The sequence below is a fragment of the Lepidochelys olivacea genome (genome assembly GCF_965140295.1).
Source record: "Lepidochelys olivacea isolate rLepOli2 genome assembly, chromosome: 5".
Taxonomy (NCBI): domain Eukaryota; kingdom Metazoa; phylum Chordata; order Testudines; family Cheloniidae; genus Lepidochelys; species Lepidochelys olivacea.
This window is the reverse complement of record NC_140415.1, coordinates 111,606,811-111,895,168: the sequence shown is the minus strand read 5'-3', so window position 1 is coordinate 111,895,168 and position 288,358 is coordinate 111,606,811. Positions and strand designations below refer to the sequence as shown.

The window sequence follows — 288,358 nt, the reverse complement described above, 5'->3', positions numbered from 1 at the left end:
GAAATCAACAAGACAAAATTCAGTGAACACAAGTGAAAAGTACTAGACTTAAGAAAAAAAAAGCAAATGCACAAAGACAAAATGGAGAAGAACTGGACGGCAGCAGTGCTGCTGAAAAAGATCTGGGAACAATAATGAATCACAAATTGAATATGAGTCAACAGTGTGATGCAATTGTGAAAAAGGCTAATGTTCTAGTGTGTATTAACAGGAGTGTCATATGTAAAACACAGGATGCAACTGTCTCACTCTACCTAGCACCAGTGAGGCCCAAGCTGGAGTACTGCGTGCACTTCTAGGTGCCACATTTAATAAAGATGTTAACAAATTGGAAGAATCTAGAGGACAGCAACAAAAATGATAAGCTGTTTAGAAAACTTAAAATCTGGGCATGTTTAGTCTTGAGAAAAGATGACTATGGGGGGACCTGGTAACAGTCTTCAAATATGTTAAGAGTTATAAAGAGGATGATGTTTGTTTGTGCTCCATGTTCACTATAGGTAGGGCAAGTAGCAATCAGCTTAATCTGCAGCAAGGGAGATTTAAGTTGAGGCATTAGGAAAAAACATTATATAAAAATAACATTAAATATAACATTAAATTTTGTAATACTCTTCCAAGGGAGGTTGTGGAATCTCTGTCACTGAAGGTTTTTAAGAACAAATTAGACAAACACCTTTCAGGGATGATCTAGGTATATTTGGTCCTGCCTTAGCGCAGGAAGCTGGACTAGATGACCGCCTGAGCTCCCTTCCAGCCATAGATCTATGATTTTATGCATCATATCAAACAAGTAATCTGAAGACTCATCATTTCTCCATCTGATTTTGTGCCTATATGTTCCTTTGAAGTGTGCTTTCTTAGAAAAATTATTTATCAGAAAAGTTGGATGATTGGAGATTCTTTTGGTTGGTTGGTTGTTTCACACCCTTCCTCTCCCCCCCCCCCCCCCGCCCCACACTTTCTTTCTTTCTTTAAAAGGAGCCTCCAATGAATTCTGAACAAGTCAGGCCACAGACCATACAGTACACATTAATCAGGAAAAGAACATTGCATAGTATACCATACACGTGGATTTTGGCATCTTGGTTCTAGCAAGGACGAGAAAAGCAAAGCCTAATTGTTGCTGCTCTTAACTCACACATCTTTCTGATACATGGACAGTAGTCCCACTAACATAGTCAGAGCCCTTTTCAAAAGAGTGTATACACTTATTTTCTAGTAGTAGCTACTTTCACTACATCTTTAAACTTACTGCTAATGCAGCTATTCAATGCCTACTTTCTATAAAGCCTCACTATAGCTACAGATAGTCTCAAAATCCTGCACTATTGAAATCAAAGGGAGTTTTGCCATTGACTTCAGTAACACCAGGATTTCACTTCAGACAGCTATACTCTTGACTTAGTTTCCACTTATTCCCTATGCATTCTCAGATGATTCCCAAGCAGAAGCAACATTAAGAAAGTTGTTTTTCTGACTACTTAAAATACCTTACCGTAGTGCTCAAAATATCACGCAGCTACTGGAATGCGTGCTTCGTTAGCTCCATCACCTCCATCCTGTTGTGGTAAGATCTCTCTCTTGGTGCTACAGTCTGCCATGGGAATGGCTTTACAGAATCCCTAAGACCTTTGGACATCCAAAATCATTGTAATGGGTTCCTCCCAGGGGTTACAGTGCAACACAAGCCATCCCTCACACCAAGTGGCAATGCTAGGTCTTGCTGTACTCCATTTATGCATTTATTTTGAACTACAGGTGCCGTTCTTTTTTAACTATTCTTTAGGCAGTGTTGTCATACAGACATTCTGCTCATCTAAACTCAAAATTCCACAAGTTATTGCTCTAGATGCAGAGATCACTAGGTGAAATTCTATAGCCTATGTTAAGCACAAGATCAAATTTCAATGGTCAAAATAATTTTTTCTGGCCTTAAAAAAAAAAAAAAAAAAAAATCTGTAGACCTAATAAAACAGTCAAAATTCCTGACAAGTAGGCACATACTCCCAGCACTTAGGCACCCTACACCCCTTTCTGAAAGCAGTGGTACTTATGGAGGCCAGAAATACAAGTCAGGAAGGTCCAAATCGTTAACATTTTAAGGGCACACACCCGTTGTTTAAAGCAGTGGTTCTCAACCTATTTACCATTGTGGGCCACATATGCAGCTCTCTCTGTGTTGTGGGCCATGTCTACACAATATATATATACTACCTGTATGGCCTAGAGGATATCACATTGGGCCACAGCTGCGTGCTGATTGGGTCGCTGGTTCCACTTCCTAGTACCCAGATTTCCAGGTCTTTGCACTGAAAAGCCTGGACACCTAAAAAAGCAGCTGGAAACAAGGATGACACCATAAAACCAGGAAGCTCTCTGCAGATCACACTTTGGGAAGGGCTGATCTATACTGTCTTTTTAATATATACAAATGGGGCAAGGGGGTTGGGAAGGGAAATATGGGATGATTATACATAGAGTTTTTTGTTCCACAGAACCTCTGAATAATTTTGTCAAAATGCCGGTAGAACTCCTACCCGCATAAGGGACCAAATTAATCCATGATTTAACTCCTTCAAACCCAATGATGTCATATCAGGGATGAATTTGGCTCAACTTGTTGCATATTCTGGTGGTTCTAGCATAGCAAGAGAATGTTTAGATACAGAATTAAGCCTTCAGATAGCTGTCTGGCAGTTCCTGATTAACAGGGCAAAAAAACTATTTTAAACCACAAGCCCACACATTAGGGATAATAAAGAATTTGTTCCTGTCAGATGAGGAGATAAATGTGTCTTTTACAAGCTGAAAGACTAATTCCTGACTAGGAAAATTCTGACCTGATGCCCAAACTACATTTGGTATATTGTGTCTAAAAGCTTTCTATTGGTCAAAATGCAATGCACTGGAAACAGAGCTCTGATTATACAACCAAATAAAAGGGAAAGATGGACAGGTCTCTGAGCCTCAGGTCTGAACTGCCATTAACCCAATCAATCAAACAGAGCTGGGCACCTGGCCACCAACCGCTGCTCTCCAGCCACCCAGCTCTGAAGGCAGCACAGAAGTAAAGGAGGCAATACTGCAGCCACCCTAAGATAACCTTGTGCCCCCCCTGCAACTCCCTTTTGGGTCAAGACCCCCAATTTGAGAAATGCTGTTCTCCCCCGTGAAATCTGTATAGTATAGGGTAAAAGCACATACACACACAAAAACAAACAGATTTCACGGTGAGAGATTAGATTTCATGGTCTGTGATGCATTTTTCATGACCATGAATTTGGTAGAGCCCTATGTATTAACTAGTACATAGTTTAGTGAACCCAAAGACATCTGTAGGTGGAAATCTGTCCAATCCATTCACAAAAAAATAAAATTGAGTGTTTTCTTCAAAGGAAAAGTTAAATTGTAAGGTGATGGTCCAAAGTAGGGGTAAGCTATTTGTTTGGTCTCTCATCTGGCAGACTAGCAGCGTTATTCTGGGAAGCAGAAGAGTGAGTGGAGCTGGAAAACTGACTCAAGGTGGGTGGCAGGGAGAGGAAGGGAGATGTAGGGGCTAGAGAAGCTGTGGGAAGACAACTAGGGCCCTTCAGCTTGACTTGAGGACCCATTCTCTTTTTGGGGATAAACTGACAGCCACAGAAGCCCAAGTAAAGTGAGACTTTCACGGTGGAGGGGGGAAGGAGGAGAAAATAAATAAATCAAGATTTTGGCAGAGCTCTGTTCAGAAAGATTTGACCAAAAAAGATAAGGAGCAAGAGGAGGAAATAATGACTTATAACAAAGTTCTATTCCGCTTCTAAAGCAAGTGTTTCTGGGTCTATATATTCCTCCCAAGCCACCGTTCCATTCAGAATGCAACATATTGTTTCATATTATTACTCAAAATGCCTCCCATGAGATCAGAGATTCTTTTGCCTGCTTGTTAATGTTCCAAAAGGGCTTGATTAACTGAAAATACAGCTCATGGTCTATTTCATTTTCACAATTAACTCTAAGACTTGTATTTTGGCCTGCTAGCAAGGATGTTACATACCACTAATCTGTGGATAACCACAGCAGATCCCCAGGTTTACAAAGTAATTATATATAATTAGGGCCCTACCAAATTCACGGCCATGAAAAAAAACATCACGGATCGTGAAATCTGATTTCTCCCCATGAAATCTGGTCTTTTGTATGCTTTTACCCTCTACTGTACAGATTTCATGGAGCCAGACCAAGGTTTCTCAAATTTGGGGTCCTTCCCCAAAAGGAAGTTGCAGGGGGGTTGCAACGTTATTTTAGGGGGTCGTGGTATTGCCACCTTTACTTCTGTGCTGCCTTCAGAAGTGGGCAGCCAGAAAGCGACGGCTGTTGGCCGCCACCCTTACTTCTGCGCTGCTGCCTTTGGAGCTGGATGGCTAGAGAGTGGCAGCGGCTGACCAAGGGCCCAGCTCTGCAGGCAGCAGCGCAGAAGTAAGGGTGCCAATACCATACCATGCCATCCTTACTTCTGCACAGCTTCTGGTGGTGGCTCTGCCTTCAGAGCTGGGATCCCGGCCAGCAGCTGTCCAGCTCTGAAGGTAGCAGAAGTAAGGGTAACAGTACCACAACCCTTCCTACAATAACCTGTGACCCCCCACAACTCCTTTTTGGGTCAGGACCCCCTACAATTACAACACTGTGAAATTTCTGATTTAAATAGCTGAAATAATGACATTTATTATTTTTAAAATCCTATGACCATGAAATTTACCAAAATGGCCTGTGAATTTGGTAGGGCCCTCTATATAATGATATAATGTATTAAGGATGCCTCATTTAGGGAGTTTCTATTTTGAAACAGTATTGTATGTATCCATTTCAATCACTGTGTTACACACAGCTCTGTTCTAAATGCCATTTCTTCTCTTATAATGCTCAAACACACACTTTGGTGGAATTGTGGTTTTAGCTAAATAAACCGAACTAGATTGTGATTGTAGTTAATCAAAAATTATACAAATTGGCTATATTCATTTATTCAGTTCACATGAATTATTTACACAAACTGACATGCTTTCCAATGACCTTGAAACTAGACAGTTTTATACTTACTACCTTTAAATAATGATAAATATGTTTTAAAACTTTTTACATACTGTGGTCATGGGGGAAACAATGTCGAATTAACCTACATGACCTATAATTGCTTCACAAGTTTGCCAGCTTGTTACTCCCAAAGCTTCACATCCATAAACTCATTAAGGAGTCAACTTATTCCGATTTTCTTCAGGTATACCTCAAAGAATATAGTTTTATTATCTCTCAAAACTGGATTGTCAATTTCCCCATTAAGCTGATGCTGAACAAGAATTCGCATTCCAAATGTTCATATTCCTTTCCACTGTATAAAAGCACTTTTCCCTTTAATTTGTGTTAATATACAGTCACTTGTTGGAGCCCTTCCGCCCCTCTGACATGGCTTCTTTAGCAGTGGCCCCATACTGACTTACCACTTTCTAGATTTTATGGAAAGGTGAAGATACACCTACTTTAGAAGGCACTATGTTCAATCCCACAACTGTTAATTTGAAGTTATCTAATCAATGAGAGCATTCAAGGATGCTTTCTAGGTATTGATGACCTCAGTAAGGCCAAACTTGTGACTGCCTGATCCCACTCCTAAAAACTAGCAAAAGAACCTGCCAGAACTATGTCTGTCTAGAGAATTGAAGGACTGCTCCATTCTTTATGGTCTCACTTCAGTTTCAAAGACAAACCTAGACATGAGTTATTCTCTTGCTTCACCTTCCAGTACCATTGAACCCAGAAACAGACTGCACCTACAACCCAGGTGCGCTCTCTCTCTCTCTCCTCTCCCAATCTTTCAGATCATTCCCTCAAACCATGGATTTTCCAAACCTCACTAAACTCTGACTTCAGAGGAACCAAGTTAAACCGTGGAAAAGGAGAGATCGCAAAGGCAACGACAGGGAACGTCACCTTCATACCTTCCATAGGAAATAGAAGGCTCTAGTTGTGCCCTTCAACTCTACTTCTCTAGTTCCTTCAGGAGACTCAACAGCATTGACCACTGTAGAGCAATGGCTGAGGTAAGAAGCTCTTGGTTACTGACTTACAAGCCAGCCAGTTTAAAACATCACCGTTCTTTTAGAATAGCCCTTCTAAAGTAAGAGGTATGGAACCTTCCCTTGTCAATGACAGGCATTCTGAAGGTTTATATTCAAGTCTAGGAATGGTTGTATCACCTTCCAGCCATTCTAAAGTGGGTTTCAGAGGGGCTAAAAATAGACTTTTCTTTTTAATCCAGTACAAGGTGTTCATTCTTCACAACATTAAACACACATCTCAGGTTCTATAGGACACACTTCAAGAGGGTCAAATAAGTTTGTGATAAAATGGTCTTCATCTCCCCTGGAGCTTTTACAATGGCAATCCCTTAAGCCTTTTTATGAATTCAGCCTTTCACAAGGACATTCTGAAAGACTTTTGTGAACAGAAGGGATAGTCTTACAAATAATACAATTAAATGCTTCTGTAGTACAAGGGAAAGACAATGGAGCAAATAATCAATTTGTAAGCAACTAGAAGACAAGACAATAGGTAAGTCAGCATGGATTTGTCAAGAACAAAACATGTCAAACCAACCTAATATCTTTCATTGACAGGGTAACAAGCCTTGTAGACGGGGCAGGGGGAGGGGGTGAAGAGGGAAAGCAGTAGACATGATATATCTCAACTTTAGATATGGTCTCACATGACCTTCTTGTAAGCAAACTAGGAAAATATAGCCTACAGGACCCTATGATAAGGTGGGTGCACAACTGGCTGGAAAACCATATTTAGAGAGTAGTTCTCAATGGTTCACAATCAATCTGGAAAGATAGCTATTGGCATAGCTATTGGGATCCCACAGGGATCTGTCTGGGGTCCAGTTCTAGTCAATATTTTCAAAACTGATTTGGATAATGTCAGAGAGTACGTGTATAAAGTCTATGGATGATGCCAAGCCGGGAGGAGTTGCAGGGGCTTTGGAGGCCATGATTAGAATTCAAAATGATCTTGACAAACTGGAAAAATGCCCTGAGATAAATAGAATGAAAACTCCTTAAATGACAAACGCTAAGTACTACTTAGGAATGAATAATCAATTGCACAAATACAAAATGGAAAAGAACTGCCTATGAAGAAATACTTCAGAAAAAGATTTAGGAGCTAATTGATCACAGACTAAATATGAGTCAACAATGTAATACTGTTGCAAAAAAAAAAAAAAAAAAAACACGCCACCACTTCCCCCCACATCATTCTGGGATGTATTGGCAAGACAGGAATTAATTCTTCCAATGTAAGCAAGACACAGGAATTAATTCTTCCACTCTACTCAGAGCTCATAAGGCCTCAACTGGACAATTGTGCCCAGTTCTGGGCATCACACTTTGGGGAAAATGTGGACAAATTGGAGAAAGTCTAGTGGAGACCAACAAAAACTAAATATGAAAGGTCTAGAAAACATGATATATGAGGAAAGATTGAAAAAAACAGGTTTGTTTAGTTTGGAGAAGAAAAGACTGAGGAGGGACATAAGTCTTTTAGTATGTAAAAGGCCGTTATAAAGAGGAGGGTGATAAATGTATCTCCTTATCCATTGAGGACAGGACAAGAAATAATGGACTTACATTTCAGCAAAGGAGGTTTACGTTGGACATTAGGAAAACATTTCTAACTGTAAGGGTAGTTAAAAACACTGGAACAAGTTACCTAGGGAAGTTATGAAATCTCCATCACTGGAAGTTTTTAAGAATAGGTTCTACAAACACCTGTCAAGGATGGTCTAGATACTACTTAGTCCTGCCTCAGTGCAGTGGACTGGACTAGATGACCTGTGAGGTCCCTTCCAGTCCTACATTTCTATGATTCCTATATATCCAAGTTACAAACAAACCCTAACATTCTTCTGGAAAGGGGTATTGTAATAGTGGATGACTGTTGGTATGTGCACTGTTCCCAGGATATTTACCAGAATTGTGAGGCCAATTGTTTGTTTCCAGGCATCTCAGACTAAAGATGCTAATTCATGTGAATGACACTTTCATTGTTCCACAGAAATATTTCACAGAGCAGGGACTTTAACCTGGGTTTTCCATATCCCAGGTACGCGCTTTAACCACAGACTTATTGGCTATTCTGAGGCAGGTGGATCTCTCTTGAATTTTTTGTGAAAAAATAATAAAGGTCTCCATTTTGTCCTATGCAGAACAGGAAACATTTTGAAATCTCATTTCCGTGGGATGGGGAAACAGTTTACTGCCCAGCCCTAGTCAAGAGTTCATGTTAGAGGAATTGAGCAAGGTGGTTACAGTCCGATAAGCCTTTGCATCCACTTCTCTTAGTTCAATCTTTCTGTATTATAGGAATAGACAGAGGTGTCTATTGCATACAGGAGGGAAAAACCCTCATATTTGCTTCTGATTTATGTATTTATCTTTTCAGTTTGCCTTCCCAAACCTCATATTGGTGCAGGGAGAACCTCAGTGTTATTAGACCCCACTCCTTTCTAAATTTTCACACTATACAAATCCCAGGCAGATGTCTGAAAAACAGGCTAGGGCTTATTTGATTACCAAAAAGCAGACAGGCTGTGGGACCACTAAAGGTACTTGTTACACTTAAACAAGATAGATGTGCATTGAATTTTGAAAGCTGTCAGCGGGTTATGGATTCCTCAGGGCATTACTATGTCAGACAACAGTGCTGTAGTGTCTTACCTTACAAAGCTAGGGGGAAGCAGTTCAGAGAGTGAATAACCAATCTGACAATGTAACTCTTCAAGTTATGCCAAAATAGGAAGTACAGTCTGTAGAACACAAAACCTTCCTGGGACAAAGCCTGCAGAAGCCAGTGCCTTGTCCAGATGCAATGGCCTGTGGAGAAAAGCCTCTGTAACACCAAGTTATTCTTCAAGTTGAGTCAGCTCCAGAGCTGGATATGCTTGCCAGCCTTCAGACTCACAACAGTGAAATTCTTCATGAGGTTTAAGTCTACAGCAGGAGGGAATATGCCTTGTTTCTGTTCCTCTCTCTTTCATTCCAACTATGTCAGAAGGTGTTGGCAAAAGCAATAAAGCACTGGCAAGGAAAGTGCCCCTTGACTCTACCCCATAGGCTTTTTCCCAGATCATTGTTTGAGTCAATCTTACAAAGACGACCATCAGAAATTGTAGTCTTGGAGAAACTGGATATAGTGACAAGTCAGATAAGAGTGAAGTAAAAACTCTGGAGTGAAGAATTTTCTGATCGTAACATGATTGTTAGGGATTCTTTGCAAAATGCAGAAGTTTGGGACACATTAAATCTTGATCTTGTAAAAATGCAAATCAACAGATCCTACAACAGTGAGATTTGGAATGGTCTTATCGGCAAAAATCTAAATCCAGAAAAATCATTCTTAGTAGTTAAATGTGTCATCCTAGAATAGTTGGCCAGCAAGGAGGCAGATTGCAAATATACTGCCATTAACACCTATGCTTCTACTTGCTTATTACAGTTCTTTTGATTACAGTGTAATCTAGAGGCTGCTGCCAAGATAGAGGTTTTCATTGGGCTGGGAACTACATAAATAGATTAAAAGACGGGAGAAAAGATACACTACTATCCTCATTTTACTGGGGTTAACAAGAAGAAAGAAGTTCTGAATGGGAGCCAAAGCTGCCTTCATGACTTAATTTCTGGGTCTGAAGGCTAAAGCAGGAATACATCCCACTTCTAGAAGGCCTTTGACTGTGCACGACTTCTGGGACTTCCAGAGACACAGCACAGGACTTGCAGCCCAACGGCAGGGGACTAAAGCGCAGCCACACTGAACCCACCCTTCCCACTCTGTACCCCACTCTCAACACATGCTATACCAGGACTTGCAGAGGGGTCCTTAGAAAACTGTCTTCTGCTGATGGAATTTTCCCCAACCAGATACAAGGATTTTAAGTTCCCTTCACATTGCTCTGGTCTTTTTACCTGCTGTAAAGGACAAGAATCTCAACCATTGTATCTACACTTCAGTGTATGAGGAACAAAGCATCTTTCCTCTCTACTCCTTAACATATGTTAGGAAAGGGATTAAGCATATGAAACTACCATATTAGTGACACCTTTTCTGTATTGGGGCTATTAAACTTTCTCCTTTCCTCCATTACTTTAAACTTGTTTTCGTGCATGCATCATTTTCTAAACAGTTTCTTCCGTAGGTGGGAGGAATTTGCACTTAGATCCCAAAGTAACTTTTCTCCCTAACCCATCATCTTAAAAGCAATAGGTAATAGCATTTTTCTACAACTTAGTTTCTCCCTCTCTCCAACAGAATTATCTGTTCTAAAACAAAAACAAAAAAAAAGATCTGTTTAAACACATCCCAACTAATTGAGGTCCTTCCCCAAAATTCTGCCATTCCCCACTATGGCACTACAAACAATTTCATGCCCTTTTCCACCCTCTGCATTGGATATAGATACATGCTAGTTATTGAAACTTGGTCCTTTGATATCCTCTCAACCTTCTACAGTTCTTGCTTCTTTACTAGAAAAAAAGACACAAGCTTTCCTTTGGTTGGAAAGCTAAGGATTTATCTGTTTCTGGCAGATTAGATAATGCAACTGTGTGGGAGTGGGGGGGAGGAGGAGAATTTTCTATCCCTCAGCTCTGGCTTGTCTAAATTTGATCCCTGACCATTTCTATTATGGGCAGCCACTACTGTGTATTCATATCTATTACTAAATCAAAATACTTCAGGTTTAGTATAGCAGCTTTACTAGTAGATATAGTTATAGACTTAGCATGACCAATGTTTCTGTGTTGATTACATTGTTTAGATTACATTACACTGGCACACCTCAGGCGACGTTGAATTTCTGCATCAAATAGTGCCAGTGTAGCTTTTTCTTGTTTATGGCACAGGGTTTTTGAAGATCACAACATTTGGACAGACACCAAGCTTCTTGTTTATCAAGCTGTTATTCTCCCAACACTGTTGTAGGGGTCCGAAACTTGGACAACCTATAGACACCACTTGAAAGTCCTTGAGAGGCACCATCAACGCTGCCTTTGTAAGATTCTGAAGATCAAATGGAAGACAGGCACACCAATATTAGTAAAAAGAAAAGGAGTACTTGTGGCACCCTAGAGACTAAAATTTATTTGAGCACAAGCTTTCGTGAGCTACAGCTCACTTCACTGGATGCATTGAGCTGTAGCTCATGAAAGCTTGTGCTCAAACAAATTTGTTAGTCTCTAAGGTGCCACAAGTACTCCTTTTCTTTTTGCAAATATAGACTAACACGGTTGCTACTCTGAAACCAATATTAGTGTTCTGGAAGAGGCAAAGACCATCAATATTGAGGCAAATGATCATCCATCAGCAATTCCACTGGACTGGTCATGTTGTCCCCAGATGCCAGACCATTGCCTCCCAAAACAGGTCCTGTTCTCTCAGCTGAAGGAAGGGTACTGTAACATGGGTGGACAATGGAAACGTTATAAGGACTTGCTGAGGAACAACCTAAAAAAGTGTAATATTGACATTGACGCTTCAGAGACAATTGCCCAGAATCACTTATAATGGAGTGAAGTCCTATGCGATTGTCCCCTGCATTTTGAACTTACTCGACGACAAGCTGAAGACGACAAGAGGCGCAGAAGGAAGGATAGACTGGCTTCCAGTCATGGTCAACAGCCTCCTGCTGAGCCTGAAAACATCTGCCCTCATCGTAATAGAGCTTCTGGTTCAAGGATTGGCCTTATTAGCCACCTGAGGACCCATAACTTCCATGGAATATGATCATTCTCGGTAATGAGTGATCGCCCATCTTCATCATCAGATTACATTAACAAGTTTTTTCTCTTTGTTGGCATACTGAACATCCAGGGTAAGCACCTGCATAGGTTTGGTTGATGTTTTTATGTTATGTTAATTTTTTATTAGAGGAAATATTTATTTTGTTTAAACAATAAGCAATGCAATATTTGACAAAGAAAGCAGAATCAAACACCTACACAGAATTCTCTTTGAAACACTGGCAATGAGTCAAATAGTCCATCCTAAGAATACTTTTTTAACCATCATACTCCATCAGTGGCTGATTTCTAACTAACAGCGATACTTTTTGTGATGAAATATCCTCTCAAAACCTGGTGTAAATTCAAGAAGTGACTGAACTAGTCTATTATTTCTTCTAATAGAAAATACTTTAATGTGTATTTAGTGCAATACATCTTCTGAGTGCTTTACAAAGTCTATTACTTCCCACAATACCCTCTTACTTTAAGTAGGCACAATACCAGCATTTCACATATGGACAATCCAAAGAAGAAGTTTAAAATGATTTACTGAAGGCCACAAAGGGGGACAGTGAAAGCTGGCATGAAATTCAATTCCTGTGCTCAGATCATTAGTCCATTGTCCCACATATTTCTCCATTTCAATTCTTGGATTGCATTTAGAAGATGTATTACAAAAATAAATTTAATTTAATTACTATATTTTCTTTATGGAAAAATGGTCTTATTGTATTTACCTATTGTTATAATAACGCAGATCCTCAGCTGATGTAAATCTCACAAGGTTGGATCTATGCAAATTAAAAACAGCTGAAGATCTGCCCCCCATGAGACAGATGTTTGTAGACGGGGTAGATAGCCTTTAAAATGGAGTGATAACCTATCACCTACAATGTACTTTAGATGGACATCTCTTGATTGTGCTGAAATTGGAATCTACAAATCCATTTCCAGTCAATAAATATATCTATTATTTAACATAGTTGCAGTGAATAATAGAAGTTATAATCAATAGCTATACTGTCTAGTTAATCTTACACTTTGGGTACAGCTCACTGAGGTTCCAGTGAGTGAATGAGAATCCTTTAGAAATATATTCCCAAATATCCCTTGAATAGACTTCACGGTAGGGAGTACTGGATATCAAGTTTTCTTCCTAATTAAAACACATCACTACTTTCCTTATTGATCTAGACAATTACAGTTTAGTACAATTCTAGCATACAACATGCCTTTACAGTTATACTTGGAAACGTGTAAGTGGACTATTAGCCAATTGTGTTCCAATTTACCTATCATACCTGATTTAATATCATACCTGAATGGCTATGGACAGTCTCTCTCATTCATGAAACAATGTTTTTGTAAGGTGTCATTTAATATAATTATGAGGATGTTTAAGAATGTATAAAGAGAGGAAGATCTCCTTCAGATTTAATATAAGAGATGAAATGGCACATGTCAAATCATTACTGCTTGATCCAATAATTCAAAAATCTATTCAGTTATTTACCAGTCCTCTGTTTAAAAACAAACATAAAACACTCATACTCCTCTTTGTGGAAGGATTATAATAATTAGGGGTTGGCTAGATTAACCGCATTTCCTCAAACCCGTCCTACCGCAGAGGATGTATCACTTATAACAATTTACAGAAATGTGTCGTCAGAACTGATGTGCATCATCTGATTGCAGCAAAACGTGCCAGAAGCAGCACAAACTGTTTATAGTTGTCTCCCACTTGAGTCCCAAGTGTACTGATGCTGCTCGATGATCCTGCTACTATTTGCCAATTTACATTAACTTGAGCTAACTTTAGCCTTATTTAAATATAAACCACTTCGGGGAGATCATCATGTACAAAAGGATAAAAACTATTTAGATTTATTCTGAAACACAATTTAAATAAATGTGCATTGTTGGTAATCTGGAGGAATATAATTTGTAACCCTCAGTTTGGTCCACTCTACTTGAGGCATCTCAGTTTGAATCTCCTTTAAAAGTATGTTTGCTACACACACAGTAAAGAAAATCCTGTACTGCAAGTCTGCCCAAAATGTGTCTCATGCCAAGTGTGTCCTGAAGAATCCTAAAATCCAGCCCACAATCCACCTCATTCTGAGCAAATCTTTAATAAAGAATTGCAGCTAGCTGATTCTACATGATTCAACATATACTGCTTCCTTCCTAGCAATTTGCCACCCCATTAGCATACCAATTCATCACAGGATGTCTTGGTCAACAGATGATTATATATATTTGGATCCAAAAATCAGGCCTCCAGAGCTGACTCAGTAAGTGCAAATAAATACATCTTTGGGGCTTCTTGGATGACTTTAATAAAAATGTTCCCATCCACATGTGAGATTTTTAATTCCTGCCTATGACTGAACTATTTTAAGGTCATCATTTCATCCCATCAAGGGGGAGCGCCTGCTGCTTAGAGACAATATCTTACAATACTTTGCATTTCTCTAGTGCCTTCAGAGCTTCAAGTTCTTCGCAATATTAATTTCTACTCATAACAATGTTGGGCCACAGGACCTTGTATGCCAATGTAGGCCACAAGACCTACATTGATGACATCTTCATCATCTGGACCCATCGGAAGAAAACCCTGGAAGAATTCCACCATGATTTCAACAACTTCCACCCCACCATCAACCTCAGCCTAGACCAATCTACACGGGAGGTCCCCTTCCTAGACACCATGGTGCAAATAAGCAACGGTCACGTTAACACCACCATATACTGAAAACCCACCGACCGCTATGCTTACCTTCATGCCTCTAGCTTCCATCCCGGACACACCACACGAACCATTGTCTACAGCCAAGCGCTGAGGTAAAACCACATTTGCTCCAACCACTCAGACAGAGATCAACACCTACAAGCTCTTCACCAAGCATTCTCAAAACTATGACACCCACATGAGGAAATAAGGAAACAGATCAAAAGAGCCAGACGTGTACCCAGAAGCCTCCTCCTGCGAGACAAGCCCAAGAAAGAAACCAACAGAACTCCACTGGCCATCACATACAGTCCTCAGCTAAAACCTCTCCAACTCATCAGTGATCTACAACCCATCCTGGACAACGATCCCCCACTTTCACAGGCCCTGGGAGGCAGGCCGGTCCTCGCTCACAGACAACCCGCCAATCTAAAGCATATTCTGACCAGCAAAGACACACTGCACCATAGTCATCTAACTCAGGAACCAATCCATGCAACAAACCTCGATGCCAACTCTGCCCACATATCTACCCCAGCGACACCACCACAGGAGTTTAACCAGATCAGCCACACCATCACCGGTTCATTCACCTGCACATCCACCAATGTAATACATGCCATCATGTGTCAGCACTGCCCCTGCTATGTACGTCAGCCAAACTGGACAGTCCCTACGTAAAAGGATAAACGGACACAAATCAAATATTAGGAATGTCAATATACAAAAACCTGTAGGAAAACACTTCAGCCTCCCTGGACACACAATAGCAGATTTAAAGGTAGCCATCTTGCAGCAAAACACACCTCAGGACCAGACTTCAAAGAGAAACTGCTGAGCTTCAGTTCATTCGCAAATCTGACACCATCAGCTCAGGATTAAACAAAGACTGTGAATGGCTAGCCAACTACAAAAGCAGTTTCTCCTCCCTTGGTGTTCACACATCAACTGCTAGAGGAGGGCCTCATCCCCCCGATTGAGCTAACCTCATTATCCCTAGCCTGATTCTTGCTTGCATATTTATACCTGCCTCTGGAAATTTCCACTACATGCATCCAAACAAAGTGGGTATTCACCCATGAAAGCTTATGCTCAAATATGTCTGTTAGTCTATAAGGTGCCACAGGGCTCTTTGCCACTTTTACAGATCCAGACTAACACGTCTACTCCTCTGGTACTTGAAATACCTTGACAACCTGAGCCTAAGTGACTTGCTCAAAGATGCACACAGGAAGCCCAGAGCAAAATTACAGATAAAGTCCAAGTTTTATTACCCAGAGTCCTTTATCTCAACCACCAAGCCATGCGACAGAAGTTAACTACTACTAATGTGAAGACTGTTGGGGACAGTATTATTGTGCTGAATTCTAAAGCAAAACTTAAAACATTGCTTAAACTCTTTGATGGCGTTGATGATCTTAGAGTGTTTAATTGTTGGCATTTTAGGATTCTACTAGTAAAACTTCCAGGGTGAAAGTTTCAAAAGTAGCCTCTAAAACAGCATCTGTGACTATACAAGTCTTACTTTTGTACCTGTATTTGAATGCCCAATCATCTGCTTGTTTCATGTGCAAGTTAATTTGCATGCACAGCTCAGTTAGTCAAAAGTTTATCCCTATAAATATTGTGCAAGCAAAAACTTAAAACATGAGACATTCCAGACACAATTTTAAAGGCCAAGATGAGGCACCTTCGACAATTTAGCCTCAGTATTATCATCATCATGTTCCCATTATGCCTCTGGAGTTTAGGGCAGTGACAAAGCTCCTCCACTCCTGTCTGTTTCTGGCAAGTCTTTCAGTGGTTCCCCCCCACCCCAAGTATTGTATTCATTGCTTTAAAAAAAACCAAACACACACTTTGCTCAAAGTTTTTAATTGACTAAAAATGACTCCAATTTAGTTAGCGAATAAGCATTTAAACAAGTTTTCACACACACTTTTATGGCAATACAAAAGTGCACAACTATGAATAGAATGAAGGTATCACATCACTCCTTTAATATTACCAAAATCTGCCTTTTCCTATCATCCCTGTCACTAATGCCCTTACCCATACAGTGAAACTCTTGCCTTTACGGCACTGATTTTGCCTAAGTCTTACCTGAGCTGCCTCCAGTTTATCTAAAATACTGCTGGTTCCTTCCTGCCATTCTTTTCACTGACCTCCTTACCTTTAGTGTATTAATGCAAGCTCCTGATCCCCTCTTCCAAGACCTATTCAAAGTCTTTCATTCATGTATATCTTTGTTCTCATATCCCTCATACCCTTCCCAGTCCTTTTAACATGGACCTCTTTCTCCCATTTTCAGCTTTTCTGTCATGCCAATCCCTTTGCCTCCAGCAGTTTCTCCTGTACTTCTCTGCCAAGTGTCCTCCCTTCAGCACACTCTTTAGCAATCTTTCCTACCTTTTTATCAAGTATTCTGACAGACTGTCTTTCTAGAACACTTCAGTGTAGGTTTTTCTTAACTCATTCAAGGACTATTCATGAAGGCAGGAAACATGTCTTCCTATTTATTTGAGCAAAGCTTTCGTGAGCTACAGAAGTGAGCTGTAGCTCACGAAAGCTTATGCTCAAATAAATTGGTTAGTCTCTAAGGTGCCACAAGTACTCTTTTTCTTTTTGCGAATACAGACTAACACGGCTGTTACTCTGAAACCTAAAACATGTCTTCCTATATATTTGTAAAGCACCACTGTACAAGCAATTCTTAATAATGAACAGGAGTAATGTAGGTTTCAGAGTAGCAGCTGTTAGTCTGTATCCGCAAAAAGAAAAAGGAGTACTTGTGGCACCTTAGAGACTAACAAATTTATGCAGTTCAGTAGTAAATAATATTTCCACAAACCTTTTTTAAATTTAGCCCCCACTGTATGACAGTATGGCTATCAAAATGACAGCATTACTTGGACCAGTGGTTTTGCTGGTTGTGGAAGATTTTACTTACTTTTTAACTATCATAGCTTTAGTCTACCTTTTAAAAAAGAAATGCTAAAATGCTAAGGATCGGTGCTAAATATAGAATAGAAATTAAATTAAAAATCAAGACACCACTTTAACACAGCCCGTAAAACACTACAACATAATTCCCTTGGTAGGTCATATACTCTCAGACTGCTATCCAACGTTACATATCATCTGTACTCCGCTATGGGCAAAGCATATCACAGCAACGTTTACCTGGCATTTCTTCATTTAACCTTAGTGAATGAATACTTTAACAAAGGTGTCTGTTTAACTGCTTTTTACTGTCCAACAGTTGTATCTTTCTGGAATTAATGGTAATTAAGCTGCAGCACATTGTCCACCACATGCACACATGGTTTTATGTAAAAACGAATAATACTGAGAGGCCGTAAAGAAATACATATAGTGCAAACAATATGCCACTATCTTTAATCAATATCCTGAATGCACTTAGTCTAAGCATATTCCTGCATATATTTCACCAATTTACCATGGTCCATGGCTTGTTTGTTTTTTACACATTCAAGCCTAAAGACAATTATTTCCTTTAAACATTTATTTCTAGGCAGAATTTCCTTTTTATTCTGAACTGCAGCTTTGGTTTCCTTTGTGAATTTGTTCAAAAGTACTGGGGGTGGAGAAGCTATAGCTGAGAACAATCCTCTTACATCATAAAATATGCATAAAGGGTCAAGATAGATTTGATATGATGCAATATGAGGTTATAAAATACCCCAGAAAGCAAAAACAAGTATCAACAGCTAAAACAACAAGATCTAATCGATCACCTTTTTTTAAGACCACACACTCCTCAATTTCTAAGATTTTACACTTTAACCAAATATTTTAATGGCCAAGTGCAGATCTGAATACAAATGCCTACAGTAAGGCAGTGGGAGGAGAAGGGAATTGACATTTGCCCAAGACTGCAAGTTTCATATCTTTGGCGATTAGGAAAGGAAGTTTCAGAAGATGGGAGGAAGTGGAGTAGGAAATTCAGCTCATCGCCAGACACCTACAGATGGGTGAACTGCAAAGACTTAAAAAGAACAGGAGTACTTGTGGCACCTTAGAAACTAACATATTTATTAGAGCATAAGCTTTTGTGGGCTACAGCCCACTTCACTGGATGCACAGAATGGAACATATAGTAAGAAGATATATACGTGTCTATATATGTATATACACAGAGATAAGTTGGAAGTTGCCATACAAACTGTGAGAGGCTAATTAGTTAAGATGAGCTATAATCAGCAGGAGAAAAAAACTTTTGTAGTGATAATCAAGATGGCCCATTTAGACAGTTGACAACAAGATGTGAGGATACCTAACTTAGGGAAATAGATTCAATATGTGTAATGACCCAGCCACTCCCTATTCAAACCCAAGTTAATGGTATCTAGTTTGACCTAATAGCAATATCAACAGCTGGGAAGGATACCAGAGCTGCAGAGTGAGCTGGGAGCCTGGGAGAGTGTCACAGCTAGAGATCCCAGGAAAAACTAAATATAGATAACAATGATAGGAGGCAGTGGTGAACAGGGGTAGTGAGATGGCAGAGACTAGCTAAGAACAAGGGAGTATAGCTCACAGACAGCAGGTGCCCATATGGAAAGAGAAAGATACCTGTGTACAAGGTTTCACATCGTTAGGGCTCTAGAGAAAAAGTTAGAGGGAACAGTCTTCTACTGCCATCTTAAAGGAGCAGAATCCCCAAAAAGGCTGCTTCAGGCAAATGCAAACAAGGTATCACAAATTTAGCCTTAGGGAGAGCAGACATGGGTAAACTTCATGGGAGACCCATTTGAGAAAGTTTGAAGGGGTTGTGTGTTTAAGAGGGCAGCAGGTGCACAGACCTTAGGAAGACATTAAACTGCTGACTAGGGGGACTCCTGTTTGGGGCAGTTCTTAATACAAGTAAAGAGAAAATGTACACTAAAAGCTTGTGAATTGAGCCATTTGGCACCCTGGCCAAAGAAAGCTACATGGCACCATATCAGATGTGGAATTTCCATGGTGAAAGTTGGGAGATGCTCCTAACCCATTGGGCATGTCATAAATATAAAGGGAAGGGTAAACCCCTTTGAAATCCCTCCTGGCCAGGGGAAAGCTCCTCTCACCTGTAAAGGGTTAAGAAGCTAAAGGTAACCTCGCTGGCACCTGACCAAAATGACCAATGAGGAGACAAGATACTTTCAAAAGCTGGGAGGAGGGAGAGAAACAAAGGGTCTGTGTCTGTCAGTAGTCGTCTTGGCCAGGGACAGAACAGGAATGGAGTCTTAGAACTTTTAGTAAGTAATCTAGCTAGGTATGTGTTAGATTATGATTTCTTTAAATGGCTGAGAAAAGAATTGTGCTGAATAGAATAACTATTTCTGTCTGTGTATCTTTTTTGTAACTTAAGGTTTTGCCTAGAGGGGTTCTCTATGTTTTTGAATCTAATTACCCTGTAAGATATCTACCATCCTGATTTTACAGGGGGGATTTCTTTATTTCTATTTACTTCTATTTTTTATTAAAAGTCTTCTTGTAAAACACTGAATGCTTTTTCATTGTTCTCAGATCCAAGGGTTTGGGTCTGTGGTCACCTATGCAAATTGGTGAGGCTTTTTATCCAACATTTCCCAGGAAAGGGGGGGTGCAAGTGTTGGGAGGATTGTTCATTGTTCTTAAGATCCAAGGGTCTGGGTCTGTAGTCACCTAGGCAAATTGGTGAGGCTTTTTACCAAACCTTGTCCAGGAAGTGGGGTGCAAGGTTTTGGGAAGTATTTTGGGGGGAAGGACGCGTCCAAACAGCTCTTCCCCAGTAACCAGTATTAGTTTGGTGGTGGTAGCGGCCAGTCCAAGGATAACGGGGGTAATATTTTGTACCTTGGGGAAGTTTTGACCTAAGCTGGTAAGGATAAGCTTAGGAGGTTTTTCATGCAGGTCCCCACATCTGTACCCTAGAGTTCAGAGTGGGGGAGGAACCGTGACAGGGCATAATCTCAAAGAGAAGATGGGAGGCTATTCCCTACGCTATATTATAACGGAAGAACAAAGAGAGGTGCTGAGGAAAACAAGTGGAGGACACCCAGACAACAGACTCTGGGTTTAGCTACAGGCACGTAAAACCTAAGGACCAAAGACTTTATTGGTCTCTCGACCATGATCCAGCAAAGCACCCAGGGATGAGTGCAACTTCAAGAATGTCGTTCGTGCCAGTGTCATCCATTAAAGTTACGCACATGTTTAAGTGCTTTGCTGGATCAAAGCCCACCAATGGGATGGGCTTGAAGTATTTCAAGTACTAGACCTGATAATACTTGTGGGGCAAAGTTATCCTTGCACCTGCCCCTTTTGAACTGCCAGGTCTTAATCTGTGACTAACCTTTTCTACAACTATAAATGGAAGAAACACTTCTGCAGGTGTTTTAAAAAACATTTTAGATATTTCTAAAATTTATAATATGAGTGAAATTTGAGTCAAGAATTTATAGACATTTGAAAAAACATGTAATACACATATATAAATTTATTATGTCAGATTTTACATTAGTATGTACTTTATCAAATACATCAGATTTTTCATATATCCTATGTATTTTAAATATTTCAAAAGGGAAAAAAGCAACTGTGTAATATTAAAATACTATTTAAAGGTTGAAAATATCTTTAATATATTTTTTAAAATACATTTTTTCCATATGGGTAAGAGTTGTATTCAGAAAGTGAATGCACCTGGTCCTCTCTACTAACCAGAGGTTAAATAGGAGGGATTGTAGCTCCCCTACCCTGCTAAATACTAAGAAGCAACCCCCACTCCTTTTTCTTGCTTGACAGAGCAGGACTCCCTCTCCTTTCTGGAAGGTGAGGTAACTGCACACCAGGGAATAGAAACTAAGATGGGAACTGCTGGTGTCTGGCTCAAGAACTTTTTGGGGCTCCCAACCTTTCCCACCAGTAGATGGAGCCGCAACAGTGCCCGATGGGGGAAATTAGACAGATCACTTAGAGAAGAGGAGATGAATAGAGAATAACCAGGGAAAGAGTGAGAATGTCATGTGGCCTCAGACTCTACCTTCCAAGAAAGACTTTACTCAAAATCAGTGGATATCTCGTGTGTGTAAAGGGTGGCAGATCAGTATACAAGGAGAAGTATCTGGTGCACTACCATCACTTACAATACACAATATTCCTGTGAAGGAATCATTTAGCCTTTCCCATTACAGTTTGAGGTTTGTCCTGTGATTCAGTGCTGCATGATGGTGTTTGTTTTATTGATGATGATGTTTATTTTATTCTCAGTCAATGTGAGTAGGTTAGAGGGAAGAAAAGTGCTAATTTTTTTTAAGATGGGGTGACCAGAACTGCACACAGTAGTCAAGGTGTGGGAACACTATGATTTATTCAGTGGCAGGTCTTAATTAACCCTTGGGAGGTATGATATCAATCTTCTTATCTGCATTTTAGAAATGAGTATATTCAGCACAAAATGGTTAAGAGCTCAGTCTTTCACACATATGAGTGCTATCACACATTTCTATGACTGCAGGATCCAACACACAGCAAATCAGTGGGAAACCCAGGAACAAAACACAGGAATTCCAACTCCCAACCTCGTCATCTTATTTTTAGAAACACATTCAGTATTCCACCATAAAACAGAAATTCCTGAAATGATTCTTCTGCAGATTTACTTGTATTGGTATTCAATTTCTAATTGTTTCAATGGGACAGAAAAAATAAACAAAACTCCTGAACAGCTCTCAGATAAAACATTAGCAAAACAATTAATTGTCTCACAGCGGGAACACATGCATCTCTTTCATGCTTATAAGTGCAATTTGTTCATTACATGATTTAATTACTATCTCAGGAAAACAAACAGTTCCTAATCAAATTGTTTGCAGAGGGTACAAGAACGTTTTTCCCCTTTACTCTCCTGGGAGACATTTTACCAAAAGCTAGTAGTCATCTAAGCTGCTTCATTGCACTTGTATCAATCACCTAGGTTAGATAGCGGCAAAGAGTCCTGTGGCACCTTATAGACTAAGACATATTGGAGCATAAGCTTTCGTGGGTGAATACCCACTTCGTCAGATGCATCGACGTTGCATCCGATGAAGTGGGTATTCACCCACGAAAGCTCATGCTCCAATACGTCTGTTAGGTGCCGCAGGACTCTTTGCCGCTTTTACAGATCCAGACTAACACGGCTACCCCTCTGAAGCAAGGTTAGATAATCAAACTGCAGCAACCTCCAACAGCAATTACATCATGAAATATTTTTTGGTCCTATGAAGGCTTGATTAACCACCCACTAAACCATTTTGCCAAGGATCTTGGCAAACAGTTTTACCTTGTACTACTATGTGTCCAGGTTAACTCTGTGATCTATCCATTATATATAGCTATGGTTTCTGATGCAAAGACAATAAGACATATTTGGATTAGTTACACATGATACAGAATCCTGACGAGGGTTTAAATAAACTTTTTTATACAGCTTTATATTTTACCTTTGTTCTATGTCCCCTCCTTACTTTCTATTATCTTTGGCTGCTAAGATTGTCTAACAAACCTAAGAAGATCTCAGCCTTTAGCTTTTACAAAAGTACCAACATCAAAATTAGATCTTGTTCCACACAATCAAAGAGAAATCAGCTGCGATTTAGGCATTGTGTGGCAATAGAAGTCACTCAGTATACCAAGTTCTGTATTGAAATAGGCTGCTTTCTTCTATTAGGCTGTGTCCACGCTGGGAAAAAGGTGTGTTTTTGAAAACATGTTAACTAATATGTTAATCTTATTATAGATGGGAGTTGACCCCCTACCAACTAAAATATTAGAATACAAATGGCCTTGTTAGGGTTTTGACATGTTTTTAAAACACGTATCTGTTTTCCTTTTGTTCACCCTGGAGCTGAGCAAATAACTCATTTTTCAGTTTGCTGGCAGTTCCAACAAAATAAAAAACAAGGTTTCTGATCAAGGTAAATAGAAACTGAAAAGTTTTGCAATTTTCAGCACATTGAAGAAGTTTTTAAAAAATTGTTTCATTTCTCGGCATTTTTAACTTTTAGTTTAATAGAAGCAAAGGAAATTAAGGGCTAGATTCACAAAACCAATGATGGTGATTGTGGTGGCTGCCCTCTGATCACACTCTCTGGTTGAAGAACTTGAACCCCTCACAGGTGAAGGTGAGTGCCCTGACCACCAGACGCTTGGTTATTCTGGGGCAGGTCTCTCAATTTCTTCTGCTGAAATTGATTAATCTTTGGAGCAGGAACTTGAACTTGGCACTCCCTCATCCCAGACAAATACCCTAGCCAATGGGCTATTGGGTATAAGGCCAGCACAACCACCAGCAGTTTTGTTAATGGAATCTAAGTTCTTTAGGGGATAAATGCCATCCAAAAAAGGCATCTGAAACTATGTGGCAAATTTACCTAAATATGCAAACAGTTTGTTGATCTAAAACTGCTTGTTTCAGCAAATAAACTTTTCATGCAAAATATTTTGCCCAGCTCTATTGGACACAGTTTTAGTGTAGTCTCAAATTCCACTGTGTCCAGAACAGAGCTGGGAGTAAGAGGAAATCTTTCTTACCCACCCTTGACTGCACATTTTCTTGCTTTCATGACTCTAATTCAAACCCTTCAAGTTATTTTAACAAACTCGTAGGTTTTCCTTTTTATGTTTTTGTCTAGATATAGGCCCAATGTCCCGGAAATGGTATGGCTTATAGATGGAATATACTTTGCAGTAGTAAAACTGCTTGAAAAGGGATGCAGTAAATATTCATGTTAACAGGGTTCCAGCATAGAGAAGTATTTAGAAGTCATTTGTGTAAACACATTTGCAGTGTTATTGTAGCCACGTTGCTCCCAGATATTAGCGAGACGGTAATATCTTTTTTTTGGACCAATTTTTTTCTGTGAAAGAGAGAAACTTTCAAGCTACACCAAGCTGTTTGTCAGGTCTAGGAAAGGTACTCAGAGTGTTTAACCATGAAAACATGTCAGTCCATAGTCTAGAAATCCAAGGGAAAGGCTGTGCCACACCCCACAGTGTTTTAAGGATCGTGTTAAAATATCAGATCTCATTCTGTCCAGTGAGCTATTTCATAGGAAAAAGTGCCAGTGCTAAAGGTGTGACAATACAGAATAGCTGTAGCTGCTCCATAATAAAAGTTGAAGGTTGTTTCTCGCTTTAATCCTGAGGTCCAGCTTCACCAAAAGAGAGAAATCCCACTGGAATATCATTCCCCGTATGTTATGCCAAGGTAGAATTTTTCCTGAAAGTTTGGGGGAAGTTCAAGAAAAAAAAATATGAAAGTGGTAGTGTTTAAAAGTTTTTGACACTTATCTTAAACTGAAACAAATTATGAGCTTAACCTTTGTATCCTCCCACTTCTTGCATGCAATACATTCTAGATCATCTACTCGAGTTCTACAAGGACCATTCAATCTCATGGACAAGTTATTTGATCTCACAAAGTACACTGGTCAGTTACCCTTTAGAGTTTCTGGTGGGAGGGATTTCACAAACTCCGGGATTTTGTAACACTATGATGGATCTGCTCCAGAGCACATTAAGATGTTCAAGCAGCACACAAGAGAATTCAAGAGAGACTCATCTTCACTGGAACTAGATAAAGTGTGGGGAACAAGCCACTTAGTCTAATCTTCTACAGAAAGCAAGCCACCATAGTAGTCTTGGAGAAAGCCAAATATGAAAGCATGGGAACAGGACACCCTCTTGAGGGGCGACTCAGTCACTGGAAAGAAAAAGTAAGATAGCTGCCAACTTTCTTCCTTTAAAAGCAAAGAGATGGTCAGTGGCTCACTAAACTTCACCATAAAGATGAGAGATTTATGAGGAGGGGCCACAAAAATTAAGTAAGCAAACATTAGTAAACCATCACCATTACAGGTATAGCCTCCAGGTAAGGGCCGAGGCTGCCCTAGCAGGCCACTGTAGAGAATCCTACATCGCTGTGGTCCCTGCTGTACAGGTTAGGAACATAAGAACCGCTATCTTGGATCAAACTGATGTTCCACCTAGTCCAGTATCCTGTCTCCGACAGCGGCCAGCACCAGATGTTTCAGGGGAAGGTGCAAGAAACCTCACAGTGAGAGCATGTGGGATAATCTGTCCCCCATGCAAGTCTCAATCTAATCCCTAATAGTTAGAGATTATTTTAAGACCTGGAACATGATGTTTTAGAGCCTTTCCAAAACTTTCGTTTTAACATTAACTATAACAACAACAACAACTCTGGACATTTTTGCTTACCATATAGGTGCCCAGTACCTCTTTAAATCTTGCTAAATTCTCTGCTTCAATGACATAATATAGACAGGAGTACCACAGTCCAGAAGTATTGTAAGTAGTATTTTGTTTTATCAGTTATGGACAGAGGCCTTCACTCTCCATGGTCTTGTCTACCTTAGGAAAATCAGCACCCATTATCCACCCCACTGCCCTTCACAGATGGTAGCAATATTGGGGCTACAGCCTGGGCAGGGTGCAGTCATTTTTCTCATGTCACCTCATCCTAATCCTAAACACACACCTAATGCACATGCCTCAGAGAAGCTAGCAAAATGCCAACTACAAGCTCATCTAACTGAAGCTAACATTCTAGACTCAGCACAATTTGGATTCAGGCTAGGACACAGAAACAAAACTGCCCTTGTGGCACTCATAGATAAATGTCCTCCTATCAGTGGATGGAGGATGGACACCCTTTCATATCCTTCTGGACCTCTCTGCAGCTTACGAAACTACTGACCATGAGATTCTGCTTTCTCACGTGACATAGAGGTCCATGGTAATGTTCTAAAATGGTTTGAATCCTTCCTGGAGGGATGCACCAATAAGATGTAGTGGGAAATTGTGCCTTCACCACTAGACCCCTCATTAGTAGAGCTCAACAATGATAAATTCTCTCTCCAGTTTTGTTAAAAAAAAAAATCATCTACATGCAATCATTAGGTGAACTGGTCAGACAACATGGACTCAAATGCCCATAATATGCAGCTGTACCTACTCTTCACCACATGACCACACCACTATCACCAAGGTGGTCCAAGATGAGATCAGCTCATGGATGAAGAATGACTGACTGAAGGTGAACCTGAACAAGACAGAGGTGATGCTGGTGGGCACAGAAAAGTTGTTCAAAGAGTTTGCAGCCACAGTGCAGTCTTCATTGGACAAAAATACACACCCAGAATTGGTCAGATCAGTCCATATTCTAGAAATACTCTTAGATTCCTTGCTGATGCTGAGCTCTAACATAGCAGCATCAGCAAGTAACGCTTTCTATCCTCTCTTCTTGGCTAGGAAACACCCTCCCATCCTAGCAAATGAATACCGGCACCAGTTATTCATGCCTTCATCACATCTCAGCTAGATTACAGCAATGCAACAAACGTGGACATAAAGCCTTCAGCACTTCGGAAACCCCAACCAGTACAAAATGCCGCAGCGTTGTCTCCTCAGTGATACACGTCACAGTGAACATATCAAACCTGTCCTCCACTCTCTACATTGGCTTCCCGTAGAATCTTAAATCAAGTTCAAGGTCTCAGTTCTTATCTTTAAACCTAAATTAAAGTATATCTTTTTTGAGATGAGAAGACCACATCTGTATGCAGTATTCAAGATGTGGGAGTACCATGGATTTATATAAGGGCAATAAAATATTCTCAGTCTTATTCTCTATCCCTTTTTTAATGATTCCTAACATCCCGTTTGCTTTTTTGACTGCTGCTGCACACTGCACGGACATCTTCAGAGAACTATCCATGATGACTCCAAGACCTTTCGGTGCAAAAAAATAACCCCAACTATACATACAATATGATGGGAGCTAATTTAGCTACAACTAATCAGGAGAAAGATCTTGGAGTCATCATGGATAGTTCTCGGAAGACATCCAAGCAGTGTGCAGCAGCAGTCAAAAAAGCAAACGGGATGGTAGGAATCATTAAAAAAGGGATAGAGAATAAGACGGAGAATATCTTATTGCCCTTATATAAATCCATGGTACGCCCACATCTTGAATACTGCGTACAGATGTGGTCCCCTCATCTCAAAAAAGATATACTGGCATTAGATAAGGTTCAGAAAAGGGCAACTAAAATCATTAGGGGTTTGGAACGGGTCCCATATGAGGAGAGATTAAAGAGGCTAGGACTTTTCAGCTTGGAAAAGAGGAGACTAAGGGGGAATATGATAGAGGTATATAAAATCATGAGTGGCGTAGAGAAAGTGAATAAGGAAAAGTTATTTACTTGTTACCATAATATAAGAATGAGGGGCCACCAAACGAAATGAATGGGTAGCAGGTTTAAAACAAATAAAAGGAAGTTCTTCTTCACTCAGCGCATAGTCAACCTGTGGAACTCCTTGTCTGAGGAGGCTGTGAAGGCTAGGACTATAACAGGGTTTAAAAGAGAACTGGATAAATTCATGGAGGTTAAGTCCATTAATGGCTATTAGCCAGGATGCGTAAGGAATGCTGTCCCTAGCCTCCGTTTGTCAGAGGGTGGGACGGATGGCAGGAGAGAGATCACTAGATCATTATCTGTTCGGTTCACTCCCTCTCGGGCACCTGGCATTGGCCACTGTCAGTAGACAGGATACTGGGCTAGATGGACCTTTCGTCTGACCCAGTATAGCCATTCTTATGTCCAACCACTCCATGGCCTGGACCCAGATTAGCTGAAAAAAGGTGTCTAAAACTTCAGGATGAAGACCATGGTTGACAACTATGCTCCTGTGGAACTCTCAGTAATAAGAGTTTGAAACTCATCTGTGCAGGAGACACAAACTTCTCCAGGTGTGATCCCTGACTGTGGAATGAACTCGCCCAAGAACAAAGGACCAGCACAAACCTCACTATCTTCTGCTTCAAATTAAAGGCACATTTCTTTGCTGTTGACTTCTCTAATACAAACAGAGCAATGGGTATGTTTATTTTTAAAAACAATACACACACACACACAACCTACACAAGACACTTCATTGTGCATACTTGTCTCTTTAGGGATAGGATGAGAGAATAGACAACATGTGACGGACGTTTTGTCAGGTTGCTTAGTACACTGGAAGGCACTCAGATACTAGTGATGAGCACATTATAAAAACCTACATAGAATAAAATAGAAGATATCTAATTTCAGATCTGAAAATTGATGCCCTTCATGACTGGCTCTCATTTTGCTGCCTGACATTGGTTATGCAAGGAGCAAGCTGAGATTTCTGCTTCTCTGCTCAACTCCGTTCACTTCATTACCACCTCTTCCTCCCAACACCCTGTCACCCCATTTGTCTGTTTCATCTACCTCACATCTCCTATCTTTGTTACTTGTCCATTCAACTCCTAGCAGGATGGCATCCTGACCCTCGACTTAGGCCCTAAGCACTTGTGTAATAAACAGACCTTAGATTTTCAAAGGGGCCTAAGGGCAGGTCTATACTTAAAACACTGCATCAGCGGAGCTGCATTGATGTAGCACTTTAATGAAGGCCCGCTAAGCTGATGGGCGAGAGCTTCTCCCGCTGACATAGCACTGTCTACACCAGCGCTTAGGCTGGTATGACTAGGTCACTCAGGGATATGGATTATTCAGACCCCTGAGCAACAGTTATGCTAAAGTAATTTTGCAGTGTAGACCAGGGCTAAGAAAACTAGGCAGCCAAATGATTTTCAACAGAAGTTGGGCACATAGTCCCTCAGACCCCTTTAAATATCCACTGAATTACTAATTAAACCCTTTCTACACTATAGCCACCACCATTGCTAGCGGTGGAGGAGTTGCAACAATAGGGAGCTACAGATTCTAAGTTCACCAGCGGAGATTCAGCCCAGTTGAATCAACCCAGCACCTGCCACAAGTACTGATTTCACTTTAGAAAAAATAATTCCCACCTTGATATCTCTTCCTTGACACAGAGAGAAATGTTCACAATTCAAAATGCCATGTTCTGTTTTACAAGCAGCACAAATTAGAAGCCAAAGCAAGAGGACATCCTAATATGGGATTCAGCTAGGCAGAGGCCCTATGTCTCAGAAAGCAAAACATAATAATGACCTTTTTCCATAGTGCCAACATACACTACTGTCAAAAGGATGTGCATTGGCATGGTTCCAGCTTTGGTGTGGTTCCAGGGGAAACCTCACTAGAGGTGCTTTCCCCTGGAACACTGTAGCCTTTGTACCTTGAAACAAACTGAACAAGCGTGCATACACATACATACATACACACACACACAGCATAGAGAGTGGGTATTGATGCTAAGAGCACCTGAGAACAAACACAGGATGGAGAGAGGGCATGAACAGTCTCATAATAAAAATGTAGATACAGCATCAGCACCTGGATAAAAAGAAAAAGTACTCTCCTGCATGCATGACACCTGTCAGGTGACACTTTCAAACCTATTGCTTTAAAACACACACACACACACACACACACACACACTAACTGTATGTCATTTCTATTTGTACATAGCTCATCTCAGCACAGTGGTCTGCTATCATAAGGCATTCACTACCTCCTCAGTTCTCAGTCTATAAAATGGGGTAATAGCACTTCTCTGCTTCACAGGGGTGTTGCAAGGATAAATATATTAATGATTGTGAGGCTCATTCAGATACAATGATAATGGGGGGCATGTAAGCTCTAAGACAGAGAGATAAATTCCACCTTATTGCACTTGCAGTGTGGCTGCACTTTTTTCTGGCTGCAGCTCTGAATGTCAGGTTTCATGTTAATAGTTGTCACATTCCACTCTGAATGTATATATACATTCAGAGTGGAATGTGACAACTATTAACAGACATTTTAAGAAACCATTTAGTGAGAAAATTTTGGTTACAAATTTAAAAAACAGAAAAGCTAAGTGTATATAAAACTATGCAACACAAAAATGGTAAAATTAAGTTAAAACAAATATTTCACCATTTAATTATCTGAGCTGAACTACGGTATCAACCTCTGAATCTGTAGAAGTGTGCCAGTTTCATACAAAGGGCAGCATTCTCCAAGATGATCAGTTTTCAACACCTTGAAGTATTCCTCTCAAACTTCTTCATTGTAGGTACTCGGCCCCTCTCGGCACTTGGCCATATATGGGGCAGATGTAATCCATTTATGTAAATGGGTTGATAAGTATAAAGCTGCCTGGAACCTGAAGAGGATCTCAGAGAAACGGTATGAATCGAAGTCTGAAAAGCACTTTCCCTCAGAGCAAACACTGCCTTCAATTAATCATTCCAGCATGGTATAGAAACTCCGTAGATAATTTACTAGTTTACTTTAAGTAGCTTACCTCTTAGCAGCCATCTGCCACTAAACAGAATCGATAAATGCACTGTACAATTCACAGGTGAAGCATTGTCCTAACAATCAGGTGCCTCACAATAAGCCAAGCAATACCCAGTGCCATTACCTAGAAGCTAAAGGTTAGAAGTAAAGAGGCATTAGAGTGAGCATACCAAACATGGGACTTTTCTTCCAATATTTAGGACTGTGCAGACTTCATGCTCAATGCTGCAAACATGTAAGCCTGTGTTTAACTGTACTGATACGATTGGTTTCATCGACTTTGCTAGGATCGTTCAGGACTGATGTTACACTCACACACTTCATCATTTGCAAGATCAGAACCATAGTGATTTGGGGGCAAGGAGAAGGAAGGCGGGTTTAAGAGAAGTTAAGCCTGGAATTAAATTCCAGGCTTTTTAGTGGCCCCATCTTTTTCTTTGTGTGATGTCATAGATCACACCTGCTGCAGAGCACCCCTTCGTGTTCTCCACATGCAATGCATGCAGAAGGACCTGGGCCCTCCGGCAGGCTCTCTGTAATGTCTGGCTCTTTAGGTGTTACAGAGTCTTTAAATGTCTTTCAGCTCATCTGCTCAACAGTATCCCAGGGGCCAATCTTTCAGTGACTGGGTTCTTTTTAGTTCTGACCCTTCTTTCATGGTCCAATTTCCTTCAGTCCAGACCTTCTTCCAAGGCCCAGTTTCAGTGCAGTTTTTCCCAGTGGGGGCTCACTGCCCAGAGATGTTCCTCTCCTCTACATCCTACCTTTCTCTTCCAAGCTTCCTCTCCTCACTCACTACCATGTCTCCTAACCCCTTTTAATTCCAGCACTTCCTCTTCTTGAGTGCTCTCTCTTCCTGAGCCACACCCACCCTTGGTGATGGTCAGTTACCTTAACCCTTTTAGATAATCCCCATGTCTTAATTACCAATCATTAATCCTTTATTAGCCCCATTCCAGGCTAACTTCTCCCCATCTCTGGGAGACAGAACAAGGCCCTGTAAAGGGGCCACACCCACCCCATGACAGAGACATTTTGCAAAATTTGGATTTCACATGGAAACATGCAAAAAAAAAAAAAGAAAAAGAAAAACCCCAACCTTTCCTAATGTCAGATGCTTCCAATTTCAAAAAAAAAAAAAAAAGAGAACGCTATCAAAAGTGTCACATGAGGAGGCTAACTTGCGCCACTCAAAGTTGTCATAGTTGCCACTCACATCCTTCTTGTTGAGCAAGGAGCCATGACATTTGAGGTATTTCATGAAACTGGACCCGTTTTCACAAAACTTAGAAGAAACATGAAAAAGCGTAGTCATTTTATAAACATGCTGTCCATTTTCCCACCAGTAATTCCCCAGAATGAATGTGTATTCATTTACACATGCAGGACTGTCTTCTGCTCTGTGTTCCACTCACCAACCAATCACAAAACATTAAAGCTATAAACACCAATTTTTTACAAATCTAAAAAAAGCATGTTGTCATCCATCCATCCAAAGAGTCTTCTGCCTAACTCCCCACCCCAGGATGTAAGGCCAGATATTTATATGGAAAAAAGGGAGGGGTACTTTTCACATTTATGTAGCATAACCCAGATGTTGGCCAGGCATTTCTTTGGAAGTTAATACAGCTTATAGCTAGACTGATTCCCCCACCTTTCTCTAAAAAATTAACGATGGAAATAAAAAGAAAATGTGTACAGCCATGGAGGGCCAATTTTCACTATTGGAGCCACACAGACGTAGTGAAATTCATTTAAATGAAGTCTGTCTTCTGTGTCAGCTCTCCACAGAAAGACACCTGTGCAATCTAAAGAAAGGATTCTGCAGGCCGTGTGTTTTAGACACAATGGAGACATTATAATCACATCAAAAGCCACAAACAGGAAATTCAGTTCATTCACATCATACATATAAAAATAAATGCAAAGCTAAGTGAAATAATTATTGGCACTTTGCATAAAGCCATTCTCCCACTATTAAATGCCTCATTAAAAGATCTCACATTTATGTGGTTAGTTTTAAAAGAGTATTTGTATGGAAATTCTGGAAACATTTTGTCAAATCAAAAGCAACGGTATCAAGCTAGATTCCATGACCCATATCTAAGACTGATGTAATGCAGTCATTATTTATAGTACGCAGCCACATAGGACTGAACAAGCTGAAGCATGGATGCAAGAACAGGATTTGTTTTCCAATATCCATCAGAGAAATTAGAGAGGAGAAAGGCCTATCACATCCAGTCTATCCCCCTGCCATTCTAGAATTCTTCCATACAGCCTAAATACTACTGCTTTATCCAGTGTATATTCTAATAGATTTAAAGCAATCGGTTTTCCACTACTTCCTTTAGAAGGGCTACTCCACAGCGTAATAGAGCTCAGTGTTTGAATCCAACCTATATCTATCTTTGTTGTCTTAATTCCAAATGACACAAAAAACTTTCTAGTTTTAGAGAACCTCATCATGAGTGCGATGATTTGGGGGATCGGTCTGTACAAATTATGAATCCTGGCTGATTCTATGAAATTACTACTATGAAAATTTCTGTATCATAAATGCACCTCTGTACATGTATCCACCATGAGTGGGCAGGGCTGTCTCACTTCTCTGCCAGATCAGAGACCATGGTGGTCATTAGAACTCAACAGCCATCTATTCAAGGTAAAGTACCTTGGAATGATGGGTCTGCTACAGCATGGGAAAAGACACTTTCTCTTCCTGTCTGAAAGGAAGAGGAGGGAAGTGGAGACCAGTTGAAAGTTACCAGAACAGGACAAAGGCAGGTGACGAAAGCAAAAGGTTATAAAAGGACCCACTGGACATTTGGGCAAGAGAAGGGGAGAGGACGGACTGGCCAAGGTTAGAGAAAGCAAGCTGACCTAGGAGAATGGCTCCATGTTTCAGAAGAGAAGTCATGTGGCTCCAGAGGAGGGATTGTGAATCTCACAGAAGGTCCTATCCTCAGCCTAAAAAATGCTCTGGTGTGGTGAGGAAACCGAAGCAAGGAAACGCAGGTAAGGTTTATTATTTTTTGTATAGATCTGTGAATTTCTCACGTGATAAGCAAAGTGCAGCGAAGTGTTGAACTTCTATGCAAACGTTCTGTACCTTGTGGCCCCTTGAAGAGGTAACTCAGAAGGCTCCACACTTTGGGTGGAGTTCAGGGAAAAGGTATGCTTCAGCCAGATGCCACTCAAGACAATCTGCTGCTGTAAGCAAAACTCCAGTGTGCTACCCCCATGGGTGAACCCAAATATAGTGGGCTAGGTTGTGTGGTACAGTGTCCAGAGCCCTACAGTTCACTAGGCAGGGGGGTCAGATACAATGTGTGGAGCTCTATACAGGGTGAGAAGGGAGCTCTGTGCAGGGGGCATGGCACTGGTGCTGTGGCTGTTGAAGTGAGTGTGTGCGCTGGTGATGGGGATAGCTCAGAGCAGGCAGTGCTGGTGGTGGCAAGAGAAGGCTGGGCCACAAGCATTCAAAAATAAATAAATACAGATTTTTTTTCAAGTTGTTTCTCCCAGCAATCTGCCACCCTAGGCATCTGCCTAGTTTGCCTACAGCTAGAGCAGACCCTGGCTTAACCTATGGGAGAGTCTGAGGGTCAAGCACTGGTTCCAGGGGATGGGCAGGGAACTACATGGTCTCTGTACCCCAAAAGTGCTTAGGGATCCCAAGATAGAGAAAGTTCCTGGGCTCTGTTCAGACTCCAGAAGCTTCAAACTCATGGGATCCAGCAATGGGTCCCCTTGGCAATCTGGTGAGCTGTCAGCAGGGGGAACCCAACCAGATCTGTGATGGTGTCTCAAATCCAAATATGAAGCTATTTTCCAAAGCAATTTAAGATCCCCAGAGCAGACCTTCCTGGTATATTTCCTAAAGATTCTATTTTGTCTCTTCCCCACCTCCATCCCCTTCAAAACATCTCCCTGAGTATACATGTAGGACAGTTATATTGACTGCACAATATCCCCCCCTCAAAGGGCACACAAAATACATAAACACAAAAGTCTGGGCTGACTTTAAAGAATGATTCTTTTGATAGGGTCAGATTTCACTTAAATAAGATATTCTTCACTGGCTGTTGTGAACTAATGTTGTATCATTGCTATGTGCTGTTAAAGGCATGTCATGTTTCACCCCAAAGGTGGCTGCATTTCAGATATGCAAAATGCTTCAAGAAACATGATGAAAGAAGCTATATATAAAGTGTAAGATAATAAATGAATATTTAAAATACCTGTATGTTTTATTTCCTTTTTTGAACATATAAGGCAAAGCTGCATGAATAATGTATATTTTATGCTATTTTGCTGAGGAGCTGCAGCCTTAAATTATGGACCTACTTTGGAAAGTCACTGAAAAATGGCATTCCACATTTATTAGGTCTCCATATTAATTTTCTACCTGCCAGAGCTACAGCCACTACCTCAATCTGATCCAACAACCAAGCTGAATTTGGTCTTCCTCAAGCATCAGCAATGGTAATAAATATCCCTCAGAACAAACTATGTCTTCAGTTGTACCTGTGCAGCCGCATTAGACTTCACAGGGCATGTAGAGATTGGCCATTTTAAAAAAGAGACTTTTTCGCCAGAGTAGAACTGCAGTTTAATACAAAGAATCTGTTTATATTCATGAGAGAGAATTTGGGTGGACGAGAAATTGGGTGGAACAGGGCAGCTGGCCCATCACATGAAACCGGGCTTAGCTCTCCTGTTCCACACTAGGTGCTCCCAGCTTGGTCAATTAAGAGGATGGAGCAGAATGTAGGCTATACAAGATTAGTTGGGAGTCACAGCAGACTGAGTCAATCAAGAGAAGGGCAGGAGAGGAGAGCTTCCTGAGACAGACAGTGATTCATGGGAGAAGACTGAAGGCAGGAGAGCAGAAAGAAGGGGTTGCTGGATGGCTCCAGGCCAGAGAGGGCAGAAGGAAGTGGGGAAGCAGTAGAGGGACTTACCCACTGATGACTCCATGCTGGAGAGCTGGACCCTGAGGAACAGTGATCGGGCCAGGGGAAGCAAGGGGTGCTCCCAGCAGATAGGCTGTGGGAGTTCCCAGTGGGAAGAGCAGGGTTGCACCTCAGAAGGAAGGGCTGGAGTGGATTTCCTGGCAGAGTGATGGAAGAGACTGGATAAGGAATCTAGTTGTGACAGAAGACACTGGGGGTATGGTGAGCACAAGGATTAGGTGCACTGGGGTAATATGGAGTATATTTTGGGACTGTTATGGATTCTTTGCACTATGTTTTGTTAATAAGCTGTGTAGATGGACTAGAAGTCAAACTTGAATGGAACTACTGGAGACCCAAGAAAGAAACTGAGGCAAGGGTCCACCTGCATGGCTGCCATGAGTGGGAGCCTGGGAAGAGGTCACAAGCTTACCCTGGGCAATAAGACTAACCAAACCTAGATTACCAAAATTGATGCGGTCACTTTTGACTCCTGAAGAGCATGGTCTTCACAATCAATGCTCCAGTTAACACTGAGGGAGATAAGGTATGTGCGGATTCAGAGTGCTCTATCTGCGTGACAATATTGTTAACCCAGCTACTGATAGAAATAGAGAAGAGCAACACCACATACTATACCCTTTGCTCTATGGCACTGACGTCTTGAAATAGGAATCCTGAAGATACTAGTGCAGAACCAAATCCGGTACACACATACAATCTGCTCCTATGCCAAGGAAATTAGACAAATATGATAATATCCTTGCAACAGCCACAATTCACTTGTCTGAAAAAAACTAGAGACCGAAGACCAGGTTATGATGTATGAAAAGTGTTTGAATTTAGTTTTTGCATACTTTCTCTGCTGTACAAAAATGTGATCCTTGTAATTCTGTATAAATCATGCACGGTCTATGGATCAGATGTGCGTGTTGACCATAAAAATTTGATATTAAATTTACACAAATATTTCCCGGACTGTATCTATATACGGTCTCTCTCTCTCTCTGTCAAATTTGGGTGGATTTTCACAGAAATGGCAAGAGGCACATCCCTGACACACAGTCACCATGTTGCCAAATTTCAAGGCCTTGCTCCAAAGCATGGGAGCTTCTCAAAGAAGAGTCATCCGAATTTTTTTAAGTGACAAGACAATTTATTTCTTCTTAACCTCATTCTCTGAAATAGTTCCATTGTTTTGGCTGAAACTTTCAAAAAAATCAGCCTGAGGCAGACACCCCTTATGGAAAACTTCAGCTCAGTTTAAGTTTAGCAAAATTATAAGCAACTAAAAACAGTCTCATAGTTGAAATCGTCAGGCAACCTTAACAGGAAGTGCTACTAGCACCACATACATTAATGGATGTTGCTGTAAAGAAAATATTCTCCCACATGGCTCACACCTTCATCACATAGTATAACAAGATCTGAAACTACTATGCAGTAAAGCTCAAAAAGAGAGGTCACCTATTAAAGAAAACAAACATCTAATTAGCTTGTTTCCAGGGCAAGAAGCATCTTTTTATGCATTTGTAAAACACCTTCGTAACAGAACCTTGATCCAGGCCGCAAGATACTATCATAATTCACATAATACACGTACATCAGATTAGGCAGATAGATACTAATGATTTCCGAGGCTATGCTGTTCTGTAATAAAGATTTTAAAAAAAATCAAAAGGGACATTTTGATATTTGACTAGATAATTTAAGTTTGCTATCCTCATAGGATTCTGTCTCCAAGTCATTTTTGGAGATAAAAATGGTCTTTACATCCTATATGTTTTAAGGCTGAAGTTGTTTGATCTTTCAACCCAACTAACTTCCTAATTGTAATGTGAACCTAGTCTTCAAAATGTATGGATCGCAAAAGCATCTCTATCGACAGTGAGTTACCCTACTGAAAATTGGACGTAGTTTTTAATTACGTCATTCTTCTGTGTAGTGGAATACAAATCAACGTGTCCTTGGAGTAGACTAGCATGAAGTAAATATAGCATGGAAAAGAAGGCAAAGCTAGATGTAATCTTCTGTGGCTTTCAATGGGTAATGTTACTACACTACAAACATGTTTAGCAAAAGGATGTCCTTCACTCCCAAGAATAGCTTCCTATGCCACTTGTTAATATTTTATTATAGTGCCTAGAGGCCCCAGTAGGGATCAGTGTATTGTGTACATTTAGCACCTAGCACAAAAGCGAGATGTAGTCCCTGCAAAGAGCTTACGATTTAAATGCACAACCCAGAGAGGGGAAACAGGAAGTATAATGACAACATCAAAGAGATTAAGCGGCTTTCCCAAAATCACATAGGAAGCCTGTAGCAGAGCCAGGAATTGAATCCAGATCTTGAGTCCAGCACCATCAGCGTAATACTTTGATGAAGTTAAAGAGTCAGTTTAGCTTCTTGCTCCCAAAAATCCAGGAGTCAGAAATCTGCTTTATTTTCTGTTATCTGACACTTCCAGCCTTCATAATTCCCGGGGGAATCTTATTAAACCCAAGAAACAGTTCAATTTTATTTTCATATCAATGTGGGGAGAGAGAGGGCTTTACATGTTAACTTTTACTAAAACATGATATTTTAATGCCATTTAAACACTTGGTTCATGGTCAAGATAGCATTTAATGCAGAAAAACCCAAATATTAATATGTACATTATTTATGCAATGCCAAGAAATTGTAAACTCTTCAAGGCAGGGGCCATCTTTTAATTGCGTGTGTGTTCTGTGCCTAGCACAATGGGGCTCTGATCCTCACCTGGGGACTCTTGCTAGCACTTTACCAAAAAAACAGCAACAGTGTGCTGGGGTGGCCCCAAGAAAAGTTTTTCACCAATGCAAACCATCTAAATGTAAAAATTGAAGGCAGCCATACAGTGAAGAGGCAATGCCAAATTCCACTACTTCAATTGTTACATTGAGTATCTAAATGAATTTCAATTTAGAGTTAAATATTCAACATAAGAGCCAAAGAAAACTTCACTGCATTTCTACTGCAGCTCTAACCCAGCCCCTCTGTGCCCTGTAGAACTACTCCATGGACTCTGAGACATGATTGGAATAATCTGAAAAAAAATCCTTATACAAAAAGCAAGGGGTTACTTTGATCCCCTCAAAGAAAAGTTGTTTTGGAAGCAGAGGAAAGCTGAGACCCAGATAAACAGAGAGAGAGCAGGTGTGCAGAAGCAGGATAAGTAGGGATAGAACCCAGTATCACAAGGCAGATCTGATTGGTGTAGGGGCAGGGCTGAGGGGGGTGATAAGGGAGGGGTAGGCAGGAGTTCCACCAGGGAATCCAAGCTAATGTGGCTTTAATAACCTGTAGAATAAGGTGCAGGGCTTACTTGGTCTCTAAAAACAAGTCTCCTCCAGCATCAGTTTCCATATCATGGTGCAATCTGAAGGCATTTACCGAAGCAGCCTAATATGTAAGCGCAGCAATACTATAATAGTAGTATTTTGCCCAAGGGTACTTTGGTAATGCACTTATGAGTAAGTCCAGAGAAGATCATACCTCTACATCTACACTTCCATTATTTTGTCTGTAACTACGATTTTCTTCACAGACCTCCCAGTGTTATTTCTCAAGCCCGGGAAATTAACTGATACCTTAAAAACACAATGATCAAAGATTCACACACACAGCTGAAAGTGACTTCAAAAACTGTTTGTCCCAAGAGCACTGAATGAGGATCCCCTAACTACACTCCCTGAAGTAAAATCTCTGCAACAGTGAATTCATGACTAAGCAAAGTAAATTACTTTGAAGAGCATGCAAGTGAGTGTAAATTATACTCATGAGAAACCCGTTGACACAGCCCACTTCAGCACACTGCTCTCAGAAAATGAAATACTCATTTGAAAACACAGACAGGATTCGACCAAAGTTATTCTATTTCTTGGAAACATTTCCTCCCCATAAGAGGATAAAAACCTGCACTCCTGACATTCAGCAAAGCTTAATAGTATGCAACTTTTATTATAAAGACCCTCCCATCCTCCCTTCCTGAGAGTTATAAAACTAACCTCAATTTTAGTTTCAAAGACCTTTGCTAGGAAAGCATGACTGTAATACAGGACCATTTATAAAAGTGATTGCACAAAAATCAGCCATCGCTGATGTTCATGTTAGTGCGTCTGGCTATAGATCAGGAAGGGAGGGGATAAGACTGCAGAAGGTAGTGGTCTGTTTTGGACACACAAGTTTGTAAGAACTGACTATTATTTCTTCTCTGTAGTTTGATGAAGGCCCTTTTGAGAACTGGGGAACCAATAGTGGCACCATACCTAGAACTTAAGATATTTCGTACAGGGACCCTGTCTATCTAAGCTCTGTCCTATACAGGTTCTTGTATCACTTTCATCCAAGCAGTATCCACCACCTTTCAGTAGGTGCATTAAGCAACCTTACTACCATTGGCCACAGGTGGCTCATTAGCGCTCCCCATTGGGAGACCTGTGTTTACAATCTAGAGTTAGTTTTGATGGTGTTTCTTGAACAAGACATGCAACATATCAGCAAAATGTTACCTATACAAATACAAAACTAGTTAGCTGCATGCTCACCTTTTGTTAACCCAGAGTCCTTTCTGCGTGCCTGCCTCCCCACAACAACAGCTCCCCTCTTTTACAGGATGAGCCAAGACCTGATGACATCCCACCCGCCAGTGTGCAAGTTTCCAGCCCCACAGTGGCACTTCTAAAGAAAGCCTCTGTAGGTGCCCCCACTTACCCGCTGCTACAGGTGTTTCTAGCAACTGCCAGGAAGCGTGTCTACTCCCACACCCCAGGTGAGGCAGGGGCTTCTGCCCTGCATGGTACATTTGAAGAGGATGGGCCACTTGGCGTGTGGGCTGGAGGCAGGGTGTGAAAGGGGTGCTGCTACTGTTGTCCTGCCTCGGGAGGAGGGCACCTGCCCCAGATGGTGCCTGGAGGATAGCATAGGCCTCCCAGACCTTAGTCAAAGCTGAGGGGCATAGCCTGACCCGGATTTGCATGCAGAGGTTGTGACCCTGTCCCCAGGAGATGTGCGGGGCCCCCAGAAGTAAAGAGTCCCCGCTGGGACCAGGTGTGAGGAGAGCGGGAACCCCCAAAACCCGGCTGCTCCTCCCCCCATCCCAGCTGCTCCCGCGGCAGCTGCCAAGAGGTGCCGGCTGCCCAGCCCACAAACCTGCCCAGAAGGCAGCCGCTCGGGGCACACGCGGGACTCGCCGGCCGCGCCGGGGGGAGGAGGAGGAGCCGCCCCCCGGCCGGCGCCAAGCGCGCGCGGTGCGCGGGGGCGGAGCGCCCGCGGGCGCCGGACTCGGCTCCAGCCACCCCCGCAGCCGGCAAGGGCCGCCCCGCGCCCGCCCCGGCGGGGAACCTGCTGCGGGCGGCGCGATGCCCGGGCCGCCCTGCGGGGAGAGGCGCGGAACAGCCGGGCGCTGCGGCGGCCGCCCCTCGGTAACGGGGGCGGCTGGAGAGAACCGTGCCCGGCCTCCCACGGGGGCTGCGGAGCGCAGCGCAGCGCGCGAGAGGCTAGCCGAGAAAAGGGGAAGCAACTTCTCTTACCTGCGTAGCGGCGCACAGGAGCCACAAGGTGGCTGAGAGGATGGGGGTCATAGTAGCCCAGCTGCGCTGCCCCCCTGGCGCTGACATCCTCTCCCCGGGGCGGGGGTGGGGGGTGGAAAGCTGCCAGGAAACCCCCCCTCACCTCGGACCTCCTGCCTTAGTCCGTCCAGAGGCGACTGCAGCTGCTCCGGCTCACGCTTCCCTTCTGGTGGCGCAGCTCAAGCTCCAAGTGGCTCTCCCTTGGTGGCAAGGCACTCTGTCCATGGGGCATAGGCAGGTTTGTGTAAATGGGGGGGGGGGGTCGGGGGTGCTGCTTGTCCTGGCTCAGGAGGGCAGGATAACGTGTTGAAACGCTTCCCCCTGCTCCTCCCCTCCTCGTGTCAGGGCTGCTAGAAGGCGGAGAGTAACAGACACCGATCCGCCCGGAGCTGCTGCAGCGGTGTTAATTTCAGGATCCAAGCGCCTAAAACACATTGTTACTAAATTTATAAGTTTGCTGAGCGGGCGGCTGGCTGGGGAGGGACTGGCCCCACCTTGCCCGCCTTAAAGAGACACCGCTGCTTTCCCTGGAGGGCTGAGGTTTTCATCTCACCCACTGTCACTCTCCTCCACTTCAGCTCTGGAGGCTTCCCCCGCTCCCCATCTCTCTCTCCTACAGCTGAGCTATTCATCCTATTGCCTTTCAACTGAAAAAATCTGAGATTCCAACTGGATCCCACAGCATTCCTAACCAGACACCGTAACTAGGATTAACCCCAGATCCAGTAGGATTTCGGGTGGTAAGTAAGCAGATTCCAAATGAGGAAATTCACCAGTCCTGTGGTATTTGAAATGAGAAACTGCAACTGGAATTTCAAAAGGAAAATCGTGTGATATTGCTGTAAATAGTCTAATTAGGGGTTCCTGTTTAACACAAACAAATAATCCTTAGTTTGAGATGAATCCCCTAGACCAGTGTTCAACTGGTGTGGTTGGGTGGGAGGAAAAGCTAGGAGTTTAAAGTCATGCAGGGAATCATAGCCCAGGAAATTATTTTAAATTAGCTAATGCTTGGTGCAAAGCAAAGGCCAAATATTTCCTATTAAGTCTTTTTATGAATCCCAGAGAACGATGTCTTGTAAGGAACATTTAGCAGCATGCAAAGAGAGGTGGTGAATTCCCATGGGAGGCAGGGAAATCCCCTGGCTGCCCTGCCTGCAGTCTGGTAATGGAATTTTAACAAGGGTCTGGCAGGAGCCTCTGAGAGCCAGGATCTTATAGTATTTCAGCAGAGAAACTTGTAATTGGGGAATCCACTGATCCTGTAGTATTGTTTCTATGAGCAAGGACAATGCATATTAAGATAGAGAACAGTTTATCATTGCTGCACTAATTCACACCTGCTAGTTGTCCCTATGAATAGAGGCAAAGGCCCTATTGTTGTACAGTAACTGTCATCAGTATTTTGTTTTGCTCTCCAAACAAAACTCACATTTTCTCTTCATCATTACAGCAGACCAGGAGAGTCTCTCTTTCTCTCCTAAAATGTCTCCTCTTGTAGATTTTTTTTTTCTGGTATATTTTCTGTGGTGGTGGTGGCGTTGAAAGCTCTCTACCACAGAGTACATTTTTACCCAGTAAGTTTTCTAGAGGATTACAACATTTGTCTTCCCATTTCTTGGCAGGATGGATATAATAGGAATCTATCATTCAACAAAATCTCTCCTTTAGCTAGTATACAGTCTCATTAATTCCAATGAGTTCTTGAGCTAATTTGGTCAGACAAATATTTTAAAAAAGAGTAGCAGTCAGTTAAAGATGACTGTGATCCTGCAAACACTTACACAAGTGCTTAGCTTTAAGCATGATGTGAGTAGTCCAATTGAATTCATATGGGACAGATAATAAGCACAAGGCTAGGATAGGCTTTGGAATAAGATTCTCCTGGTCTGTTCTCATTGGTGATACTTTCATAAGAAGCACTCCGGTCCCCATTCATCACTGCCTGCTCCCTGTGGAGTCTTTTGCACCTGTTCAATATGGTTACTAGCTCAGAATGGTAGTTTTGCATGCTCACTTTACACTGGTGTAAATAACTACACAGCATGCAAGACAATGGAGAATCTGATTCCCAGATGGCAGTCTAAAGTCCCAGGCCTGCAACCACTTATGCTCATGCTTAGCTACAATTATGTGAGCGGCCCTGTTGTCTTCAAAGTGCTTATAAATATACATATTTAGGCTCTTAATTAGACCTGGTCCGATTTGTAGAAGTGCTAATTAGCCTCAAATCCCACTGAAGTCAGCACAGCAGTTGCTCAGCATCTCTGAAAGTCAAGCCATTTCTAGTCAGGTGCCTACCTATGGATTTATTAGCCTAACTTTAGGCACTCAGATTTGAAAATGTTGGCTTGAATGTACAGCCACACATCTGCCAACGGAAAAGTCACAAAACAAACTAGCAATCAGACAGGAATATCAACCTGGATGAATTTGTGTTGGCAGCTTGTGAAAGGTTCAGTGTATCTCCCATAAGTCTCTTCCAAAACCACAAGAAACTGTATTATTATTATTGTGCACATTTCTAAAGCTGCCACCATGTGTTTATGTGAATGCTCCCATAGCATCTGGGCATATAGTATTTACATACTTGGATTATCCCTGGAAAATGCACACCTCATCGAGGAGCCAAATAAATCATATGGGAATCCTAACTAAAACTATATGTTGATGAAGCAACATGTGGATGTGGATTAAAGACTGCCTCATCTTTCTTCATCTTTTACATATTATGTCAGCCATTGTTGAGACATATTTTTGCCCCATGAAGAGAAAGCAAAATGGTTTTCATGTTTAGATTTAAATGTGTATTCCTAGCAACTATTTTCTGTTGGGATTCATACCTTTGTTTCATTTAATAATTTTCTACAATCTGTTGTTCATATGATAAACACCCCCCAAAAATACAGTAGCTAAAATTAAAAATAGCAAGTGCTTATTCAAATACACCCACATAAAATCCACTAAGTGTGTGTATGGTGAATAAACTGCTAGCTTCCCTTGTTTACTTAAAAAAATACTGTTGAGTGAATATGTAAACTTTGTTTACTTTGCCGTTCTTATTTTTATTCGCACATAATTCTTGAGGTTGAAACTCCTACGGCTTTGGAATAATGTGGATGGAAATATGCCATAGAAAATACATGGTCCAAGAAAAGTGATTTGGCTGAACAGAACATGACACCCAGTTTGTTAGGAATGAGCTGTTTACCTCACTAGCAGATTTCATATTGCCAGATAAGCTTATCTGCTTAAAGAAATAATGACCAACAGAGAGGGCATTACCTGGCATTTAAATTACTGGTTGAAACAGGGACTGAGGCTTCAAGGCAAAACCAAGGTGGACATTAAATACCAGGAAACTCCTTCTTTGTTGACAGTTACTGATGTTATAAATAATGTGATAATAGCATGGCACTGGCGCTGTTACCAACTCTCACGTGTTACCTTTTGGGGAAGGTGACTGAGATTGCAGTGGCTATTCAGGTGCACTTAGACTACTTTGGCTTTCATCTGGAGCTGAGACCACCCTGATTAGGGTCATGAGTACATTTCCTGTGGATAGTAGAGCTATAGCTACCGGTTATAGTGGCCATGCTGGATCTCTCTGCAGCTTCTGATACAAAGGACGCTGGGCTCTTGCTTTGGTGACAAAGATACATTGCTGCTGTGCCTAGAACCACCCTCCATTTTTTCCAGTGATACATAGAAGAAAAGGTCACTGTCTTGCCTTCTGTTTTTAAATCGCACATGAGGCCACTTGGCAAGATGATTTCTAATAATGAGGTAGAGTAGGAAGATGCTCATTGTTCATATTTGTGAAGTCTGATCTCTGGGAATGTTTGAACAATATTGACAACTGAATGTATCAACGCTCCTTCAGCAGCAGCCCTTGAATCTGGGAAACAGAAGGTTTGGAATTAAGTTTGAGAACCCCCGATTCAGGGTGGAATGAAGTTTGAGAACCCCGGATTTAGATAAAGAGGCTCATGCCTATGTGACTCCTCTTGTTCAGGGGAACTGAGTCAGGTTAAGAACTATGGTGTCAATTTCAGCCAGACCTTTAGCTTGACAAGCCATGTGGTTTGGCATGGTATTAAAGTGCTTTTTTTCCCCCACCAAGTGTGCCATTTGTGCAGGCTGCACTCTTATTTAGAACACAATAACCCTGAGCCCTCATGATGACTGTGGTAATTATAGGACTGTCAGTCTGACATTGATCCAGGATATGATAATGGAACAACTCATATGGGACTCAAATAATAAGGAATTAAACAAGGATAATATAATTAATGCCAATCAACATGGGTTTATGGAAAATAGATCCTGACAGACTAACTTGATATCTTTATGAGATTATGAATTTGATAGATAAAGATAATAGTGTTGATGTTATATACTTGGACTTTTGTAGGGGTTTAACTTGGTACTGCATGATATTTTGATTAAAAAACTAGCATGGCACACCATGACACTAAGCATCCTTGTATTCACACCCTTCATACCATTGTAATAATCATTGAATAAAAAGTGCCTTGTGAGGTATCATTTGAAAACTAATAACTCACTGACCGTTAATATTCTTGTGATGCATGTACTCAATGGGTATGAAGGGTTATGGAATTATAACTATCAAGTATGTCAGGGAGTTGTTAAACAGGTCTGTCCTAAACAAAACAATGTGTGTTTACCTCAGTTTTCATATAAAGCAGTAAACAGACCCATCCAGGTAACAAGGTGTGGAGGCCAACCTCCCATTAACAAGAGGGGGAGAAGACAGCATGGTATCTACATTCAGCAGGACAGAGAAGCTTGGTCTGGGTTTTACTTTTCAGAAAAATCCATTTAAAAGGTTTGCTGGTCTATAAAGATGGGGTTGAACCTCAAGTGACAAGTAATTGAATCCAGTGGTTGTATACAATATTATTGTATTATAAGAGTGCATAGTGTGGTCATTTCTGAAAGCTAATGATACAGTGGTGATTAATATCACTGTGACATGTTTGTATCACCACCATATATTGGAATTATGGATACTCATAGATATTAAGTTGTACAGTTTGCCAACTGGAGAAAATGTCACAGCTATCTACCTGTCTCCTATGTAAATTAAGCATGATGTGACCAGATACACCGGAAGCTTCATTTACATAGAAATCAGCAGGGGGATAGGAAGCCCCAAGGAAGTGAAAAACACCCCTGCCTCCTGAAACAAGTTTCTTGGGCTTTGGAAAATATAAGCAAGGACAGAAACCATCTTTGTCATCCATCGTAGACAGACAGGGAACAGAGCCTTTACAAGCTGAGAAAGATGGGACTTTCAACCAAGGGGGTGTGAGAGGGTGATGAAGTGTCTGGAACTGAATATAGATGAGAAACCTGCGTAAACAAAGATCTTTCACCTAAGATGACAAGGGAAACCAACAGCTTGTATTTGTAGAAGGTCCTGACTGAGGGAAAGTCAACTGTGGCTGGGAAGAAAAATGACTGATGAGAGAAACCATCTTGAAAAAAAACCTGTGTTTTGCTAAATTAAGTTGTAGACTTTTAGATGCATGTTTTCACTTTTATTTGCTTATAACCCTTTAACTTTATTCCTTTTACTTAGCATCACTTAACATATGTCCTATGATTAATAATTTTGTTAGAAAGCAACTCAGTGTGGTATTTAAAAGGAAGGGTGTATTCACCCCAGTTAAGTTAATAAACTGTGGTGTGGTTTTGTTTCTTTACAGGAGCAATGAACCATATGATTTCTCTGAATTGTCCAGGAGAGAGCTGGACATTGCAGAGCACATAGTTTTGGGAATATGCAGGACTGGGAGTGTATTAGGGTCACCCTGCAAATAGTAACCAAGGCTGGTGGAAGCCAGAAAGGTAGCCAGGCTATTGGGGTCACTGCTGATGAATCAGGGCTGTCTAGCACACAGACACTCAGGGTGTGACCTGCAAGCTGGTAGGCTGCTTGAGTGGCCCGTGTGGGAGCTGCAGCAGCAAAGCATTGTGAGATTCCCAAGGTTACAGGGCATGTGGTCACAACCCTGCATTGTTCTGAATTTGCACCACAAAATATATTTAGACTTCTATAGGTGTTTGACTTGGCATTGCATGACATTTTGATTAAAAACTGGAATAATATAAAATTAACATGATACACATTAAATAGATTAAAAGCTGACTATCTGATAGCTTTCAAAATGTAATTGTGAACAGGGAATCAACATTGTACAGGCATCTTTCTAGGGGGGTCCTGCAGGGATTGGTTCTTGGTCCCATGCTATTTAACATTTTTATTAACGACCTGGAAGAATACATATCATCATGACAGATAAAGTTTGCAGATGTCACAAAAATTGGGGGAATACTAAATAATAAAGAAGACAGGTCACCGATACAGAGTGAGCTGGATCGCTTGGCAAACTGAGTGAAAGCAAACAACATATATTTTAATATGGCTAAATGTAAAGGCATATATCTAGGAACAGAGAACATACGCCATATTTACAGCGTTGGAGACTCAGTCCTGGGAAGTATGATTCTCAAAAAGATTTGGGGCTCATGGTGGATAATTAGCTCTACATATGCTCCCTGTACAACTCTGTGGCCAAAAGGGCTAATGCAATTTTTGGATGCTTAAACAAGGGAAGTAGAGAGGTTATTTTACCTCTGTATTGGTGCAACTACTTCTGGAATACTGTGTCCACTGTTCAAGGAGGATGTTGATAAATTGGAGAGGATTCAGAGAAGAACCACAAGAATGACTAAAGAATGAGAAAACTTGCCTTATAGTGACTGAGCTCCTGGAGTCTATCTATTTAGCTTAACAAAGAGAAGGTTAAAGGGTGATTTGATTACAGTCTATAAGTACCCACCTGGGAACAAATATTTGATATGGGGCTCTTCAATCTATCAGACAAAGATATAGCATTATCCAATGGTTGGAAGTTGAAGCTAGACAAATTCAGATTGGAAATAAGGGGTACATTTTTAATTGTGAGGATAACTAACTATTGGAAGTGGTGAATGGGTGAATTCTCCATCAATGGCAATTTTAAAAGGAAGGCTGGATATTTTTCTAACAAATATGTTCTAGGAATTATTTTGGGAAAGTTCTATGTTCTGTGTTATACAGAGGTCAGACTAAATGATCACACTGGTCCCTTCTGGCTTTGGAATCTATGAAACAAAATAAGCTCATGATCATAAGACATGATTACTGTAATTCCCTCTTTCTCAAGCTGTGAGCAGACCTTTTCCATCACTGTTGTTTCTGCAGAATGCTGCAGCATGTTTCCTCACACATTTGCCTCTGTAAATTTATTATGCATACCCTACATTCTTTACAGAGGCTGTCTGTAAAATGGTAGATTGATTTTAAGTTGAATTGCTGGGACACACAGCTCTTTGTGGTATAGGCCACAGCAACACCATGGCACAACTGTCCAAGTGCCCCTTAATACCATAATGTCAATGGGAGTTGATATTCCTGAACACTACGCCTGAGGTTCTCAGAACTTTGCAAGATCAGATTTTTACAACCAGATTTTTCAATTGTTCAAAAGAGTGCAGCTTCCATTTAGCATTTAAATAAGGGACCAGAATTCAAGAGATAATCACCCAGCAGCATCCATTGTGGACACTGAAATCTTTTAAAAATCTGGTCTCTTAGCATGATGCCTAAAATGGGAGCTGAGCTCTTTTGCTTTTGCTTGTGTGCTCTGAGCATTCTGAAAATCTGACCGTTAATGTCTCACCCAAGGTTAAACAGAATGAAGCCCTGCTTTCCTATATTTCAGATGACTACTCACCATGGACATTGAAGATTGCATGGCACTTTTTGTAAGAACAAAGTTTGCCCTGCAGACTTGTCCAAATTTTCCCTTTCCCTTATGGTTGATAGCTAAAGGGCTGTTTGCAGGTTGATTGCAACCCTCTTCCCCAAAAGCAGTGGCATTTCAGATGTGCATTGGGTTAGTTTGAGATGAACGGCACTTAGTAAATGTAAGTTATTATTGGTTAATGCCACTTCCTCTAAGTCCTTGAAAAAGGCAAACCACACTGGTTTCTTTACAGTAAGATGTTCAACTTTGAACTAATTAATTTAAAAATCATATTCATAAATGTTCTTCAAATTTCTATATTCCATGTTTATTAATTTCCCATTATTTAACATAATTAATGACCAGCAAAAAAGGCATTTCTTGGCAGTTAACATCTGCTTGGTTTTGGCCTCAACCTTCTGTCAGATGTTAAATAATCAAACAGAGAAGGCATTTCAGTAAACAACCAGAACTTACAGTATGAAATTTTTCAGTGAGTTAAAGATCTCAATCCTGACAAACTGGATATCATTTTCTATTCTGCCAAGTCATCTTTCCTGTATTAGGCTGTCTCTGTGGTATATTCCCGTCCACATTACTCCACAGCTGTAGGATTTTCAACCCCTAGAATTATGTGCTAATAAAAAGAAGAATGTTTACATCTTCACCCAACCATTTAACGTAAACAAAGGAAGCAAGTTGTTGGCTAAACACACATCTCCTGGATTTAATGTGGCCGTATTTGAATCCGCACTTGCCTTTTAATTTTAGCTACTATATATATTTTTTCACCTGTCCATTGTAGCCCTGATCCAACACCCAATGAATTCAGTCATAGTCTTCCCCTTGACTTCAGCAGATTTTGGAGTGTGTCCTATATGAACAACAGAATGTGGAATAGGAATCCCAGCAGAAAATAGCTGCTAGGAATTCACATTCAAAATTTAAACATTAAAACTAAGTCTTTTTCACAGGGGCAAAAAAAAGTCTCAATGTTATCTGTAACTTATCAATAGGTTATCTTTTCATTTTGCAATCTACAGTTTACTTGAAGAGGTCTAGAGAGCAAGCCAGAGAGAAGGGGGCTAAAATGAACTACTAGCACTCACTAATTGGATAAAATATTAGTATGTTTGGAACATGTACACTTAATCTCTTTAAGTTGGCTTGGCTAAATCTCAAACTCAAAGTGTGACATTTGTTTTTCTTAAAACATTAAAAAATGACATTGCAAACTGTTAAAAGGTTAAACAATATAGTGCAGCTTCAGTATTATTTTTTTTTTAAATCCTTGCTTGCATCATGGAAGAAAACCTGTTCTTTATATAAAAGCTCCCAAAAGGGACTGCATCTAAAACACTTAACATTCCAAAGTATAACAACATATATAAACTGTGCTGGGTGAGGCTTTCTGGGTGAGGCTTAACCAGCCACATAAAATCTAGGATTAATAACAATCAAAAATTGTTGAAATTGTCACTCACTGTGTTTAAAGATCTCTCCAAATCATAGTCTTGGACACAAATGGTAAGTGTTGGAGGTATGCAAAGTATTAAGGTATGAAGTGCTTCAGTTGCAGGTACAGTATTGCAAGGTTTTCTTCTAAGATTCTATACTGACATATCTGGGTAACTAGGATCCAGTTTTAGAAAACAGATATAACGTACTGACCGATAATTATTAAAAAGCTTGCACTTTATCACTGGGGACCACATGACTACCACAGAAATCAGATGGCAAAAGGGACAATAAGTGTCAAAAGCTACATACTTAACATAGAAGCAGAGTGTGTCATCAAAGTATCTAAGAAAGAATTGTCCTAAGCCGTGATGACTACAAAGCAGGTGCACAGGAAGGGACACCTTAGAAATACCAGTGGAGATCCCGTATGTTGCTGGCCAATGGTAAAAACACCAACAAGTTCCCTAAGTATCAGGTGGGATTTCCAAAGACAACTAAGGGAATTAGCTATCCAGCTCCCATTAAAAATTACTGGAATTTGGGCACCTAACTCCATTAGGTTCTTTTTAAAATCTCAGCCCAGATGCATTTTAGCTCTTCATACGTGCACAAAAAAGCGCTATTACAGATAGGAAACTCAAGACCCCCTCATTTCAGGTCAACCGTACGAGACAGCATGATCCAGCGGATAGGACACTGGACATCAAGTCTGGACAACTGAGTTCTAATCATGGCTCTGCAAATGACCTGCTATGTGACCTTGAGCAAGTCTCTTCACCTCTGTGTCTGTGGTTCTCAGTCTGTCTTCTCTGTTTAGATTGTAAGCTCTTTGATGTAGGGTTTGCCTCAGTCCATATGCCTGCACAGCACCTAGCACAATGGGGCCTCAATCTTGATGGAAGACGCCAAGTGCTAGAGAATTACAAATAATATCAGCACCACCATTGCTATGAGAAACTCTGGTGTGAAACTCTGGTGTGGCTTATTAATGTTTCTTTAGCTCATTTAGAAACTTCTGCCTGTAATATCCATGAGCAGTTTGAATCATCCCTGAGTATAGTAGGATGCAGGGACCCCAGTAACAGAAAGCCTGCTTGGATGGGAATTGTGGTGGCCCAAGGTACCCCCAATATTTACTTCACTGAAGTCCTACATCTAGCCAGGGCAACCCCAAAAGTCAGTGGTGGGGCAAGGGAGTGAGTGACCAGCCAGGAGATATGTTGATTATGGGCATTTCGTGAGCAGCCTCTGGGAGCAGAGCTTCACTGTCCTTAAAGCAGAGGGAGGACAGGGATGCAGGAATTGCCTGCCCCCACACAGGTGGATTCCTTTTGGTACTGGGATATGAAATCAACCTCCTTAATCAAATGGATGAACTCAAACAAGCAAAACACTATTGATCCGCTTGTTAAGAGCCCTCTGCAAGGGGGCAGAGCAGAGACACCCCAGGGGGAGCATTAACACACATCGTACCCCAAGTAATACAAACTCTCTCAGGGATGCTCCATGCACACAGAGTATACACATGCTGTGCCATCCATTAGGGAGTGTGACTTGATCTTCTCCCTCCTTCCCTAGTACACTGGCCTTCCACATGCTGGTGTGGGAACCTCTCCTGACGCTCTTTCAAATGACTTTCTCACCCAGTGGAGGACAACGCAAGCAGGACTTCTATTGTGAACAACCCTGTTCAGGCCAAGCAAGGGGCAGCAGTGAATAGCCTTCCCTCTCTCCTACTTGCTTGCACAAGGCCACTTGCAATATAGCCCTAAGTGTTTTAACACAATGCATGATATATCCAATACAGGAAGTTTAAATGGCATGGGAAACATTCTAGTGATACAGTAGTTCTCAGACAGTTATACATTCCAGCACAAAAGGCAGTTTTCTTCTATATTAGAATGGCATTCTGACATGAGCCAAATATTTTTGCATATTTTGGTATGTTTTCCTTCATTACAACATCATCCAGGCATAGGAGTAACTGGTGTGTGTGTGCGCGCTTACAGGCATACCTGGAAAACTCATAGTTGAACTACAGTACTTAATCCAAAACAAACAGCTGCAACTCCTACACTCTGTGTCAGAGTATCTGGAATATGCCCCTTGGAGCTTGTTTTGAATGTTTCTTAATAGTCTTATGTCTCACAATAGAAGCAGGCAGTCCAATTTGCCTTCTAAGAAACTTTTCAATATTATGAGCTTTTACTTATTCTCACCCATACTTTCTATCTGGTTGCAGTCAAAAGCAAAATAGGCTTCCTTACTTTGAAGTAACTTATCTGCAGTTTCCTCTTGCAGCACCAAAAGATGCCAATGACTTCTTTTAACCTGCTGTTTCAGCTCCTTTTAGAATACTATCTAATAATCTGTTGCATGTAATCTAGATCTATTTGTTTTAAGTCAGTAAACAGACATTGATTAAAGACAGACAAATGATGAGGACATATTTATAAATTAAACACACCAGTATGTCCTCTTCATTATTTGTCACTCACCCAGTCTTTGTGTCCTCAGCAAACTTTATTAGTAATGATTTTATGTTTTCTTACAGGACATTGATAAAATGTTAAATAGCACAGGGCTGAGCACTGATCCTTGCAGGACACACCTGCTCAATGATGTTTCCCCATTTACAATCACATTTTCAGTCCTATCAATCAGCCAGTTTTAATCCATTTAATGTGTCCCATTTTGATTGGGTCACTCTAGTTTCTTAATTAAAATATTGTGCAGTTCTAAGTTAGATGTCTTACAGTGGTCTATTATATAGCACTATTACCTTTATCAACCAAACTTGTAATCTCATCAAGAAAGATAAAATTAGGTTGACAAGATTTGTTTCCATAAACCCATACTGACTGTCTTTAATGCTGATGGCAATAGATTTCTTCTTATGTCCCTTTGCTTCCCTTATCAATTTTCTACAATAACTAGTTTCTTTTCCCATTTGTTCTAATATATATATCACGCTGCTCTCTCATCCCATCTGAGCCGGTGGGGTGGGGTGGGGTTTCTTTAAGCATGAGAAGCCTGTAGTATTGAGGCTTTTAGGGCATCTAGGAAAAATGTTCTTGAACAGTTCTCAATCATCATTCAGATTTTTCTGTTTAAATTCCTTCTTCCATCTAATCTGGCTTATTATTGTTTCAGCTTTGTGAAATTGCCCCTTTTGAAAAACCAAGTACATATAAATATTACTGGTTTGGACTTTATTCTGTTGGCACATAAGAAGCATAATCAAGTAGAGATCATTTGAATCTAAGGAACCACTAATTTTAGTTGAGTACCAGCAGTTCATTTAGAGAATCTTTTGCCTTGTGTCTTCTTTTGTCCATGGGACAGGAAGGACCTCCAAGAAGACCATTTGGACATTCTTCTCCTTTAATACCTTTCAGAGTTCTCTGAAGTCATCTATAATCTGTGAGATATTCTGCAATCATACTGACCTCCTGATATTCAATGTACCAGGCCTGATCTATGAGAGGTGCTGATCACCCACTGCTCCAAATGAAGTTAATGGTAGCTGTGAATACGCAGTATCTCTGAAAATCAGGCCCATCAGTGCTGTTCATTGGCCTGATTCTCCTCTCACACCCGAGTAATTTAAATAACTTCAGTGGAGTTACTCCTGATTTGCAGTGGTGCAAGATCAAAAAGTCAGGCCCAGCACATGTACCTTTACCAGATTATGTCATTTGAAGGAATGTAGAGATTCTATGGAAAATTTGTCTGCATGGAATCTCTTTTAAGATGTGTTTCTTTACCTAGCATATACAGTGCATGCATAGTGAAAACATTTACCTTCATCAATGGCATGAAGAAATAACTGAAATGTTTTTCTTTTTGCCAGTAATAATAGAACAGGGGCTTATTTTAGTCTGAAAAACCAAAGCAATCTGAACAGTTTAGACAATCTTAAGTAACCTTCCTTTGGAACTGAGAAGCACTTCACAATTCTGTGTTAAAATACAAAAGTAAAATAAAGCAGAAATCCTGTTATCTGTACTAATTCTTGTGAAAACGGAAGCAGTAGCCAACAATAATGCATGTTATATCTTGATAGTTTGAAGCAGGACGTTATGAAATTCTACAGGTGCATTCGACTTTCTGGAACAGTGCTTGGAAAAACTTGATCTCTTCCCTGTTAGAGCAACAATAATAATTCTGCATTAGTGATCATGAGCTAATTCACTGAGGAGTGAGCTGCAGATTGGAAACACAGCTTATACTACTAGTGATAGAGCGCTGTGAAAAAGAAATCTATTTCCCTAATTAATTTACTGCTTGTAGATCCCTGTTAATTTGCAGAATAAACAGACATTTCAATGAGAAAGTACTTTTAGAACTGGTTGCAAGTGCTTTGGACAATAGGATTAAAATTCAAAATGATCTGGACAAACTGGAGAAATAGTCTGAAGTAAATAGGATGAAAGTCAATAAGGAGAAATGCAAAGTACACCACTTAGGAAGGAACAATCAGTTGCACACATACAAAATGGGAAACAAGTATCTAGGAAGGAGTACTGCAGACAGGGATCTGGGAGTCACAGTGAATCACAAGCAAAATAGGAGTCAAAAGTGCAACATGGTTGCAAAAAAAGCAAACATCATTCTGGGATGTGTTAGCAGCAGTGTTCTAAGCAAGACACGAGAAGTAATTCTTCTGCTCTAGTCCATGCTGATTAGGTCTCAACTGGAGTAGTGTGTCCAGTTCTGGGTGCCACATTTGAGGAAAGATGTGGACAACAATATATTAATGAGGCCAAGAGCATACTAATGGCTTATCTCCAAGGAGAGTCACTGCATGGGAAGCCAGAGTGTGAATTTACAGTGCACCAGCTTGCACAGTAACTCGCCACATTCTGGGATTGTCACTGTGCTGTAGCAGTGTCCACACAATGAGTTACTGCAAGGCAAGTGGATGTGCTGTAGCTTCAGATCCTGTCTTGCTGTGCAGTAAATTGCCTCATAGACATACTCTTAGGGCTTGTCTACACTACATGCTGGATCGGCGGGCAGCGATTGATCCAGCAGGGTCAAGTTATCGCGTCTAGTATAGACGCAATAAATCAATGCTGAGCGCTCTCCCGTCGACTCCACTACTCCACCAGCATGAGGAGCACAAGTGCAGTCAACAGGAGAGTGTCAGCTGTCGACTTACTACAGTGAACACACCACGGTAAGTAGATCTAAGTACGTTGACTTCAGCTACACTATTCATGTAGCTGAAGTTGCGTATCTATCGACCCCGTGTGGTAGTGTAGACAAGCCCTTAGAATCAGAAAAGGACTAGACATTTTATACGGAAAATGAGAATATCTATAGTCCTGTAAGAATAGGATACAAAAAATTATAAGGGATGTGTGTCTTCATGCTTTAGGGCATAAACAAAAAGCAGAGGAAAAATGAAAGGGTGAGACATGAGGAATAAGGTATCCACATTGCAAATGCTACCTCTACCACTGGTATTAACACCCTTCTTGATAGTCTCAGCAGAGAGGCAAAGGAATAGTTATAGATACTGAACTACCCTCTCACCCCCTCCATGGTCAAGGCAGAGATATATGAATAGAGCTGTGTGTGGTAGCTGGTGCTACTGTCTGTCCAGTGAAAGCATTTTTCACGAGAACATTTGAACAATGTTTTAAAATCACTTGCATCTGATAAGAGCACAGTTTTGATTTATGCTAATTATTTCACCTACTACAATAAAATAAGTATAGCTTCTGTTTGTCAGGGTTTATTAATTTCATGGGGGGTGTTATTTTAAAGAATTTTTAATTTTTTATGTGTATGTCCAAAGAAATCAGGGTTTTTCAAAGCTTTCTTTTACTGTAATGAGTAACGTGTATTACACTAAATACCACTGTAAAGAGTAATGTATTGAGTAATCTCTTCCCTAGTGTGCTTTCACGTAGTATAGTTTCAAATAGAACTACGTTAAAGTACCCTAGGGAGCCTTTAGTGCACATCAGCAGGGTCCACATGAACCAATTAATGTGTAACACTTTAGTGCACTTTAGAAATCGTACACTTGTAGTCCACAAGACTGTTCCAAGTACACAAGCCCTTAGAAACAAATAACCATTTCTGATGTCCTTCCAATATTTACTGGATAAATACCTTTTTTTTAAAATCTGGGTGTTTTATCAGAAGACCGCCTTCCCCCCACACTCCACCCCAATAAAAGCACAAACAGCTCTATTTTCAAGAATAGTCAAGCCATAAAAATCACACCAGCTTTTGATGAACTGTACATGAACATTTGCACGTTCAAAGCTCTGACATGTTAAAAAACAATTAATCATAGGTTCCAAATAATACAAAATAGTTCTATTTATGTAAGAACTTTACGTAGGAATTTGTACGTGTATTTTGATTGATGGTTTGCTACAGAAATTGCATGTGCACATTCTTAGCATTTTCTCAGTAACTTTTCTCTTTGTGCTCTAAGTACATCAAACATACAGAATGGACTTTAACAAAACTCCAGACATTAATGGCCATGCACTGCCCTCCATCTGCACACCCAACTCCGATCAAAATTATTATATGTACTATGGTAGCACCCAAACTGGAGATCCCAGTCTGGATTGTGGGCCCATTGTGCTGGGGACTGTACAAACATACAGTAGAAGACAATTCCTGCTTCAGGAAACTTACATTTAGTCCATGGGACTCTTGCATCAGGAATGAGAAAAATTGCATTGACCTTGGCTTGTAGGGGACATTGACGCACTCACACCTGGAAAGAAACACAAAATATTGATCTCAAACATTTAGAAGCAATTAAAGCCTACAATGATGAAGAACATTTTTTGTGCAAGGTGTGTGAGTGTGTGTGTGTGTGTCTGATCACACTGAAAACATCCACATAACAAGTAAAGCATGAATAATGGTGGTGCTGCCTTCCCCACCACTATGCCTAGAGAAACCTCTCCTGGAGTGAGAAGGTAGTTCAAGCTCCAGGGCTCATTCAGCCTTTGGTCTGTTGGCTGAGAGTGCCTACAAATAGTGTCAACTTCATTCTGGACACTCGCTTATTTGAAACAGGAGTCCCAGACTAGTGCCATAAACTCACTGCAACAACAGGTCAATAAAGAGTAATCATACAGCAACAAGAATAGTCCAGGGTGCGTAGGAAATTTTGGAAAAATGAACCACGTTATAAACTATTTCCCTCTTCTTTAAAAGAGAAAAAGCCAGAATTTGGACCCCTGTGGAAAGCTGGAGTAAAATGGGCCTTGCACAGGAAAACTATAAATCTAGGAACAGACTTCTCCACCATGGAGTACCAGTGCAGGTGCTGCACAACCCATACATGGGTCCTTTGATCAGTGGAGCCACATGGCTGTGGATCCTTTGGCCACATCTTACTTTTCTCCCAGGCCTCGCTTAGCTGCATCAACTCCCTACTGCTGCTGCATAAACAGGTTGCGGACATGTAACAATCACATGCAGTAGGAGAGGTCAATGGGAGGTGCAGGTGAAAAGCAAGTGCTTTGTACTTCTGGGGATGTGGCTATACATTTGCAGTTGCCTATTCACAAATACGTAACATTCAACACTGTAATTTCACATACAAATATTCATCTATGCCACCCTTCACCCACTTTGCAAACGGCAATTTTTGCATGTACAATGAAAAGTGCACTCTAACTCAGATTAATTAAAAATCTCCTGCATGCAAACATTGCAGCTAACAGGAATTGGCACATCCAATAACATTTGCTAAACTCTGTGTTAGCCTTGCAAGCTAAATGTGTTTTTTGGAAAATTTGCTCCTGAGATCACACTTTGAAATGTCTCCAAAAGCTGAAATACCCTTATCAAAGGCTTCACTACAATGGGACTACCATCCCACTTAAATGAATTCTATATTTCATTGGGGGTGAGGGGGAGGACGGGTGTGGGAGGGAAAGCTCAGAGTTCACTTGGAGTGTTAATCTTAAGAGTTAGAGGGTCTTTGTGAATTTACTTGTTTGTGCAGCATTCCACACTTTCCTAAGAAAGCCTATTGTGGAAGATGCCTAACTCCGACATGAACTGAGCCCTTCAGGGCTAAATCAAAATCAATACTCAGACTGAGTGAATCACGAAAGACATGTTTCATTATATTGCCAAGAGATATTAATTTCAAAATATATTAAAAGGCTACATCTACATCTAAAGAGACAATTTTAAAGACTCAGTTTTCCCTTTCTTTTTTGACTTAACCAATTATGCGTAACTTGCTTGCCAGAAGCGATTACATTTTTAGATGTAATGGAACAAAAAGTTAAAGGACCTTAAATGGTTAGGAATATATTGAGTATTACAGATAGTGTTCACATATTTTCCATAGAAGTCTCCTCCTTTTATCTGTACCCATTTTTATCAAAAGAAAATGAGCATTGCCAAATAATTTCTTATAAGATCTTTACTACAACGAAAAACAACAATTTAGAAAAAGAGATGGCAAAGGACAGATGGATAAACCAATCTTTTTTAAAAAAAGAATTCAAGATTTTACATCCGGAAGACTACAGGAATATTTTAGCACTGATATTCTGCCAAACAATTACATGATCCACTGAACTACTCTGACTTTAGATTCCACTTCTTCCTAATCACTATGAGAGTGTGTTAAAATCTGTCCCAGACAAAAATTTATTACCCACTTACACTTATTCAGCAGGCTTTGAAATATACTAGTGGACTGTTTTTGGAGAGCAGGGGTCTAACATCAAAAATAAAAACCAAAAAAACCTCCACAGCCATTGATTGAGAGATACAGCAGAGGGACGGAATGAAATGAAGGCTGAACTGTACTTATAGTAGGCTGACAGGTCCATAAAGATCAGGGTTGACGCACATTGGCAGAGTAATGTATGTGTGCTGCTGCTGCCTGTGCTGTACTTCTTCTATGGGCCGCACTTTCCAATGCCGTGGAAATGGTGCCTGTCGTGAACATTGGTCACAATTCTCCTTCTGATTATACTGGTGTAAATCTGGAATAACTCCTCTGACTACTGAGGAAACTGGTGTAACCAAGAAAAGAATTTGAGCCATTAAATGAAAAATTAAAATAACTAGAGAAAGAGCATGTATTAAGATGAACTGGTTAAAAATTTAGTAACCTAAGGTGTTATGTTTATGCATCTTTTGTACATGTTTTATCATTTTTCTTTTAATACCTAGCTCTTATCAATCAATTGATCTCGAAGCACTTTATAAAAGGAGGTATGTATCATTATCCCCATTTTACATATGGGAAAACTGAAGCACTGAGACGTGATGCGATTTGCCCAAGGTGTAATAAACCACTGAGAATATGGGATTAGAATGGATATGCTGGCAAATGTTTAACCATAGATGGCAGCATTGCTATATACAGGACCAGATCCTAGCTGGTGTAAATCAGTGTAGCTTCACTGACTTCAGTGGAGCCACGTAAAATTTATGCCAGCTGAAGATCTGGCCCTATACTTTTACAGTTTTAAACCATGTTTTTAGAATTAAATCTAGTTTTGGAGCTGTCAGGCCTCATTTCAAGAAAGTACTTTAGTGATTGCTTAATAGAGCTGGTTGGAAAATAGGAAAAAAATTATACTTTATCAGGAATTCAAATTTTGATTTATTTTTATCAGCTATAAGCTGGCTGAAAAAAAGGGGTGATTGCTTGTGAAAATGTTTGAAAAAAAGGTCATTATTTTCTTGCTCAAAAACTTTACATTTGGATATTTTTGGCCAGCTCTCATCTTTAATGTTAATTGCACAGTTAAATCCCATTGACTTCAATAGGATTTAAACACATGCATAGCTTTAACCATGTGCTTAAGTGCTTTACTGAACAGAGATACTTTCCTGAATCAGGACCTCAGTGTGGGGGTAAAAAAATGCTTTTTAAATCTCATGTGCTCTCCCCTGATCCTGGGCCATCCTTGTTCTTGATGTCATCTAGAGCAGCCTTCAGGCCCTTCTAAATGGTGCTGACTGCCAAAGACCTAAAGAACCATTGCAGGAGCAAGTGATCAGCCAGGCATAAAGGAGCTGTGGTTACACCCTTTATCCCAGCCATAGAGGCATCTCAGAGGAGGCTGCTTTAGTGCTCTGCTGCAGGGGAATCCTTCAATGACTGTGTAAGCAGCTTGACACTGGCAGGGTGGTGTAAAGCTGTCCCCAAAGACTAGAGCATCAGACCCCGTTGGCTTTTGGGTCAAGGTGTTTTTAAAATTATGTAAGCTCTAGAAAGGGGCATCTGAAATCCCTTGGGCAAAACAAACTACACGTCCCAAGGGAGAGTAAATTTCAGGTAATGAACAAGACAGGAGTGATCAAGAGAGAAACTTGTTGGATTGAAAACAATAGCTTTAAGAGCACAGCCTGTGATTAGTGCACAGAAGTGCCCACATACCTTACTTGTGTATGTGATTTCAGAGAAATGCTGAAAGTAAAAAAAATGACCATCTGCCAGTAAAAATGACTCTGAAGTGGTTGGCAACCTCAGCTGTAGCCATTTCCCATTTACTTAACATTATAAACATTTCAAAAGATTTAAACTATTTCCTGTGCTTCATGGTATGGCCTCCCACACCCGAACTACTTTACATCATCATGCTAGAATGTACTACAGGGAATATTCACTATTCAGCAAGGATCAGTTTTATTTAAGCACAACTGCATGGTTTTTAAGAAGCTTCTTTGTACATTAATTTTACATTCAGACACTCCTTAAATCGCTGTTCTTCAGTTCGATAGGATATTTATGGCCTGATTTTCAAAGGCGCAGGGACACCAGCTGCTGCTGTTGATTACAATGGGAGCTGGAGTTGTCCAGAATCTTTGAATAATCAGGCCATTTAGCATATTTTATTACTGTAATTTTGTTACAGCCCACTTATTCTTTGATATAAAGGACACTTTCAGGCAGTATTGTACTGTATACCATTTGCAATATACAATTATGTACATTTGTTTATAGTATGGTAGCATCTAAAGGGCCTCAAATCAAGATTGGGGCCCCGTTGTGCTGGATTGCTGTATGAAGTTGTCCCGATTGGAAAATGGGTTTTCTTTCCTGTGAAAAAAGTTAAGTTTTTGGTGAAAAGTTTAAAACCAAAATATTGCAGCCCTTATTTCAATTCTGAAATGCTGCTGCAATGCCTCATGGGAATTGTAGGTTGGGTGCTTCATGCTGCCATTCTCATCTATAGGCTGGGCTCCCTTGCTGAGCTACATCTTCCATGATGCACCAGAGTTTCCCCTCTTGGTGAGGGCAGGCCATGAATCATGACAATACCGTCATGGCTGCAATGTTTTATGGGAGATGTAGTTTGCCTCGGGTTCCCAGAATCAAAATATTTCTGGTTTTGGCTGAAAACTCCCTTCTCCTCCTCCCCCCATCCCCGAGCATGCAGAGGTTTTGTTTTGTTGTTTTGTTTTTGTTTTAAAACAGAAACTCAAAATTTTTCTCAGAAAACTTACGTTTAACAAAGCTGCGTCCAAAAGCTGCGTCCAAAAGCTTTTGACCAGAGAATTACAGCTCACAAAGCAGATATTTTGCACCCAATTTCTGTTACTCAAAAACCTAATTTTTCATTGAAAAATAGTTGACATAAAGTTTGCTACCAACCCTTGTATAAACTTAGAAGAGACAGCCTCTGCCTGAGAGATGGTTCTAAAGGTCTAATTTTTTCTCCTTTTTTCCTTTAGTTCCAAAGGCCTAGTACATCCCACAAATCATCGTATAACCTGCTTTGAATAAAAGTATCCTGTTTGTGAAGAACATTGAACTGTCATCTATTTCAAGTAATTTCACCTGAAGATAAACAATGCAGTCCAAAGATATATGCTGAAATAGATGTTACAGGCGCTATATAAAATAAAATAGCTAGTCTAGTAAATAAATATGGCATGAACCAACACCCCAGATCAAAGCACTTCTGAACTTCAGATCCAGATCCAAACTTCACAGCTTAACCTCTCTGCTTATCTCTACTAATGAAACACAACAACACTTGTATGGTACTGATGAAAATGAGAATAGTAGGTTTAAGTAATTAGCTGTCACATTCTCATAAGATACTGCAATTCACTCATGTAAACCCTAGTGTAACAATAATGGGAATTATCCACATTAGTCACACTACAAAAAACAAAAACACCACTCTATGTACCAATAACCAAGGCTGTCAACCAGTGTGAACCAAGCAGTATAAATCACCTCACAGAGGTGCTTGAGGCTTCAGTAATCAATGTTTGTAAACACACCAAGTTTCTCAAATGAAAGGCTCTATAAAAACAAGAGTTAATATTATGAATTTCCAAGATTACATAGAAAAAAGTAGTTCCATAACTTACTAGATCTGCACTCTGTCGGAATGTTCTCCATGTAGAGAACCCACACACATCCTTTAAACAGCCAGGTCTTAGCAGCCCTACAGGTGATGTTTTGCCCACTGGATGTTGAACATGCTTGCATGTACAGTAATAGGAAGTTAGTGCACGGACACATGTCAATATGTCCAAATGGGGTCCATGTTATTATATAGCAGAATCTGTACCTTACACAGCACTCTGGCACAAAGAGGTGTCTCTCTGCCAGTGAGTAACGTTCAGTGTTATAAGAGTGCTCTACAAAAGATATACAAATAAATAATACGGAGAGATGCACCAAACTGTTGGTACTCTAAGAATATGCAGCATTGTTAATGAATGTTCAAGTCCTCAAGAGTTACTCACATTTATAGGAAATACATGGCAGATCAGCCTCAGCACAATACTCAGTCCTAATTCTGTCATTTCTATGTTCTGCATTCACATCCCAAGCTGTGGTGGTCGGTTGTGCCCATGTCCACGCTGAAGAGATGGAGCAAAAGGCATGCCAGAATCTTAGGCAGAGATGAGGCTCACTATCTCTCTGCCTCTGAGTTTCATAGCTAATGATAGGAAAGAATCATACATTTCTTATTAGCATTGAAACATTAATGAGAATCTCTCCAAAAAGATGTGAGAGCGAAACAGGATCACACAGTGTTTCAGACCAGAGAGACAATGTAAAAAGCACATATGTAGACAATGGGATTTTCCGTGTAGGTGCTGAAGTCTTCAGGCTCCTTAACCTTTCACTACTTGCTGTGTCTTTACTAGGATCAGTCAACCTTTTGGTAATACCTACAGGTTTAGTAGCTTTTGCTTCCTTCTCCCTGTGGTCAAAAACAGATTTGTCTTTTGAGAACAAAAGACAGTGAATTATCCTGAAGACTTCTTAATATCTTAAATAAATCAAAGTTTATTAGAAAATGGAGAGAAATCAGATGAAATATAAACAAGATGAAACATGCTTAGGTCTAAACCTACCCTCAGACTTACTCAGGTAGGCCAAAACTTTTGGGAACAGAAAAAAATCTTGGGCTATATCCTCAGCTTCAGTAAAATGACATAGCTCCCATTAGGGACGCGTTTATCTAGAGTTCCTGTCTTTGTGTCAGCCTTTTATGGTGGGTCAAAGTCTTTCACTAGTTCTTAGTCTTTGGGATGCTGTGATGCTATTTCAAAATCAATGACCAACCTCTATATCATTCCGTTCCTATACTCCTGATAATCTTTCAAATCAAAGCATGAATCTGAATTTCCATATTAACCCTGAAGTCCTATGTTGGATTCATAAAATGTTTGCTCATGTCCAATACTTTTGGAAAGCAAAATAATCCTTGATTCCTTCCCCATACAATAGCCATGACATAACATTTATTGAAAGCTCTTCTCTCTGTAGTTATTGTTCCAATTTCCTCTCGGCATTTCAGAAGGCCCTTTATTATATTAAGATGCTCGGATACTGTGGTGAATGGAGCTATATAAGTACTTAAAATAGATAGAAAGAAGAATAGTCAATATTGCATAGCCCTCCGTTGCACAATTCATTTGCATATTATCCCCTCATGTGCCTATGGCACCCATGGATGTATTTTCTTGAATGGTCAGACAGCCATTCCCTTTCAGCCCCACTCTTAATGGCAACTCATAAGCCACTCGTCTGCATTGGGAGAAGTGTGGTGCCGCAGTGCACCAGCTGGAGCTAAGGGCAGCATTTTGTCTCCCTGATATCCCTGGTTTGGAGTAGGAATACTCCCATGAGCTACTATGCTGACAGGAATACAACGTGCACTCTGCCAGCTGGTCCAGGATGAGGTGTGCTACAAGGGCATGATTCTGTCTCTTCTCCACCCCTTTTAAAGGTTCTAACAGTTTATACTGGTGCTGTCCTTGCTTCATGGACTGCAGTTGTGGCTGGACCCTGTATACAGGGTGTAAAGGGAGGAGGAATTTCCTTGTACTTTCCTCTCTTGTATACTTGTGCTGGCAGAGTCAGGTCCAAAGTGACTTTCTTTTCAATTCCTTATTCTTAATAGCACCATGTTATCTCAAATACAGTTTCTGGTTGGATGGTATCCACTCCACTAGAGCAGTCACAATAACTTATGTTTGTTGTTGTGGGAGGGAGGAAAGAAAGTAAGGGGGAGAGAAAGAGAAACACCAGCATGCTTGATGCAAGAGGAAAGCCTGTTTGTGTTTAATACATGGGAGAAATTGTTCAAGAACAGCCCATCCATGTGAAAAATATTACCCTTATATTGCTGCCAAATTCAGTAAGGCCTAGTCTGATCGGCTGTGTAAGTGCCAATCCAATGAATTAAAACTGCCGGGATGTGGTTTCAACTTATACACCCAATTTTTCCAAGACTATAGAACATTTGGGAGAGAATAAAACTTGCTTATTTAAATCAGCTCCTTTACTCTTGTCTATTTGCTCCAACCAAATTTTTTTAAGGACATTGTTATTTGGCAAGTTCTACAAAATCAGCACCTAATTCCAGAAGCTGGAATACTGACATCACATAATCAAAAGGGACCTAACAGTACTTTAAAAATTACATGAGAATTATGTATTTTCATTCATATTAAACTCTTCTTCCCAAGAACCACTGCTCTCTATGCCCTCACCTCCCCAAAAATATGTTTTCTAATAGGAGGGTTACAGCAGAATTAAAATACTCTACTGAGCAACCACCACCCCCTCCCGCCCCAGGCTGAATAGCAACTCTAAGTAGGGGGGGAACCATTAGGGACCTGGGTATTTTTGTAATGTGGTGACATGTATGACATGATATATGAGCTGATGTATGCATGTAGGTGACAGGTATGCATGTCGTGCCATGGTGCTTCTTGTTTAAAAGCAGACAAGATTGAGAAATACATGAGAGGCATAGAGGGAAAATTTTTAGTTTACTGCCCTGCTCATCAGAATGGAACCAGACAGAAGACTGGAAGCACAGTACAACGTGAACACACCTGTGTAGCAAAACCCAACTGGTACAGGTATCCATTAGGCTACACGTCATGGCAGCACCCTTTAAACAAGAGTGCTGCATAAAGTATTTTTTTCCATTTGAATTGGACTAAATCCCAAGCTATATAAAATGTTGACGTGAAATCAAAAAGGAAACTTTTGTCTAGTAAGCTGGGCACATTCTGGACAGGTTGAGTGCATGCAAGTGCTTTGTAAGGAAGTGTTCTTTTACTATAAAACCTTAAAATGTATATTCCATAAATGTAAATAGAAAGGGATATTCACTTACAACATGCCTTCCCCCTCTCTAAAAATAGAAGTATTAAAAATAAACTGATGAAAGCAGCAGCAAGGAAGCACTTTTTCTTTTAAAGCGAATCCACATCCGTGCCATTCTGTCATAAAAGAATAACGCTTGTCCAAAACTGACCAACTGGGACACTAATATACATGGAGCTTGCTCCTACTCCCAATGGCAACATTCCTCTTGACTGCAATAGGAGCAGGAGCAGTCCCAGGGTGAAGAGGAATAGGAAGATTCAAGCCTCTTCAGATCCCCAGCCTAGAATTAAACATATTCTAATTAGCTTATAAAAGTTCTCAACTGCTGAACTGAATCAATGCACACGTACCTCTTTTCCTTTGGGGTTTTGGGCAAAGTTCCACTGAGGTCTACTCCAGGAAACTACTACTGCGATTGAGGGTAGACTAGGGTCATAAGTCCTGCAGGTTTATACTGGCGTGGTTTTGATTTCTGACTACATCACCTACGATTTTACATACCTAATGTCAACTCTCATTTCTGGCTGAAAAGTTCTCCATTGCAATTGGTAGCAAGTCTTGATAATTCCCCAAAACCTTGCAAAAACACTAGCAATAAGTTCAAACAAATTTTGAATTGCCACTAAACCTAGAGAAGCTGGTGGTCTGAAAGTGTTAGATTAAATAATCTCCCTAGATACATATCAAACCAATGTTTGAGCATATATTATTTGGAATGAACTTGTATATTTTTGTGAGGTATTTAGCCATTCGAACTACGTAATCATTACTAATGGGGAAGTTCACAAAATGACAAAAAAAGGGCAGGGTAAAGGTTTTTGTTATAAGAATGCTTGTTCCTTGTTTAGATATTCACTTAGTCATATCAATTATACTCTCATTAAAAAATAAAAATGGGAATAACATTCCATTTTTGGAACTAAAACTTACTCAGAAAGCAATCATATAGCACACAGAAGACCTAATCAGGGTGAGGCTGTTGGTTTGGCCAACAGATGCAGCATTTCAGAAGAAACAAGAGTAACATGCTTCATTTGTCTACTGTCATCCAGGTTCTCATCACACTGGTGAAACCAGATGCCAAGCCAAGAACTCACATAGGCCTCTGCCACAAGAGGACTAATGAATTCCCATCCAAGGCAATGTTATGTTCAGAGAAGTAGGTAGGGCCATATCCTCTTCTCGTGTAAATGGGCACATCTTCTTTGAATTAAATGGAGTTTTTACACTGAGAAGAATTAGACTCTGAAACTACCTATTCCATTATCTAGTCCATCCCCCAGCCAATGCATTGTCGTTTCCTAATCCAATACATTTTGCAGTACTTGATTCAGCCTAATGTTAAAAGTTTCACACTATTGGGCTTTCACTATGTCCCTTGCCCTTGGGAGTTTCTTCCCCAGTTGGTCAATCTATTTTTCCCTTTTTTCATTTAATCTCATTACTTTGAGATATATTGCATGGCGTCACTCAACACAATTAACTCTCCTGACTTACAGTTTATTTTCAACAATTTCAGGGAATTTCCTTCTCAAAATTTCAGGGAAAAGCAGGTTCCTCTTTTCACTGTGTTAACCTGTACATACATTATTGTTCTGTAAGATGTCTCACACTTTTTTCTAGAAGGGCAGAATTAGGCAAACAGGTGTCTTTGAAGTACCTCATGTAACATTTGATATGGGATGGTGTACCATTCATGGTGTAGCCCTCTGGTGCATTGTGCGCTAGATGGAGAGGGCAGAATTTCATCTCGACTGCCCCTTTTTATGCCTCTCTGTTACAGCTGTGTGGAGGGTGTGAGTTCTATTTTGCCAAAAAGATTCTGAGATTTCATAATCTGACTTTGTCATGAATTGAAACAAAAGCCAAAGATATCAAAATTCTCCATAAAAGGAAAATTTAAAAAAAAGGTTGATCTAAATATTTTGTTTTGACTATATTATATTATACATATAATAATATAATAAAATTAAAAACAAAAAAAGTCATTTCAAAATGAAAATTGAAATGTTTCATACTGAAAATGTTGAAATGGGACTTTTTGACACTGTTGGAACTTTTTGTCTCTCGTTTTGTTTCAAAATGGAATTGCAGTGAAGTCCTCTGATCAAGTCAATTTCACAAAGCATTTCAGTTTCAATGGATCTGCAGATTCTGATAGAATAGGGTTCTGTCAAAATTTCTCCAACCACAGATATACTATTTGTGCTATGGGATGTATTGTTTCATGCTCTAAAGAGGTTTTCAAGTTTTCCTATGTGGCCAGAGAGCGAGTTGTTTCTTGTTTGAATTCTCACACATGCACATTGTGGGCAAAGTTCTCTGCATCAAGCTGGGCAAATTTACATCAGCAGAGAATCTGGCCTTATTTAATATCCTGCTAAATCTTAGTTTCTCCAGATAAATATTTTCAACCTTCTCACCATCATTAGCATTAAGACCTTTCTTCTTCACAAATACTAATAAATGTATCTCAACAACACTCCTGTGAGGTAGTTAAGTATTATTAGCCCCATTTTACAGATCAGAGGACAAAGGCATGGAGGAGTTAGAAATTTGCCCAAGTCACAGTGGAAGTCAGGTGTCAGAACTTGTATTATAGAATTAAGGACTTCCTGCCTGCCAGCTTGATACTTTCATTGCTAGCTGACACCTCTGCCACACCATCTGTGATCATTTAAAGTCACATTTATTTTTTGTGAGTGTAAGAGTATCAGCTTTGATGTTCAGGTCAAATTCAAATGTGGCCAATGCTTTTTGCCTGCTTCAATTCTCTGAAGTTCCAACTGGGTACAACAGCCAAAATTTTGCTGTCTTACACACTCCAAGTCAAATACATGCATTTCTTATAAGTCAGGACACTGCCAGCGGGGAATCACACAGTCTCTTCTACTGCTGCTAACCTGGCTGGCCAGGAATCTTTGAATGTTCCTTCAAAACTTTACTGATAGATACAGGGTTTTAACTCATTTTGTTTTTCTCCTTTTCACTCTGCCCCTCTCCCAGCATCTAGAAGATTTAAAGGGCTAGTCCTACCATGTTGGCTACCCCCTCCTGCTACTGTCACCTAGCCCTCTCATCTGCATGTCTTCCCCACAACAGTAGCACCCTTCACAGAAATGCAAAGTGCCTCTTGCCGATGACAAAGACAAGAGTAAAAGGAGAAGGGAAGACATGCATCCTTCCTCCACACCAGAAATCACTACTCCAGCAGCAACCTCCTTCATCAACTAGTTCTGCTAAAGGACCATCCTGCAAATCTTCTGACCTATAGCAGAGCACTGCCAGACCCCCAGGATCTGGAGAAGGAGAACACCAACCCCTTCAGAAGGATTTCAAACCACATTACCCCAGCCCTTGCCAAACCCCAGCTATCACTGGGTTGAGGAGACTTTTCCCATGAACCAGGATAAATTCTAAAACACCACACTCTAGCGTAAATCCTAAAACCAGGCATTCAAAGCCAATTGTTCAATTAACAACAATGTGAAACAGCAGAGTACAAGAAAACAACAGCTGGAAGTTGCTGAATGCAAGGTCAGTCATCAAACCAGCAGTGTCATTTTGGACAAAGCACCAGACCTTCCTTATATTGCTGAGATATGCCACCTCCAATTGCACCCTCATACAGCTAGTCCACATGGGATACCCTATGTCACAAGTCAAGACAGATTCCAGAATCCAGCAGAAAAAAAAAGAAAAGAGGAGGTGGAGAAGTAGTTCCACTCCAGCCTCAGCTACAGAAGACATTCCATCTCAGGGGAAAATATTAGAGTATATCCATATGATTTGTGAGGTGGAGGACAAGAGACACCTATAACTGCTAATGATGTACAGACCACCAGATGGAAACCCTGTCCCCCAGATTCCTTGTCCTCAGTGACCTCACCTTTCACATAGACAATCTCAAGATCACAGTGGTACTTGATCTCATGGCCTACAGGGAAATCATGGGATTCTCCCAGGCAGCCACTGGATCTACACATGCAGCTGGATATATGTTGGATCCTAACTTTAACCTAGGTCTGGATATTGTCGAAGTCATCAGCATACTAGTCTCCTTGCCTGATCACCACCTCATCCAGGCAAAGATCAAAATCTTTCCCACTTCTTATGAGGGGGGTGAGCAACCAAAGCTGGTTTGCCCTGGCCACATCAAAGACTGAATTTTGATTGATGAATCACCATAACAGCTGAGCTTCTCTGGGACAGTGGGGATCATAAAGCCCAGGATGAAGGACATGGGAGCTTAGGACAAAACAGTCTCAGTCAAGGGAAGCCGTCACCTTCAGCCCCCAACTAAAACCCCTCCAACGCATTATTAAGGATCTACAACCTATCCTAAAGGATGACCCAACACTCTCACAAATCTTGGGAGACAGGCCAGTCCTTGCCTACAGACAGCCCCGCAACCTGAAGCAAATACTCACCAACAACCACATACCACACAACAGAACCACTAACCCAGGAACTTATCCTAGCAACAAAGCCCGTTGCCAATTGTGCTCACATATCTATTCAGGGGACACCATCACAGGGCCTAATAACATCAGCCACACTATCAGAGGCTCGTATACCTGCACATCCACCAATGTGATATATGCCATCATGTGCCAGCAATGCCCCTCTGCCATGTACATTGGTTAAACTGGACAGTCTCTACGTAAAAGAATAAATGGACACAAATCAGATGTCAAGAATTATAACATTCATAAACCAGTCGGAGAACACTTCAATCTCTCTGGTCACTCAATCACAGACATGAAGGTCGCTATCTTAAAACAAAAAAACTTCAAATCCAGACTCCAGCGAGAAACTGCTGAATTGGAATTCATTTGCAAATTGGATACTATTAATTTAGGCTTAAATAGAGACTGGGAGTGGCTAAGTCATTATGCAAGGTAGCCTATTTCCTCTTGTTTTTTCCTACCCCCCCCCCCAGATGTTCTGGTTTAACTTGGATTTAAACTTGGAGAGTGGTCAGTTTGGATGAGCTATTACCAGCAGGAGAGTGAGTTTGTGTGTGTATGGGGGTGGGGGGGATGTGAGAAAACCTAGATTTGTGCTGGAAATGGCCCACCTTAATTATGCACATTGTAGGGAGAATGGTCACTTTGGATGAGCTATTACCAGCAGGATAGTGAGTTTGTGTGTGTGGTTTTTGGGAGGGGGGTGAGAGAACCTGGATTTGTGCAGGAAATGGCCCAACTTTATTATCATGCACATTGTGTAAAGAGTTGTCACTTTGGATGGGCTATCACCAGCAGGAGAGTGAATTTGTGTGGGGGGGTGGAGGGTGAGAAAACCTGGATTTGTGCTGGAAATGGCCCACCTGATGATCACTTTAGATAAGCTATTACCAGCTGGACAGTGGGGTGGGAGGAGGTATTTTTTCATATTCTCTGTGTATATATAAAGTCTGCTACAGTTTCCACAGCATGCATCCGATGAAGTGAGCTGTAGCTCACGAAAGCTCATGCTCAAATAAATTGGTTAGTCTCTAAGGTGCCACAAGTACTCCTTTTCTTTTAGTCAAGGGAATCTTTCAGAGAAGATTAAGTGAATCCCGAGGCTGACCATCTTTAGAAAACAATGCAAAACCTTCCTCTTAGAGAAGATCTTTCCATCACAGAGAATGTCTTTCCATCATAAGTGACTGTAACATGGCACATAGTCTCCACACTCTGATGTCCAGAAACCTCTTAGGCTCACTAGGGAGTGGCTTCTCCATGTTATTTATTTATATTCCCACCACCACCAATACAACCTTCTGCAGCCAAATATTTACAGTGGTTTCTTGCACTTTTTCACAGGGCCAGAGAAGAACAGAGATCTCCCTCCCTTAGGACCTCAGAGCATGCTGAGATTAACTAACCCAATCCTCTCTCTGCCACTTCCTTCCTATCTTCTTTTATAGCCCTCAGCTGATGGCTAATTGGTTCATCAGCCCCCAGATTGATCAGCTAATTAGCCACATATTCCCCAATCAGCCTTCTCCAGGGAAACTAATTGGTGCCTAACTGATTAGAAGGCTGGCTCACTTGTTAACCTCCAGCACTCCATCACAAGGATGCTCACAATATGGATGGATACCCCTTCTATTGCCTAACTCCTACCATCTCTCTCCCGCACCCAGTAATAAACAAACTATCCCAAATATAGCTTTGACCCTGAAAAGAGGGAAGAACGGGACAGACTCCATAAAGTCCACTAGGGACTTCACTGTTGCTATTGTCTGTATGTGGAAGACACTCTGACGCTCCCATACAAAACCATTGGATTAGATTCTGTCCTAAACTGTTGTGAAGCATTATTGTGCACTGTTAAATTGCATGCTGAGTTGTGCCCCAGAGGAGGCCACCTGTTTAGTGCTGTGCAAAGCTGATTCCTGCAAGCAGTATATACAGTTAACACCATCCACTGGAAAAGTTTGTAAATCATTTGAATATGTTTTCAGACACAAAATGTTTTAAAATGGAAAATCATTGCTGTAGCATGCTGGAACTTATGTTGTGTGAGGAATGTCCAGTATGATGGTGGACAATGCTTATAAAGTACAAGATCTAGGGATAGTTAAAAACTGACTTAGTACAACAAGTGAATAATGAATGGCCTTTAATACAGGACTAGCCTTAAGCACAAGTCCCAGAACTGCAGCCCCTGTGCAGAGGGGAGTACAGAGACTACTACTGGGATGTTACCATGATCACCTTGCCTGAAGTGGGAGGGGAGTAGGCGGCGGCATGGCTCTTCCTTCTACGTGCTGACAAATGTTGAGGGCCAGCTACACTAGGAGCACACCTTAAAGGGGTGGTACAGGTTACACTCCTCCCAGTCCAATTGAGAAGCCTCCTGCTTCTCTTCAGTGGCCAGTACAGCTCCATGCTTCCCCCAACGGAGCAGTGTGGCCAAATGCCACAGATTGAGCTTGCATATATAGATTAGAATGGTGGAACTATAGAAGAAGACAAACAAGTCCCAGTTCCCACACAGGACCATTTACCTAATCCACATTCTTACTTGGAGTCCCCACAAATTGTAAGGCTGGCTCTCCTTTACAGCCCGGTTCTGCTAACCTTACATACTTTGAATAGGTTTCAGAGTAGCAGCCATGTTAGTCTGTATCCACAAAAAGAAAAGGAGTACTTGTGGCACCTTAGAGACTAACAAATTTATTTGGGCATAAGCTTTCATGAGCTACAGCTCACTTCATCGGAGTAACTCATCATGCCAGTATCCCCACTGAGTTCAATGTGACAATTTGTGAAGGAAGGCACTGCTCAGAATGAACATGGTGGCTGGATCCAGCCCTATCAAAGAGAACTGTGTGATCCTGAACCAGTTTTATTAAATGTGTGCACAGTGCAAAGAGTGCAGTAGGATTTTAACTACCACACTCCCATTGCAAGTAAGTTTTCAAATTACTATACTAAAACAAAAAGACAAGTACTGCTCTTTCTCTCCCTCATTAAATATCTGCTTTACAGACATACGTATTCCTGCTTAAACAATACAGGACATTGCAAGTAGATGCTTAATACAAAACTGGGCTCTATAAAGCAAGAAGTCAGAATGTTGTGGTTTTGGCTGTGGAGCCTCACCGGACTTCAGCAGTTCAATTTCTGGAGCCCAAGTGTGATTCTGGCGCCAAACATTTGTCTGCACACAGTTCCCGTTCACCTCAGACTCAGTTTTGTCTACATCCCTGTGACTTAGAGGAAAGCACCCGTCCTCCTAGCCCCACATGTGGAAAGTGTCCCTTGTGAATGAAATCATACTGACTGGATTTAACATGCTCCAAGTGAACACAGATCCTCGGACACGGGAGACACAGAAAGAATGAAAAAAAGCAACCCACCATGCTACAGCTAATGATTTTCTAATGGGAAAGCAAAGTTACAAGTGTCATGGCTTCCGGTATTCTGCTCACAGGTGTTTCCAAATCTGGCTCTTGATTATTACCACCTGCTGTTTGTATTTGCAGGGGATGAGTATGTTTAGAGATTAGATAATACATCTTCTCCATTTGTTTATGTCCCACATGATGAGGAGTGTTTTTCATCTAGACCCTCTTCCTAGATGAAAATCCCCACACTACATAGCCTCAATCAAAAGAACAATTATTTACACATTTATTAGCTATTGTAGCATACCGTATTTATTGTTCAAATTCAATATGTTGACACAAAAACACACACCCACATTTTTGGCTTTCAAGCCCTCATCAGGGGGATAGTTTTATTAAAAAAAAAAAAAAAAAACCAACCAAAAAAGCCTGGGTTTTTTTGGTACAGCTGAGACAGGTGGTGATGTCATCAAGTTATCCCATAAGGATTATTTTTCCCAGGCTCATTTTCATAAAATGTTCAAACTAGGTATCTGTCAATCAAAGATAACAGCACATGCAACTCAGGTGCAATTATTAAAGTTTACAAAACAAGCAATAAATCAGCCACAAATGATAGTTCAACAACTCTAGTTCCTTGCCCCCCTAGATACCATGTCCCATTCTTGTCCCAGTCTACTCTCTGGTCCCCTCAGCTCCACATCCCAATTCCTTTCCCATTATGCTCCTTATTCCCTATATCCTCCCTATCCCCCCTCAGCTTTTCATTCTAGATTCCCCCCCTGCCGCCCAGTTCCTTTTTCCAGTCTCCCCTGTTGTCACTCTCAAGGCCTGGCTCCTTACCCCTATGCATTCCATTCAGGCTGCTCCTCTTCCACACCTGACCACCATCATCATCAGCATTGTGAGCACAGGAGAGAATCTCCCTGCCCTTAATTCCTGTGCCCAGAGCCACATCAGTCTCCAGAAGCTAGGAAAAGCAATTGCAGGGAAAGTCCTGCAGCCCTGGGCTGAAGCATGTTCAGTGCACATGGAATCTTTGGAGAATTTAACTTCCAAATTCCAACAAGTCCCTGTTGAACACGTGGAAGATGAGATTATCAGAGGCTCATAATTTAGCCAAATTTGGGCAGATGTTCACAATGATGGCAAAAGGCACACCCCTGACACCAGAACAATTGTCCTGCCAAATTTCCAGTCCTTGCTCCAAAGCATGGAGGCTCTAGAGCTTCTCAACAAAACACATGAGAATTTTTAACATGAGCAGAACAATACATATTTCCCCTATCCTTGTTCTGAGTACCTGCACTGCCTATACCATCCATGGAAGTTTGCACTTGTGAGCAGAAGACTGAAGTCAAGAGTTGCCCTGTGGATCTGAGAGGAAAATACAGCCTATAAAAAGTATTGCATGCACAAGTGAAAACAAATCCAGATCTGGAGGCAGTGTACAACTGCATATTCAACACAATTCAGTGCTGTATTTGGCACCTGAGTTTAATGAACATATTTGTTTATTTCAGTACTGAGGGCTTTTTTAGACAGCGTGACAATGTGCACTCTACAGGGGTGTTGCGCACTAACTGGCCCATGAAGACCCTGCTAGCATGCACTAAAAGTTCCCTAGTGTATGTTAACATACAACTATGTGCATGCCAGCAGGCCATGTGCAATGCACAACAGTTGGTACACTTTAGAATTCGAAGGGTTCATGTAGCGTTCATGCACCTGGAAACAGTCAGGGCACACCCTGACTGTTGTGTAGGAGCAATGCACACATTGCTCTGCTCTGTCCAAGGACATGGACCATGGAAACATGGACCATCTGGGAAGTCAAAATAAGGACATCAACCGTGGGAAGCTTCCTCGGCCTAAGCTCAAGGCCTGAGAACAAAGATTGTAGTAGATAGAGGCTAGTAAATAGGAATATTAATCAAAGTCATATTATTTCCTTTGTTGATGCCTTTTGCGGTCGGTTGGGGTATGTGATGCTCAGGGGGGAGAGAAATAAAAGAGAGGTGGAAAAGCTGACAGGGGCAATCTCGTCAGCAGACCAGCCTGCTTGCTTGCCTAAAGCCGTGTCCTGTCTTGTATCGAACCGCCACAAGAATTCACCACCCTCTAGTGTGTACTGCTTCATCATCCAGAGCAGTGGTTCTTAACCTGGGGTGCACGCACCCCCTGGGGGTGCGAGATGCCCTTTCTGGGGGTGCAAGACATGCAAGATTTTTTTAGAAGGTAAATCATCAAAAACACAAATTAAGCACAGACACGTAAGTACAACTACTTTGTTTTATCAAACCTATATATTTATTAACATTATACATTTTGTAATGATCACTGTAATATACAAACAAAAAATATATCTAGGTTTAAAGAACTGACCTACTTCAATGATTTTTGATAAGGGATGCAAGAACATATTTTGAGAACCAAAGGGGTGCAGGCTGCAGTAGAGGTTAAGAACTACTGATCTAGAGAGACAAGCCATAAGATGATGATTTACTTGGAAAGAACAGCTGATAAATTATTGCAAATTGAATTACCCTGGAATACATTTAAATTTCAAGTCAGAATGAATGAAAATGAGAGATTTTCAAACTAATAAAATATTTTTTTAAAACCTGTAAAGATGGGCAAAACACCCCTCATGTCTCAAAAAACTCATATATAGGTGAAATAAACAAAACCAAAGTATAAGATAACATAAAAAGTAAAGCGAAGAATTCTAATTAAACATAGGCCCAAACAAAAATCCAACATCTGGACACTCCAAACCCTGAGGAAGTTACAGTATCAAAATCCAGACTTTGCAGCTGCCTTGTAAGAAGTTGAAGCAAAATCCTGGATCTGAAAACATCTGAATTTTAAAGACATTTGGATCTGAATTCAAACTTAACAGCTCTGGCCCATCTATAGCTATAATAAACATGTTTCAGAGTAGCAGCCATGTTAGTCGGTATTTGCAAAAAGAAAAGGAGTACTTGTGGCACCTTAGAGACTAACAAATTTATTTGAGCATAAGCTTTCATAAGCTACAACTCACTTCATCGGATGCATCCGATGAAGTGAGTTGTAGCTTATGAAAGCTTATGCTCAAATAAATTTGTTAGTCTCTAAGGTGCCACAAGTACTCCTTTTCTTTTTATAATAAACATGTTTTTTACATGTCTGATCCACTAACACATACTTAAGCTTTGTGGGGCACAAAAGAAAGGTGTTACCACACCATTCTCCTCATACCGGTAAGGAACTCCAGAAAATTAGCCCACGTTGTTTCTGCTTAAGTCGCAATCATGCACGCACTTACATATATTTGTAACTTTTCACACTGTGAGTAGTCCATTGAAACTAAGCTACATAAAGTAAATCACATGTGCAAGTGTTTGCAGGATCTGTTCTAGGTTACAGGTCTGTATATGCATAAGAGTAGAGCTGTCTGAATAAAGGCTTTTTTGGTTAGCTAGCAACTCTGGGGTAGGAAAAATGGGGCAAAATTGTGTTGGTCAAACAAACTAAATATTTTGTTCTGACAAAAATAAAAAAAATCATTTTGATTTTGACCAATTGTTTGATTTTTAAAAAAACATTAAAGCAAATTTTTAAACAAACTCATTTTGATCCAAAAACTCAAAATGTTTTATTTTGAAAGAGTAAAAATGAAATATTACAATTTTTAAAGTTTTTTTTTCTGCCAAAACAATTTGCCAAAACCAAAACAAATTCATGAAACATCTGTCTCACCGAAACTGCATTTTTTGCCTAGCTCTTAGTCTCCTGTATTTCTGAAGTAACCTAGTGCTTCTCTCACTCTGGTATGCGTATAGCAGGATGCATTTGTGCTAGGCACAATGGAAACATTGAATGTCACCTATTGAATTAAGCGTCTCTTTATAGTGTGTGTTTTCTCACACAAGAGTCAGAATTCTCAACACTCTTTCTAAGCTTTTTCAAAAAATATTGAAGATATATGGTATTCACCAAAATATTTTCCAATTGTAAGATAAGAACCTTTTCTGTTTGAACAGAAATATGAGCAAAGAACACTTCCTTATTTCCTTGTTTACTGTCATACAGATCCATTCATCCTGTCATGCTGGAGATGAAAACAAAGCTTGTTCAAGTCTGGTTGGATTCTTTTTAAAGCCAATTATTTCACAGAGTGGGTGAACTACAATCGTGCCATAAAAAATACTTCACAAAACACAAGAGACTGACCACAGAGCTCAGAGACTAACAAATTCTGGCCAAAAATTAAATCCATAAGACCTGAACCCCACTGTAATATGTGTGGGACACACAGGTACACTGCTGAGAGAGCCTGACCTTTATTATCTGCCCCAATCTCTTCAGAAGGATGACCCTAGTTTCAAAGGGGTGATACAACTGTCACACAATGGGGGTTCGTATCCACCAAATCCAGTGGTTGCTCTTCCCCTGCCTCCACCCCCACACCCATTCCTGAGTATACAGAAAGGTATGCCTGGGATTCTCTTTGCAATGCTTTGATCTCTCGTATGGAGAAAACATGCCAGTCAAAACCATGGAGACCTGCCAAGTATTTTTGGTATTTGGAGGATGCTTGGTGTTCGTCTCTGACTTTAAAGTGAAATTCAGTCCCTGTTGCAGATGGCTAACATACGGCCTCATGATGCTCACGTTGGCCCAAAGGGTAAAATTCATGCTGGTGTGGAGAGACTGCATTTAAGCTTGTGGGGGCCAAATCCTGCTCTTGTTGAGGCAAATCTCCCATTGACTTCAATGGGAGCAAAACAGGATTCTTAATGTGGGGGATTAAGTAGTATGCAGACAGTATAAGGACTATACATCATTGATGCCCTCATGCCCAGCTCAAGTGGGACTTAAATTGTGCGTGGGCCTTGCTCTGGCATTCTCCACAGGAATGAATTTCACCTTAAATGCAGAGATGGGCTTTGAAGACTATCCCAAATGCTAAGAACACTCTGAGGGTCCTTGCTTAGATTGATTAGTGTAGAGAAAACAAAGAGCAAATAAGAAGGAAACCAATTTTCTACAGCCCAAAAAACATTCACCCCCCCCATTGAAGCATATGAGAAAAGGCTTTAAAACACACACACACGCACACGCACACACACCTGTAGAACTTGCTTTAAGGGGGTTTTTTTTAATGCCTGTTGAGAAAGATATGCATCAAGCAGCAATGCCAATCACTCAAAAATCATGAACTGGGCCTCAAAAAGAAATCTCATGATTTTGGCTTTTACAATTGTGGGATTCTTCTATTTTTTGAGGATGCACATTTTTGGGTCACATTTTCTAGCTTTTCTCTGAGGCTGAGAGTTGGCGGCACTAATTAAGTTAGCCAAAACACCAGCAGAGAAATGATCTAATTCCTGTAGTCTCACCATATAGCACTGAAATCATGTCAGAAGTATCGGCATGGAGAACCTCTTCTCGAATGTTGATTCAAAATGGGATTAGCACTGAACATAATATCCCCCTCCCCACCATCCTTCGGTTTATATAATAAGAGCTGGCAGCAGGTGCAGCACCAAAATAGACTTCAGATCATTTAGGCTGAAGTTCATGTCAAGGCACAGGTGTGTAAGTAATTTAAGTTTTGAGGTTTAGAGGAGGGCAAGGAACTAGCTATTGAGTGTTAGTCCCAAGGGTCCTTTTACATTGGCACCAGTATGTTCAACCAAGTCAGCACAAAAGGATTGGATTATTTCAGAACTGAGGAGAAGGAGCCAGGACATTACTTGATTGCACGAGGCGAGACTCTTTTCACTGAAGATCAGGTAAGACGAGTGAAATTTAGATCCTCAGTAATCATGATTAAGGTAATAGGATAACGTGCATCTGCTCCCACTGGAGGCTGCTACTGTAGCCCTTAACTATCCTTTGCCCATTGAAACATGAAGCAAAACATAGGGTTACTGTTCTATGTATTAGTAGTTAAATTGCCTACTTTTCAAACTAGCAATGCTTCATGAGTGATGTGGAAATTGGGGGGGGGGGAATGCCTCCTTTCAAATGTATCACTCACCCCTCGTATCTGCAGCCATTTCATTTACAAGATGAATAGATGCAATTAAAGTGGATAGCAGATCTAAAGTTTAAGACAGTGACAGCAGAATGGATACCAATTCATGTCATATAATGAGTGATATCTCAGAAGACTGGTAATGAGATATGGTGCTTTTTACGTTTAGCTCAGTCATCTCAGCCCAATTCCAAATGGACAGATTCCCTAGCATAAAAGCTATTATAACTGGCAATACTAACTGACATCCTTGTTAGCAGTTTCAGCAGAGAAACCTAGAACTTAATGATCCTAGAAACTGAGCTACCCTCTTACCCTTAGAAGTGATCCTACAGTTTAGGATTGAGAATAATTGATACGGCAGTAAGGGGAAGTTTGCTCTGCCATTGGATCTGCATTTCCACTACTGGTACCGCTCATGAGCACTCAAAGAAAATACATAATAGTGCATTATAGATGTCTTCACATTTTTTTAAAAATCAGTATTGGAGCTTGGAAAGTGACAGAAAGGCCAACATGAAACCACAACAAATAGAACAATACAGACAAACAAAATGTAATACACTCAGGCATTTTAACCATGGTGGGCTAGTGACTAGAGCACTGGGGACTCAGGAGACATAGGTCCTATTCACAGTTTTGCCACTGGCCCTGGCTAAGTCACTTCTCCTCTCTGTGCTTCTGTTTCCCCATCTGTAAAATAGCAATGATATTTACCTTCTTAGTAAAGCAATTTGAGGTCTGTTGCTTATCTAGCTGTTCAAAGCTAAGTATTACTAATTGTTTACTAGAATATGGTAGCTGACTCTTATTCCAGACGTTGTGCCAAATTTCACATTGTGTAATTAAGGTACAAAAAAATCTAATAATTCAGTGTATCCAGATATGCAGGACTGGCTGAGCAATGCTCAGTGCAGAGCTGGCTTGAAGAAGTGCAAATCTGGCATTATGCCATTATTGTGGATCTCTGGTTGTGGGGGCATTCTGGCCACCTTTGTAAGTTAGTGCAGCTTCATAGCTACTCTAAACTAAAAGCCTGGTTGCTTATGGTCCTAAGGGTTGGTTCCAGTAGCTGGGAAAACTTGGAGCACAGATTTCAGAGGCTGTAACCATGTTAGTCTGTAGCAGTAAAAACAATGAGGATCCAACCACATCAGCCACACCATCAAGGGCTTGTTAACCTGCACATCTACCAATGTGATATATGCCATCATGTGCCAGCAATGCCCCACTGCCATGTACATTGGCCAAACTGAACAGTCTCTACGTGAAAGAATAAATGGACACAAATCAGACACCAAGAACTGTAACATTCAAAAACCAGTAGGAGAGCACTTCAATCTCCCTGGACACTCAATAACAGACTTAAAAGTCGCCATTCTTCAACAAAAAAAAAACTTCAAAAACAGACTTCAGTGAGAAACTGCAGAACTGGAATTAATTTGCAAACTTGACACCATCAAATTAGGCCTGAATAAAGATTGGGAGTAGCTAGGTCACTACAAAAAATAATTTTCCCTCTGTTGATACTCAAACCTTCTTGGCAACTGCTGGGAATTGGCCACATTCACCTTGATTGAATTGGCTTCATTAGCACTGACCCCCTCTCCCCCCCCTCCACTTGGTAAGGCAACTCCCATCTTTTCATGTGCTGTATATTTATACCTGCTTACTGTATTTTCCACTCCATGCACCTGATGAAGTGGCTTATATCCCACAAAAGCTTACGCCCAAATAAATCTGTTAGTCTCTTAGGTGCCACAAGGACTCCTCATTTTTTCTGGAGCACAGAGATGCTCCAGCCATGGCCCCTATGCTGGACACTGTGAGGAGGGGTTAGCTCACACCAACTGGAGATTCCACTTAGGGGGTATGATCCTGCCCACTGTAGTCAGTGGTAGTTTTGCTATTCATCTGAGCAGAATCAGGATTGAGGCCATGCTGGGGGAATTCCCAGATAGCTAATTAAACTGGATTTATGATGCCTTTGCTCTGTCAGTTCAGCACAGAGGGAATTTAGCAGACCCAATAATTGTCCCAGAGTTGTTCTGCATGTTAAAATATTTATCTTATTTCATACGTGGCAAGCTGACAACAAAGTAAAAAACACTTATTAAAATAAATACAGGAGCAAAGTCTGAGTAGTTTGTCAGATTTCTAATTGTAATCACACAAACCAAACGGGATTTATTACTTCTTTCAGGCTCAGATTTTGGCTGCAGTGTTTACTACTCAAAAGGTGCAGAAAAGTAAGAAAAGGAACAGTACTGCAATGAGGTTAGTGCTGCCTTGCTAAATAACCCTCTTCTAGGGAAACGCTCATGGATTCTGTACAAAGGACACCTGGTCACAAAGATCCCAAATCCACACCTGAAAGATTCCTTACAGGATTGTGTTGTGAACAATTTCATAGCATTCCTCAAGGTCAGTGAGAGTTAAATTTAGTAAGAGAAATTAGTCTGGATTAAAAAAAATTCCCCTTCAAAGTTCTTCTGTTAAAGTGTGATTTTCATACTGGAGTCCCTCAATAGGAGACTATCCTGCCACTTGTCTCAAGGATCCAACCCCCAGAAAGAAGCCTCCTACCTTAAGTGACCACTTTAAAAAGTATTCCTCAGCTTTCTAGTGCAGTTTTGTTTGACTGGCGATTAAAGGCATCCACTGCTAGGAGACCAATCTTTGTTGATCTCTTGGGTGGTCACTTCAGACCGGTTTCTCTATATTTATATGCAAAATAATTTAGCTGGCCCATCATTTTCTATATTTCATTTGTAATTTATTATCTGACGTGTTTGTGCTTAGATAAGAACTTATTCCCTGACAACCATAATCCTACATTTGTGACATTGCATTGTGTTGCCATAGAAATTAACATAGTGTTACAAATAAAGGTTATTACAACTTGATCCAATGATCTAGTCGGAAGACGCTATGGACTGGAAAGGAGCAAAGGTCTATTAAACACAGATATCAGTAACTAATAAACAGGGCAAGAACAGTTTTGAGAAAGATGTGACTGCATTGTAAGTGGATTTGGGTGATAAATTTGACACAATTATAATGTTTCCTCTATTATAAGTCGTATTTTATCGCTTGATCCTATTCTGGCAAAAATCCATAATGCAGGATCAGGCCTTTAAAGAAAAAAAGGTCATATTTCAAGTTGAAAGAGGATTTGGAGAGATTGTGAGCAGTGGAATACGCATTAATGGTCCTTTAGATAGCCTACATCTCCTAGAAAACTGTCACTGTCTTATGTGTATGCATATTGTTGAAAAGCACCCAGATACAGTTGATACATCCATAATGATCCATCAACTCAGACATGAGTTCTTGGAAGGGGAGACAAAAGACAGTAATGGGTGGAGGGAAGAGATTAACAAGAAGTAGGGTTGCCAACTTTCTAATAGCACAAAACCGAACACCCCTGCCCCACCCCATACCTCGCCCCTTCTCTGAGGCTCTGCCCCCGCTCACTCCATTCCCCCCTCCTTCCGTCGCTTGCTCTCCCCCACCCTTACTCACTTTCATCGGGCTGGGGTAGGGGGTTGCGGTGTGGGAGGGTGAGGTGAGGGCTCTGGCTGGGGGTGTGGGCTCTGGCATGGGGCCAGGAATGAGAGACTTGGGGTGCAGGAGGATCTGGGCTGGGGCAGGGGCTTGGGGTGCGGGGGAGGTGAGGGCTCTGGGAGGGAGTTTGGGTGTGGGAGGGGCCTCTTGGCTGGGGCAGGAGGTTGGAGTGCTGGAGGGGGTGTGGGGTCTTAGCAGCCCTTACCATGGCTCCCAGGAAGCAGTTGCCAGGTCCCTGTGGCCCCTAGATGCATGGGAGGCACCGCAGCACCGCATGGTGCCCTCGCACCCTCGGGCACTGCTCTGCAGCTCCCATTGGTCACGGTTCCCAGCCAATAGGAGCTGCAGACCCGGCACTTGGGTGGGGGTAGCATGTGGAGCCTCCCTGCACCTACAGGCCCCAGGGATCTGGTGGCCACTTCTGGGAGCTGCGCAGACCCAAGGCAGGTAGGAAGCCTGTGTTAGCCTCAGGCCCCCGCTGTGCTGCTGACCAGACTTTTAACGGCCCAGTCAGCAGTGCCGACCGGAGCCGCCGGGGTCCATTTTTCACTGGCATTGGGCATTCTGGTCAAAAAATGGACACCTGGCAACCCCAGCAAGAAGCCCTGAATATGGTTGAAGTCATTTCAAAATGGAACTGATGGGTGGGGAGAAGGCATCCCAGGAAATATTATTTTGCAGTGAAACTTCAACTTCTAACCTATTGTGGGCTAAACCAGACTGCTGTGCAGTGTAGTATCCCTGTCATCGAGCGAAGCAATAGAACACTAGAGTTAGAATGTTCTAGAAGATTCTGAAAATTTCCATTGAAGTTAGGATTTGACAGTTGGACTTCAAATGTTGGTTCTTAGAATGTAGGGCCCCTGAAACCCTGCCAATTAGGGCAGAATGTATCCAACATGGCCTTGAGGAAGGAAAGTTCTGAGCTAAGAGAGAGGAGTTTTGAGGGTTAGTTGACTAGGTCTGAAATAACACATGGGTTGTTCTCAGGTGGGGAAGGAAAGGCAGACCAAAAGAAATGGGAAGGATAGGACAGAAAGTAAATAGGCAAAGAGAAGACTAAAAAGGCAGAATGGAGAAAAAGAGTTTAAAATGTATTTATTTGCCTGAGGGAAGAGACTACACACTGAGAAAATGTAGGGATGGAACCAAACAGGCTTTTACCTGCAGAACACTTGAAAGAAAAACTAATGGAGACAATAATTTATTAAGTCCTGAAATCTGTTGTCATTAAAAAGGAGCTCAGAGCAGGCACATCGCCTTATAGATATGCAGTTTTGACACTAGCTAAAGTTATATCAGACATTAGATGTGGCCCTCCCTCTGGCACAGAAACATAAGCTCCTGCAGACTCCTCAAGTCCAACACATCAGGTGAATTTACAAAACACTATGCCAGCTAGGATTGGCTGCAGAGCTGAACTGTATTGTCACATGGCTTTGAGACCTTAAGATGAAATGGAACTAGATGAATGAATGGCTATTCGGGAGCTCAATAACCCGGTCACACAGTGCGATACAATGTAAAACAACAAGAACAAGGATGTGCTGTACGCCTGTTAGATTAAACGTGGTCAGTAAAAACGGTTCTCCACTATGTTACAGGGGATGTTCTCAGAGTGGCATGCTATTTCATGTTCTCTTGTCATGCCCAGCCAGGAGGAATGCGTATAAGCAGACTAAACAGGGTTTAGACTTTAATATTCTGTCAGACTCCCTTGCAGGTAGTGCTCGGTGTGCCAGTCAAGTATTTCGCTAATAACAGGCATAATTGGAAAAGATCTATTAGAACACTGAGCCTAGGATGCTAAATACAGGCTTTAGGAACAGACCCAAAGACCACTGAGGTCAGCTGAAAGATGTCCATTGAGTTTAATAGGCTTTGGAGGACATATCAAATCCACACTTTGTCTTAGGGCTAGTCTACACTACGGTGCTACATTGGTGCTCTCCTTTAAGGATAATTACTCCCCCTCAACGAGACATGAAAGCTATGTTGGTGGGAGAGCATCTCCCGCTGATGTAGTGTGATGTAGACACCACTTTCAGTAGATGTTACTGACGTTGCTCAGAAGGGTGGCTTTTCACCCAAGATGAAGAAAATAAATAAATGGAAGGATTATTCTTTACAGGTACAACAGCTGTGTTATTGTTCAGCCATTGAGGATTCAGATGCCCATTCATACATAATGGTCAGAGTTGGAGCAAATTGGCATTTAGAACTAAGGGAAAGAAATGATAAAGTAATTAGCATGCATATATAGCAGCATTCCTTAGTAGCTCTCAAAGTGCTTAACAAAGGCGGGTGGCATAGGGAAACCAAGGCACAGAGAGGATAAATGAGTCAATGCCAGAACGAGGAATAGATCCTAGGTCTCTTGGTGCATAGTTATTGAAACATTTGGCGAATTATGTAAGCCATTTGTTGACCAAAAGGAGATGCAGAGAAAGTAGATAATAATTTAAGGTGAAGAATATAGATCAGTCACTGAGGTAGGTCTGTTGTATGCAGGTGGATTACATATTTTGTAATATTTCTTTTTTTCTGCAATGAAGTATTTTGTCCCTGATCTAGAGAATCCCAGGGTACAGGGCCTATTTACAGTAATCACTTACCATACTGGTATAATGTGGAAAAAATTGGAATAAGCAAATTCAGGAGAGATGGAAACTGTGTCATGAATGCCTAATGGACAGTATCAGAATCTATTGGCCAGATTTTGAAAGATCTCAGTTATATAAGTGTAAATTTGAAGAAACACAAGTGAAACTAATTGTTATTCTGGATTTACTTTGGTGTTACAGAGATGAGAATCTGACCCAGTGTAAATGAATGATCCCTCTGAATGATACAGAAAGTGTTTTTAATTAAAGAGAAACCAAAACTGGAACAAACCACTTGTCTGGAGACCACCTCCCCTACTGGAACTGTAAGGGCGTGGATGAAATACAACATGGTTTGAAACCACGTGTGGTTCTGGTTTTGCAAAATCAAAACCCAAATAAGGAGATTTTGCAAAACAAAAAGCACGCCTGGTATTAGCACAGAATACATATGATTGACTTACCTCTCTAAAGGTATGATGCCTAGGGATACAAATTATTGCAGATTTCTTCTTGCATATTTTTTAAGAGTAGGCAATCCACGAATGAAACATTTTAGGGAAGAAAAATGAGAGTTAACTACAGGACTATTAGAACGTTTAAATTCTTATTACCACCTGGTATCCAGTAAGATAAATTTGTAGTAAATGGAACTGTGAGTATAATATGGAGTTTTGATTTTACCTAAACTAATGTCTGTGTAACGTTTGGGAAATGTAAAAGCTCTATTTTAGTGCCATTCATAAAATGAACAATTAAAGATAAGCTGAATGTCTAGATATTAGATAATACATTACAGTACCTGGTATATAGTGTGGTGTAGCAGTTAGACTAAACAAAGGACTTGAGACAAGGGTTCACTTCTCAACTCTGCCAATGGCACAATGTGTGACATGGAGCTCTGACTTCTGCCTCAGCTCTATCCTCTGACGGGTTACTTTGAAAATCTTGCGGGGGAAAGCATAATGAGTGCAAAGTATTAAGGCTAAAGTATTACAGCCACTCATGAAAAGTGAATACAACTTAGATTTTTCAATAGTTAATAGGTGCTTTCATTGGAACAAAGCAAAAATGAAACAACATATTAAACACTTCTTAGTGCAAACAATATTTCCCTCTTCATCTCTGAGAATCTTGCAAGGCAGTTTGACTGGATGGCACGTAAGCCTTTCCACTGCACTACAGGTATGTGCAGATATCTATTCCTCTCTGCCTTGGCCTAGTGCCAATGGCTTAAAATTGTTCAGTAGCAAGGAGGAAGGCAAAACCTACCTAGTTTTACATGAGAATGGGCGTGATATCATTTGTTAAAAGATCCCTTTTTCTTCCTTTTGGCCTTCTTGTCATCCCTCAATTGTCATCGCCCCAGCCAAAAGCCTGTCTGATCTTTTACATTATATTGTTTTCTCATTTACACGTACTTAAAAAATGGTATGCAATACTCTACTTCAATGGTTCCCCACACTTTTGTCTCTTTTTTTATACTGGGTAGACGAGAGAACACATTTTTCTTTCCCTTGCTACATCAAAAAGAACTAGGACAATGGAGCTTCTTTTATAAACCGAAAATATGTAGAGAATTCAGAAGGTGTGCTAATGTTGCTTGGACTAGGAATGTTTCTTATAACAGAAAAATGAGAGCGCTTACACATGAGCAAGCCAGAGATCCTAAATATGATAACGTTATGAGTTATTCCACTGTGCAGGTAGAATGTAAGGTTACAAGGTTTCCAAATATTGTGGATGAATTTAGTGCAGTCCCAGTTAATGTGCTGTAGCATTCATTAAATGATTTTAAAGGTATGTTCTGTGTGGGGAATAGATTTCCTGGTTCCTCAGTTACAACAGAAACTTTTATGTCAGAAACTGAAACAGATTGAGCCAGATACATTTTCAGTTAAGAATATGTGGGGAGAATACGATGCTGAAAATGTTTGCATCCATCATGCCAAATGGCCTTTTTCCATGTTGTAACCTCTGCTAGAAATGTATATTTTAAAAAAGAAGAAAATATAGCAAATTGACATGTGAGAATCTGAGGCTCACAAAGCACTGACTAAGGCTAAGTATTTTAGAGGGAAATTCAGTGCAAGCTTTATCAACAATGTATCTCAGTCCTGCCCCACATCACCTTTGTTTTCCAAGCTCTTGAGCAAAGGTTGCCAGTCACAGTCAGTCATACTGTAGCGGGGTAGACACCTGTTCGGGCCCAGAGGGATTTAAAACAGCCCTGAGAGAGGGCTGTTGCAGAAGAAAGGCAGCAGGGCTGATTGGGGAAGCAGCCTCAGCTGGGGGTCATGCCCCAGTCAGGGCGCAGCTGGCTCTATAAAGGCTGTAAACCAGGAGCAGTAGAGTACTCTCTCTACCTCTGAGAGGGAGAGACTTGGCTGCAGAGACCTGAATAGAGGACCCAGTTTGGAGCAGGGCTGAGGAAAAGCCAAGAGAGCTGGAGAGCTCTGGCCTAGGAAAGCGCCAAGTTGCAGGCCTATTAGGCACGGGAGTTGCAGGGGTAGGCAGAGGCAGCAGGTCCAAACCCAACCTTGCTGGTGATGAGTGGCTCATACTGCAGTCTGCCCCAGGGCATGGGGGCTAGCTGGTGACTGAGATGAGCCTGTGACTGAGATGAGGTAGGGATAGTAGGTGGGGGGTTCCCCTGGGAGGGGGAGACCCAGAACTGTGGGGTACTGCCAGGGGGCAGCACCCAGTGAAAGGGGTACCAGGGTCCTGGGAGGGACATGGGCGCCAGCAGCAAGGTGAGACACTGGCTTGAAGAGGGTGCTCTGGAGGCTGGTGTGCTAATTCTCTGAAATGACCAGCAGGAGGTGCTGCCAGTGAGTCTGTGTCCGGTTATACATACCATATTAAATTATGTAGGCAAATGTGTAGTTAAATGCTAATTAGGGGGCATGGTAAGGCATATACTTGGCATTGTTTGTGTCTGAGTAAATGCAATTTTTTTATTAGAGGACACTTGTCAAGTAGTGGGACAGATGGTGCATAACAGGACTTAACAGGAGTTAATGGTGACATAGTTTGCACCAATACAGTGAATGTGTAATATGAAAACCTAGACAGAACTTTACCTGCACAAGTCTCCTACTGCACAGACCGCTTCTACTCACTCCCCTCTTCCCCTGCCATCTATTCAGCCATGCCACAGAGCTCAACCAGGTGATGTTCACATGAACTGACTATTGCAGGCTTAAACAGAATGGGAGACCCATTTGTTTTCCTCCTATCCTTCTGAGATATTGGGATCTCACTACTCTCATTCCTTTGTGCCACTGAGCAGAGGAGGTCTGACCTGATCCTGGATCTACATACCCACATGAAATGATTCCAAGAGCACACCTATTCAGGGGGAAAAAAAAAACTCATCTTAATTAGCTTAGCTATTTCATGAAAAGAAAAGGAATACTTGTGGCACCTTAGAGACTAACCAATTTATTTGAGCATAAGCTTTCGTGAGCTACAGCTCACTTCATTGGATGCCACAAAACTCCTTTTCTTTTTGCGAATACAGAGTAACACGGCTGTTACTCTGAAACCTGTCGTTAGCTATTTCATGAGTTCTGTTCACACTGAAAGATCAACCCCCTGTGCATATTTGCAGACAGAAAAACAATCTGGCAATTTTTGAAAAACTAGTTAGACCATATCCAGGGTGATTTAAATTGCAAGTTAAAACAACTTAAAAATCGGTATTCATTCTGGATTGAAGATATACCTCTTCTTTATCACTAAGAAGTTCTGCCTTAGAAATGTTCATCTGTAGCTTTTTAAACATTCCTCCTATAGCTATCTATTTAGTTTGCCTACCACTCTCAGAAGTTAAACTCTAATATTATCACTGCAAATTGGTATAAAGGCACTATGCCTATGATACGTTTTCTCTGTGACATTCAGTAGATTGTTATGACTGCTACTATGAAAGGCAAGTTTGGGGGAATCTCACTTGACATGCTTCATAATATATTGCTCCCAGTGTGGAATTACAACAGCACTTTATGTTGGCTTTCCTACTACTGCAGAAAATGTCAGTATGACAACTTCAGAGAACATAAGGGAAAAAGATGGAGAAATTAAGAATTGAACAAAGGATCCTAAAGTTGGAATTATCAGGGCAGAATTATCCATCTTCTCTAGTATCCAGCCTTACTGTGGCCAGATACTTCTAAGAAATCCCATAAAAAGACATTCTGGAATAACCTCTAGTCCTTATTACTATTATTTGTGTTACAATAGCACCTAAAATATGTGGGAAGGGAGTGAAGATTGTCAAGTAATTCAAATTCAGGTCCTCGTTAATATGTGCGTATATATAACAGGAAATATGCTTTAAAGTGCATGAGATACACTTAGTGAGATGGCCTCTTTCTAGCATGGTGGGAAACTATTTCCCCTATTTTCCTGAGCATATAATTTAAAAAAAAGGGGAGGGGGGCGGTGTCTCTAGACTTGCTCAGAATCATTGAATTGATAATATAATTAATGGACCTGGAAAATTCCATTACAGTTAAAAGAACAAAAAATAAATTTTACCTTTCATAGGATCATGTTTGCCCCTTAAATCCTACTGGCATTACCAACCCTTCCAAGCAGAACAGTGTGCCTGTGGAGAAAAAAAAAACCAAAACCCACTACAGCACCAGTGAACACTCAGACTCAACAGTGACTGACCAGCCCATTCACCAGCACTCAGACTTCTCAGGCAAAAAGAATTACTCCAAAAAAGTTAACTTAATACGACAGGAAACTCAGTGGCTGAGGAATTGGCCAGTCCCTAAACCTAGGGAGACAACAGCATGTAGAGCAGGGGATTTCCTTAGCCAACCTGGTAGTGTGGGAACAATGCTATTTATTCCCAGGCAAAAAGAAAGCTCCAAAGGGCCACATCATGACTAGTAGGCTGCAGATGCCAGAAAGAATGTGAGCCACAAAAATTTGCCCACGGGTTGCTGGGTGGCTGCTCTATTGCAGCCTTTTGAGAGCACGACCATATGATTTCTATGCACAAATAGAGGCAATCTTCTCCTGTAAGCCTGCTGGGTTTACTGAGTTCACAGCTAGGGAATGTTCATTCTGAGGCAGATAAATCCTATCCCTGTTTAGTTTCTGCTACTTCCATGTCATCCAATCTTATTTACTTTCTTGGAGTTTACCAGGAAGGCTATATCTAGTTACGTATATTTTATTGTTGTTTTACAAAAACACATGAGGAGGTGACTACATACCTGTGGTGTTTAACGTGCCCTACAAGTTCTTATTCCTGAGTATTCCAAACTCTACCCCAGCACACAGGTTGAATCAAATTGATAGAAAACAACTTGGTGTCCTCTAAGGGACTGAAAGATGTTAATCTGCTAGGGACCGTATAACAATTATGTTATGTCAGACACTTTATAACTATACCAATTACCCTGGGTGGTAGGATGGATAAAATAAGAAGTAGTTCTTAAATGAAGGCTCCTAGAAGACATGAGAAGAATGCAATCCAATTGCAGGAAATTCTGGGGCTCACACAAAAACAACTTCAGTCCCTGTCTGTCATAATAAAACCATGCTACTTGTTAAATAAATAAATAGTTTTGGCAAGGATATTAATGCAATTGACTTTGGCAAGAACCACCCAAACAGAAGAAATGTGGTTTGAACATGTGGGGGAGAATGGCTCTCCTATGATTGTCTAAGACTTCTATCCCATCAAATGAAAACTCATTAAATACAATTTATTGAGGGATCAACTTTAGTGGTTACTTCAGGGGACCAAGAGTGAAGAATCCTGAGTTCTATTCTTGATTTCACATCTAGCTTTCATCTGACTTTTGAAAATGTCACTGATGGCCTCATCTTCAGAGGTGTTGAGCAGTCAGCTGTGGTTGTGGATGCTTACCACCTCTGAAAAAAATTAGGCCATTAGAGGGGAATTTTCTAAGGCCCTTTGGATGCTCTGCAGAGAAGTAGTTGGTCAGCTTTGGGTCCTCAGTATGCAAAGGGAAGTTTCAGAGCAGAACACAGTTACTGCTTGTTCACTGAAAACATGCTCACTTTGCAGTCAGGTCTTTAACACCCAGTAAAACTTCATGGGCTCTTTTGAAAATTCTGGGAGCTCAGCCAACATGGGTACAGCCAATTGGTTATTTAACTGGCTGCCCACTCCTGGGATTCTCAGATATCACTACTCTAGGACATTGCTGTCTCACTAATTCAAGAAGCCTCAGTCTTCCCCCTCCCTTTCTAAGGTCCTCAAGACACGTCAGCACCTCTCTGATATGGCATCTGCACACCTGGAACAGGAACAGTGCAATGACCTCAGCAGGTCTTGAACTGGTGGAGAAGGCTCAGATGGGGCAAAGGGAACAGGAATTGGTCATTGTTTTTGTTAAAAAGTAATAATAAGGCAAGTTCTCTCATTCTGTAGTTGAGTGTGACAGAAATAGGATTAAACCACATAATGGGCAGATGCAAATACGCCCTGTGATGCCCATCTAGGAGCTCAGGTGGGAGCTGCACACCCAAAGGATTTTCAGAGCTAGTGATTGGCTTTACCCAAGTTGGCTGAGCAACCTGGATTGTCAAAAAAGCTGTGAAGTTTTACTGGGTGCTGAGGGCATGATGGCAATGCATATGAGGTGCACATTATAGAATCATAGAAATATAGGACTGGAAGGGACCTTGAGAAGTCATCTAGTCCAGTCCCCTTCACCGAGGCAGGACCATGTAAACCTAGACAGGTGTTTGTTCAACCTGTTTTTAAAATCCTCCAATGACAGGGATTCCACAACCTCCCTTGGAAGCCTATTCCAGCCCTTACCTGCCCTTATAGTTGGACATTTTTTCCTAATATCTAATCTCAAACTCCCTTCTGCAGATTACTTCTTATCCTACCATTAATGGACATAGAGAAAACAATTGATCATCATCCTCTTATAACAGTCTTCAAATATGTTAAGGGCTGTTATCAGGTGTCTCCTCCCCCCCCCCCCATTTTTCTTTTCTCAAGCCTAAATGTGCCTGTTTTTTTTAACCTTTCCTCATAGATCAGGTTTTCTAAACCTTTTGTCATTTTTAGTAAAGTACATATGCAAATGGGGCAACGGTAGGTAAGAGGTGTAAAAAGGACTATTTTCAGACTTCATTAGAGAGTCAGGATTTGGGGTAGCCATGGGTGATGACAGAAGATGAGAGGGCAAGAGCTAGCCTAATTGTGTAGAGCCAGAACTTGATATCATAATTACAGAATTGATCTTCCTGTAGGAAAAGCTACTGGGCAAACGCTCCAGGCCCATATAAAGCAAAAGACGTGGCGTTAATGTGTAAACTGGATAAGTGCTGTGGTAGCAATGGCATAACAGAAGAGTTGTGGCATGATCGTGGACTCTACACTGTGCTATTTGTGTGCAGTCATTAACAGAAGAGTATATTTTTGTTGACTTCCTTCCCCACACTTGCCATCTCTTTGTTTTACTTGTCTATCCTAGTTAGGATAGACAAGGCATGGCTCCTGCAGCACAGCCTCTCATTTCCCCTTCAGATACATTGCAAAGGGGCATGATAGACTCTAGGGACTGAGTCTATCGGTAGCTCTGTATGATATGTGTATCTGTAATGTTGGGGAAAGTCCCCTGAGGCTCCTAGCCCATGTTGAGAGAGTAAGGACTCCACTTCCTTCCCGTGTCACTTCATGATGCATGCAGTTTACTCTTTTCTGCCTTCCCTAATCTAATCCTGTAAATCCACAGTAAATCCACTCACCCCCACACTTTCTCTCAAAAGTATGTGTGGGGTGGATCCTAGTCCTGGGAGTTGTCAGTTTTAAGGGTGCCCAACAATGAGGAGCTGCTGTTTCAGCAACTTAACTTGTGCCTCCTGGTGTAGATATGCCACGGACATGACTATTTTAGAGTACTCCTTGAAGCTCCTTGTGCATTTATCCCCAAGACCAAACCCCCACCATTTGGAAAGCGTAAGGCAGTGGGTGCTCAGATAACTTGGGCACAGCCAAAAAACAGCATAAAAAAACTCTGGGTGCCCAATGCCTTCTTGAGCCTTTCGATAGCTACCTGAATGAATATTTGAGCTTATCCCCAAGCTTTTGAAAATGTTGATCTCAATTGCTCTACGCCTCAGGGGCCCCACTTGTAAAGTGGATATAACAGAAATTCTTCCCTCCACAACTGTTTTAATTAATATTTGCAATTAAGTGTGAGGCTTAATTAATGCTTGTTATATAAGGTGTTATATACATGCAAAGTACTAATGTTATAATACCTTCTGGGCAACAGTGACTGGAACATGCACAACTTTCCTTGTAAATGAAGGCTGATGAATGCATTTCATGATGAATATTTTGCACTTGACCAAATAGTTGCAGAAGTGATTCCTATTATTTATCTCTTCTGACAGTGAGCATCTGCAATTCTGTTATCGTAGCAGGGGAGGAAGACAAAAAATCCACCAAGCATGCGTGCGCCTGACTAAAATTATAAAGCTTCGAGCTGGAAGGGACTGTGCTGTAGCAGCTACAGATAACTAAATGTAATTTTATTACAGCAGATGGATGGTCTTAATAGTACGGTGCTAGTCAGCTGCCCCATTTCCTGTCTTTTTCAGCTGTTAAATGGATTGCATTAGCTAATGCTCAAAATATATATGTAAAATGCTTCCATTCTGACACTGAGTACAACTATAGTAAGTGTTAGCCATTTTCATGAGTTGTTTATTTAAATATCCAAGTTTCATTCAGCAAATGCAAGAGCAGTCTTTGTTGCCTTCCTACATTTGACTTTGCACAGTAGCCCTTGGAAAAATTAGTGAGACCCCCTGCTTTTGTTAATAAAAATCTATTTAAAACTTTAAGCTAAAAGAAAATATAAACCTTCAAGTTAAATCATATTCAAATAAAATGCCAGAGTGCCCTCTACTGGCTGTTAACAAACACCAAGCAACAGGAAAATGAAGATTTTGTAACCAATGTAGAATCGTGGGCTGAATGTTAAGAACTAAATCGCAGGTGCTTTTATGGTGAAACAGTCTGTAACAGTTACACAGATTTGGTTCCCTCTCATTTGTGCTGAAGGAGTGGAGAAGGGAAAGGCAGCATGCAGCTTGAAGAGGTGACTGACTGTTCTCCAAAGATTGCTGATAGGGTCTGTACATGAATCATATGGATCTTGCAGCAATCAGAGTTTAATCATTACGCAGCAACAACTGGAAATATCCTTTGTAGGGTATGAAAATGGAAATCAAGTATGTCCCATTACACTTTATAAAGCTTGTGGGACTTTATCCCCAAAAATTCATTGTGACCTTCTCCCCCTCCCCGCTCTAAAGCAATCCCACCCCAATCCCATTCCCTGGGGATCAATGATAATTATTGGCACTAGCCTATGGTTAATTTGGTAAACAGGTTTATAATTTGAACACAGAAAGAAATCTCAGACACCAGGCTGAGGTCCCTGACATAGCGTGTAATTTGCTGAAAATGGCAAGTGTGCTGTTTCTCAGCACTGCACATTTGCAACATGGCATAAATTTATAACAGTGAGTAATTAACCATTGGAACAATTTATGAAGAAGTGTCATGATGGATTCACCATCACTGACAATTTTTACAAAATTGTATTTAAAAAATAAAAAAAAATACTCTAGAAATTTGGGGGAAGATCTATGGGCTGCATCATACAGGAGGTCAGACTAGATAACCACACTGGTCCCTTATCACCGTGAAATCTATGACTGGAGAGTGTTTTAGAAATAGACTGAAGACAAGGCAGTCACTGTGCTGCCAATTTGACCTACAAGCAGTCTTTTACTGAGAGAATGACAACTTGCTTACAATGCTACAAGTTAGGTTCTCTGCAGGTATAGGTGGAACCTGTTTATAGTAAAGTTGAAACTAGCAGTAACCACCCCAGAATTTATGGAACCCTTCACTTGTAGGGAGGGAGGGACACTATTATCTTTCAACTTAGCTTTCCCTCAGTAACATCTTTATCCACTCTTTCAAACCAGAAATCTACAAACAAATGAAATCTATTTCTATTTTTTACATGCTGGGAAGAAGGAAAAAAAGACATTGTTGCTATTATTTATATTTTTAAACACTTGCTAAGTATTCAGATATTGACGGGTGTGAGGGCTACATTTGTACCTAAAGACAAACAATCCTATGAAGTTCATTCTCTCTCACACACACACGCTAAAGCAATGGCTTTGAATCCAAGTCTTCTAGAAACCTACCAGATACATTCTTAATTTGCAGGGCGTTAGTACCACCTGCTGCTCAGCGGTCTCTAAGACTACAATACAGGAAAACCTGCAGCTTGATTTCATTTGGGGCCCTCTAACCTTTTATTACACCCTTGCTGCCTAATATTTCTATAACCTTGGTGAAAGAGCTGAGGTAGAACTTGAGCCAGGTTTCTTGCCTAGGGCAACTACAATAGTTTTTATTTATCTACATAAATAATATTTGCACAGAGAAAATGGTCTTCAGAGCCTACCAGGGTTACTCCCTGTAGGTGTTTATCTGGCTCCCCCCATTATTTGAGTGGGGTAGAAATATTATTTCTCACTGTCTCTGTGAGGCAGGGAATTAGTAATTCCATTTTACACCTGGTGAACTGAGGCACAGAGAGATTAAGTGACTTGCCTCCCACGGTCACACAAACATTTCTCTGTTACCTCAGGGACTTGAAACTATGTTGCCTAAATTACATGCCAAGTGCCTGGGCTACAAGACCATCCTTCTGCTACATAGTATCAGTTTGTATAAGGGCAGTTTGAGGCTGAGTGACCTGAGGTACATCCTCTGCACCAAGAGACTCGCAGGGCAGCCCGCATATTAACGTTTAAATGCTCAGAGATAAAAGCAAATGGCAGCAACTGAAAGGAAGAATTTCAGTTAGATCATGAGCCCATAGCTTTCTGCAGCTCTCAAAGGCTTCTCCTTCAGCAGTATTCCCAGGATCCAAACTCTTCTCAGCCTTTCTGCAATCTCATCAGGTTACCATCAATGTTATCTCTTACAGAGAGGTGTCTGGTCCTGCTTTTATCACTTCTCCTCTTGTGTCCTAGACACCTCAGACAAACAAGAGGGTGTTAAAATGCTGTCAGGCACAGTCAGACTCTCTCCTATTTCCTCAATGTCCATTACTTGTTCTCTGTGGGCACTGGGTCTGACTACAATCTGCAGACTAAGTGAGCTGATGAGCCTTCTTGTCATCATCTTTACTTTCCCAGTGCTCATCACTCAGAAGCTGAACTCAATAGAAGGCCAGAAGGTCACTCTGATATGTGAATATGCTGCACTTACAGACTCATTTAATTCAGGCCTCATTGTAACAGAAGAAAGAGAGTGATATGCTGCAGTCCAAGTCGATCATTCTCACCCAGATAGTTTCACTCAATAGTTCAAGTTTGCATTATTTCGAAAAATAACCCAGGAAACATCCCAGTCACAAGCTGTTTGTATGCACTGGAATGCAAGTACCATTCTAGTGCCTAAACCACAAGACTATCCTTCCTTTAGGTGCTGAGAAAAGGGAAAGGGGTTGTATTGCAACTTGTGTTTTACTCTACTGTGGAAGTGCTGAGATAAACAGAGTGCCTGATTCTGATTTCACTTTGTTTAGGGGTTAAGACAAAAGAAAGTACAAGAGAAGAACAACTCTGGGCCCATTGTTAAAATGAGATAAGACAAGTAAGAGCTTTCCTCCTAGGCATCCCCTTGGTCTTCAGCTGGTGAGGCAGGGGCATCCAAAGAGAATGTAGTAGAAAAAGATGGAACCTAGTTTGGGGAGTTTCTGGGTCTTGAAACTTTCCCCATCAGCCAATGGAGCAGCAGAGGGATCTGATGAAGTGTCCTAGGTGGGAGTCCTTTATCCACCTCCTTCTCCCAGATGATCTGTCCCCCTAGGTGCCTGTCTTCACCTTTTAGGTGCCTAAACATATTTTAAAACCTGGCCCTCAAGAGTACAGTGATCAGTGTTGTATAAAGCCATAATTAGTCCCCAGATTGTTCCCCTTGCTGCAGGCTGCTGTCAGAAGGTAAAAATGACACCTCATTCCCATATGATTTCAAGACCGCTGACAGCCACTATAAATTTAAGTTCTCCTTGTATGTTGATGTACTTTAATCACTAATTTTACAGCATAGGAATGCCATTGATCAATAAAAGAGCTCAGGTTGTTTAGGACCGCTGAGAATTTTTATTTCACAAACTAATTAGGGCATTAGGAGCCCAACTTTACCTAACCAAATTTGAAAATTTTGGCCAAAGATACTTAGCCACCTTTGTAAACCACTGTCAGTTCTATGGAAGAAAAGGTCTGAATAAATGTTCGATTATTATGGGTATCTGGGCTTTCCTCTGAAGTATCCTATGTAGACCATTCTCAGACAGGTTACCAAACTATATGGATCATTGTTCTGTCCTGGTAAAGCAAATCCAACAGTCCTGATTATAGGAAGTTCATGCATGAACAGCTAGTGTGTTAGTTAACAGGATTTTTGAGCACGGAAAAGTTCAATCATGAAATAAAGGAAGCATTAAACATACAAGAGGTTATTTACACACAAACAATTTACATTCCTTTTGGGCTAATTTTCACATTTTGCTTTAAATTACATGGTGCATACTGTGAACTTGAAAGAGAGTTTAATAAAATGGCATTTATTTGTGTCCTGTTGTAGAACTGAAATCAGAATTATACATGGATTTATCAAATCAACAAAACAATATACTCAGTCAACACCAATAGTTTGTTGTACAGAATTAAAAAATAAATTAAAAAAAAATCCATCTATACCGGATGGAGAAACAGTTAAGCTAATAGCTGACTCAAACCAGTAAGGAAAAGATTTTCAGTGCACTAAAACCTGTGGGCCAGTTCCTTAGCTTGTGTCAAGTGGCATACCTCAATCGACCCTGATGATGCTATGCCGATTTCCACCCAGTTGAGAATATGACCCAATGTGGTTAAAGCTTTGTAACTAGGACAGAAACTTCAGTCTTCATTCTGCAGCATGAGAAAACCATCAGTTAGAACAAAGAATATTTTTATGTAGACAGTTTTGCCACTAGAGGGCAATCAAGTTTCCACAGTGTGAAGTATATACTCCAGGCTTAATTCATGCCAGATGCAAGCCCTTTAAAGTCAATGCGGGCTGTATTTCACTGTATTTGTCACATAAAGGACTCTGCCAGCCTTACTCACAAGGAGTGGCATTTACATGCTCCAGTGGTCCCATTGACTTCAAAGGGGACTCCTGGAATAAGAATGTGCTACTCAGTGCAGGGTTAAAGTAAATTGGAGCTCCCCCAATCTCATCCCAACACACAATTTGTGCTTAAAACAAAGAGTGCACTCCCTCTTCTCCCTGCCTTGGGATAGCAGCTCTCCCCGACAGCACCCATTCTTTTGTGGCTCCTGCTAAGAGAGCTACCACCCTATTTCAGTTTGCATTAACCACTGACTCAGTAGCTTCAGCATAGTGCCCAAAACATTGGTAACAAACTACCTTGGGTCTGCAGAGATTCTCAACCCCCCATCTTTGGGGAGATAAATTGTAGAATTAGCCCCAGGGGGACTGCTGCAGCATTTTTTAGTTTGCTCCCCTCAGTGTGTCTGATCAGGAGCCAGTATGAGGGAAGGCAGGGGCACAGCCCTATCTCCTCCCTAACCCTTTGGGACAGGTGCACTGTCAGGGACATCACTTGTGACTGGTTGTGTATGAGACGGAGATACACTCAATCTGGCCCATTGCAGGGGTGTGTGAGAACTATTTAGAGTTCAAAACAAAATACTAAGCAGGAGTAGTATGTAATGAATACAATATAGCTGGAAAAGGGCAAACATGGGAAGGAGGGTGCCAGTTCACACCCCAACAGCCATGGCTAAAATAGTCACTAATTTCATATTATAAGGGCCTGGCTCCCAACCTTTTCCTGAGAAGGTCCCCTGTGAGGCGGCCACTTGTTTCCAGTGAGGGCCTCCTGTCGGGTGCGTCTGCACCTGTACTCTCTGCTCACAGGGTCCCCTGTTGGCAATTAAGCTCTCAAGCAGGTTTCCGCTGACTCAGCCCTCTGACCAAGGCACACACACTCTGTAGGTGTAGAACAAAACAGAGTCCTTCCATGGTATACAGTGTCTCTCACAGTGCCCTTAGCTATGTCTCTATTGCTAACCCTGTACCTGGGCTCAGTCCTCAGCCAGTCCAACAGGGGCCTATCCCAATACACTCAGTTAGCATCTTCAGCCCTCTCAGTTCAGTCTCCTTGTGGGTGGTATTAAAGTGCATAAATGCTGACCCTATTTAGGGTCTTCAGCCTGCTCCATGGGCCTGTTTAGATCCCCCTTTTTCAGAACTTTGGCCACTCTACCAGTGGGTGGGTAGACCCAGACCCACCCACTACTCTGGGTCCTGATCCAGTGACCCTATAAATAGCAGCAACATGCTGCATCTCTCTTAATCTGCAGCTACTGTTTTATGGGCCACTTCCCCACAACCCCTGTTTTACCTTCACCCTTAAGCTAAGGCTGAAGAAGCCGACCAAGAATTCCCTCTTTGCTCCAACCAGCAACTGCTCTGTCTAGGTACTGTAGCCAGCCAGGAGCACCATCCTTACTTTCTATAGGAGCCTGCTGGGCTCTGATTGGCTGCTCCCAGCAGCCTCTCTAGACAGGCTGGAGGACCAACTCTACTGCTGTCTTTTTGGGGTAAGGTGTGGTAGGACCAGGATTCCTCCAGCAGGGGTTCAAAGGGCCTAATACACCCTGTCACAACTCCTCATGGGGTGGACTGGTCAATGGGCATCTCCTATCTTCCCATCACCCTTCTCACCATGTCCTGATACAGTGGCTGCCATCTCTGCTTCTTTCTATGCCATTTCTCTCGTTTCTCCTTTTCTGTCGTCCTCCCCTCATCTTTTTCTTTTTACTAGTCTTTTCCATGTGGTTTTTATTTTCTTTACTCTTCTCTTCCCACTTTGCCTCTGGTTGCTCCAGTTCCATCCTAGTCCTCATTCAACAAAAGACTACTTTTGGCCACCCTGGGATGATCTGACTGTCTGTCAGAGTAGTGCTTATTCACTAATATTTCTAGTTCTTCTTGTTTATTCCCCATTCTTCTTGCATTAGTATACAGACATCTGAGATACGGATTTGATTTCCCCTCTGTGTTCCCTCTTGCCTCTGCTATTGATTGCCTGTGCTCCCCTCTCTCAGCCCCAGATTCCAACCATTCTCCCAGGTCTCCATGGTTTTTTTTATTTACCTGTGGGCTTTTGTCCCTTGTCTCCACCTAACCTAATTTAAAGCCTTCCTGACTAGGGTAGCCAGTCTGTATCCAAAGATATTCTTACCTTTCCTTGATTGGTGCACTCCTGCCTTGAGTGCAGGGGCCTGGACTAGATGATCTATTGAGCTCCCTGTCAGTCCTGCACTCATATGGCTCTATGAATACTGTGGAAGCAGAAAGGAGAAGAGTGGGCCAGCAGGTTCTTTTCTAGGCCTCCAGCCCTGTACATGGCAGCTGTTGCTACCACTAGCTACACTGGGGGGTCAAAATAGGAGTAGGAAGGAAAGGACTTCCAACTCCCTCACCCAATCACACAGCAGCAGGTTTGAACTGTGTGCGTGGGTGGGATGGTATATGGTGTCTTGCAGTCTCCTGCCCCAGTTTTCTTTGCCTCTCCCCAGCACCACCCCCCTTTTATTCATCTGGCATCCCCCAGCTTGGGAAATACTGATTTAATACACCCAAGAGAGAATTGCAGCCATTTGGACAAGGCTAGCAGGGAACTTGTCATTTAAAAGTCTCAAGGTTAAAGCTTGAGGCAAATGTAACCCATAGATTAATCAATCACTAATGGATGGCAGAAGCATCTCTGATTTTGAAAGTGTCTTTCCTATTTGAACCTCTTCCCCAGAATGAACACATTTCCCATAACAGGCTGGAAATCAAAGCTGAAAATAAAATAGAACTAGCAAAACATAAAGTTGGAGGCTAAAGCCAAAGAAGACCAAAGCCAAGAAAAGTCCCGCCAGCACTCCAATGATCCACGTAAGCAGGGGAAGATACAGAATATTAAAATTAGAAACATTTATATAAGTTTCTGCAAAAGCAATGTATGGGGGGGGCAGAAGGTGGGGTCATATGCTCTCCCCTCCCCGATTGCTCAGTCACGTGATGTAGACAGGCCCCCTCCCTGCACGGGAGCAGAGCCTGCGAGTTGTGCTGAGCAGGGAGAGGCAGAGGCAGGAGGAGCCAATGCTTTTCAAAAAGGGGTGGGGGGGTTGCTTTCTGAGGGGGAGGGGAGCTGCCTTGGGTGGCATGAGTCAAGCTGTTTGAGGGTTGTGCTCCCCCTCCCCACTGCCAGGAAATATTATTAAAATACTCTCATTGATTTGCCCTAAATTCATGCACCGCTAGCCAAGCTACTGTCAGCCATTCCACCCTAGCCTAGCTTCTGCAGTAACTGCCTGGCCCACCTTTCCAAACTAGCACTAACAGCTTGAAGTGCCATTAATCACAAATGATTTTCCAAGTTACACCTATTCACAAACTAGTCAGATACATGAAAAGAAAAGGAGTACTTGTGGCACCTTAGAGACTAACCAATTTATTAGAGCATAAGCTTTCGTGAGCTACAGCTCACTTCCTCAGATGCATATCATGGAAACTGCAGCAGGCTTTATATATACACAGAGAATATGAAACAATACCTACTCCCACCCCACTGTCCTGCTGGTAATAGCTTATCTAAAGTGATCATCAGGTGGGCCATTTCCAGCACAAATCCAGGTTTTCTCACCCTCCACCCCCCCACACAAATTCACTCTCCTGCTGGTGATAGCCCATCCAAAGTGACAACTCTTTACACAATGTGCATGACAATCAAGTTGGGCTATTTCCTGCACAAATCCAGGTTTTCTCACATCCCCCCCACCCCCATACACACACAAACTCACTCTCCTGCTGGTAATAGCTCATCCAAACTGACCACTCTTCAAGTTTAAATCCAAGTTAAACCAGAACATCTGGGGGGGGGGGGGGTAGGAAAAAACAAGAGGAAACAGGCTACCTTGCATAATGACTTAGCCACTCCCAGTCTCTATTTAAGCCTAAATTAATAGTATCCAATTTGCAAATGAATTCCAATTCAGCAGTTTCTCGCTGGAGTCTGGATTTGAAGTTTTTTTGTTTTAAGATAGCGACCTTCATGTCTGTGATTGCGTGACCAGAGAGATTGAAGTGTTCTTCGACTGGTTTATGAATGTTATAATTCTTGACATCTGATTTGTGTCCATTTATTCTTTTACGTAGAGACTGTCCAGTTTGACCAATGTATATGGCAGAGGGGCATTGCTGGCACATGATGGCATATATCACATTGGTGGATGTGCAGGTGAACGAGCCTCTGATAGTGTGGCTGATGTTATTAGGCCCTGTGATGGTGTCCCCTGAATAGATATGTGGGCACAATTGGCAACGGGCTTTGTTGCAAGGATAAGTTCCTGGGTTAGTGGTTCTGTTGTGTGGTATGTGGTTGTTGGTGAGTATTTGCTTCAGGTTGCGGGGCTGTCTGTAGGCAAGGACTGGCCTGTCTCCCAAGATTTGTGAGAGTGTTGGGTCATCCTTTAGGATAGGTTGTAGATCCTTAATAATGCGTTGGAGGGGTTTTAGTTGGGGGCTGAAGGTGACGGCTAGCGGCGTTCTGTTATTTTCTTTGTTAGGCCTGTCCTGTAGTAGGTAACTTCTGGGAACTCTTCTGGCTCTATCAATCTGTTTCTTTACTTCTGCAGGTGGGTATTGTAGTTGTAAGAAAGCTTGACAGAGATCTTGTAGGTGTTTGTCTCTGTCTGAGGGGTTGGAGCAAATGCGGTTGTATCGCAGAGCTTGGTTGTAGACGATGGATTGTGTGGTGTGGTCAGGGTGAAAGCTGGAGGCATGCAGGTAGGAATAGCGGTCAGTAGGTTTCCGGTATAGGGTGGTGTTTATGTGACCATTGTTTATTAGCACTGTAGTGTCCAGGAAGTGGATCTCTTGTGTGGACTGGACCAGGCTGAGGTTGGTGGTGGGATGGAAATTGTTGAAATCATGGTGGAATTCCTCAAGGGCTTCTTTTCCATGGGTCCAGATGATGAAGATGTCATCAATATAGCGCAAGTAGAGTAGGGGCTTTAGGGGACGAGAGCTGAGGAAGCGGTGTTCTAAGTCAGCCATAAAAATGTTGGCATACTGTGGGGCCATGCGGGTACCCATAGCAGTGCCGCTGATCTGAAGGTATACTTTGTCCCCAGATGTGAAGTAGTTATGGGTAAGGACAAAGTCACAAAGTTCAGCTACCAGGTTAGCCGTGACAGTATCGGGGATAGTGTTCTTGACGGCTTGTAGTCCATCTTTGTGTGGAATGTTGGTGTAGAGGGCTTCTACATCCATAGTGGCCAGGATGGTGTTATCAGGAAGATCACCGATGGATTGAAGTTTCCTCAGGAAGTCAGTGGTGTCTCGAAGGTAGCTGGGAGTGCTGGTAGTGTAGGGCCTGAGGAGGGAGTCTACATAGCCAGACAATCCTGCTGTCAGGGTGCCAATGCCTGAGATGATGGGGCGCCCAGGATTTCCAGGTTTATGGATCTTGGGTAGTAGATAGAATATCCCAGGTCGGGGTTCCAGGGGTGTGTCTGTGCGGATTTGATCTTGTGCTTTTTCAGGAAGTTTCTTGAGCAAATGCTGTAGTTGCTCTTGGTAACTCTCAGTGGGATCAGAGGGTAATGGCTTGTAGAAACTCGTGTTGGAGAGCTGCCGAGCAGCCTCTTGTTCATTGCCTCTTGTTCATTGCCATCTCTCTGGTCACGCAATCACAGACATGAAGGTCGCTATCTTAAAACAAAAAAACTTCAAATCCAGACTCCAGCGAGAAACTGCTGAATTGGAATTCATTTGCAAATTGGATACTATTAATTTAGGCTTAAATAGAGACTGGGAGTGGCTAAGTCATTATGCAAGGTAGCCTGTTTCCTCTTGTTTTTTCCTACCCCCCCCCAGATGTTCTGGTTTAACTTGGATTTAAACTTGAAGAGTGGTCAGTTTGGATGAGCTATTACCAGCAGGAGAGTGAGTTTGTGTGTGTATGGGGGTGGGGGGGATGTGAGAAAACCTGGATTTGTGCAGGAAATAGCCCAACTTGATTGTCATGCACATTGTGTAAAGAGTTGTCACTTTGGATGGGCTATCACCAGCAGGAGAGTGAATTTGTGTGGGGGGGTGGAGGGTGAGAAAACCTGGATTTGTGCTGGAAATGGCCCACCTGATGATCACTTTAGATAAGCTATTACCAGCAGGACAGTGGGGTGGGAGTAGGTATTGTTTCATATTCTCTGTGTATATATAAAGCCTGCTGCAGTTTCCATGATATGCATCTGAGGAAGTGAGCTGTAGCTCACGAAAGCTTATGCTCTAATAAATTGGTTAGTCTCTAAGGTGCCACAAGTACTCCTTTTCTTTTTGCGAATACAGACTAACACGGCTGTTACTCTGAAACCTATCAGATACATGAGTAACTTTCACACTGAAATTCACTGGTACTCTTACTTTCAATAGACTCTGTGTCTGTTTGTCTCTCTAAGGTATCTCTAAGGCACGCATCACCTTCTGTACAGCAACCACAGTGTAAAAAACAATGTAGAATTATTTCATTCTTCCTTGATGTCATTTTGTTCTCGCTTGCTGTCATTCACTAGCTGATGTGTTAGCACATTGGATTCAAATATAGATCACTTGAGAAATTAATTAGAGGGATGTCAAGACAATTATTAACTTTGGATGAATTTTCAACCAGATACTCCAGGATTAAAAACAGAATGAAGACATGTAGCAAATATGATTATGTAGCTGAGCAAGACTCTGCTGTGTAATTCTAGCTAGGGTTTCATTATTAAGATTGTCAGAAGCCCCCTAGTGTGATGTCTTTACAGTTCCAAGTAAGCTATTCATTAATTTGGGGGTCTGTTAGTACTGGACACTTAGAGGTAAACAACATGGAGAACACACCACAGTGTACAGCCATAGTAAATCGTAACAAGGCTATTTACGTGTTCCATTTGCATCCAAACTCCCCAGGCTTACATCAAGAATACACTTGGCCTTTGGAGGGCAAGTGTTTGTTTTATTTGAATCCTACTCTTAAAACTGTTTTGGGAACTGATAAGTTTGTGAGGTTTTTAATAACGAGGAATAGAAGGGAAAGGTGAAAGCCCCATTGTGACCCTATGAGCCCCTTTATGCCAACTAGCAAAGGGCACCCCCAACATACTCTTGTCAGACTATTTAGCCAAACAGTGTCTTCTAAGGTATCAGATAAAAACTGGGGACACACTGGTCATTAATATTATTGAGTGATGTATATACGGTTAACATGTAAAGGATTATGTACATTTCTAAAATATGTTCAGACCAAGCAACCTCAGTAGAGCAGATAAACATGTTTGTCATACAAAGGAATGTTGTTTTGCTTCTTTGCCTGCATCTCTAATTTAAATTAAGTTAGGTGAGGCCAGAGCCAATGGAAGTATCTTTACATCTAAGGTAAACAACTGATTAAGCCTATCGAAAAAGCACATTGATCAGAGGATAGGGAAGACAGCTACACGCCAGCAGTGCAGAGGAACTTTGTTTGGGTTTACTTTTCCAAGAATATATTTCAAAGGTTTACTGAACTATAAAAAAGGGCGGGAGAGAACCCCTTTGTTGTCCATCACTTACAGAACAAAGGCAACAGCACCCTCTGATTCTGATCCTCTGGGCTGAAGGTTTTGGTATGCTAGTAATTTGATGTGAAAACTGCTTAGGCAAAGATTTTAACTTGCTAAAATTGAGTTTTAGTCACTAGAGAGCATGGGTTGTTTTGGTTTTGTTTGTAACTATATATAATAGGGTCTACAAATCCCATACTGAACACAGACAGAGAGGGAAGGAGAGTCTCTTCTGTTTACAAGCAAGCCGCTGCCAGAGCGGCCAATCGTGGAGGCAGGCCCCCATAGCTGCAACTATTAGAGGAAATAGAGCCTGCTATAAAGGGAAGAGGAGGCAGAAAGTCCTGGGAGTAACAAGGTGGTGACAGCCCTGCATCAGGCTGCCTCCAAGAAAAAAAGCCAGGTGACTGGCAGAGACGACAAACGTAGAACACGACAGGCTAATCTGCTAAGGAGGGTGATGGTCCCATCACTGACAGCATACTAAGGGGGGCTAATCTAGTGAAGCTGAGAGGCCCAAGAGGCTGCGACACCATACCTGTGCCTTTTCCTCTTGCTTAGTATCAGTTAAATCTGTGTTCTTTGTTAATAAACTTTGTTTTACTATAAACCATCTAACTGCAGTTATACTGAAATAAAGACGGACTCCTCTGCTAATCTAACAGGCTGGTTTGTATACTGTCTCTTTGGAGGCAGCAAACGTAATTTCTGTGAGTGGCCAGTGAGACGGATGGGCCACTGCAGAGAGATGTCTCTGGAGAATGTGGGCACTGGGATTCATTCATTGTTACCTGTGAGACAAGGTTAAGACCAGCAATGTCTTGAGGAGTTTGCTGGTTTGGCGGATAGACTGGCATGTCAGATCTGACACAGTTTAAATTCCAGCAAATCCCCCACCCCCTTGTTAAGGCAGAGGGGTAACACTGGCTTATGGTTCTGCATGTGCTGAACAGAGCCTGACACCCACATAACCTCAGTGTATAACTTAATATGTAAGGACATTTTTGATACATTCTGCTGCTAATTTCAGTTTCAGGATTTTCTATTTCCCTCTTTGAGGCAATGCATTCATTGAAGTGCCAGGTCCGGCAATGAGGTATTATGAAATGTTCCTTAAGGCTACATGTACCCTGCAAAGAAAGGTGACAACAGAAGTCAAAGTCTACCAGTTACTGCAGAAGCCTTTCTCCAGCAGTAGAGGATCAGGCATGCTTCTGGAAGCTGACAGCCATGTGGTTCCACACCTAAAGCTTTGAAGTACCTGAAGCAATAATGAAAGAGGAGCAAGCAGCTTCTTGATTTAAGTGTCTCTTCATCCTGCCCATGAGCCTCTGGAAGACATGTGATCACTTATTTCATCCAGGAAAGGTACTGGAAGGACTTTGTAACTCTTCACGACCCATGATAATCTTTGAAGCCTAGAACCCTGAAATCTGCCTAAACCTCTTAATAAAGGCCTTGATTTTGCCACCTTTATTCATGGTCTAAGGTGCTTCTTAGTGTGAGTAAGGGTAGCAGTGTGGGGCCTACAATGGCTGGCAGTGCTGAGTACTAGTTAGCCTTCTGCTTGAATCAGATGCAAACTTAAGTCTTTCAGAATATCGCCTTACCATTGCACCATCTGGAGCAAACATTGCAGCACAAATAAAAAAAGGTTTCACTGGCTGAGATCCCAACATTGAGTAACACCTGACTTCAAATGGGATCACTTGTGAAGTAAGATACTATTTCCCTTGAGTAAGGGTATCAGCATCTGGCTCTTTGTTTTGGGTTAGGGAGCTCAGCATTTGCACTTTTCTTTTGCCAATAACCACCAGCTTAAACACACCATGTTACTGATGTATGTTCACCTGTTATCAAAGATACTTTGTTAAACTGCACATCTGCAATCTCCAGCCTCACAGCACTGCACCATAGTCAAACCCTCTGCAGTAGACTCTTCTCATGCTCTCTATCATAAATGAAACAGAGCATTAAAGAGGTTTCACTTTGTTACGGGTAAATGTAATCTACTTCTGCCCTGGCATGCAAATAATGTATACTATGTATTGATTGCTGATTGCTTGGCAAAAAAATTATACAAAAAAAAATTGAGTCGTCTTATAAGCCAATCCTCAGGAGTTAAACAAAAGCTGACCGATTCTCCAACCCTTACTCACTTTCAGTAGCATTTTACTTCATGAGTCATCCCAGGTTTTAGGAAGGGATGAGAAGCTGAGGATGTGTATGGGAAGAAACCACCCTGGCTTAACCAGGAGATCTTCACTGATCTAAAAATCAACGAGTCCTACAAAAAGTGGAAACTAGGACAAATTACAAAGGATGAATATAAACAAACACCACAAGTATGTAGGGACAAAATTAGAAAGGCCAAGGTACAAAATGAGATCAATCTAGCTAGAGACAAAGGGTAACAAGAAACCATTCTACAAATACATTAGAAGCAAGAGGAAAACCAAGGACAGGATAGGCCCGTTACTCAATGAGATGGGAAAAACAATAACAGAAAACTTGGAAATGGCAAAAGTGATTAATGACTTCTTTGTTTCAGTTTTCACCAAGATGGTTGGTGGTGATTGGACATCTAACACAGTGAATGCCAGTGAAAATTTGGTAGGATGAGAGGTTAAAATAGGAAAAGAACAAGTTAAAAATTACTTAGACAAGTTAGATGTCTTCAAGGCACCAGGGCCTGATGAAATGCATCCTAGAATACTCAAGGAGCTGACTGAGGAGATATCTGAGCCATTAGCTATTATCTTTGAAAAGTCATAGAAAACAGGAGAAATTCCAGAGTCTGGAGAAGTGGCAAATATAGTGCCCATCTATAAAATAAGGGAATAAAATAAGGGAATTACAGACCAGTCAGCTTAACTTCTGTACCAGGAAAGATAATAGAGCAAATAATTAAGCAATCAATTTGCAAAACATCTAGAACATAATAAGGTGATAAGAAACAATCAGCATGGATTTGTCAAGAACAATATAGTGTCAAACCAACCTGATAGCTTTCTTTGACAGGGTAGCAAGCCTTGTGGATGGGGGGAAGTGGTAAACATGGTATACCTTGACTTTCGAGTAAAGCTTTTGATACTATCTCGCATGACCTTCTCATAAACAAACGAGGGAAATGCATCCGATGGAGCTACTATAAGGTGGGTGCATACCTGGCAGGAAAATTGTTCCCAGAGAGTAGTCATCAGTTGTTCACAGTCATGCTGGAAGGGCATAATGAGTGGAGTTCTGTAGGGATCAGTTCTGGGTCTGGTTCCGTTCAGTATCTTCAATGATTTAGAACAGGGGTCGGCAACCTATGGCACGTGTGCCAAACATAGCAGGCGAGCCGATTTTTAATGGCACGCTGCTGCCTGCTGGGTCCTAGCCACCAGCCCAGCTCAGCCGGTACCATATCCAGGCCGGGACCCCGGCAGGCAGCAGCGTGCCATTAAAACTCCTGCCCGCCCCGGCCCACTCTCCTCTGCCCCACTCCTCCCCCAGGAAGGGGCAGGGTGAAGAAGCTTGGTCCTGCCAGCTGCTGCTGCAGGGCAGGCAAGCTCCCCCGTCCCCTGCCTCTTCCCCCAGCGTGCTGCATTCCTGCCCCATCTCCTCTCCCTGCCGCAGATCAGCTGATGGCCCTTGTGAGGGAGGGTGAGTGAGAAGCAGAGCCGCGGCACATTTGCTGCTTCTGGGAGGAGGTGGGGACGGGGCCTTGGGGGAAGGGGGTGGAATCAGGGCATATCTCCTCCAGCCACCTGCCGTGAGCCACTCTGGACAGGGGGCTGGGAGCACCCCCATGACCCCAGCCCACAGCCCCAGTCCCCTACCCTGACCCCTGCACCTCCCACACACCCAGTCCCCTACCCTGACCCCTGCATCTCCCACAACCCCAGCCCTGACTCCAGCCCCTCCCCACATGCCCCCAGCCCTCTTTCCTGACTCTTGCACCCCGTACACCCCATGCCCTGACTTTTGCACCCCCCACATTCCCACCCCCACCCTGAGCACCAAACAGGAGCTCCTGCACACACACACACACATTCCCACCTGCACTCCTTGCACCAAATGGGAGCTGCCCAGGTAAGCGCTCCACACCCAAACCTCCTGCCCCAACCCTGAGCCCCCACCCTCATTCTAGCTCTTGGCCAGGCCCTTCACCCCCAGCCCTGTGCTCAGTGCACTCCCACCCTGAGCTCAGTGCAGAGAGAGAGGAAGAGAATGGGCTAGAACCAGGGAGAAGGTATGTGGGCAGGGCCGGGATCCCAGACTGGCAGCGGGCTGAGTCTGGGGTCCCGGCCGCTGGACCTGCTCAGCCCGCTTCTAGTCTGGGGTTCTGGTTGCCGGGGTCCCAGTTGCCAGGGTCCCGGCTGCAGGCCCTGCTCAGCCCGCTGCCGGCCTAGGTGAACAGAACCCCAGGCTGGCAGCGGGCTGAGCGGGCCAGCGGCATAAGATCAGCATTTTAATTTAATTTTAAATGAAGCTTCTTAAACATTTTGAAAACCTTGTTTACTTTACATATGACAATAGTTTAGTTATATAATATATAGACTTATAGAGCGAGACCCTCTAAAAAAACATTAAAATGTATTAGTGGCGCGCAAAACCTTAAAATTAAAGTGAATACATGAAGACTTGGCACACCACTTCTGAAAGGTTGCCGACCTCTGATTTAGAAAATGGCATAGAGAGTACACTTATAAAGTTTGTGGATGATACCAAGCTGGGAGGGGTTGCATGTGCTTTGGAGGATAAGACTAAAATTCAAAATGATCTGGACAAACTGGAGAAATGATCTGAAGTAAATAGGATGAAATTCAATTCTGACAAACGCAAAGTACTCCACTTAGGAAAGAACAATCAGTTGCACACATACAAAATGGGAAATGGCTGCCTAGGAAGGAGTACTGCAGACAGGGATCTGGGGATCATAGTGGATCACAAGCTAAATATGAGTCAACAGTGTAATACTGTTGCAAAAAAAGCCAATATCATTCTGGGATGTATTAGCAGGAGTGTTGTAAGCACGACAAGTGAAGTAATTCTTCTGCTCTACTCCATGCTGATTAGACCTCAACTTATGGCCAGTTCTGGGTGCCACATTTCAGGAAAGATGTGGACAAATTGGAGAAAGTCAAGAGAAGAGCAACAAAAATTATTTAAGGTCTAGAAAACATGACCTATGAGGAAAGATTGAAAAAATTAGGTTTGTTAAGTCTGGAAAAGAGAAGACTGAGAGGGGACATTTCAAGTACATAAAAGGTTGTTACAAGGAGGAGGGTGAAAAATTGTTGCTCTTAACCTCTGAGGACAGGACAAGAAGCAATGAGCTTAAAATTGCAGCAAGGAAGATTTATGTTGGACATTAGGAAAAACTTGCTGTCAGGGTGGTTAAGCACTGGAATAAATTGCCTAGGGAGGTTGTGGAATCTCCATCACTGGAGATTTTTAAGAGCAGGTTAGACAAACACCTGTCAGTGTTTTGCAAAGCTTCCTTATTTTTTCAGTGGGGAGTCGGTGGGTGTAGGAAGATGGGTGAGGGATTTGTATGATGTACATTTGTTTTTATTTAATTTAAAAATGTCCATCATAAATGCAACGCCTGAGATGAGTTATACTAACTTGACACCAATTTGGTCTGCATCATTCTGCTTGTGGGCAGCTGATCTGGTAGCACAGATGATGTAGAAGCTGTGAAACGGAGGGTACAATTATGAATGGGAACATATTTAGAGATAAATTTTGCCCTTATTTACTCCTAATCTATTCCTAGGAAAATTAATGAGAGCTGCATCTGAGAGGAGGAGTGAGCCTCTAGCCTGTAAGATTCTTGTTAGCGTGCATACAGATATATATATACACAGCAAGCAACTGAATAAAAATAAAGACTATTAAAAATAAGACTCTGAAACACAATATTGAAATAAAAGAAAGAAATCAGAACTCACCTGGTCTTTAAGCCTTAGTAGGTGAGTTGCAATCCGCAGCCTTTAATGATAGGTATTGTGTCTCCAGAAGATTGCAGGCTGATGCATCACACTGAGCATGACATTCTATTAATAGGCTGAATGCTTGTCTTATCCTGTTTACTTGGATCACTCTAGTTATGGCTCTGACCCTGCTCTGACCACGCTCCCATTGACTTTGATAGAAGCAGTGTTGGGGTCTGATAATACTAAAATAAAGGGAATTTTATGCTTTAGGATTGCCGCTCACTTTTAATGAATACGCTTTCTGAAATAAGACACTGAATGAACCGGCACTTAGCACAACCATTGTTCTTATACAAAGAGAAAATTAATTCACAGCATCAATCTGGTTATTCTGTCAGCATTATTTATTTGAAATATCAATACTTTCCACAATATAGTTTATACATCAAGCAGTAGGATTGCCTTCATTTCGTGGGATCCAGTACTGAAGTGGCACATCCAAAGCAGCACATTCAACCTCTGAAAGTGTCTGTACAATTTAGATAAATAGAACTCTGGATAACTAAACTAATAGAACTTTTACGACTGTTACAAAAAGAATGCTGATAAGCTAGGCACAGCACTGTCCACACAAAATGCTGGAAGGGTGGGGAAGATTAAAGAACGAACTAAACATACGGGAAACATTTTTGCGTATACGGCCACAAGTCTTTAATTGCTCAGCACAAAAATTAATTTTATTTAGTCCTCATTGAGGGCAGAATATGCACAAATGATGTTCAAAAAACACAAAGTAGACAAAAATAAAAAAGGACTGTTGGTTGTTGGTTTTTTCCCCGTGTATGAGTGTACTGAAGGCTCCCAGTGCTTGAATGGTGTGATTTTGTGCCAAAACTTTACATGAAATACATAACAGTTATGACAGTTTTATTCCCCAACCTGCCCTCTTGCTGGCATTTTGTTTATTGTGTTCAAAGTTTCTGAACAGCAGACACATTTGGCTTGTAACCCAAGCTCTTTATTACTGGCCTTTTCCTTTTTATAGTTTGTAATTTACCTGAAGATTGAACAGGCTTGTTATTAACAATCCAGAATATAAAACCAGTTGCAGGTAGGCAGCACACACAGTACAATAGTAGCTCACTTTCAGAGGAACTGTAGGGTCAACATTATACTGGCTCGCTGAGAACAGTAACTGATTCTAAATCATTTTGATCAGAAGACACAATGCTGGTGAGTCAATATTAGACCTGCGTGAGCCGTATCCTTGTGAAGGGAAAGATGAAATGTAAAGAACTTTTCCCCTCTTTTTTTATCAAGAACTAAGACTTAAAAGTAATACAGTGGTGATAGGCATTATCTTCCCAACAACACACTGGATTTCCTCTACTTCACTGAGTCATCACTTTTGCTTGCCATTGTTTCCCCAATACTATACAAACAATGGCTCTGGTTACCGCGGGCTGGCACACCATAGCATACAAATCCGCATGCCACGTTGTGCTGCCTCAGAAGATACCACGCATCACCACTATGCCGCATAACAACACGTAAACCCGAGATGCTCAGTGGGGCTTGATGACTTCAACCACTGCAGTTTGTACTTGTGAGGTGTAGTAAGCAGCAGTTTGAAAGCAGTGGTATCAACATGACTATCTGGGTCAAGAGGTGGTGAGTCAGCCATCCTAATGGGGCAAAGGTACCAGAATATCCACATAATTGATAGGGAAGAAGCCCGACTGGCCATGAAGCATCCCTTCATACCAGTTCTCATCAATCTGGTTAGTGAGGGTAATGACATCACCCTCTTTAAAGCCCAATTCCCCTTCATTTTCAGGGTCAAAGTCATACAGAGCTCGGCAGCATGGCTGATCCATTGGAATACCTAAAAAGAAGGGACACAATGAAACAGTGCTTAGAAATCTTGGTAACTACAGACTCTCCTGGTTATCATCATTAGCATGTTTCACCATTTCTATTACAATTCCCATTGCATTTACGGCTCCTTGACATCATCCAAAACTAGAACTAATAAAATGCCCTCAACACAGAGATCAATTTATGGTACAGGTACTTCTCAAACTCCCATATCTGAAGCTTTGCTAACTGGGTGTTCTAGAACTCCAAAAATAACAAGCTAAGCCAGGTCTACATTTAAGTGTTGCCAACATAACTCTGTCAGTTTGGGGTGTGATTTTTTTCATGACAAAGAAAAAGTCCTAATGTAGATGCAGTTATACTGACATAAAAGTACTCTTCTTGGTATAGCTCAGACCATGTCTACACTACAGACTTCTGACAACACAGCTATGTTCGTCAGGAGTGTGAAGAGGTGTGATCCCCAGGCAACATAGTTATTGCAGCAGAAGCCCCTAGTGTAGACACAGTTATACTGGCAAAACTTCACTTTTAATAGCTTCTTTCACTCAGGCAAAACTTCACTTTTAATAGCTTCTTTCACTGGGGAAGCTAATGATCCAACCAGCAGACCAAATTCAGTGATGAGTCCTGGTCATGTGCCACCTGAAGCACGTTGCACATATGCCAAGAAGAACTGGGATTCCTATACCAGTAGAGCATTTTCTACTGTAGACATGTCACTGAGGGAACTAGCATAAACAATACAAGCAAGAGCACTTGTTTTTTTGCTGGTACAACTGTATCTACACTAGGAGGGATGGCAGTATAGATACACCTGTACAGCTATATTGGCAAAACTTTTAAATGTAAACAAGGCCTAAGTGCTTGAGACTCTTTTTTTCCAATTCTCTCCCATTCTCATTTTTGTGGTAAGTGGGTTCTGAAGAGCCTCTTATTCTACAACTTTCAAAGCATTAAACTCTCTGGAGGTGCTCAGCAATTCACATGATGGGGCTCCTACTGAGGAACCGTGGCAACCTATTCTTAGCAAAGTGTCCGAATGAAATGCCAGTATCTACCCTGAGAGAAAAATCTAGTTTGTGGAAGATACAGCATCATCTGCATTTAACTCTTTTTGAATTTCTGTTTCTGTAGCAGAAAAAAGGGAAACTTACATCACATCAGTCCTAGTCCCAGCACAAAAAAAAAAAAAGTGAAGAAAAAATAGCTAGTGTTGTGACTGGAAGAGCATTAGTAAGTCACAGGCTGCACTCACGCACTAGGAATCTGTATCTCATCCCCTCTGGCACTGTGAGGGTGAGGAGGGGTGTTTGAAATTACAGGGCAGCTTCTAGCTGCTGTTACAGAATACAAAATGGAGGTGGTGTTGTGCATCCACATTGAGGATGTCAAACATGCACATCAAGATCTGACGGGGAGGAAGGAAATCCTGATTACAGAACTAGCGGGAGAAAACATCCAATCCTGCAAGGTGGTGTGTGCTTGCAATTCCCACTGGTGTCAATGGGAGTAGAGGGTACTCAGGGCCTTGCAAGATTGGGTTCAGGGAGAGAGAACACCCCTTATCATAATGACATGTGATGACAAAGTATTCCTGTAAGGAGCAAAGTGATGTCATCTTAACATGTGAACATTTTAAACAAAGCAATTACTTAAGTTACTAATAAGACATTTGTCACAGTTTATGCACTTTGTTTAATTTGCATTTCTCTCATCTGAACAATGAACATCAGTTCCACTTTTGTTCATAGTCATTTTCACTTTCAAGATCAGCTAAAATATCTGAGTTACAAAGACTGCATAGGAGTGCTTTTTGGGTGGGGGAAAAAGGGGGGAGCAGCGCGATACATGTTCATGGAAATCTTTCAATTGACCTCTAGGTTTTCTAAGTATCCATTTTTACAAAATCTAAATTTTAAGGAAAATTTTATGTGACCATCCCTTTAGGATGCTGTGATTGATGGAATCACTGGCCACTAAGCCACATATTTAATAAAATGGATCATCCTCCTCTCTAGGTGCTTGTACTATACCTAACAACATAGTATCTGAGCCCTTTATAAAGAGAACAGTGCCAGAGTTGGCCATTGGAGTAATTCCTTTAGTGTAATTGATAGTTTAGTTTCAATAGCTTTGCCCTCTTCTCCCTTATACCTTTACCCCTCCACCCTTCACTATGGCTGGTTGTATTCTGGTTGTGGGAAAGCTAAGTTGAAAAAGTGAACTTCATGCTTTTGCATCATAGCAAAAGATTCAGACAGACAAGACTACATTCTCCTTCCTCATTCCTTTTACCTGTTGGTTTTGGGGTGCTGGTCTGGGATATCCCTCCATTGTACTGGGTATTCTCACCACTGGAAAAATCAAGACTCATACGGGGTTTTGGCTGGTATTCTCTTCTGGGCTGAGTTGATGCTTCTTTTATTCTGAAAAATGTGAAGAAAGTTAAATATACAAAGGTAGTTTCTTGTCAACAGACCACACACTGAGATTAGTAAAAGATGGAGGTTTTTCTTCCTTTACTGCAAGGCTGAAGTTCAGGCTCGGTATTGGGCCACACTAAACAGAGTTTGGTATATGGAGTGGCCTCCAGCTGCTAGGTTAGTCTGCACTACAAAAAGCACATCATTTGACATCACTGTGTGGGGCTGCTAATTTTCTCTCCCATTATGAATTAGCATATTAGACTGGTTTGCCTTTGACTCATAGGCCTTGTCTTCAATGGCTACAAAAGGTGCATTTTTTAGCTCCAGATAACTAACACAGGTGACCTATCCTGAGGTAAAAACACAGCGAAGACCAGGTACTTTCATTTTTGCTGTGAGGCAAGCTCACCAAGGTCAACCCCTGCAAGCGGTATAAGGCTGTTTATTTCACTGTAAAACTGAAGTGCCTATTCTTCACTGTGTTTTCACTTCAGGATAGCTCATGCATGTTAGATACTTCCAGGTTAAACACACATTTTTTTTTTTTTTTTAGCAGTTAGGACAAGACCATAGTGAACGGAGGCTCTCATGAAAGGAAAGGACAAACAACATAGCCTCAGGGACATATAGTGAGGGCAGGTGCTGCACAAGCATCTCTGAGCCAGCTCTTCAGCTTGATTCTGACCCACAAGATCTTTGCTGTTCCACTTCTGGGCCTCACCTGAACAAAGGTGCTGCTTTTTGAGAGGAGAACAAGGGTGGATAAGGGTGAGATTACCACACTGATTTTCAAGACCAAAGTAATTTCATTTGTAAATGGGGACAATTATCTCACAGAAGGGGTCACAACTGCAATAGATACCCATTCTCCCAATGGCAATGTTATGCATTGTTCAACTCAATTAATGATTCTTTTCATTATAAGGTGATAAGTAAACAGTCTACATGGATTTGTCAAGAGCAAATCATGTCAAAACCTTATATCCTTTTTCGACAGGGTAACAAGCCTTGTGGATAGGGGGAAAGCAGTAGATGTGATATATCTTGACTTCAGTACAGCTTTGAATACTGTCTCATGACCTTCTCATAAACAAACTAGGGAAATATAGCCTAGTCAAACCTGCTATAAGGTGGGTGCCCAACTGGTTGGAAAATTGTCCTCAGAGAATACTTATCAATGGTTCACTGTCAAGCTGGAAGGGCATGTTAAGTGGGGTCCTGCAGGGATCTGTCCTGAGTTCGGTTCTATTCAATATCTTCATAAATGATTTGGATAAAGGCATAGGGAGTATGCATATAAAGTATGTGGATGATACCAAGCTGGGAGGGGTTGCAAGCACTTTGGAGGACAGGATTAGAATTCAAAATGATCTTGACAAACTGGAGAAATGATCTGAAATAAATAGGATGAAATTCATTAAGGACAAATGCAAAGTATTACACTTAGGAAGGACTAATCAATTGCACAAACACAAAGTAGGAAATGAATGCCTGGGAAGGGGTATTGCAGACAAAGATGTGGGGTTTATAGTGAATCACAAACGAAACGAGAGTCCAAAATGTAATACTATTGCAAAAGGCAGCAAACATCATTCTGGGATGTATTAGAAGGAGCATCACAAGCCAGATACATGAAGTAATTTTTCCACTCAGCACTGTGTCGTTAGAAGTTTTTAACAACAAGTTCGACAAACAAGTTCGACAAACTATACCAGAGTAAAAACCTTTGGATAGGACTCAGTAAGAGTTTTGTTTCAGTAATGTTGCTCAAACTTTGGTTTGAGCCAGGTTTGCTGCCATTAGTGCTAATGGTACAAAGCACATATATTAATATGTCTGCTATATGGCTTTTGTTGAAAATTCCTCTCTCACTTATGGCAGTTCTGATTCTTATATCCAGGGTCTGATCACCCTTTAAAATATTAATACTACTCAGCCCTAGATAGGTCTTTTCCTTTTCAGAGTGCTATAAAAGCATTAACTAAATAATAGAGCTGGTCAAAAATTTGATGAAAATATATGAAAAAAGTCATTAAAAAGTTTTGATCTTTTTTGACCAGTTTATAGAGAGGAGTTAATATTTTGCAAAAATTCAAAGTTCTGATGAAAAATTCTCAATCAGCTCTACTAATTAATCTTCACAAAGCTCATGTGAGGGAGGCAAGTATCATTTCCTCTCAAATTGTGAAACCAAGGCGGACAGGTTTAGTGACATGTCAAAAACCACACAGAGAGCCAGCATCAGAGCTAGGACAAGAACTCACAAGCACTGGCTCCCAGAGTGATGGCCAAACAACTCTACCATGCTAGTGTCTTCAAAAGTGTGATCTAAGCCTGTTTTTAATTTTTTCATTAAGATTAAAATGAAAAGACCAGTCCAGTATTGTAAACTCTCATGATTTTATTGCAAGTATCATGAAGTTCAGTATTTTTCTTACAACCCCAGCTCCTGGAATGATGTCATTTCATGGAAATCTGAGCTTTCATTTAAAAAACAAAACAAAACAAAACCACATTTCTAGCCCACATGGTTGCAGCAGAAAGCTTGGAAATGTGACCTGTGTGTACCCCAAAAGCTCAGAAAACCGGGAAAATAAAAAGAATGCGACATTAAAATCTCATGATTGTTTAAGCCAGTATCATGACTGCTGGGGACTTGACTCATAGATTTTGAACTCTTGGGGCTAGCAATACTGGAAGACCTGGGCTGGACTCTCAGTTCTTGTTTCAGGCTGAAAGAGGCTGGGAGTAGAAAGTGCACCTTGCCCCTAGAGGTAGGAAGGGCCCGCTTTGCATTCTTCAGTGCCAATACCTCAGGTTGATTAAGAGGTGGTAGCGATGGGATCTTTAGGAGCCAGAAGGTTTGTGGCCATGAAAAATGAGTGACCTAGGGGAGGCAGATAGGTGTCATTCCCAAATGAAACCCTTTTCAATGGGAAGTGCTGCTATATCTTGAAAAGTGACTGTAAAATTGGCATTGAGAGATTACATGTTTGTCTCTCAGTGACTGGGTATCAAATCAGCTCCATTTACAAGTAAAAAGCTTTCCCCCCATCGTGGTTGCTTTGCAGTGTACAGGAAATTCATTTCAGTTCTTTGCTACTTGCATAACACCATCAGTAAAAAAATCACGTAGGTCCAACTCTGCCATTAATGACATCTGGACAAGCCTATGGGTATGAAGGTTGCGCGAACCCAGGTGTAATCGAGGCATAACTGCTAGAAAATGTGGCTGGAAAGGTGTAATCAAGGCATAATTTGTTCTTCAGAATCTTTATTGCTGGTGATGATGAACAGTAACATATTTAAGCCATTGCTGCTGACCAGACTGGTGCAAGGAGCTCGAGATGCTGAAAGCATCCTGACCAGTTCTATAAACAAGGTAAAAAATCTAGACATTTACCAGATATGTGAAGAGAGCAGAGGGGGATCTGCACTGGGCTAGAGGCTGGCTGGCTTTGGGTCTTAAAGGGAGAGGAGGCATGTCCACTTTGGCATGTGCTTGTAACATAACATCTGGACTGTGACCCAACATGTCTGATCATTTTAATGCTTCTACACAATGCGTGAATTACGGTATTCATTCAGAATGGCTTGGAAATCCTTCTTTGCTGGCTGCTTACACTGTTCTGCAAACTGCAGCCAAAACCACCCTGCCAAGCAGTCTAACTGCCATAACAAGTTCTGTACATTATGCTCAAGCTGCAACTGAGCTAAGACAAATGTAGGAGTCAGGACAGTATAGGATGTGTGTGCTAGCAAACGTGTGCATTAGCAAATAATGAAATGGCAAGGCCTAGTGTTACTAGAAACTAGACTTATAGCATTGACAGCAGAAAATAAAAAACATGAAGACTTTGCTTTGTATTAAGTTTACTGAATGTGCGAGAACACTATATTAACATTAGCAGCTGTTCAGATTTATGGTCACTTCCTTCCATGTCCAAGATTTTAGGAGAAGAGTCATTCAGGATTAAATGGAACCAGAGAAGGCAAATAAATCCCTTGCGTTATCATCTGAGTTTCTTTCAGATCTGTTTTCCAAAGTGTGTGTGGGGGGGAGGGGGGACCGGGGGGTGGATGAGAGATTTTCTTTTTAAACAGCAATTGTCCTCTTTTCAAATGGAACCAATCTGTTTAATCTAGTTGCAAAGAACTGCATAAGTAACAACAGGTTTGTAACAGTAAAAAGACACGGTCAGTTCTGAGAGGATATGCACAGCCACAGGGGAGTAGTGGAACGGGGCAAACTCAATGCGACAACCCTTGTACAAATGGTGGCAGATCATGGGGATCCTCAAGACCCCTTTTGGGTCATGGAGTTCACTGTGTGTGCAGGGTGATGGGGAACAGGATAAAAAGATATTGTCCTTCAATTAGGATAATTTACAACTCATTTGCTTTTTAGAAAGCCAATGTAAAACTGATACATGCCAAGGCTCTGATTCCTGAAAGCAGATTAAGTCCATCCATCCAGCAAAGCACTTAAACATATGCTTAACTCCCATCACTTCAACTGGACAGAAGCACATGCTTTCAGTTAAGCACATGCTTTACTGAATAGGAGAGTTTTTTCTCTGAATTGGGGCCTAAGTCAGGAGCACTTGAATAAAAGTGCATGATTTTACTTACTAATGTCTCCAGCCAACATGAACATAGACTTGCAACGGTCTTAAATGACAGCACTATTATGACTGTAAAATGGAAAAGATCTTTTAAATGTCTTACAACCAGCACATATTTTGCCTTTGTAAGAAGAGTAAATTCCAGAGTCTGATGAGAAGTGAATGTTACCTCTCTTCCAACTTGGCAGTAACTTGCTGTAGGATCTGTGTTGCCTGTCTGTGGTACTTCAGCTGGGCTTCTACAAGAGCAGAAAGCTGACTCACTTGTTCAATCTGAGGATCAACATGAAAAATCAAGTCTTAGTTCAATACTGTTGAGCAGCATTATTCAAACAGCTTCCACGGAACATTACCGCGCTGACACTGCAAAGGTACCTTTCCTTTCTCTCCGTAATCTCGGCTCCGCTTTATAAGTCAGATAATAACTAGGGACCAGTTAAGCTTGGCTTATCTATTTGTTACTGCATATGGTTAGGCCACTAGGCCACATATATGGGGCCTGCAGCTACAGCTCTTTCTCAGCTGATCACCTCCATGGGCTTAGTCACATGTGCAAGGGGCCTCAAGACCTACCTCGTTCTGAGAATTCTGCGTACAGAAGAACGAGAAAAGGGCAATAAGGAAGGACGGCAGAAGGAACCTGCCCTCACATTGTGCAACCTGAGTTTGAGGCATGCAGAATGACGAGGGCCATAGCTCTGTTTTCCTTACACACAGGACAGTAGAGCTGGCTGGCCACATAGGGAAAGAGTAAAGTGCCCCTCAAAATGAGGTATAAGTAGTGGAAGTGCAGTCACTGTCTCTTCCTTAGGGAGAATGCCTCCCAGTGCTCCCTCTGGGGCAATGTGACTCCCCACAGAACTTCTTGACAGTGTCTGAATGATACAATCTAGGTCAAGACAAACTAGCCAAGTGGGGCTAGATAGAAAAATTAGTGAAATAAAAAAAAATATCCAGACTGTATTGAGCAGTTACCCTTTTCACTTGTATGCACTCCAAGACAGCTATATTTATTTTTATGTACATAGTTTCAGTTATATTAAAGCCCCTTTCCACTGCTCTGGCAGTATACAGGGGCCTTAAAGTGGGTATGAATTTAAATCTAAATAAGTCCACTCATTTATCTATTTCACTTGAAACACTGAATCTGTAGATTCAAGTGCATAGAAAATAAATAGAATATATTTCAGTTTAGAGGAATTCTTTCCTCCAAAAGAAGGAGTAACATTGACTTCTTTCGATTTTGCAGTTTTCAACCTTATTTATGAAGGGAAAAAAGACTCCAGTCTCTTTGGTTTCAGTTAATGCTACTCATTTTTCCAGCATAATGCTCAAGTCTCACCTATTCTATAAGCAGAAGTTACATTGCCAAGCCATGTTTGAGTAGTCATGTACCAGAGTTTATGGGAAATCATGACTTGTGGACAAGCATTTATATAATTCTGATCATGGAAATACTCTTTCTTTTGCCATAAATAACCTTAAACTGTTAGTGAGAATGAAATATTAACAGTGGAATAATTTTTCTCTCTCAGGTATTTATATGGCCCCCTTTAGCATAATATCTGAGTCTCTCACAATCCCCTGTGAGGTAGGAAAGTGCTATTATTCTCATTTTCCAGATGAGGAACTGATCAACAGAAAGGCTGAAAGATCGAAGTCACACATGAAGTCTGTGGTGGAGCAGGGACTTAAAGTCAGTCTAGTGCCCTCACCGCTGGACCATTCTTCCTCTCATTTCAAAACTTGGTTCAGAACATAAATAAGAGATTTCCTCACATCCATCTCCAGAAGGTTATACATGCTTGACTCGGCTATTTCTTTGGACTCATCAAATTTCTCCAGAGCTTGGCGTAGCTCCTCATCAGGAAGCCTGCCTTGTCTTTTCTTTTTGTAATCAAAGTCCAGGCGTCGACCTTCCATTTTCTTCAGGTGGTGCTGAAAAATATGAAAGGGAAATAGTGTATATATGATGGAAACTGTTTCCCAACTCCTCTTTCTTTGCTTTAAGTCCACTACATTCAGTCAGTCAACAGAGGTTGAAAATATATGCTGCCAATCTACTATACATAACACTTTTACCGGAGTAAAGGAGTATAGAAAAGCAAGGTAGGTTTACACTTCAAAGGGAGCACCATGGCATTTCATGTCAAAACATCAAAGCAGCTCCATCACAAAGTAATTTATAGAAAGAGTACACAATGGCAAATTGCAGTGACACCTAGAAACATGAGAGCTGATAGTAATTTATAGTTCTATTTATAATCTAGAATTATCTGCATATTGTGCATATCCCCCAGGAGTTTAGGAACAATTTTTTCTTTACATTCTAGTTTTCTTTCCCTGTGCAGATGAGGGGATAGTTTTTGCAGTTCTCACAAGATCAGCAGTGCATCTTAATTTCTGAGTGATTTATTAACTTACCAGACATCACTGCTGTCACTATACGTAGTTAGCAAATTCCATATTAGGTTCACTAAAGCATTTTTTAAAAGAGCAGGATAGAGAAACACCTGTCAGGAGTGGTCTAGATAATACTTAGTCTTGCCATAAGTGCAGGGGACTGGACAAGGTGACCTTTTGAGGTCCCTTCCATTCCTATGATTACCAATGCCACTGCTGGCCCAGGGGCTGAGAAAGTAAAGAACTAAAGCATGAGTATTTTAGTTTTCATTACCAAAATACAAGAAATAACTTGTGATCTGACATGATTCACTCAGCAAACATTAAGCAAACTTTTAAAACGTCAAGGTACCCTTCTGAGGCCCCAATTCTACACTTACACATATGCTTAACTTTATCCCGGGGGGGTGTCATTGAATGCACATGTGTGAAGTTACACACATGTAAGGGTTTGCAGAATTGGGACCCAAATTTATACCGACAATTGTGTGCGTGATATCACTTGCACCAGCAAAAAACAAATGTGTGTGTATATACAGCATTTGCACCTGCAAATAAAGTAACTGGCTGACTACCTAATTTGCACATGCAAATGAAGATTGTGTTTCAAATTCTGGGGAGTTTGTGGGTGCAAATCGCCAAGCATATAAAACTACAAGTGCAAATTCAGAGGCAGCTATTCAAAATCTGGATCTTAGGTAAGCCATCATTAACACTGGCCTAAATTATTTAAATGCACACTAGAAAATCACTTATAATTCGTAAGTGAATGTTTTATGCTAGAATTAGAATACAGCAGCAAGGCCTGCACAATAATGGATTTTTCAGGACAGACAATGTAGTTTGTCACTAAAAATAATGTTGGCATTTTGCTCCTGAACATTTTAGAAAGCCACTGAACGGAAGAAAATTGATTTGACTTTTATTATTCAAAGAGAAAAAATGAGGCCTTTTAGAGATTTACAAAGACCTTGAGCCTCACAGCTGAAGTAAGAGTCTTGAAAATATACAGGGTATTTATCTGGCTTTCCAAAATCATTCAACTCCATCTCTGGCAATACCTGTATTTCTCTCAGATCTTTATCATGGAGATTCTGCAGGGGATCTATGAAGTTCTGCTTCACTTCAATGTCCAAAGAATCTTTGACTTCAGAAAGCTCTCTCATAGCTTCCCCAACATCACCAAGGGCTGGGCCTGGAATAGAAGAGTATGTCTAGTTTACCTTAAATACAAACAGTGGGATGTGGTGCTGCATTAATACAGAACAGAGCCAAAACACAGAACTCAATTAAGAATAAAATTTAATCTTCAGTTTTAAATACATGGCAGAAAAATGAGGCATTGTGGGAAGGCCACAACTGATGTTACAGTTTTGCAGCCACAGAAATTGAACTGTACTTCAGAATCCAAGCTCCTTTTAAAAAAATAAATAAATAAATCAAAGGCCCACATGGTGGTAAAAGAAAACCTGCCAGAGATAAACCATCTACACCTGATGCAGTGTTGTCTTCTGTAGGCTGCAGATTCTGTGAAACAGTCATTCTACAAGAGGTCTGACCAGCCCTATTAATTTTAAATGGGGTGTGTTGACTCTGACCATTTATATGTCAAAATCATTAGCAATGTCACTGCTGAGCATTTTATCAGAATCATCATACTGACAATCTGACAAACTGACTACTTATCCTGTAATTTACGATATCCTAGTGACAAAACCTCCAGAAACAACTTCTAAAATGCAATTACTCACAGCCCAGTAAAGAATTATTCAGTGCTCTGAAAATTCAGATTTTAAGGACAGTGCAAAATAAAATTAATATTAAAAGCAGAGGGTATCCCCTGTACTGGCTATATTATTGATTTTTATATTTAATTCAATAAAATCCTCAGTTTCAAAATGTAATATAGAGTTGACCTTCATAAACAGAATACACTAGAAGTCAGTTGGAAGGGTGAGCCTCTGAAGATCAGAATCTAGATGTTTCAAGTTAAGCACCCAAAAATGGAGGCAAAATCCATCAACACTTTTGAAAATGTTAGCCTAAGTGACTTGCCCAGTGTCGTGCAGGAAGTCCAAGACAGAACTAGAAAAAGAACACAGGAGTCTGAACTCCCATTCCTATACCCTAACCACAGTACAAGCCTTCCTCTTTTCAGGGGATCAGGATTCTGTGCTTCTCCTCTCGAGTGGATAACATCCCAACTGCGAAGTTAGGGAGCTGCATTCCTTAGGGGGTCACATCTGGTATTAGATGTGTCATCATCTAATTTGGTTTGGTCTCAGCGCAGGCAGCTGGACTAGATGACCTACTGCAGTCCCTTCCAGCCCTACTTTTCTATCATTCTTTCTCTCACAAGGGGAAGACAGGACTCTGAACTCAGGTCTGGGCAGGTAAAGAATTTATTTTACTTTCACAATGTATTTATTTGTGGTATTAGGGCTATCAGTGCATTTTCTTAATGTTTACAGGCTTAAACAGTTCTGGTTAATAGTAGATGTATTTTTTTGTAAAATATCTTCCAATTCACCTTTAAAATTTTTTACTCATGTCCTCAAAGCAGTAAGGAAACAAAACTTGGCCAGTTTAAACAACTGTCACATCAAGAAAATCAAAAAGTCAAATTCAGTAAAGAGTCAGCTTTTAAGTTTTGCCCTCCCAAAGGGATATTTGAAGCAATAGTGAGAAAAATCGTATTTTAAGCAAAAAATATTTTGATCATTTCCTTTTAAAATGAAACTGCAGCACCATCACTACGCTATTCCCAAGGTAAGGCTAAATTTTTTTTAAATTCCTCCTAACATTAAATGCAGGTGTTGAGGCTCAAAGAAATTGGTTGTGCAAAACTAGGACCTGCAGAGCAAAGCAGCTGAAACCTTAATAAGGGACACTAGCTATATGAGCACTAAAGAATGAAACTTGTCCTTACTAATAGAAACTGTGTCTGGGGCAGTGTTAGCCACATATATGTTCCCAGAGCTTTCTTACTATGCTGGACATGGCTGGGGAAATTGTAGGGTGCACACTGCTGCTCTTCTAAAGCCCAGTCCTACAAAGATTCTGAGGGCCTCCTGGAAGGTGCTGAATACCCTCAACTCTCATTGACTTCAGTAAGATATGAGGGAGCTTAATACCCTGCAGGACTGGTTCCTTAGAGAGAATCCGCATGCTACATGCAACAGCACAAGTTCTAGGGGGTTAATGTCCTCACTTTGATCCTAGATAAGCAAGCCAGGCTTCCTTGGGGCAGTGATGCATCAGCAGGTCAAGGAGTTTAGCCCACCTCCCAATACCTTCAGTTGTTATGAAAGAGTCCAGCCCTATTGCTGGGAGAGATGATGGTCATTGCACACCCAGTGTAGCCACCAAACACCAGTGGTTTTGAACCTCCCCCACAACTGTGGTCCACAAAAACTACTCTTCTGATCTGTCCCATGAAGCAGTAGCAGAGAATCCAAACCTGGTTTGATACTTGGAATGGAGGAAGAGAGTCTAATTTTAAATAAATTGTTTATGAAACTAGGACCTGCACACCAAGAAAAGTAAGCCTGCCGAACAACAAATCCCAGTCATTAGCTTTGTCTTCCAAACAGAGGACCTCACCAACATATCATATAACCAGAGAGCCTGCTCTAGGCATCCAGAGGAATGATGACTAATACCTAGAAGCAGCATTAGTAGGTAGGAACCTATGGTATAGCGAGGCTGCCTTTTGCCTACACAGCAATTTGTTCAGATTACACTTTATTTAGCCAATCTGTTAAAAATATGGTTTGAAATTTAGCATGAGAGAGGGAGAGAGAGAACTGATTTTTAAAAAAGCCAGCACTGTTCAGCAGAATCAGTCCATGGCTGCTAAATTAATTAGTAGGTAATTTGGGTCTAGGAGGTTTAAACCAAACCAGAAGACACCTTTCTTCTGCAGATGTCTTCATGTCCAGGAATAGAATTTTATTAAAGCTTAGAATAGAAGAGAATTTTCAAGCTATTGTTCAAGCAACCTACCTGTTGCTAGTGTATAACTGACTGCACAGAGCTACACACAAATGGGCTATGGAGATACAACAAGAACCTGTTGTGGATGTAAGCTCACTGATTAGGCTAAAGATGACCTCCACTGATGAAAAGTATCTTCAGTATTCCTTACCCAGCAAAACTCCCAGTGACTTCAATGGGAGTTTTGATGGATAATGAATGAGAAAAGTGTGTGGACTAGTACCCTAAAATGTAGCAGCAAAAAGACCAGGTAGAGTGAGAGGAATTAACATTTTCAACTCATTATTGTACATTGGATTTTTATTTGTTGTTAGCCTTTATTCCATATCTGCAGTGAAGGTAGGGACATCCTCCTGTAAGGAGTCTGAGGACAGGTGAGCTTTTAGCATGACTGTAGGAGGACATGAACTCCCTATAATAGTATAGCTTCTGACCATTCAACTCTTTTGGTCACAATGCATCATCACAATGTACACAGTAAGGCAGTATAAAGCCGATCTAGATATCACCCCAAATGAAAATGGCTTGGCTTTCACCAGTAAGAAAACAATCTCCACTTCCCATCCTGGGAAGATATTGGATCTACGTCATCTTGATTGACATAGACCTGCTCGGAATTGAACAGTCTGACAGTATCTGGGCTTTGCATTTATTGCAGGCTGTTCTTCAAAGCTCTTACTCTACACAAGCACTAATATACTTGCATAATTTAAAGGGAAGAAACCACATTACCAAAGTTGCATTCATCTCCGAGTTCTCTTCCAAACTTCAGCATAGCTTCTGCCAATAAGGCCTCAGCCTGAGGGTAGCCTGGTCCTTTTTCCTGCCCTCGAATTTTTGACATTGTGTTGATCATGTTGAGTTTAGCTCTGGAAGCTGCAAGCAGACCAATAACAGAGTTATCAAAGGGTAGTAAGTGGGGTATAGACTGTATAAGTACTGCATCTTAAACTGCAATATGTAGAGTATGGGAGAGCTCCCTTGTGTTCTCAAAAAAAAAGAGGAAGAATTACTAAGCTACTTGTAACATGTTCAAAGTACAATAGAAGTTGCTACTGAACATGTATGTTCGATAAATTGAAGATTCACTCTCAATGTTCAGCAAATTTTTGGAGAGAAGGGGTGAAATCTTGTCCCCACTGATATCAACAGGAAGTTTGCCATTGACATCAGAGGTGACTTAATTTGACCTGGGATGTTCACTGGATTTCAAGAGAACAAAAAAAGCCCCAGGAACAGTCTAGAGACTAGTCCCTGTTACCTATTGCATCTCAGGGTAGGGGAAAATGAAGGAAGCTCTAAACCATTTACATTCTCCCAGTCTTCAGGTCAGTGGGCAACAGTCCAGTCTCATGGTGCAATCTAGACTCATTTACCAAAAGGCTGTTACAGCAGCTGGGGACCAGCAGGGTATGCTAAATCCCCTGTCACACTCCCATATGCCCAGTCATATGCCCTATACTGCAGCTGTGGTGGTGAAGAGGGGGCATAGAAACCACTATGCTGGCCCTACTACTCTTGGGAAATCCTTAGATAGCCAGTTAAGCGATCACTGCAGCAGCTTTGCACCAGTGGATAGCCAAAGATGATGCAGTAGGGGCCAGAATCTGGTCCTCCATATTTCCTAGATGTAATATGTTTTTCTCTCTTTATTGAATATAACATATATCAAATATTATTTCAGAAAATATGGGCATATAAAAGCCTGCAATCCCCTTGTTATTTTTACTAAGATTTTGGGAAGACACCTGGGTTGATATGAAAAAGAAATTGTGTTACAGCTCATATTTCCTTCCAATACACCATTGCAAAAAACTTACCTCCCTTCCCCCCCGGCCCAAACAGTGATTGTTTAAAAAGACACCTGGATTATCAGAATTGATAAAAACAAAAATAAAGATGAAGAAATTAACTAATTCAATAGCCCATATTGTGTGGTGAATGCTGCCACCTCAGAAAGAGTTTAAGAATGGCATATACAGTGTGCTTTCATAGAATCATAGACGATTAGGGTTGGAAGAGACCTCAGGAGGTCATCTAGTCCAACCCCCTCCATCCCTCTGAGGATGGAGATTCCACCACCTCCCTAGGGAACTCATTCCAGTGCTTCACCACCCTCTGAGTGAAATACTGTTTCCTAATATCCAATCTAGACCTCCCCCATTGCAACTTGAGACCATTGCTCCTTGTTCCGTCATCTGCCACCACTGAGAACAGCCTCGCTCCAGCCTCTTCGGAACCCCCCTTCAGGTAATTGAAGGCTGTTATCAGATCCCCCCCTCAATCTTCTCTTCTGCAGACTAAACAACCCAGTTCCCTCTTCATAAGTCATGTGCCCTAGCCCTGTGATCATTTTCATTGCCCGCCGCTGGACTCTCTCCAATTTGTCCACATCCTTTCTGTAGTGGGGGCCCAAAACTGAACACAATACTCCCGATGTGGCCTCACCCAGTGCTGAATAAAGGGGAATAATTACTTCCCACGATCTGCTGGCAAGCTCCTACTAATGCAGCCCAGTATGCCGTTAGCCTTCTTGGCAACAAGGGCACACTGCTGACTCATATATAGCTTCTCATCCACTGTAATCCCCCAGGTCCTTTTCTGCAGAACTGCAGTTTAGCCAGTCGGTCCCCAGCCTGTAGCGGTGCATGGGATTCTTCTGTCCTAAGTGCAGGACTCTGCACTTGTCCTTGTTGAACTTCATCAGATTTCTTTTGGCCCAATCCTAAAATTTGTCTGGGTCACTCTGGACCCTATCCCTACCCTCCAGCGTATCTACCTCTCCCCCCAGCTTAGTGTCATCTGCAAACTTACTGAGGGTACATTGTATTATATTTCTAATATTGTATTATATTTCTAATTTTGTCAGCTACAATAGATAAGCAACTGTACCATTGTAAACCATTGCACAATAGGGAAAAAAATTTAAACCACAAAACAAACATACATTTGAATATTTCTATGCGTCTGATCTGATTTAAATTCAGAAGAGCAAAAGCAATTCAAAATTAAGGAGGACATGCCATCTGTAATCCTCCCTGTTGTGCATCAGTATTGTGGCACAGATGCCAGATTATTCAGTATTTGGACACCACAGCAGTACATAAGCACAATGGATCCAAGAAGTATTTTACTCTTCGCTTAATTCACTCTTAGTGGAAATACTATGAATGAAGATCTGGAGACTGCTGCTTTTCACATTGTGCCATTTATGTGCTAAAACCAGGAAATTGCCTGTCTACATATTTTGCCTGTGAAGAACATTATGAAAGAGTAGTGTATTTTTAGCATAGTGTATGTTTTTGCAGAGTCCTCTCACTACCCAAAAGTGCCACTGTACCATGCTACTCTGAATTTTTGATGCTTTCTGGTCCCAAACTGTACAGAACTACAGGCAGAAGACTGACAATCCAATGAAAGAGACTCAATTTTAATGAGGTGTCCACAGCACACTCCACCTCTATGCCGCAAAAGGGAGCATTCTTCTGCTATTGCTGGGTTGGAAGATGTCTGACACTTTATTCTCTTAGGACCTGATCCAAAGTTCATTGAAGTCAATGAAAAGATTCCCATTGTCTTCAAAGGGCTTTGAATCAGGTCCTTAAGATGCCAGGGTACCAAAAAAAAAAAAGAGTAGTCTGCTAGCCCTCATGTTACCCCCGGCTAATGATCCTGAGATGGGCGAGGAGAAGAAAAGAAGCTGGGGAACTATGGGAAAGAAAAGACGAGGGCTCTGACAACTGAACATAATGGAGAAAACAGAAGAAGGGGGGAAAGATAAGAGAGAAAATATTGGAACATGAGGAAATAAAAAGTACAGATAGCCGAGAAAGGGAATGGTGAAGAGAAAGACAAAGAGGAGGCAGTAAGGTGTATTTAAATGGGAAACAAGGGGAATATTTTTAAGAAAGAAAAGGAGAAAGGAGACACGAAAAAGGGAAAAAACACGAGAATAAATAAAAGGAGGGGGCACACTCTGGCCAGATAGGAAGGTAGGGGGAGGGGGATCAAAAGCAGAGAAGAGAATTGTCAAGGCTGATTCCTGACTCTGTTACTTCGAGTGCAGAAGCTGGGGGCCTGCCAGGGTTCTAAAAATTAATACTGGCCACTCCAGGTTTGTATTAAACTCCCAAGGTCACAGTTTCTCTCTGACCTTGGATGGGCAGATGCTGCCACCACTCAAGTGCAAAAAACCCCTTTGGACCCAGGAAGGAGCACTTGGGAACTCCTCCCTGTGGGATACCCTCAAGCCCTTTCATTTTCTGATCTACTTACAAACCTAAAAGTTTCCAATGAGTAGTCTCTAGGTATGATCTGATGGGTTTTCATACCTGGCTTAAAGCTGCTTATAGCATTGCTGCCATGTGTCCCCTCTTTCTGGAGAACAACCACAGACAGACAAAAGGAAAGTTTTTTTCCCAATTTTAAAAAGTTCTAGCCCTCCCATTGGCTCTTTTGGTCAAGTGCCCACTCCCTTCCTTTTACCTATGGGCTTTTTAACACTTTACAAGTAAAGCAAGTAGAAAACTAACAGGGATTTTACAGTTAACTGGCTGGCTAGGTGTTCACAAAAGGGAGATACACCCCTTCCTTTATCACAAGAATGATGAAATGTGGAGATGAAAAGGAGAGTAGGGGAAAGGGACAAATAGATGAACAACAGAGGAAATCAAGCATGACAAATATGTTAATGAATTCATACAATGATAAAGCCAGAAAGGACCATTGTGATCAAAAACATGTCACCTGTAAAGGAATTTGAACCCTGGATCTGCAGATTAAGAAATTGATTCTCTACCAAGAGAGGGATCCATATTAATCCATGTTCCTACATTTCACAATCTGCTGACATGATACTAAACACAAACACAGTCTGTGTCTGCACAGTGTTTAACACTGTATTCTAACACAATGTAATTTTCCAGTGTGTATAGACCAGTTCTTCACATCTCATTCACTTTGGCAGAGAACTCACAACACTGAAATATATAAAAAAGAACAACAATCAGTTTAAAAAGCTGCCATAATAGAGTTTAAAACAAACATTGCCAGCGGCTTCAATTTCTCACTGTTTAAATCTAATGTCACATTCCTTCTGCATTACTGTTTTTTTAAGTTAGCCAATTCAACCCTGACCTTTAATTATATTAATTTTTTGTCCCCTTCAATCTCCCATGAGGTTATTTTCATGGTTAGGCAGTTCTGTAATTATTTTTTTCATTTGTGATATCTTCAAACCCAACTTCCCTTTCAGTAAATTCATTGCTCTTCTGTTAACAATATGCTCTCTTTTCCCTGAAGTGAGAGTTTGTTAGCTTTCGAGTGCAAAATCAAGCTTATCACACTGTGGTGGGGCAGTGCCCCACCCCCCAGGCAAGACTGGGCTACAACAGGCCAGAGTGTCTGCGCAGAATGGCAGCCAATCGGAGAGGGCCTGTGGGGGAGCCAATCAGTGCTGAGCCGAGGGAACCCAGGAGAGAAGCCATCAGTTTCTCCCAGATCTTCAGAGGGGAATGTCTGTCTCCTGAGCTAAGGAGAACAGCACCTTGGACAGCGCAGTGTTGGGCAGGCTTGGGGGAGCAGAGGAGAGCTCCAGCCCGATACCTGTCAGATTGTGGGCCCTGACCGGAAGGGCCTAGAGGGTGCGAGGGGAGAGAAGGAGGGCAGAGAGGCTGCCACCAGAGTAGTGGGTGGGCCTGGGTCCCCCCCACCTTGTACAGCACCTGACCGTGGAAGAGTTGCCGTGATAGACTGCAGCCAGCCCTTGAGCAAAGAACTAGACCTTTGTGGGTTGTGGTTGGCCACTGTGGCAGGAGCGAACTGGAAACCCCCCCTCCCTGTGGAAGGGGGCAAGGATGGACTGGGGGCACTGCCGGAGGGCAGTGTCCTGAAGTGGACATCGCTGAGTGGGGAGCAACGCGAGTCCAGATACCAGCACAGCAGATGATGGATGGGACACCACTGGCAGAGGGCACTCCGCAACATACAGAGTTAATTCCCAGATGTGCCAGTAGGAGGAGTTGCGGTGGTGAGTCCCAACCCCGTCACACACAGCATCACGAAAAGCTTGTCCTATTTCCCATTTCTTCATTCCAAGTATATACCAATGTCAGGTAAAAGATTTTTTTAAAATTTGAAATTAGAAACTAACAGTGTCAAACTAAAGTTTTGCTAAACTCTCACATCCCAGCCTGCAGAATCAGATCTCCTCAGGGTGCATCATATTAATCAGTAGAGCTCTATTTCATCTCAACCTTCCCCCTTGCCCCCAACAAAAGATATTTTATTGAAGAAAATAAGTTTGTGCAGAAAATGTTTGTCTCCTTAGAAATTTTCTGAATTTTCAATCAAAATCAAAATCCAAACCAAACAGGAAATGTTTCTGTTTACAAAAGCCAATAAACCTGTGTTTTGTTTTCTGAAAACTGGCACTTTTGTGGTATCTCATCAAAAAACAAAAACAACAAAAAAAATAATTGTAAGAAGAAATTTGGGGAATTTTAAAAAAAATTCTGGGAGAAAAAATAGTGTTTCTCAACCAGTTCTATTTACTAAGCAGACTTCCAATGAAGCCATGGCCAGATTCATTGTTAGCTCCAGTTGCTTTATGCCTCTCTTGATTTGCAAAGCAACTGTAACCAAGCAGTTAAGTTAGGTGTATGGCTACCTTTGCACTGCCAGATAGCTGCAGAGCAGCTGGAGCTTGTGGCTGAATCTGGATAACACTGTTGAATGCCTCAGGCTTGAAAGGGGAGCTAACAATTTTACTACTATGTCCGTAACATGTATCAAGCTTATTGCTTTCTCTGCAGAGTGCTTGTTGATGATGATGAGCAATGAAGCTTTGGACCCTATAATAAACAGTGCTCCATCTGTTGACATAAAAGCCACTTTAATTACCATTGCTTTCTGTTTAGTGCTTCTTAAACTCATAAATATCCTTCTCTCCTGTTTTCATCATCAGCAGCAGTGTCATCAAATTATCTTCCCTACTGCTGTGGTCTTACACACAAATATCTCCAATTAAGCTGTGCCAGTCACTTTCTTTGATTCATCAAATTGGAGGGAATCTGTATCATGCCAATTCAAGTAATTTTCCAGTAGTTAGAAGACCGTCAGTGATGCAGCATTCCTGGTCACTGTATTTGCACACAATTGTATGTCATTAACTGAATCACAGGGCCTAATTTTCCTCTTGTGCTAGTTTTACACCGGCATAACTCCATTGACTTCAGTGGAGTTGTCACTGATATGCACTGGTGTAAGTGAAAGGAGAATCAAGCCCTTAATTTCATGGGTTATTTTGGAAATCTTTGAACTGGGTTTGAATTGTTTAAGCTACTGCCTCATTTATGACTGCACCATCACTGACTACTTTCTCATGTTTGGCAAGTATGTTCTGAAAGGCCTTTCAATGGTAGCCTTCTATTCTTTTAATAGTTTTGAAATAATGTCTGCTGAGTGATCAAAGATAATTTATGGCCTAGCTTTGCAGACTCCTATTTTTAGGATACTCCACTTCCAATATCTGCTGCACTATGGCGAAGTTATGCCCAGATCACTGCCTCTGGTAAAAGTGGTGTTGGTTTAGCATGAAAGAGGGACACGCTCCTCCATGAGTCTTGTCAGCAATCCTTCCTGTTCTCCACTCTTCACAAAAACCAACTGTTTGGGTTCTATTTGGAAGGTCGAGCTCAGTCACTCATGATCCCATTTCTCTTGCTTATCTTTGAACAAGAAGTTACTGCAAGCCTCTGTTCCCTTCCCCAATTCATTGCCAGGGTCTCTTCCCTCCTGCCCCACTGATGGCAGTGACTGTAGTAAGGAAGAGCAGCTACCTAACACTACAGGACAGCTTCATTACACTGTTTCCTCTCCACATAAGCTCATTGTAGGGCAAAAAGAGCTGCTGTAGCCCCTTGTCCCTTCTCCCAGTCCTCTGCAGGCTAGGCTGGCCAGCCCTGCATCTTCCTTTTTGTACTCAGAGCAGGAAGACCTGAGGAGAGGGAAGAGGCAGGGGAACAGATAATTTGCCCCATTCACAGGCCAGGGATCTTCCTTCAGCTTCTTCCTTCAGCCCTCTTCCTTCAGCCTGGAGGGCCTGCAATTCTGCTCTGTTGCATTCCCCTCACCTGGCTGCACTAGCTGGTCTCTCTGTCAGATACTGCCTCCAATTCCCAACTGTTCAAATGTGCTGACTGCAGCCTCTGAGACTGTGGTGGCTCACATGGAAACAGCTCCCAGCCCCACAGAGAGGCAACACTTCATAAAGAAAATAACTTTCCTATTCTCCTCACAGCACAATTTGAGTCAATACTTGAACGTGAGTAGAATAGAGGCATCTACTTTGTTAACTGCAGGTTTTTTGTTTGAACCAAAAGTAGTGTCAGCCGGAGTCATAGCTCCTCACCTCTCAGCAGCGGGCAGCATGGTGAAGTAAAAATGGACAGTACTGACTGCAGCACAGATTGGACTTTCTAGGAGCTAGGGATGTTATTTATTCAGGCTATGACTATAACCATAGGAGTTGTGTTTGCTAGCAGTAGGGAGAGCTGCTGAGAACTACCAGAAATGCAGCTGCTAGAAGGATAGGGTCCTCCCTGGCATAACTCCTCACCTTTGCTGTAACCACCAGCTATGCCTTTCCCATACAGTGTTACGGTGGGAGGCAGGCTCCTGCAAGATTCCTGCCTGTGTCACGATGTGAGGCAGAGGAAAGGAACCACTGAAACACAAACACACGCCTGTGTCATAGTATGAGAACATCTGCACACCAACCCGCTGCTGACTCCTTCTGTGTCATGGTGCACAACAGGAAGGAGGAAAGGTGGTAGCAGGGAGACCACTCCAAACCCCTCTGCCCCCTCCTGTGCATTTCTATGGGGAAGAGACTTCTGTGACTATATAAAGTTGAAATAAAAATTTGTGTGGGGAGCTGCCTAAAGTGGGAATTGAGCACAGAAATGAAGACTGCACTGCATAGGAGCACCCAAGAGATCTAACTGCTTTTGTCAGTAGATTTGCTAGCTTTCTCCAGCAAGCCTCATGGCAGGGTAGGGGCAGTCAGAAGTAATGACAATATGTTAGCTGTCTATTAATTATACATGTTTACATCACTGTTAGATTACTGATCTGTTTCACACAGCATATGGAATTCTTACAGGATTCATATATAGTGTTGATACATTACATATGACTCAAATGTTCCAGCTCTAGAATATTTAAAATAGATTTTTATGATTTTGCCTTGGTTCCTCTTGGTTAAGCTGCCTAACTGTTGCAAGTGCTGTCTGTTGTTTCTGTCTGATCTCTGCAAGCCAACCATTGCAACGCTCATAAATCGACCATTGTATCACACTAGTCCAGTGTTTCTCAACGACCAGTCCCTGGACCAGCACCGAGGTTCCTGAGATCTCCCTGACACAGTGTAGGAAGGCAACAAGCTGGTCCCTGATAGCAAAAAGATTGAGACACAGTGCACTAGTCTATCCTTCCACCAAACCTGAGTCTTCTGCGTGCCTGTAGCTCCAATCCAACAATGAGCTCCATGCTGGCAGATCCTGTATGAGCATGGAACCTCACTAAAGCACTGTGCAGCACCAAGGCCCGAGGAAGGAATCCTGTAAGGTGCGGAGGCCATGTGTGTATTTTTAAACACTGAGCTAAGATTTTCAGAAGTGACTTGGGGTTCTTCAGATTTTGGGTGCTCAACTCAAGAGATCTTTAAAGGGACTGATTTTTCAGAAAGTGCTGGGCATCTCACCTCAGCAAATTGGCCCCTTTTAGATGACTCAGGTTGGACCCCCAAGAGACTAAGGCACCCCAAATCATTCGCACTGCTGAGAATCTTGGCCAGAATCCAGAATATAACCAATGTAGGCTCCCATTCAGCAACTATTTCCAGAACTATGTTTTAGAATCACATTTGTAAGATCTGATTTTGTTTCTCTTTTCTGTTTATACATGTTACCGGTCACATTTGCATGCTGCAGAGGTAAGACCCACAAAAGAGGAAGATACGATACCTTAATACTTACTCACTCAAGGAGAATGAAAATTGGCCAATTACTCTGATAAGAAATTTGTCTGGTTAATGGCCTTTTATTTTATTTTATGCTATGGCAGATGTCTACACACTTCTGCAGACACACAAACCCATTCAGCTGTTAGCTAATTACTGCACAGTATGCCTCAAAGAATATTATTTATTCAAATGAAAGCAACAAGACCCAGGGACTGAGTCTTATGTCACACAAACTGGTTTTATACTACTGCAACTGACTTCATAGTTACTCCATGGTGATTTCAGTGGAGTTACAACTGATGTATACAAGATCAGAATCAGCCTCTAGGTTCTTCCACAATGCAATCTTTTTAGCAGGGTAATAAGAGAGTGGAAGGGTAGTCTGATGGCTAGGGCACTCTAGGACTTGAACCCAGGTCCCCCAAGTCCCTGCTCCACCACAGACTTTCTCCATGACTTTGGGCAAGTCACTTAGGCACTCTGGGTCTCAATGCCATGCTTATCAAATGGGGCTTATAGCACTTCCATACCTTACAGGATGTTGTAGAAAGATGCATACATTAACGATGATGAGGTGCTCAGATAAGATGGCAATGGGGGCACATAAGGATCTAAGATAGAACGAACAGGTCTTGGCGCACTAGTTAGGGAACAGAGGTGCAAAGACTACATCTACACTGGAATAAAAGACCTGTGCTACAGCTGTGGGTGGACCAGGTGAGCTCGCTCAGACTTGTGGGGCTAAAAATTGCTGTGTGGTCATTCAGGCTTGGGCTGGAGCCTGAGCTCTGGGACCCACCCCCCTCACAGGGCTCCAGCCTGAGCCTGAATGTCTATACAGCAATTTTACAGCCCCGGTCCAATGACCCTGAGTCAGCTGACCTGGGGCAGCCACAGGTGTTTAAGTCTGTGTATACATACCCAGAAAGGCTAAATGACTTGCCCAGGATCACACAGGAAGTCTGTGGCAAAGCAGTGGTTGGTACCCAAGTGTCCCAAGTACCAGGCTACGGCTTTAACCGGTGGACCACCTTTTCTCTCAAGGCTTCCTTCCGATTTTATTCCTGTCTGGTATTTATATATCCTTTAAGACAACCCACTGAAAGCTAAGCAACAGCTTTCCAGACTAAATTGAACTTGGATAAGTGTAAGGTAACTCACGTTGACAAAAAACAGCCAAACTTTTCACATGTACTGGCTTGGCCAAGTTCTTCTCATAGTAAGTCATTGGTGTTACTGAGAGACTGCTGTAGCTGTGTATGATCTGATGGGAGCCTCTAATGTAAAATGTTTAAGAGTTATGAAGCCTAATGGAAATACTTTGACTATCCCCGTGAACAGTTTGGCTTATCCCAGGTAGCTCAATAGAGATATCTGCTCAGAGTGCAGTGGCAGTTAGAAAAGGAAACTGGATGTGTGAGGTCTGTTAAAAAATGCAATTTGTTTGAAGGCATTATAGCAGCAATGGAACACTTTTTTGACACTGCTATGTTCACCTGAATTTAAGAAACATCTTGGCTGGAATTTTCAAAGAAGCCTCGGTGAATTAGGTATGTGTGGATGAGATGCCTGCCCCCATGTCCCATCTTGTGGCTGGGTGTCTCTGTTCTGCCTTTATTCTCCCTCTTCCATGCCCTTTTACAGAGACCCTACACACTTGCTTGTCCAATTACCACCCTTATAGGGGCTTAGGTTTATTCAGATAACAACTCAAAAGTAGAATTCAGAGGCCAAGGCATAGCTCTTACCGCAGAGCCTGGTGAGTGAAAGGGTTCCTTCATCTAGCCTTTTCCCTTTTTTCAATGAGTTTTAAGGGGGTGATTCACCTGGGTTTCAGCTTGCCACTAACTCCCCTGTAGACTTACAGAGTCAGCTCCCTCAAGCAACTGCTTCAGCTCTCTTATAAGGAACCAGCTGCTTGTGGTTCCCTCCCCTTGCCAGATGTCTCTGGTTAGCTTGTCTGGCAAGCCTACCCCACCTTCAAGTCTCCTGCAGGCATCTCCCTCTCCCAGTGCTCAGAACCCCATCAAATTTCAATGGGAATAGGGTGCTGAAGTCCCTTTGGTTCCTTTGCAAATCTGAGCCATAACAGATGGAAAACAGTCAGATAAGAGCAACAAAGATGGTTTATGTGAAGTACAGTAGGGTTTACATATGATGGGAGAGGCAAAAATTAGGATTATTCAGTCTTGAAAGAAAAGGAAGAGTTAGATGGATTGATTTAATGGTAAAGTTCAAAGGGTTTGGCTTTTCAAATTTGTTTTAAATCTCCAAGATTCCAAATGTTGATAAAACAATATGTAGCCATTGCTCACAAATGTATTGAGTGCTGAAGATGAACAAAAAATTACCCTAAAATATTTGCTGCCTTGCTAAGGGCCCAAGATAAAACCCTTTGATCTCAATGGAAGTCTTTCTACGGACCTCAGTGGGCTCTGGATCAGGCTGTAATGGTACCTTTTCACAGGAACAAAAGACCTGTGGCATGGCCACAACTGGCCCAGGCCAGCTAACTCAGGTTCTGGGGCTAAAAATTGCCGCATAGATATTGGATGGAGCCCAAGCTCTGGGACCCTCCATCCTCGTAGTGTCCCAGAACTTGGGCTCCAGTCCAAGCCCAAATATCTACACAGTAGTTTTTCAGCCCTGGAGTCTGAGCCCCATGAGCCTGAGTCCGCAGACCTAGGCCAGAACGGGGTTTGTTTAATCCATGTGTAGACATCCCCTAGACAATGAAAAATTTAGAACTGTATCATTCCAGGTTTCTCTGTCAACCCAGGCTTGAAATAACTTTCCCATTCTAAAGCCCTATCTTGATTTCCCTCACATATAGTATTTCTGATGCCACTCACAAGGTAGGAGTCTCAGGTTCTTTTTGGAAAGGGTAATTTTATTAAAATACAGTGACAGTTATACTTTAAAGTAACACTCACTCAGTGGGTAGCACTAGACTATAACTCAGGTTACATGGGTTCTAGTCCCAGCTTTATCATCATTGTAGGACTCTCAGCAATCACTTTCTAAGCCTACGTTCCTATCTATAAAATGGAGATAATGATAGTGAGTCCTTGATAAAGCACTTTGAGATTTACAGATGAAACATCTTATGCAAGAGGTAGGCATGATTAGCATCTCCTTTTTTGCATTCTTAAAATCAAGTTTTTAAACTTTCAGCAAAACCTTTTCAGTTCACTTTTAAGATCCTGATGCAAATATTCATCCGTTTCTACTTTCTAGATTGTTCCATAATATGAGAGTGGAGGATCAGTGAATTTAATTATAATCAAATCTCATGCTCAGACACTGCAGTAGTCAGCAGAAAGCATCTGAAATGAAACCAATACAACAGATTAAAAAAGGAGGTTGCCCAGGAAGGTTAAACAACTATGCAAACCATCCTGAAATGTATTGAGTGCAACTCTATTTTACCTATTTTAGGAAATTACCTCAATTAAGCAAGTAATTTTTGTGAAGTCTTCGAATGGTCACATGAGAGAGACTTCACCAAGCTCGGCTGAAAATTCAGGAGAACCCCACACCACTTATTCACCCACATTTTAACTCCCAGCGTAGCCTACATTGATTAATTGCTGGCTACTGGGAAGGACAGAAAACTATACTTTCTAATTTGAAACGGGCGGCTGTAATTCTGAATAATCTGATGCTACTATTGGCACAACTGGCCTTGGTACTAGAGAAACCATCACCACCACCTGATCTCATTTAATGTAGTTCACTCCAATGCAACTCCATTAACTTTGTGTTAATCCTAATTTACACCAGCATAACTGAGATCAGAATCAACACATGTATGTGCAGGGGACACATACACACAATACACTGAAACATACGCCACTGGAATATACCAGAAAGAACTAGTTCCCAAGAGAAGCGTAGTGACGCGGTGTGGTGCCCCACCACCCCACCGAGGGAAGAACCTCCCCAGACACAAAAGCGGGTGGAGCCAGTGGATCCTGCACCTGCCCCCCTCCCCCCAAGAGGTCAAGGTGCAAGACAGGAAGTAGAAAAGCCCAACCCCAGAGCTCAGTTGGGCGACAGCAGCCGGAGAGGCCAGATACCCGTGGCCTGGCTCCGGCTTGGGAGACCCGGTAAGCCGCGGCTGACCCGAGGACTGGCTGGACCGGCCAATGCCGGATGCTGACCGACGCCCAGAGGAGCGGCCAAGTCTACCCCTCGCCTGTAGGCCCAGGTACCCTCTAGAGGGAGTCCGGAAGTAGCCCGGGGGCAGCCGACCCCAGTCTGGCTGCAGCACAGCCAGAGCCCATGTCAGTGTGTTGCGGCCAGGATCCCCACTGGCACAGCAGCGAGTCTTCGACCACTGCTAGGACCTCGGGCTGGGATGCAGTGGAGTGGGTGGGCCTGCGTCCCCCCTGCCACCCACCTCACGGGTGGCAGTCTCCCCCTGGTTGCTAAAGCTAGGAGCCTGGTCTTATATTGACTATTTGCTCAGCCTCTGCCTGAGGGTCTGAGCCCTTGACTGTTTCTTTGCTGCCCTGCCCTGTCCCAGGGCCTGGGCTTATATCAAACTGCTTGCAGGACCCAGCCTGAGGGCCTGGGCCATAGACTGGGTATTCCCCAATCCAGTAGAGAGCGTAGTGAGGCGATGTGTTGCCCCACCAAGCGACAAGTCCCAGCTGAGTTCCTTTACAAGAAGGGTGGTTAAGCAGTACAGTGGCAAAGGCTACTGACAAAGTATTCTCTAAACTAGAACAAGCAAGAAACGGTTAACATCTTTAAAGCATAAGGCGACTCAGTTAGAAGTTTCATTACCTGGGTTGGGCTGAAGATATTCTACTGTCTTGGTCATTATTTCCATCACAGCCCTGCTGGTGACGTCTACTTTCTGAAATTATAATGAGAAAAATATAAAAAGGAGAGACACAAGACAGACAAAAGTGAAATTTTGAAGAAAACTCATTTTTCTTCTTCTTAGATTTATTCCCCTGAGGATTCTTGTTGGAGAAGGTGAGTGATAAGTGTAGCAGTGGTGCTGGGCGGGGTGATTATAAGATAACATACCTGGTGAACGGTTATACTGCATAAACAAGCCATCTCCTGAGTTGGAGCAGAACCACATGTTTGTAGGCCCAGCTCCCAAGGAGATTCCAAACCCTAAGCAGCAACAAGAGCGAAGCAGTGGTACAAGGAAAAAAGAGATCTTTTTCTTCAAGGGAGAGCTAGCCATTGTAATCCATACCTTACTGCTGGACTACTAGTTTCTCTACGTCTGACCATGTAACTCCCTGCAGTTGGTCTCCTGAGAGGGCCTGACTGGTGAGCTGCTATCACACCAGTACATCATACCCTGCACAGGCTTCCCAGAATCAAATACCCCTCCTCATTTTACAGTCAGCTGAATAATCTGCCTCTGGAGATGAACTGAGGCCATATTACAGAAATCCAGAAAAACATGCTGCCCTTCTTTAGAATCAGACGACATGTTCTCACTTGTATGATGGCAGAAGTTTGTTACTGTGCAAAGGTCCTGAAGCGTCAATATAACCTCAACATATTGACTGCTGTAAGAAGTCTGCCATGCACCTGGGGTTTTGTGGCTCTTTGAGGTTCTCTTTGGATAAGAACAGTAAGTTATCCTGAGTAATCTCACCTTCTTTTCACAACAGCAGCAATTCACAAATTACCAACATATTTATTTTTACTTTATAAATACACCTATAACACAGCAAACAACAAACAATAGGTCATGCTCAAAATCATCTCAAAAATACCTCTCCCAAGCACGCTTTCACCGTCAGTTATGTTGGGACTCTGGCTTTGTTTCCAAGAGTATAGATTTGAATTGAGTTCATAGTAAACTCCTCTGTTACAATTGCTCATATTGTTGGAGTCAGTGAGTTCTCATGTACCTTTTTGATATCTGTTCTTGCACCCATTTTCTTTTTAAAAACTTAATTGTTTTTAATGTTATGGGAGCATTTTTTAAATTGTAAGTTCTCCATTAGCTTTTCAATAAAGTTATATTGGGAAAATATGTGTAACGATAGTTTATGTTTAAAGAAATACTTATTTTATAATTTATTTCTTTAACAAGAAGAAAAGAATGGTTGAGATCCCTGATCCATAAGGGCCAGATGTATTTGACTCTGAGCATCCTCAAAACCCACTGATTTCCTTGGGTGTTCCAGGTAGTCAGCACTTGCCAGGGGCTATGCAGCACCTCTCAGGATCAGGCCCAAACAGAAATATGTTGCTCTGAGTCTGCTTCCGTAGATCTGTGGTTCTCTATTACATATTGTGCATGCATGCTGCACTTAGGCAAATACATTGTTGTACTTCTCTACAGTACATCTTCTGTCCTGCAGAGTAAATATCTCCCAACACTACATTTTTATTTAAAATTTTTTTAAAAAAAATCACCTGAGATGAGCTAGTTACAGCTTCCTCTGCCTGCCCTCCCTCCCATAGTATCTTGTCTTTATCATCTGTCAGCTCTGGCTCCTTCCCAATAGCGAAGGGCAGCAGGGAGTAGCAGACCTTCCTGGTACCGAGCCCAGAAGTGGCTCTGTGTTGAAGAGCTGGGTAGCAGATCATGTAAAACAGGCAGGGACTATGCATCAGGGGAGAGAACATTTCCAGTGTTTACTGAAGGGCTGGAAGCGAGCATCTTGGATAATGAAGACAGAGAGGAGAGGAGTTTTCTCTGCTCCAATCCCTCACTTTAGCATTCTCAAGAAGAGTAATCTCATCCTTACATTTCTAAGCCTCACAACACTTCTGTGGAAGGTAAAGTTGGTGAACAATTTTGTTTTAAAATGTACTTATTTGTAATGTTTAATTCCACCATGCTTGTATGGAGCCTTCACAGCTGAGAAGGCTGATCAGGGAGTACAGAATCTCACCTGTTGACCATGTGTTGCAATCCAGATAGATCATAACACGTTAGTTACTGTGGCATATCATGGTAGCTCAGTGACCTATGGAATACGCACTGATGATCCTTTCCTAGCAGAGTGCTGTCCATATGAACAAACACCTCTAGATTTGGCTCTAATTGGCAACCATATCAGCAATCTTTGCAGAGAGCATTGAATGAATGGCCATGGGGACTGAGCTGGTCACTTCTAGAGCTGGTCCCTCTATGTCAGAGTTGAAGAACTATGGTGTGGGTTGGTACATATGACTTTGCTGTTCTGTGGATAAACAATAGATTTCATTCTCTGGGGGTGCCAATCTCACACTGTTCACAAGCATAAAATGGAACTCACCCTTAACTAAAGCATTGTCCTAGTTTTCATTATAAATCTCAACTGCTGAGAACCTTCTAAAAAAATTGTTTTTGATGATAATTTTTATGTTTTGCCTCAGTGCAAAGCAGGAGCAAAATAAATTCTACAGATGTTTAGTAATGTGAGCAAGGAAAGGCCCCCACTTATGCTTTTCCTCTATGTTCAGGATGACATTTTTGCAGAGAGAGGGAGAGCTAAGCATACAGGTGTGGAGTGTTCACCCCTCTAGATGAAAGATTGTGTGTATACACTGTCATGGGATGCATCACTCACCACTGGTCTGGAGCCTCCTCCTGGTCACTCAGGGGATTAGCTCTTGAGGCAGACTCCTCCTTCCGCAGTTTGTACACCGTCGCTCTGACTCACTCTCTGGTCTGCTGACCCTTTCTCATTCCAGAAACTGCAGTGTGCTCTTCACAGCTTAGCCCTCTGGCTAGGTCACTCAGCATTTCCCTCCTTCTGGGGTATAGTCCTTCAATCCTCTGTCACTCCCACGGTGACCCAGGCAGTATTCCAGTTCACTGCCCCACTGGTCTATGCCACACCCTCAGTGCCTTGTAGAGGAACCTGGGCCTACCCCCTATTCTGGGTTCCGGTCCAGGGACCCTCAACTCAGCAGTTCTGGGCTTTCCATTCTCACTGCTTCCTCCCTTGACTGCTTCCTATCCCCCGTCTCCCCTCCTGTCCCTGGGTGTATCAACTCCAACCCCTGCTTCCACTTCCCAGGAAGTGACTGCAGGCTGCATGCCTCTGAAACCTCCAAATACTCCTCTCTTTTCCCAGGGAGTGACTGGCCTTTCCCAGCAGCAGCCCCTGTCTGTTGCCAGCTACCTGGCTTTATAGCCCCCCCCCCATTCCTGCCCAGCTAAGCCTGCTTTCAGTTAGCTTCCTGCTCTCCTCCAGGTGCAGTCTGTAGAGGTAATTGGCCTACCTGGCCATCTTAATTCCTGTCAGTCCTGTGTTGGGTGGACACCCCATTACATACACCCACACAGTATTGTAATCCCTTTTCTTCCAAGAGGGATTCACAGCCATGGGAAGGCAGGTGCTGTTGTCACTTTCAGCATCCGTGGAGTTTCTGATGGGGGAAGGCATATCTTAACTGCAGCTCTAGATCCAAAGGAGCTCTGCCCAGTGAAGGCTGCTTGGGGGGATGCTCTGAAACTGCAAATATCCTAAGCATCTTGGATACAGTCTTTCCTCAGCCAGCTCTGCCCTTCTTGACTGACCTCAATGAGCTGAGGATTGTTGGATCTTTGTGCCATAAGAATATTCATCCATCCAGGCAAACTTTCTGCTTTCAGGGATCCACTACAGTGGATTAACTCAGGGCTAAATTGAGGCAGATATCACTGATCTCTGCATGTAATATTTGTTATTTATATTTCTTTATTAGAAAATAAAAGGGGGTAACAGACCATAAGTGCAACTCAGCTGTACAATGATTTAGGAATATAAGTCAGGAGACTCATGCTGCTAAATCACTTATCTTTTTATGGTGGATTTAAAAACAAAACACAAAAAACTAATACTTATGTTCAGACTTACCCTCTCCATTTCTTTGAAGTCATCATCTAACTTAGTTCCTTCTGCACCTCCAACCTTCTCACTGACTTTCTGTGGATTAAAAACAAAAGGTAAGATCAGAGATGACTGAAGATCTACCCAGAATTCTCATATATACATTGGTTTCCAGTGCAAAGGTATTTTCCTATAAGAAACTAGCTGGTATAGTGTGACCAGATGCATCAGCCAATCACCTCTGCAGAACTGAGTTTAAATATATGACCTATGTCAGGCGTGAAAAATAGCTTTGTGGTCTATTCTCTTAGGCCTCAATCCTACATTACTGTCAATGGGATTACACATGGTGCGTGAAAGAAGTCTTTGCAGGATTGGGGCTCTACTCGTTTACATCTTGGGGGGATGAACCCAGGATCTCAAAGAACAAGTCTTTACTGCTTGAACTAAAAGGACCATATCCATCACCTCTGAGCAGAATCAGCCTCACAATCCCCTATAAGCACTCTAGCTACTTGAAGGGGCAAACAGCCACACAGCTTGTTAGGATGAGTTGCACACTCCCCCTGGACAGGGATGCTCCCTCCTGACCTTCAGATGCATACATGGCTCAAGCCAGAACTCAGCCTCATATCATTAGAAATCAAATTTACATCCCAATTTTTCCCTACATAAAAGAAACATCCATAGAAAATCATTCTCATACCATGCATGGGCTTGTAGTAATTACATGAACAAACAATTATATCAGAAAGCAGTGGTGGTCATATGAGATATGTATAAAAATATTAAACTTGATGAAATTTCAGTTGAAATAAGGAATAAAGTGAACTCCGGTGACATAGCTTTGACAAGTCTTCATTTCTCACAAAATGCTCAGTGTGGAGATGATTTGGAAATGATTTTGTGATATCCTTTCATTTTCCTGATTCATGTTGGAACACATTAAATGGAGTTTCCCTTTCTCGTCAACAATACGAATGATAATGGATTGTACTGGTGACTGTTATACAGCACCAGTCACCAATGAATCTGTAGGAAACTCACTGTAATAGCACTGTTTGTAACAACGGGCTAAATTTATGACTGGTGTCACAGAAGTCAATTAGATGGATTTGGCCCACTGCCTGTTCTCATCATACACTGTGTCTGCATTTGTCACACTAAATTACACACTATTTTCAGTTTTTACTGTAATTTGCGATTCATTATACTGTACATCATTTAATTGTACATATTCTTCTATGAGTCTGATTCTGATCTCTCTTATACTGGTAAGAAACAAGTGTAACTACTGAATTCAATAATGTTACTCCTGTTACACAGGTGTAAATGAAGTCAGAATAACACGTGTGTTTCCACTTGGTTTCAACCACTCTGTTTACTTTTTGGCTAGCTTGGCACAAAGCAGAGGGAGACCTCAGGGGAAGTGCAGTCTGGCATTTTACTGTTTCATTAGAGGGGGGAACAAGTCCCCCTTTCTATACTTGCCTATGGTGAACAAGATACAGAAATGTGATTAATCTCATCAAGTTCATTCATTCTTGTAAATCAGCAGTGCTGCAAGGTACCCACACTTGAGTACTTACTAATGCAGAGCCATTGCACACACAACATTACCTACCAAATAGGAAACAGTTGTAGCTTCTCTTGGTTTATTGTCGTCAGCTCCTCATTGAGTAGTAGCCAAAACCTGACTAGTACAGATTCATTCAGTTGTGTTAATCATGCACCAATACTAGGTGGCTTCCACCAAAAAAAAAAAAAGAAAGAAAGAGAGAGGAAGCACTTTACTTATCTCATTTCCCCAATAAAGACTGGATGGGCAGAGCTGAAAAGCTTCCATTCAGACACACTCCTGCTGCTACTCTGAATGCAGATGAATCTGTGTGGTCTGCACTATTGAATCGACATGAACAAGCACTCAAATAAGAAAAAACGGTTACCTACCTTTTCGTAACTGTTGTTCGAGATGTATTTCTCATGTCCATTCCATTCTAGGTGTGTGCGCGTCCACGTGCACGGTTGTCTGAGACTTCTGCCTTAGCAGTATCCTTAGGGCCGGCTGTGACGCACTCTGGAGTGCCGTGCTCATGCCTTGGTATATCAGGCACACCGACCCTATACCCTCTCAATTCCTTCTTGCCGACAACTCTGACAGAGGGGCGGGAGGGCAGGTAATGGAACGGACACGAGCAACACATCTTGAAGAACAGTTACGAAAAAGTAGGTAACCGTTTTTTCTTCGAGTGCTTGCTCATGTCGATTCCATTCTAGGTGACTCACAAGCAGTAGCTATGGAGGTGGGCTCGGAGTTCATCGTTTGGTGGCTTGCAGTGATTGGAACCTGCTGGGTCAGTGCATAGTGGGATGTAAAGGTATGGACCGACGACCAGGTGGCCACCCTACATATGTCCTGGATAGGCACTTGGGCCAAAAAGGCTGCCAAAGATGCCTGCACCCTGATAAAGTGGGTGGTGACGATCACCGGGGAGCGGCACCTTTGCTTGATCATAGCAAAAATGAATGCAGGCAGTGATCCAGGAGGAAATTCTCTGAGTGGAAACAGGGTGACCTTTCATCCTGTCGGCCACAGCAATGAATAATTGCATCAACTTATGGAATGGCTTGGTCCTTTCAATGTACAAGGCCAGAGCCCTCCTGATGTTCAGGGCATGTAGCCTGCGCTCCTCCTCTGATTAATGAAGCTTTGGAAAGAAGACCAGTAAGTAAATGTCTTGGCTCAAATGAAACTGAGAGACCACCTTAGGAAGGAAGGCCAGATGAGGTCTTAGCTGGACCTGTCCTTGTAGAAAATCATGTAAGGTGGCTTTGAGGTGAGCACCTGAATCTTGGCTATCCAGAAGGTCGATGTTACCGCAAGCAGGAATGCGACCTTCCAGGAGAGGAGAAGGAGAGAGCAGGAAGCCAAAAGCTCAAAGGAGGGACCCATGAGCCGTGATAGCACCAGATTCAAGTCCCATGGAGGAACAGGATCCCTGACGTGCAGGTAGAGGTGCTCCAGACCCTTGAGGAATCTGGCTGTGGTATCCTGAGAGAAAAGTGATCTGCCTTCAAGTGGTAGATAGAAGGCCAAGATGGCCACTAGATGGACCTTGATGGATGAGAGCAACAAGCCCTGAAGCTTGAGGTGCATACGGTAGTCTAGAATCACCTGAAATGGGGCTTGCTTGGGACAGACCCCCTTATTCACCATCCAGCAGGTGAATTTCTTCCATTTGGTCAGGTAGGTGCCCCTGGTGGAGGACTTTTTACTGCCCAACAGGACTTGCCGTTCTTGTGCATTTAGCCGTGCAGCAGCCAAGCCGTCAGATGAAGAGGTGCAGAAGACTGCCATGGTTCTGGGACAACAGGTCTGCCCTGAGCACCATCTGTGATAGGGTTTTGCCACAAAGAGTTCCAGCAGCATGCTGAACCAGTCTTGGTGCGGCCACACTAGCGCTATGAGGATGACCTTTGTCCTGTCCTGCTTGATCTTCAGGAGGACCCTGGGCAGCATGGCACTGGAGGGAAGGTGTACATCAGAGCCCCCAACCACAGAAGCAGGAAAGCATCTGACAGGGATCTCCTGTCACTGCCCTGGAACGAACAGAAGATGTGGCATTTTCTGTTCTGCCTAGATGCAAATAGGTCCTCCTGGGGAGTTCCCCACCTGCGGAAGATAGAACTGACCACCTCCGGGTGAAGGGACCACTCATGAGGAGAATGTCCTGCTGAGGCTTTCCGCCCAAGCTTTCCTGGCCCCCGGGAGGTGAGCGGCCATGAGATGGATGTCATGCTGCAGGCAGAAATCCCAGAGCCGGAGCACTTCCTGACGTAGGACAGACGACCTGGCTTCCCCCGCTTGTTGATATAGAAGATCGTGGCTGTGTTGTCCATTAAATGTTGAACCACCTTGCCTTGTATATGAGGCCAAAAGGCTTGGCAGGCTAGGTGAATCACCCTGAGTTCCCTGATGTTGAGGTGCAGGGATTGATGACCATGAGTACTGAGATCGCCTGAGTGTGCTCCCCAACCCAGGTCTGAAGCATCAGAGACAAGAGTCACCGACAAGACTGGGGGAGTGAATGGGACTCCCTCCAGTGCCAGTGTAGGATCTTTTTCCACCAGGTAAAAGACAGTACGCTATCTGGAATCCTGATCACCTGGTCCATATTGTGCTGGTTGGGGACTGTGCTGGATGATGCCAGCCACACCTGTAGGGGCCTGAGGCAGAGTCACACATGCCGGATCATGTAAGTGCATGCTGCCATGTGACCCAACAGTCTCAGGCAGGTGTGGGCAGTGGTGAGTGGTTGGGCACGCAGAAACAAGATGAGGTCCACCATGGCCTGGAACAGAGTCTTGGGGAGGAAGGCTTTGGCTCGAGTGGTGTCAAGTACAGCCCAAATGAATTCTCTACATTGCACTGGGGTGAGGGTCAACTTTTTTTTGTTTATTATTATTATTGTCACAGGTGGAACAGTCCAGATTGAGATGCCTCTGCACCTGATCTGAGGACCGGCCCCTTAGGGGGAAGAGTCAATGGAGACGACACCAAATATGAGTCCCAGGAGGATACAGGATGGGTTGAAGAGGATTATAAGGGAGAATAGGAATGGAAAGAATTTGCAGCCAGAGGGAACAGGGGCTAGACTGGAGAATAGCACAGTCATCAGGAAAAGGCAGGTCTACGTGATCGGGGACTCTTTACTGAGAAGAATAGACAGGCCTGTAACCAGAGCTGATCCAGAGAATAGAAGGGTGTGCTGTCTTCCAGGTGCTAAGATACAGGATGTAGACCTGAAGTTGAAAAGGATCCTAAAGGGAGCGGGAAAGAATCCCCTACTTATCCTTCATGTGGGAACAAATGATATGGCTAGATTCTCGCTGGAACGTATAAAGGGGGACTATGCTAGACTGGGCAAGATGCTTAAGGAAATCGAGGCTCAGGTGATCTTTAGTGGGATTCTGCCTGTTCCTAGAGAAGGGCAACAAAGTTGTGACAAGATTATGACTATACAGATGGCTTAGGCAGTGGTGCTATAAGGAGGGCTTTGGGATGTATGGCCACAGGGAGGTGTTCATGGACAGAGGACAGTTCTCTCAGGATGGACTTCATCTGAGTAAGGAAGGAAATAGACTTCTAGGATGGAGGCTGGCACAACTGATTAAGAGAGCTTTAAACTAGAAATTTGGGGGGGGGGGGGGGGGTTGGGAGATGTCCAGGTAATCTCCATGCCAGATTTTAGCATTGAGAGGAAAGAAAACAAAGTAAGAAAGGATACAGCTGTGGGTAGGAGAATGGACATAAGGAGGAAGGGCAGTGTGGATACCAGTCTAATTGGTCATACTGGCTGTAGAATGACCATGTCTAATCAGGTACAGAATGTGAGCGAGGCCAAACAGCAAAAATTAAGATTTTGTATACCAATGCGAGGAACCTAGGTAATAAAATGGAGGAATTAGAGCTACTGGTGCAGGAAGTGAAAACGGATAGTATAGGGATAACAGAAACATGGTGGAATAGTAGTCATGACTGGACTACAGGTATTGAAGGGCATATGCTGTTTAGGAAAGACAGAAATAAAGGTACAGGTGGTGGAGTAGCATTGTAGATCAATGATGAGGTAGAATGTAAAGAAATAAGAAGCGATGGAATGGATAAAACAGAGTCCATCTAGGCAAAAATCACATTGAGGAAGAAAACTACTCGAGCCTCCCCTGTGATAGTGCTTGGGGTGTGCTATAGACCGCTGGAATCTAATTTTGATATGGATAGAGCCCTCTTTAATGAAGTAAATACTAATGGAAACTGCGTGATCATAGGAGACTTTAAACTTCCCAGATATAGACTGGAGGACGAGTGCTAGTAATAATAATAGGGCTCAGATTTTCCTAGATGCGATAGCTGATGGAGTCCTTCATCAAGTAGCTGCTGAACCGACTAGAGGGGATGCCATTTTAGATTTAGTTTTGGTGTGTAGTGAGGACCTCATAGAAGAAATGGTTGTAGGGGACAATCTTGGTTCAAGTGATCATGAGCTAATTCAGTGCAAACTGAATGGAAGGATAAACAAAAATAAATCTGACTAGGGTTTTTGATTTCAAAAGGGCTGACTTTCAAAAATTAAGGAAATTAGTTAGGGAAGTGGATTGGACTGAAGAATTTATGGATCTAAAGGCAGAGGAGGCCTGGGATTACTTTAAGTCAAAACTGCAGAAGCTATCGGAAGCCTGCATCCCAAGAAAGGGGAAAAATTCATAGGCAGGAAATGTAGACCAAGCTGGATGAGCAAGCATCTCAGAGAGGTGATTAAGAAAAAGCAGAAAGCATACAGGGAGTGGAAGATGGGAGGGATCAGAAAGGAAAGCTACCTTATTGAGGCCAGAATATGTAGGGATAAAGTGAGACAGGCTAAAAGTCAAGTAGAGTTGGACCTTGCAAAGGGAATTAAAACCAATAGTAAAAGGTTCTATAGCCATATAAATAAGAAGAAAACAAAGAAAGAAGTGGGACCGCTAAACAGTGAGGATGGAGTGGAGGTTAAGATAATCTAGGCGTGGCCCAATATCTAAACAAATACTTTGCCTCAGTCTTTAATAAGGCTAATGAGGGTCTTAGGGATAATGGTAGCATGACAAATGGGAATGACAATATGGAGGTAGATGTTACTATATCTAAGGTAGAAGCGAAACTCGAACCACTTAATGGGACTAAATCGGGGGGCTCAGATAATCTTCATCCAAGAATATTAAAGGAATTGGCACACGAAATGGCAAGCCCATTAGCAAGAATTTTTAATGAATCTGTAAACTCAGGGGTTGTGCTGAATGAGTGGAGAATTACTGACATAGTTCCTATTTTTAAGAAAGGAAAAAAAAGGTAATCCAGGTAACTACAGGCCTGTTAGTTTGACATCTGTAAGACATTTGCAAGTCTTGGAAAAAATTTTGAAGGAGAAAGTAATTAAGGACATTGAGGTCAATGGTAAATGGGACAAAATACAACATGGTTTTACAAAAGGTAGATTGTGCCAAACCAACCTGATCTCCTTCTTTGAGAAAGTAACAGATTTTTTAGACAAAGGAAACACAATGGATCTAATTTACCTAGATTTCAGTAAGGCGTTTGATACTGTGCCACATGGGGAATTATTAGTTAAATTGGAAAAGATGGGGATCAATATGAAAATTGAAAGATGGATAAGGAATTGGTTAACAGGGAGACTACAGTGGGTCATACTGAAAAGTGAACTGTCAGGCTGGAGGGAGGTTACCAGTGGAATTCCTCAGAGATCGGTTTTGGGACCAATCTTTTTATTACTGATCTTGGCACAAAAAGTGGGAGTGTGCTCATAAAGTTTGCGGATGATACAAAGCTGGGAGGTATTGCCAATTTAGAGACAGACAGGGATGTCATACAGGAAGATCTGGATGACCTTGTAAACTGGAGTAATAGTAATAGGATGAAATTTAATAGTGAGAAGTGTGAGGTCATGCATTTAGGGATTAATAAGAATTTTAGTTATAAGCTGGGGACATATCAATTAGAAGTAATGGAGGAGGAGAAGGACCTTGGAGTATTGGTTGACCACAGGATGACTATGAGCCGCCAGTGTGATTTGACTGTGAAAAAAGCTAATGTGGTCTTGGGATGCATTAGGCGAGGTATTTCCAGTAGAGATAAGGAGGTTTGAGTACCGTTATACAAGGCACTGGTGAGACCTCACCTGGAATACTGTGCGCAGTTCTAGTCTCCCATGTTTAAGAAGGATGAATTCAAACTAGAACAGGTACAGAGAAGGGCTACTTGGATGATCTGAGAAATGGAAAACCTGTCTTATGAAAGGAGACTCAAGGAGCTTGGCTTGTTTAGCCTAACCAAAAGAAGGCTGAGGGGAGATATGATTGCTCTCTATAAATATATCTAACTACTAAACTACAACTAACTAAATCACTGACTGAACAACAAAGGAGAATGATCTGAACAGTGACAAACTGCTAATGCTCTTGCTAAGCAAGATCAGGAGTTCCAACTAACCGTCACAGGTGGTAAGAAAGAACTGAGAGGGCATAGGGCTGGCAGTGCCTGATACACTGCGGCATGAGCGTGGCCCTCCAGTGTGGATACCGCTAAGGCAAAAGTCTCTGACCACAGTGCACGTGGGCACACACACACCTAAAATGGAATTGACATGAGCAAGCACTCAAAGAAGAACTACTGCAACAAAAGGGTGTCCCAAGGCCCAATTCGGATCTGAACATAAACATAAATCAACAGTAACCCCACTGAAGTCAGTGGAACTACGCACCAGATCATAGTTGTAGTGAGATCGGATTTGGGCCCTATACTTTTAACTTGCAACTGTGTTTTTGATAACCTGCTCTGACACTTGTTTGCCAACTGCAATGGGTGCTATGGATGAAGGATAGTGACAGCACATTTTCTCCACAAGCAGAGCCCATACTATAGCCATTATCATTTCACAAAGTAATTCAAAACTGTTCTGTACAACTATGCTACACAGAATTCGCAAAGACTATAACATCACATACTGTAAGCATCCCTGATTGTAGGCGTTGCATATGTGAGACTGATTCCATAGGAACACTGGCTTGCTGAAGGGAAATGAAAACGTCTTATTTACAATGTGTTTTTTTTTTATTAGCAGGACGCATCACGAAGAGTTAGAATATATAAAAAATTAAATATGGGATGCTTGCCTATATTAGCCTTTCTTACAATTCACTTGAATGCACAAATCTAGATGAGTTTTTTTTAATAAAAAAAGAGAACAATGAGGCTGCTATAAGGACACAGATCTAGTTTTCAAAAATCTAACTGGAGGGATTTGCATCTGTTGATGTAAATGAGCCCTTTTACAACAACTGAGGATCTCAGCCACTAAGAGTGAATTACACACCTATCTTAGGGCACTCAAGAAAAAAAGAGGGAAAGCGGTTTCTTTGAAAGTGTAAATTCACTAACTGCCCTTTTCCTGGTTATATTCTCCATATTGTTTTACCAGCGTATAAGAATACAACATCACCATAAGTTGGTTCTCTTTTATACAGCCTTATAAATCCATTTGATTCGGTTAGCCAAAGCCAGTTAATGTCCTTTGAAAATATTATGCCAATTAAATCAACTGGCTTCGCAGGCTCATGTACAATCTTTCCACTTTCATCTTAAATTGTGCCAGTACCCTGTAGTTGAAAAAAGGGCCAGTACAAAAACATGCAGGTAAGACATGGAAGGGATGGTATTCATGTTTTTTTTTTTACTCAAACTAAAAAATGACATGGACAATGAAAGTACACTCCACCCCCGGCTGAGTGCATGAGAAAGCTATTCTACAGAGCCTGGCCTGATCTCACCTCCATGGATTATAACCTTTAAATCCCCACTATCTTCAATGGAATTACTCCAGAATTACACTGGCGCAAGCAAAAACAGAAGCAGAGTTAGAAAATGGATCCTCATCTTTTTTATGTTTGTCATACCCAAACAATGCAAAATGTATTTGCTTCCAGTCCAGAGGGATGATTTCAGATCAAAATGAAAGAACAAAAGAAGAAGAAATGCAAAATTTCCATGAAAGAAAAAGCGAAGTCTCTCTCCCACTCAAAAAAACTTCTCATGAATCCTCTCACAGACCCTGTCCCCATCAGTCAGACATTTTACTTTTAAAGTAGTAGTATACAAAAAACAGAATCACAGCTACATGCTGGGAGTAATAGTCACAGCTCAGGAAGGTATGCATGAGAATATAGTTACAGTAGAACCTCAGAGTTACAAATACCAGAGTTACAAACTGACCAATCACACACCACATTTGGAACCGGAAGTATGCAATCAGGCAGCAGCAGAGCCAATGAAAAAAAAAGCAAATACAGTATTGCTAAACGTAAATGAATAAAAAATAACGGAAAACCAGCATTTTTCTTCTGCATAGTAAAGTTTCAAAGTTGTATTAAGTCAATGTTCAGTTGTAAACTTTTAAAAGGTCAACCATAATGTTTTGTTCAGAGCTACAAACATTTTGGAGTTACGAACAACCTCCATTCCTGAAGTATTCATAACGCAGAGGTTCTACTGTATTAGTATTAAATCATCATCTGACGTGGATAGCAACCTCACACATAAAAGCTCATCTTCAGTCAGCCTGATCAGAAATGTACCTTTGTATTCATCAATATACAATTATCAAGATATATAGTTTTTAATTGAAGTACTGTGTGGAATTTTTCTTGCATTTGAGAAAAAAATCTATTGAAAAAGCCTTGTCAAAATAACAGGCCCTAATTGCAGGAGGAAATAATTCTCCCCCAAGCAAATCTTACAAATAGTTAGTCCCACATTTTGGAATGTAAATATCCTGCACTCTGCAGGAATGTATATTCACCGGGGATTTTAAACTACACAGATTCCTTTGTGGGAGTTGGCCAAAGAAGTCTGAGACCTAGAAAGTCAATGCCAATTTCTCTAAGAATTCCATAAAAACTGAGAAAATGTTCTGAGTAAGAAAATAACCAGAACACTTGATGGGACAATGGGAGAGAGAGTTACAAATTTACAAGTTCCAATACCAAATTTAGGAAGAAAAAAAAGGGGGGGGGGGCTTTGCAGGCTCACAAGGCTAGCTACATCCATACCTGTCCATGTGTGCAGACAGTTACTCAATGAAACATTAAGCACCTGCATTTGTGCCTTTGAAAATCAGGCTCAATATTCCTCCCTAGGTTTCAGAACCGTGATTTGTCATAAGAACAAACTCTTAGTTTCCAGAGAAGAAACATATGGATGAAGGAGTATTAAATATTATATTCCATCTGCATGAGAAGCTGTTTTGTGATTTTGGAGGTTGGGATTGTTTCCCCTGCATAATTAGGTTAGACTGCTAGTCTTGATTCTGTCTCTTATATGGTTACTTGTTTTAGAACACTGTGTTTGACTTAGTTTCTGAAGGCAATTAAGCTGAGCCAGAGAGGAATAAGAGTCATACAAGAATGCGATCAGTTTAAAATGTATGGAAGATTCTTTGCCAGAACTGAGCTGTCCTAGTGAAGTTCAAATCTAGAGAAGATCTCAGATTATCTGGGACTGAAAGGTCACCGAAAGGCAGAAAGCCCTAGCATCCGTCACAACGCTGACTGCAGGCTGCTGATGTACCAAGGAACACAGAGGTTTCACTGCTGGCAGCTTATCAAGGTAGTTGGCATTTGATTAAACATTTAAAATGAATTTCTCTTCACAGCATTATAGGAAACCACAGAATGCATTTATTGCCTGTCTAGAATTCCTACACAGAAAACTCATTTTTAAGACAATACTAAAAAGGAACAGTGTACTACATCAAGTGGTCAAATCAAGGCATCGGCGGTTCTCAAACTCAGGTCCCAGTTTTGCCACTGAGTTTTGTACTTTGTGCTGTGGCTCTGTATAGCTTTTGTCAAATCACGATAAAATTAAATAGACCTAACTTACAATGGCATACAGCCACCAAAGTAATTACAGCACTTGTGAATATCTATACTTCGTTCCGTGTGTCGGCGGTGCACATCCTCACCAGGAACGCTTGCACAGATTGAATGGTCAGTGTGGAACATGGTAGGCTGGCTTCTGAAAGCCTGCAACTGTTGATGTAAGCAACACAGTGTCTACACTGATGCTATGTCAACCTAACTACATTGACATTGACTCTACGCCACTTGTGGGGAGAGGGAGGTTATTAAGTCAGTGTAGTGGTCAAGTTATGTTGGTGGGAGTGAAATTTTAGCATAGATACTTACAGAGTTGGGTCGAAGCAAGGCTGCTTACATTGATCTCTCTTTGTAGTGTAGACCACTTACTCCGTTTGACTTGTATCTGAGGCCAGGTCTACACTACAGACCTATATCAGTATAACTATGCTGCTCCGTGGTGTAAAAATCCACAGCCCAGAGCAATGTATTTATACTGATCTAACCCTCAGTGTAGACAGCACTATGTCAATGGGAGAGCTTCTCCCGTCAACATAGCTACTGCCTCTCAGGGAGGTGGATTAACTACGCCAATGGGAGAAGCTCTCCCATCTGCATAGAAGAGTCTTCACTTAAGTGCTACAGCGGCACAGCTGTAGCTCTGCATGTGAAGACAAGCCCTCAGTTCACCAGAGTAACAAGGCAGCTTAGTTATCCAGAGCCAAATTCTGCTACGGTTACTCATTTATTCCAACTGGAGTATTTACAGAGTACAGTTCTACTTAATAGAAAGGTAGCAAAATTGGGCCCTTACTCTTTGTAAAGTGACTTCATATTCTCAGAAGAAAGGTGCTATGGGCCTGATCCTGTCCCATAGAAGTCAATGGCAAAACTTTCATTGACTTCTCTGGTGCAGGATCAGGGCCTATTTACCATATGTGCAAAGCAGTATTACTAACATTTTCTTAAATGAAATCTGAGAGCCTCATACGCTGTACAAGCTGGAACAAACCAACTAGCCAAGACTTACCACAAAATCATGGGAGCTGGCGACATTGCACTAGTTTCGGACTTGACAAAAGGTGACAGAGAGAGGGAATTAATTAGGATGTAGACATTGTATTAATTTATACAATTTTGCATGTGGACATTAAGATATTTGAAATGTCAGTATGTCAGAAATTATTTATGCCAATTCCAGTGATAATGATAGGATCTGAAGATCTGCTCCTTAGTGACTTGCCTACCTTCTCTCCAGTTTCCCCAACTCTAACCTAGGCAAACGTAGGTTTCAGGGGGTTGGACTAGATGACCTCCTGAGGTCCCTTCCAACCCTGATATTCTATGATTGGTGAAATTTGAATTATATTGCACAGGCAGATATTATTTACTCCTCATACTAGTCCTTAGAATTTAGCGCAAAGGGTTGATGGCACTATGGAATCCGAAAATGCAAGCAGCTCCCCATTGTTAACAGAAGTGATTATTTGCCTACCTGGCCAATCTCCATTATTACCTCTGTTAATAATAGGGAGCCACTTCCACTTTTGTATTCTGTATTGCCAAAATAACATGTTGCTAAATTCTGTGCATGATGCACTAGGCTCCTAATATAGTCATTGAAATCTGTATCAATAACAGCAAAAATAAAAACTATACAGGATTTAAGATGTACACAGCCAAATGTAAATATATAAGTATGTATATAGCTTTTCAAAACAGAGTGCAGGAAATGGGGCTCAGATGTTGACATAAATAATATCTAACCTGTGCAATATAATTCATATTTCACCCATGTTAAACACCATTGTGCCCACTATAGAGTTGGGGAAACAGGAGGAAGGTAGGTAAGTCTTAAGGCACAGAGCTGGTAATCATTTGGAGCTCTGGGTTCCGATCCTGGTTTGCCACAGGCTCCTGGTATGACCTTCTGCAAGTCACTGACTGTCTCTGTGCCTCCCATTATAAAAAGCGAAAAATAATACTTTTTTCTCTGTCTTCTCTATTCAGACTGTACACTCTTTGGGACAGAGGCTTTTTACTGTGTGTATGCACAGTACCTGCCACATTCTTTAAACATCAGAGTCCTCTTGTTGGTAAAGACCAGAAATGTGATTTCTGTCTATTAAAACAGGCCCCCAAACTCTGAGGAACTGATATTTTCATGCTACTTCTTCTGTGTGAAGCATGGGGCACACTAGTTCCCTTTCATGAGAGGGAGTGGGCATGAGCTGGGAAGAGAACGAGAAGTCAATTGTGCTCTGCCTTTTGATTATGGTCGTCTGGTCTCAGACATCTGAAAATAAAGTCTGCCACCTATCCATTCACACTTGCCCTGCTATCCAATTAACAGGAGTCATGAAAGACCAAGAGACTCATCATTTAAATTAGGGAACACCTTTAAAAAAAACCAAAACACACACACACACACACACCACCAGAGGTAAAGAGAATAATGCTGCTTATATGAACTCTCAGGCAACCAGACAGTCAATAAACACTTGTTATGGGTAGGTTTACTGGTGCTTCTCTGCCTAGGCTTATCAGCCTCTCGTGCTTCAGGGGTGACCTGTTCTTGCCACTCCTGGTTGATATGTGATGTGAGATAAGGCTCTGACTACTTGTACGCTGGATGTGCTGGGGCTGCTACACGAGCGATGAGGAAGCAGGCAGCAGTTTACTTCCTTTCCCCTACTCCTTCTCTGGCTTGACCATTACAATGAAAGTCCTTCTAGGCAGTAATTGTCTTTTACCGTGTGTATGCACAACACCTAGCACAATTGAGCAGGGGTTTGGACCAGATGACCTCCTGAGGTCTCTTCCAAATCTAATCCTCTATGATTAGGCTTCAGTCTACGTCAAGGCCTGTAGGCACTACTATAGGCATGAAGACTAATGAAAACCATATGTATAGGGGTTAGTGGACACCATTTAACTAAAAATTTCATTTTACTAGGTAAAATGCACCAAAACCAGATTCTCATTTCCAAAGGCAAACTGGCCAAGATAATTGATAAACTCCAACATGTTAATAAAAATAGCCCTACAGAAATTGTTTGTATAGGACTATCCAACATTCTGTATTGTATATCGGTTATGAGACCTACAAATGTAAAACAAAACAGATCACAACACTACATGTCATGAACAATCATCAGGAAATGACAACTCCAATCTATGATTAAATAGATCAAATGATACCAAAGGTCGATAGCTTCAAATCCTTTTTTGTAGTCATTTCTTGCTAATAGCTCCTGAAAATTCAAATGCCCCTCTTCTCAAAGGGAGTCAGCCTTTTAAAGAGCCAACTGTTTAATAACGCATCAGATTGTCAATGATGCACTGATGAGGAAAATGTAAGTAGATGCTGATGAGAAGAAGTTGGAACTCAGCCAAGCAATATGCTATAGCTAAATATGTACCTCGACTAGTGCTCCAGACATTGTGTTTAACAGCCCGTTCAACAGAATATACATCCCAATGATGAGCATGAAAACTGCTCACTCATCTACATGTCAACTCCATATCATAAGATATTGACAATACTTAGAAATACGATGTTAGTGCTATTTAGTAACCCGAGGTAGGTAGATTGCATCATAAATGCAGAGTGCTAAGGTCAGCACACACTCTCATCAATACCACCACCTGGGCCTGTGAGACACAGTGGCTGATTGGTGGTTCACTACTCTGTCATTAATATTCTTGTGGGATACACATACAGGGTGTGTACAAAGAGTTATGGATATGTGCTAGAATTATGTTCTTAAAATATGTTTGGCAGGCAGTGCATAAACCCAGTTTGCCCTAGAAAAGGAATGTGTATTTGTATGTCACCAGGCAGACTACAATGAAGGCACATTTATATAAAATGGGAAACAAAGCCATCAACCCAGTGAGTGAGGGAGATAGCCTCTTGCCGGGGTCTGAACCTCAAATGATAACCAACTGACTGTATACTATATTACTGTATTATAAAAGTGTATCAGGTACAGTCTTTTATGAAAGCTAATGACATGATGGTGGGTCATATCGTGAAATGTATGTATTAACACTCTAGGAGGAAATATTGTTACTTAAAGATATTATGCTTTAAAGTCCACACCAGAGAGAAGACAGATATCTATCTGTCGTCAATTAAATTAAGCAAGATGTGTCCAAAAACCATGGAAGCATCATTTACATTTGAATCAGCAGAGAGATGGGAAGTCCACAGGAATGGAACACCACCATGAGGTCATCCTAAATCTGGAGACAAAACAGTGAGTTGGGGAAGATATAATGAAAGAAAAACCATCCTGATTTCCATTACTGGACAGACTTAAGGAGCCAGAGATCTTGCAAGCTGAGAAATATAGGACCTTCAACCAAGAGGGTTGAAATCTCTAGGAACTGAATTTATGTGAGACTTGCTTAGGCAAAGATCTTTCACCTATAAAGACAAGGGAAACCAGTATCTTGTACTTCTATGCTTTGTCTTGACTGAGAGAGGGTCAGCCATGGTTGGAAAGCAATGATAAGAAACCTACCTTGAACCAAGGCTGTAGTTTGTCGAGTTAAATCCTCTCCCTTAGAAAATGTATTTTACCTTTTTTTTTTTTTTTTTTTTTTGCTTGTGACAGTTTAATCTTTATCCTTTGTATTTGAACTCACTTAAAACCCCTCTTTTTTTGATGGAATGAACTTGTTTTAATTTTACCCTAAAAGAACTCAGTGCTATGTTTGAATTAATGTAATTGTTAACGCAAATTAAAGTCATAAGCCATGCTTCTGTCTCTGTAAAGGAGCAATGAACCTTATTAATTCTCTGAGTGTTCCAGGGGAGGGCAGCACACAACAGGGCAGATGGTTTGGGAAAAGTCTGCAAGTGGGGGTGTGGTGGGGTCACCTTGCAAGTAGTAACCAAGACTGATGGAGACCTGGGTGGAGCTGCTGTGTTATAGACAGGCTGCTGGAATTAGAGTTGCTGAATGAGGACTGCTTAACACACCCTCAGTGTGCTTGCATGCTTGTATACTGGCTGGGAGCATCTACACAGGGAGCTACAGCAGCAGAGCATTTTAAGGCACTCAGGGTTACAGGACAATCTCTCACTAGTCTGGGTTGCACCTGAAAAACATCACAGCCTGAGTCACCTCTCATTTACACCAATGGAACTTCAATAGCGTTATTTCTGTTTTATAAATGTACCAAGGAGAGGTGTAAGGACTTTGTGGTTGTACGTGAGAGATTTTACATGGCAAAAAATTTTAAAAAAACCCTTCCAATTAGGGAACTACCCTACCAAACATAGTGAGAGGACCAAAAAAGTGTCACTGAGGCTAAACAAAGTAAAAGAAGCAGTTAGAGGCAAAAAGGCATCCTTTAAAAACTGGAAGTTAAATCCTAGTGAGGAAAATGGAAAGAAGCAAAAACTCTGGTAAGTGAAGTGTAAAAATATAATTAGGAAGGCCAAAAAAGAATTTGAAGAACAGCTAGCCAAAAACTCAAAGTAACAGCAAAAAAATTTTTAAGTACATCAGAAGCAGGAAGCCTGCTAAATAACCAGTGGGGCCACTGGATGATTGAGATGCTACAGGAGCACTCAAGGGCGATAAGGCCATTGGAGAGAAACTAAATTAATTCTTTGCATCAGTCTTCATGGATGAGGATGTGAGGGAAATTCCCAAAACTGAACCATTCATTTTAGGTGACAATCTGAGGAACTGTCCCAGATTGAGGTGTCATTAGAGGTGGTTTTGGAACAAATTGATAAATTAAACAGTAATAAGTCACCAGGAGTATTCACCCAAGAGTTCTGACAGGGCTCAAATGTGAAATTGCAGAACTACTAACTGTGATATGTAACCTATCAATTAAATCAGCTTCTGTACCAGATGACTGGAGGATAGCTACTGTGATGCCAATTTTTAAAAAGGGCTCCAGAGATGACCCCAGCCATTTCAGGCCGGTAAGCCTGACTTCAGTACTGGGCAAATTGGTTGAAACTATAATAAAGAACAGGTTTATCAGACATATAGATGAATATGATTTGTTGGGGAAAAGTTAACATGGTTTTTATAAAGGGAAATCATGCCTTACCAATCTACTAGAATTATTTGAGGGGTCAACAAGCATGATCCAGTGGATGTAGTGTACTTAGATTTTCAGAAAGCCTTTGACAAGGTCCCTCACTAAAGGCTCTTAAGCAAAGTAAGCTGTCATGGGGTAAGAGAGGTGGTCCTCTCATGGATCAGTGACTGGTTAAAAAGAGATAGGAAACAAAGCGTAGGAATAAATGGTCAATTTTCAGAATAGATAAAGGTAAATAGTGGTGTCCCCCCCAGGGGTCTGTACTGGGACCAGTACTGTTCAACATATTCATAAATGTTCTGGAAAAGGGGATAAGCAGTGAGGTGGCAAAATTTGCAGGTGATACAAAACTACTCAGGATAGTTTAGTCCAAAGCAGACTGTGAAGAGTTACAAAGTGATCTCATAAAACTGGGTGACTGAGCAACAAAATGGCAGATGAAATTCAGTGTTGATAAATGCAAAGCAATGCACAGTGGAAAACAATCCAACTATACAGATAAAATGATGCGGTCTAAATTAGGCTAGTTCTCTGAAAACATCCACTCAATGTACAGCGGCTGTCAAAAAGGCTGACAATGTTGGGAATCAAGGAAAGAGAGAGATAAGACAGAAAATATCATATTGCCTCCATATAAATCCATGGTATGCCCACATCTTGAATACCGTGTGCAGATCTGGTTGCCTCATCTCAAAAAAAGATATTTTGGAATTGGAAAAGGTATAGAAAAGGGCAACAAAAATGATTAGGGGTATATAACAGCTTTCATATGAGGAGAGATTCATAAGACTGGGACTTTTCAGCTTGAAAAGAGACAACTAAGGGAGGATATGATAGAGTTCTATAAAACCATGACTGGTGTGGAGAAGATAAATAAGGAAGAGTTATTTATTCCTCAAACATGAGAGCTAGGGGTCACCAAATGAAACGAATAGAAAACAGGTCTGAAGCAAATAAAAGGAAGTATTTCTTCATACAACGCACAACCTGTGGAACTCTTTTCCGGAGGACGTTGTGAAGGCCAAGACTATAACAGGGTTAAAAAAAGAACTAGATAAGTTTGTGGAGGATAGCTCTGTAGCCAGTGATTTTAGTTTATAATCCATTTATTGTGTGATGTTATGATTAATCTATGTTACATTACATAGGTTCATTGTATGTTAGAGTTAATTTGTAAGATTATAAAAGTATAAGATTGATCAGTATTTAAAGGAACCTAGTATTAGACTTGAGTAAAACAAGCTGAAGTGCAAGAAACCATAGGCTGACACCTGCAAGACTTTAGCTTAGCTATTTTAGGCCTTGAAGACAAGAAATGATTACTTAAACCAATGACCAAGAAATAACCCAATGCTCTAAGATTATGGGAAAAGAGGTACCAAGTGGTAATATTGCACAAAATTACCCAGAAGATTACTATTAGATGATAAAAATACTGTAAAAGTGCATCTTGTCTCAAATGTGTCTTAACTACAGGATACAGGTTGTGCTAATGAGAACAAAGAGAACTTATACAGCCTATAGAAAATTGGGGTCCCTTAAGTTTTCAGATGACAAAGACCAAGAAGAGAAAAGAGGCTTGACACTTTTATGGACATGAGTCAAATGTAGACAGAATCACTTCATAAAAAGAGGGTGCTCAGAATGGGAAAATTGAGCTCCCTATGGGAGACTGCAGCAGGAGCCATCTCTCTGCTGATGATCAAGCCATGAGAGACCCATCAGACCCCAACACTGTTGTTAAGGATGTGAGTATAACTATATTTGTAACTGTATAGAATTTCTATGCGCTTCGGTAATCATAACTTTAAGTGTAACTTTAATAAAACTTGTAAAATAGACTAGACTTTGTACTGGTGAATGTGCATGTGGTCATGACCCTTGGTCTTTATGTGTTCCCAGAGACTAACTCTGAAGCAAGTAGCGGAAGTGACTTTCACTCTGTTAAGCTTGAAACAGTAGCTGCCAGAGCCGAACCCACAGTGGTATAATACCACATTACAAAATTCACTTTAAAAGGCAACAGGTCCATCAGTGGCTATTAGCCAGGATGGACAGGAAATCAAAACCATGCTTTGAAGTGTCCCTAGCCTCTGTTTGCCAGAAGCTGGGAATGGGTGACAGGGAATGAATCATTTGATGATTACCTGTCCTGTTCAATCCCTCTGAAGCACCTGGCATTGGCCACTGTCAGAAGACAGGACAGATGGACCATTGGTCTGACCCAGTATGGCCATTCTTAAGTTCTACACTGCCAATTAAATAAATGAGCCATTAATCTATACGTAACTTTTGTGAGGCCAGATAATCAATTCTGCTTAGCCATTCAAGGACATTGTGATGTTCAGTTTAAATGTTTCATTGTATAATTAACTGTTAAGACTTAATAAGCTTCCCTCTCTGCTAGAGGCAACCAGGAGTTGTAAACTAAGTTATTTGATTGCACTGTAATGAGATGTTTGAACTATTCCACAGCAGCCTGCTGCACCTAATAAAGGGTTTTTACTGTAGCAACTTTTCCAAATAAGGTAAGTAAGTGCCAATTACTCACTGTGCCCTTTCAGAAGGAATGCTGATTTTTCAATTACCCATGTCCATCTTCTCAGTAGTGAAAGTGGTCAGAGATTTTCAAATAGGCCTCCGTAGCTTTTGGAGAAATATTCTGATGCAGTACCTGGCGTTGCTATTATCTCTGCTCAGTAGGTTCCATGATTTAAGGTGAAAAGGACTTATTTTGTTATTTAAAAGCCATTTGTTTTCTATGTTTTCTGGCACTAACTGATCATTGCTGGGGCCAAAAAGGACCCAGAGTCAGATTTTAAAGGTATTTAGGCGCTTAACAATGACAACAGGCGCCTGGTGATATTTCTGACAGCACTTAGGACCCTAGGCACTTTTGAAAATCCCACAAGGTGCCTATATCCCTCTTTGGGCGTCTAAATGCTTTTTAAAATCTGACCCTAAGTAAAAGCCTTTGGTGATTTGAGAGGAAGAATGGTTCTGTAGTTAAGGTACTGAACTGTATCAAGAGATCTGGGTTCAAATTCCACTATTAGTGCATGCTTCCTTTATGACCATAGACAAGTCACTATGGCTCAGAAGCTATTTAGGTTTTGCTTCACTCAGAATTGCAAGGTCTCAACGGTTTAGGAACCTAAGTCTCATTTTCAAAAGTGATTTAGGCACTAGGCTCCCAAATCCCATTGACTTTCATCTGGGCCTAAATCTCTCTATACCTCAGTAGTCATGATACTTTCCTTGTTAGTTTACATTGAGAGCTCTTCAAGGCAGGGAGTGGCTGTCTCTCCAGCTGGGCACTGAATGTCTAAGTGCTATTGTAATATAAATAATTAATAATAACCCAGTTCTTAGCTTATGCAGTCCACATATAATATGTAGTATTTTTAAAACAATTTCCATCTTCTAATTTTTTTCTAAATTACCAGTTTGTTTACAACATTACATTTATCTTAACATTTCTGGCTTAGGACAAAGTCTTCGCTTTGGCTCTAACAAGAATGAGCTGGTTGGTTTTAGATGTCAGAAAAAGAACTTATGCTTAAGAATCCATTTGTAAAGAAAGCAAATCTTAAAAAAAAAAAAAAAAGAGTTTGAGTGATTACTGGTGCAAATTAAAAAATAAAACTACAGAGCATCTCAGCATATGTGAAACTGTTGGCATGACTAATCAACCAACAGCTTAGGAAGATTTTCCTGTATGGTTTGCAATTTATCTGCAAAAAACTGGGAAACAGACCTTATAATTTTAGGGAGAAAAAACTGAGTTTTATGATCAGTTTCACATGCATCATAACTTATGCTCACAGATCTTATTGTAGCATATGCAAAGTCAGAATCTTTTAACTTAAGTATTCATAAACAGTGCACCTGGATCTCTAAAATCAATTGTGTTATATCAGAAGTAGGAAACAGAAGAAATCTTATAACTGCAGAAACAAAATTATGTGGATCAATGCAATTAACTTGCAAGCTATGAAGGAAATAACAGGCTGATGACCTGTGGCAAAATATTTCAGCACAGATGGACACCCCACTGATGACATAAAAGTGCTGCATGTATCCATGCTGTGGAAGACAGAGCATGAATTTTTCATTAGGGGTGAATACTTGAACCTCTCAGGTTTTATACTCTCCATAAGGAATCCAATTAAACAGTATGTGTAAGTAATGCAGTATATTATACGGTACAATATTCAATACAATTTTAACAATCCCTCACAACTGTGTTTTGGCTTATATTCTGGTCCAAGTCAGTCCTTACATTCTTGACCTGAATTCATATTACACGTATAATTGTGCCCGTGGAGCTCTATGTATTTACTACTGAGTTACATTTGTACATTTAAAAAAAAAATCTTTCCTTAAAGATGATGAACATAAGCCTCCTTTTTGGTGTAGGGCATTGTCAAACTGACTTTTACTTGTTATTTGCCATGACAGTACTGATACACGTCACATGGATTTTAAACATGCTGGTAGTGCTCTTGACATGTGAGCTGCAGAGCCTGCTGTTACAAGTAAGCAATGGGAAGACAGACCTATTTGCTGCCTTCAGTCTCCTTAATCTGACTTTTGTATTACGCCAATTCCAAGCTGGAATTTCAATGGTACGTGGCTCCTAAATTAGCCCAGAAATAAATATTCAGAGAAGAGAGGGTTTTAAGGGAGCAGGGCATAGCTTTGCAATGCAGAGCCATAAAAGTGCCATCTTAAAATATGTGCACAAGTATATATGTTGACTTCACATCTGATAATTTTCAAGCACAATGCTTCATACACTACTGATTTTTAAAATCCTTTTAAAAACTGTGTTTATGTATCAAAAAAGCAAATCTTAGGACCCTCAATTAGGTCCTCAATTAGGCACAATTAAAAATGCAACCTTTGCTACTACATAGTGCTTGTGGTAATTACCGAAAGCACGGGAAGATAGCAGCAGCAGCACAGTTCAACCAACGATGAATATCAACTTTTTACAGCACCTGTTGCACCTATTACTTCAGGCACATAGTGCCTAATTCATCTCAATTAAGACCTTGATTCTCAAAAGAATCACTGTTCTTGAGCACATGCAGAGCTTTAAGCACATACTTCAGTTCAATTGATTTCACATGCTTAAATGGTCTCCTATATTGTCAGAGTTATACAGCAATGAGTTTTGTGTTCTCCATACCTAGATCTCAGACAAGCTATGGGACAGAAATCACGGTAGGTGGAGGATTATAGGAATAATTCTGAAGACATATGTAAAGCATACGGTCTTTTGTAGGAGATTAATTTTTTTTAAAGATCCATTATGCTATTGTACAATTTTAGGCATGACAAGAATCTCTCTCTGTGTCATAGAAAACTACTATACAGAAATAGCAACAGAATCCACCCCTCACCCCAACACTGCAACCTATACCATTAATTAGAAAACAATTCTTTTCTGCAAGCATTCTCTTTGGCAGGTAATTTAAAATGTAATAAAACACATGGATGGCTGTCAAATTTATTTCTCAAACATGAATGTTTGTCAAAATCTATTATTTATTATTATTACATAAGACACTCTACAACACATTGAAAACTGGTAAATATGCTAGCTTTTCTTCCATCAGTGTTAAAGAAACGTTCTTTTCAGTTAAGGTCATATCACGTAGTTTGTTTTGGTTAATTGTCTCCGACTCTGTGATTTGTGCTCTAAATTCTGAACAATATTTTATGCCCAGAAATGAATCTTCCAATTAAGCTCCACATTTCGTGTTTCAAGTTCTGAATGCTTAATGAGCAGTACTGTATAATATTCCTTGTGTGAAGAACTCCTGCAGTATTACAGAGGAAGAAAATTAGCAAAATCAACTGGTCAGTCCCCAGGACAGGAATACATTTAAGGAAGAGAACAGACTTCCACATCTCACCGGCTTTCACTATTGTTCAGTCTTTTTCCTTCAGCTTACACAAATGTGTAAATGTGCACACCATAACAGATAGCCCAGGGGAGTGAACTCAGGTTTACAATTCACACAGGGAGCATTGCTGAAGTCACAGACCCACAAGAGCACAACTCGAAGGGTTATGAACAACAGCAGGGTTTCAAAAATGAATTTGGCCATGTATTCATATTAATACAGTCATCTAGAGTCCTGACCCGTCCCCACTATTCACCCTTCTGAAAAACCATCTCAGATAGCTTGCACTCACTCTCCAACCCCCAACACTCCCAAATACTGCATCACACAAACAGGGTTGCAATCCTAGCAGTTTCATTACTGGTTCAGCCAACATGATGGTTTTATTTTTGATCATAGGAAAGTCAGATGGACCGAGTCAGAAACCATACATGAACAAAAACAATACCAGACTTGAAGGAGAGAAAAACAGAGGCCCTGTCTCTCTAGATCTTTTTAAAGTATCCCAGAATAGTCCTAGGTCTGAGACAAAATTAAAGCAACCACATTAAAGCATTTGCACAGAGATGTTTTCACCAGTTAGCATTAAGGTAACTGCTGCCCAGGCCAGGAGACAACAGGGGTGAGCTTGTCCCCACCAGGAGACAACAGGGGTGAGTTTATTTTGTAGGGTGTCAAATGTAACTGGAAGGGTTTGGGAGTGGGAGAGAGTTAGGCACTACAGTAATAGGATTACTTGGTGGTGCATTTTGTTTTATTTCTAAATATGGGGAAGGAACCCAGCCCTAACCCTAGAATTTTTGCACCCATAGGCAATCACCTTTTCTGCCTGTATTGTACAGCCAGCTCCGCTGGAGCATAGTCAGAGGTCCAAGTCCTGTTTCCCTATTCTTCACCCATAGTTTTACAGGAAAGATGCTTACCACAGCTCCCTCCCTTTTCACAAACTCCCCACATCTCAGTTAGAATCATAGAAGATTAGGGTTGGAAGAGACCCCAGGAGGTCATCTAGTCCAACCCCCTGCTCAAAGCAGGACCAACCCCAACTAAATCATCCCAGCCAGGGCTTTGTGAAGCCGGGCCTTAATAACCTCTGAGGATGGAGATTCTACCACCTCCCTAGGTAACCCATTCCAGTGCTTCAGCCTCCCAATGAAATAGTTTTTCCTAATATCCAAGGTAGACCTCTCCCATTGTAACTTGAGACCCTTGCTTCTTGTTCTGCCACCACTGAGGACAGCCTAGCTCCATCCTCTTTGGAACCCCCCCTTCAGGTAGTTGAAGGCTGCTATCAAATCCCCCTCACACTTCTCTTCTGCGTACTAAATAAGTCCAGTTCCCTCAGCCTCTCCTCATGTCATGTGCCCCAGCTCCCTAATCATTTTTGTTGCCCTCTGCCTACCATATTCGCTATTCTTTCTGCACATCAGGATGGTTTGTTTTGCACCCTCAATAAGGCTCTTTAAAATACAGTTATACTCTTGTATCCCTTCCCTTCTCACAAGCACCCTATGGGCATCTAACTACCTCTCCAAAACCCAGCATGCTGGTATCTCCATTCCTCCTCAGGACAAGCTCCCTACTCCTGTCTCCCTCATAGGCCTCCCTCCCATCACAGGGCTGTTGCAGTGTCCAGCTACAACTCAGAGACATCCCAGGTGCTGTGTTTGTAAAATCTTGCACTAGTTGGTGAACAGGGCCATGGGGGAGACAGAATGGCACTGAGGAAGCAGTAGGGTGCTACAGAAACTACACCACTCAACCAAGTGCTACAAAGTTTATGAGGTTTGACAGGAGAGGTATTAAGATGCCTCACAATGAATTCTCAAAAGGTTAGCTTACTATGGGGAGATAGGAGATAGCCATGAGGGGCCATGCTAGATGTATCAGGAAAGGCAGGCATGAGAAGCCTCCAGTTCTTTGGTAGCTTATGACTGAACCTGCAAACTGATCACTAGTTCTGATTTCCTATGTGTGGTGTCAATTTTTATACATTCAATGTAGGAAACATGCAGTGCAGTGACAGGCAAAGATTGGCGTTTACTGACTTGTGCATTTCCAATCTCAACCATAATGTTGCTCCCATATAATTTTTCTGCAATTAATTGCTTGATTTCTTAAAATGGAAAAACAACAAAAAAGATGAAGCATATGGCTGCAACATATTTATTTGCCCGTGCAATGGTTCGGCTGCACATTTAAAAGTGTGCCTGTTAGCACAAATTCAAACAACTGTACATATCTGACCTGACGATTCAAAGGCATACATCAGTACTTGCAGGTGTGCTGGTGCTTCCATTCATTTCCTCCTCGATTCAGAATTTAGATGCAGTTTGGGGCAGGAAGGGGTATTTCCATTTACATCCAGAATGTGACCTTGTATGGTTATTTTAAGTGTTTAATTTATAAAATACTAATAATGGACATGGCTTCTCAGTAAGAAATCACTTCCTTGGGGCACGGGGACAGATAATGAACCAATGATCTGTTATAAGAGATTATACAGTTTAATCCCTGCAGGAAAAATAGTCCCTTCAATATGATGGTACCATTACTACTAAGCTTCAGTGGAGCCAGTTCCTTAAAATATCTCCAGTGTTGACTAAACTTTAATCACACATAACGGAGGGGTTTTAGACTGTTATTGCTGTTGTCAGTCAATCCACGTACTCTCTGCATTAAGTAGATCTCTCAGTTCTTAGGTGAAATGCTTAATATGCAAGACTTAATCATTTATTCTGAGAACCCTGCCCGTGTGTTGTCTAAGTTCCACCAACATTTTTTCCCTGTTGTTTTGTACCATGCTGAGCTGTCCCGGGCTGCAGCTATTAGCTTTTTTCCAGGTGCAGGAAGGAGCATTGTCTACATTCAGGTCAGAGTAAAATGCAGGATTAGAAAAGTGATAACAGTTTAACATTGCATCCTGGCAGCTTCTCATCCTACAACAGGGTTATCCAAGTCATGAGCAAATGGGGCTAAGCTGATGGGACTTTCAGACCAACAAATAAACGCTAAACAAAACAACTGTCAAGGCAAAATGACTCATGAAAGCATCTGTGTATTATTTCTATGCATGTGTCTTTTCATAGCTACATGATCCAAATTTGTTTTTTGCAGGAGGATTTCTAATTCCTAGAAATTGCTAAACCTCTTGGACAGGCCCTCTGCATCTGTAGTCTTGATTACTGAACCCGCTTCTTCTCTGTCCTCCCCCTCCCACACATTGCCTCCTTCTTCAGTCCACATGAAAAGACACCACTAAGATTATCTTCCTTGCCCATCATCACTTTGAACACTTCAAAAATAATTGGTACTGAACAAAACTCACAAAAGCATTTAAACTCCATGGGACAGGGATGATCTTTTTGTTGTGTGTTTACACAGCACGCAGCACAATGGAGGTGCTGACCCAGGATTAGTACTCTTAAGTACTACGGATTACATATGACACTAAATAATAATTTGGCTTTTCTACTGGGGTGAAACAAGCTGTTAATCTAGAAAGAATGGTTTATTTAGTTATACACTGGCTAATATTTTGGCTCCATCAAAGGGAGAAGTTTTCAAGTCAGTTCACAAGACAGCTCTGGCTAAACCATTCTCTCATATGGTTTTGCCAGATAATGTATCTGTAGCTGAGAAATGCTAGAACTTCATTCAGAAACCTATCAGACATATTTCTGAACACAGTCTAGCTCCAGCTACATCGTGTGGCCAAACTGTGGTAGACTATGGTTCAGTAAGTGCTATGTTTGACTACTTTTTAAATCTAGGACACAATTTCCTCCTCAGGCTGACAGGGGCTTCAGAAACTTAGCTCCTGGACATACCATGAAGCAATTGTAACTGCATCTACTCTTTGATGTCAAATGCTACCAAACTGAGGGCTAAGTTATTAGGATTTTATTAAGCTTTTTTCAAATAGTAGCTATAAACAAAGATGGAAAAGGGTGATATTTATACCTTGCTGTGCAATGGACAATAATGAAGAGTCCATAGTCTTTGTGTGTTAAAAGAATCTTCTTTGGGTTTAGTTTATGCAATGAGCTAGTGTGCGTGCTTTCACCTCTCAACATCTGGTTTCAAATCCTGCTTAAGTCGACTAGTGAGAATGTGTTTGATGTCAGTCTTGTCCCTAGAGACCACCTGTCTATATCATCAAACCACCACCGAGTTCAGAAAGGGCAGCAATCTCCATCTGAGAAAAGTTCCTAGAAGGGGCTGAAGTGCACAAGCAGAACTGGAATTTACACAGGGCCTGTTGCTTTATGCTTATCATAATCCTATTAATCATTGACTGTCATGACTACAAAATGCAGCAGGCTGATTAGGACTCTCATTCGTCCAGAGGGTAGAAGAGGTGATGTGGCCTAAAATCCAACAGACTTAGAGCTTTTCAAGTAACTGTAACCAATCACTAAATTGCCAGATGTTATGATGCTTTTCCTACCTCGAAGCTCTTAAAGAGACAGAAAAAAAAAAGTCATCTTCTAGGTACAAAAGGCAGAGAGCACACAGTTACCTGAAATGGATCAGGACAAGGTTCAGTCAGGCTCTTGGAAGTCAACGAAATAGAGAATTTATGGCTACATTCAGTATTGATTCCCACTTACATCCTCTTTCCCCCCACCCGCCACCCAAGGAACACAATTGCTGGAAGGGATTACTTACTGAGACAGCAAAACCTCTACAAAAGACTGCCCTTAATGGGTCTCCTTCCCTCTTGAAAAAATCTTTATTAGAAGTCTCCTTCTGTTAAGCAGCTGGTTTTCGTCAGCTGAGCAGTTTCTTGAGCCAGCTTTTACTGTATATGAATAGGTCTAAGTTATTCTGATTTTTGTGTGTGCATATAAACATCTGATTTCACAGATCTAGAATTTTAGCCAAAGTTACTGATAAACATACATGTCAGAGACAGAAATTAAGATTTGACATTTCCAGTCTTCTTATAGACTGTCAAAACATTTCCATTATGTTTTTGTTCAGTACATATATTTTAAAGTATTAACTATCTTTTACGTTACAGCCAACAATGTATGGGTATAACAGGCACTTGGAATTTTAAAAATCAGACAGGATTAAGTCCTAAATATGTACTGCAGGAAACATCTTTGTTGGGAAGAGGATGGGCTAGTTGTGTCTTTTCCATCCATAATTTCCACAATGCTACAAAATGTAATATTGATTCACCCTATTCCACGCTAACATTTGTAGATGTAGAGTTACAGTGGGAGTACAACCCCTTAATAGAAGTGGTAGAAGACGAATATTCCTTGAACAGCATGAAAGAGTTGCAAGCAGCAGCAGAGACATCCAGTGAGAAAGACAAGGTTCAAAAAGGGAAGCGGAAAGACAAAGAGCTGAAGAAATGGTGGCACCCATAGGAAAAAACAAATGAAAAGATCCAGAAGCAGAAACAGAGGAAAGACAAAAACAAGAAAAATGGAGGAAAGAAAATAATGCAGAAATAGAAAACGGAAGAGGAAGTCGTAGAAAGAACCATGAGTAGCAAAGTAATTATAAGGAGAGAGCATGAGAGAGAGAGATAAATACCCAGTCAAAGGGAGCGGTTCTGAATCCCACAAAACCCAGGATAAGAAGGAAGTCTGGGACAGTGCAATAAGGACAGCTCATATTCACCAACATGTCAAATCTGAGCCAGATGAGCGATACAGTAGGAGGAAGAGAGCCACCAGACCATGAGAAATGACAGTGAAATGACAGATGGAGTCTTTCAAGTGTGGAGGGAATACAAGTGAGGTCCCTGTGAAAGAGAGAGGGTACAAGAGATTTTCTTTAGGCTGGTGGCTTAAATTTCTGCAAAACTGCATAGGGGAAGGTTTATAACCCTCTTGAAGGAGTCTGGGCCAAGTTCTTCTCTCTTAGGGTGAAATGTACCCCTATATAGAGGGGCACAAGTTCTGTGCACCACCTAAGACCTACAACAGTACTGAATTCATCCCTGCACCAGGAAGCGTCTCTTAGAGGCAACGGACAGAAGGAGCTGAAATGTCATATTGTTCAACATCTTCATTAATGAGCTGGATGATGGGATGGATTGCACCCTCAGCAAGTTTGCAGAGGACACTAAGCTGTGGGGAGAGGTAGATACTCTGGACCCTATCCCTACCCTCCAGCGTAACCTAGACAAATTGGAGGATTGGACCGAAAGAAATCTGATGAGGTTCAGCAAGGACAAGTGAAGAGTCCTACACTTAGGATGGAAGAATCCCATGCACCGCTACAGGCTGGGGACTGACTGGCTAAGCAGCAGTCCTGCAGAAAAGGACTTGGGGATTACAGTGGATGAGAAGTTGGATATGAGTCAGCAGTGTGCCCTTGTTGCCAAGAAGGCTAACGGCATATTGGGCTGCCTTAGTAGCAGTGTTGCCAGCAGATTGAGGGAAGGGATTATTCCCCTCTATTCAGCACGGATGAGGCCACATCTGGAGTATTGCGTCCAGTTTTGGGCCTCCCACTACAGAAAGGATGTGGACAAATTGGGGAGAGTCCAGTGGAGGGCAATGAAAATGATCAGGGGGCTGGGGCACATGACTTCTGAGGAGAGGCTGAGGGAACTGGGTTTATTTAGTCTGCAGAAGAGAAGAGTGAGGGGGGATTTGATAGCAGCCTTCAATTACCTGAAGGGGGGTTCCGCAGAGGATGGAGCTAGGCTGTTCTCAGTGGTGGCACATGACAGAACTATCAACATGAAGAGAGGGGGAAAAAAGCTGTGTTTGGACAGGAAGACAGTCCAAAAAAAGCAATCTGGTAGCAACAAAAGTATCTCTCCATATTATGAAATACGTACTGGTATTTGTAGTAACATGTGGAATCATAAAATCATCAAATGCATAGGCTACATTTAGTTCTCCTCTACTAGTTACAACATTTACTGTATCTCTCTGGTAGTACGTCTTGCTGAATCACAGAGAAATCTAAACTCTTGTAGAGTCTTGAACCTCAAAAGCTCTTGACTCATTTGCAGTCTTGTATTCAGTTACACACCCTGTAATGTTCTCACATTCTAACTTGTTTTGTTTTACCGATTCCATAGCAAAAATTGTTTCCTCATAACTAAAACACTTAACAAGCAGAGAAATATCCCTATTCTTCAAGGAGGAAAGAATTCAATATTGCACTAATCTAAAGTGTACAGTGGTTGCCACTAAAGTGTCAACTTTACCCTCCATTGCCACACAAAGTAGCGTGCTAGAAACATTTTCCTCTATTAACACTGTGTGGTAATGGATTTCAATGGGAGTTAGACACCTTGCTACTTTCAAAAATCCCATTAGGAACCTATCCGCATCTATACATGCCTCAGTGCCTTTAAAAATCTGGCCCCAAGTAGCTAATCCCACAGCCTTTACTCACCCAAGTAGGCTCATTGGAGACTACTTACTTGAGTGACCAGTGCAGAATTGGTCTCTAAATCCAAGAGTACATATCATAAGGACAGTACACCAGAACAGATACAATAAAAAGGACATTTGAGTAATTATACTGTTTGATCAGAATATGGAAACTACGTAGAATACTTTATACTTCCATATGTTTCTCACAGTAAATTTGACAACTGCTGGTTTACAGACCAGTTAATCCAGACAGAGTCTGTTCTAACCTTTGGCAAAGAAAATCAGAAGATCTATATGGACAATGTACAGGAAAGCAATTTGTTCTGAACACTAATGTTTTTATCTGAAAACTAATTTATTTTAATACCTAACAGATCTGTTATGTACAGGGATAGAACTGTAAAAAAAGTTTCAGTGTAACAATTTAGAAAGCTAGTAAATTGGGTGAGTAACCTGAAAAAAAATATTACTCTTATCCAAGAAACACTGAACTAGAGGAATGAGAGAATTGTATGCTTGATGGGAGAAGTCCATTACACTAGCAAATCAGTGTCACAGCCAGCACAATGATGTGTTGGTCTCAAACATGCCACAGAAATCAAATAATAAGCTATTTCAATTTGCTATATTTCTAACACAATACAAACAAAAACCTTAGAGCGTTCACTCCATCAAAACATATTGCTGCCTGACTACATCACCTCAATTCCCTACAAGAAGAACAGAACTATTACAGTGGACTCCTTATTGTTATTACAGTGGAAGAGCTCAGTATTATCCTAATTCAAAATATGAAAGGTGCCCAGTACAAAGAGAGAACATTTTCTTTTCTTTTAATTAAGGACTCATGAAATGTAGGACTCTCATAAATTGTCAGGTTGACAGCCCTGGTAAAAAAAACAAAACAACCCTCTATACATAGAATGACAGTAAAACCTTCCCTAAAAGTTGCCATCACACCTGTTTCTGGCAGCAACAACCCTAGAAGTGAAAGATGAATTAGATCTCCTTACAATTCTTGTTTTCCAACAAGTCTGCCAATTAGCACCAAGTATGCTGGGAGATTAGGAACTGGACTGAAATAATTAATTCCTGGTAACAATTTTTAGTTCTTCTTACCGACCTGATCACGATATGAACTGGTGACTCAGTTCGAAGACTCTGCGTCCCATTACCAACCCATGAACTATAACTACCTTCAATCAGTGCAATTTTATGGTCACAAGATTCCATGTGAGAATGTGTCCACAGCCCTTACTTTGTCTACATGGATAGTTTCATGTTAGCAGTCTATTGCAGATCTGTTCAGAAAATGGGTGGGAGGCATATTGTGAAAAATATATTCCTGTTTTTCATCAACATTTTCCAGCAGTCTTGAAATAGTTGCTTTTCCTTCTCTTGCCTAAATATTCTGTCGCCCACTTCCTCAGATAATTCAATGTGGTGTAGTAGCTCCTAGGATTCCCTAAACACATCTCTTTCTCCTGAGGAAGAAAGTGGGCAGATTTTTCTTTCACTAATATCAGAGGAGGACCTATAGCTAGCAATCTGAAAAGTGCACCCAGACTGGCCAGTGAACTATTCCCACTCCTCAACTGTCAGCAGCCTCTCAAAAGAGGATATGTTGTTTTGCACAAGGGGCCGAATTAATTCTTGGTGTAACTTTGCAGAAGTCAGTGGATGTACTGAATGCAGTTAAGTCAGCGATTCTCAACCTATGGCCCAATTAGCACACAGCTGTGGACCAGCTCAGCTGTGCGCTAAAGGCCACGGAGTCCAGACTGCCAGCTGCCACGTGGCCCCACACAGCAGGGTGCGGGATTGTGTCAGGGTCTGGAGCTGGGGTCCTGAATTCTCCCCTGGCCCCGCACGGCAGTGTTCAGGGTTGGGGGTTCCCACGCAGCAGGGTTCAGGGTCCCTGCCCTATGCTCAGCTCTCTGCAGAAGGGTCTCTGGGTGGAGGTTGCTGGGCATAATGGTTGGGTGAGGGGCTAGGTAGGGGGCACTGTGGTTCTCAACCTGCGGCCAAAGTAACACTTTGTGGGCTGCATACGCGGCCCACAATGATAAATAGGTTGAGAACCACTGAGTTAAGTCAGTGGAAGTTGAAGGCACTCAGGACCTTGCAGGCCTGGGCTCATGATTTCTAAAACAGAAGATGCGGCTACATATACTGTAGACATCTAGAATGGGTGAAGAGAAGAATTAGATAAAGAACAGAAATAAACCCTGCCAAGTAATAACATAAGAAATGATACCCTAGAAAAACTGTAAGCCCTGTCTTGCAGGCTAAATAGCTGCCTATACCCAAGAGAGGCGAGAACATGGATCCAGAGCATTCTAGATTTTCTTGTTGTTGTTGCAACCTCTAACGACTTTCAGGTAGCCCTCAACCTAAAAGGTAAGCACACGTGCCTGCGGTGTAAATACAAGGGATGTCCTAGAATGTATGTAGTAGGTCATTGCTTGAAAAAGTAGTAGAAGCAGAGCAGTGACTATTTATATTAATAGCCAATCCAGAAATGCTACACACTAGTGTTCTGTCAAGCAAAGAGGGAGATGAAACATAGCATGAGCCTGTTTTAATGAACTGAAGCCCCAGGGGTGTACAACAACCAAAATCAGCCTATAAAAATAGATCAGAGTGTTGGTGAGAACACCCATCACATAATACCTGCTGCACATCAGGATTTCTCCTTCACATCCAAGAAATAAATTTAATAAAATCTCAAAGTAATTATTTTCATCACCCTTGGAGGCCTCATTGCAAACTGCTCAGCAAGTCAAAACTCAGATATTCATTGATAAGATTTTCTGTGTCCCCCTCTAAGTGGGCAGTACCTAAGGCCTGGTCTACAGTACACAGGTCAAAGTAAGGCAGCTTACATCAACCTAATTATGTCAGTGTACACACTACAGCCCTCCTCCCACTGATTTAAGTGCCCTACTACACCAACATAACTCCACCTCCACAAGAGGCGTAGGACTTATGTCGATGTAGATAGGGTGACACAGTGTTTATGGGACGGGGAGCTGAGAGTCTGGGGGCCAGCCGGGCTCTCAGCGGGGAGCTGCCCTGGGTCTCAGCCCCCACACTGCCCCTCCTGGAGGGGATGTGCACCACTGACAGAAGGAGGATATTGTGGACATTAACCACCTCAGTAATTACTGTGGCGGCTGTAAGTTGACCTAACATAGGTCAACTTACGTCTGTAGTGTTGACATGTCCTAAGTCTTCCAGTCATAATAGGTCTTATACTGATGTTCTAACCTCCTGCAAGATACAAATCCACTTGCCACAGACCATGGAAGCAAAGATTTGTACTACAAGAGATTTATTTATTCTCTTGTTAACATGTGTCATAAACATAAAGGGAAGGGTGAAATCTTTGAAATTCCCTTTGAAATCTCTCCTGGCCAGAGAAAAAAATCCTCTCACCTGTAAAGGGTTAAGAAGCTAAAGGTAACCTCACTGCACCTGACCAAAATGACCAATGAGGAGACAAGATACTTTCAAAAGCTGGGAGGAGGGAGAGAAACAAAGGGTCTGTGTGTCTGTCTATATGCTGTTTCTGCTGGGGATAGACCAGGAATGGAGTCTTAGAACTTTTAGTAAGTAATCTAGCTAGGTATGTGTTAGATTATGATTTCTTTAAATGGCTGAGAAAAGAATTGTGCTGAATAGAATAACTATTTCTGTCTGTGTATCTTTTTTGTAACTTAAGGTTTTGCCTAGAGGGGTTCTCTATGTTTTTGAATCTAATTACCCTGTAAGATATCTACCATCCTGATTTTACAGGGGGGATTTCTTTATTTCTATTTATTAAAAGTCTTCTTGTAAGAAAACTGAATGCTTTTTCATTGTTGTTGGATCCAAAGGTTTGGGTCTGTGGTCACCTATGCAAATTGGTGAGGCTTTTTATCCAACATTTCCCAGAAAAGGGGGGGTGCAAGTGTTTGGAGGATTGTTCATTGTTCTTAAGATCCAAGGGTCTGGATCTGTAGTCACCTAGGCAAATTGGTGAGGCTTTTTACCAAACCTTGTCCAGAAAGTGGGGTGCAAGGTTTTGGGAAGTATTTTGAAGGGAAAGATGTGTCCAAACAGCTCTTCCCCAGTAACCAGTATTTGTTTGGTGGTGGTAGCAGCCAATCCAAGGACAACGGGTGGAATATTTTGTACCTTGGGGAAGTTTTGACCTAAGCTGGTAAAGAGAAGCTTAGGAGGTTTTTCATGCAGGTCCCCACATCTGTACCCTAGCGTTCAGAGTGGGGAAGGAACCTTGACAACATGCTTTGCAGCTCCATAGCACCTTCCATCAAAGGACCATTAATGACCTAAATCTCAGAACACTCCTGGGGATATTTGTCATTGTTATCCTTATTTTATAAAAGGGGTGTTTGAAGCACAGAGAGGGTGGCTTTCAAAGGCACAAAGGGCAGCTAGGCACACAACTCTCATTGAAAGTCAAGGATGGCTAGGTGCCTAACGCTCATCTGAAACATTAAAAATCTCCCCTGGAGGGTTTAAGAGACATGGCTGAGACCACATGAGGAATCCACGGTAGAGACAGGGAGATCTACTGATCCTCAGTTCTGTTCAAGTCCATTTTCCTCCCTATTTCTTGTGTGTGTGTGTGTGTGTATTAATTACATACACATAATCTATCTTTAAGCTAGATTCTGCAACCTATATTTGCATTGACTTCTACCCTACCCCTTGAGCAGTCCTACTGATTATTGACATGACATCAGAACACATGTACCATATCACCTATCTATGCTTGTGTGTTAGAAGTCATTTTTCTATATAGATTGTCAGGGAACACTTGCCCACTTTAGGATATGGGACCAATTACTGTGGCAGCTATAATGGGCCAGATCCTCAAATGGTGTACATTGGCACAGCTTTGTCGAAGTCAATGGAGCTACACTAATTTGAACCAGTTGACTCACTAGATATATCATCTGTTTACTTGTTGCCTTGCAGAATGCAAACCCCATCTCTTTAACATAGCTTTTCCACAGCAACTCTCTCAAACGTAACAGTATCCTTGCCCTTTGTCTCCTACTCTGTGCATAGTAATTTACCCCAAGGCTACATGAGTAAAATACTAGCAAACCCAAATGATAGTGTTTTACACTCACTTTCCAATGGTGAGTAGGAATCAGGATATACATATGTCCCAACTATAATCTCAAGGCTATTTATGCTGGCAAGGATGATAGGAAAGTATTGTTGTACTTATTCTGTGGAAGGCTACTCTGATACCACAGTGACCTTATAAAAGCCTAGTTAGACAACTCAATATGGCCTTGGCTTTCAGTCTTAAAGCAGGTCTACTCAGTTCTTTCTGCACATCAAACAGTCTTGGGTCCATTGAATGATCTTGGAGACCCTCACTCTTGGGTGTTGTGCCTCTTTCTAAAACGTAACTCTGGGCAACAAGAAGTGCTATTGATAGGAAAATTGGAGCTGGTTCATGGGGTGCGAAGGGCGGGGGGAATTGTTCTCTCTCTAGCAATCCTTTTGATAATGATAATATAAAAACTTTCAAACCTGAGAATGGTAGGTGTCATTTTGGAACTGGAGCTATTTTTCACAGCTCCTTTAATGAGCCTTGAACAAATGATTTTAATCACTTATGGAATATGGTCAGGCTGAGGTGCCTCCTTGACAGGGAAGTCCTGGAGATGCTGATTTAATGACTTTGCTATTCTTAGCTTAGAATTACTGTAATTCATTATTTGCAGGGCATACAGAGGGTGACCTCCACAAACTCCAATTAATACAGAATGCAGCTGATCAGCTTCTCACTGGGACCAGCAAGTCACCCTTAATTCTTATCTGTCATCACTGGCCCCCACAGAAGTTCTGAATCAGCTGTATGATTTTGTTACATTTTAAAAATATCAGCACTGCAGATCCATGCTGTCCTTTGGAACTTTCAAGATTAATAGGGGTCAGACATAGATCAAAGGAACATTATAACACTAAAACATATTACATGAAGAAAAGGAGTACTTGTGGCACCTTAGAGACTAACCAATTTATTTGAGCCACAAGTACTCCTTTTCTTTCTGCGAAGACAGACTAACACGGCTGTTACTCTGAAACATATTACATGCTTGCTCACTCATGCAAGCTACTTCTCCACAGTCCTATGCAACTGCAAAATAAACTTGCATCCATGAGGAAACTGAGGGGGAGGGTATATTTTCACCAGATTCATGACAAGAACAAGTAGGTTCTATTGAGTGACAGGAAATTCTGAAAAATAAAAATGGCTTCTTGTCCCAGCAAAGCTTGAATCTAAAGAAAAGATAAGGAGATAACTTCCGGTCTCCATAAGCCTATTTCATTATTGCGGAGGTAGTTTTCTCATATGCCGGCGAGAACAGGAAAGTAGAAATGTTGAATGCACTAGATTCATTGAACTAAAACAGTGTAGATCCCTACATTGCCAGCATTATCATCAGCGCTTACTCATCTAGTACCTTTCCCAACTCCCTAAAATCTGTCACTGTCCACCCCTTGACTCTGGCACTCTAACTCTCCTTCTCAGCAAGAGGGAAGGGCTTCTCTTCAACTACAGGAATATTCTCAAAGACAGTTTCATCACCTGTAGTCCCCTTCTTAGCTCAGACTGCTCATTTCCTTCCATCATCCATAAACAAAATCCTGACAATCATCCTGGGCCCAGAATTTTCCTTCTCCTCCCACATCTTCTATGTCTAAAAATCTGCCTATCACCACTACCACAAAACTTCCTGTGCCCCTTGCTGACTTGACTCCACCTCTGCTGAAATCTTCACCTCACCTCAGATAGACTGTCCCTGCAGCCTCCCTAAGTTCCATCTCGCCAGTTGAGAGCATGTCCAGAACACTGCTGCTGGCCTTTTCACACCTACAAAGAAATATGACCACAATTCTCCATCCTCAAACATCTTCAAAACCCTCCCCCTCTGCATTAAGTTTCAGGATCCAATTCAACACAGAGATCCTTAGACAAGACTCTGTTCTGCCTCTCTCAGGTGGTGCACCATAGAAGACAGCACAGAAAAGGGCAGGTCAAGGTGGCTTTAAGCCCCCTTTATGCATCTTAGAAGCAAGTATGCTCTGGGAGCTAGTGTTACCCACTTCATATGCTAGAGGAAGCATGGGGAATTGCAGTCAGTTCCCAACTTTCATTATCCTAACTTCTCATTAATTCTTAATGGTTTAAATTGCACATTTTCTGGAATTTTTAGCTCAGGCAAGACAATTTCGTACAGAACAAGTGGCACCAGAAGCTCTAAAAAGATTCGTGTTCTGTTGCTTGGAAACAATTTTGCCACAACTCCCTTCCAATCCATCCTCCAACGGCAAGTTAATCTAGCTGTAATTCTTACTGTTCAACTAAAAAATGGATACAGCCTAAATCACAATCCCATAGAATCTCCAGATAACTAGTCACACAACTACCTTAGAGTAAGAGTCATATGTTAAAAGAACATTAAGGTTGTAAAGTCAGGCACTCAAAAGTTAGGGAATGCCAGAATTACAGTTGCCCATGCAACCTTAATTCAGCCCCCTTTGTGCATATGCATTACTATACAGTCTTTTATTACATGATCATGTGTGATTTTTTTCTGCTTCATTCAGTGCATAGGATGGATGCTCACTTAATGAGCAGCTAGTCAATATTTTGTTTTATCCTCACTGTTTGATGTGTGGCCCCAGGCCTTATTTACTTTGCACTATTCAACCCGTGTTCTGATTAAGTTCTTCGTGGGCATGTCTGTGGCACTCTTCACTATAGCAACTGCATATTTCACAAACATTTATTTTTACAGCACTCCTGTGAGGTACAGGCAACCTTAATTCTGCCATTTCCTCTCTCAAGTACTAGACTTTACAACCTTAATGTTCTTTTAATGTATTTTTGTGTGTGTTTTATATATCTACACGCACAAAGAATAACTAAAGTGTCCTAGACAGAGTCCTTCATTGAGCATGTCCTCATTTTGAAATATTAAGAGGTACACGCTGTCAGACATTTGGATGACTCCAACCAAATTTAATTGTAGCTATGCAGCTAAAGGTCTATGCAAATGTAAGACAATCAGGGCAAAAGATACAAAATTGAAAAAGCACTTTGGCCTCCCAAGTAAATTTAAATAGGTATTTTTTTACCTTGATTTCTGCTCTGAAGTCACAGGTCTTGTTGAAAGGTCTGCTTGATGGATGGCTGGTCTTTCTGTGACTCCCAGATGTAATTAAAACTGTATCAAGTTGTTGTAAGGCTTAAACTACAAGACCTGCCAACAGTCATTGGCACAACCTTACCAGGTCAGCTGAAAATTTCATTTCTTTACTATAAAACATGTGCAGTAATTACATGGAGAGATACTAGAACATTGTGGTTCCAGCAAATTTATCAATTTCTGGTCCTCCAAGAGTGAATGGAGTGGCCAAATCTGTGGTCCTTATAATAATTAAACTCTTAATGCAGTCCATTATATTCATATTTTATTAAATATGGATGCACACCAAACTGAGTGTTTTTATAGATTAATTCTTTTTAAGTTATACTAAAAGGGATCTTCTTTAAAATATCTACATTTGCAAATACATGAGAGTTTTACAGAATGAAGAGAGAGTCTGGCCCAGTGAAACTAATCTAAAAAGACAATAATATAAACAACTCAGATTATTTTTCTACAATTGTGTTTCATTTTTCCTTAAGGAAGGGACAATTTCCTTATAGTTTGGGCATAAGGCAAAGTTCACTCATGCATGGATAATCTCATAAATCCCTCCCTGCTGAATTTTTCATAAGCCTTAATTTCATTGTAATGAAATATCTAAAAGCTCTCTCCTCACTAGAGCAAATGGGATATGCGACTCCACCCTAGAACTTGACCTGATTTTTCCCTCCAACTCTTTGTTCAATTCACATGTATTTCAGTTAATGACAGTGACTGGGCAAGTACAGGTAGATGAAAAGTGTGTTTAGATGCAGAGAGCTAGATTTTCAGCTGGTGTAAATAGATGTAGCTCCAGTGAAATCAATGGAGCTATGCCAAATGTACACCCGCTGGGAATCTGTCCCTCAATCAGCAACCAAACCCACTTTTTGGCCTAAAGGTTAATATACACCAGCCAGGCTTGTTCTTGCTGAAGCTATGATGATTTATAGCAGCTGAGGATCTGGCATCCAGTGCAGTGAGGCTCCTGTGTGGACACATTCCTGTATTTACTTTTTGGGCATAAGGTATGTTTTTACCTCATTAAGATCTTCCCTCTCCCTTGCCCTGCCGGCAAAGAGAGGCCACTTGAACTTTTCCAAGTCCTAGCGAGATATTTTCCACACTAAATCATCATTAAGCTGAAAGCTTGTCTACCCCAAAGAGTTGAGTTGGTGTAACTTAAGGTGTGATTTTAAACAAGTTTACTTAAAGTGACTTAGGCTAAGCTGAAATAAGCCTGGTTTAAACAAAAATAAGAGTGTCCACACAGACTTTTGAACCAGTTCAACTATGGAATCCAGGCATGCCCCAGTGAAATGGATTATCTGTGAAAGGAGAAGCACAGATATCTCCTAGTTGACATAGATGCTTAGGGAGGCAAGGAGTGAGCAGCAACAGCTGCCATCATTTTGGCGAGGGTTGGTGCCACCAGGAGCTAGTCATCCAGGTAAGAGAACACAGAGTGTCCCAGGTAGCGCAGGTGGGCTGCGATAACTGCAAAGACCTTGGTGAAGACCCCTGGGGACATGGCAATGCTGAAAGGGAGGATTCTGAACTGATAGTGATCGTCACCCATGTGGAAGCAGAGGAATTTGAGGTGGTCTGGGTGGATATTGATATGGAAGTAAGCATCTTTCATGCCAGAGCTGCAAACCATGCCCCCTGGGAAGGGAGGGAATGATTGATGCTAGCGTCACCATATGGAACTTGGTCTTCCTGATGAAGATGTTGAGTAAGTGGAGACTGAGGGTAGGGCGGAGGCCCCTGCCCTTCTTTGGGATGAGAAAGCGCGGAGAGTAGAAGGCCTTGGCAACGAAGAGGGTGGGCATGAGAGCGGAAGGTGAGGAACTCTATAGAGTAGGCATGTTGCATGATTTCCAGGATCCAGCAATCTGTGGTGATCTTGCCCCAGTGGGCTGAATAGGGCAAGATGGCCCCTGAAGTTGGGGAGCAGGGTGGAAGTGCTGATGCAGAGGTTCACAGAGCTCAAACAGATGCATCAAAATTGGGCCTTCAGTTGGTGCCGTGGCGTGATGGGGGAGATTATGGTGGCCAAAGGGTGTGGATGCGGGGGCTAAGGCACTGTGGGGCATGCTCGTCATACTGGGTGTAGGCAGGGTGGTATGGGGGAGGGGTAGGAGTAGGAGTGTGGGCGGAAAGGTGGCTTATGTTGCTGGCGATGGGAGGGGTGGGTGAGGGTTGTAAATCCTCAGACTGCAGAGTAGCCCCAGAGTCCTTCAGGGAGTGGAGGGCCTCATCCATCTTAGTGAAGAACAGTTTGTCCTCATTGACATGAAGGTCCTGGATGGTGGATTGGACCTCCCTGGGACAGCCCGAGGATTGCAGTCAGGCCTCTTGGCGCATACCACCACCCACGGCCAGGGAGCAGGAGGATGTGTCTGCTGCATCCACTGCTGCCTGGAGGTAGATCTTGGCCATCAAGTGGCCTTCTTCCACCAAAGGCTTGGAACTTGTGATGATGGTCTTGCAGAATATCCTCCAAGAACTCTGCCAGCTTGGCCTAATTATTAAAATTATACTTTGCCAGCAGAACCAGGTAGTTCAAAATGCAGACTTGCAGGGCTGTGGAGAAGTAAAGTGCGTGTCGGAGCTGGGTCCAGGCACTCTGCTGTCTTTCCCAGCGGGGTGGAGGTGGGGGAGTGCTGTCTTGCCCATTCTGTTGCCAGGTGTACCACCAGCAAGGCCAGGGCAGCTCCCTTGGACAGCACAAAGTAGTGACATTCTGCCCCGAGGCATCAGGGCGCAGGATGCTGGTGTGTGCCAGACTTCTCATGCAGGGTGGAGCATGGCCTTGTTAATGGGCAGAGCCACATGTGCTAGTCCACAAGGCTGAAGAGTGTCCAGCAGCTGATGGGATTGGTCCTGGACCTCCTCCAAGGGATACCCAAATCAAGGCCCACCTCCTGCAGCAACTCCTGGTACTGGTGGTGATCACTGGGAGGTGAGAGGGTTGGTAGAATCAGGACTCCATCCAGATAGGAGGATGCTGCCTGCGGGACTTGGTGGCACTGGATCATGCTCTGGTTCTGCTTCTAGGTCTGAGATGGTTCTGGTGGAGAGGCCCAGATGGAAAGGTGTAAGACCTGTGAAAGTGGGTACAGGTGGTGGTGCAGATCTTATGCGGGCCATTTCTGCCATGGAGCTGGGACCGGTGGGTACTGTGGGCCATAAGGATACCACCCTGGTGGGACCAGGGGGATAGCCTGTCTAGTGCAGTGGACATGCCCAGGAGTCTAATCTGTGCCAGGACAACAAAGAGAACAACATCACTTCTGCTGAAAAGCCCTCTGAGACCAAAGAGGCCTCCAGTAGTGGCAGGGCCATTAATGCAGGTGGTCCCACGACCGTTGGGTGTGGATCCCAGCCCGAAAGCAGTGGTGCATCCATCAATGTAGGTTGCCACCAAGCCGAGATGAGTGTGAGGGTGGGTACAACACATCGAGTTGTGCCATGAGGAGCAGCAGTTCAACTCATCTGAGCATCCAGGGCACATCCTGGTGACTGCTGAAGTGGGGGAGAGTGTGGGGCCTCCTGTTGAGATGGAGGAACACGCCTTGGAGGGTTATCAAAGTGCATGGCCAGCATGTGAGACAATGGTACCAGTGCGGCCTCCTTCCCTCTTGGCCTTCCCCCTCCATGCGTAGTATCAAAGGAGGCGGGGCATCGGGTTCTGCATGCGACGTCTTGCCCATCCAGGCCTGGCTCAAAGAGGTAATGCTCTGCCCATGATGGGGACCTGCTGTGAGATGTCCATGGGAGCGCATGCAGCTCTCCTTGGCCTTGTCATGCTTTGGCAGTGTCGCCGGATCCGAGTGGGAAGTAAAGGGTGGGATGCTCACTGCCAGTGAAGGGCGGTGCACTGCCAGCTCTGCCAGTCTGGGGTTGGACACCACACAGGGCCCCAAGTGCTTCCCCCATGAGGCATCTGTGGAGACAAAGGAGATGAGCCTTGCGGGCAGAAAGGACCTGCAGACATCGCAGCATGCTGCAAGATGTGCTTCCCCCAGACAATAGAGGCAACAGCTGTGCTCATTGCTCACCGAGAAAGAGTGAGGGCATGAGGCACAGTTCTTAAATCCCAGGACATGGGCATAGTCCCCTAACAAAGTCGGGGTGGGCCAATCTCCACTAACTACAAGCTATGTACACAACTAAGAACATAACTGAACTAACAATATACAGTGGACAATCGTTCTTGTAAAGGCTATGAGCAGTAAAAGGGAACTGAGGGAACGTTGTTCTGCACGGCCCCTTATTAGCTCACCTTGAGCACGAGGGAATGTAAGACACACATGCGAGGCAATGGACACTACTGCTGAAAACTTCCAGCTCCGGCACATGGCACACACATGCCGCCACATTTGAAATATATATATATAGGAACTATCACTTGAAGTGGCATTAGCATCGGCAAGAAAGCATTCTCATTGAGAAAAACACTTCAGCACATGCTTAAGCACTTTCCCTGTTATAGCCTTAAATCACTTGAGGCCATAGTCGTTGTCTAACTGATCGACTCTACCTGAACCATATGAATTCAGAGTGGAAAGGATTCAAAGATATACTTCTGAATATGGAATGTTGCAAGCTGATGAGCTGAAATGGTTTTTAGATTATTTGACCAGTTGCATTGTTAAGCAAGAAGTGCTGAAGGCTGTTTTGTACTACTCAAGTGTCAACACGCTTCCTTTCTCATTGGGGGAAATATGTTATCCTGCGATTTCAGTTTTAGAGAAAGCTTCCCTTAAGCACAGATGATATATGGGTCCATAAATTAATAGTTTTAGCATTTAGATTGCTTAACTGGAAGGCTGGGTGATTTCTTTTTTTCAGTACACACCTCTATGAGTTATGATTTTATATGAACGGTTTTATTTTTGAAAAGGGCTAGACAGTTATTGAGACTGTCATAAGAGCAAAATGTCAGTGATGTCTAGTCACTCATTGATTAGTATTAATGTGAGCTGCCCTTGTAAATGTTCCTCCCTTTGACAGGAGAGGAAGCTCCACAGGGCTAAATTCTACCCTGATTTACAACCTGTGGCTTTAGTGTAGTGGCAAATGTCACAAAGAGGCACATTTTGACCGCTAGTACCTCTGTAAGGTCTCAAACACACCCAGGACATACTATGTTTTTAGAGATGTAGGGGGAAAAAGTTCTCACTCCTCAAGAAATTTGGCCTGAAAAAGAGGAAGAAAAACAACTCACTTATATTTTACTGTTGCACTGAAAGCCTTGAGCTGAATAGCAACACTGGGAAGGGCATATTTGTGAGACCACTTGAACCTCAATATATAATTAAAGATATTTTTCCTTAATTTATGTCCCAAGGTATCCTAGAAATTGGTGTTTTTTCTCTGGAGGGGGAAAAAAAGAAAGTGGTGCACAATAGATAACATGAAGAGAAACTAGGTGGTTTCTAAGGAGATTAATATAGCTGCAGTGAGAGCACTAAGTCTTTCTGTGAGTTGGAAAGTTTAAAGTTGTCTCTGGTAATACCTCCCCTAGTATTTGCCTTTTACATTGTCTCATTCTGAAATTAAGACAGAAAAATGACATTCAAAGGAGACACCTGATGGGCTAAGCCTGTGACCAACTGATAACACAATGAATATTGACTCAGAGTTGGTGGGCTTCTTTTTAGGAAATACACATTACCTCTCCAAAGTGGCAGAGATTGGGATAGAGTACTTCATGCCTCACTCCAGCGACCCACAGGCAGATAAAGGAGCAAACACGCAAGGTATACAAATATGTATCTCATTAGCATGTTACCAAGAATCAATGTTGGCCCACCAAAGAGGAGGGGTTTGCGGAGGTGACCATGCTAAAACTTGTTAAGTGGGAATCTCACCTTAAGTGCAGTACACCAATGCTCTGAGATGTCTGCACCTAGTGGCTTCCAGGTGAGTTTAAAGTGTTAGCTGTGACCTATATAGACCTAAATGATTTGGAACTTGCTTACTTGAAAGACCACCACCCTTCGTCAACCCCATACTTGTTTTTAAAGGGAGGGAATTAGTGCCGGGGGATTCTCTGTGAGGGCTCCTCAACTTTGGAATTTGTTCCCCCACCTTAGTTCAAAACAGAGTGCAAAAACAGTAGAGAAACAAGCCCCAGAAGTCTCATTGTAATTCATGGACGATGGCTCCAACCTTTTACCCTTAGGATATATCTTCACTGCCAAATTAACAGGGGTGAACAGCACATGTATGTGAGCACTTCAATTGGTTTAGCCCAGGCAACAGCCGCCACTTGCAAAGTCACATTTGACACTAGTGCTATAGTTAATCATGTGAGGCGCGAGCCTTCTGGGGCCATATCCCACAGTATTCCTTGCAAGGCACCGATCTGAGCCACTCTATGAAGGTGGCTAGAAAATACAGCTCAGGGTAATTGTGGGAAGGCATTGGTCTTTCAGCACTTGTGTGACTTGGGCCTGCATCCTCACAGCAGAGTTGTCCGGTTATCAGTTAAAGCGTCAACAGCATTCATGCTTTTAACCTATACCCCTGGAAGAACCAGCTAGGTTAGGTACAGAGCATTCCCACACTCAAGATTGAGATGTCTGTGTGTGTGTGAGAATAAGACTCAGGTTAAGAGCAACACCCAAGTAAGAACTTGAGTTAACTTTGCAGCAAAAAGAAACCTAGCCCACATTATGTTGTGCCTCATGAGTAAAGATGGCAGAATTGGAGCCAGTATTTGTGATGTAACCAAATGGCATACCCTGGGATAATCAAAGTGAACCAGGGAGTCAAGAGAGGAATGTCTTAACAGAGGGGAGTTTCTAGGTGCTACAATACAAATAATATACATTAAGAAGGTTAAAAGCCATCAGTTAAAATTTAACTCTATGCGGCTTCGGTCTGGTTCACGGTGATAGTGAGAACAGAAATTGATACTTGATTCAATTTGCTTTTGGCTTTTCAGTTCAGTTCTTTTCTTTAATTCTAGCTCATAGCAGAGAGATGCATCTTATCTTAGCCAATTGCTTTAGACAGTGAAAAAACTTAAGTGTTTCTGTAATTCCAGGTATTCACTACAGTGAGTATAGAAACCTACAAGAGCAAGAAACCGAAATAACCTTATTTAAGGTAAAAATCAATATTTTTAAGGTGTAACATTACATGGTGACGTTGCATTGTAAGTGATGTGTATTGTATACATATTACACTGATTTCACCAGAATCCCCACTCCTAGTCCCAAACAGATGAATATTACATAACTTAGGCTACAAAAGGGTTACCCACTCCAGTATCGCATCCTATCACAAGTTTTAAAATAATTCATCAAAAAATGCAAAGAGTAGAGAGCAGAGATGTTAATTAGCCAGGAAGACTCTGAAGAGAAAATACTAGCATTTTTTTTAAAATTATTCAGTAACGTGCAGGGCTCAATTCTTCCCTGCTGTACCCCAGTGACATTGCATCCGATCAGAATTGGGCCCCTAATCTTCTTAGGAACATGTGTTTTGTGTATAAGCAGCATGTATGCACTCTATACATGATAGTACTTTGCATTAAGGATGCAACTTACACAGTCAGAAAAAATGGTTTTTCAGGCCCTGGTCATTTTCCTCATTAAAAAAACCCACAGACACAGAGGCAGGTGGTATTCAAGGTTGCCTAGCAACTAACGGAGTGGGGAAAAGGGCAGAGGAGGGTGGCTTAAAAATTAACTATATAGAGTTAGTTAAAGGAGGCCAGCTACTGTTTGGCTTTGCCCAGCTTGGTTTTCACTTAGTCAGCCATCTGAAATATTTCTTAAAAACAGGTTTCAGAGTAACAGCCATGTTAGTCTGTATTCGCAAGAAGAAAAGGAGCACTTGTGGCACCTTAGAGACTAACCAATTTATTAGAGCATAAGCTTTCGTGAACTACAGCTCACTTCAACGGATGAAGTGAGCCGTAGCTCACGAAAGCTTATGCTCTAATAAATTGGTTAGTCTCTAAGGTGCCACAAGTATTTCTGAACGAGGTGCACGACAATCCATTTAAGCCATCTGCACCTTCCTGAAAGTGTCCGGGATATTCATTCTGCATCCTGCTGGAAAGGTTTGTTTCCCTTGGCTGATGGGCTGGATTTGTTAGATCAGCCCTGACTCCCTCACTGCACAGGGCAATTGACTGTCAAGAGACTGGATGTCTGCTATCACTGCTGTGAATGGGAGGAAAGGGGAAAGCGGTCAGAACCATTTACAAAACACAACCCAGTAGGAAAAGGATGACTGTTAGAAGGAATAGAGAAAACAACTCAGATCTGTATTGCTCTTCCTCCTTTCCATAGCTAGAGAGAAGAATTTTTTAAATAGGGAACTGCATGAAAATGTTACCCGAGGGGGCATGCCCTGGCTTTTCTCCCCCTCACATTCTGAATTTATATCTATCTATACAATGTACTAACCTCATGCATGTCTGTATGCAAATATGACTGTATTAACAGCACCAATGAAGTAATTTTTACTCCAAATATAACCTGTCTGAAAAGTTATACAACAGGAAATATGCGCCTTACTCCAATTTGGCATATATGGGGGTGACAAAATTAGGCACAATAAAAAAACCCAACACTTAATCTCTGTCCTAAACACAAACAAAGCTGTGTGTATAACATAATGGCAGATGTTCTTTCTGTACCTGTTTACTCACTCCGCAAGCACTGACATTTAAATTTAAAGGGCGTGGGGGAAAGTACACCTTGCTCCCATTCAAATGGAGTATCATAACATGCTGCACTAAAGGAAGAACAAGCATCTCCAGGGATGCATATCAAAGTGGGAGGTGGTGAGAAAAGAACACCAGCTAGTTTCTTCTGATTTGTTTCAAAAGATGCATTTTTATTTTATTCCTGAACTAAAATGGATGCCAATTATCTTTCAAAGACACTGCCAAAAGGAATTACAAGATATTGCTCAAGTTCCCCTGACATTACATTTGATCAACTTACTAACTTTTGGGAAGTTCAGTCTGTTTCAGCATTTAAAAATCAGATTAAAGAAATACACTTATTGCTGCTCATGTTAACTGGATACCTAACTCCCTTTGGCTCCTTTGAATACTCCCAGGCACAGTGTTTAATTTCACACCACCAGGAGACTCTGGGGAAGCATACTGTAGGATTGGGATATGTTTCTGCTGTGTATAACTCACAAGATGAAGTACTATGGGAGGAAAAACAATCATTTCTGGTTTACAAGAGGCTGCTTTCTTAGTCTGAACAGGACTAAGGTGACAACAGCTGATTCCAAATTAACCTCTACAGTAGACAGATCATGGGAAGGAATAAGTAAGACACACACACAAAAAAAAGACAGAGGCCCAGTTTCCCAAAGATATTTAGACACCTAAATACCACTGAGAATCTGGGCCAGAATGTCCCCATGTTACTTATTGAATGATTATTCTTAGAAAGTTTCAGGATATGAAACTGCCCTATTAAGAGGCTATAAAGGTTGTTAAGGACTGTCACTGATTTATTGCTTCCTTTTGTACTGGATGACATATGGATAATTAAGGCTAAGGCTAAGTACCTGTAGATTATTAATAACCCCAACACGAGCTAGGTAATGTCAATAGTGATTTACTGTTGCTAGAGAGACAAGGTGGGTGAGGTAATATCTTTTATTGGACCTACTTCTGTTGGTGAGAGAGAGAGACAAGCTTTCAAGTCACACAGAGCTCTTGTTCAGGTCTGGGAAAAGCTACTGACAGCATCACAGCAAAATGTGGAGTGGAACAGATTACTTAGCATAGGTAGTGAGTCCATATTGTAAGACAGTTGTTTTCACAGTTTGCTTCGCGACTTGGTACTGGGTTGTAACATGTAAAGCACTGAGTCGCCTTGCTCAGCGACCCAGCAGCTCTGGTCAGCACTGCCATCCGGGACATCAAAAGTCCCGTTGGCAGTGCTGCCTGGCTAAGGCAGGCTAGTGCCTACCTGCTCTGACATTGCACTGTGCCCCAGAAGTGGCCAGCAGCAGATCCGGCTTCTAGGCAGGGGGGCCACAGGGCTCCGCACTCCCATTGGCTAGGAACCAGGGGGCCCGGCGCCTGCAGGTGAGAGCCGCGTGTAGCTGCTTGTGCACCTCGGTCTAGGAGCCAGACCTGCTGCTGGTCACTTCCGGGGTGCAGTGTGGTCTGAGGTGCCAGGACAGGCAGGAAGCCTGCCTCTGCACCCCAGCTGCGCTGCTGACTGGCAGCCCCTGGAGGTAAGGCCACACCCCAATCCCCTGCCCCAGCCCTGAGTCCCCCCAAACCCAGAACCCCTTCTTCTACTCCAAACCCTGCATCCCCAGCCCCACCCCAGAGCCTGCATCCCAGCCCAGAGCCCTGACCCCCTTCCCACACCCCAACCCCCAGCCCTGAGACCCCCCCAAACCCAGAGCCCCCTCCTGCACCCAAACCCCTCATCCCTGGCCCCACCCCAGAGCCTGCACCCCCCAGCGCAGGGTTCTGACCCCCTCCTGCACCCCAACCCCCTGCATCAGCTCAGAGCCCCCTCCCATACCCTAAACCCCTCATTCCTGGCCCCACCCTGCAGCCCTCATCCTCACACCCCAACCCTCTGCCCCTGCCCCTCACACACCCCAAACCCCTCATCCCCAGCTCCACTGGGTCATGGGAATGAACAATTTGTTCAACTGGGTCCCCAGAAAAAAAGTTTGAAAACCACTGTTGTAAGGGACCATTCAAGGTAGAGTGACCTGTTAACAACTCTGCAATCATAGGACAAAAAGAGGGGATTAGTGGTTACAGATGGTTGCAATAAGCCATAAATCCCATGTTTCTGTTCGGTCCATGATTTTTAGTGTTTATCAGAGTAATGAATTTAAACTCCCTCACCAACAAAAGTCAGTCCAATAAAAGATATTACCTCACCCACCTTGTGTCTCTAATATCCTGGAACCGAAATAACTACAACTACATTGCGTTTACTGTTACTGACAGTCATTGGTTTGTGTGTTTATAAAACACATATACGTTGTCTTGCAAAGTACTGATGAGGGATTATACTGCTCCACTGATTAAAAGAAATAAAAGTGAAAAGAAAAGGAATGCAGCTTTCAATTAGCAGCATGATGTTCTTTTCTTAAGCTCACAGTCTGTTTGGAAGAGGAACAGTCTTATTTGGGTAGTTTACAGAGGATTTTTGACTAACACAGATATTAATAGTTGTAAGATCATTACACCTCTGCCTTTATAGTCACCTCTCTTCCCCATTCCTCTACAAATAGCGGTCAACACCAGTCTTTAAATAAAAATGTTGCAAGAATGATCCTGCCTATTGTTAAATACTGGAAAGTACAAGAAATGAACAAGTAACAGACATGTATGTAGGAAATATCAATGTGTTTGAAGGGATAGTATCCAGGCTGACTAGCTCAACATTTGAACAAGCTCAGTAGTTAACAGTTTTTTCCTCCAAAATATGTTTTTTGGTTCTGGAAAAGTAAGGAATGAAACATTATTAAAATGTGGGTTTCTCTGCTGGACAGCCTACTGTACTAGGACAAGTTCAGGGTGCTGAATTTTATCCGATATTAACTTGTAGGACATTCCCTGTCATTACTGTGCTTGGTGGCTCCATTATTGTGAGGAGTCAGGGTTTTGAAATTTATAAAAGTCCTTTTCTCTGCCTGCAAACCAAAAAGAAGCAGGGGAACATCTATGTTTGGGCCTAGCAGACCTGATAGTGCCTTATTTTGGTCTATGATTATGTCTCCCTGGGGGTGCAACTAACATGTGTAAAGCTGGGTTCAAATCTTGGAAGAGCTCTGAAGTCAATGGCAAAACTCTGTGACTTTAGCTGAAGCAGATGCAGGTACCAAAAAAGAGTGAGATTTGCAAGGGAGTGTGGTCTTGTTATGCGAGTTTGGGCAAGTTACTTCATCCCTGCCTCAATTTTCCTATCTGTAAAATACGGATAGGGTATCCATTACCGTAAAGCACATTGAGATTATCCAGTGAAAGGCACTGTAAGTAAAGGGTTATTACTGTGTAAGTGAGGATTTAGCTAGGTGAACACCAAAGAATTTCTTGAGGCCTCTGTCCCCTGCATATTTTAGCACAAGATACTACATATCTAATATGGCCAACAGGTCAGATTTCAATTGCTGAACACCCACAATTCCAGCTGAAGCCAAATGGAAGCAGCAGGTTCTCAGCACCTCTGGAAAAATCAGGTGGCCTGTGGGTGAGAATAAAAGATTCAGAACAACAGATGCTATGCCACCAGCCTCCTTCATCATAAACGATGAAACAATTGCTAAGTTCAGCTTTGTGGAACGTGGCTGGTGGAAACTGGGGGATAAGATTGTGATGCTGGCAGGCCAGATGCCAGTTCCTGCCCAAGCTGCAGGCATTAGCTAAGAACTGAAACTCATAGCTGGAGACCAGACCAGTTCACCTTTATGCTAGTTTTGCTCAAAATAGGTATTAGCCATGTAAGAATGTATTTAGTGTTTAGACTACGAAATGCTTGTAAATTGCTGCACACATTAATCTCACGTGTAATGTTTGTATTTTGTGCTATAAGAAAATGTGTGTTTTGCTTTATAACTTTGAAAATGTTTGCTCCGAATTTGTGAGCCTATGCATAGGACTTGCCCCTCCCCCCCCCAAATCCAGGAGGGCTATCAAAATTTCAGTGGGCCAAAGGAAAAAAAGCTTTGTTAATTGCCCCATCTGACCATGGAGAAGTACGTGCAGACGGCCTTGTCCCATCACGGTGAGTGCTGGAGGAGGGGGAAAAAGTAGTTGATGAGAAGATTTTTCATCTCCTTGCTGTCTGAACTCTCACAGGCCCAGAGACACCAAACTGAAGCCAGAGATCACCAGGAGCTGCTTCCTGGGTCCTCACTGAAAAACACTTTGAATTGACAGATCACTACAACTCTGTCACTCAGGATTTAGATTACAACTCATTTGTGCATATGTTTGCTTGCTTTAACCTGTAAATAACTCGTATTCCTCTTTCCTAGTTAATAAGCCTTTAGATAGTTCATTACTAGACAATGTCTGTAGCCAAAGATCTTGGGCACCAATTAATCTGGGGTAAATTACTGGTGTCAGGACTGGAAGAAATCTAACTAACTGTGTGATTTTTGGTATAAGTGACCAATTATCACTTAGTCTAGTTTGCCTGGGTGGCAAGATTGACTGGAGAGTCTAAGGAGACTGCCCATGACTCTGTGGTAAGACTGTTAGAGTGATTCAAGAGTTCACATTTGTTACTGGCTTGGTAAAATCTAACTAGAGAACATATCCCCAGTTTGAAGTGTTGGCTCTGAGGTAGGCACTCATGGTCTTGAGCCTCTCCAAACAGTGTAACAAAGACACACAGGTTTTGCTTCAGGACTATCTAAGAAAAACAGTCAGGATCTCTCATTGGTAGCAGTATCTGGATACAGTAAATCAAATTTTGCTACAAACCTGTCATAATTTAAAACTGATCTCCCTCCTCCAACTCCCTCTGTGCTGCAACAGATGTCTACTAAATCTGTTTGAACGGATTTATTTGCTCTAAACTCTCAGGACCACATCCAACCCAATTTACACCAGCTGAGGATCTGGCACAGCACACTGTAGTCATTTGGGTAGCTGCAAGGAAACCAAAACATTATACTTTAAATTCTTCACTCCAGTCCTTGCTAAAAATATGTTTTGTTCCTAGGGCTGCCAGCAGGTTCCATTGTCCTGTGGACTGAACATTAATGATTCTTTCATAAAGAGGTAAATGCACCAGGTCCCCTCATATGGGGACAATTTACTCTAATAGCATCTAAGTTCCATTAACCCACATGTACCAGAGTGAGCTCAAATTTTCAGCCTTATTTATTTTTTCTTCACGTATTTCACTTTCCATTTACAGCCAGAGTTCTGCTCCATAGCAATGCTGCAGCCCTCAGAGAGAGGGAAGAGAGAAGTGGTTTTGATACATTGCACTTTTCTGGATATTCATTTAGCTCTTCATAAGGACCATAACTTTAAAGAATTCTAGAAGGCCTTAGTGTGTGTTAAATTAGGCTGGGTTACAACCGCAAAATGACGTGATGCAGCTCACTGCTGTTATCCAGGGAAAGATTTTTTTTTTAATTTAAAAAAAAGAGGGGGTTTATGAGGCAAAGAGATTGGAATACCCCATTGAATGCTGGGGACTAGATGACTCAGGCTCAGTGGAACTACAGGTACTCACACTCAAAGTTAAGCACTTGTGATTAGGATTCAGGTTGGTGTCAGCTACCATCTGCTAGCTCTTTGGTGACCTCTGTTTAAACAAGCTGCTGATTTCAGTCCTGTTCCTGTTGTCTAATTTATAAAACCAGCCACCACTATGATAGCCTTTTGTAGGGCAGCCAATGACTTGAATGAATATGGAGACTGCACTACTCTGCTTTTCCTGTACATATTCTTTGGACAGGGGTCTTCAAACCCCCAGTTATAGAATGATGGAACTGGAAGGATCTCAAGAGGTCCTCTAGTCCAGTCCCCAGCACTCAAGGCAAGACTAAGTATTATCTAGACCATCCCTGACAGGTGTTTGTCCAACCTGCTCTTAAAAATTCCCAATGATGGAGATTATCAATCCAGCCCCTTTCAGAAGTACTAAGTAAATGTACCTAAAAAAGGCTCTTCTTCTGTTTCTGGGAAGGACTGTGGAGCTGGGTTTCACCATATTTAGTAGGGATAATTAGTTAACCAAAATGACAACCAAATGTGTACTTTTTACTGCCTCTACGTAATGGTTTAACAGCATCATGTTACAGTTGTATCACATTATCCAGTAAGAAATGTCATAAAACATGTCCTTTGGGTAGGGGTATAACAACAGAGGTTGGCAGCAGCCCTGTTTCTACAGCATAAAGTAGCAGCCAAGGCATGAGGGGAAGATTCAGAGATCACAAAGCATAGCACAAAAAGCAGACTTCATACAACACCCCAGTAAAATAAATAAGCTGCATTAGACTTATTGTGCAGATAGGGAAACGGAGGAACAAAAAAGGGTAAATGAATTGCCCTGGGCCAAATAATAAATCAGTCGAACAGCCAGTAATAAATTCTCATTTCCCTGCACTAAGCATTAGACAAAACTCTCTTCCTTATCTGCACTTTTTTTGTGGCATACAGCTTGTGAAGTGATGATATCTATTGTGTGTGAAGTGTACCATATCAGTGGGATTTAAACCACTGGAATTCTAATATATACACAATTTTGAAAACTAGCATTGCACTCTCAGAATATCCTGGCTTCAGTTAAGTGAATTTGCAAGCAATGGGATATAGTCCCATCTCAGTGTGCTGGGAGTTAGTTACATAAATACCAATTGACATACATTCCTCCACGTTAAGAAGAATATCTTGTACCCCTCAACAGTTAAATCAAAACTATAGTGTAACTGGGTGACACTGAAATTGCACTCAGCATATTTTCATAAAAATCATAAATGACTGAATATAACGTAACTGGAATATGCTTCATGCAAAAGATCTCTTGTAAGGTATTACAAAGCTTATAATATACTGAGTGTGGTCATCCTATTTGTATAAATGTATCACTCCTATATATGAAACTAGAAATATGAAATATAACTCTGAGGTCCTATTGTAATTATGCAAAGTGTGGGCCATTGACGGTGGCTTGGAATTTTGATGGCTCCCATTAATCAGGGCAATTGACTGTACTTGGCTCTGTTTACTTGTAAGTGTTCCTGTATACCTGTGTGCTGGCAAGTGGGTAATGAAGTCTTACAGTGACATGTGATCATGTCACCTGAACTGGAAACCATCTTTAACCTGGTGCTTTTCCATTTAGAAGGAGAGGTGGGAACCTAGAGAGGGACAAAGGATTCCCACCTTGTGCAAAAGATATATAAGGAGGTGGAACAGAACAAAGGAGGCTGCAGTCATAAGAAATCCCCTAGCTACCACCTAAGCTGGAACAAGGACTATATCATGGGAAAGGATTGTGCCCAGACTAGGAAGGCATCCAGTCTGAAAAAAAGCCTATTAAAACATCTGAGGGTAAGATTTACCTGTATTCAGTTTTCTTACTGTATTAGGCTTAGACTTGTGTGTTTTATTTTATTTTGCTTGGTAATTCACTTGTTCTGTCTGTTATTACTTGGAACCACTTAAATCCTATTTTTGAATTTAATAAAATCACCTTTTACTTATTAATGAACCCAAAGTATGTATTAATGCCTAGTGGGGTAGGCAAATAGCTGTGCATCCTCTATCAGTGTTATAGAGAGTGAACAGTTTATGAATTTACCCTGTATAAGCTTTTTACAGGGTAAAACCAATTTATTTGGGGTTTGGACCCCATTGGGAGTTGGGTATCTGAGTGCTGGAGACAGGAGCACTTCTTAAGCGGTTTTCAGTTAAGCCAGCAGCTTTCGGGGGACGTGGTTCAGACCTGGATCTGTGTTTATAGCAGGCTAGCCTGTCTGGTACAACCAGGCAGGGCACTGGAGTCCCAAGCTGGCAGGGAAAACAGGCTCAGAGCACGTCAGGTGGCAGTCCCAAAGGAGGTTTCTGTGACCCAATGCGTCACAGTGACCTATTGGGTCTTTCAATTTCTATTTCCGATGAGTATAAAAGAGCTTGCTGTGTCAAGACTAAGGACAGAAATGACAGTTGCTCTAATTACACCTCAGATTGTGATGTAGATATACCCTGCATAAACACTACAGCATTCAGCCCACACTACAGCATTCAAATACTTCATTTGTACCTTAAACCACAGAACAGCTCACGAAAGCTTATGCTCAAATAAATTTGTTAGTCTCTAAGGTGCCACAAGTACTCCTTTTCTTTTATGTAAGTCTGAAATTTCTTAAATTTTTCATGGGAACTTTTGCTTCCATACCCTTTGAACTTTGCAAAACCTACCTAGTTTTACTAAATAAAGTAAAATAGTAAAATACCTAAAGATAGGTATAATTAGCAAAACTAGATTATTATTAGATTACAAAGGAGAAATGTCCTCTCCCATGATACTAGCCATGATCTCTTGCAAGTTGTCCACATCTTCCGATTCCCCTGCAACCTGTGTTCACATATGGAGGAAAGATCAGTAGGTAACTTAGTAACAAGGGGCCCAATCCTGCAAATGCTATTTAAGTATACTGCTTACTATTAGAGCTGGTCAGAAATTCTCTCTTTTTTTCCCCCCCCTTTTCTCCCTATGGAAAATTTTAACTTTTAGAGAAAAAAGTTTACAGATTAAAAAACCAACAATTTTGACCCAGAAATGCCACTGAGCTGTAGTTCTAATGCCTTATGCCCTCATTCTCTTCTATGGCCAGGGCAACCTAGCCTAACCATCTCCCCTTCTTGCTGAGCCCCTGTGGTGCATCATGAGTGCTATGGCTGCAGTGTGTGGACCCCAGCCTATAAAGGAGAATAGAGGAATTTTTGTGGTGGCATTTCTTATAAAACACTGAGGTGGCATTTCCTATTCAGAAATTTGGGTTTTGGAGGGGTTGGGTTTTTTTTGATGAAAAGTTAAATTTTTCCACAGAAAGCAGAGAGTTTCCATGAAAAAAAATTTAGAAGAAAACCCAATTTTCAGTCAAAAAAGTTTAATCTGAAAGTTTCTGACCAGTCCTACTTACTGTCATAATCAGCCTCACTGAAGGCATTAGTAAATAGTCATGAAGCCCTAAAATTCCATCTTGCCTTTAAAATTAGGTTCCAGTGACTAAACACTGATTTACCATAAAGGTAGTCCCTACCTACAGGGCAACAGGGCTGCATTTATGGGATTCTTCTTATAGCTTGTCATAAATATAAAGGGAAGGGTAAACCCCTTTGAAATCCCTCCTGGCCAGGGGAAAGCTCCTCTCACCTGTAAAGGGTTAAGAAGCTAAAGGTAACCTCGCTGGCACCTGACCAAAATGACCAATGAGGAGACAAGATACTTTCAAAAGCTGGGAGGAGGGAGAGAAACAAAGGGGTCTGTGTGTCTGTCTATATGCTGGTCTTTGTCGGGGATAGACCAGGAATGGAGTCTTAGAACTTTTAGTAAGTAATCTAGCTAGGTATGTGTTAGATTAGGATTTCTTTAAATGGCTGATAAAAGAATTGTGCTGAATAGAATAACTATTTCTGTCTGTGTATCTTTTTTGTAACTTAAGGTTTTGCCTAGAGGGGTTCTCTATGTTTTTGAAGCTAATTACCCTGTAAGATATCTACCATCCTGATTTTACAGGGGGGATTTCTTTACTTCTATTTACTCCTATTTTTATTAAAAGTCTTCTTGTAAGAAAACTGAATGCTTTTTCATTGTTCTCAGATCCAAGGGTTTGGGTCTGTGGTCACCTATGCAAACTGGTGAGGCTTTTTATCCAACATTTCCCAGGAAAGGGGGGGTGCAAGTGTTGGGAGGATTGTTCATTGTTCTTAAGATCCAAGGGTCTGGGTCTGTAGTCACCTAGGCAAATTGGTGAGGCTTTTTACCAAACCTTGTCCAGGAAGTGGGGTGCAAGGTTTTGGGAAGTATTTTGGGGGGAAGGACGCGTCCAAACAGCTCTTCCCCAGTAACCAGTATTAGTTTGGTGGTGGTAGCGGCCAGTCCAAGGACAACGGGTGGAATATTTTGTACCTTGGGGAAGTTTTGACCTAAGCTGGTAAAGAGAAGCTTAGGAGGTTTTTCATGCAGGTCCCCACATCTGTACCCTAGAGTTCAGAGTGGGAGAGGAATCTTGACATAGCTAAATACTGATGGCAAAAGACCTAATTAATTACTGTATTACAGTTTTATGTGGGCATAACTCCCATTGGTTGTAGTGAAATTACACCAGGATAAAAAAAAAGGGATAATAGTGGTGAATTGGGCCAAAAGGTTTTATTTACAGAGGAGAAATACATCATCCTCGCTGAACTCTAAGCACTTTCTGACTGAGTCAAGGATGCCAATTAACGTCTTAACATGAAGCCCCAAACTTTATTAGTATGAATTGGCACCTCTCAAATGTCCAGGACCTTATCAGTTATATTGGTACAAGTGCGATTAGAACCAGACTCAGGGTCAAAGACAGTGCGAAGGGGAAACAGCATCTTAGGGCCCTGACTGACCTGCCAGTTGCAATCTGTAGTACAAAAAAATTAAATAAAAAATAGGAGGTGGTCAGAGAGATTTTTGTTAAGGAATCGTCACTAAATTAAATGGATATGGGGCTTAAGGCCATGGTAATAATGTGCTTCCTGTCACAGAACAAAAGAAATTCTTGAACTAAAGAAAGAACACATCTAAAGATCAACAGAACAATTTGACCAACAAGAATAACGTGTAGAAATCTCTTGAGTAAATTAATGCACAGGGCCTTAGGGATGACTCAGAAAAACCATTAGAGAAAAAAAAAGAATGTAAAAGAAATATTGCTTTCATTTGCCTGTCTCCACATCTGGGCAGTTAATCCTGTGAGGAACTTTTTAGAGAGACACGTACTATATGTTCACAATAATGTTACACCAGTTGGGCTAGTTTTGGATATGCTTACTCACAGTGAATAGTGCCTTGCTCCATGCATTGTCACAGTGACTTCAGTGAACTAAGGTGCTACTCAGCACGAATAGAGATGTCAGAACCGGTTCCATAAAACCTTAGTTAGAATCCCACAGTGTCTGCATTGTACAATATGGGCCAAGATATTCAGAAAGGACTAAATTATTTTGGGTGCCTATCTTGAGAGACATTGGGCAAATGCTCAGGCCATTTGAAAATCAGGCCCTTTGAAGGCATCTCAAGTTGGACACCTCTAGACTATCATCTCTGGAATCTAAATTTTCATTTAAAGTCAGTTTATAGCCAATGCACATTACTTTGGTCTTACCAAGTCTATATCCTCCCTGCCTGAAAACACAGAACTGCCCAGAAGTTCCCCAATTCATCTCCACAAGACAACCATTTTGATAAGTCATTCTTCAGGGAAATTAGTTCTCAGTCCAGTCACCTAGACTTCAGCATTTAGATTATAATTTTCAAAAATGGCCACAGATTTTAGGTGCTTAAATTGATACATGCTGGACTGGCTTTTCCAAAATATTGAGCCATACCATTTTCATCTACTTGGCTGAGAGCTGTAGGTGCTCAGCCCCTCTGAAAATCTGACCTGTGGTATATCGAGTCAGGCATCCAACAACTGAGATACCCAAAATTAGTGATCACTTCAGAAAACTTTGACCTTATTACTTGTAAGGGCTATATTTTCAAAGCATGGTTTCAAATGAGCATGCCAATGATACTATGCATAGAACTGCTGACCCAAAGTTAGAACCACAGTTCTTGCAAATGCACATGTCCAGCATCTCGGGGCATATGTTACATATTTTTAACTGTACTATTCATTCCTGAGGAAGTTGTTGCCAGAACACATGCCCATTCAAGCAATGAGACAGTTAAATAAGCTAAGACAGCTTGATTTTATTTAGGTTTTGATGCAGGGCACTATGCAACAAATAAAGGAATAAAACACAACGCGCGAGCACTGTTACCCATATTTATGAACTGAACATTTCTAACCTTGTTTCTAGTTAGGTTTAATGATATTAAGGCAACTGTAAAACAAAGTCACACTTCTCTGAAGCCTACTATTATTAAAAGTTACACCTAAGATAGTATAAATGAAAGAATAAAGGGGGGAAATTTTAACTTGTGCATTTGACAGCATTTTGTGTACAAATCAGTTTGTGTTTTCTCTGCAGAGTTTGTTTCCCTTGAGTGTGAGAGGTCTTTCAAAAGGGAATGTTAAAAAAAAATTAAAATAGGAACCTGTTTTTGTAAAGATCATAAACCTGGTAGGGTGACTTAAGGGCAGGTGTAGTAACTGAAGAAACATTTAACTCTTTTTTTAAAAAGCTGAATAGATTTCAAATTGATTGTGTCTATTTAAATTGCTGTAAATGCTATTAACTGGATGCACATTATTTAACTGCATAAGTGGGGGAATTTGTTTAATCAACAGAAAGGGGAAAAAAAATACAGATTCTTGCATATTTTCTATGTGATGATATTTCTTGAGCAACTGAGATCAAAAGTAGAGAGCGGCATATACACAAAATTCAAATCCAGATCTAGATTTTGAACACCCTGAAATCCAGGTCCAGGGTTTTGGTTTAGCTGTCTCTTGTCCCAAAACTGAAATACTGAAGCTCTAAAAACTAGAGGTGGTAAGAGTGATGAAATATTGTTAATCTACTATACAATATTAATAATATGCTTGTTTTGCCATCTGAATTTCTCTTAGGTAGTTTAATACTGGGTTTTGCTGGAGCGACTGCAGCCAGCTCCTCGCACATCATGTCTTTTGCTTACATGTTTACTCTTAGTAGTTTGGTTCAGAGTGTCCTTAATAATAATTGAATCTCACATCTATAAAAGGTAACTGTTTTTAAAAGCTCTCCGCAAGAAGTAGCACACTGTTTTATTGTCGGGTTTGTTTTCTTTTTAGAATAAATTAAGAACTAATTATTTTTAATGACTGAGTTCGCCTGCTTGGCTAAGCTCTAATTCTGCAACCACATGTATGAAGGCTGACTGCTGCTTCACAGAATCTCTTTGCAGGACCAGGGCTAACATTGAATCCCCAACTGCATGAAGAGAACTTTGGGACAAATAGTGCGGTCACATCCCTGAACCTGTATCTTGGGAACTTACATCTCTGTGATTGTTAATAACTCAGTCTACCTCATCTTTATTTCCCCAGATTAGCACTTTTGTAATTTTGGGATAACTCAAGTGTAAAATGCCCTGACTCACCTGCAAAAAAAAATAAATCCCAAAAAACACAAACAACAACCCTTTTCATACCCACACGCTGGTTTGAAATAAAGGCTACCCCAGGGGTGAAAGTAACTGAGGACACTTACCGGTACGGGGCAGGGCCTTCGTCAGAAGGGGCGGAGCTGGGGGGGGTCAGCATCCACCAGCCAGCCCTTCCAGGCCGCCTTTCCTGTGCTGCCCGGGGCTCCCGTGTTGATTTAAAGGGCCCCGGGTGCCTCTGCTGCAGCGGTAGTGGCATCCGGAGTCCTGGGCCCTTTTAAATCACCAGCCCCAGGGAAGCTGCTCCCTTTGCCCCCACATCGGTGGCCGGGGGAGGGGGCACACGCAAAAGGGCAGGGACATTAAAGCACCGCAGGGTCAGCGCTTTAACGTTGCTGCCCTTTTTACCTCCCCTGTCGGCGGCCCTGCTGGTACGGACCCTACTGGCAGGGCCACTGACAGGGGAGGCAAAAGGGGCAGGGGCATTTAAGTGCGGCTGTGCCAGCTCTCTAATGTGGGCTGGGTATGGGCCGGTGCTGGTTCTTACTGGTATGCAGTACCGCCCCGTACCAGCTCACTTTCACCCCGGGCTACCCTCTTTGTGATCAATTTCTCTTGCGTACTGGGGTTCCACAAATCTCTACAAGCTGTTACAAAGTTCCTCCTCTGCCTTGGTGGGTCCTGTGTTTTTTGGTGGATTTGCTCGCCTCAGAGGTTCATGGCAGCCCTCAGTTTGGCCGCTTCTACTAGAGGCTCAAACCTGCCATTCACTCAGCTAACATCACTGGCCAGCATGGGGGAAAACGGCGAACAATCCCCGCAGTCTCTGTGTCCCACCTAGTGGGTCAGGGACAGGCCAGATCCCTTTCCAAATTATACCTTTCCTTCTGGTGTTTCTCACAGACCAGGTCAGTGCCTCCTGTGCCCAATCAGAAGTTGTGGGGGGATGGGGGAAACCCAGGCCCACCCTCTACACCAGGTTCCAGCCCAGGGCCCTGTGGACAGCAGCTATCTACAATGTCCCCTGTATCAGCTGAATGACAACTACAACTCCCTGGGCTACTTCCCCATGGCCTTCCCCAGCACCTTCTTTATCCTCACAGCAGGATCTTCCTCCTGAAGCCTGATCATGCTTGTACTCTTCAGTCCTCCAGCAGCACGCCTTCTCACTCCCTGCTTCTTGCGCACCCCCCACACTAATTGATGGGAGGTCCTTTTTAAACCAGGTGTCCTGATGAGCCTGCCAAAATTGATTCCAGTAAGTTCTTAGTTGGCTCCAAGTGTCTTAATTAGCTTGACTGTCTTAATTGGTTCTAGCAGGTTCCTGATTGCTCTAGGGCAGCCCCTGCTCTGGTCACTCAGGGAACAGAAAACTGTTCATCCAGGGGCCAGTACATCTGCTTTCGACCAGACTCCTGTACCCGCCTAGTCTGGAGTGAGGAGGGAGACTGCTGCTCCTGCTCCTGCTGCTGCTGCGGGACCTTGGCCCTTGCTGCTGCCCCTGCCCCTGCTCCAGCTGCTCCCCTGGCTGGGCTAAAGGCCATCTCCCCTACCTGGTTGCTGGCTAGCTACTGGACCCGCCCGCCCTTGGGTGCTGCCGCTACTTTCCAACTGCAGCCCCTTGGGGGGGGCTGCTGGCCCGCTCCCCAGAGAGAGGGGAGTGCGGGGCCCCTACCCCAGCCGTCGGTGCTACCGCTGCTGTGGACGATACCACCATCACCACCATCACCACCACCTGTGAGGGGTCCCCTCTGCCTGCCTGGCCACCGGGTTGCTGCCTGGAGCTGCTGCTGCTGCCTGCGAGCTGCCGGACCCCGAAGGAGGGAGGGACGGGGCCATCTGCTGCTGGGGGAGCGCACACGGACTCGGTAGACCACTGTGGAGGGGGCCAGGAAGCTGAGTAACTCTCGGACTGTGCTCTTGTGGTGGGGGTTTTGACTGTGTTTGTGGGAACACAGGGGTGTGGCGTGGAGCCTGCCCCCTAGTCCATCAGTGTGCCCCCCCCCCACCACCACCACCACTGTCAGCGCTGTCCCCTCCACCACCCCCAGCGGACACTCACCATCTGCCTCCAGCTCCTACTTCTGGGATTCCACTGCCTGCTGGGCCTGCTGCCCCTTTCACCACCTTTGGGGCCTGCAGCAGCAGCCAGCCCGCAGTGACTTTCTTCCACGAGCGCACGTGGGCGCACGTGCCCCCCGCCCCATCCTGGACTGACCCCCCCCTTACCAGCCCCCAGCTTTGTCCCTGGCTCCCTGCCCCATTTTCCCCTTGCAGCCTTCTGCCCTCCCCTTTACCCCAGCACCTCGCTGGCTTCAGTGTGTTTGCCTGCCCCGCCCTTCCCCCTCTGCAACCTTGCTTGTTTGCCCCGCCCTTGCCTCTGAAGCCAGCCCCTAGGTTCCCTGTCCTGCCTCCAGCCTGGTTCTCCCCCCTCCCCATGTGATAGCCCTGCCCCGATTGGCCCTTTTCAGTGCGCCCACGTCCCCTCCCATGCGCTTGTGCCCTTCCCCTGTTTGAGTTTGCCCCGACCTCACCGCACCCCCCGACTGTTGTTCTGACCCCCCTTCCCCCAGTGCAACTCGAGGAGCCGGTTTTTTGTTTCACTCTGAGTCGGTGACTGTCCCCCGCAAGCCCTCCCAAGCCCCCCTGTCCAGCCCGTCCCCTTTGGCGCCCTCCTCCCCTGCCTGCAGCCTAGCGGGGAGGAGTGGTTGACCTGCCTCACCCTTCCCCTTCTCCTTCCGGTGTCCTTCCCTCCCTCCCTGCTCATTATGGCGGGGGATACGACGGGGGGGGCCCCTCCAACAGCCCTCGCTCCCCCTCCCCCGCCTGCCCCTCCGTCACCCCCCCAAGCCTCTACCTCAGCCGCCGCTGCCAAACCACCTGTTACCGCCCCCGCCGGGGCGCCGGCAGCGGCGGGCACCGGGGTGACCTCCGTTGCTGCCACGTTCCTCCCCCCCTTCGTTTCGGGGGGAGTCCCCCCAGCCGGCGGGAAGGGCCGGGGTAGGAAGAAGGGGAAGGACCCTGCGAAGAAGCCCAGGCCCTCCATGGCAGGGACTGCCCTCACTGCTGCGGCCCTGCCACCGGCCGCGGCCTCCCGCCCCGCTGCTCCTTCCACCAGCCCTGCGGGTGCCCCTCCCCCAGCCCCCAGGGCGTACGCCCAGGTGGCGGCAGCCCCCCCGCCTACTGCTACGTCATCTCTCCCGCCCGCCACCTCCGCTACCAGCTATAGCGGCCGGGGCCCCTTTCCCAACATGACCAGGAAGCACGGTGTCCGTTGCCTCCTGGTGCCCGCCTCGCCCCACGTGGAGACGTACGTGCGGGCGTTGGCGAGGGTGGTGGAGCCCACGGCCATTGCGGCGGCCTCCAAGATGTACGGGAAGGTGGTCTTCTTCCTGGCATCGGAGGCCGCCGCCCAGGAGGCGGTGGAGAAGGGCCTGGCGGTGGGGGGCGTGTTCGTCCCCCTCGAGCCGCTGGACGACCTGGGCGTCCGCCTGGTCCTGACCTCCGTCCCTCCCTTCCTTCCTAATGCCGCCCTCCTACCTGCCCTCTCCACCCTGGGGAAGCCCATCTCCGTCCTGAGCCCTCTCCCCTTGGGCTGCAAGGACCCCGCCCTCCGTCACGTCCTCTCGTTCCGCCGGCAAGTGCAGCTGCAACTGCCGCCGGCGGCGCGTGACGGAGAGGCGCTTGAGGGGTCCTTTTTGATCCCCTACCAGGGGGCCCACTACCGGGTGCATTATTCTACGGGGGAGGCCCGGTGCTACCTCTGCCGGGCGATGGGGCACGTCCGGAGGGATTGCCCCTTGGCCCGGCACGGAGAGGCATCCGGGACCCCCGAACCCCGGCAGGGCGCTGGCCCCGTCATCGCCGGCGCCCCTGGCTGCCCGGCGCCCGAAGCCGCCCCTCCTCCTACTCAGCCCACCACTGCTCCCGCTCGGGCCCGAGGGGCGCTCCCCCCGGCGCGCCCAGACGAGCGGGAGAGCCCCGCCTCTGCTACCTGCGCTTTGGCGGAGCCCCCAGAGGAGGGTGCAGCAGGGATGCCGCCGAGCGTGGGAGAGGGCCCGCCCCAGGGGGACTCTTCCCTCCCGTCTTCCGCCCCACCGCCGCCTCCCACGGTCCCTGAGCCATCATCCTTGCCCCCTGACCCGACCCCTGGTAGCCGGCCCCCCGATGAGGCCATGGAGGGCCGGGCCCTAGTCCGGGGGAAGCAGGGCAAGCGGAAGGCTCGAGCTCCGCCCCCTTCCACCGATGCGGAAGCCCCCCGGAAGACCAGAAAGGGGGGCGCCGATGCCGAGCCCTCTGTCTTGCCCGCGGGTGCACACCATCCCCTGGTGCCGGCTGAGGACAACGTGGTAGCACGGAAGGGCAGTGCCATCCCTCCCCTCGGGACCCTTCCTTCGACGGACCCCGACGGAGCCCCACCTGCCCCCTTACCACTCACAACCCCGGTGAGCCTCGGGGCGAGTGTCGCTTCGGGCACTAGCGGGGAGGCCTCCGAGGTGGTGGCCGGAGAGCTCCCCTCCATATACGAGGAGATCGAGGCCCTGGGTCTGACCCCAGTCACCCAGGGGGAGGACGACCCACTGCTAGCGGGCCTCGATCTGAGCGACCTCGCCCCGGCCCCGCCTGTCCCGTGCCCCCTTCCCCTACCCGTCACCTTTGCTCCCGCCTCCGAGGGTCCCCAGGGCTCTTCCATCTGCCCGGCCGTGAGTGGCACCCTGCGGTTAGACGCCGAACCAACCGAGGCGACCGCTGGTGCATTATGGCTGGGACCCGAGCCCCATGGGTTGCCCCTCGAGGACGTGGGGCGACTGACCTCCTTCCCGGGCGGGGACCCCACTGCTGGTGCTGTGGCCCCCCTGCCGGTCGTGGTACCAGAGCCCGACATTCTGGAGGGCCCCCTGCCCCACCCCTACCTCCCGGAGCCTGATCGAGAGGGGCCCTTTTCCACCGGCTTGGCTCCCGGGGCCCAGGCCCCTGCCCTTGCCCCTCTCCCTGGCTCTGTACCCAACCCCTGCCTTGCCCTCCCTCGGGATCCCTGCCCTGCCCCCGATGTCAACCCTGCCCCCGCTCCCCCCACTTCCCGTGCTGTCACTGCCGCCCCTGGGGCTGTCATCTCCTCGCCTCACGAGGATAGCCCCCGGGGCGCGGCTCCTGTTTTTCCCTAGTCCCGACTCGCTAGGGGCTGCTACCCTCCCTCCGCCGCCCCCACTCCAGCCAGGGGTTGAAAAGGGCTGCGTGGCGCCAGTCCATCAGGCGCCACGTCGGGGGTCTGCCCCTTGTCTGCCCGTTTCGGCGGGCCACGGGGCTGTGTCAGCAGTCCCTCCGGAGGACAGCCGGGGGCTCGTGGCCCCGGCCCCCCATGCGCTGCGGGAGGAGCTGCGGGAGTTCCTTGAGGACGTCCGGGGCTCCCGTAACAAGGTGCAGCTCGCCCTGCAGCGATGGGGGGATTTCCATCTCATCCTCCGGGCCGCAAGGGCCCTCATGGGGGAGGGTAAAAGGACCGGGAAGCAGGCTGCCACGGCTTACCAGCGGGTCCGCCTCTTCCGTGACTCCCTCATGACCTACGGGGTAGGTCACGGATTGTTGCGCGGCCCGTTGGGTACCGCGAGCGTCCCTGCCGGTGAGGATCCCCCCCAGCCCTCCTCATGGCACCTCTTACCATCATCACGTTGAACACCCGGGGCTGTAGGATGGGTCTCCGCAGGTGCCAGGTGCTCTCCTTCCTTCGGGAGGGGGGGTACTCTGTGATTTTCCTGCAGGAGACCCATACGGATCCGGCCGCCGAAGCTAGCTGGCGGCTGGAATGGGGGGACAGGGTCTACTTTAGCCATCTCACAATTCGTACGGCTGGAGTGGCGACCCTGTTCTCCCCCGACCTACAGCCCGAGGTGCTGGGGGTCGCCGAGGCTGTGCCGGGCCGCCTGCTGCACCTCCGGGTCCGTTTGGAGGGGCTTGTGGTCAATCTCGTCAACATCTACGCCCCGACATCGGGCCCGGAGCGGCTACGCTTCTTTCAGCGGGCGTCCGCCTTCCTCGGCACTTTGGATCCTCACGAGTGCCTGGTCCTGGGCGGGGACTTCAATACGACCCTCGAGGAGCGGGACCGCTCGGGGACCGAGCAGTGCCCGGCCGCCGCGGACGTCCTCCGGGAGATAGTCGACCATCACTCCCTGGTGGACGTCTGGCGCGACCACCACCCGGACGACACCTCGACGTTCACCTTTGTCCGGGTGGAGGCCCGTCGGGCGCGCCACTCCCGGTTGGACCGTATCTATTTGTCACGCTTCCATCTCTCCCAAGCCCACTCCTCCAGCATCCGGCCGGCCCCGTTTTCCGATCATCACCTGGCCACCGTGACGGTCTCTCTATGTGCGGAGAAGCCGGGGCCGGCCTATTGGCATTTTAATAACAGCTTGCTGGAGGACGTGGGCTTCGTGGCGTCCTTCCGGGAGTTCTGGTTGGCCTGGCGAGGGCAGCGGCGTGCCTTTCCCTCGGCGCGGCGGTGGTGGGACCTAGGGAAGGTGCGCGCCCGGCTCTTCTGCCGCGACTACACCCGGGGCGCCAGCCGACGGAGGGATGCGGTGATGGGGCAGCTGGAACGGGAGGTCTTCGAGCTGGAGAGGCGTCTGGCCGCCAGCCCTGAGGATCCATCCCTCTGCGGAGCGTGCCGGGAGAAGCGGGAGGAGCTCCGGGCCCTCGAGGACCATCGGGCCCGGGGTGCTTTTGTTCGATCCCGCATCCGCCTCCTTCGGGAGATGGATCGCGGCTCCCGCTTCTTCTACGCCCTGGAGAAAAAGAGGGGGGCCAAGAAGCACATCACTTGCCTCCTCGCAGAGGACGGCACCCCCCTCACGGACCCGGTGGAGATGTGCGGGAGGGCCAGGGCCTTCTACGCAGACCTTTTCTCCCCGGGTCCGACCGATCCTGCCGCTTGCAGAGTGCTCTGGGACGGACTCCCGACGGTCAGCGCGGGCGACCGAGACCGGCTGGAGCTGCCTCTCACCCTGGCCGAGTTCTCGGAAGCCCTCCGCCGCATGCCCACCAATAAATCTCCGGGCATGGACGGGCTGACCGTGGAGTTCTACCGCGCGTTCTGGGACGTCCTCGGCCCGGACTTAGTTACTGTCTGGGCCGAGTCTTTGCAGGGCGGGGTCCTCCCTCTTTCGTGCAGGCGGGCGGTGCTCGCCTTATTGCCAAAGAAGGGGGACCTCCGCGATTTACGGAATTGGCGTCCCCTCTCGCTCCTCAGCACGGACTACAAGGTCGTAGCGAAAGCCATCTCGCTGCGGCTGGGGTCCGTGCTGGCGGACGTGATCCACCCGGACCAGACCTACACCGTCCCGGGCCGCACCATTTTCGACAACCTCTATCTGGTCCGGGACCTTTTAGAACTCGGGTGTAGGGACGGTCTGTCGTTCGCCCTCCTGTCCCTGGATCAGGAGAAGGCGTTCGACAGGGTGGATCACGGGTATCTCCTGGGCACTCTGCGAGCGTTTGGCTTGGGTCCCCAGTTTGTGGGTTTTCTCCAGGTGCTGTACGCCTCCGCGGAGTGTCTGGTCAGGCTCAACTGGACCCTGACCGAACCGGTCAGCTTCGGGCGGGGAGTACGGCAGGGGTGCCCCCTCTCGGGCCAGCTGTATGCTCTGGCGATCGAGCCCTTCCTCTGTCTCCTCCGCAGGAGGTTGACGGGGTTGGCGCTACGGGAGCCGGAGCTGCGGCTGGTCCTGTCGGCATACGCCGACGATGTCCTCCTCGTGGTCCAGGACCCGGGCGACTTGGCGCGGGTGGAGGCTTGCCAGGCTGTGTACTCGGCAGCCTCCTCCGCCCGGGTCAACTGGGTCAAGAGCTCTGGCTTGGTGGTAGGGGACTGGCGGCAGGCGAGCTCCCTCCCACCCGCGCTTCAAGCCATCCGGTGGAGCGTGGGTCCGCTGCTCTATCTCGGCGTTTACCTTTCTGCCACGCATCCGTCTCCGCCGGAGAACTGGCACGGTTTAGAGGGCAGGGTGGTAGAGCGGCTCCGGAGATGGACAGGACTGCTCCGGTGTCTGTCCTTTCGAGGGCGGGCACTGGTGCTCAACCAACTGGTCCTGTCCATGCTCTGGTACCGGCTCAACACCCTGGTTCCGGCCCCGGATTTCCTGGCCAACCTCCAGAAATCGGTTCTGGAGTTCTTCTGGTCAGGACTGCACTGGGTCTCTGCAGGGGTTCTCCATCTGCCCCTGGAGGAGGGAGGGCAGGGCCTGAAGTGTCTCCGCACTCAGGTCCACGTCTTCCGCCTCCAGGCCCTGCAGAGGCTCCTGTATGGTGCAGGCAGTCCGGCGTGGAGCGCATTGGCACACACCTTCCTGCGCCGCCTCCGAGGGCTCCGATATGACCGGCAGCTCCTTTATCTCCACCCGAGGGGTCTTCCGCGAGACCTCTCCGAGCTGCCGGTCTTCTACCAGGACCTCCTCCGGACCTGGAAACTGTTCGCAGCGACCAGGTCCGTGGCGGCCTCCCTGGGGGTAGACCTCCTCGCGGAGCCCCTGCTACACAACCCCCAGCTCCGTGTGCAGGTGGCGGAGTCCCCCTCGGTGCGCCAGAGGTTGGTCCTGGCGGAAGTCACCAGAGTCGGAGACCTCCTGGACTATAACCGGGGAGACTGGCTGGATCCCCTGACGCTCGCTCAGCGCATGGGGCTCTCCAGACCGCGTACTGCCCTGCGCGTACTTCAGGAGGTGAGGGCCGCTTTACCGCCCGCTGCTCGGGTTTACCTCGACCGGGTCCTGCGAGAGGGCGCGCCCCGCCCACCCTCCACCCCAGGCCCTCCGGACCTTCTCATCGGGCCCCTGCCCCGTGGACCCGACCGCCCCCCCCGCCCCTTCACCGTGAGCCGGCTCCGCGAGCTGCAGCCGGTCCGGTTCCAGACCGCGCCAAAACGACATCTCTACACGCTCGTGCTCCACACCCTTCATGTCCTCACCCTCGCGTCCCGCCCTGACACAAAGTGGCGGGACCTCCTGCCACCTCTAGAGGGTGAGGAGCCCCGGTGGGCCAGCCTCTATTCCACCTTGGTGCCGAGGCCCGCCGGGGATATCAGTTGGCGGCTCCTTCACGGGGCCGTGAGCACGGGCGTGTATTTGGCGCGGTTCACCTCCATTCCGGACACTTGCCCCTTTTGCGGCGTGAGGGAAACCCTGGCGCACGTTTATCTGGAGTGCGCCAGGTTGCAGCCCCTATTCCGGCTCCTCACCAATCTTTTGTTACGGTTTTGGTTGCACTTTTCTCCTCACCTTCTCATCTACGCACTCCCTGTCCGTGGCCCCACTAAGTCGCGGGACCTCCTGGTCAACCTCCTCCTGGCCCTGGCTAAAGCGGCCATCTATAAAACCAGGGTGAGGAGGTTGGCCGATGGAGTCTCCTGCGACTGCGGGGCCTATTTCCGCTCCTCTGTCCGTTCACGCCTCCGAGCGGAGTTCCTCTGGGCGGCGTCCACCGACTCCCTTGACGCCTTTGAGGAGCGGTGGGCGCTGTCCGGGGTTCTCTGCTCGGTGTCCCCGTCCGGTTCCCTTCGTTTGACCCTTTGACCGCACTCCCGTCCCTGTTTTTCATTAGTTGTCCCCCGTAATTAGTTGGTTCTCCAGGCCCTGTGGATCTCCCCCTTAGGCTGTGGGGGGATCCTTTTGTAGTGGACGAGCTCTGCCCGCCCACGTCCTGGATTCCCAATAGGACCAGACTCCTGTACCCCACTGGTCTGGATCTGTCTCAAAGCCATATTAAACTATCCCTGCACTGTTTATGTCATAAAGTTGCAGAGTCTAATAATTGCATCTATTCAGGATTTAACTACAACAACAACAACAAAAGATGCCTTTGCCAATAATCACAAGTTTTGAGGTCTGATCCTGAGAAGCAATTAAGTTTGAGTCAGCCTATGAATCTCAGTCTGTCCTTGTGATAAATTTTTCATCCTCCTCTCTTTCCATCATGAAGTCAGAGAGGCTTCCCCCAGTAGTAAGCACTCTGCCCAGTAGTATTTGCATGCTCAGGCCCTAAAACTGTAAGCTCTTCAAGGCAGGGATATTTTCTTTTATTTGTCTGTACAGCACCAGACATGTTTCATGGTGACATATGTAAATAAAAAATAATTTAAATGATAGTAAATGTGGAGGCAAGTCCTTGAAGAAGAGGAATTAGCCCTGATACTGTTTAAGCATCTTCCTTTCCTGGTGTATACTAGTGCTACTGCAATCAAAATTTCACTTGTCAAAATGTAATTCAAAGTGTTTCTAATAAATCTGAAAGCCTTTGAGATCTTTTAATGTTTATGGAGGGGTGACAGCTCTCAATCTTATTTATAAACTAAATGGGAATGGCCTTGTAGAAAGTCTATGGTGGATATAATATTTGTCACTTTGTAATTGGTTATACTGCTGCATATCATATCTCCAGGTTTCTTTGTACAGCATTTCAAAGCGTTCACCACAGCATTCTAATCAATCTTTGAAGCACCTGTTGCTTTAGATTAGGAACAGGCCACGGATTTAAAGGGACAATCTCAAGACTGATGAAATTAAAATTGAACCTCGCTGCAAAGTCCATGTTTATTTACTGTATGTAGAGTTTTGTCATAACAGATGCTTTAATGCTGTTTGTAGGGTAACTACACCTTTGAAAGTCACTTTTGAAAATTGTCATAAACCAGTGCACATAAAGTATGGAGAGAAAAATAAGAAATAAAAAAAAGATTTCAATTACAAGCTTCCTAGAGGGGGGGAATTCTGGTGACTGTCCTTTCAAGTGCCATCACTCATTCGTTTCACTGAAAGGTAAGGTTTTTATATGTCGTTTTTTGGGGAAAAATCCACTTTTAAATAGAAGAATTGGTGCTTTCTGAAAAATGATGATACATAAAAGGAAAGTGGGCAGCATGGTTCCTAAAGACCTGCACAGCGCATCAGTACCTACAAAATTAAGTGATTTTGCTTCTGTATCTTTAAAAGAATTAAACAAAAACCCCACAACCATTACCACACAAGCATTTCCATAAACCCTATTAAAAACAAACTGTTCCTTTGTAGGGTAACATTTTAAAAGAATGAAGTAAAACATCTAAGAATGCCAAGCAAGTGTTGCATGCTAGATAAATTTAAGTTAGCCTCTGGACACCTCTGATCTCAGTTTACACTTTGATTACAGTAGAAGCCATTAACCATTTGGCAAATGTAACCAGAGGCATCTCAAGTGAAATCCTGGCCCAGTGAAGGGAATTGACTTCAATGGAGTCAGGATTTCCCTCTTATAAGTATGGAAGCACAAAGGAGACAAACTTTTGGCAAATGGTGAGCTTTTTTATCATCATTGTAAAGCCACTGAAGTCAATGGAGAGACAATCCATGTCTGCACTGGTACAAATGATAAAGGAATCTGGCCCCTAAGTCCTTTCTCATCACATGAAGAGTTGTGCCTGACAACCCTGAGGAAAGGTCACAAGAACTGGAATGTCTAGCTTCTAGTAAATGGGAAATTGTGAGTCATGACAGTGACGCTACAGAAAATGCTTCTAGTATATTTGCCAGAAAAAGAGCCCAAGAAACACTGAGCTCCCAGCAAATGTTTCTGAGGCTGAGTGTCTGTAGATATTATATAACATATATGTAAGTCATATACAGTTTATCCAAGACCTTGAGTAAACAAAGCCTTCCTTCACATAAACCAAAAGAAGAGAATCCAAAAACAAAATTGTGCCACCTCATCTGGTAATAAATCAGTTTAAAGGGAAAAAGACTGTCCCACAGTTGCTAATTAAGCTGTAATTTCTCTATCAGTTGATCTCAGGTTTGCATCTGTCTCTTGGGAGACTGCAGTAATGGGTGTTATATAAGTACTGTAATGCTCTTAAATCAACTGGAAGAGGCCAGGCTGAGGGTAATATAGTTACCTTTATTCTTCCCTTCCCTCAGCTTTATAAGTAGCTATAACTGGACTGTGTCAGCAAGGGTCTGATCCCAATCCCATTGAAGCCAGTGGGAGACTTCTCACTGGTTTCACTGGGCCTTGAATCAGACCCCAAATGCTTTCACACTACGTGCTTTCCAGAAAGGGAAATCAACACTTAGTCTATTGTTGCATTAGTGTGATCGAAATGTATTGATTCTCTGCTGGCATTTGCAGTGGCTCAATATGAGCAGTCAAACACATGCAGGGAGAGCATGTGCTCAGATTTACAAACCACAATGGAAAATATAGGATGCAGTCATAGGACACTATGCCAGCATTTAAATCAGGTATTCATTACTTTTCTAACAATTAACTGCAGGAACTGAACCTTTATTCATATTATTCAACACTCTGAAAAAGACAAAGTAACGCAGAGTATTCCGTGGTAAATGAGTTTAAATGGCAAAGATCAACAAAGTGCTTTCAATGGTGATGAGGGAGAATTTGATAATTAATATTATTGATACAAGTCCAACAGGGTATTAGACAATTTGGAGACAACCATGACGACTAGACAAGAACAAATGGATATAAACTGGCCATGAACAAATTCAGGCTGAAAACTGAAAGGTTTCTAAAGATCAGAGGAGTGAAGCTCTGAAACAACCTCCCACAGGAGTTGTGGGGGAAAACAACTTAATTGGTTTTAAAACAGACTGCTGGAGGAGTTTATGAGTGCGGTTGTATGACAGGGTTGCTTGTGATGTGGGGGGAGCCCCACTGGCAGCAGCCTTCGGGATAGTCTATTACTAAAATTGATGCTTCAGGGCTTCAGCTGGTCACTAGCAGGGGTCCATAATGAATGTTTTCCCTTCAAGTACAGTGGCTTATTTTTGGTCTCCTTCCTGTGAAGCATCAGAGATGGCCACAGTTGGAGATGAGACACTGGATGAGGTGGGCCAGTGCTCTGAGGTGACAATGGAGCATTCTTCCACATTTTTAGTTGGATGGTTCTTGATCACATGCTTGGGGTCTAACTGATCACCATATGTCTGGTTGGGAAGAAATTTCCCCCCACATCAGATTGGCAGTGATGCTGGGGTTGGGCTGGGTTGTTTTTTGGGGTTCCCCCACCCTTCCTCTGCAGCATAGGTCACTTGCCTGGATTATCTGGGTATATCTCATTTAACTCGTTGGCACTGGAGTGGCCTTTGGCATGGGTGTATCTTGGTCCCTCCTCTTCTCTACCTCTGGCACATAATAGTTCAGTTTCCTGGGGGCTGTAATGGTTTGGTCTAATTTTGACTGTGGGGTTTCATGTAAGAGTGCTGGGTGGTGTTAGCAGCCTGCAATGTACAGGACAGACTGATGATGATCTGGTTGTCACGTCTAGTCTTATACTCTGAGCTTTCTACCCCAAAGGACCTAACGCTCAAAATGCAATGTAATAGAAGCAAAAAGCCACGACTCTGGTTTAAGGAACTTGTGCCTCCTCTCATTGTTCTAGGGATTGCACCCAGTTGAGCTCTTCCTCCTCCCTTCTCTCCCTCGGGCCCCCCAAAAAAAGAGTGAGGTCTTTTACAGGTTGATAGAATTAGACATCTATCACTTACTGGTGTGTAGGGCACCTTCTCTGCCCAATCCTCAGAGGATATGAATCTATTATCCCCTCAATTTTGAGAATTTTAGCTCAAGCTATAGCAGTTTATGCCTACTGGGCCTGGAGGTCCTCCATTCAATGATTGGCGTGTTGGCCCTGACAGTGGCTATATGGTTGCCAACCCTCCAGGATTGTCCTGGAGTCTCTCCAGGAATTAAAGATTGTGTCTGTCATGAAGTCTCTAGGAATTCATCCAACCAAAGCTGGCAAGTCTAAATGGCTTTCATATACATAAAGGCCAGAGTCCAGGCTCTCCAGCAGAGACTGTAACATGTAACATTCAAATCCACTATGGATCAGCACAGAAGGGGGCATGTAACTCACATTCACCAGTGCTCTACACTACACCGTGAGAACTGAAGTGACTGAGCGATCAGAGTTCAGCAACCATCTTGTTCACTCTGATTTTTGTTCAGGATTTCAATTTTTCTCTGTTATAAACAAAATTATGAAATCACCTACATTATGCAAAAGGGGGCCATCAATTTTGTGATGTTATCTTGACTGTGCAGGTCATTTACTTACAGATAGACTATGACTGGTCCTGCTTTGGTGCAATGAGAGTCAGAGTGAGTAGAGAGCCCCTTTCCACCTGGGACATGCTTGCAGGAGGCAGTCATTATCTGGCTGCAAACTGCTGGCAAGCACAAAAGCAGAACAGACAACAAGCTCCCACTTGGGTGTGGAGGAGGGAGTGCAAAAGACATTAAGTGCACCTTCCGACATTCAAGAAATATTATATCATACATAGGGAAAGGACTAGAGTAAATATTTTCATTCCTCTGTTCAGGTATGAGAGGCAAGTAGAAAGTAATGTTAGAAGATAGAGTTAGTTGGCTGCAGTTCACTGGGGAATCTCCACTCATGTCACTATTTATTCAGCAGAGAGGATACAGAATAATGAGAACTCTCTTGGTTAAAAGCAATAAAGCTCCAATTCAAAATGATTGTTTGTCACAAAACAATTTTCAGACCACAACAGATGCTTGGGAAAGCCCCAACTGTATAGGAGGCCTGAATTACCCTGTCATACATGATTACACTGTAAACAACAACAGGGTCCATATGGCTGTAGAAGAAAGCTAGGCAGTGACATATACATATACACATATACACACACACACTGTATTTATTCTGTAGATAGAGGACTTGAACCACCTATGAGCAAGAAATTCACTTTGTTACTTCCTACCACTCCCACCTCCACCTGGCATAAGATCCATTTCAGCAGCATAAGATTTGCTCTGCAGAAATACTGTACAAGATCCAATGATAAGTCACCTTGGTCTGAGAGGCTTTAGCAGTATCCAGAAGGACAGTGGCTCACCCATCAGGGGGCTCGAGCGCACCCCAATCTTCCCTTAAAGCTGATGGCAGATTTTCAGACAAGGGATTCCTAGGACAACCCTGCAGCACATTGTAACTTAGGTACACATTAGATATACAATCTCTCCATCAGAGGTAGAAAACAAAGCTTTGCAACATCTTTATCAAGTTTAAAAGGCCGCAACTCAACTCACTTCTAGTAAATGCCTTTTTCTAGGTACACCTCTACCCAGTTACAACACTGATTCGGATACAACATGGTAAAGCAGTGCTCTGGGGGGATGGGGCTGAGTGCTCCAGTGGATCAAAGCAAGTTCAATAGAACACGGTTTCACCTGTAACACGGTAAGATTTTTTGGCTCCTCAGGACAGCGTTATATCGGGGTAGAGGTGTATATGCTAAAACCACTACTGCATTGTTACTATTGCTGTTGACATAATTTCTTTACTATTAGGGTCCAACTACTACAATGCTATTTTCATTATCAAGGTCTCCTAGCGTATCATCTAGCACAGTGGTTTTCCAGTGGGGGTCCGCAGCCTATGTTTAAGATTTCCAAAGAGATCTGCATTGTCATCTGAAAAATTTTTAAGGGTTCACAAATGGAAAAAAAAAGGTTGAAAACCAGTGGTCTAGAACAAGAAGAAAACATATGCAACAAATATGGTAGCAAATTTCTGCTTCAACATTTTCCTCTTTTTATTTAATATAAATAAACCAAACCATAATCAATTAGTTGAAGCTCTGCATTGGATTTCCTTTCTGAAACGAGCCTCTGTCATCTTTGAGGAAAATGGGTCAACAGATTACACAGTATCACTTTGTTTTATTGATATCCTTCAGTGGTTTGGTTTTATTTTTAATTATTTATATGGGGACATGCAGGAAGCGTAACATGCTGTCCAATATGTCCCCATCTCATCAAGCAACATGATTTGTTATCATTTTCAGTATAAAAGGCTGACTATCTTTTGGTACAACGTTATCAGTGAATTGAATCACTCTCTTTTGTTGCTAAAAATGAGCATTTCCTCTGTTTACTTAAAGAATTTAGCCACCATTATGGAAGAACCTTACAAAATTTAAACCAACCGGGTTCCACAGAAATGACTCTAAACACCTATATAATTGAATGAGGAATAATGCCCTTTCCATAGTTTTTTTTTTTTTTTTTTTTTTTTAAGATTCATTCCATAGAAAGGGTCTCATACTTCGTTAAATTCTGTAGGATTTTTCCCTAAGGTCAAGAATTATTTTTAAATATTCACATTATTCTACAAGAACTTGTTTCACTGCAACAGTTGCTAGACTTTTCAGGGACAAGGAAAAAAGCAAATGGGTGTGTTGTGTAGCCATTTCCCTAAACCTATTTCTCCATGCCTCTCACATTAGACACCTGCCTCCTGTTGCGATGCTACACAAAACCAAGTACATGAACAGAACCATATTTTTACTCTGGCACCTTACTGCAACATGGTCAAACCCAATTGATTTCCCCAATAAAATTTAATTAAATTATTTTTTCTCCCCTAACTGCTGTTGATGCTTTGTTAATTTTTTTCCTTTTGAAATGCAGACGATTTCTGCATCTGAAAGAGAGCCGCATAAAGCAAAGGAGAGAGAGCGAGCACAGGATGGGAGAATGGTGTTTTTCTTCATTGCAAGAATCATCTATTTTAGTCCAAGTATAATTCTGACTAGAAAAGGGATCGAACCTAAAGAAAGACTTGCTGGAAGAAATATACATGTAAACCATGAAGATAAGTTAACATTTCCCTCATAGGGCCCTTCCTTAGATAGTGAAGGAAAATCCCCAGAACACAGGTGGATTTCCTTTAGGAACAGAATTTGTTACAGTGGTGCAATATGCTTTGGAAAGCCACTGTGTTACATGAGTTCTGTCTTCAAAACCATGATAGCACTCCCAACCCAACGAGACATCACTACTTCAGTGTCACCAATCTTTATTTGGACAAGCAGGGGAGGGCAGGAAAGTGGGCGAGTTATTTTTCCGATTGCCAGCGTTTTTGGGAAACCTAGAGGAAATATTTCAGAGTGACCTTGCAGCACAGCAGTGACTAACGCACTGCAGTGAATTTAAGGTCCGTGCTAGGATCTCTCATGAGCTGATCATCCGCTCCTCTCCTTTTGTGCTTCTTGAACTGCCAAAGTTTTAGACATAAAAAGGTATTTATTTTAACCAGCCATAAAAAAAAAACAACAACAACACTGGGTTTTTAGCTATAGAAAGTTTCCTAGGGTGATAGATGCCCCCCAAAAGGTTTTGCAGCTACTGACTGGTATAAAACAGGGTGTTATTTGCTTAATAAATGGTAGTGACCTCGGGAGGGGGGGGGACCCACAACAAAAAAAAACACAAACACGACAGCTTTTCCTCAGGGAGAAATTTCTGGATCCGTAGAGCCAAGGAACAGAGCATTTAGATAGGAATGGCTTCCCACCCTTCCGAAATGGAGTCACTGTTTATTCAAACACTCTCTTCAGCAACTTCAACCATGAACATGGCTGCTGTGTTTTTGTTGTTGCAAGCAAGGCAAGTGTTATAGGACACAAGGAAGCTGCTAACTGACATGGTCTTCTGGGGCAGATCGCTCCAGGTGCTGTGCTGAGCTCCCACTCTGCCCTCTTCCCATTGGCCATCCCACCCCACCCCAGCAGGGCAGTTTCAGTCATGGAAGGGACTCCAAGTAATACAGATTTTAGTGGTTTTAACTCCTGTTTGTTTGCATTTCAGCACTGATACCTGCTGGAGAGTAGACTGCAGAAAGCTGCTGCTCCACACCAACTGGTAGACCCTGAATTCAAGCACAATTCAAACCTTATGGACTGCTTAAATTTGGAAAAGCTGCTCTAGGAGGTAAAAAACATGAGTGCTTTCATTCAATGTTCATGTTGTCTGTTCCTTTGGGCCCAAACCTACCCTTATTTAGCCCCATGCAACTCAATATCTCTTCTGTGCAGGCTAAACATTCGTATGTCCCTTCATGCTTCAGCCAACATTCCAGAGGCCATGCTTCCATGCTGATGATGCTTGTTTAATGCATTTTTAAAAAAATTGTGACTGAACTCCTTGGTGGAGAATTGTATGTCTGTGGCTCTGTTTTACCCACATTCTGCCATATATTTCATTTTATAGTAGTCCTGGATGACCCAGCACATGTTGTTCATTTTAAGAACACTGTCACTGCAGATTTGACAAAAAGCAAAAAATGTACAAATATGAGATTTCTAAAGATAGCTACAGCCCTTGACCCAAGGTTTAAAAATCTGAATTGCCTTGCAAACTCTGAGAGGAATGAGGTGTGGAGCATGCTTTCACAAGTCTTAAATGAGCAACACGGATGCAGAAACTACAGAACCCAAAACACCAAAAAAGAAAATCAATCTGATGCAGCTGATGAAAATGAACATGAATCATTCTGCACTGCTTTGGAATTTTATCGAGCAGAACCCTTATTAGCATGGACACATGTCCTCTGGAATGGTGGTTGAAGCATGAAGGGATATATGAACATTTAGTGCATCTGGCATGTAAATATCTTGCCACGCCAGTTACAACAGTGCCATGTGGATGCCTGTTCTCACTTTCAGGTGACATTGTGAACAATAAGCAGACAGCAGTATCTCCCATAAATGTAAAACTTGTTTGTTTGAGCAATTGGCTAAAGAAGTAGGACTAAGTGGACTTGTAAGCGCTAAAGTTTTGCATTGTTTTGGTTTTGAGAGCAGTTATGTAAAAAAAACCCTACATTTGTAAGTTGCGCTTTTTGATAAAGAGATTGCACTACAGTACTTGAGTATTTTTCAGTTCACCTAATATCTTCTTTTTTAGAATGCAAAATTGTAATCAAAAATATGAAGTGAGCACTGTACACTTTGATTTCAATTACAACACAGAATATTATATTTGAAAATGTGGAAAACATCCAAAATATTTAAATAATTGGTATTCTAGTATTGTTTAACAGCACGATTGTTTTAATTTAGTTGCATGATTAATCGCAATTATTTTTAATTGCTTGACAGCCCTAAGGAACCAAACCTGGGAAAACTGTTTGTACCAACATTCCTTTCTGAATGGAAAGTTCTCATTTAAGATTCCCAAAACAGAAAATCGAAGTCAAAATTTTATATCCTTGCACAAAGCCAGAGTGAGCCAGCCTTTCACAGGAGACCACCATGACTGTACTGAATCCTCTCTATGGGCCAGTGGGTCTCAACTGTGGTCCACCATTTGTTGAGGGGAAGCCCCTGGTGCGCCGGGCCGGTTTGTTTATCTGCGGCATCCACGAGTTCGGCTGATCGTGGCTCCCACTGGCCATGGTTCGCCGCTCCAGGTCAATGGGGGTGTAGGAAGGGCAGCCAGCACCCTTGGCCCGTGCCACTTCCTGCACCCCCCCATTGGCTTGGAGTGGGGGACCGCGGCCAGTGGGAGCCACGGTTGGCCAAACCCATGGATGCCACAGGTAAACAAACCAGCCTGGCGCGCCAGGGGCTTCCCCTGAACAAACGGTGGGCCACAGTTGAGAAACACTGCTATAGGCACAGAGTACCACTTGACCTGTAGTTGCAGCTCTGTGTGACTCGTCACACAGCCATAGGGTTTTGTTCAGTGTATCTATGCCATTGCAGATCGACTGCCACACTGCCATCCTATGCACGTGCTACAGTTTCACAGCAGGTGTTCGAGGCTCCCAGTGCAGCCTTCCAAACGCCTCTCTGTTCTGCACAGCAGAACTACCATGGCATCTTCCACACTCAGGATCCAATCCTACCCAATTAAAATCAATAGGTCACTGACTTCACGGGGGCAGGCTCAGGGCCTCAAAGCAGGGGTAAGGGATAGACTGTGGTCCTTAATGCTGACAAAGAGGAGGCTAGTCTTTGGGCACATACTGCATTTGATAGCAGCTCCCTCTGTCTTACAGTATCACACCGCACTGGCCCACAGTCAAGTTTTGGGGGTGGCTTGCATTGCCACATGCTCACCGACAGCGAGTACACTGGGGCTTTGTTTCTAGCTGTCAGAGCCCTGTATTTCTAAATGATCTTTTCCACTCCAGGTACTTAAAGCTGCTTCAACAGCAACAGTTGCCCATCAATGCAATTCCTCAGACAGCTTCGGCTTTTTCTTTTATCCTGCTGGACCCCAGACCACAAGTCTGCCACAAGGTTGAATAGCTCTGCCACAGCAGCATGCGATGTGGACTGGTCAGTGTGTGGGGAAGTAGGGGGAGGATGTTCTGTTCCCCCCCCCACCCCTGCAGAAAAAACAAAACAAAATTATTCATCCCTTCCTATGAAAGGACCTACATTTTTACCCCACACAGATTTCATGCCCCCTACCTGACACTCTGAAGAGCCACCTCAGGCAAAATGCGCCAGTGACTGAAGTCATAGCTAATAAAGACAGCTGCAGCAGTCATGCTCCCAGGCCGAACTAATGCTAGCGAATGGGGCAAGTTTCTCCTCACTGGAAGACTGAATGCATCACCACCATCATGAAGCTAGCCTCTATTGGGCTGTTAAATAAAGAATCCTAGAACAGTTCCCAAATTGGGATTTTCCTCTGTGGACATGCTTAACTTTGGCCTCCTGGTCAATGGCTTTGCTTTCATTTATGCTTTTAACAAAGATTGTATGGGTCACTTTTTTCTCAAGTACATCCCAGATTCTTCTCCTCAATGTTGTTATATTGCAAAGGCCTAGAACTGCCTGTTCTAGGGATGAAACTAAGGAGATGGAATTACTGTTTTAATTTATTTTAAGCTTGTCTGGGGGCACTCATCATTGTAGCATGCAAGTGCCTCACAAACATTAATGAATGTATCTTCATACCAGTCCTGTGCGCTAGGTAGGCATAATTTCCATTTTACAGATGAGGGAACATGAGAGAGAGACAGACAGACACCCAAGAGTATACTTACAGGGAGTCTGAGGTATAGCTGGGAATGGAGCCCAGATCTCCTGCACCCCAAGCCAGTACCTCAACCATGAGGCCAGATTTCCTTTCTATATCATCCTGCCCCAGGGTGGATTTTACTGCTGGCTATCAGCCATTAATGATTTTGTGGCAATTTTCTGGTTTCTTGGAGAAGCATACCACAGAATAGTTGCACCTAGAGTCTGACCCCCATTAGACTATGTCCCTGCTTCATGCAGAGGAGCTGCCAGCAGGAAGCAATCCTACAATCTGATCACCTTTTCAATTGGCAAAGCCTGCACAGACCCCATTTCCACATGACTCAAGCTGTTGCTCCCCTACACACAAGAGAGGGACCAAAACAAAGGAATATGTGAACCCCCTCTGGAATTTGAACCATCTAGGCAAAGAGGCCTTGCAGCTGGATATTATTCTGGCTAAGGGAGGGTGGAGGTGTATGAGAAAGACAGACAGTACAAGAGGAGAGAGACACAGAGATGGAGGGAGACAGAAGGAATTGAAAGTGAGACACAGCCTGAACAAGCTCGAAGGAAAGCCTAGAGAGCGTTTTTGGGCAATGCTGGATGAAAGAGGTTTGAGGCATGGAACAGTCTGCTGTTGTGTGGTTCCTCCTTTGTTCAGGGAAATAGGACTTTATAAATAAACAGGATTGCATCAAAAAGGTACCAGACTCCATCCATTTCTTCTCCCAGTTGGAACAACCTACATGACCCCAAATTGTAGCAAGCTGCTTGGGTAAAAAAAAGGGAGGGTAATAGTGTTGAAAGATAAGGAAATCTACACATTTGCTTTACGTATATTGAGCACACCAGGTAAAAATTAATTTTCATGCAAAGATCAACAGCAGATTTAAATATACTGTATACCTCAAACTGAACCTATTAACCTTTTGGAAAGCTGTAGGCATTTGCTTTCAGTGATGCAGAAAAATTGGATCACACTGCTGCTGTCTTTCATTTCATAACTTCATTGATAAAGCAATGAGACTGCTGTCACCTCTTAACTTAGATCTCCTTGTGTCCTAAAGCTAGAAATAGACTATCCTGCTATCACTTCACCATGCAGTGTAATCACTTGGTATATTTTTCTAAAACTGGTAGGTGTTAGTTTTTGCTACACTTCCCCCCCCCCCATATAGTTCATATCATTACTAGGTCAAATGAGAAAATATATTTGAGAATTCAATTATATAAAAAAAGTTCAAAGAAAATCACTGTAAAGAATGTAAAGGAGAAAAATAATCTCCCATTTTCCTTCCAAAAATGGGCATATTACTTCCATGATGGAGCACAATAGATTACATTAGTAATAATTAAGATTAAGAGCTCAAACTCAAAGACCTTTTAAGAAAAATCAAGACTCCTGTAGTTGCAATGAAATACAGTAAGGAACTCTAAAAATTACCTACACAGATTCATTAGACGTCTGTGCTAGCTTAACACACTACTCAACAACTCCTGTTAACTTCCAGAATATCTAATTCCTCTCTCCCTCTCTATATTTATTTATATAAATAAGAGAGCAAATGGAACATAAATTGTGCGGGAAGGATGAACTTCTCATTACCTGCACAAGGCCCCATTAGCATGTTTTCCATATGTGATCTGTGCAGTGTGGGGCAAATCATGATACACCGGTGCAGTCACTCTACAGCTGCTGCTTGTATCCCCCCAGGCTGTACTAACTGCCTGAGCCCGCAATGCTGTTTTGTTTTTGTTTTTTTAAAAATAGTCATGAATCATGCAGATCCAAAGTATCTGCTTTGCCTTTGCCTCTACCCACATATCACTATCCCTCACTGCCATGCAACAGCTCTTTACAAGGGGCTTGGCATGTGTAGCCTGCTGCCTCTGCCCAGTGCAGCAGAGCTCCTGCAATGCTGCTGTGTTTCTGGCCTTGTGGTCCCAAGAGGGGCCCTGATTTTCCACATTGTATACAACTGCAGAGACCTGTTTATCACTATATGTGGGACAGCATGGAGGATTATAGGGAGGAGGATTTTAAAAAACAAAAAACCACACACACCACACACTTTGCAGGAGATTTGAGAAGAATATTCTTGGTGGCATATTGTACCTTGTTAATCTCAAGAACATTCAAAGGAGTTTTCCCCTCTGCCGGTTTAAAAAAAAAAAGTGGGGAAACCCTGTTATTATAAAATAAAGGAATGTACAATAATTGATTAAAGCCTGCACTTATCAAATGAATCTGCCTGGAAGAGTATTGGATAGAGTGCTATCCCTGACAGAGAAAAGGAAATGAATGAGACATTGCCCCTGATGAATGATAGGACACAGTTAATCCTGGGGGTGGGGAGGGGAATCTAAAAACTTCCAATGCAGCCAATTCTTTTGATTTTATCATAACTCATGATATTTGGTCTTTTCTTAAAACTCAAAGATCCTTGAACCCTGTAATTGGGGAGAATCTCAGCTTTCATATTTTTAAAGAAGTGAGTTTCTAGCCCTCATAATGGTGGAGAAAGTCTTGAAAACATGAACCCTAAAAATCTCAAAAAACAAGAAGGCAAATAAACATAATCCACATGTATTTTTTTAAAAAAAAATCTTTTAATTTTTAACCCAGTCTCATGATGTGTAGGGGGACTGGCTCATCATGATTATTAAATATTTATGGTTGGCAATACTGTTCAGTGACTGAAAACTAGTATTTCTTGTACTGCAAAACAAGCATACTTTACAGTGAGAGAGATGAAAGATCACTCAATACTTCAAAAGCCACTTACATCTCTTAATACATAGCAGGGGTTCTCCCTTGTCAAGTTCTGTTAAACTAGCATCCACTATCTTTCCCCTCCCCACTCCAAAGTAATCACCATATTCAAGAGTGATAGAATAATTTGTATTCAAACTTTATTCTGTTAAAATATCCAAATGACATGCATAGTACACAATCTTACTGTACTTTACTACAACAGGCAACCTGGACACATACCACCATGGAACTTCCACTCTTAAAAATAAGATGAGTTGAAAGAAATTGCATAAGATTACAAGCCCAGTGGTACAAGCTGAATGGCATTTAGACAAGTGACTAGTCCATCTCAAGCTTTGGTAGGTAGATTACTCAAATACCATTCATTTGACCATGTGTAGGTCTTCCAGATAAGATCCTGCAGACCACCAAAAAATGTTAGGAGGATCGGTTTCCTCAAAAATCTCCTCTTCAATGTTGTGTAATATGCCAGGTGCTGGCAAACGACATTTCAATGGATCCGTGTATATAGCACAATTTTCTGCATGCTTTGGGATCCTTCAGGATGGAAGGTGTCATACATGTAGAATGTTAAGGGCCAATAGATAAAAATGTGTATAAACATCTAGTGAAGATTCAGAGACAAGTTGGCTCGAAAAGATCCTCTGAAATCCATCATAGTGAGATAATAGCAGCAGGTCCTTTAAAATATAGGCATACAGTAGAACCTCAGAGTTATGAGCACTAGAGTTACAAACTGATCAGTCAACTGCACGTCATTTAGATCCAGAAGTACACCATCAGGCAACAGCAGAGACAAAAAACCCACAAATACAGTTCAATACTGTGTTAAATGTAAACTACTAGAAAAAGGAAAAGCATTTTTCTTCTGCATAGTAAAGCTTCAAAGCTGTATTAAGTCAATGTTCAGTTGTAAACTTTTGAGAGAACCACCATAACATTTTGTTCAGAGTTAAGAACAACCCCCCTTCCCAAGGTGTTTGTAACTGAGGTTCTAGTATATTACTCTTGACAATGCCTAAATGTTGAAGGCCAGCTGCACCAACATGCACTAGCTGTTTTGTGCCAACCAGGCATACAGTTGCTTTGTGTCACTGAAACAGCATAAAGCAGTTAGAGTTTACTAGCAAATCTGGCCCTAGAACCAGAAACATTTCAATTAGTTTGTATTGGCCAGAGATTAACTTGACATTTCCCCCCCCCCCCCACACACACACACACAACCTCGCTCTAACTTTTCCCCCAAAAGATGTTAGATTCCCAGAACTGTGGTGGGGATTCCTGCAAGTCTGCCATCCTGGCATTTGAAAAATGAGACACAATAAAAATACACAATTGCATTGTCTGAGTATAATATGCTCACATTGCTTGCTATGCGTGCTTACTAAATAATCATATACCGAGCTGTGGCAACACGATTCCATTCCTTGTAACATGTGGGGCATGTATAAAGGAGGAACTGGGCACAAGAGGACTGTCTCCCCAAAGGGACTCTTATTAGATTCCAGAATTTAAATTCTTGCTCCAAATGCATGGGGAAAGGGAGTATGTGGTGATGGAAATCAAAGCCGTGAGATTAGCCATGGAAACGTTTCAAAGAGTTGTGGGTGGAGTGGTGGAAATAACCACTGCCTGTAAGCAACCAGATATGTAATGCAAAAAACCAAATAAGAGTAGTGGAATAACTGCACAATTTACAAGCCAGAAGAGGAATTATGGGCTAGTAATTACCACACATTCCTTCACCTTGAGAGGAGCACACTGCTGACGCATCTAAAAAATATCCTCTAAGCATCAAGCTTCTCCAGCTTAGCCACTTTATGCCACATCACAAGTGGAACCTGGCTGTGTAGCCATTTTAACCAGCCCAGTGAGGATCTTCCCACTGCATCGATGACCACTGGAGAGTGGCTCTCATACCATTCCCTTTCCTCCACCAGTAGGAGGGTGAATGGGGCATGGCTGCAGGAAGCAAGGTGTGGTTGGGATGTCCCTGGGTTACACTAATCTTTGCAGTCATTTGCAGCCTGCTCTAATTCAGCCCGGCACAAGGCTGCATCAACATCAGGTGGGTGCCAAGATGTGATACATTACCTTTGAGCACACATCTCTGACCTATGCTCTGTGCAGATCAACTGCCCCTCAGTATCTAGCCCCCAAATGTTAAGCACAGCATTCACGTTCCATTCTGCCAATTCTGCAAGTGACCAGTTGAAACTAAAGAACAAAAGATGGCTTGCATCCCTACTTGAGCGGCCAAGAACCCTTCAGATTTAGGTAATATAGGGTACAGAAAACCGACATGAACCCTTAGCACAGCTGCTGTGTTGCATGACCACCAAAAAAAAGACAGTACAGAGTCCAAGAAACAACAAACCTGTTACAGAGTTTAAAAAACTGCCCAGTTTAGATTACTACACTGCATCATGAGAAAGTACTGTATGAATATACCTGTAAAGCCTTGGAGTTTAGATTCAGGGACAATTATGTCTGTCTACAGATCATGGCAGAGTAGATAGCAAGGGCTTCCTATGCCTTCCTACAGGTGCAAATAGTTAAAGACTTAATTTTCTGGGGTGTAACTGCTGCAATTGGCAGCACCAGACCCCTCTGTTGTCTATAGAGATACAAATGCCCTGAAACAGGTTACACTAAACAGAAGGGAAAAGACACCATAACATTACAACCTCCCTTCTTTACAGCTTGTTAACCATTTTTTCACTTCCTTTATCAGTGTACCACAGTAATATTGGTGCTCCAAACAGTGGTTGAGTTCTGGGAGTCAGTACCACCCACAATAATTACAGGCTAAAAACAAACAATGAGACATCTAGTTGTTCTAGGATGAAAATATTCACTTGTAATGCATCTTGTTGGCACCATTGTACTGTTCCATTCCTGCCTACAGTGAGCAGGAAAGCTACATGATTAATATTTAAAGGAGTGTCTGAAGAATGTAACTGCAAAAGAAAATGCATCAAGACCAGCTGTGTTGTTCTGACATTATCCAGGGGTTAATTGTTTGTGAGTAGGGTTTGTTTCCTTTTATAAATCTTTTAATTGTATTTCTTACTTTGATTTGGCCTTTTTCGTCAAGCCTCTCTGGCATGGTTGAAAACTGAACTCTTACAAAAGACAGTACTTAAAAGCATTTCTAATTCTGACGGGTTCATAAACACACATCCACACAGAAAACTGTCTCCAGTATGCATGAAACTGGAATAGTTCAGAAGAAGCTATCTCTACAGTCCAGCTGTGGCCTTTTGATATCTCCCAGAATCCACTGCTTCAGATCAGGGAGTTGTGCTGGGAACTGTGGGGCAGATGCATAGAAAGCATTGCAACTGAAACTGTATAATGCTAGTGTGGATTTGGGGCAATGCTGAAACTACTCAAAACATGAACACCACAACCAGCGAGGACACAGAGAACCATGTGTACTTAAAAACCATTGCAGCTGTACTGGTTCAGTAAGGAGGTGCTCTGTTTTCCAGTACAGACATGGCTTTAGGGCTTCATGAAAAAGCCTAATGAAGCCAATGGACTGCTTTCCATCAATTTATGTAAACATTGGATCAAGTCTTTAGACCTGACTGTGCCTTTTCACATAGTTAGAAACATTATATAAATTGCACTTACAATGATTTCTACCTGCAAAAGGGTGACCATTTTTTAAAATCTGGGTTTTAATTACACAGATTAGAATTGCATGTAATTCTAAATCTGCCAACTTTCAAGTCCATGACTTTTACTTCTGCCAAACCTTAAGGACTGGATTTTGATGTGAAACTCAGACAGCAATGTCATTTTGTTATAAACATGACAGAACACCAGTCCCCTCTCTAACTGTTCCATTTTCTATTTGTAACCATGCCGACAGTCACACTCCTGGGATTTTGAACAATCCCTGCCCTCTCTCAGTCCACAGCCAGCTTCCCTGAAACATGTCTTCTCAAAAGGTTTTGCTGTGACTCTGCCTAGCCCAGCACACCCTTCCTATTCTCACTTGTCTCTCTCGAGGGGTTCCTGACAACAGTTATCCCTTATTGGACAAACTTGTTGGTGAGAGAGACAAGTTTCGAGCCACACAGCGCTCTTCTTCTGTCTCTCGCCAACTGAAGTAGGTCCAAATAAAAGATATTACCTCACCCACCTTGTCTCTAATATCCTGGGACCAAAACAGCTACAACTACACTGAATGCAACAATTATCCCATCAGGTAATAGCCACTATTTCCAAATTCACAGTGGTTTTTTTTTGTTTTTTTTATTAAAAGTGTTTCTCACCCAAACAAGACAGGTATAATCAATAATCCATCTCCCTGATTGCAGTCTGTCCTCAAGGAATAGAATGAAAAATGACACATTTCAAAGTCTGTGTAGGTTCTTATACCCATTGGCTTAACATATGGCCACTTTGGAGCTCTTGCCAACTGGCCTTAGCTGTCCTCAGACTGGAGTAAGCAGAGAATGTTGATCTTCTAGGCACTCACACTTCCAAGCCACGAATGTACAGAGATGTTGTACTCTCAATCTGTAACTCTCACAGCAGATACACATGCTGCTCAATCCACGAGGTTCTTTTAGATACACATGTATTGCAGTGGGGGTAAGAAAGGCTAAAAGGCACTGTGAAAGGTGGAGTAGTAATGGAGCCAATGAGAGGGCTAAATCCTGCTTTTCTCCACTGATGCTGCAGGAGAGGCTGAGTGAAGAAAGAAATGGTAGTGCCTCTGTGATGATTACTAGAATCTTCGTGATGGTACAAGGCAAGATGTCCCAGGCTAGGTGAAACATGGAGCACAAAGTATTTTCTCTTTCTGTCTAGCACATGACAGCAAGAGTGCTGGGGGCTTCCCTATGCCCCATTGAAGGCAGGCCACACCCGGAAGGGTTGGTGGAGCATCAACAGGTACAATAACTGAGACCTGCTTTGGAGTGCTAGGTAAAGAAGGTATACTGTGTTATTGTTACATGGGTATGCTGAAAGTGCTCTATAATATCTCTTTTTTCCATCCCTCCAGCCACATCCATGCAGCCAAGGACAGGATTTACCCCCAAAATTGTGTAACAACCCACCCACCTCCCCAAAAAAGGAAGGTAAAACACGTACACAAGTCAGGGTGATTGTCAGTGTGGAAAAGGCATAGAACCCTCTCTCCCCCTCCAGATACACAGACACAGCTAAAGCAAAATCAGAGGTGGAAAAGCCAGCCTGCTTTACCTCTGTACAGCAATCAGTCTGTTACTGTCCTCTCTAAACAGGGAACTGTTTTCAAAATATATATTGAAAGAGTAACAAATTCTGTGGCAGATTAAAACCTTATTTAGGAGAAGTAGAGTTTATTACAAGCTACCAGTCTTGGATGAGGTCCCTGGTAAAGTGCAGCCAGGAATTTTAAAAGTTGGTGAATTAAGATCAGCTGGGTGTCAATGCAGGGGATTTTTCATCTCCAAATAATCTCTTTTCATCCAAATCCCCATCTCTTTTGAGGGATTAAACGCAAGTCCCATAAACAGAGATGTATGGTAGCGGATGTCCTTGTCACTCTTGCACATACAGCTAAATAGCTGAAGGGCCATATTGAGGCTAAAAATTAAGTGGGAGTGTCACGCTGGGGTAGCAAGTGAGCATGCAGTGCCAGAGCAGCAGCATTGAAATATATTCTGCTTGAGGAGGCCAGGAGAAGAATTATGCCCGAGGAGGCCAGGAACAGGCATCCTGGTGCACAGATCACTAATTCACAGCAGCTCTTTTGATATCTTTTTAAAAGATGGAGTTTTTGGGCCTCACACCCCCATTGTCAGGAGTAAGGCCCTCAGTGCACCTGCTCTGTACTCTGGACACCCTAACAAGCCAGCTATACCAAGCCTGATTGTCTGAGGAAGCCAGCAGGCTGGTTCTCAAGCCCAGCAGCAGCTTGCTAGCTGCTCAATCTCCCTATGCTGCTCTCTCACCAAGCCCTGCACCTGCTCTGCTCCTCCACAGTTCCAGCCCAGATCCTGCCCTGCACCCAGCCTTGTTCCCATTCTGTCCCAGCCTTGCTCCCGCCTTGGAACTAAGCCCGCTCCTGCCTTCTCCGACTCCTGGTAATCCAGTTCTTACTCTCAGCTCAGATTTCTGTCTTTATCTTGACCCTCAGCTTTGCCATTTGCCCTCTGACTATTTCTGACTCTCGGCCCTGCTTCATGGTTCTGGACTTCTCAACCCCTGGCTCTGGCATTTGCACTCCAAACACCAGGCCTGACTCCCATTCTAACCACTAGGCCTGACCACCTATGACCTGGTCTCCTGACACCCATCCCACTGGCCTCCAGGTACTCTCCTGTGCTCCTATCCCTATAAGGCACCCTACACGATTCCACAAGGATTTAGTTAGTCAAGGCTTCTAATAGAACATTGGCCTTGATGACTAAGGCAAAACTTCCACTGACATCATGGGGAGCAGTGCTGGGCCCACAGTCTACTGGAAAGAATACTTTTAAATAATTGTACACGTCAATCACGGACCAGAGAAATTTTTCACAAAAAGTAGCTCCAGCCAATGACATTGTAATCACCTGAACGTACAATGTCCTGTGTCAGGGGGAACCTCCTACAAAACCTGAAATTGGGAAGCAAAATTCTTCAGCAGGAGAGCCAAGCCTAAGATCAGAGAAGTTGGTGCAGCATGTGTTCTGATGGCATATAAGTTCCGAATCCCATCAAGAATGAATAGAGACACACTATCAAAAATGCAACACTGACCAAACATTAATCATAGTAGCCTGGCAGCCACATCTCAAAGACCACTAGTGCAAGTGCTGCTAAACACGCAGAGAGACTCCCTCTCACAACCTTACAGATGGTCTTTCCAGGCCAGGGCGCTGCACATTGGTGAGACAGTGGGGGCATTAAGTCCATCAATGGCTATTAGCCAGGATGGGTAAGGAATGGTGTCCCTAGCCTCTGTTTGTCAGAGAGTGGAGATGGATGGCAGGAGAGAGGTCACTTGATCATTACCTGTTAGGTTCACTCCCCTTTCAGGCACCTGGCATTGGCCACTGTCAGTAGACAGGATACTGGGTCAGACCAAAGGTCCATCCAGCTCAGTATGGCCATTTTTATGTTCTTATGGAGAGAAGCTACCACTGCCAGTTTCCACATAGTAGATGAACAGAATATTTTAGCCACCAGGGCTATCCATCCGGCACCTTTCATAAGCACTATAATCACTTAGTGTATGTCTACAAAGCAGCTAGACAACCTGCAGCTAGCCCGTGCCAGCCACCTCAGACCTGCAGGGCTTGGGCCGTGTGTCCGTTTCATTACTGTGACTTCCGAACGTGGGCTGGAGCCTGAACTCTGGGATCCTCCCACCTTGCAGGGTCCCACAGCTCCTACCCAGAAGTCTACACAGCAATGAAATGGTTCTGCAACCCAAGTCCTGTGAGTAGAGTCAGCTAGTACAGGCCAACCACAGGTTTTTCTTTGCTGTGTAGAAATACCCTTAGGGACAAATACTGCCCAGCTCTTACTTGGATGTACAGTGAGGGGGAGCAAAAAAAGGAGACATTCCTCCACCTTCCCTGGGCCAGAGAAGACCCAGGCAGAACTACAATCCCCCAACAAAGGAGAGCATGGAAATTGCTCCCCAACTAGTCCCCAACAGTGTTTAGTGCCCCAAAGGCTGCAAGGAGGGGTGGAGAGGCAGGAGAGCCCTGGCCCTGCCCTCCGTATTTTGATGAGTTGGGCTGACTAACCCCACTGAAGAGAAAATATTCCTCACCCCTTAGTGGAAACGTAGCAATGCACATGTTTCATTCTGAGCACTGGGGAGCCCAAGGTGAGATGCTACCTCCATGAGGCAGAGTGCCTCTGTACCATCCCCAATTCAGTACGGTGCCTAAATGGCACCATCTAAAGTGTAGATAGAAGAAATAAAGGAACTTGTTTCATAGACTTCCAGCTGTTCACCACTCCTTCCCCTTTGTTCATTTATAGTCTACTCCTGCCTTATTCCTAAAATACAGGATCTTTCCCCTTCCCCCACCAATTCATGTGATTTCTGAGTTATGTCAGCTTCTCTTCGTTTAGTTATCTGCATTCCTCTGCACCAAGGGAGTTAGTGGCAGTCACGAGATTTGCTATATTTAAATATTAGTCAACACTTCAACAGAACAGACCATTTTTCAGAGCTTTGTAAGAATTAGGCCACAAATATTCACCTCACAAAGAAAATCCCTCCTAGGCTCAGATCATTTTATGCAAATTTTACAAAGTAATTGGCGTCACCATTTCCAGGTAATGGAAATAAATTAGAGAGGGGCTTATGGGTTTCAAGTTCCATTTTTTGGAAGACATACAGATCAAAAATTGCTTTAGAGTAAGAAATTCCATTCGCAAGACACTTAGCCCATTACATGACCAGAAGAATTTCAGTAACTGGAGGGAGGTGCGGTGGGGAAGGGAATGTACATCCACCAATCAAAGACTTGTCATGTATTTGCAAACAGACATAGCTGCCAATGGAAATTTAGAAAGACTGTTAAGACAAAATTTTACCAACTTTCTGTGATATTATCAGGAATCTCATGATATATGGTGTTTTTCTTAAAACTCCAACTCCCAGTGTTGAGATTATAAGAGAAAAATCAGCTGTCATGTTTTTAAAAAATATTGAAAACATGAACCCTAAAGGCTCAAAAATCAGAAGGCAAATAAAAAGAACCAAAATTTCATGATCTGAGGGCCCAACTTATGATTTCTGAATGCCTAGGTTTGGCAATACTGCAAAAGCACATAGTTCAAACAATACAAAAGGTCTGACTCAAGATGACAAATTCAAAAAAAAAAAAAGCAGCAAAATCTGCAGAATTTAGGCTAACACACTGTTCTCCCACTGTCATGCTGTTGTAGCACATATGGCAGGCAAAGTCTCCCATCAGCTGGGGCACCTGCTTTATCTGTGCACAGAAGTCTCAAGAAAAAGCAAAATTCTGGCAACAGCTTTGAATGGCTTGGCTTTTGATAGCTTACTCACAGTCCCTTCACAATTATAAGACCTTTCATCATTATATTAATGTCACTTTCTGGTTTTAAATCAGGTTGCTTTACAATTAAGATCTATGTGTTGTTGTTATATAATCCAGGGAAGTTATGTTTACACGGGGTATATTTTTTACTGACCACTTGCCATTTAACACATTCTTGTTTACTGTACTGCAGTTTAACCTAGAAGCCAAACATTATTTCAGGAAAGTCAAGGGACTGCACTCATTTCTTCTCAACTCATTCCACCCAATCCCAGGGATTCAGATGGTGCAAAGGGAGTGAAAACCAGCCCCAAGTCCCCTTCTGGTCTGTGGGAATCCCCAGTGGCCCTAAAGCCAGCATCGCTATGACCTATGTCTTTATCCCCTTGCAGCATCTGGCACAGAGGTAGGTCAGTGCAGGGAGGGGTAGTAGCTGGAGGATGGCGTACTCCAGCTATCCACCATTGGTAGATGGTCCCAAAGGAGCTGTAGCCTGATGGCACAAGAATAGCTGTCAGGCTGGGGTAGAGAATCAGAAGCTGGTTGTTGATTCTCAGCTTCTCCACTTTCCCCTTTCCTGGGCTGCCAAGTCATGGAGAGGAGTCATCCTTTGTGATGTGCTCCCCTGAAAGCAGGAGGGACCAGATGAGCTTCTATCCTGCTTTCCCTGAGACTCACAAGGAACATAAGAACAGCCCTACTGGGTCAGACCAAAGGTCCATCTAGCCCAGTATCCTGTCTTCTGACAGTGGCCAATGCCAGGTGCCCCAGAGAGACAGAACAGGTAATCAAGTGATCTATCCCCAGTTGCCCACTCCCAGCTTCTGGCAAACAGAGGCTAAGGACACCATCCCTGCCCATCCTGGCTAATAGCTTATGAACTTATCTAGTTCTTTCTTGCAGGGGGCAAGGTGGCTGCCAGAGATACTGTCCTCCCTCCCCTGCAGTGCAGCAGGCAGCCAAAAGGGAAGCTGCTGAACCTACTAGAATAAAGTGACCCCAGCTCACTTCCTAGAGCTGCAGGGGAAGTGGCAAGGGTAGCTCCTACCTTCTCCCTGTAATGAAGGGGATGGATTCCAACACTTCACTATAAAAATTGCAGACATGGCTCAGGAAGCAGATTTTCAATTCAGAATCAAATACACATTTTCTTCTTAATACAGTCACCTTCGAGGATCACACTTCTGAGCCTTGATAGCCCCAGAATGGCCACCCCTGCTGAAGTGTTCTTTGCTTCCTTAATACAGAGATGCTTCTATAGTTTTCTACCCTGCTATGGCTATGTCCACATGGTGGCACAACAGGGAGAGAAGAGAAAGCACAATGAAGGAGCCTTCCTCGTGTGCTCAGGAGTGGAGTCACTGCTCCATTGTAGTGGTGAGAACCACCTCAAAAGGGGTTGGCGGAAGTCAAGGCCCATAGTCCCACCCCAGCCAGAGCTGCTGATTCAGTACATACTCCCAGAAGCTCCAGGACTCAGATAGGATTTGTCCTGTAGCTTCCCTGGTAGTGCAACCCTCTCTTCCCACACTCCCTCTCCACCACAGGGCTGTGCCTTGAAAGCACACTCTAGCCTTCATCATCTAATGAAGATGTGTTACTCCTCTCCTAGCTGCCAATGTATATTCCCATGTTTAATTTAACTGAGGAAGTGAATAAATAATTCCCCAGAAATACTATTTCCAGTGACAATTTGTGATAAAGATTTGAAGAACTATTTGGAGGACTCTGCAGAAAATGGATCTATGCAAGTTTGTAAAATACATGAGAAATTTCATTTGACACCAGTGCAATAAATCACCAAAAAGCAAATGAGAAAAAGATATAGAATTAAAATAGTCCACTTTATTGCAGCCTCATTAAATTTTCAAGCCTGTCTTGCTCTGATACTCTCAGCAAGAAAGAAACCTCCACAGAATGAGAATGAAAGACATACTAGCACAACTCACCATGTTTCAAGAACCTTCTAAGTCTGCTTTGGAAACAGTTTTCTTTTTATATAAGTTGCTGCCAATCTCACTTACCACTTGATTTAAATGTACAACTACGGGGCTGCTTCTGATCTCAAGAATACGAGCACAAATCAGCTACAACTCCACTGAAGCCCATAGAGTTACATCAGTGTAAATGAAAGGAGACCGTGTCCTTTGTTTGGTTATTTTCTCCCTTGACCATCTTGTCGAATTCTCTCTGCTGCACCCTGGCAAATATTTTCAGAATAGAAAGCCATTCTAAATTCTCATGTATTGTTAAGTAAGTCATTTATTCAGTACTTGTATTTCAGTAGTGCACAGGGACCGCAATCATAGACCAGACCCCATTGTGCTAAGGGATCTACAAACACAGAAATTACTGCCCCATCCTAAAGAGTTCACAAGTGCTTTAAACCAAGGTAGTTAAAAGTGTTACCGGTGCACGAATATGCAAAATCAAAGTGTCTTCACCATGTGCAGCATGTGACCAAGTCTGAAAGATGAGGCTTCAACCATCCCTTCAACATGCAGAGGAGCACAGCTGGATAGCTGGTAAACCAATTACTATGTTCCGTGTATGCATAAGAAATGCATGGAGATATATGCCTGAGATTCTGTGGCTACCACTGAACCCTGAGATTCACCAAGGTACGCTTTTAATAATGGGAAGCTAGAGTTCAAGGAAATATGCTAATATGGGAGCTCAGCATTTACCCAGTACCCTTATGTGCTCAATTGCTAGTTATTAGAGTTGGTCAAATATTTCAAACAAAAGCTGCTTTTTTTTTCCTCCTTCCTAAAAAATGAAATAATGTCCGTTTCCCCCCCCCCCAGTCTTCAGTCAGGGGAAGAATGAGATGACAATCAAAGAGTGTGGCATTAAAAAGGTTCCCCTCAGTACTGGGTGGCTGAAGACTGAATTGTTCAGATACAAAGTTGAATGGCAAGTTCCACTATGGGCAGAGGGCTAGCACAAGGTTGCTTCCTAAATCCCATTTGAAATCTGTGTTGGGGTGATGATTAAGTGTTTTTTTCTTAAAATAGTTACACAATAGTCTCTAAAGAAGTAAAATAAATCAATTCCTTCCTCCGTCTCTGCTTTTCATGGTGATTCCGAGAGATGGGTCTTGTTTCCATGAGACAAGATCTGGAACAGATAGGGTCGGAGACTGAGAAGACAACAAAATCTCCCCTTCCCCATCATTTTAGACTCATCTGTTCCCTACAACTATCCCCTCTTGCCTTCACTACAAGGCATTTTTAACCCAGAAAGGCTGAAACTTCCATGCTGATGCCAGAAACCATGTGTTGGGTGTTTAGACTGTAAGCAATTTGGCACAAGAACCATTGTTTTGTTCTGTGTTTCTACAACCCTTAGCCTAGCACAACGGAGTCCTGGTCCATGAGCAGGGCTCCCAGATATTACAGTAGTACAAATAACCAATGATAAAAGGCAGGAAATGCTACATGGTGGCTTCCTATTGGTGCATGTAATTCCCATGAACAGTAATGGGAGCTCTTCACACTCAGAGGGTGATTTTATTCTAGGCTTCACCTGATGAGGCCATGTCTAGTCATTTTCATGCCAAGCAATTTAATATATCAGGTGCCCACTCTACAGTTAAATTAGAAAAGAGAATGAGCACTAGGAACTCTGATTTATAGCCTGCAGCCCAATTCCATTTCAAATTCCAATTTTCACAGGTTATCACTAGGCCAAAAAAAAAAAATACATCCATTTTGACACTTGACATGCCATATCTTCGTGAAGGCATTTTTCTGTTAAAAATACAAATTAAGAAAAGTCTGTTCATCCCTTTTAAATTAAAACAGTAAAGCAAAGCATTTACTATCAGGTCCAGGAATTTGGGGGTTTAAAAAAACCAAAAACAAAAAACCTACTAATGCCCATGTAAAGTTTACATGGAAACTAGCATCTAGCTCTGAGTGATGAGGATGGGCTTTTAGTCTGCAGTGTGTAGTCTACAGTGGGGATGGAGGAAGATGACCTCTCTGCAGGAAAAAAAGTTAGACGGAAAATTCTCTACTGCACAAGTGCCTATGCTTGCACATTCCCTCAGCATTTAAGCTATCTATGACCTTAACAGCATCCCAATGCAAGATGTTCACTGAGATCTAGTAGTAAGTTTCAGCTGGCCTGAACAATTCAGTGTACCCCAACTCACTAATGTCATAACATATATCTGGAACACAAAAGAATGGCCATATTGGATCAGACCAATGGTCCATTATCCTGTCTTGTGACAGTGGCCTGTGCAAGATGCTTCAGGATGAGTGAACAGAATGGTCTATCCCTGGTCATCCACTCCCAGCTTCTGGCAGAGGTTTTAGGGACACCCAGAGCATAAGGTTGCATATCTGACCATCTTGGCTAATAGGCTCATCAATGGCTATCTAATTCCATTTTGAACCCAATTATAATTTTGGCCGTCACTATATCCTTGGGCAACAAGGTCCACAGGTTGATTGCACATTGTGTGGAAACACACCTCTTATTGATTTCATCTGGTGACCCTGGGTTCATAGAATATCAGGATTGGAAGGGACCCCAGAAGGTCATCTAGTCCAACCCCCTGCTTGAAGCAGGACCAATTCCCAGTTAAATCATCCCAGCCAGGGCTTTGTCAAGCCTGACCTTAAAAACCTCTAAGGAAGGAGATTCTACCACCTCCCTAGGTAACGCATTCCAGTGTTTCACCACCAAAGTTTTTCCTAATATCCAATCTAAACCTCCCCCACTGCAACTTGAGACCATTACTCCTCGTTCTGTCATCTGCTACCATTGAGAACAATCTAGAGCCATCCTCTTTGGAACCCCCTTTCAGGTAGTTGAAAGCAGCTATCAAATCCCCCCTCATTCTTCTCTTCTGCAGGCTAAACAATCCCAGCTCCCTCAGCCTCTCCTCATAACTCATGTGTTCCAGTCCCCTAATCATTTTTGTTGCCCTTCGCTGGACTCTCTCCAATTTATCCACATCCTTCTTGAAGTGTGGGGCCCAAAACTGGACACAGTACTCCAGATGAGGCCTCACCAATGTCGAATAGAGGGGAACGATCACGTCCCTCGATCTGCTCGCTATGCCCCTACTTATACATCCCAAAATGCCATTGGCCTTCTTGGCAACAAGAGCACACTGCTGACTCATATCCAGCTTCTCGTCCACTGTCACCCCTAGGTCCTTTTCCGCAGAACAGCTGCCTAGCCATTCGGTCCCTAGTCTGTAGCTGTGCATTGGGTTCTTCCGTCCTAAGTGCAGGACCCTGCACTTATCCTTATTGAACCTCATCAGATTTCTTTTGGCCCAATCCTCCAATTTGTCTAGGTCCTTCTGTATCCTATCCCTCCCCTCCAGCGTATCTACCACTCAGTTTAGTATCATCCACAAATTTGCTGAGAGTGCAATCCACACCATCCTCCAGATCATTTATGAAGATATTGAACAAAACCGGCCCCAGGACCGACCCTTGGGGCACTCCACTTGATACCGGCTGCCAACTAGACACGGAGCCATTGATCACTACCCGTTGAGCCCGACAATCTAGCCAGCTTTCTACCCACCTTATAGTGCATTCATCCAGCCCATACTTCCTTAACTTGCTGACAAGAATACTGTGGGAGACCGTGTCAAAAGCTTTGCTAAAGTCAAGAAACAATACATCCACTGCTTTCCCTTCATCCACAGAACCAGTAATCTCATCATAAAAGGCGATTAGATTAGTCAGGCATGACCTTCCCTTGGTGAATCCATGCTGGCTGTTCCTGATCACTTTCCTCTCATGCAAGTGCTTCAGGATTGATTCTTTGAGGACCTGCTCCATGATTTTTCCAGGGACTGAGGTGAGGCTGACTGGCCTGTAGTTCCCAGGATCCTCCTTCTTCCCTTTTTTAAAAGATTGGCACTACATTAGCCTTTTTCCAGTCATCCGGGACTTCCCCGATTCGCCACGAGTTTTCAAAGATAATGGCCAATGGCTCTGCAATCACAGCCGCCAATTCCTTCAGCACTCTCGGATGCAACTCGTCCGGCCCCATGGACTTGTGCACGTCCAGCTTTTCTAAATAGTCCCTAACCACCTCTATCTCCACAGAGGGCTGGCCATCTCTTCCCCATTTTGTGATGCCCAGCGCAGCAGTCTGGGAGCTGACCTTGTTAGTGAAAACAGAGGCAAAAAAAGCATTGAGTACATTAGCTTTTTCCACATCCTCTGTCACTAGGTTGCCTCCCTCATTCAGTAAGGGGCCCACACTTTCCTTGGCTTTCTTCTTGTTGCCAACATACCTGAAGAAACCCTTCTTGTTACTTCATGTGCTACTTCATGTGTTTCATGTGCTATATGAAAGGGTAAACAACACTTATTCACTTTCTCCACACCATGCATGATTTTATAGACTGCTATTATATTCCTCCCCACCCCTCAGCTCTTTTTGAATATGAACAGTCAGTCTTTTTAATCTCTTCTTATGGAAGCATCTCCATAATCCTAATAATGGGTGTTGCCTATCTCTCTTTTTTGAGATGGGGTGACCAGCACTGCATGCAGCATTCAAGGTGGGGGCATATCATCAATTTATATAGTGGCATTATGATGTTTTCTGTTTTATTTATCTATCCCTTTCGTAACAATTTCTACCATCTGTTTGCTTTTTTGACTGCTGCAGCATGTTGAGCAGATGTTTTCAGAAAACTATCCACAATGACTCCAATATCTATTTCTTGAGTGGTAACAGCTAATTTAGATCTCATCATTTTGTATGTGCAGTTGGGATTATGTTTTCCATTGTGTCATGTAAGATATCAATAAAAGCTAATATACTGGTCATTAATATTATTGTGTGGTATATGTACAGAAAAGTTCAAAATTACCGGTGTATTGAGAATTATGTTCTCAAAGGGTGTCTGCCAGGCAGGGCTAAAATTACACCACCCTAGATGAAGGAATGTGGGTCTGCCACCTAAAATGTATTTCCAAGGTATATTGAGAAACAGTAGGAATGCAATCTACATAGAAGGTAAACATCAAGCCAACAAGAGGAGGAGATAACCACTCAGCATCATGGCAAAGGGAGGAGATTGCCGGAAACAGATCAATTTGCATTTTAGCAAACACCAGCAGGGGAAGAAACCTCCTTTCACAAATCAAAGCTTCCTCACAGCTTGAATGAGCTTTACTTTGAGGAGTAACCTTCAGAAAAATATATTTCCAAGGTTCACTGGCCTATAAAAAGAAAGGGGCAAAGAACCCCAAGCTACCTTTCACCTAAGACCACAAAGGAACCAAGCACTTTAGACTTTGTGAGAGATCTTGACCAGATGGGGGTGGAGGTTAGGGGGAGGGACAGTCAGCTTGCTGAAAGGTAGACTGGTAAGGACATTATCTTGAACAAACCCTGTAGCTTGTTTTGTAAAGCTTTAGCCTCTAACCAGTGTTTTTCCACTGAATTTGCTTGTTACCATTTCTATCTCTATTCTTTGTATTTGAACTAATTTAAAAATCTTATTTCCTTTTATTAAATACTTTTGTTTTACTTGTAATCTAAACCAATCCAGGGTGATGCCTGATTTAAAGTGAATGTTAACTCTAGTTAATGTAGCAAGCTACTGGATATAGTATCTTTAAAGAAAGAGAAGAGGACTCTCTCAGTGCTCCAGGAGAGGGCTGGACATTGAAGAGCATGCAGTTGGGGGAATTGTGGGACTGGAGCACCTTGGTGTTATCTTGCCAGGGGTAACCAAGACAGGTGGAGGCTTAACACAGTGAGGCTCATTGCTTGTCGTCTGCTGGCTGGAAGCATCCCACCAAGAAAGCTCCAGCAGCAAAGTATTTTGAGGCACCCAAGATGACAGGCCAAGCAAATGATGGAATTTCTCACTGGTCTGGATTGCACCCTAGAATGTGACACCATCCTCCCCCCCTACCTTGTCTAGTTACAATGATGAAACCAGATCCTCTGCTGGCAAAAGTGGGTGCAAGCCCATTGCCTGCAATAGCGTCACACCCATTTGTGGCAGCAATGGATTTGACTTACATGTGGTCATATGGTTCTCAGTACTTTCATAGAAAGCAGAGCAAATCCCCTGTGGAGCCGCAGAACACCACAGTAACCGGTTTTGAAACACATACTAATTTTTAGAAAGTCAAGAACACTAGAGATAGTGAACTCCCATTCACTTCAATAGGCACAAGACCAGGCCTTAAAACGCCATTTGCATGACAGCTACAGCATAGCTAAAGGAATGCATGTTCAGCTTGGGAAAGGGCTTTAAGAAAACAAACCAGAGGTCACCACTAACACATTGTCAGCATGGGAAAGTTTTACCAGTTATACGTGGATTCTCTTTTTTCAACCCTGAGAGTGGCTTCCCAAGCAACATCATTTTTTGTTTTTTTTAAAAAAGCCTCTCTTACACCAGAATAAGCATCAACCTGGAGATAATAAGGCTATAGCAGTATAACTGTAGTGGTTTAACAGCAGACCTTAGGTTATGATGGTGTAACTTTTCCATATAGACAAGCCCTAAGTCACTGACCTGAAGAATCAAAGCTATTGTTGACACCTATGTTTCATGAATTGCTTCTTGGTGTTCGGGGCCTCCAGACTGGTTGAGGAAGCAAGAGAATTTTGGCTGTAAAGGGTAGGGTTCTACTCACCACAGATGCACCTCCTTAGGGGTGAGTCTGGGAATTAGCTCTCACCCAATCTAGCATCTTCTTCTGTTGGTTGCCCATGCGGTAGCCCTTCTCTTTCCAGGACTCACGGTGCTTCTTCTTCATGACTCAGCCCACTAGCCAGGTCACTGTGTAGTCCCCACCACTTCAGAGGTGACAATCCCACCAGACGAGCTCTCTGGACATGGTCTCAAACAGTCTCCCATTCCAAGTTTAGGTTCAATACCACTTTCCCAGTACTTGATAGGAGAACCTGAGCCCACCTGCTACTCTGAGTCCTAGCCCAGGAACCCTAAGACTACATCTGTTCAGCCTCAGACCCTGCTTCTGTTTCCCCTGAGCTCCTTCCTACACCCACTCTCTAGGTCCTTGCCTGACTCTGGAAGTGGTGATTCTTCTGCTCCCCATGGCTACTTCACTTCTCTAGGCATCTTGTAAAAATATCTAGTCCAGGGAAAGAACCTAGGATTTATTCTCCTGCTTGACCACCTCCTAATCCCTGGCAACTCCCTTTCCCTCTAGGATGCAACTACAGACCTCCTCCCTCTTACAGCCTCTTTCTGCTCACACTTTGTTTTATAATCCTAACCCTATGTCAAGATTCCTCCCCCACTCTGAGCTCTAGGGCACAGATGTGTGGACCTGCATGAAAACCTCCTAAGCTTACTTTTACCAGCTTAGGTTAAAACTTCCCCAAGGTACAAATTAATTTTATCCTTTGTCCTTGGAATAACCACTGCCACCACCAAACTCTAACTGTGTTTACTGGGAAACGTAGTTTGGACACATCTTTCCCCCCAAAATCCTCCCAACCCTTACACCCCACTTTCTGGGAAAGGTTTGGTAAAAATCCTCACCAATTTGCATAGGTGACCACAGACCCAAACCCTTGGATCCAACAACAATGAAAAAGCATTCAGTTTTCTTACAAGAAGAGTTTTAATAGAAATAGAAGTAAATAGGAGTAAAGGAATCACCCCTGTAAAATCAGGATGGTAGGTACCTTACAGGGTAATTAGATTCAAAACATTAGAGAATCCCTCTAGGCAAAACCTTAAGTTACAAAAAAGATACACAGACAGAAATAGTCATTCTATTCAGCACAATTCTTTTCTCAGCCATTTAAAGAAATCATAATCTAACACATACCTAGCTAGATTACTTACTAAAGTTCTAAGACTCTATTCCTGGTCTATCCCCAGCAAAAGCAGCATATATACAGACACACAGACCCTTTGTTTCTCTCCCTCCTCCCAGCTTTTGAAAGTATCTTGTCTCCTCATTGGTCATTTTGGTCAGGTGCCAGCGAGGTTACCTTTAGCTTCTTAACCCTTTACAGGTGAGAGGAGTTTTCCTCTGGCCAGGAGGGATTTTAAAGGGGTTTACCCTTCCCTTTATATTTATGACACCCTACACCTCCCCCAGCTGGGCTTCAGAAGCATTAGGCTTTATCACACCTGGCTTCCCTCCACGTGCAGCATGTAAGGTTAATTGTACCCCTTCCGGCCTACATTAACCTGCTCAGGGCTTATGCAGGGTGGATATTCTGTCACATTAGCCAACATCCAGACAGATATGAACTATATTACAAGGACTAGAAAGGCAATACTTTCGTAACATTGTCATAAGTCTGGATGTATCAGCTAATCAAAAAGATCCGATCCTGTTCAGTAAAGGCCATAAAAGAAGAGCATGTGAAGGACAATTCCTGGGGAGAAAAATTCTTTTCAGGGAAAAGTCCCTTGGAGGAATATTTTATTTTACCTCTGTTGGCATGTGTGTTTGCTTTCATGTGTTAAATATATTTTTTTCAGGAGTAGGAGCAAGCAAGTCATGTCTGGCCCCTGAGCCTTTTTTAATATAGTGATTAGCTGGGGTGTGTCCTGGTTCCTATAACATACACATAGTAGTCTCAATACTGTACAAAAGTAAGGCAAAGCATTACTGGAATGCGGTATAGCAAAGTGCTAAGCTTAAGCATTTTTGCATTTAAAACTGGTAACAACAACTGGAATTTAAACAATCCTATTAAAGATTAAAATAAAAAAGGGGCAGAAGAGGATGAAAACATTTTAACAGTTTCTGGTGTAAATAGCTTTTCTGACATCAGAGAAGAAAAGGGAATAAAGGAAACAATTCACTCTATTTTAAAACATCTGCTCATAAAGCACTCAGCATAATAGCTTAATTCCAGAGTGCTTACAAATTCAAGAAAATTATGAAAGAGAAAATAAAAACCCAATGGAAATTACCTCCATCAAATGATGGCTGTTCAGTGGCCAGTGAAACCAACTGGTAGTCTCTGTCCATTTCCTAGTGGGTAGAAATTCACATTGCAAACCCACCAACTAATTATTACACGTTGGCAGCATTGTTAGCAGTATCAGCAGATAAGCCTTTCACACTTATGAGTGGTTGCTCCAGGACAGGAAGAAGTCACCTAGACAAGCCAGTGACAGAAAGGCTACATGGGCTACTTCCTCAGCTGTACCTTTTCCAGGGCCAAATAATGCCTGACCCTCATATGGATGCACTGGAGGGGGAAGTTGGGGAAGACAGTGAAACCCTAACCTCCCTGCCAACTGTGACACCCATATAAAGCCAGGCACAAATGCAGGCCAGAAGCATGGGAGGCTCAGCGGCAGCGCCTTTCAAACAGCACAGAGACAAACTGCACCCTCACAGATGTGAGGAAGAGGCAGGGACATGGCCTTTATATCCCTCTGCACTGGCCAGCCCATTGGGATCAGCACATGTTGGGGAGACTATGCTGCACCCTATAAAAGCATGTAGCAGCGGGTGCATTGCCCATGTCCCACAGAGCTCCAGGTGGCTCTTTCTGGGTGGGCCAGTTCTGCACTACACCAAAAGCTGTGCTGTGCTTTAAAGACACAACTGAGGCCTCAGTGAAGAACACAAGAACAGCCATGCTGCATCAGACCAATCGTCCATTTAGCCTCGTATCCTGTCTTCCAATAGTGGCCGTTGCCGGATGCTTGAGAGGGTATGAACAGAACAGGGAAATTATCAAGTGATCCATCCTCTTGTCGTCCATTCCCAGCTTCTGGCAGGATTCAGTTGCCTGAATGGTTGCCATACCACCTTCTTTTGAGTGCTAAAGCCATTCCCTTTTGTTTTAAGGAATAGTAATCATACACATGAATATACAGCCCTTCCGGCCCCAACATTCATAGCTTTACTCTAATAAGCCATAGCATGTTGATCTTAGCTCTGTGTGAATGCTGGTATCCACTGGAGATAGAAATCCTTTGATGTGAACCAATTAGTGCATAGTGGTAATACTGTGCTGATATCCTTAGCTTCAGAGGACAGAGTACAAGGAGCTTGTCAGCCTGGTTAGACCAGCGACTTGTAAAAACGACCACCATTGGCCATCTATCTATTTATCCAACTACTTATATGTCCCTCATCATGGGAGTATCAAACCACCATCCTAGCTGAAACCTAGAGAGTTTGCTGAAAATAGTGCAGGTAACTGGTATGTGCCTCACCAAATCTTCATCACCAGCAAAGATCTTCTGATATGACTCATCTCGGGGAAGAAATTACATAAAATCCTGTTGCTGCTCGAATAAGGGTGAGTTCTCTTTAAAGTATATAACCTGATGGAAACGGATGGGGAAAATACAGTCAATGAGAATTTCATCCTTTGGTTCAGAGTAATTCATTTTGCAGAGAAAATATATCGAAATGCTTTCAGTTTTGTGGCATGCTGGATAGCTTTCTGAGACATCTGCCACAACATCAGGTTTTTAAAAAAAGCTACTATTTCTGTTCCAAGATTAAGTACAGGATTAGGTAAGCAATGTGAGGTTAAGTAATTCTGCTTGTGACAAAAAGAATGATGAAAATACTTTATACTAGTGCAGTTTTTCTTCCTATGCTGGTCTCTGCACATTTAAGATGGGCCCAGCACCACCATTCTCCAATAGGCGGTGCAAGGTAAAGAGAAAATGCTGAGCCATATTCACAGAAGATAGCACAGAGAGGTGTAAATTAAAGGCCTTTTGCTCTAGAAAAATTCAGTAGGGGAAGGCAGCTTTTATTCCTGTTGAGGGTTCCACAGGAGCTGCGCTAGGAGAGGCTAGCTAGGGCTGTGATGACCTAGTCATTCTGGTCCCATCCCCTTTCCAGTCAACTGCAGCTACTTCAGGAGTCTACTGGACCCCTATGTCCTGTCAAGCTGTTTTCCACTGCAACCACCTCCTTCCCTGGTGGACTTTCCATGCTTGGGACCTCCATCAGTAGGCTGTTGGGTTGTTGTTATTGATCTTCAAGATCCTTTCGCCTTCTTCCCCATAGTAAAGGAGAAAGACCACTCCAGCACCTCTGTCATATTTCCATTTGGGAGCCCTGACAAGCTACAGTACCTTCCACAGGGTAACCTCTGCAAAGTCTCTGGATTCGTTAATGGTGCTTCAGCACTTTTTATGAATACTATTAACATATAAGTCTCAGGGATGGGAGGTGAGTTAAATCTCTCAAAGACACACTTGTGCACTACTGATCAGCAGCAGGCAGAGCTTTATTTCATCTTGTTATGCAGTACTCTGGAAGGACCTGATGACAGATGAGATATAAAATAAGACTCTGATACAGACTATGTTTTGAACATTGCATCCCCATCTACTATCCCATCCCTGGCTGTTGGGGATATTTGCTTGTAGCAGTCACAGATGGTCCATATGACATTGTAGGGAATCTCATCATACCATCCCCTCCATGAATTTATCAAACTCGGTTTTCAAAAAAGTTAGGTTTTTTGCCCCTGCTGCTCCCTGTGGAGGGCTGTTCCAGAACTTCACTCCTCTGATGGTTAGAAATGTTTGCCTAAGTTCAATCCTAAATGTATTGATAGCAGGTTATTATCCATTTGTTCTTGTGCCAACATTGGCCCTTAACTTAAATAACTCTTCTTTCTCCTTGGTGTTCATCCCTCTGATGTATTTATAGAGAGCAATCGTATCTCCCCTCTGCCTTCATTTTGTTATGATAAACAAGTCAAGCTCTTCTAGTTTCCTCTCGTAAGTTTCCATTCTCCATTCCTCTGATCATCCAGGTGAGATCTCACCTTATGTGACGGTAATAACACATTCCTGTCTCTCCTGGAAATACTTTGCCTGATGCATTTTCGGATCGCATTAGCCTTTTTCACGGTTTCAGGACTCTGTTGGCTCTTAACCATCCTGTGATCAACCAATACAGCCAAACTAATACATCCCCAGTTTATAGCAAAAATTCTTGTTATGAGTCCATGAGTGCATGACCATACTATTAAATTTCATCCCATTTTTATTAGTCCAGTTTTCAAGGTCATCCAAATCATCTTGTTATTAGGACTGTCAATTAATTGCAGTTAACTCATGAGATTAACTCAAAAAAATTGATCACAATTTAAAAAATAAATCACGATTAATCACACTTATAACAATAGAATACCAATTGAAATTTATTAAATATTTTGGATGTTTTTCTACATTTTCAATATTGATTTCAATTACAACACAGAATAAAAAGTGCACAATGCTCACTTTATATTATTATTTTTATTACAAATATTTGCACTCAAAAATGATAAACAAAAGAAATAGTATTTTTTTAATTCACCTCATACAAGTACTGAAGTGCAATCTCTTTATTGTGAAAGTGCAACTTACAAATGCAGATTTGTTTGGGTTATATAACTGCACTCAAAAACAAAACAGTGTAAAACTTTAGAGCCTATAAGTCCAGTCAGTCCCACTTCTCATTCAGCCAATTGATAAGACAAACAAGTTTGTTTACATTGATGGGAGATACTACTGCCTACTTCTTATTTACAATGTCACCTGCAAGTGAGAACAGGCGTTCACATGGTATTTTTGTAGCCAGTGTTGCAAGATCTGTTAAACATTCATGTGCCCTTCCATGCTTTGGCCACTATTCCAGAGGACATGCTTCCATGCTGATGATGCTCGTTAAAAATAATGTGTCAATTAAATTTGTGGCTGTACTCCTTGTGGGGAGAATTGTATGTCTCCTGCTCTGTTTTACCTGCATTCTGCATAGATTTCATGTTATAGCACTTTTGAATGACAACCCAGCACATGTTCATTTTAAGAACACTTTCAAAGCAGATTTGACAAAATGTAAAGAAAATACCAATGTGAGATTTCTAAAAATAGCTATAGCACTTGACCCAAGGTTTAAGAATCTGAAGTGCCATCCAAAATCTGAGGGGATGAGGTGTGGAGCATGCTTTCAGAAGTCTTAGAAGAGCAACACTCTGATGCAGAAACTAGAGAACCTAAACCACCAAAAAAGAAAATCAACCTTCTGCTGGTGGCATCTGACTCAGATGAGGAAAATGAACATGCGTCAGTATGCACTGCTTTGGAGTGTTATCAAGCAGAACCCATCATCAGCATGGACGCATGTCCTCTGGAATGGTGGTTGAAGCATGAAGGGACATATGAATCTTTAGAGCAACTGGCATGTAAATATCTTGCAACGCCAGCTACAACAGTGCCCTGTGAATGCCCATTCTCACTTTCAGGTGACATTGTAAACAAGAAATGGGTAGTATTATCTCCTGCAAATTGTAACCTTGTTTGTCTGAGTGATTGGCTGAACAAGAAGTAGGACTGAGTGGACTTGTAGGCTCTAAAGTTTTACATTGTTTTATTTTTGAATGCGTTTTGTACATAATTCTACATTTGTAAGTTCAACTTTCATGATAAAAAGATTGCACTACTGTACTTGTATGAGGTGAATTGAAATAAACAATTTTTTTGATTTTTAAAGTCAAATATTTGTAATGAAAAATAAATATAAAGTGAACACTGTACACTTTGTATTCTGTGTTGTAACTGAAATTAATATATTTGAAAATGTAGTGAACATCCAAAAATATTTAAATAAATGGTATTCTATTGTTGTTTAACAGTGCAATTAATCGTGATTAATTTTTTTAGTCGCTTGACAGCCCTACTTGTTATGATATTCTAGTCCTCCTCTGTATTGGCAATACCTCCCAACTTTGTATCATCCACAAATTTTATGAGTACACTTGCACTTTTTGTGCCAAGATAAGTAATGAAACTGTTAAATGAGATTGGTCCAAAGTCACATCCTTGAGGAACTCCACTAGTAACCTCCCTCCAGCCTGACAGTTCGTCTTTCAGACCCGTTGTAGTCTCCCCTTTAGCCATTTATTTACCCAACTTTTGATTCTCAAATAAATCCTCATCTCCTCCAATTTAACTAATAATGTTCCGTAGGGAACTGCATCAAATGCTTTACTGAAAGCCAGGTAGATTAGATCTACTACATTTTCTTTATCTAGAAAATCGGTTATCTTCTCATAGAAAGAAATGAGATTGGTCTGACATTATCTACCTTTTTAAAAACCTTGTTTTCATTTGCTTATCTTTTTATTTTAAATATTAAGCAGGAAAAAACTCCTTCTAACTTCTGTAGACTAAGCATATTTCACCATATCTTCTCTAGCTTCAGTGATTTACCATATTCCTGTCTTTTATCTACTGTGCTTGACTGTAGCTGTCCACAGTAGGTTCCAGTAGGTACATCTTATCCACTAGCTTCCCATTACAATGCCTTACAAAAGCTTACAGCTAGGTATGTGCCTGATATCACTATGCTTCTGTCCCTCTTAAGGAACAATCATGTTTCAGCAGAAGCAGATCTAGACTAATACCCTCTGGAGGTTTGCAGCACAGTTTGTGTGTGGACTGAGCTTCATTCTATGACTACATATCAAGTTAGAGTGATAAGGATGGAGTTTTACTATATGAAAAATATGGATTCATATAGGAGTAACTGGAATTTAAAAATTCAGTTTTTCTAGAACACATTTGCTAGAAATTCAAGAATACATTTCAATGATTTAAAAAGACTCCCAGCTTTTATAAATAAAGCAAAAGTTTCTGGTTCTCATTAGGAATACAAGTAATAATTACTGGTGTATATAAAATACTGAGAACAGTGGTGAGAGCACAAGCTTAACCAGGTATGCAGTGCTGTGGGGAAAACCTTGTTTACATCAGTTTACCTAGTGTGCAGGCATATTTATCTTGTCAGTTATGCTACGGTTTAATTATATTCAATATTATTTGAAATATATCCAGTCAATTAGAAATTTTAGGTATTCTATGTAAGCTGTCACTTATATAATATATACTCAATATATTTAATAGACCTTTCCCCCTCACACATGGATATATTTAAGGGGGACAATATATATTTTCATAATGATTTGGGATACCCAATTTGAGACACCAATAAAGGGGCCTGATATTCACAGGGCAGCTGTTTAGCACTTTCTGAAAATCAGATCCTTTTAATATGTCTCATGCTGGGTACCCCAAAACTGAGGTACCCAAAATCACTTGTCATTTTTGAAAATGTAAGCCCTAGCTTTTAAGCCAATGCACATTAACAAACAGAGCTGTTCAATTATTTTCTGCCCAAAGAATTTGTGGCTAAATCTTGACTTCCTTAACAAGGCACATTCCCACTTCTGTCAACAGGATGTTCCTGAATAAGAACTAAATCAGAACTGATGAAGGATTTCAGCATGTGGCCCTTTGATATGACCTGTCAGTTCCTTTACAGGTATTCCAGCTTTTACTCAGTATCTTCCTATTACAAAATACTTGGCCCCAGTAAGTGTAGCTCAAATTTTTCCACTTTATCCCATACAACAGATCACAGACGGAAAAGACCTATTAGGTCACCTAATCCATATGCAGTCAATGTGAGATTGTTTCCAATTTTGTATATTTACTAGAGCTCTGTCCAGTCTAATTTTAGATGTCCTAAGAGATAGTGCTTCTGGCACTTGCCTTAGGAGGATAGTAGAACATCCCACTGCAGTATGATGTGAAGCATCACATTGCAAATGCCTTAACAGACCAAGACCAGAATTTTAGCATGTCAGGTATCATCAAGAAGTTTTTATTCAAGATGGCATGATTTGTTATAAGCAAAACAAAGTAACAGCCATATTGGGAAGAATACTACATTATGTAGCTTCCAATACAGGCGCACACAGGTTGTGGAAATATAAAAACTCTCTTGTAATTTTTTGGGGTGGAGGGGTACACAAGGAAAGAGGACAAGATACATGCTTGTTTTGGGCAAGATGCAGCTCCTGTTGATTTCACTGGGAGTTGGATCAGGCCCTTTCCCCTTTATATCTCATATTATGTAATACTCAGGAGTCACTGTGGGTTACAGAGAGGTTAGCAGAGGAATAGAATCAAGAGAACCAAGTTCTAGTCCTGGCTTTGCTATCGAGTCCCAGGGTGGCCTCAGACAAGTCATGGAGCCAACATTTTTAAACCTGGTTGCCCAAAATTAGGCTCCTAAATAAAAGCAGCTTGATTTTTCGCAGTGCTAAGCATTCGCAGCTCCCCTTGGAGTCAATGGGATATTTGGTTGCTAGAATCTCATATAATCAGGCCACTTTTATCGAGGACCCTGAATATGGATTTAGGCACCCAGGTTAGGAAATGTTGGTATCTAACTCTGACTCAGATCCCTGATCTGTAAAAGAGGACTAACAATATAGTAAATTCCTTACCTACCCCACAGTGGTGTTTTGAGAATTAATTATGTGTGCAGAACACTTTGAATATGTGAAGGGTACAGCTTCAGTCCTTGGATTTCCTTTCCCCATCAGAACAAACAATATTACACTGTGACCTTGGCATCTCTTTTTTTATTTGATCAGATGGACCATGATCTAGCAAAGCCTTGAAGTATGAGCTTAACTTTAATCACAGTTCAATGGAACTACTCATGTGCTTAAGATTCAGCATATACTTAAGTGTTTTGCTGGATCAATGCCATGGAGCAGACTCTCTTCCAGAGCACTCACTACATGCAAAACCTAACAGTCATTATTTCAGTCTTTACACCCACCACTCCTAAGGACCCAATCTTACAACTGGATCTGTGTAGACAGATCACTGAACCCAGGCAGAATCCCTGTGAAGTCAACAGGGCTTATGTGCCTCTTGAGTAGATGCAATTGAAGAATCAGAGCCTAATTTGTATGCCAATTGATTTTTGTTATACACCCAGTGTTATTTAGGTTAGACTGTTACTAAGCATTTTAACAGACTGTTTTGTTAAAGAGAAACATTGTACTTACCATCCAAAAGGTCTGCTTCATAACAAGTTACTGAGAGCTATAGGCAAAGTGGCAACATTTATGACACAGTCAAAGTGGAAGTATTTTTCTTCAAACGTTTTTTCAGTAATAACCATATTTTTTTACAAGAATACATACCCAAGTCTGTGTCAATCTCTACATTAAAAACAAACAAACACATTTCTCTCTTAAAGGGACATTGCCAAGTTTAAAACAATAGGCCAAATCCCGGGCCTTATAGGGTAACGTGACTCCCTTCACTCTGTCCATTTAAATGTCACTCATTTTCATTGACTCCCTTCAACCTCATCACTAGTGCCCAGGTGGGATGGAATGATGCACTTAGCTGCCAGTGTTTTGTTAATTTTTTTCACTATGGAATTATTACTTTTCTAAAAACTCAGTCTTGATAGTGTGTTTGAGACACCAGATTTATTCCATACTATGCAGTACATGCTACCATGAAATTATAAGCTGTGGTTCCTTTGAAGCAACTCCGTTTTTTTACATGCTAGTAAGTCTACATCTAAATCAATGCTGGCCAAGAACCAAATTTTACTCTAGTACTTCTTAAACCAACACAAGTCTATTCTCTCCTTGATACGAACATAATTCCCAATAACATTAATGAAGCTAGGCTTGTGCATCTAGGGGAGAACAGACCCTTTAGTGTGCACTGATGCAATGACATTTTATTTGCCCATTATATATTCCTGGGAAAATATCTGAAGTAGTCTGTATAATTGCAGATTGTATTCACAGCAGATACATGGTAGCTTCAGTTAACATTTTAGTGGCGTTACGTTTGTTCCTCGGGTGCTGTGTGGGCACAATAGTAATGAATTCCATACTGAGCAGCCTAGATATTTTGTAATTCTGTATTAAACTCACTCAGAGGGCCTGACTCACCCTCATTTATATCATTGCTACTTTCACTAGAAGGTCGGTAACGCGATGTTCAGTGGCCAGTTGACAACATTGATACATTAGGGAACGTGCACAAAGCATGAAAAACACCAACACTTAAAGGAGCGCCACATGAAGGTTGTCGTCTTGCAACCACCAGGTTTTGATTTATGTCGGAAAGACTGATGCAGATTGAATTGCATCAGGACATCTCATGGGAGATGTGTACAAACCCTCTTTAAATGGAAAAAGAGGCAAACACCTGTATGCGACTGTGGTCATCAGGCACAAACGATGGAGAACATTATATCTGAATGTCCTCTTCACTCTTTTGCCAGGGATCTAAAGGACATTCATCAGCTCACTGCTGTGGCAATGTGCCGGCTATCAAATCTAGATATAAATTTGTAATTGTTGCTACCTACACAGGCCATACAAAAGAAGACCCTCATTTATCCAGGTATAAATCTTGAGTAACTCCTCTGAAGTCTACAGAGTTACACTGCAGTAAAACTGTTGTGAGAAGAGAAACTGTTCCACAGAATGGAAAAACAATTGCACTGCTCCTCACTAGCAAGTGCTACATTTGCCCCCACTTTTCATTGACTAACTACTGCTGCTTTTGATGCCAGGGCTTCAATATATAGGGAACTCTGCAAAATTTATGCCAATAAATACCTTATACACCGTGTGTAAAACTCTATAGATTGTTTTGTTTGTTTTCCATTTTATAAAGTAAAGTAGGAATGAAAAACAAAATGTTGAAATTGGATAAACAGAGAAATTTAATTCATGTGATTTTGAAATTATGGTCGGTACAATCAACTCCTTTGTATGGAAGAAAATGAAGTTAACATGATTTTTAGTAGTGCCGAAAAGCTTTATATTTTGTAACAGGGAAATATTAGTGTGCTTATAGTCAGAAATTGTGTATGTGTGTGTTTGAGAGAGAGAGTGAGACACACACACACATACACACACAAAGGGGAACAATGTTATGAATGAGTATAATAGCTTCAGAGGTGGAAGTGTACAAAAAGAATTAAATGCTGTAGAATGTTTCTCTGGACTGAAGGACACAGTAAGCCTAGAAAATTACTTTACAACTTAATGGTATACAAAAAGAATTGGGGTCTATTAACAAATGAAATGTAATCTTGCTGGTAAATATCTCAAATATTTCATTTCTCAAGCAAAATTTGCATATTTGCTGTGGTAGAGGATATAACATTCAGACACCTGTATGTATTCCGCACTGCTTTCCACAATAGGACCTAGCTAAAATCTAGGCAATAAAATAATTTGGTCCATGCAACACCCTGACACATTTAGAAACCAATCTTGTGTTTTCAAGAGAAAACAAACTATTCAAGAAAAAGCAGTAGAAAGTACAGGTGTAAAAAAAAGAGTACTCTAGGACCCAGCAAAAATCAAATGTTCCAAAGTTTTAAAACACTCCCTGTATGGTATGGGAGTACACTGCAACAAAACAGGTCACTTGTGAGTAGGTAGTCATAGATTCCAAGGCCAGAAGGGACCATTGTGATAATTTAGTCTGAGCTCTTGTATAGCAAAGGCTATAAAAATCCCCCAAAATAATTCCAGTTTGAACTAGAGCAAATCTTTTAGAAAACCAGCCAGTCTTGATTTACAAATGCCCAGTGATGAAGAATCTGCCATTAAGCTATCATTGGAAGTAATACCTGCCAGGTAAATTTCCTACAAACTGTGAAAACCACTGAAAAGGTGTTTGTTCTTAGTTGATAGACTTCATTCTATAGCAAATATAGGCCCATACCCTGCAAACCCTAATGAATGGGACTCTCATGTGAGTAGGGTTGGCAGGGATGGGCCCTTGATTTTTCAATCAGCAGCATAAGTAAATAAAGGGCCCGATCTTGTGACTCTTAATCATTAGTAATTTTCACTCATGCCAGCATTTCATGGCATGAGTATGAATTAATTGTATAAATCAGGGTTGGCCTCCAAAATCCCTAGGTTGTCTGCGGACAGGTTGCTAAATTTGGAATTGGACTGCTATTTTGGTTCCAGCTAGTTCAAACTCTTCCGACTTATAAATGGCAGTATCGCTGCTTAAAGGAATCCTCAGAATCAGCGATGTAGTATGAGAATGTCATCTTAAGGATAGCACAGTATAGGTGCACCCATGTAGCATGCTGCATCCAGGAATGCTTCTTATTTACTCCTACTGTTCATGAAAGGATTCTCTTTATTGTACTATGAAAAGGAGACTGCGTAAATTTTACCATTACAAAGTAGGCTTCAACACACCCTCTCCTTAGATTTGGCTAGTACAGCACTGGAATTTTTACGTTGGGTACTAGATTTCACTGCAGTGATATTGATTTTTTGGCTTCTAATATGCATTGGAGGAAATAGAGGGAAAATAAAAGTTGGTTGTCCCAGGGCCTTAATTGTAACTGCTGTGCATCTGTCATGACCATGACAGGTTGATGTGAAGGATATTTAACAAATGATGCAGCTCAGTATGATATGAATGACAAGATGCAATGTTTTGCTCTGTGCACAGTTGTCAATAAAGGTATACACCAATATACACCATTACATTCACAATCATAATGCCTTTTATTTATTTTTAGGTTGGAGGAAATCACAATTAGAACTAGAATTTGGGTGAGTCCTCTACTGGATGGAGTTAAGGAATTGTTGCATTAGATCAACAGGCACACAAAAATAGGCACACTTTTCCTAGAAACCTAAAAGAGATGAGAAAAGGAGAAGGCACAGGTTCTCAAAAGGTGTTATACCATATTGAATTTTGCAAGCCTACTTTTGGAGTCTATTTACAATGGCCTTATGCTGTTCCCTGAAGACACTTCACAATAAGGATTACTATGTAACATCTGATATTTTTACCCATTTTATATGTGAATGGAAGACAGAGTCAAATTTTAATGTCAGTCACAGCAGTGTAAAAGCAGAGTAACGCCACTGACTTCAATGAAGCTATACTGGATTTCCACCAGTGTAACTGAGATCAGAATATGACCACAGATTGCATTTTAAGTACTATTTTAAGTTATTTTTTAAAATAAATTTGAGTTTGGTGAAACTTCCATCCTGCTCTCTCTAAAATAATGTAGAGCACCTACAGGAGCTGTAGGCCGGAGACCTGGTCGATCCCCCACCCCCATATTAAACCAGCCATGGGTGAAACTCAGGAGTTCACCACTAAAATTGAAAAGAAAAAAAAGGAATGTTTTGCAGCTGATAAAGCAACCCCACCTCAGGAATGTCCCTAACGAGAGTTATAACCACCAAGGCTGTAAAGTGGAGACACCCGGGTGCTAGGAAATTGGGGAAGATACAGAAAGAGACTCAATAAATGGTAAAATACGCTCTAACCAGTGTTTTTATGCCGATCATCTGCATAAACAGAGAGGGTCACAACTAAGTTACAAGTTAGGCATGAAAGATAACATGTAAAAACTTGGCCAGGAAGGAGGACACATAGGTGCCAGTGTGTAATTGGTTAAAATTTCTGTTATTTAGGAGTATGGGATAATGTGATAAGTTTAGTAAATTTGAAGGACGTAGCTAGTTTTACCTGTATAATGTAAATGAAAAACAATGTTCTTTGGGAACCATTTCCGGACTGCAGTTTAACATCAAGCTACTGGAACTCTGACCCCTCTGCATGACCGTGATGTGCAAAGGCATCACCAGGAACCCCCAGATGAGTGGATCCTGACTGGCCATTGGGTGAAATTTGTCTGTATATTGGGAGTGGTGAGCATAAGAGATTTGCTGGGTATATGTATTCTGTGTTGCTAATGAATAGATGTTTAGAGCACAGCTGTTTAAGGCTCTTTCACTGGGAAAAGGTTCTGCAGACCTGAGGAGCCCTGATCCCGAGGGAAAGGGCGGGTATTTAAATTGACCAGGTTTCTTCCTGAGCCCCATGGGTAAGGATAGGTGCCTTACACCCTGAGCCTTTGGAAGGGAAAGGGTGGGGGATGCCTAAATTGATTGGATCACGCCTTGTGCCCTTGGGAGGGTATAGGCAGGGTGCCCTAGATTTTCACAGGTAACACAGCTGGTTCTCCTTACCATACATCACACCACCAGCCAACATATTGGCTGTAATCTGAATATTACAGTATATTGGTGATTTACAGAAACAATGAGAAGAAATCCAAATGAAACCCAGGCTTGTGGGACGTGCTGTGTAAAAAGTCCCTATTTTAAGGCCGGATTTCTAAACCAGCCGGTATGTAACATCTGAAATCCAACCAAATTAATTCTTAAATTAGTGCGAAGCCTACTTTGGGATTCAAAGAGCAAGCGTGTCCTGACATTAGTTTAACTGTAGATAAATCTGCCAGAGGTCTGAGTAGGGCTATGCAGTTACAGGACAAGTGAAACCAACACGGATGATCCTTTGGGAGGGTTAAGAGGGGAGAGAGAAAGCTAACCATAGCAGGTCAGAACACTGTACAACTGCTCCTAGGATGGAGATTTCAGAGAGTGCTCCCAGTGCAAGGTCACAGGAGGAGGAGGAGGAGGACTTTACATAATCTCACAGGCGGCCACACAAGGAGGCGCAGTTTTCACCGATGAAATCATACCCCAAGCAGCCCAGGGAGCAGTTGTGGCAGATGCACCAAAGCGCATCCCGGGGGGAGAAGGGCGGCAGAGCGGGTCCTCCTGGAGTACAGTAATTCAATTGCTAAGCCGCTCTGCGGCGGCAGCGAGAAAGAGGAGCCTGCGGCGCAGGACCCGGCAGCAGAGGCGGCTGCCAGCCGAGCCTGGGCTCTACTTGTTCAATAATGCAGCTGCGGCTGCCAAGCGGGGCTGGAGTGAGGGACCCAGGGACCGCGCTGCGCGCGCCTCCTCCTTCCCCGGGGATGCGGTACCTCCTGCAGAGCCAGGTCCAGGGGCCCTGAGGGGAGCAACCGCCCAGCTCCCGCAGCCGCCCCACTCCCACGTACTCCCCGATTCCTCGCAGCGCGCTGGGTCCTGCAGATCAGCTGGGGGGCGCGCGGGGCTGGGGGGTGGGTGGGGTCTGACTCCTTCCCTCGGCAGCTGTCCGCTTTCAAAGCAGCGGCACCAGCCAGGATCCCCCCACAACTTCCCTGAGGCGAAGCAAGTCAAGGACCCCCCCCCCCAAAACACACACACACACACCCCAGTCCGCCGTGATCGCTGGGTCCGACCACCCCGGAGAGCTGCGCCCTCCAGGGATTGCCTCTGGGCATTGCATCACCCCATCCATCCCTCCCTCCCTAGGGCTCCACACCAGAGCTCCAGCTTCCAGGGTCCGGCTGGTGCCCCCCAGTCGCGTGGCCCCCCGCAGAGCCCCCCACACACAGACACACACATTCGCCTCTTGCTCCAACTTCCTTCCCCGCGCTGGGGGAGCGGGCGCCGCAGGCAGCCTGAGCCCCGGGCAGACACCAGACATTCCCCCTCTTCTGACCCGGGCCCGCTCCTGTACCTGGGTGGCTTTGTGGAACTGCTTCTTCAGCCCGGCCACGGACATGGTAGGATGCTGCAGGGAAGCGCCCCGGCCCCGGGAATGCTGCTGCTGCTGCTTCTAAGAGGATGGGAGCGACTCGAGGACCAGATGGCTGATTGCTGCTGAAAGGGGGATTTCTCTCGCTCGCTCGCTGCTCTCAGATCCTCTTTAACCCAGCGAACAGGTTATCAGAGGCCAGTCTGTGGTGCAGAAACCCTGACGTCAAAGAGAGGGAATCCAGCCTCTTAAAGAGAAAGCTGTCCTCCCAGTCCTCCTTTCCTTCCCCAACCCTCAAGCCCTGGCCTCAGAGCAAGCGTCCCTGCTTCCCCGGCTTTGTTCCTCACAATATGACATACGCAGCCCCTGATTTCTCAGCTGTAGAATTGTTTAAATTAGAGCATGGAATTAAAAAGAAAAAAAAACAATCAGACTGAGATCTTTATTTATAATGCGTGTATAGGATGGATTTCCAAATCCTGAGCGCCCTGCTTTGAGCTCTGCCCCTATGGCTGTGGGCCAGGACTCAAGCCCTCATTGGGTCGGTTTCTTGCGGCACTTTTTCTACAATTGTTTATGTGCCGGAGGTTAGATGTGGTTAGAATGAGGCCCTGCTTTTCAGACCCCGAAATCCCTAAGATGACAAATGAAAGTGACCCAATCTTCCTAGGGGCTCAGCATCTTTGGCCTGCACTCAAGTGAAATTGGAGTACCTCTGGAAATCTGGCCACTTTAAGACACAATCCCTGAAACGCTTATGTGACTGCTTAACTTTCTGCCCATGTGCATAATATTAAGTAGGTGTGTAAGAGCTTACAGGGTTGGGAAAGGCTGTAGGCCCTCTCTGGGAGGAAGATGTTTCGGGGGGGCTGCAGAGATGAGTTGACTGAAGTTCTCCAGGAGAGGAGGGAATGAGGAAAGTTGCAAATCCCCAGAGGAATGGGGAAGGCTAGGAGACATGGAAACAGCTCAGGAAACAGACCTTGACTGCTGCGTAGAGGGCCCTGAGCTGGAACCCAGAATAGATGGCGGGTTTCCCTGGCAGCCACTCCGGGAGTGGCACTGTGAGGCAGTGAAAGAGAAGCCTGCCTGAGACTTCTGGAGAGCAGGAACCTGGATGCACTCCCCCTGGAAGGGGAAACCACATTAGTGACCTGGCCGGAGGACTGAGACATGAAGAGCGTAGTTGCAGCTCCTGTGAGTGAGAGACTGCAGAAGAGAAACTGATGGGGTGTGATCACTGGAAGTGGCAGTGGCCTTGACTGAGCTAATTCCCAGAACTGTCCAGCAGTAAGCAGAGCAACCCATCACATATGGGCAATATTTAAGGAACATTGTAATTATATTGAAGGTAGGTTTTCTGGACTTGGGGTATGTCTACACTGGCAGAGTTACAGTGCCAACAGTTACAGTGCTGCTCAGAGAGCGCTGAAGGGAAACCGCTGTGGTGTGATCACACTGTCAGCTACCTGAGTAATTGCGTGTGGCACTTACAGTGGTATTTGGAGCAGTGCACTCTAGGCATCTCTTCCTCTTCTGCCATTAAGAGTTGTGGGAAGGAGGAGGGGGTCGGGGGGCATCCTGGGTCCTGTCCCACTGCCCCGTGATGCATTGCTTTGCATCCCAGCAGTCCCTGTGCTTCTGTCCACATCTTTCAACGATTTGTGTACTGTGCGCTGTGCCTCTTCGGTCTGCAGGAATGGATCCCGCACTGTTGACCAATATGCTGCTCGCTCTGACTAACACGTCACGAGTGGCAGTGAAGTTATTCCTTAAACTATAAAGGCAAGAGGAGTGCAACATTGATCTCACCACGTGTACTATCTACGACACGAGATTGCTTGTGGCATTCACGGAGGTGCCAACCACAGTGGAAAGCTGCTTTTGGGCTCAGGAAACAAGCAGACTGGTGGGATCATATCATCATGCACGTCTGGGATGACGAGCAGTGGCTGCAGAACTTTCAGATGGGGAAAGCCATTTCATGGGACTGTGTGATGAGCTTGCCCCGCCCTGTGGCACAAAGATATGAGAATGAGAGCTGTCCTGTTGCTGGAGAAAAGCGTGACAACTGCACTATGGAGGCTGGCTACTCCAGACTGCTACCAATTGGTCACAAACCAGTTCGGAGTGACAAAGTTGACCACTGGACTCATGTTGATGGACGTGTGAAGGGCCATTAATTGAATCCTGCTCCAAAAGATCGTGACTCTGAGCAACATGCATGCCATTGTGGATGGCTTTGCACAAATGGGCTTCCCTAACTGTGGAGGAGTGATAGATGGGACGCATATTCCAGTTCTGACACCAGATCACCTAGCCACAGAGTACATTAATCAGAAGGGGTATTCCTCAATGGTTCTCTGGGTGCTTGTGGATCACCCCCGTGGGCATTTCACATACATTAATGCATGCTGGTCTGGAAAGGTGCATGACGCACACATCTTTTGGAACACTGGCCTGTTCAGAAAGCTGCAAGCAGGGACTTCCTTCCCGGAGAGAAGATACCATAGGGGAAGTCAAAATGTCCATTGTGATCCTGGGAAACCCTGCCTACCCCTTAATACCGTGGCTTATAAAGCCATACACAGGGAACCTTGACAGCAGCAAGGAGCAGTTCAACAACAGGCTGAGCAAGTTCAGAATGACCTTTGAGTGTGCTTTTGGCCATTTAAAGGCCTGCTGGTGCTGCCTATATGGGAAGTTGGACCTGGCTGATGACAATATTCCTGTGCTTTTAGCTGCATGCTCCATATTTGTGAAGGGAAGGGTGAAAGCGTCACTCAGGGCTGGACCACTAAGGCTTAGTGCCTGAAGGCTGAATTTGAACAGGCAGAGACCAGGGCTATTAGAAGGACACATAATGGGGCCATAAGGGTCAGAGATGCCTTGAGGCAGTAATTTGAAGCTGAAAGCCACTAATAGTTGTTGCTATACTTGGGAGTGCAGTGCTTGTAATGTTAGAAGGTGATTGTGATTGGTACAGACAATGCGCTATGAAGGTTTAAGAAAATTGTCTGTTGCTTTGTAGGGCTGTTTGCTTTCAATTAATGGAATAAAGATTGCTTTCAAACCAAAACAATTCTTTTATTAAAAAACATCAACCGGAGGAGAAAGACAAACAAAAAAACCACATCCGCACTGTGGGGAATGGGGGAAGGGAAGGTCCCAGGAAGAGGAGGGGTCCCAGGACGGTTAAAGATTTGTGTATGTCCAGGTATCATATGCAACCTTCTCCTCTGGAGTACAGTGCAGCTTGTACTGTACTTCAGCAGGACTAAACTGCAGAGGGAAGGGTGTTGAGTGCAGTGGGTACTGGGAATCCACAGGGCAAGATTGTGATGGGGCAGGAGTGGAATGCAGTGGGTACAGACTGGAGCAAGGAGGTTGATAAGAGTGTGTTGGCGGTGTCTTGGGGGGGGGGCACATGGGAAAGAGTTTTGCAACAGCAGCTGCAGGGGAGGGTGGGCGTAGAGCTGCTTGGTTTGCAATGCTAGTAGTGCCTGGAGCGGGTCCACTTGGCGCTCCATAACATTTAAGAGCTGCTCCGTGGTTTCATTCTAGTGTGCTGCATTCTCCCTCTTCTTGCTGTCTTGCCACTTCTTCAATTCTTGGGTTTTGGCCATGGAGTGCATCATGACATCAAGCAGAAAGTCCTCCTTAGTTCTTCGTGGCTGCTTTCTAATTCTGCACAGCCGTTCAGCTGGTGATAACAAAGAGGGAGGCTGGGCTCCCAAGGTCATCTCCGTGAAGCTAAAATGCAACATTTTTCAGAAAGCAGTACTGTTTGCAACACAGACCACTGATTCAGTGATTTAAAACACAGCCACTATTCACGTACCCGTCACAAACTGGCTGACCCCGGGCAAGCCCACATGAACCACAAGACCCCCAAAATTCTGAGTAACTGCAGAGGCGGGGGAAATCACTGTTCCAGGGCAGTACTGTACACTGGGCACATGGCTCTTGGGGAGAGCCAGCACTGTAGGGGCGACCTTATAATCATTCCTGTCCTCACATTTTCCACATGCTGTGTTCATTATGGAAGATATCTCACTGCTGAGGGTGAGCAGGGAATCAAGGGAGGGTCTTCTCCAAGACTGCGGCTTCCATTCTGGCCCTTATGCAGCTCACCTGTGTGCAGAAATGGTCCCCTCCCCAGTGATGGCAGAGTGGCGCGGGAAAGTTACCCTTAATGGGGCAAGAAACAAAGCAGCTCTGCCAAAGAACCTGTGGCAGTGGATTCCCAGTATCTCCATGAGAGTTTCCTGGAGATCTCTAAGACAGATTCTCATGAAGTGAGGGAGTCAATCAACACCCTGTTCCACCGCTCAGACTAGGCATATGGTGGTACACACATCATACAGACACAAGCCTGTTTTCTGCAACCCTGCACTGCAGTGTGTCCCAGTCATGGCCCCTTTCTATCATGCACTGTGAAATCTGTCCATAGGTATCATAATTCCTACGGCTGGAGTGCAGCTGGCACTGGATGGTCTCCTCTGCCCAAATGCTGATGAGGTCCAGCGGGGGATCGCCTGGTGCACGGAGCAGGCCTGGCCACCTGGAAGATGCGCTGAGACCACTGCCAGCATCACCGAGCAAACAGGAAGGGGACTTTCAAAATTCCCAAGGAATTTACGGGGTGAGGATGATGGTTGGTCTCCTGAAGGCAGGACAGTAGAGTTCAAACCAATGACCAGAGGGGCAAGAACAGGCACTGTGGGACACCTCCCGGAGGCCAATTGCAGCACTGTAATCAACCAGGGTGTCCACACGGGCACCGCAGCGCTGTCCCCCCCACGCAGAAAGCTGTACACCTCTCGTTGGGGTGATTCTTTTACAGCTCTGCTACGGCGCAGTTTCTGCGCACTAAGTGGCTTGGCAGTGTGTACACCTTGGGAGTTACAGCGCAGAAAGCTGCTTTACTGTGCAGAAACTTGCCCGTGTAGACAAGGCCTTGGAGTAGAAGTTAATCACCAAAGCCGTGTCTAAACTGCTACTTACAGCGCTGAAACTTTCTTGACTCAGGGATGTGAAAAAACACCTCCTGAGCGATGTAAATTTCAGCGCTGTAAAGTGGCAGTGTAGACAGAGCTACAGAGCTGGGAATCGCACTCCCAGCCTGGGAACTCTTCCCCTCACGCGGGTGGTTTTATTACAGCACCGGGAGAGCTCTCTGCCAGCGGTGGAGCCGCGACTACACAGCCACATTAAAGCACTGCCTCTGCAGAGCTTGAACGTCGGCTGCGTAGAGATATCCCAAGAGGTAATGGACCTCAGAGATGGCCCATCCGAGCAAGAGGGCGTTATCACTCCTCCCTAATCAGCTGGTGAGGTAATCCAAGGCTCAGTTGACCAGCTTTGCACCCTTCCAAAACTATCAATGGAAAAATCATCAGAGGAAGGACCAATCAATCAAAACCACTTAGGAGTGAAAAAGGAACCTTAAGATAGAGAGTCACCCTGGCTGTGAATAGAAACAAAAGACACTCTGGATCCATTCACTGAGGAAAACCCTTTGCAGAAGGGGTACTTTCATGAAGGTTTGGATGATGTTTACTGAGAACCCAGTCAGCTCTGCAATAGACTAAACCTTTTTGTGGGGAGGAGGGCAAAATCTACTTTATTAGATAGGAAAGGTAACTATTAATAAGTGTAGACCCCAATTAATATTTATGGTTTTGTTTTGTATTGTAACCATTTGTGTCCATCACTCTCTCATCTCCAGTAAAATCTTTATTCTTTCTTAAATAAACCTATTTTTGTTTTAATAAAAGTGCTCACAAGTCCTGTGTGGCTTACAGGAGTAGTGGTTTATGGTACAGCTGGTAAATTGGGGTTCACTGCACCTTTGGATCTGGAAATTCTGTGAGTAGTCAGTCTCAGGGGCTGGATATCAGAGAAGTATAATTCAAAGGGCTTTAGGGTGCACCTATTCATAACCTTCAAGGTGAAGGATGGGCTGGTATAAGCCCTGAGGAGGGAGCTTGAGTGGCTGAAGGGCTGGTAGTGTTGAGGAGCTAACACCCAGGTACCACAAGAAAGATTCCCTCTCACTGGAGGCCGGGGTTAACAAGGTGACTCTCAGTTTTGGGTAAGCTGAGACGCATCATCATCCAAACACTTTCCCTATTTTTTTTTTCCTGTCTCATCATCAAGATATTTGATCAGAAGGTTTCAGAGTCAGTCTCTGGGGGAGGATGAAAGGTAAAAGGAGCTGCTTACAAAAAAAAAAAAGGTGGGAGGAACAATTTGAGCTCTCTTCAGATTAGAGCTTTGAATAGAAATTGCTTTCCATTTTTTAAACTAAATCTTTCTCAGTTAAATGGAAAGAAACATTGCTTCTGAACTTTAAAACTGTACTGGATAAAGCATGAGAGAACATATCCTCGGAAGCCATGCTGACCTGTCAGGGAAATGAATTGGATAACTTAACACATTTTTCACATTTTACCTCTATGATTAACTGGTTACCATATTCTGCCATTGTTTTTTTTAACATATGATTAAAAGACATCATATTTAATTTATTTTTAAATGAATACATATACAGATAACCAAACAAGCTAAAATATTAGAATCTGAAACTCCACTCCTTTCATATTCTACTAAGAGGTGATGATAGATGGAGAAGAAACTTTTGCCCTGAGAGGAAGTTACCGGAACTTCCCATTGATCATAAGAGGTTTTGTTCCAGACTATACAAGAGTAGTAAAACAAATACTGTATGTTATCTATATTTCAGTTCAGTAAGCCCTCAGCAGAGATAACAGTACAATGTCAACCGTCAATGATTGATTCAGAATTGTAGTCAATCAGAAGTTCAAACACTGTTAAGTCATTATTATATACTATTACCCCCTCTCTTCCCGGCCTCCTGGGAGTGCTGGATCCCTTCTGTAGCTAGGGGCTATGCTGGGAAACTGTTTTAAGGCTATAGGTAACGCTAATTAGAAAAAGGATTTTATCTAATATGAAAGTATAAAGCCTGAGATTGTGTCTTTACGGTTATTTTCTGTGTCGCTTGTATATGTCTGCTTTCCCCCCTACTATTTTATCTTTAGATATGTGATTTTTCTAGTAAATAACTTTTTGTTTATTTTTATGCCAAACAGGTCTCTGGTGTACAAATTGTGTGGAGCACATATGCTAAAGTGAGCTGGTAACTGGGGGGCTGGTTTCATGACTTTGCGGGTGATGAACCAGAGGCAAACAGTCAGAGTGTCTGATAATTAAGAACTTGTGCAGGGTGGATTTGGGGAGACCCGGGATTTTGAACTGTTTCAGAAAGTGCATAAGAAGAACCCACCGTATCCCCGATATCTCCAGCACTTCTCTGTCCTTGTGGCCAAATCATTAAGCACTCAACAGCTTCCCCATTGTTTTCAAAGGGCTGTTCATAGGATCACAGAAGATTAGGGTTGGAAGAGACCTCAGGAGGTCATTTAGTCCACCCCTTTGCTCAAAGCAGGACTAACCCCCAATGAAATCATCCCACCAGGGCTTTGTCAAGCCAAGCTTAAAAACCTCTAAGGATGGAGGTTCCACCACCTCCCTAGGTAACTCATTCCAGTGCTTCACCACCCTCCTAGTGAAATAGTTTTTCTTAGTATCCAACCTTGACCCCGGCCCCTCAAATGCAACTTGAGGCCATTGCTCCTTGTTCTGTCATCTGCCACCACTGAGAACAGTCTAGATCCATCCTCTTTGAAACCCCACTTCAGGTAGTTGAAGGCTGCTATCAAATCCCCCCTCACTCTTCTCTTCTACAGACTGTTGGCATCACCCTACAAAGAGTAAGTAGACTGGTGAGAACCAGGGTGAGACCATATGCTTGTTGGTAGGCTACTGGCATCAGGGAATTGAGCCATAACTTCAACGCATAAAGGACACAAAGTTACAGGGCAGGCAGTGACAGAACCTGTTATTGATCTGTGTGGACTCCAAGAATATCAAACATGAGCACACATGCACCTATCTAGACACTTTAAAAAAGAACCTTCCATTTATAATATCTAGTTTATCAGTAGATCTCATCTTTTATCTCTTTCATCAATAGATCTCAAACCACTTTACAAAGGGGTCAATATGATGTAAGCAGTGTCAGGATGAGCTCCACCCTGACATCTGGTGGTGAGGTGTGGCAAGTTGTGGAAAAGAACTTCAGGGGCCGATCTCATTTGCATAGGCACACCCACCACGCCTAGAATGAGACCATAGCTGCCCAAATGGTCACTTTGGCTGCTGTGGGATCCCCAGTGTCTCTGTTATTGGGGCAGGAAGAATAAATTGCTATTACCCTGATTATGGGAACTGTGCTTGGAACTGTACGTGGCCTTTTGTTATGATGGAGGGATTCACCATCAACTAAGTAGCACTCGCTAGGCAAGGGTCATGGGTTCCAAAACTGTGTGAAGGGAGAGAGGCTGGGGACAAGTATTAATACTTGGTGGCATGGGCCCCTTGGTGAGGGCCTTACATGCTGATTGCACTTCCTCCTCTCTCCACTGTGGAATATCAGAGCTAATTTTGATTTCATTAGAAGTCTAGTTATAGGCTGCTGAGCTCACTTTGGGCTGACAGTGCACCAGCACTGGGGCTCCCCTACTATAAGCTGAATTCACCTAAGAGCTGAAATCACTGAGTGTTGTGTTAAGTAGTGGGGGAGCCTGAAGATATATTGTGGAGCAATTTGCGGGACGGCTGGTGAAGCAGTTCGACGCGGAGCAGTGTGTGGATGGCAGGAGCTGCTTGTGGGCCGTGGAGCTGAGTGAAGGAGTTCGTGGGGCGGCTGGCGGAGCGGAGCGCAGCTGAGTGAAGGAGTTCGTGGGGCGGCTGGCGGAGCGGAGCGCAGCTGAGCGAAGGAGTTCGTGGGGCGGCTGGCGGAGCGGAGCGCCGCTATGGAGCTATGGGGCGGTCAGCTTCAGATCACGTAAGGTGCCTCTTACCCCTGTCCCATTTCCACCCAGATTGGGAGGTAAAGCTCCGCCGATAAACTTTCGAACTCTGGGGCTGCCCTGACCAGGGACAGAGACTTTTGGGGCATTGGACTTTTGGGACTTTGGGTGATTTGGGGTTGCTGGACTCAAGAACCAAAGGGAAAAGGGCATGCCCCAATTTGCCTGGGGTGGGGTTGTTTTTGCTCATGGGTTGTGTTATGAATCCTGTTGGTGGTGTTTCCCCAACATAATGCCACATTGTTTCTCTCTGTTATTAAAAGACTTTTGCTACACTCAGACTATGTGCTTGCGAGAGGGGAAGTATTGCCTCTTGGAGGCGCCCAGCGGGGGTGGTATATATTGGTCCCAGGTCACTGGGTGGGGGCTCGAGCCGGTTTGCATTGTGTTATTGGAATGGAACCCCTAGATATTGAACCCGGCCCTTGTTGCTGCCAACTCTGACGGGCAGAAGGGTTACATTTTTGGGGGCTCGTCCGGGATCGCCTGGGTCAGTACCCCTCGCAAGCACCTGTTGAGTGATCCACTACATTGGGAAACAATTTATATTTTTTTTTGTTTGTGCTTATATTTTGAGGAAATTACTGTTTGTATAATGGCTAATATGTCAGGTTTGTTGGGCCCTGGCTCAGCAGCTTCTAGCTCAGAGGCTGCAGCCTCGGCTGATGATTGGACAAAAGCTCTGGGGCAAATATTGGAAAAGGTTGTGCTTCCCCATGCTGAGTCAGACTCTTGTCGTAAGTTAAGATTATTTGCTGGGGAGGAGGAGTTTGAACCCTGGTTAGAGCATACCACTGAAATGCTGCAAGAGTGGGCCGTACCAGATGCAGAAAAGCGAAGATGCCTTATAGAGAGCCTTGGCGGCCCAGCATTAGATGTGATTCGCACCCTGAAGCTCATTGACCCTGGGGTCAGTGTGAAGGACTGCCTAGAGGCCCTTGAACACAACTTTGGGAGCGTAGAGGGCCCTGAAGACAGCTACTGTAAGTTCCTTAATTCCCGACAACAAAAGGGCGAGAAGGCTTCAGCCTACATACAGAGACTGGAGAGACTGCTTCAGAGAGCTGTCATGAGGGGAGCAGTGACTGCTGAGCAGATGGATCAGACCAGACTGGCTCAAATTGTAAGAGGAACTCAGTATCAGAACCCGATTCTACTTCATCTCCGGCTAAGAGAACGACGGGAACATCCCCCAAGTTACTCCCAGCTGATAAAAGAGGTCCGAGAGGAGGAAGAAAGGCAGGCTGCCAGTGAGTTTTGGGAAGCCCAAACATCGGAGCCAGCCAGCACAACACCACTGCAAATGGCCAGTGTACTGATGGTGAGCACCAGAGAGGAACTTGCCCAACAAATGCAGGTCCTGACGGAACGGATAGCTGAGCTGCAAAGTACCGTTGACCGAGTTAAGACTTCTAGGAATAAGAAGCCTCAAACTGTGGCGATTGAGAAGCCCGCACTTAGAGCCACCATCCCCCCCAGGCGAAGGGGGAAAGGTCAATTCTTCTGCTACCGATGTGGTCAGGATGGACACAGTGCTGCCAAGTGCCGTAATGAAGAAAACCCCTCCTTAGTGTATGGAAAGCTGAGGATCAGTTGGGAGAGATCCGGTAGCTGCCAGAGGGTCTGGGGACGGGGACCCCCCAGGTCTGCAGGATTTGAAGATTCCCCCAGAAAAGACTGTCCAGCTGGGATCCCTGCAGGACTGATAGGGCCTCGAGCAGAGGTCATGGTGAGGATCGAAGGGGTGGAGTGTAAAGCAGTGCTTGACACTGGATCTCAAGTGACTATTATATTTCAGTCATTCTACCAACAGATGCTTAGGCACCTGCCTATACAGCCACTGACTGGCCTTGGCCTATGTGGCCTCAGCATGGATGAATACCCCTATCAAGGGTATGTCATAGTGCACCTGGAATTCCCAGAGGAGGTTGCTGGGGTAAGAGAAGAGGTAGACACAGCTGCCTTAATATGCCCTGACCCTAAAGGGACTTCTGATGTGTCTGTGCTGATAGGGACCAACTCCAGTCTCTTCAAGGTACTCGCGGATTACTGCAGAAGGCGGGCTGGGGACCAGTACCTGAATACCCTGATGATCCATACGCTTTGTGCTGAAGCCTATAGGAAAATTGAGAGCGCTAAAAGGGACACATCTGAGCTACCGCTTGGGGCACTGAAGTACGCGGGCACAACCCCCTTAGTAGTGCCTGCAAGGACGGAGCAAGAAGTGCTTGTCATGAGTACCTGTCTGAAAGGCAGTAAAGGGACGTTAGCAATGATAGAGCAGCCGATGGGAGGAGAGCTCCCTGAAGGAGTGCTGGTCCCCAGTGGAGTCATAACCCTACCTGCTGAAGCCCAGGAAAGGGTGACTATATTGATTGCTAATGAAACGAGTCGTGATATTTTTGTGAAGCAAGGACAAAAGATAGCAGACCTCTTTGAGCCTGAGTCGATTGTAAAACCCCAGTATGAAACTCCAGTTTCGGCAATAGACCCAGCAAAGTTTGACTTTGGAGATTCACCAGTGTCCGAGGACTGGAAAGATCGCCTGAGGAAGAAACTTTGTGAAAGATCCAAGGTGTTCTCACTGCATGAGTGGGATGTGGGATGTGCAAAAGGAGTAGAGCACAATATCAGACTACATGACTCTCGACCTTTCAGGGAGAGATCTAGGAAGATTGCTCTCTCTGAGATGGAAGATGTGCGACATCATCTTCAGGAGCTGGCTGCGAATGGCATCATTACAGAGTCCCGCAGCCCATACGCCTCACCCATTGTGGTAGTCCGCAAAAAGAATGGGAAAATCCGGATGTGTATTGACTACCGCACCCTAAACAGCCGTACTGTGGTCGACCAGTACACTATGCCTCGAGTGCAAGACGCCTTAGACTGTTTGCTGGGAAGCCAGTGGTTCTCTGTGTTGGATCTTCGAAGTGGATACTACCAGATCCCTCTGGGAGAAGAAGATAAGGAGAAGACAGCCTTCATCTGCCCATTAGGGTTTTATGAGTTTGAACGCATGCCCCAAGGGATTTCTGGAGCACCTGCCACCTTTCAACGTCTCATGGAGAAAGTTGTGGGAGACATGAATTTACTGCAAGTGTTAGTTTATTTGGATGACCTGATTGTGTTTGGAAGAACCTTAGAGGAGCATGAAGAAAGACTTCTTAAAGTGCTTGATAGGTTGGAGGATTATGGTCTGAAGCTTTCAATTGACAAATGCCAGTTCTGCAGAACCTCAGTGAAGTATGTGGGTCACATTGTGTCCCAAGAAGGTGTGAGTACTGATCCTGATAAAATAGAAGCACTCACTACATGGCCACGTCCAAGTAACTACAGAGAACTCAAGACCTTCCTTGGATTTAGTGGCTACTACCGCAGATTTGTGAAAAACTATGCTACGATTGTAAAGCCTCTGAATGATCTTACCAGGGGACATCAGTTCAGCAAGAACAAATCTAAGTCCAAGAATAAGGGGAGGTCCCCAAAGCCTCCTGTGCAGAGACACAATGGCCCCTTTGCACCATTTGGGCCACGGTGGGATGAGAGATGTGAAAGGGCTTTTCAAGAAATCATTACTTGCCTAACTCATGCTCCAGTCCTAGTTTTTGCTGACCCAAGCAAACCATTTATCCTGCATACTGATGCCAGTTTGGAGGGTCTGGGAGCAGTCCTGTACCAGGAAGTGGAAGGCAAATGTAAACCTGTAGCCTTTGCCAGCCGAGGATTGTCTGATAGTGAAACTCGCTATCCCACCCACAAGCTGGAGTTTTTGGCCTTGAAATGGGCCATCACTGAGAAATTTCGAGACTACTTGTATGGTGCTCAGTTCCAGGTGTGGACAGATAACAATCCACTGACTTATGTGTTAACAAGTGCTAAGCTGGATGCTACAGGGCAGAGATGGGTGGCCGCCTTGGCTAGCTATGAGTTCAGCATTCAGTACCGATCAGGGAGAAGCAATGTAGATGCAGATGCATTGTCCAGGCGTCCGCAGGCTCCAGAAGTTGCTGTGATACCCACAGATGGAGTGAGAGCTATTTGCAGTGTGAGTCGCCGAGAGCCAGAGGCCCGTGAAGACTTTCAGGGATGTGTTGCAGAAGCTTTGGGCCTGCCCCCTGAATGCATGCCTTCTGCTTCGGTGAACTATATTGCATTAGACCAATCTCCTTTGCCCATGCTCAATGCGGCTGACTGGCAAGAAGCCCAGCGGCAAGATATTGACATTCGTGATACACTACTTGCCAAAAGGGAGGGGCGAAGCCCAACTGCGGTTGTCCCACCTAACCCGGAGGGTAAACTACTATTGAGAGAATGGACCAAACTAAAACTGATTCAGGGAGTGCTACACCGAATGACCACTGACCCTTTACAAAAACAACGAGCACAACTAGTACTGCCAAAAAAGTACAGAGCCCTGGCCATGAGGGCCCTGCATGATGACTTTGGGCATTTAGGGATGGAGAGGACCCTGGAACTTATTCGTAGTAGGTTCTATTGGCCCCGAATGGCTGAAGATGTTCGCAGGAAATGTGAGACTTGCGCTCGATGTGTTCAAAGGAAAACTCTGCCCACGAGGGCTGCATATCTCAAGAACATCACCAGCAACAAACCTTTGGAGTTGGTATGCATTGATTTCTTGTCTGTAGAGGTAGACAAGAGGAATGTTGGAAACATTCTAGTAGTGACTGACCATTTTACACGGTATGCACAAGCATATCCCACACGTGATCAGAGGGCCACCACCGTTGCTCGAGTATTGTGGGACAAATATTTCTCAGTCTATGGATTCCCGGCTCGGATACACTCTGATCAGGGGCGGGATTTTGAGAGTCACCTTCTGAAGGAGGTGCTGAAGATAGCAGGAATTAAAAAGTCTAGGACAACGCCTTATCACCCCCAAGGTGATCCTCAGCCAGAGAGGTTCAATCAAACCCTATTAGATATGTTGGGAACTTGCGACCAGAGCAGAAGGCAACCTGGAGCCAGCATGTCGCATTTCTGGTGCATGCCTACAATGCCACAAAGAACGATGCTACGGGAGTCACCCCATATCTCTTGATGTTTGGGCGAGAACCAAGATTACCCATAGACTTGTGCTTTGGTGTATCAGAGGATGGAGATAGCTATGAAACTCATCAGCAATATGTATCCCGACTAAGAGAAAAGCTGCGGGATGCTTATCGCTTAGCTACCGCTGCGGCTCGGAAGAACGCAGACCGCAACAAACATCGATATGATGCTAGAGTGCGTTCGCAGGAGCTCCAGCCGGGGGACAGAGTCCTGCTGCGAAATTTGGGTATTGCTGGCAAACACAAGATAGCTGACAGATGGAAGGCAATACCTTACCTGGTGATGGAAAAGCTGGGAGATCTGCCGGTCTACAAGATCAAACCTGAAGACGGTCCAGGGCAAATAAAGACGGTGCATAGAAACCTTTTGCTCCCTGTGGGGGAATTGGTAAGCACCCCTTGTGAGATGGGCCACGGCAGGGCCGCCGGGCAGAACAGAGGTGCTAGACCAAAGCCGCCATCCAACACAGACAGTGGGCCCCCTGCAGCTAACTTACCCCTATTCTGCACATCTGAGAGTGAGTCTGAGGAGGAAGACACAACCCTGGTGTATCCTGGGATGGAGACAAGATTTCAGTCTCGATCAGCTGAACCAAACGAGAGTTCTCCCTTTTCCGCCCTAAACCCATTGGCGGAACTATTTAGGCCCCTTTCTGATACCCCGGTGCTGCTGATGAGACCCCCCTGTGATGACAAACACAGGTTATTGGACAATGGGGACAGACAGGTAGAGGATGTCCTGGGCACCTTGGACCCTCCAGCGTTAGAACTAGGAGTGCAGGGGCCTACGCCAGTAGCCGAGGGACCCTCCAGGGAAGCCTCTCCATCCGTCACTCAAGAGGATGTTCCCCTTACTTCGGCAACAGAGATTCTCAATAGACGAGACAGGGTGATAAGACCAGTGAAACGGTTAACTTATGATGCACCTGGGGTGACTAGTGAGGAGCCAATACATTTAGCACACAGGCTTGTGGAAGCTAAAGTGGGCTTCCTGAGGCCCTTTGGAGGAAACCAATGAGTTGGTATAAAGGGAGTGTGATTTGTCGGGACGACAAAGTCTCGGCTGGGGGGAGGATGTAAGCAGTGTCAGGATGAGCTCCACCCTGACATCTGGTGGTGAGGTGTGGCAAGTTGTGGAAAAGAACTTCAGGGGCCGATCTCATTTGCATAGGCACACCCACCACGCCTAGAATGAGACCATAGCTGCCCAAATGGTCACTTTGGCTGCTGTGGGATCCCCAGTGTCTCTGTTATTGGGGCAGGAGGAATAAATTGCTATTACCCTGATTATGGGAACTGTGCTTGGAACTGTACGTGGCCTTTTGTTATGATGGAGGGATTCACCATCAACTAAGTAGCACTCGCTAGGCAAGGGTCATGGGTTCCAAAACTGTGTGAAGGGAGAGAGGCTGGGGACAAGTATTAATACTTGGTGGCATGGGCCCCTTGGTGAGGGCCTTACATGCTGATTGCACTTCCTCCTCTCTCCACTGTGGAATATCAGAGCTAATTTTGATTTCATTAGAAGTCTAGTTATAGGCTGCTGAGCTCACTTTGGGCTGACAGTGCACCAGCACTGGGGCTCCCCTACTATAAGCTGAATTCACCTAAGAGCTGAAATCACTGAGTGTTGTGTTAAGTAGTGGGGGAGCCTGAAGATATATTGTGGAGCAATTTGCGGGACGGCTGGTGAAGCAGTTCGACGCGGAGCAGTGTGTGGATGGCAGGAGCTGCTTGTGGGCCGTGGAGCTGAGTGAAGGAGTTCGTGGGGCGGCTGGCGGAGCGGAGCGCAGCTGAGCGAAGGAGTTCGTGGGGCGGTCAGCTTCAGATCACGTAAGGTGCCTCTTACCCCTGTCCCATTTCCACCCAGATTGGGAGGTAAAGCTCCGCCGATAAACTTTCGAACTCTGGGGCTGCCCTGACCAGGGACAGAGACTTTTGGGGCATTGGACTTTTGGGACTTTGGGTGATTTGGGGTTGCTGGACTCAAGAACCAAAGGGAAAAGGGCATGCCCCAATTTGCCTGGGGTGGGGTTGTTTTTGCTCATGGGTTGTGTTATGAATCCTGTTGGTGGTGTTTCCCCAACATAATGCCACATTGTTTCTCTCTGTTATTAAAAGACTTTTGCTACACTCAGACTATGTGCTTGCGAGAGGGGAAGTATTGCCTCTTGGAGGCGCCCAGCGGGGGTGGTATATATTGGTCCCAGGTCACTGGGTGGGGGCTCGAGCCGGTTTGCATTGTGTTATTGGAATGGAACCCCTAGATATTGAACCCGGCCCTTGTTGCTGCCAACTCTGACGGGCAGAAGGGTTACAATTATTACCCCCAAACATCTCCCCAGAGCATCTTTGTGGACATTTCCCTCTTCTCTTTCCTTCTCCTAACCTGAGATTCCCTCCGCCCCTCTTTAGTGATGTCCTCTCACACTCTATTTGTTGTGGCGTCTCTCCATTTTTTCCCTCTATCCCTATACTGTATAGTATGCCTGTATGGTAGGTCCCTCCTTCCTTAACGTCTTTCTGGGATATCTCAGCCTCTGGCATGGATTTTCACCCCTCAAGTATCTTCCTTTTTCTTCTTTCCCCTACCATACATATATTCACGCCCAGTGGCTCTTTCTGACAGTTGGATCCTAGCTTCATTCCCTTCCCCATGCTAGATACCCCCATAAAGAGTTCCCATTTCCTTCCCCTTCCGCCACTGCCACATGACCTATTCCCCATTGGTGGTCTCCCCATTCTCCAGTTCTTTCATTCTCTCCCAGTTCTCCCGGCATTGAGACACGCAGCGTGAATATGTGAAGTTGACTGAGGGAGCAGTGAAAAAATAGCATGAGAAGCACAAGAAAGCAGCTTCTGAATGTCCATGGCAACAGGAGCAATATTCTCTTGCCACATGAGTGGGGAACCGCAGCCACATTATTTATTTCAGGCCTGATTTGCTTTGGACAGTCAGGAAAACAGACCAGAAACCTGAGGTTAACCAAGGCCAGGTGGGATTTTTAGCGAGCATGCAACACTTCCTTCCACAATGTCAGCATGACAAGTAGAACAACAATTTAAGGCTGGTTTGCTGGGTACTGGCTTACAGCCACAATCCTTACCCCCCAAATAAAAATCTATATAATGTCATATTGCAGTCCCGGTCTAACGGTCTATAAACAAGAACAGCACACTAACTGAGGTGACTGTCACTGTGTTGGCTCTGCCAACCAGGCCCTAAACAATAGAGCCAATTTAACCACAAGGCTAAGTTCTCCATCTAATGGCTGAACCACTGGCTCTCTGCGCATCCTACAAATTTCCACAATCAAGATTTATATGGACACCTGCGGGGCCACTAGGCAGCAGCAGCTCTATCAGAGGAGCTAAAAACAAACTCCCCCTCCAGCCAAGCTAGTAGGAATAGTGCTAAGCTTATTTCTGCTGGAATTGCTATTTGCATAGACCCATGCAATTAAATTTCTATAAAAATGCACAGCAAGTTACTTGAGAATGGGTAAAATTATCAAGAGGGCCTAAATGATTCAGCAGCCTAAGCCCCATTTTCAAAAGTGAAATGTCAGAAGTGACTTTAATGGGATGAAAGAAGAAAAGGAGTACTTGTGGCACCTTAGAGACTAACCAATTTATTTGAGCATAAGCTTTTGTGAGCTACAGCTCACTTCATCGGATGCATACTGTGGAAAGTGTAGAAGATCTTTTTATATACACAAAAAGCATGAAAAAATACCTCCTCCCACCCCACTCTCCTGCTGGTAATAGCTTATCTAAAGTGACCACTCTCCTTACAATGTGTATGATAATCAAGGTGGGCCATTTCCAGCACAAATCCAGGGTTTAACAAGAACGTCGGGGGAGGGGGGTAGGAAAAAACAAGGGGAAATAGGTTACCTTGCATAATGACTTAGCCACTCCCAGTCTCTATTCAAGCCTAAGTTAATTGTATCAAATTTGCAAATGAATTCCAATTCAACAGTTTCATGCTGGAGTCTGGATTTGAAGTTTTTTTGTTGTAATATCACAACTTTCATGTCTGTAATCGCGTGACCAGAGGGATTGAAGTGTTCTCCGACTGGTTTATGAATGTTATAATTCTTGACATCTGATTTGTGTCCATTTATTCTTTTATGTAGAGACTGTCCAGTTTGACCAATGCACATGGCAGAGGGGCATTGCTGGCACATGATGGCATATATCACATTGGTGGATGTGCAGGTGAACGAGCCTCTGATACTGTGGCTGATGTGATTAGGCCCTGTGATGGTGTCCCCTGAATAGATATGTGGGCACAGTTGGCAACGGGCTTTGTTGCAAGGATAGGTTCCTGGGTTAGTGGTTCTGTTGTGTGGTATGTGGTTGCTGGTGAGTATTTGCTTCAGGTTGGGGGGCTGTCTGTAGGCAAGAACTGGCCTGTCTCCCAAGATTTGTGAGAGTGTTGGGTCATCCTTTAGGATAGGTTGTAGATCCTTAATAATGAGTTGGAGGGGTTTTAGTTGGGGGCTGAAGGTGACGGCTAGTGGCGTTCTGTTATTTTTTTGGTAGGCCTGTCCTGTAGTAGGAGACTTCTGAGAACTCTTCTGGCTCTATCAATCTGTTTCTTCACTTCAGCAGGTGGGTATTGTAGTTGTAAGAATGCTTGATAGAGATCTTGTAGGTGTTTGTCTCTGTCTGAGGGGTTGGAGCAAATGCGGTTGTATCGCAGAGCTTGGCTGTAGACGATGGATTGTGTGGTGTGGTCAGGGTGAAAGCTGGAGGCATGTAGGTAGGAATAGCGGTCAGTAGGTTTCTGGTATAGGGTGGTGTTTACGTGACCATTGTTTATTAGCACTGTAGTGTCCAGGAAATGGATCTCTTGTGTGGACTGGACCAGGCTGAGGTTGATGGTGGGATGGAAATTGTTGAAATCATGGTGGAATTCCTCAAGGGCTTCTTTTCCATGGGTCCAGATGATGAAGATGTCATCAATATAGCGCAAGTAGAGTAGGGGCGTTAGGGGATGAGAGCTGAGGAAGCGGTGTTCTAAGTCAGCCATAAAAATGTTGGCATACTGTGGGGCCATGCGGGTACCCATAGCAGTGCCGCTGATCTGAAGGTATACATTGTCCTCAAATGTAAAATAGTTATGGGTAAGGACAAAGTCACAAAGTTCAGCCACCAGGTTAGCCGTGACATTATTGGGGATAGTGTTCTTGATGGCTTGTAGTCCATCTTTGTGTGGAATGTTGGTGTAGAGGGCTTCTACATCCATAGTGGCCACGATGGTGTTATCAGGAAGATCACCGATGGATTGTAGTTTCCTCAGGAAGTCAGTGGTGTCTCGAAGGTAGCTGGGAGTGCTGGTAGTGTAGGGCCTGAGAGGGAGTCTACATAGCCAGACAATCCTGCTGTCAGGGTGCCAATGCCTGAGATGATGGGGCACCCAGGATTTCCCCTTGTTTTTTCCTACCCCCCCCCCAGACGTTCTTGTTAAACCCTGGATTTGTGCTGGAAATGGCCCACCTTGATTATCATACACATTGTAAGGAGAGTGGTCACTTTAGATAAGCTATTACCAGCAGGAGAGTGGGTTTGTGTATGTGGTGGGGGGCGGGGAGAAAACCTGGATTTGTGCTGGAAATGGCCCAACTTGATTATCATACACATTGTAAAGAGAGTGATCACTTTAGATAAGCTATTACCAGCAGGAGAGCGGGGTGGGAGGAGGTATTTTTTCATGCTTTGTGTGTATATAAAAAGATCTTCTACACTTTCCACAGTATGCATCCGATGAAATGAGCTGTAGCTCACGAAAGCTTATGCTCAAATAAATTGGTTAGTCTCTAAGGTGCCACAAGTACTCCTTTTCTTTTTGCAAATACAGACTAACACGGCTGTTACTCTGAAACCTTTAATGGAATGTAGGCTCTCGAATGCTTAAGTCATTTTTCAAAATGGGATGTAGGCTCCTAAGTCACTTAGATACTTCTTAACATTTCAACTGAAATGTATATCCTGAAAGAGAGAAACAAACAAATGCCCTGCTCATTTCAGAATGGGAGAATTAGAACAGCATTAGGCTTAGTGTAGTAACAGGATCTCACTCCTACCCCCAACAGCCTGATCCCATAACCACTGAAATCAATGAGTCCTTTCATTGACTTCAATATTATTATTTAATATGTGTAGAGCAGTTGCACCGAGAGAGCCCAGTCAGAGAGCAGGGCCCCATTGTGGTAGGTGCTGTAAACGCACATAACAAAAAGCTTACACTCTAAGTAGTCTGTGGGTTAGGACCTTATACTGGAAGTATGTGCAGTCCAGAGGGGCAGGAGCAGGACTCTGCTCGACTGACTATTTGGTAAAAAGCTCCTTGCTGTGACAACACCCACAAGTGTAACTGTGTGTGGCCATTAGGAAACCACCATCAATGTGAATTTACCCATAGTATTGTCAGCTCTCACAATGTGATCGTTAGTCTCAAAACATTCGGTTATTTCCTGGGTAAAATCCTGCCTCCACTGAAGTCAATGATAAGACTTTTACTGACTTCCAGAGAGCCAGGACTTCATCTTGGCTTTGCTTATACAATGAAAGTCCATTTTCAATGAGCAATGCATCTTAAGCAAGATACAATCACGGCTTGCAGAGGCAATAAAGTCATTGTTGTTTCAAATTCATGCATTCTTTATTTATTCATCACACAAATAGGGGGATAACTACCACGGTAGCCTGGGAGGGGTGTGGGAGGAGGGAAGCACTGGGTGGGGTGGTGGATGAGGGGAGGAGGGAAGGACAAGGCTACACTGCACTTCAAAACTTATTGTATGCCAGCCTTCTGTTGCTTGGGCAGTCCTCTGGGATGGAGTGCCCGGAGCCCCTTCGCTTTCTTGGGCGTCTGGGTGAGGAGGCTATGGAACTTGGGGAGGAGAGTGGTTGGTTACACAAGGGCTGCAGTGGCAATCTGTGCCTTTCCTGCACCTCAACCATATGCCAGAGCATATCAGTTTGATCCTCCACTAGCCTCAGCATTGCATCCTGCCTCCTTTCATCATACTGCCACCACCTTTCCTCTTGATCCCGCCACCTCTCTTGTTGCTCCAGCCATCTATCCTCACATGCGTCCCTCCTGTCCTTGCATTCATTTTGTGCTTTCCTGGACTCTGCCATTGTTTGGCTCCACACATTCTGCTGGGCTCTTTCAGTTTGGGTGGACTGCATGAGCTCAGAGAACATTTCATCGCGAGTGCATTTTTTTCACCTTCTTATCTGTGCTAGCCTCTGGGATGAAGATGCTTGTCGCAGCATTGAAACATTTGCAGCTACGGGACGAAAAAAAGGGAGATTAAAATTGAAAAAGACACATTGGCCATTTAAAAGGAGGGGCTGATGTTTTTGGGATAACGTGCAGCACAAACCCAACTAAACCCCCCCCACCCCACAACCAATTCTCTGGGATGATCGCTTCACCCCTCCCCGCACCGTGTGGCTAACAGTGAGGATGATTTCTTTTCAGCCACAGGCAAACAGCCCAGCAGGAACGGCCACCTCTGATGTCCCCTTAATAAAATTCCCCTATTTCAACCAGGTGACCCTGAATGATATCACTCTCCTGAGGATAACACAGAGAGATAAAGAATGGCTGTTGCTTGAATGCCAGCAAACACCAGGACCACACGCTGCCATACTTTCTTATGCAATGATTCCAGACTACATGCTACTTGCCTGCCGTGGTAAAGTGTCCTACCATGGAGGACGCAATAAGGCTGTCCTCCCCAGAAACCTTTTGCAAAGGATTTGGGAGTACCTCCAGGACAGCTTCTTTGAGATGTCCCTGGAGGATTTCTACCCCATCCCCAGACATGTTAACAGACTTTTCCAGTAGCTGTACTGGCCGCATATGCATCCCAACTCTTCAGGGCAAATTAATCATTAAACATGCTTGCTTTTAAACAGTGTATTATATTTACAAAGGTACACTCACCAGAGGTGCATTCTCCGCCTTCAAGGTCCGGGAGCCCGGGTTGGGAGGGTATTGGCTCCAGGGTGATGAAGAGTTCTTGGCTGTCGGGGAGAACGGTTTCTCCACTTGCCTGGTGTGTGCTATCTTCAACCCTCCCCTCCTCCTCATCTTCCTCATAGCCAAAATCCTCATCCCTGTTGTGTGAGACTCCCCCTTCCAGGTGTCCACGCACAGGGGCAGGGTAGTTGTAGGGGCACCCCCTAGAATTGCATGCAGCTCATCATAGAAGTGGCATGTCTGGGGCTCTGACCCTGAGTGGGTGTTTGCCTCTTGGGTTTTTTGGAGGCTTGCCTGAGATCCTTAAGTTTCACGTGGCACTGCTGCAGGTCCCTGTGATAGCCTCTGTCCTTCATGCCCTTGGAGATTTTTTCAAATATTTTGGCATTTCGTCTTTTGGAACGGAGTTCTGATAGCATGGATTGGTCTCCCCATACAGCGATCAGATCCGGTACTTCCCATTCGGTCCATGC

At 43.1% G+C, this 288,358-nt stretch overlaps 1 protein-coding gene across 2 annotated transcripts; it reads right to left on the bottom strand.

The window, feature by feature from the left end:
• Positions 1–113,405: 113,405 nt before the first annotated feature.
• SH3GL2 (SH3 domain containing GRB2 like 2, endophilin A1) lies at positions 113,406–266,058 on the bottom strand. Of its 2 annotated transcripts, none has more exons than XM_084628749.1 (9): positions 265,837–266,058; positions 147,191–147,259; positions 143,166–143,238; positions 129,083–129,226; positions 125,416–125,549; positions 123,731–123,889; positions 122,121–122,224; positions 117,196–117,326; positions 113,406–114,904 (listed from the first exon to the last, which is right to left on the bottom strand). In XM_084628749.1, the coding sequence occupies exons 1-9, from the start codon at positions 265,879–265,881 to the stop codon at positions 114,705–114,707; spliced, it is 1,059 nt and encodes a 352-aa protein (XP_084484875.1). In that variant the 5' UTR covers positions 265,882–266,058; the 3' UTR covers positions 113,406–114,704. The 2 variants fall into 2 exon arrangements, with proteins under 2 accessions (XP_084484875.1, XP_084484876.1); XM_084628750.1 differs by lacking the exon at positions 265,837–266,058 and adding an exon at positions 209,077–209,136.
• Between the last annotated feature and the right edge of the window lie 22,300 nt (positions 266,059–288,358).

Excerpts from the sequence above, each read along its gene's own strand:
- SH3GL2 (XM_084628749.1), bottom strand. The coding sequence starts at position 265,881 with ATGTCCGTGGCCGGGCTGAAGAAGCAGTTCCACAAAGCCACCCAG. Across the intron at positions 143,239-147,190 it reads ACTTCAAAGAAATGGAGAGG|AAAGTAGACGTCACCAGCAG; the intron begins GTAAGTCTGAAC and ends TTATAATTTCAG. Across the intron at positions 129,227-143,165 it reads ATATCTTCAGCCCAACCCAG|CTTCCAGAGCTAAACTCAAC; the intron begins GTAATGAAACTT and ends GTCTGCTTGCAG.